Here is a 281,286-nt window from a genome sequence, read left to right as displayed (position 1 = left end):
TACCCCAAAGCTCAGACTTGATGGAGCCCCAGGAAGCTCAGGGAAAGATCCCATCAGGTTCTGGGTATCGCCTTTAGGTCTTTCCGGCGATCCTCTGAAGCCTGGATTCACGGTCCCATCTCACAGATGAGGGTCAGAGAAGTGGTGACGTAGGCCCAAGCTACTCGTGGACTGTGAGCGTGGGGTTCGGGGGAACGTAGGCATCGGAGAGGCTAGGTTTGAATAGCTGGGCTGCAGCCTCCCCGTTGGCACGCTTGGACAAATTACCACTTCTTTAAATCCCGATTTCACACCTGTCCCTACAGTGACGATAGTGCCACTACCTCTGCGGGCTGCCGTGAGGCCTGGCTGAGATGTGTTCCTAAAGCATGTGGTGCGTAGATTGCACAGCAGCTGTGCTGGTTCCCTAACGCTGCGTCTGATGCTCCCACATGTCCCGCAGGCACCCACTAGGATCGGATTGAATTTGAAATCGTTCCGCATTCATCAGAGGAGTACGTAAATCCAATCCCAGGCACCAGACACACTCTTGTGCTAAGTGACTTCCAGGTTTGGTCACTGTCCAAGATGCCAGTCCTTTCCAGCTCAGGCAGCACTCCAGGGAGACCCATGGCCCTCAGAACATCTCAGAAAAGTCCCGGGGTCCCTTTCTGAAGGTGGTACGAACCTAGTGAGGCTCCGGGGGCCCAGAGAAACCACCCACGGGCTTTGCTGCGGCCTCAGCCGGAAAGCAAAAGGGTGAAGGTCCTGCTGTGTGTCTCCAAACGAGACCCTCAACCTTTCGGGGCCCCCACGTCTTCGCAGTTGCAGGAGGCTCGGGAGCCGCGAAGGCCATGGAGGGTTTATATGCTTCCTTCTCAACAAATATTTTGACGCTGTTCTAGATGCCGGCAAGACAGCAGAAAACAAGACACTGCCCTCAGGAGGCTTCCACCCTCTCTTATCCTGCTTCCCTGTGAAACGGAGATGATGACAGTCCCCACTTCACAGAGTTGTTGCAAGGATTAGATAAATTCATATCTGTGGGGCGCCTGGGTGGCTCAGTCGGTTGAGCATCCGACTTCAGGTCATGATCTCACGGTAACGTGGGCTCGAGCCCCACTTGCGCTGACAGCTCAGAGCCTGGAGCCTGCTTTGGATGCTGTGTCTCCCTCTCTCTCTCCCCTTCCCCTACTCACGCTCTGTCTCTGTCTCTGTCTCTGTCTCTGCCTCTCTCTCTCTCTCAAACATAAACATCTTTAAAAAATAAGTTCATATATGTAAAGAGCTTAGTATGGGGCCTGGCGCTTACCAAGTGCCCCACAAACACTCAGGATTATTAGTAGCAGTGGCACCTGTCACCGGGTCACAAGGATTAGATGAGATAGTGTAAGTAAAGCACTTAGGGTGAGGCTGGCCTGGCGGCAAGTGTGAAAATACCAGCTATTTCCTCAAATGGAAGCCAATATCACCAGCCCATTCCACGGAGGAGGGAACGGAAGCAGGAGGAGCTCGGTGGCTTGCCCACAGTTTTATTCTGGTTAGCGGAAAGGGGTCTTAAACACACGCCAATTCGGGATTTCTCGACCCCAGCACACTTGGGGCTGGGGATTCTGTGTCGCGGGGGCCGGCCTGTGCCTTGGAGGATGTTCACCAGCATCCCTGGCCCCCACCCAGCAGCTGCCAGTAGCGCTACCCTCCCTGCTGCGTGTTGACAACCAGAAGCGTCTCCAGACACAGCCAAATGTCGCCTGGAAGGCAGAGTTGCCCCCGTTGAGAAGCTTTTCTAAATCAACCCTTGGGCTCATTCAAGGACTTTCAGGATCTGACCCAAAGCCCCCTCCTCCAACCCTGGCACCACCAGAAATGCCTCGCTCCACCAATACCCAGAGGACCTTTCTCAAGCAGATCCCCAGCTTGCCAGTCCCCGTCCCGCTGAGTCTTCCCTACACCAAGACTGCCTTTTCCGTCCCCAGCCCCATCTCCCAGGCCCTGCCAAAGCCCACCTGCTCCCTGAATGCCCCCTCCCCAGCCCAGAACTCATTATTTCCTGCCCAGCTCTCTGCCTAGAACTATAACTAGTCATGACCGAGTCTGGCCCTGCCTGCTTCCTGGTCCCGCCCCCCACCCTCAACTCCAGACAGAAGCACCTTGAGGGCAGGGGGGTATGTGCCTTACTCATCCATGTGTCCCCAGCACCCGGCCCCGGGCCAGGCCCACCAGGCTGGCTCACTGCTCTGTGTACATGGTGTGTCACAGATGTGACTGGTGCCCAAACAAACTCTTGGGGCTGGTAAAAGGCCTTCAGCCTAGGGAGACAACGTGGCATCCCACTTAGGGGTCAGTAAGCTTCTGAGGACTGACTGAGCACAGGTTACTCCAACCCTCGAGGCGTCGCTTTCTTCATATGTGCAATGGGGATAATTTACAGTGACCCTGATTGATAGGATCGCGGTGAGAACTCAGGGCTCCTGACTCCTCCTCCAGTGCTCTCTTTGGTTCCAGGACAAGGATTCCCAGGGGAAGGTGGGAGAAGGTGGGAAGCCCCTGCCCCGAGCTCCCGTGGGGGCCTGACATTGGAACTTCTTGGATATGGAAGACAGGGCCCCGGCTGCAAACCAGGATGTGAAAAAGCCACGAGGATCAGGAGGGCGGAGGCAGGCGGGAGGCCGCTGGGGAGCCCGCCAGGCACAGTAAATAATTCACACAGATGAACTGGAGATAAGAGCGGCTTCGCGGGGGATTGAGTTCAGGTCAGAGGAGGCGCAGACGGCTTCAGGGGACCTGTGGTCTCCCCGGCTGAGAGGGGAGCAGGAGCACTAATGTGGCTCCGTCTGCCGGGGAAAACGCGGCCCCAGGTGCCAGCTCGGGCCACTCCCTGCCACCGGCTGGGGCTCCCCGGAACTGCCCCGCGGGGCACCCAGCCCCCGCCTGCCGCCTCCGCGGGCCGTCCCCATGGCAACCGCTGGCCTGGTCCAGGGTTCACGGCCAACCGGATCCTCAGCCTCCCCTCCCCCACGGGAGCAAGGGCGGTTGAGGCTGTGCCCTGGGCTGGGCCACAGAGGGCTGCAAGTAGCCTAGTCCGACCCCCTTCTCATTCTGGAGGAGGCGAAACCAGGGACTCTGGGGGTCAGCCTCCACCTGTCGCCTGGAGGTTTCAGTCGCAGTTTCACGACTTTCCAGCTGGGCTACCACAGGCAGAAGATTCCGTGGCTCTGTGCCTCGGTTTCCCTTAGCTGTAAAATGGGGATAATAGTAACTACCTCCTTGGGTTGTGAAAATTAAGCGATATAAATGCAAAGAGTGTAGAACAGTTACCAGTGAGCGCCTCATAAATAGTATTTCCACATTGGGAAATGGAGCCCCAGAGGGGCAAAATACCTGTGAACGGTCAGGGGTCAGGGTCACACATGCCAGCACGGTATTGGCACATTCAGGATTGGAATGAAATTGTCAGTCCTTTCTAAGACACCTACCGCCGATGCTGGCAGCATACTTTTGGGGTTCCCCAAGAGTTTCCTAAGTTTCCTGTGGGACCACCCCCCCTTTCCCAACATCCTGAAGCTACACTATTATCAAAGGTTGTTGGCCAGACAGTGAGGTCCCAGAAGGCGACAGGAAGCCTCATGTTGGCCAGCTCTGTCTCCCCCGTGCCAAGCACAGTACCCATTCCACCCCACCCCCATCCCTAGCAGAGGAGTCCTTAAGCGAATGCAGATTTAGTTCATTTCCACTGCCCAAACACCCTCCCAGACCAAGCCCCTTATGACCTTAGCCATTCAGCTCTCTGCCTTATGGAACACCCCTTTCCCTGACAACTTCCTGCCATCCCTGTCTGTCCCCCATCTGTCCAGCCCCCATTGCCACTCTGTTAGGATTTCCCATGGCACACTTCCCAGATCCTTCTCCTCCCTTCAGCCCGTCCTCCCCGACCTCCCTTTCCCTCTGGTGACCCTTCGTCCTCAAACAGCTGTTTCTGGGTCAAGGACCTTCCTCCAGGCCCCTGGGTGTGCACAGCCCCGGGTTAAGGACAAACCCTCCAATGTGAGAGGTAACAAGAAAAACCAAATCCTCCTCACAGAATGGTGGGGGGGGGGGGGGTACCGAGGTGGGGCTATCTCTCTGGGACTTTGGATTCTGCTGGAGAACAGGCTGGGGCCCATAGACACACAGTCTCTCTGTCCCTAGGGGCCACCCCACAAGCTCCAGCCCAGCTGCCAGGTTTCCCCGGATACAGCCCGGTCCTCGGATTTATTTTTGCATATGGTTTGAGAGAATCTCTGTTGCTGGAATAATGACAACATTTTTTTCCCCTTCTGCTTCCCTCCAATAGGCAGATTCTATAAACCAGAGCAGCTGCCTGAGGCTTCCAAGAGAAAATTCTGCACAGTTTCTAACCAGGGTGACAGTTCCCCTCCACAGGAAGTTGCTTTTATTAAGATTGTTGGGTTTTTTGTTGTTTTTTTTAAAATCTGTTTTTTTGGTAAGGCTCCATCTATCGGTCATCAGGCAGCACCTTGGGCCTTGTGGGCACTTTTGTTTTTCCCCGGTTTGCCTGGAATCCATGATTACATCTAAACCACAGTGGGCTTGCCCAACACAGGGGCAACGTTGAACGGCTGAAAAGTGGGTCATTCACATGACCTGGGCAGAAGGATCCCAAGTAATTTATGGAGATACTCCCATACCAAATTACTCCCCACACCTTGAGTGGGCTACACATGATGATTTCCTTCCAGAGAGGACAGTATGGAAAGGAGGTGGGAGAGTAACTTTGCAGTGGAGAAACCTAACAAATGCCAGCTCAGTCAAGTGATCAAGGCCAATATCCGCGGTGATTAAGTCATGTTGATAGCATGTACTCTTAATATGATGTGATGAGAAGGGCACTTTATCTCCAGGATCTTCCTCCCCAACCCCATAACCCCAGCTGAACCATGAGAAAAACATCCGACAAAACCCCCAGTTGAGGGGCAGTCTACAAAATACCTGACCAGTATTGCATCAAAAACAAGGAGAGTCTGGGGCGCCTGGGTGGCGCAGTCGGTTAAGCGTCCGACTTCAGCCAGGTCACGATCTCGCGGTCCGTGAGTTCGAGCCCCGCGTCAGGCTCTGGGCTGATGGCTCGGAGCCTGGAGCCTGTTTCCGATTCTGTGTCTCCCTCTCTCTCTGCCCCTCCCCTGTTCATGCTCTGTCTCTCTCTGTCCCAAAAAAAACAAAAAACAAACAAACAAACAAAAAAAAAAAAAACAAGGAGAGTCTGAGAAATTATCACGGAGTTTAAGGGGACACGAAGACTAAATGTAATGTCCTGGATGGGGTCCTGCAAACCAAAAGGGATGTTAGGTACACAGTCAATGAAATCTGAATGAATTATGGAGTTTAATTAATAGTAAAATACCAGTGTTGGTTCCTTAGCTTCCAGAAATGTACCACAGTAATGTCAGATATTAACAATAGGAGAAAGTGGGTCAGGGGTATTGACAACTCTGTGCTATGTTCACCACTTTTCTGTGAATCTAAAACTATTCTCAAGTAAAAGTTTATTTTTTAGGGGCGCCTCCGTGGCTCAATCGGTTAAGCAACCGACTTCGGCTCAGGTCATGATCTCACAGTTCGTGAGTTTGAGCCCCGCGTCAGGCTCTATGCTGACAGCTCAGAGCCTGGAGCCTGCTTGGGATTCTGTGTCTCCCTCTCTCTCTCTGCTCCTCCCCTGCTCACATGCTGTCTCTCTTTCAAAAATAAATAAAGATGAAAAAATTTTTTTAAAAAGGTTATTTTTTTAAAAAGTGGGCCCCATGTTTGGGTTTCAGGCAACCCCCAAGACCCAGTTCTCCTTGGCTCCCTCTTTTTGCCTGTACTAAGGGTCTGAGCTGCTGACTTTAATGGTACCCCGGCCCAACCTCATTTCCTTGGAGCTGTCATTTTCAAGCCCAAGGATAACTCCCATTTCCTCACTATTGTATTCTCGGTGTCCGGTCCATAGCGGGTGCCAGTTCATATTTGTCCAATGAATGAAACTTGAGGACTCATCGGAGGAGAAGATCCAAGCAGAGAGCCATGCTCTTCCCTTCCCAGGGCAAGAAGTCAGCACCTGCTGGCTCCCATCCCGAGAATGGCTTCAGGCAATCTGGTTAGAAGTGGGTAAGAGACTTCTCTTAACACGGCCTTTGGAGAACAAGCATTCAGATTTACTTACGATTGCATTTATTGGGGGTTTTGAGGAGCTGATAGATAATAGGCAGGCAGACTCCTCCAAACTGCTCCCCATCCCGCCGCTCCCCAACCTCACAGTGGTGCCTCCACTGCCCCCTCGGTACCCCCAAAGGACACTTCTACAAAGACGCTTCATGCAACAAGATGTTTGCTAGGTTTTGAAAGTCCGTTACCTGGCACACAGTAGGCACTTCATATGCATTCGTATTGACGACTACCGTTTATTATGCACCAGGCTCTATGTGAGGGAGAGGGAGGGGTTCCCATTTAATCCTCTGTTGGTGGGCATTGCCATCACCCCCATTTCACAGAAAAGCTTGACAAACTGGCCCCACATGACAACTAGGAAGTATAGGGGAGAGGCTTCAAATCCAAGCCATGCAAGACCCAAATCCTTGCCTTTTGCTCCAACACCAGCCACCTTAATAATACCTTCCCCTTCCACTGGGCCCAGGATCCGCTCCCTGCTGTCCGAAGAGGCCCCCTGTGCTCACTCCTTCATCTGTGGCCTCCGGACGGCGGCAGTGTTCGAGCCTCTTTTTTTTAAAACTCAATTTGCCAATTTCCCCCTTAGAGGTACTTTTTGGTATTCCTCGGGCCGTCAGCCTGGACTGGCCACGGAAGCAGAATCCAGGGAGATGGACACTTATTACAAGCATTCAATTAGTGAAGTTTGAATAATGCAGTCCTGGCTGCTGGAGCGATGCGTGGAGGCTGAGACACCTTCCCCACCTTGGACTTGCAATGGCCTTTTCCGTATTTATTGCCACCTAACCGGATACTTCAAACATATTCTGTACTTGGTATAATTTGATAGCTGCCCAGTCCCCAAAGTGCCTTCTCAACAAATGTTTACCCCCGTGTTAGAGTATATTTAAAAGATTTATATTCCCTTTTACTGAATGGAGTCCTCGGGAAAGACAGACTCTGTCTTCCCCGGGCAGAGGATCCTGCCTTGGCTGACGGGGTGGCCTCCAGCAAGAACATTTTAATACATCACTTATTACAATGGACCCAGAGCCTTGGCCGAGGACTCCCGGGCTCCCCCCACCCCTTCCCAGAAGAGGGCAGCTCCAGGCCTTTGCTGACACATCCAAGCCCTGCCTCCCTTCTGACCCCTTCCGCAGTCGTCTGTTGTGCAGAATAGCAGAGAACATAACCTCAAAACAGTGAACCGACACAAGGATCCTTAAGGCTGAAGGACCAGGGCTGCATCCCCGTCCCGGAGTGTATGGGCTCTGGGTTCTACTCCTGCCTAGCCTACTTACTAGCTGAGTGACCCTGTGCAAGGTAGTGAACATCTCTGAGCCCCCTTTTCTCCTGTACAGTCAAGGTGAGATTAACACCTGCTTCCTAGGGCTATTGTGAGCCTGGCATGCAGTAAAAGCTCAATGAATGTAGTGGTTCTGTGGTCCTTTTAGCCCCTCTGGGCCATCGATTTCTTCACCTGCCAGAGAGTTCATCGCTGTGGGTTTCCAGGGTTTCTGGGCTGATTCCATGACAGAATAGAAGGGAAGCAATGTAATTGCCCAGTGCTTTGATCAGGGAAGCAGCAGTTACTCCTGGTATGGACAGAGACGTGCCTTCGGGATGAATCTTTTCATAGGGCCCCTGCCCCTCCTGGCAGATGGAGGCCGAAGGGAAAAAGTGGGCCCTGCCCCTAACTCCTGGTGCGGCGCCACTCGACCTTCTGATGGGAAAAGCACAGGGGAAAAGAGAGGCGGGCTCTGTGGTACCCAAAGGCCCATCAGCTCCAAAACGCTGGGACTCTCCGGGGTTGGCAACAGGGAGAGCAGGACCAGGGTTGCGCGCCTGGGAAAATCAAGCTAGCGCCCCTGATCATCCTGCTGGTGCCACCAGCCCCAGCTCACCCACTGTTCCTACCAGTGACTGATGGGCTGTCCAGCTCTGTTGGGCCCTCCTGAGGCTCAAGGCCCACACTGCCTGGGAAGGGGGATGAGACCTCACTCCCTCCCCCACAGGCCCTCCAGAGCCCCCATTTCCCCCCACCGCCACCACCCTGGGGCCTGTCTTACCTGATGTCTGAGTCACAATCAGGCTCCTGTCACTGTGAGCTGTGTTGTGACTCCCTGGCTGACAGTTTTACAACAAACACATTAAAAGCTCCCGGCACTGAGGCTCCTGGATGCGGAACAGCCCAGGAGAAAAACCTCTCCAGGCCTTTCTTCAGCCAAAATCCTTCTCCCAACCCTTCCTCCCACATGGCCCCGCTCTACCATCATTAACTGCTCCAGAGCCCGACAAGGGATTGAGATTTTTTTGTTTTCGTCATGAGCTTTTTCTCAAGTGGTGACTCGGGGAAGCCGGAGACCTACCAGGCTGTGGGCCTCTGAAGTTGGGGCTCATCCCTCATACGGTGACCTGTGAACTCTGCTGTGAAGTCAAAGGTATGTAGTCCCTCCTCAACCCAGCTTCTGAGGACAAGTGGCCCTTTGGTGAAGCGTTATATGGGCATACAGTGGCCCGACCCGGAGTGCTACCAACGTCCCTCCCACAACCTTATGAGGCAGGCCCTGCATTATCCCCACCCACAGATTTGGAAACTGAGGCTTCAGGAAGCGAGGAGACTTGCTCAAGTCCATACAGCTGGGAAGAGAAGGAATTGGGATTTTAATCCAAGCCCGCCAGCCTCTAAACATTGCTTTTAAACAAACGGACGGCCTCCCAACACACAGGACCTCGTTCTCTGCACACCCCACAAGGGATGTCAGAAACCTCAGGAAGCAGGGAGACCAATGCAAATCCAAACGGAATAAGCTCTCCCTTGGGCGACGGCCCTGCCAGTGCACTGTCTTTCCTGCCATCTGCGCCCAACCCACACTGTCCTCCACACCGCCTCGCCGACCAAAGCTATCATTCCCTCCTTGTCTGCAGCCGGCAGACAGAAAGCAAATCTCCCCCACCCCTCCCGACCAAAGCAGAGACAAGAGAGGAGTGAGACACAGGAACAATTCTTTTATTGTACATTGGAGAAATAGCCCTGTGTGCTGGTTAAAGGTGCAACATCCAGAATATCGAGTTAAGAAAAGAGGGAACAGGGCAGGGAAGAAACCTCTTGAGGTCCAAAGTTGCAAACAAAAAGTGGTAAAAGATTTCCTCACGCAAGAGGCGTTTTTTTGCAAATACCATGCAAAACAGGCAGCTGGTGTGCCTTAAGAGAACCCCTATAAATAACAGAAAAGACTCTCCAAGCATTCCTTAACGTGGACTCAGAGCACAGGGAAAAAGAAAGAAACCAAAATGCCTTTTGGCATTTCAAGATATTTGGCACTCTTGTGATTACATTTTTTTTACAGCCCATCGAAGAGAATAAACTGACACAATATTAGAGAGAAAAAACAGGCTGCTCACACAACAGACTGCAGGAAGAGGTTAGAAAAAGCTCAAGCATTTTTTTTCTTTGTTTTTGTGTGTGTTTTTTTTTCCTGACATATAAAATGTGTCCATTTGCATTAACTTGGGCAAATAGCTTGCAGCAACAGAGAAACACAAGCTTTACAAGTCATTTTAAAGTAAGACAAGGATTCAGTCTAGGTATCATTCCTTAGAAAAGTTCTCTTCTTGTTTTAAACACATTTCCTGGTAACTTCAAAAGATGACCAAAAATAAAACAATATCTATAGAGATCATTTGCTGATTTTTTTTCTTGTACATCCAAGAAGAACAACATAAAAAAAGAAAACTGGACAGCATTTCACATCCAAGTGCACAGAACCATTTTTGCAAGATTAAATAATGTAAACATTGGGAACAGCCAAATCAGCGAACAATGCCAACATTCAAAACACCCGGTGTTGCCGCTTCATTATTTAAGTGGCTCAAAATCCAGATCTATAATTGTGCAATATTCACTGTATATAAAAAGAAATAGATATTACTTTTGACAAGTAGCTGCAACTGAGACGTCTTTTTTATTTCTTTATATGTGTGTATAGAGTGATTTTTAAATTTTTAATTTTTTTTTTTTTTTTTAATTTTTGTTTTTGCTGAGGAGCCCAGAGCCTTCTCCTCCTCCTCCTCCTCCTTCTCCCGCCTCATCTGTCTCCCGGCCTGACGCGAGATACAGGTTGTTGATTTCATCGTGGGTAGCAAGCTAGTAATAAATTTCAAAGTGCTTTCTCTTTTCATGCGTTTTGCCAATGACTGTTACCGCCGTTCTTATTCTCTCCCTTTAACTCATTGTCTTTGGGGGGGGGGGGTTAGACACCAGGAGGTGCCTTGTCTGTCATATTTTTCAGCACGTCATCAATCCTATCATCTTCAATAACAACTGCAAAAAAAGGGGAGAAAACGAGACGTGAGCGCGCTTGGGCCTCGCGGGGGGCGGGGGGTGGGGGGCGGGGGTGGTCTCCGACGTTTCCCATGGCTCCTGGGGACGGGGAAATGCGGGAGGGCGAGGGAGGGGACGCTCCTCGAGCGCTAACACAGCCCCATCCTCCTCGGCCTGGGCCCGGGGACCCTGTGCTGCTTCCCTCCGAACCACTCCCCCCAGCCGCTCGCTGCGTCCCGGCAGCGTTCTGAGAAAAGGCAGCAGAGAGGGCGCAAATCCAGCAGGCCGGGCCGCGGCCGAAACGCGCTCTGGCCGCGCGTCCTCACCCCACCTCACCTCTCCCCGGGCGCGTTTATTTAGAAAAAAAAGGCTCCTGGGCTGGAGAGGGTGGGGAGGAGGAGCCCAGGTCTCCGGCTCAAGGACCCTCGGGGGTGCCCCGAGCGCGGCGCGGGCGGCCAAGGTTCTGGGTGCGGAGTGCAAGAGAGGACTCCGGGGACCACAGCGCGCGGCGGGTCAGGGGTCTGGCCTCGCCAGGGCGGGCGGCCCCTCCTGCGCGCCCCCTCCGCGGAGGTCGGAGCCTCCCCGCGAGGCCGGCCTCCCGCCGGCCCCGCCGTCTCGCTCACCATCTCTACCTAGCCTCGCCTTCCTCAGTCCCGCCATCAGTCTCTCGGCGTGGCCGTCACCTGTCGGGGTCTCTGAGTCTCTCTCCATCTGGGGTGTCGGTCGCCCTCATTGTTTCAGCTGCTCTCCTGTCCTCCCCAGACTGGCGTCCCCTGCTCGCGGTCTCTCCCGCTCTGGCTCCCTCTCCGGATCTTTGTCTCGGTCTCTGCCCCTCTCGGTCTCCCCCCCCCCCCCCATCTCTGCGTCTCAGTCTCTCCCGGCAGCTGTCGGTCCCCCTCCTCGTCCCCGCGCCTCCGGAGCTCCTCTCCCAGCCTCTCTGCGTCCCAGTCCCCCCGGGGCTTTTCCAGCTCCCGCGCCGAGCGCCCGGGCTCAGCCACCCCTCCCCCCCTGCTAAGTAACAATGAGAAGCCCGGGCGCTCCGAAAGCCCCTCGCCTTCCCCGGCGGGAGTGGGGTCCCGCCCCGCAGTTCTCCACGCCGTCCCTTGGGGAGCCCTGGGACCCCCCCACCTCGGGTTGCAGAGCGAGTGCAGCTGCGACTACACTGCGCAAAAGGGGAGGGGGTAGAAATCGCAAAGCAAACTTTGGCGCGGGTGGGGACCCGGGAATAACCTTCCAGCCCCCGCGGCCGCTAGAAGCCGCCACGCCCCCTAGGTGACCCCAGCGGGAATCAGGCTGAGGGGGAGGGGTTTCCGCGGCCAGCCGGTGCCCGACCTGCAGTGCGGGATCCCCCCCAGTTCCGCGCGACGGGATTCCATTCGGTCGGAACCGGCTCCTAGGTGCGGAAGAGCCCCCACAAACCTCGGCCAGGCCTCGGCGCCCGAGAAAGGGGGCGTCCGGGGCGGGGGCAGCGAACTCACCCCGCTTGCTCCGGCCGATCTGGCCCAGCTTGGGCGGCCGCTTGTTCTGCCCGGCGCCAAAGAAGTTGTTGGTGTCCTGCAGGCGGCAGGAGAAGATCTGGCCCACGTCGCCGCCGTCGCCGTAGGGGTTCAGCTTCTCGTCGCCGTAGGGCAGCACCTCCGACATGGTCGCGTCCGGGGGCTCCGCGGCGGCGCCTCCTCCGCCCGCGTCCCCGCCCGCGGCGGACAGGGTCAGCGGCGCTGGGGCCGGGGGCGGCCGGCCGGGGACGGCCCGCGGGCTGCGGCGGCGGCGGTGGCGCCGGCGAGCGGCCGGGGGGCACCGCTGGGCGAGAGCGCGCCGCCCGCCCGAGCGACCCGGCGAGCGCCCGGCGCTGCGCTGCGCTCCGGATCGGCGCGCGAGTGGCTGCTGCTCCGGCAAAGGCGAGCAGGACTCACATCCTCGGCGCGCTCGGGCGCTGGGCGGGGGCCGGGCGGGGCCGCGAGCCGGAGGGGAGGGTGTCCCGGCGAGCCCGCGGGGCGCGGGGCCGAGGAGGGCGCACCCCGGGGAGCCGGGCGGGCCGGTCCTGCGGCGAGTGCGGGCGGCGGCGGCGGCGCGGCTTCGGGGAGGCTGACTGGGGAGCGGCAAGCGGCGGGGCGGCGAGGGGCGGAGGGGGAGGGGAGCGAGGGAAGAGGGAGGGCACGGGGGTGGAGGGGAGAGGATGCCCGGAGGGAGGGAGGGGAGAGAAAAACCGGGAGGGAGACGGCGAGAAAAACAGAGAAGAAAGAGAGAGGGAGGCCGGGGGACCGGGAGGGAGAGACGGAGGGGAGCGGACGAGGGGAGGGAGAGAGGGAGAGAAGAAAGGGGAGGCGGCGATGGGTCCGGCTCGCAGAGGCCGAGGGAGGAGCGGAGAGGAGAGGGGACCGGGCCGGCGGGGAGAGAAAGAGGGTCGGAGAGGGAAGGCGGAGAGTGGGAGCGCGCGGAGGAGGCGGCTGGGACGCAGGAGCCAGCCCGCGAGCGAGCTGCGAGCGAGAAATGCCGGCCGCGGCGCGGAGGCGAGGCGCGGGGAGGAGGGCGGGAGGAGGGCGGGGACGAGGGGACCCGGGGCCGCGAGGAGAGATCCCTGGAAGCCGCGCGACGTCACGGGGCCGCGCGGGCCGCCCCGGGCCGCGGCTCGCTTCCTGCCCCCGCCCCCGGCCCCCGCCGGCCCGCCCGCGCCCTGGGGCCCCCCGCGAGCCCCGCCCCGGCCCGGCGGCCTCCGGGCGCCTCCTTCCCCCCCCCCCCGCGCCCCTCCCGCGGGGTGTTTACCCGGCCCCCAGCGGGTGCGCGCCGGACCCGCCGCCCGCTCGGCCTCCCGAGGGGTGGGGGGCGGGGGTTCGGCGACGGGAGGGGGAGCGGACCCGAGACCTCACGCCCGGAAGGACTGACGGACGCCCGTCTCCCCGGAGGCCGGACGCTGGGGCGAAAGGTCGCAGGGCGCCAGGGCGACCCGAGGACGCCGCCCCCCGCCTCCCCGCCGCCGGCCTCAAACCAGGGAGCCCCCTCCCCCCACCACGTTTGCGCCCCGCTTCACACGCTCCGGGCTCGGCGCTTTGGGTCTCTCACCCTCCCTCCCATCCCTCCCACCCCCGAGCGTCCTGGAAGGCCCTGCTCCCGGGCCGCGGCTCTAGACTCGGGCTCCCGCGGGGCCTCGGGGTGGAGGCGGAGGGGGGAGGGGAAGGGAGGGGGCAGCCCCGCCTCCCGGAGGAGAGTGGAGCGCCTCATTATGCCGGGCTCGCCCGGGATGCCGGGCTCTCGGCGTCCGCTGCCTCCTCCGGGGACGCCCAGGGCCTTGCAGCCCTCTGCCCGGGGGGGGGGGGGGGGGGGGGGGGGGACCTCCCTGCCAGCAACAGCCTTGAGCCCCGGGGAGAGACTGGCTTCTGGGCCGAGGCTGGGGCAGCCCCAGAGGACTGGGAGGCGCAGCTGCCAAGCAGATGGTAACTCCGAGGGGGCAAGGTGCATGAGGAGGGCTCGTTATCCTCGCCCAGAGCCAACAGCACCTGCTCTCCCCCTGGAGACCGCCTTCACTCAGCAGAGCCGGCCTGCCCGCCGAGAGGGGCAACCATCTCAAGGTCGTGCAACCTGCTGAAGGCAGGGCTAGGGAACGCATCTAGGTTCTCCTCCCACCCCTGCCGTGAGGTCTCAACTGCCTCAACTTGCTTCCCTGCACCTGGTCCCATCCTTAGTGCAAGAGCACCCTCAGGTACACTCTCCCCTTAATTCTAGAACTCTGGGTGGGGGACAGGTTGGAGGGAAAGGGGTGTGCTTTTTTTTAGCGACACATGTGATAGAAAGACTACCTGAGGGGAGCTAGCCCAGCCCCCCTCCTCCAACGGTGCAGAAGGGCCCCAGAGGCAGGCACCTTGCAGAGAGGGGAGGAAGCAGGCTGAGCGATGGGAAAGAGACAGTGGGGCAGATCGAATGGTGTGGAATGAGATTCAGGCCTGGGTTTGAATCCCAGTCCCGTCATTTGCTAGCTGTGTGACTTTGGACAAGCCACCTCCTCTCTCTGAACTTCCATAATCTCCCCTGTAAAATGGGGCGCGCGGCTGGCCAGCTGCCTTTGTGCCTCAAGGACTGTCAGGAAGACAAAATGAAATCGGGCTCCTGGTGCTTCCTGAGTGAGAAAGAACACCACTACTGCATTCATTCCCGCTTCCGAGCTGTCAGAGCTGGGAGGATCCTTAGGGATGATGTAGTTCAACCCCCTCATTTACAGAGGGGGAAACTGAAACTGGCTCAGGGGCTGGTCCCCAAATCCCACAGCTTGTCAGCTTTCCCTTTGCTTCCCTCCACAGTCCCCAGGCTCCATTCATGAAGGCTTTACACAGTGTCCCCTTTGAGGTTAGCACCAGGCCAATTGCTGGAAGAGAAAACAAAAGCATAACAAGCAGGATGATTAGGTTACGACAAGAAGCTCTTACCGTTTGTACCCTGCTTTCTATTTTTCCCCCAAAGCATTTCACATCCATTACTGACCTTGCTTCTCGAAATAAATACCTTCTGAGGTAGAAAGAAGAGCCCGCTGCATCCCTGTCTAACTGATGTTTCCAGAAAGAGGTAACTGACTTGCCAAGGTCGCAGACTAGTGATGGAGCCAGGAGAAGCCACTCTTGCAGCTGTGGTTCCAGGTCCTCGAAGGGATACTCCGCGGTGCTAGCATGCAGGGCTGGAACTACTCTGCTCTTCTCGCACTCACCTGCTTCCTTTCTTGCTGCTGTGTTCCGAAGCAGTTTACACACTGAGCACCTGCCACAGTGCCCCCCGCCCCCAGTCAGAGGTAAGCAGAACAGCACAGGGAGGGCAGATGAATCCCTGCACACCCGGCAAGTGAGAGTAAGAAGATAAGCCGGCTTTTATACCCCATCTGTTTTTATGTTTTCCTTGCCTTGTTCCAAATAAGGTTATAGGTGGCCGCATTGCACCTTCCCAATTCAGTACCCACCCCCTTCCTGAACTACACACTCCACCCCCCCTCACCGCCCCCCCCCACACACACCCCAGGCATAAAAGCATTTCCACGACTATTAACCTTCTTAGAGCCTCCCCTTGGCCTTTAGAAGCTGCAGGACTGGGACAGACCAGCCCATTTTGCTGATAAGGGACCTGAAGGTTGACCCGCGTCTCCAAATCCACACTGCATGGACATTCTCCACCTCTACCCTTTCCCAACTGTCTCCCTTACAAAATCCGCACTCGATCCTCTCTTTTGTCTGGCCTTCTTCAGAGGGGCATCCCTTTACCCCAAAGCAGTAGACCTGGAAACAGACATGTCCTGGGATTCCATTTCCCCTCCAAAGCTGAGGGGCTGGCTCTGAGCCAGGTGCCCAGGGCTGTGTTGAGTTTGCCAGGTCCAGATGGAGGAATGGACCATGTAAGAGTGGAAGCTGCCCTCCCTGCTACCCAGCAAGGAAGAATGGCAATACACAGTCCAGTGCAGTAGCCCAGGGTGAAGGGGGCAGCCTTCACTGGGGCCGCCATGTTCAAATCTCTGCTCCGGCATTTCCTAACTCCTCGATTATTTCACCTCATTGTGTGTCAGTTTCCTCATCTGTCAAATGGGGATAATAAAAATTCTTCCTATTTGGTCGGGCTTGCTCTAGGGAAGAAAATCATACATGCGTCATATGCCTGGTACACAGTGAGTCCTGGAGAAATGTAGTTACCATTTTTAGCTATTGACTCTTTGTGGCCTTGACTAAGCTCATTCTCTCCTCTACACCTCTGACCCCCACATCACAAAATGAGAAACTTGAAGAAAATCACAGCTGTTTTTTTTTTTTTTTCCGGCTGCAAAATCAGCCGGTTCTCCCAAATCTAAAGCAGACAAAAACTGCTTGAGGCAAAGGTGGGGGGCTCCCCGCTCTAACTTCATCTGAAAGCTCCTTCACTGGACTCTAAGACTCTGAAGAACTGAGGACCACAGGACTGGACCATCTCCATGGCCCCTTCGGCCCAGACATTCTAGGGTTAAAGTAATAGGTCTTCACAAGTCCCTGTTGAGCACGGAGCCCTACCCCAGTGTTGGGGTATAGAGAAAAGGAAAGTCAGCCCCAGCAGTACGTGGTACAAAATAGATGCTTGGCACATGTTGGTTCCCTTTGTTCCCTTCCCCTCTCTCCTACCCAGATGGGGAAACTGAGGCACAAGCGGCCACATCAGAGAGTGATGGCAAAACTTGGAGAAGCGTGGGGCTGTTGGATACCCTGGCCCCAGGTGCCTTGCATCTGCCCACAGCGCAGGCCAGGGTCCCATGGCCTTGCCAGGGCTGGCTCCCACCCTAGCCTTCGGTCAGGAGGGAAGGCCAGGATGCTGTGCTATGCCAGTGGCCAGCTGGTCACCTCCGGAGAGGCTAAGTGGCCTCCCAGCAGGGGACCACCACTCTGAGCCAAGGCTGGATGTGATCACATGTCACCCCCACCCCCTCAGCCCCTCAACTCACCCACCAGAACCTGAGTGCCCCCAGTTCCCCACTGGCCTTGATAGGCATGGCCTCTGCCGGCACCTCCCCACTTTCATGCACACAGCACAGACACACGCAGTGAGGGAGAAGCATGTGAACTGACTGGAGATGGTGTAGGCCTAGAACCAAAGGCAAGGATTCATTCATCTTCCACTGGGTCAGCAAATGTGTGTTGGGGACTTTTGCGACAGTTACCTTCCTTCCCCGGGTACAACTCAAAAGACTCTTAGCATCTTTTCTTTACTTGTTTAATCACCAAGACACTTTCTTAAAAAAAAAAATCTTAGGAGAAAATAGGTAACAGGCAAGTTACTAGGGGCTCAAGACCCACACTGTGGGCGCCCCCCCCCCCCATACTCCCTAAAGGGTCTCCAAAGAATGCCCAGAGCCCTAGACAGCTCAATGCGAAGCCACTCCTGGAGGTCACCTCTTCCAACCTCCTCCCATTATGGACGGGGAGACTGGGGCCCAGATGGGGCTTGCTGGAACCCGGGACTCTGGCTCTTCTCGCTGCATCACCTGGCACACCCAGGATTATATGGGGGAGGGGAGCTGCACCGAGCACAACTAGTCAGAAAATAAAAGGGCTTTCTCAACAAGGAAGTTTGCTGTGTTTCTTTAAGATAAAATAAATAAAAGGATCAGAGGATAACCTATTTAGTTTTTATCGTACCAACAACCCACAAAGTAAGAGTCCCACAGGCCCTTCAGGAGCCGTGAGGACAGCTGGGAGGAGTTTAGGAGACAGATGTCACCAGAACATGAAAGGGGATGACCGGTGTCCTGACTGTGCTCTCCTCTCCCCTCATCACTCCACAGCCTCACATGGGGGATGGAGGGAGGGGTCCTGAACTCTAAGACAACAGGCTCTGCCTACCATCCCCAGCCCAGAAGGAGCGGGTGGGGACGCTGGGGCTCTGTGCCACCCTGGAAAACAATAGTCCCTCTCCAGCTGGGAAAGGAGAAGAGGGCGGCAAACAGGCCTGGTGCCATAGTGCTTTTGCATGTACGCACGACCTTGGGAACAGACAAGGGCAGGTACAACTTTAGCCTTGTGGACAAATGGGGGAGGCTCAGGAGGCTGGGAACTGTGGTCTGGCTGCGTTCTGAATAATTTACTCACCCACTGGGGTTCTCCTGTCCAGAGCTCCCAAGAGCCCCAGAGTCTGCTGACCAAAGAGCCCCTGACTTCACCAGAGTAATGAATGAGCTGAGCTAAAGGGGACTAAGAAGGAGCTGACTCCAGCAAGTTCAGAAAGGGTCACCACCACCTCCCGATCCCAAACTCCTACTACCCGATCGCTACTAAGAGCTTACCCTGCCCTGGGATCATGCCAATGGCTCTAGTCGTCTCTACGCTCCTGATTACGTTGGGGAGTGACTGTCATCTATCTTATACCATCTGTAAGGGCCTGAGGCCAGAAAAGTTGAGCAGCAGGCCCAAAGCTGCACAGCGCAGGAGAGGCAGCAGGTCTGACTCAAGGCTGAGTTCCCAACTGTTGGGCAACACTGCCTCCCTGAGGACATCTAAGAATCAAGAAACCAGGGACAAGCCTCTTCTGGTCTCTGCACCTCAGGCCTCCTACCCACAGATATGGAGGGGGTGTAGATTAAAGAGTCCAAACCTGGGGCACCTGGGTGGCTCAGTCGGTTAGGCATCCGACTTTGGCTCAGGTCATGATCTCAAGGCTGGTGAGTTCGAGCCCCTCATCGGGCTCTGTGCTGACAGCTCAGAGCCTGGAGCCTGCTTCGGATTCTGTGTCTCCTCTCTCTGCCCCTCCCCCACTCGTGCTCTGTCTCTATCAAAAATAAATAAGTGTAAAAATAAAAATAAAAAATTTTAAAGAGTCCAAACCTCTTGCAGGCTGAGGACTCCTTGGAAATCTGATAAAAGAGATAGATTCTCTTTCCCAGTAGCAGAAAATTGTGGACCCGGTTTCCAGGGGATCTCTGAACCCTTACGGCCCCTTAGATGAAGAATGCAGGACTGGTCCTATAAAGGACATTCCCCACCAGTCTCCTGTGACAATAAAAAGGCTTTTAACATCTTAAGCCCAGAGGCCCTCACCCCTGACTCTCCCCCAAACCTGGGGTCAGACCTGTGGCAGCTCAAGCCTGTGCAGAGGAAAGTGGCCATTGACTTCTGAGCCCACTGGGGGGCTGTGCAAGGCTCTGGACCCTTCTGCCTCCATGGACTGACTTCTGAGCTCACTGGGGGGCTGTGCAAGGCTCTGGACCCTTCTGCCTCCATGGACTGTTATTCAAGCGCTTTTCCATCCCATGGATGCAACATCATTTAATGTCCATGAGGACCGGTAAGGTTGGCAGGGCAGAGGAGAGACACTTTCCACCATACGGTAGGGGAAAGTCAGTCCCAAACAAGGAAGGTGAACTGCCTGGCTGGACAGAGAGCCCTGACCAAGACCCCAGGCCTCCCAGCACGGAGATCTATCTACTGGACCCGGTGAAGAGCAAGTGAAAGAGAGTAAATCAGAAGACCCGGGGTCACTCCCAGCTACACCCCTTCCTACCTGTGTGACTTTGAGGCAGTCACTTCCCCCTCTGAGCCAGAATTCCTCTCAGCTATAAAATGGGGGGGGGGGGGGGGGGGTAACCAGACCAGCCTCAAAGGGAGATTGTGTGGATTGGATGAGGGGCTGTTGGGTCACTCAGATAAGAGCAGGGGACAGCTCCATGCTGGGAGTCTTACCACCCAAAGCCTGCCAGGAGTGGACAGAAGGGCCCTTTCTTCTGAGGAAAGGAACTTCCTATGTAATAGGGAGAGTGGAATTGAGAAGCGGTCACCGCACGGTCACAGAGGCCCTCCCCATCCTGCCCTGCCAGACCCGGAGCTGAGCAGGGGCTGCGGAAGAAGGAAATCCCGTCTGCGAGGGCAGGTGCCAGGCACGGGTGAGAAATACACCCACAGAAGCAGAGAGCCTAAAGGAAGCCTCGAGGAGGAAGACAGATCCACACGCAGAGGAAGACACTCTAACACACACTGGAAAGCAAGAGGCAAACAGGGCAGACAAGAGGCAGGACTGCCAAGGAAAGCAGTTGACAGCTGTGTCTCATACAAGCAGCCTAGAAGGGGCCAGAGGAGCTGGGTACATGGACGAGGGGCCAAAGGCAAAGACAGCACAGAAGAGACAAGAGCAAGGACGGCAGGCCAGGCTGAGAGAAGCAGGATTTCTCCGCAGAAAAAAAGGCTTCCGGTGGAGGGGAGAATCAGAATCTATGCCATACAATTTTTTTTCAGCATCCTTTACCAGTATGAAGTCATCTGGGTATTTTAAGAACATGTGATGCATTATGCATATCTCATTTTTGTTGAAAGAAGCCTGGGTTAGTATATTTAAAGATGTGAATGCCTGGAAAATTATCGGGGGAGAAATGTGGGATTGTTCCCCCCCCCCCCCCCCCCAGAATTTTCTGGGCTTCTCAAAACTTTCACATCTGCACCCAGCTTCCTTCGGGCAGAGAAAGGAAGGAACCCAAGAGAAAATTCCTGATTGTCCCCCTTTCCGGGCTGTGGCCCGCTGGCCCTGGGATCAGCAGCCCAGGATCCTCCTCTGACTGGGCTCTCAGGCCTCTGAGGCCTGTTCCCCACCCGGAGCGGAAGAGAAAATTGACCTTTGGAAACGCGGTCTTGGTTTACACCCGAGTCCTCGAGCCGTCCTCAACCGTGGGGACACAGCGCCACCTGGAGGTCATGGTAGACACTGCAGCACTAGGACAGATGGCCGGCAGAGTCCTGAATCAGGAAGGGTAGGAAAAAATAAAGACTATGGACAAACTTATTGCAAGCATTTATGAAGCTCCGCCCTATGAAGCACCTTAAATACTAGGAAAGATGATGAGGGGATGGGAGGCCTGCAATTGTGGCGACTTGGACATGAAGATTAATATGACCTCATTTTTAACTCCCTCCCCGCGGCCTAGAGAGCATTCAGGTTTACGGATACAGGGTGCCTGGCACATGAGGTGCCTAATGAATGCTTGTTGAGTTCGGTTGTGGCCCTCCAGAGTCACGGCCCAACCCTGGAGGGATCTGAATTTGAGGAACATAATGGGAGGCCGCTCCGGAAGGGACAGAGGATAAAGGGTAAGCGATGAAGGCCTTGTAGTTTCACCAGGCGGACCCTCACCCAGGCCCAGTCAGCCCCTCTGCCCAAAGCCAGTGTCACTAGGTCAGCCTCGTGCGCCCTACTCTTGGAGAAGGGAAATGCCAGGTCCCTCGGCTGGCATCTGGAAAACAATAAGGCAGCTGCAGGGGAAGTGACTAATGAGCACTCCAGGGAGCAATTCAGGACATCATACATCGAAACTTCTCCCATTCAAAATTGATAAGTTACCACTATCTAATTAGAGAGAAAATGTGCTGATCTCCCCAGCTTCATGGGAACGTGGTTCTGAGGCTGTTTGCGGGCAGCTAAGCCTGAAGAGGGCCCACATCTCATCTGTCAGAGCAGCAGCCCCAAAGAGAGCCTCAAAACTGCCCTCCTCACTCCCTCATGCATTCCCATCTCTGAGACGCCAACTGTCAGAGCTGGATGGAGACTTGGAAGCTTCTAATCTGACTTGCTCCTTTTCTAGATAGAGCTGAGGCCTGGAGAGGTTAGATCACTCCGTTAAGATCACACAGCAACACAGCCAGGACCTGAGAGCAGGCCAGCCTTCGTGCTGCCAGTCCAGACTATTTCCCACCACACGGGGACGTTGTCCCAACTTTGTGTGGAGTCCTCAAGGTTCTGGTCAGCCTGCTGGACGTGATGTTTCTCTGACACAATTTATCCACGTTGGCTCGAGGCCCTAAGAGGGGTTCTTCCCTCACTCCTTACAACCAAGTCATGGCCCAGATCTCTGATCCAATATCCACCCCCGGCCCCAGGCAGCCTTCCAGAACCGTGTTCCCCACACCTATTTCCCTCACTAGTCAACTCACTCACTCCACATACACTCATTGCTTAAGCTCTTCGGCTTGGAGTGAGACCGCCTGGGCTTAAATCTTGTCTCTCTTGTGAGCTTGGCAAGATCCCTGACCTCTCTGGGCCTTGCTTTCCTTTTCTTTAAAGGAAGAATGATGCAAACACGTAACTCACGATGCGGGTTAAATGGCATCAGTCACGTGCAGCATTTAGTGAGTACCTAGCAAAGAGCAAGCCCGAAGTTAGCTCTAATTAGTGCACAGTGATGACCAAAACATCGTGCCTGGCAAGAGCTAAGATACGGAAACTGCCCAAGACGTGGGCAATTCGGTTAAGGGCAGGAAAGGGAAGACTCTATTAGGGAATCTCAGGGGAAGGGGCTCTAACTCTGCCTAGGCATCCAGGAAGGGAGGAGACGCCACCTAAAGCTGAGTTTTCAAGGGTGAGTAGATGTTAGCAAGGTGAAGAAAGATCTGGGGTTCCAGAGGCAGGACTCAGCATGGCACATTTGAGGAACCTCAGTGCCTTTGCTGCCGGAGCCACAGGTGTGAGAAAGAGAGCTGCAGGGAGGCCTGGAGAGGTGGCCAGGGGCTGGGTCACACAGGCCTGCAGACGCCATGGACGAGTCAGGGCTTGGGCCTGGAGATGACAGGGAGCCTGGGGAAGGGCTTTAAGCAGAGAAGGGACACGATCAACTTGGTGTTTCAAGTAGGTCATTCTGGGCTCTGTGGGGTAGATCTTCTCTGCTTGGCTCCCCTTCAGCAATGATGTGGTGCCCTTGGATGGTTTATTTTAAATGGTCAGGGAATCTGCTCTAACCAGGCCAATTTCAAAGGCCCATCCTAGCTACGCTATTGTGTGGACCACATATATTCCCAACAACTGAGAGTCACCATACCCGTCCAATAGGGTTTACTTGCCTTTCAGACAGTTGGGGTTTATTAAGACAACTCTGAGCCCTTTGAGGGCAGAGGCTGTTTTATTCATTTTTGCATCTCCAGGCACAGAATATACATTTAGCAAGTGTTTGTTAGATGAGTAAGTGCTCGTCAATGATACCAAACTCTTCCTCTGAGCATTCCAGAGGCCCTGTGGGATCAGCACTGGATCCATCACCCAATTGGGGGTTTCATGGCCTAAGACCAGGGTGATAAAGGGTGTCAGATTGGCCAAGTTTGTTGTGCTGTTGTTTGCTTAATTTTTCTGCATGTTATTTGCTTTTTAGTTGTTCCACATATTGTTGCTTCTAGAATATTCTATCATAATTCTGAATGGGTTAGGATTCCAAAGACCTGCCTTCCAGCTCCTGTTTCATCAAGATAAGCTAGGGAACCTCAAAGCCTTACCCTGTGGTATGTAAAACCAGGGTGTGACTCGTGATTGTTAATGTGCTGACTGGCTTGGAAAATACTATGTGTCTGTAATACTCAGTTGTCTGTTGGACAACTTCCCTTCTTAGCCTCTCAGGCTTCATGTGATAAAAGACGAACTGCCTTTGGTCTTTTATCACATTAGGCATTATAGTCAGACCTTGGTAGCCTTCAGCACATCACATAACCTGTAAAAAGGGGTGATTCAGTCTCCCCTGATTGCTTGCCCTAAGTCTAAGAAACAAGGCCTGTAAGGAAGCTAACGCTGCCTGGCTCCTGAGGATGTGTGGCTGTAAGCACAAACATAACCCTCCCTTTTCTCACTTGTAAACTGGGGATGACGATATCCACTTCGTAGACCACACGCATTAACACATATGAAGTGCCTAGCAGACGTTCAAAGCCAGGAGTGGTTATTCAAGATGACTTCTAATCCTAGGCTGTTTGCCTAGGATTAAAGTGGTGAGCATAAGGGCTGAATCAGCAAGGAATTGAAAACTCTCAACTATCCCAAGGCCAGTCCAGAACTAACCGCTATGTCCTCACCCCCCTGTCATGCCCTGCTCCCAGCCTGGGCCCATCTCTGTCCAGCATAGGTCCTGTTCAACCTTCTTGGAGACGAGGCTCCCGGGATGGAAGGTGGGAACTGCCACAGGTGAACGAGACTGTGACAGTCCCAGCCCCAGCTGGGCTAGGACCTAGCAGGGACCTCAAATCCAGAACCTGAGGATATGTGTGCCCATGTTCCCAACCGGCTGTCACTTCCTAGGGCAGGGACAGTGTGCTGCTGTGGGTCTCCCCCAGCTCCACTTGGAAAAACACTTGGGGCAGATGCGATCTGCCCAGATCTGAGCGGGGCTGGGGTAGAGCAGGCTGCCTTCCCTCTTCGATCACCCTGGTCTGATTTTTCGCATGAAATCTGTGCCGAGGGCTGAACTCTTGGTAGACTGCCATGCACACCCACCGCAGGCGGCTCATTCCCCCTCTGCCAAAGGCCTGAAGGACAGGACAAAGGGGGCAGGTGCTTTCAGGACGCTCGGCCACCCCCTCACCCTGGCCGACCCCCAAGGCAGCTCCATGGAAACCCAAACTCTTCCCACCTCACCGGACAGGACTTGGTACAGGCACAAGGGTTCTCGCGTCTGCCTGTTCCTGCACAGCTGGCCCCTCCGCTAACATGGGAGCAATACCTTGTGGGATATTCCCGCACACGGAGGAAATTAGCCAGCCCCACTGCCACAGCAGGAGGGGGCTTTGAAAACATCTTGGGAGTTTAAATGTAGAGCCAGCACCTACCAGCTGCAAGCCCCCAGTGAACTTCCCCTCTTGGGCTAGTTCCTTGACTGTGAGAGATGCCATGAGAGCCTGCAGGTTTTGTGAGGATTAACCTGCCTTGAAATTAAAGCTTGAAAGAACACAGAGTACAACACTCTAAACGTCAGTTTCCTCCCCGCTATCCTCCAGCCCCCCAAGGCTGTCCCAAGGTCTCACTGCCCCTCTGGTCAGGACTTCTTCAAAGACGGCTGTCTCAGTGAGGCCAGCGCCACCTACAGACTGGCCTCCGGAACGCCCTCCCCCAGGCCTCCGCCTCCCCAAGCTGCACACCACCTGTGCGTGGGAGCCCCCAGCCACCTCTCTACAGAGAAAGAAGATACACACAGAGGCCTTGAGGTCCCTAGGTCATCCCACCGCGGCAGGATTCCATTCCATCTCGGGCAAGCCTCAGCCTAACCATCGAACTTTTGTTGACAAAGCAACAGGCTAACACTTGGTTGTAACGTGTTTAATTTGTGCTGTCCACACTGGATGCTGCAGAGAACTGGAGTCAGCCCCCTGAGAGCACCCCCACCGCCCCCACACAGAGGAGGATGGGGATGGATGTTCAGAGCCAGGGAAGGGAGAGAAGAGCTGTGTACACGACTGTGACTCCCCGGAGGGGGTGAGAGGTTCCCCTCCTCGTCTGGCAGGTGAGGGGGTGAACGGCAATCCAGAGGGGGCGATGTGATGACACCCACGGGATGTTAACTTTCCCACGTGAGGAGGCGGGACCCTGGAAAAGGCTCTGTGCTCAGGGTGCTGGCTGGCTGCCTGTCCTCGGTGACAGCCTTGGAGGGAAGCGGAGATGGCCGGGAGGCCGGGGCTGCAGAGGCCTTACCGCTTCCTTCAGGTGGCGATGCCTTTCCAGCTGATCTCAGGCCAGGAGAGCTGGAGCCAGCCCTCGGCCCCCTCAGGTCTCGGGAGGTCCCAACCAGGGCCGGAGGAGCGCTCTGACGGCCCTGCCTTTAGATCACCGGAAGGGCCACGGCCAAGCTGCCGTCTTCACCACCAGGGACCGCAAGACAGCGCAACTGTCCCTTCAAGTGACCGCTCCTCAGCTTGCCGACCAGTTCCCATCTTTTAGGTAGAAGGCAAATGCCAGACTTCACTCTCTTCCGTCCTGACACACATGTGCACACATCTAAGAGGTAAGCCGGTGAGGGAAAGGGACACGAGTGACGCGGCCAGCCTGGCTTCCTCCTGGGGTACAAGCAAGACTGAGAGTCTCTTCAGAGGCAGCTCCTCCAGACATACACTGCACCCAGAGCCCGACTTCTGCCTCCCTGCTGGCTGAGTCACTCAAGGCTGAAGTCCACAGGAACGAGCAATTCCCCAGAAAGGACCAGAAGACACCGGAACAGAAGAGCTAGAGGTCACTGGCTCGGGCCCTTGAGTGATGAGGTGCTGTCAGTCACACGCACACTCCTCAGGTTCCAGGAAGGAATGCAAGGCCACCACACCCAGCCAGGGTGGGGCTGGGATTCTGAGGCAGTGCTGGAAGGGTCCCCCTCAGGGTGGAAAGGCATCATCTAGTGCTAGAGGCGTGAGATCGGACTCCCCCAGTCCCCTCCCTCGGTCGTACCTGGGATAACAGCTGCCCCCATCACTGCTCTGCTAAAGGCCTCAAGACGAAAATTCCTGAGAAGGTTGGGGGGGGGGGGGTCCCTTCACGTCTACCTGTGGGGCTTCCAGACTGTTAGCTGTTGAACAAGGGAATCACCCGGGTGATCTCCTGTCTGCAGATGGGGCACCTCTTGGGCTCCGGCAAGGCGCGGTAGCACTCGGCACAGGAACAAACGTGCCCACACTCCAGAAAGACGCAGGACTTGAAGTTGCTCAGACACACGACGCAGGCGCTCTTCAGACTCTCCCTGTCCTCAGGCTTGGCGCGGCTCAGCAGCTGGGCCTCGTGCTCCTGGAACTCCTTCTCCATCTGCCTGAGGCGCAGCCGCTCCTGCCGCTGCAGATAGTGCTTTCGGAGGACGAAGAAGAGGGCCGCGCACGTGGCAAAGCCGAAGACCAGCGTCAGGACCTTCCAGAGCCTGACGCTCGACTCCTGCCTCTGCAGCAGGCTGTCAAAGTCCTGGCTGCTTAGATAGTACTGCATGCCCTGCTTGGGGGGCTGCAGGCGGACAGAGTTGTTGTCCAGGACCAGCTCGCCGACCCCCGTGAGCGTGGCCCCAACCTTCAGCATCTCCTCGGTCTCCTGGATGCCTTTGGGCCGCTCGCCACTGATATAGTGGCCGATGACATCAGTGAAGGACTGGATGGAGGGGTGGAACTTCTCGTACACAGTCTCCAGGCCCAGATCCTGGGAGTCCAGGGGCTTCAGCACTCGCACGGCCATGTCCACGCTGTCCTCGTGGGGTACCAGGTCAAAGGGCACCGTATTGGTCCTCTGGTGAATGATCTTTGAGCAGTCATTCCTAAGACAGCAAGAGAGCCCAAGATAAAATGAAGGACAGCAAACACTTCATGCCCAGGCAGAGACGGGATGGCCGAAATGCCAGGACAGGATAAAGTTTGAAATACCTAGAAGAATACACACAAATCGCTACTATCCGTGTACCTCATAATAGGGAAGCTCAATTTTTTAGGTTCTCGGGCAATACCAGTGGGCAATAAACACTGTCACAGGTCACCTCTGCCATTTATTTCTCTTTGCCACATTCAAACATCCGATTTCTTTAAAAAAATTAAAAATAGAACTACGACAAAGGTGCCCGGGTGGCTCAGTTGGCTAAGCATCTGACTTCGACTCAGGTCATGACCTCACGGCTCATGAGTTCCAGCCCTGCGTCGGGCTCTCTGCTGTCAGCACAGAGTCCGCTTGGGATCCTCTGTCGCCCCTTCTCTGCCCCTCCCCCGCTTGCATGCACTCTCTCTCTCTCTAACGAGATAAACAAACATTAAAAAACAAACAAACAAACAAAAACTACCATATGATCCGGCAATCCCAATCCTCTGGGGTTACATCCCAAAGAACTGGGATCAGGATCTCAAAGAGGTAGCTGCACTCCCCTGTTGCCTGCAGCATTGGTCATGGGAGCCAAGACACGAAAACAACCTGGGTGCCTGTCAGCGGCTGAGTGGTTAAAGAAAACGTGACACGCACACAGTGGGACATCACTCGGCCACAGAAAAGACGGACACTCTGCCGTCTGTGAGGACAACAGGGATGAGCCTGGAGCACGTCGTGCTGAGCGAACTGGGCCACTCAGCAGAAAGACAAACGCTGCATGATTCCACATACACGACGATCTGAAAAGGTCACGCTCATAGAAACAGAGAGCAGATTGTGGTCACCGGGGGCTGGGGAAGAAGAAAACAGGAGTTGTTGTCCAATGGGTATAAAGTTTCAGTTATACGAGGTGAAGAAAGTCTGGAGATGTGCTGTAACAGCACTGCCTGCCACGCTCCCAAACGTGCCAGAAGGGTAGATCTCACGTTATGCGCTCTTACCACAATAAAAAACAAAATGCAGAACAAAACAACACCACACAAAAAACTAGGTCAGTTGGAAAAACAGTTGTCTGTGTGATGGCACAAAACTGTTGCAATAGATGCTGAATTCATGAACCCATGCTATAAATCGGTGGTTCTCAAACTCAGTGGGCATACCAACAGATTCCACGCCCCCCACGGTGCGAATGCTGGCTCAGTAGGTCTGGAACGCAGCCCAGGAACCTGCATTTGAACAAGATGCCTCGGGGACTCTGATGCAAGAGGTCCTCAGACCACACGCAAGCACGCTGTCAGCATGAAGAAACTGGTCTGTGTGGGACACCAGCGTCTGAGCCGACCAACCGTGAGGGGTGGCGAGGCGAGAGGGGATGCGTACCAGAGGTGGGTGGTTCGATTCCACACCATCTTGTGCTCCTGCAGGGTCAGCCGCTGAATCACTCCCTTGCAGTTCTCCACGAACTGGCTGTTAAGCGTTTCTTTAACCGATCGGACAGCTCCTAAACGGAAACAAATTATTCGCCTTCTGAAGAATTCTTCCGCCCTCTCCTTTTACGGTGATTTACATTTTGTCTGGTTTGAGCTTAATTAATCAAAATGATGAAAATGATTATCATGGCAGGTTATGTTTTGCAGGCGCTCTGCTAAAGCACTTTACAAGGATCCCTCATTTCAGCTTTACAACAGCCCTGTAAGGGAGGAATTCCTTTACAGATGGGGCAAGGGAGGTTCAGAAAGGTTCGGTGGTTGCCCCCAGGATCACACAGCAAAAACCCAGGTCTTTCTGACCCTGAAGCCCAAGTTCTGGACCACTGCCCCAAGGCTACAAAAGGCCCTCAATGTCAGCCAAGATTTTTATCAAACTTTTAGAAGAGGAAGTTTTTAATTTTACCAATAAATAAACATACCTTCAATAACTGCATAAGGCACACATTTTCCTGGAGCTTCTGAAAGAATGCTCTTCAAGTCTTCACCCAAGTGGATTCTTTTCGCTCCCTAAATGCAAACAACATATTACGCTGACTGATGAGTACTGCGTGTTCTATCAAACCTAAAGGCCAAACAAGAAAATGACTGTTTGCTTGTCTCATGTCGGGAGAATGAGGAAATCAGGCAGGAAGGAGCGTGTGGAGAACCACATCCCCAAGCTGTGTCCCAGAAGTTGTACCACATAACCAGGCGTGTGCCATCTAGAGACCGGGGTGCCGTGGACATTCTTTCTCCTGTTATTGGAAATACACCCTCCTTTGCGTTTTAACTTCTTTTGGCGAAAACAGCAAAGGTACTTAATCAGTTTTCATACCATAGACTGACCATGATTTAATCTCTTCCTGACGACACCGAACTGCGCATCCAAAGGGCTTACGTGTAAAGCACCTAAACGGGTGCCAGACGCGTGGCAGTGGCCCAGGCAGCGGGGTCTCTGAGCAGGTCTCCATCCGTGCTCCCCGTTACGCATGGCAGGAAAGGGAAGCCTTCACTTTGCAGGGTGAGGCTCTGTTTGCTGGCACTATTCTCCCGCTTTCCCGTTCGCCGTCCTACCCCTGGACAAGCAGGCGAGCACGGTGACCGCCACTGCCACCTCCCTACTCCTGCCACCCCTCCTTCCGTTCGGCCTCCGACCTACCGTGCGTGGGGACCCACCACGCCTGGCGCCCGCTGCATCACAAACAAGACAAAATTAATAAAATCAATGACCGTGTCCTGAGCATCCATGCGCCAGGCACTGTGCTGGGCGCTGGGCGTTCAGGGATGAAGGAAGGACACTCCCTACTTGCAGCATATCGCCGCCAACAAATCTGAAGAGGCCAGGCAAGTAAAGCCTCTGGGAGTGAGGGGGGACTTGGCACTCTGAGGTCACTGTAAGGTGAGGCTAGTGCTATACAGTAAACGACAGGAGCCACGTCAATACAAACTTATTAACCACCTACCCTGTGAGGATAATACAAATAGCAGCCTAGCAACTCACGCTTACAGTCTATCGACTTGTTTGTTATCTGTCTCCCTCCCCCGGACTATTCAACTCTGGGAGATGGGACCTTGCTTGTCTTGTTCACTGCTGTCCCCCCCTAGTGGCGAGAACAGTGCCTGACCCATAGCAGGCGCCCAATAGGTGTCTGATGAATACATTAGAGAATAACCACTCAGACCCACTACAGTTGACCCTTGAACAATGCAGGGGTTAGGGGTACCGATGCCCCCACACACTTGAAAATCTGTATATAACTTAACTATTCATAGCCTACTTTGACGAGAAGCCTTACTGATAACATAAGTAGTCAACCAATACATATTTTGTATATGTATTTTACACTGTATTCCTGTACTAAAGCAAGCTAGAGAAAAAAAAAGTATTTTTTTTAAATTTTTTTTTTCAACGTTTTTTATTTATTTTTGGGACAGAGAGAGACAGAGCATGAACGGGGGAGGGGCAGAGAGAGAGGGAGACACAGAATCGGAAACAGGCTCCAGGCTCCGAGCCATCAGCCCAGAGCCCGACGCGGGGCTCGAACTCACAGACCGCGAGATCGTGACCTGGCTGAAGTCGGACGCTTAACCAACTGCGCCACCCAGGCGCCCCAAAAAAGTATTTTTTTTAAAAATCGTTAAGAGAAAATACATTTGCCGTCCTGTATTTATCGGAAAAAAATCTGCGGATAAGTGGACCCGGACAGTTCAAACCCATGTTGTTCCAAGGTCAGCTGTATACACCAGGCACTAAGCTAGACACTTTAGGTGCATACGTTCATGTATCCCTATACAGTAGACATTATTATCCCCAACTACAGACAAGGAAACGGAGGCTCAGAGAGGTGAAGTGATTTGCTTGAAGTCACACAACTGGGAAAGTATCCACCACAGAATGGCTAGTTAGATTTTTTAAAATTTCTTTTTTTAACGTTTATTTATTTTTGAGAAGAGACAGACAGAGCATGAACGGGGGAGGAGAGAGACAGGGGGAGACACAGAATCCAAAACAGGCCCCAGGCTCTGAGCTGTCAGCACAGAGCCCGACGCAGGGCTCGAACTCACGGACCATGAGATGATGACCTGAGCCGAAGTCGGACGCTTAACCCGCTGAGCCACCTGGGCGCCCCTAGAATTTTTTTTAAAGATGAGTGGGAATAGGGTCAGAAAGACCTGGGGTTGAATCAAGCTCCAGTGTATCTGCTATGACTTTGAGCAACTTAATTTACCTGAGTCTTCCTTTCCAAAACTTTCAAAAAACTGGGGAGAAAATGGGGTGCCTGGGTGGCTCCGCCGGTTAAGCGCCTGACTTCAGCTCAGGTCATGGTCTCACAGCTCGTGAGTTCGAGCCCCGCATCGGGCTCTGTGCTGACAGCTCAGAGCCTGGGGCCTGCTTCAGACTCTGTTTCTATCTCTCTGCCCCTCCATCTCCCTCTCTCTCTCTCAAAATATAAGTAAACATTAAAAAACTTTTTAAAAACCTGGGGAGAAAAATCTCACCGGAGTTTTAGGTGTACTAAATGAAGCTTAAGGTGTGGGAGAGCCTAGCCCAGGGACGGGCACCTAGCAGGCATGCAGTATGTATTCCCATCGCCATGAGAGATCCACAAGGATAAGACTCAAGCCTCCTCTGGAAGTTTTGCAGTCTGATCAAGACAATTCATCCTCATTTGGGAACTAACTGGCAAGACTTTTCGAAAACGGATCCTGGAGAGTTCACGGTTTCAAAGCTCCCACATTCAGCCAGCCTGATGCCAACCTGATTTCTGACTTTGAGAGGCAGCGAGTGAAGTTATCAGTTACACTCCCAGCCAATCACTTCAGGAGTGACTTATTTATAATCAGAAAAACAACTGGGCAGCTGGAATCTCCCAAGGAGGCCATATGCACCACAAATCCAACTGCGTGGTAACCCAGTTCATTCCAGATGGATTCCAACACGCCCCTCGATAGCAGGGATTCCACTGAAAACGATATGATGATAATGAGCTGAGTCTGGTTTAGGAATCCTTCTTCAAATAAATGTCAAGTTAAGCCCTAACTGCGATATTGGGACATTTCAGCCAAAAGGAATCGACAAACATTTACTGAGCATCTATCACTCGTCAAGCACGGAGTTAGAACCTAGAAGGAAAGAAAGACAAAGCACAAATGAGACCCTGCCTCTGACCTAAAGAGGTCCATCTCTCATGGGCCAGACATTCACAATAAAGCAATGTGGTCAATCGGGGGGGGGGGGAAAAAAAATCCCACACTTGGAATCAAAAGACCTCACGTTAAGTTCCAACCAGACCAGCTGTAAGACCTTTCCTCTGACTCTCAATTTCCTGCTTTGCAATCTGGAGGGAACTGTCATTTTCTCTACCTCAAAAAATTATCGTGATGGAAAAAAAAAAGATGAGAAGGTGCTAAGCTGTAAAGGGCAGCCCAAGGAAGAGTTATTTTTAAAATAACTAAAATATTAAAAAGGAAGAGTCTGTAGAAGCAAGGAACTGAGTAGTTACATAAATGGGCAAAGTCTAGGGTTTCTGCACTTGCTATCGCCTCCATCTGAATTGTTCTTCCCCTAGACACCTGCACGGTCTCCCTCACCTCCTCCTGGGCTCTGTTAAATGTCACCTTATTTAAAATAGCAAACCTCCCTTTCTCCAGCATTGCATTTCCTCTCTTCCCCACATTATTTTGTAGTATTTTTCTCCCCATCTGTCATACCATCTGATGTACTTGTTACTGTCTGTCTGCTTGTAATACACCAGAATGCGATCTCCGTGAGGGGAGGGACTTTGGTCCCCGAGGGCCTGGAGCAGAGTCGGTGGTCAACAAATAGTTGTCGAATAAAGTCATGAAATCGAGATTCCGAGTAACGAGAGGGGCTTCGGAGGAAAGGGGGCAGTGAAACGGTTGTTACGAAACCCGAATTTTGGTCCTAGCTCTTCCAGGGACTGGCGGAGCGACACCTGTCAGGGCCGGTTTCCCCTTTGGCCAAGTTTCCCACGCTGGAGCGGCCCAAGGCGAACCGTGGGCTCACCAGGACCGGGGGCAGGGGTGACCCGGCTGAGGCCAGGCTGGCTCCAGCACTGACCTTGAGCTCTTGGGCGACCTGGGCCTTCTGCCGGTACACGGAGTACAGGACGGCGGTGACGACAGAGCTGGCGCCCAGGAGGATGAACTGGCCCAGCGAGGGCCGCCCTCCGCTCTCCATGGCCGCGTGCCGGCGGCGACGCCGAGGTCAGGCCGCGCGCCCCCGGAGCTCCGCCGCCCTCCACCCGGGACCGCGCCCCCGCACCGCCCTTCGCGAGACCCGCTCTCGGTCCCCAGGCGATGACGCGCGGCGCCGGCACCGGAAGTGGGCGGGGCCGAGCAGACCGGAAGGCGGCGTTGCCGGGGTGATCTTCCGGCTGCGGCGGCCTGCACGGCGGCGGGGTCTCCTTCGCAGAGGGGAGGAGAGGGATGGTTTGGGGGAGCTCGGCGACGGCTTGTCGCTCCTGACCCTTCTTCCCCTTGGACGCGCGGCGCACCGGCCACAGTTGACGTGCTCGCGCTGCCCTGGTCTCGATCCGTCTGGTTTCCTGGGCTTACTGGGTTGTTGGATGGGTTCTTGGATGGCTCCAGTCAGTAGATTGAGAAGAAAGAAGAGGACGAGTGTTAGCAGGCACTTAGGAGTATTGCACATTTAAGCTGATGGCAAACCTTGAGCCTCGGATTTTATTCTTCCACTTTACAGACGCGAAAACTGAGGCCGGGGAAGTTAGGGAATATGCACAAAGTCACACTGCTAATGAGTGCTAGAGAAGAATTTATCGCACTCCAGAGCCCTTAACCTCCAAGAGGGCAGATTATATCACCAAAGTATCCCTTTAATCTGCCATCACCCCTCCAACAACATATTTGTTAACTAATAATTACAGCTATTTTGTTGAGTGCCTGTTATGTGTCGGCTACTGTGACAAAAGTATTACGGACATGCCATTTAATCCTCACAAAACGACTATACAGCAGCTTCCAGACTATCTTCTGACCTCTTTAGTGATCTCTTAACTAAAATAATCAGAAGATACACAAAATCTTACCCAAAACATCCGTGTGTTCATCAAGCTGGCTCCTACAGGTTATGCTTCAAATTCTTGAAAATGTAGGAAGGTACCCACTGGTTAAAATTAATATGTAAGATGCATCTAAAATCTGTAAATTTCGCCACAAAAATAAAACCTCTTTACTAAAGAAATTGGCTATCCATGACATTTTCGACCACATTCCTTAATTATCCTTGGAGTCAACCAAGAATTACTTGGAGTCTAACCAAGAACATGGGGTTAGAATCTCCAGATTGTTAACATCTCCAGATACTTTTGATGATTTTCAATCCAAGAGGTGATCGTGAATTTGTCACACGCATATACACTTAAAATGAAGTCTAACTTTAATTTTTTTAATGGAACTTGCCCAAGAGTTAATAACACATTGTGTTGGCAAAGGTGCAGGGACAGAGGCTGTCATATATTACTGATGGGTGTGAAACTGCACATTCCTTATAATTAACAATTAGGCAATGATGATCAAGAGTAAAAGTGCCCACACCCATTGGCCTAGAAATTCCACCTCCAGAAATTCTCCCTACATAAATTCTTACACATCTGAACATGGCAAATATACACGATTATTCATTGCAGCATTGTTTTTAATAACAAGAATAAAAACAATGTCAACGTTATCAATAGTTAATTGGTTAAGTAAGTTTTAAAAATAGGTGTATATGAGGGGCACCTGGGTGGCTCAGTCAGCGGAGTGTCCGACTTCGACTCAGGTCATGATCTCACAGCTTGTGAGTTCGACCCCCGCGTCAGGCTCTGTGCTGACAGCTCAGAGCCTGGAGCCTGCTTCGGATTCTGTCTCACCCTCTCTCATTCTGCACCTGCTCCGCTCATGCTCTGTCCGTCTCTGTCTCTCTAAAAAATAAACATTAAAAAAAAATTTTAAGTAGGTGTATATGAGCATAGTAATGTGAAAACGCCAAGTGCAAACCTGTTTAAGTATGATCCCATTTATTTTATTTATTTTTTTTTTAATTTTTTTTCAACGTTTTTTATTTATTTTTGGGACAGAGAGAGACAGAGCATGAACGGGGGAGGGGCAGAGAGAGAGGGAGACACAGAATTGGAAACAGGCTCCAGCCTCCGAGCCATCAGCCCAGAGCCTGACGCGGGGCTCGAACTCACGGACCGCGAGATCGTGACCTGGCTGAAGTCGGACGCTTAACCGACTGCGCCACCCAGGCGCCCCTGATCCCATTTATTTTAAAAAGGAGGGAGAGAGTGCCCGGGTGACTCAGTCAGTTAAGCATCCTACTCTTTTTTTTTTTTTTTCAACGTTTATTTATTTATTTTTGGGACAGAGAGAGACAGAGCATGAACGGGGGAGGGACAGAGAGAGAGGGAGACACAGAATCGGAAACAGGCTCCAGGCTCCGAGGCATCAGCCCAGAGCCTGACGCGGGGCTCGAACTCACGGACCGCGAGATCGTGACCTGGCTGAAGTCGGACTAAGCATCCTACTCTTAATCTCAGCTCGGTCATGATCTTACAGTTTGTGTGTTCAAGCCCCATGTTGGTCTCTGCACTGATAGCATGAAGCCTGCTTAGGATTCTCTCTCTCTCTTTGTTCCTCCCCCACTTGCGCATGTGCTCTCTCTCTCTCTCTCTCTCTCTCTCAAAATAAATAAACTTTTTTAAAAAGGAGGGGGAAATATATATGTTTACGTATATCTAGAAAGATTCATAAAAAGCTGATGATATTGGTTGTTTACATAGAAAGGAATCTGGTGGCTAGAGAACAGGGTGACTTTTGACTCTCTTGTACCTTTTGAGCATGAAAACGTATGGCATGTTTTGAACTAATAAAACTTGATTTTAAAAAGAACAAGAAGAACACGCCGCTCCACAACCCATGATTATGAGAGCCTCCTGCATCCAAGGCTCTGGCTGGGCACTAGAAGATACAACCGTATATACCCAGCCTCTGCCCTCTGGCAGTGTAGGGTCTTGGGGAGAAGCAGAAATGGACAGTTATCTGCTATCCGGGCCCAATGGAATTAGGGCAACCAAAACTCCGCCCACATAGGGAGGTGCAGCTTCCTCTCCTCACTAGGGAAGGAATTTGAGTTCTGTAAACATGACGGAGGGTGGAGTGGGGAGGTGGGAGTAGGAAAGACTTCATGCAGAGGAAGGAAGATAAGCAAAAAGTGCAAAGCTACCAAGAGCTGGCTGGGACAGCCCGAGCCCAGGACACGTGATGACAGAGAACGGGGAGCAAGTAATTAAAAAGGAAGGTGGCAGTCACGTCCTGTAGGCTCCTAAATGTCAAAACAAAAATTTCAACTTCTTCATTTGGGAGATGCAATCTAGTAAAGCTGGCTGAGAACCAGCAGCACGTGATCTAATCTGGTTTTGGGTTTTTTTTTTCTTTTTCATCATCAAAATCCCTATATCCTTAGCACACAGCAGGGGGAAGAACAAAAAAGGGAATGTAAAAACGCAAACAGGTGTGGCATCTCCACTAAAGGGTCCTTGTTTATGGGTTCTGATTATTTGCTTTATTCTACAGACCCTTTCATGGGTTCCTTGGGAGCTTGTTAAAAGACCATCAGTCTTAAATGAACCAGTTTGATTTTAACCAACCCTGCCATTTCTTTGCCAAAAGCTAAAATCCTTCATTAGCCATGCTGAGCACAGTCCTATTGGGCCATTTTGAAATGTGCATGATGTGGATCTTGTTAGGAACGATTGAGAGATGGGCAGTTTCGGCTGCAGCCAGATGTCCCGAGGGAGCCATTCCCAGCTCAGAATGGCTGTCCTCACTGAATCACGAGGTAAAGATGAGCCTCTGATTTCAAGAGAGTGAGTTAAGTTCATAACGCACCAGGCGGAGACTCTGGGAGGTGGGAGTTGGGGGGCAAACCTGAGACAGATGGGTTACCAAGGACACTGCCACCACTGGAAACACTGAGTACCAGACTTTTGTCATTGATTTTCTCTCAGAGGAGCAACAGTTCTCTGTGAGCCTCTTAGGCTGTCCGTCCAGTGAGGCATTTAGCAGAGTCCAGGCACCAAATAAAAGGAAAACTGGCATCTTAGCCGCTGCACTGATGTTCCCAGACAGGTGCCACAGGAGACAGAAAATAGAAAAGATTCACATCTGATTGTCATTCAGTGTCCTTACAGAACTTTCCATGGGGAGAGCCACGAACATCATAAGTATTAGGAATTATATAATGTATTTAGCATATTTTTAATGAGCATTTTCCGCATGCTATGTACTCTCCCAGATACGGTGGGACATGAGGATAATGTACAGGGCATGCCCCCTAACCTCTCACAGAGTACAGGAGACTTTTTCTTCTTTTCACGATGATTGAAACTGCAACTGTTTGGGTAAAGAATCTGAGATGACTTCCTAAGATAGAACATACCAAAGAACAGATAAATTAAAAACAAATATAGAAATCAATCAATTAGGGGCACCTGGGTGGCTCAGTCAGTTGAGCGTTGACTCTTGGTTTTAGCTCAGGTCATGATCTCAGAGGTCATGGGTTTGAGCCCGGCATCGGGCTCTGTGCTGACAGCACGCAACCTGCTTGAGATTCTCCCTCTTCCTCTGCCCTCTTCGCTCACTCTCTTTTTCTGTCTCAAAAATAAATAAATAAACAATTTTTAAAAGGCAATCAATAACAAAAATCAGCTAAAGGAAGCAAGAAACGACCTGTTACTAGGCCCCTAGAATGAGTTAATCGTTACAATTGGACACCATCCTTGACTGTGAGCTTCCCAACAGCCATGGCAAAAAGGAAATATGTTGATCTAGTAGAAAACATGGGGCAGCAATCCCTATCAAAATAACACCAGCATTCTTTGCAGAGCTAAGACAAACAATCCTAAAATTTCTATGGAACCAGACAAGACCCCGAGTAGCTAAAGCAATCTTGAAAAAGAAAACCAAATACTGGAGTCATCAAAATCCCGGGTTTCAAGCTATACTACAAAGCTGTAATCATCAAGACAGTATGGTACTGGCACAAGAACAGACACTCAGACCAATGGAACAGAATAGAGAACCCAGAAATGGACCCACAAACGTATAGCCAACTAATCTTTGACAAAGCAGGAAAGAATATCCAATGGAGTAAAGACAGTCTCTTCAGCAAGTGGTGCTGGAAAAACTGGACAGCGACATGCAGAAGAATGAACCTGGACCACTTTGTTGCACCAGACACAAAAATAAACTCAAAATGGATGAAAAGACCTAAATGTAAGACAGGAAGGCATCAAAATCCTCGAGGAGAAAGCAGGCAAAAACGTCTTTGATCTTGGCCACAGCAACTTCTTACTCAACATGACTCTGGAGGCAAGGGAAACAAAAGCAAAAATGAACTACTGGGACCTCATCAAAATAAAAAGCTTCTGCACAGCGAAGGAAACAATCAGCAAAACTAAAAGGCAACCGACAGAATGGGAGAAGATATTTGCAAATGACATATCAGATAAAGGGTTAGTATCCAAAATCTATAAAGAACTTATCAAACTCAACACCCAAAAAACAAATAATCCAGTGAAGAAATGGGCGAAAGACATGAATAGACACTTCTCCAAAGAAGACATCCAGATGGCCAATCGACACATGAAAAAATGTTCAACATCACTCATCATCAGGGAAATACGAATCAAAACCACAATAAGATACCACCTCACACCTGTCAGAAGGGCTAACATGAACAACTTAAGCAACAATAGATGTTGGCGAGGATGTGGAGAAAGAGGATCTCTTTTGCACTGCTGGTAGGAATGCAAATTGGTGCAACCACTCTGGAAAACAATATGGAGGTTCCTCAAAAAATTAAAAATAGAACTACCCTACGACCCAGCAATTGCACTACTAGGTGTTTATCCAAAGGATACAGGTATGCTGTTTCCAAGGGGCACATGCACCCCAATGTTTACAGCAGCACTATCGACAATAGCCAAAGTATGGAAAGAGCCCAAATGTCCATCGACGGATGAATGGATAAAGAAGATGTGGTGTGTGTGTGGGGGTGTGTGTGTGTATTATATATACACAGTGGAGTATTACTCAGCAATCAAAAAGAATGAAATCTTGCCATTTGCAACTACATGGATGGGACTAGAGGGTATTATGCTAAGCGAAATTAGTCAGAGAAAGACAATATCATATGACTTCACTTACATGAGGAATTTAAGATACAAAACAGATGAACACAAGGAAAGGGAAGCAAAAAGAATATAAAAACAGGGAGGGGGGACAAAACGTAAGAGACTCTTGAATATGGAGAACAAACAGGGTTACTGGAGGGGTTGTGAGAGGGGGGATGGGCTAAATGGGGAAGGGGCATTAAGCAATCTACTCCTGAAATCATTGTTGTACTATATGCTAACTAACTTGGATGTAAGTTTAAAAATTAATTAATAAATTTTTAAAAAGAAAAGAATCATAACAAACAAGACTCGCTAAATTTCCCCCAGTTAACTACACTTACCTCATACCCTTTTTTCCTATCACACTTCTCCACAACTGCCCATCCTTCATCAAACCTAGCGCAAAAATGCTCAGGTTTAAACACTTCTTCAGGTTAAAAATAGAACTACCCTACAATCCAGCAATTACAATACTAGGTATTTACCCAAAGACCACAAAAATCCTAACTCAAAGGGATGCAGGCACTCCAGTGTTTATAGCGGCATTATCTACAATAGCCAAACTATGGAACTAGCCTGTGTCCATCAACTGATGAATGGATAAAGACAGAAGATATAGTGTGTGTATACACGTACATATATATATATATATACATATATGTACACACACACACATATACATACATATGTATATACATATATATACACACACACAATGGAATATTAGTCAGTCATAAATAAAGAATGAAATCTTGCCATTTGCAACAAAATGGATGGAGCTAGAGAGTATTTTGCTAAGTAGGTCAGAAGTCAGCAGAGGAAGAGAAATACCGTATGATTTCACTCGTATGTGGAATTTAAAAAACAAAACAAATAAGCATGGGCGGGGGAGAGGGGGGCAAACCAAGAAACAGACCCTTAACTATAGAGAACAAACTGATGGTTACCAGAGGGGTGGGGGGGGGGGGAATGGATAAACTGGTGATGGGGATTAAGGAGGGTATTTGTTGCAATGAGGTCCAGGTATTGTATGGAAGTGTTGAATCACTAAATGGTATAGCTGAAACTAATATTACACTGTATGTTAACTAACGAATTTAAGTAAAAACTCGAAATATAAAAAGGAAAAAGGAAAGGAAACATGGGCAAGCATCTGAAAGATCGATTCAAGGCAGTTCATGAAAAGTCTGATGAAGAGGGAGGGACCAAGTTGTCTGGAGGTCAGCAAGATGGTTCGCAGTCCATCTCTGAGGATGCTGCTATCAGAAGCTCATGGAAGGATGTAGGTTTCGAGGATTTCCCAAAAGAGGTTGCACCCACAGTAGGGGGTGGGAGGGGTAGTGGACGCCCAATGGGTTTCCTTTCTCTCAGTTTCCTTTGGGCCAGGGCACCTACTCACCATTGACTGACCAAAGGTTCCAGCACAAAGATGGGAGATCTTCTGGAAAGCAAAATGGCCTGTGAGGATAGAGTGCTTAGGGCTTGGCCTCACCAGCACCGCAAATCACAGGAGAAGTATCAGTCTCTAGATGGGGACTGATCTGTCACAACTTCACTTTGAAACTCCTCAACATACTATGTTATGAACTGTAATTTTCTTTTTTTAAACAGCTTTATTGACACACAATAAACTTAGTTTTGACATCTGTCCAGGCCCATGAAACCCTTACCACAATTAAGATAGTAAACATATCCATCACCCCACAAAGGTTCCTGATATCTCTTGGCGATCCCTCTCTTCTGCCCCACCACTGCTTCATCCCCAGGAAACCACTGATCTGCTTTCTGTCACTATAAGTTAGTTTGTGTTTTCTGAAATCTTATATAAATGGACTCATGCAACATATACTCTCCCTTCTCTGGCTTCCTACACTCAGAATCATCATTTTGAGGTTCAACGATGTTGTTGTACGTATTAATAATAGTTCATCCTTTTCTTATTGCCGGAGAGTATTCCATTATGTAGATACACCTCAATTGGCTTATCCGTTGACCTGTTGATGAACATTTGGGCTGTCTCTAGTTTTCAACTATTACAAATAAGGCTGCTTCTAACATTCACGCTCAAGCATTTGTATGGACATAAGCTTTCACTGCTCTGGGACTGGGATGTCAGGTCATACGGTAAATAAACATGCAACTGTTTAAGAAACTTCTAAACACTTTCCAAAATGGTTGTACCATTTTATGTTCCCACCAGCGGTGTATGTGAGTTCCAGATCTTCCACACCCTCACCAACATTTGGAACGATCAGCTTTTTGATTGTAAACATTCTAATAGGTGTGTAATACATTTCATCATGGTTATAATTTGTATTTCTCTAATGACTAATGATGTTGAAGATTTTTATGTGTTTATATGCCACGTGTCTATATTCGTGGGTGAAGTGTCTGCTCAAATCTTCCTCCCATTTCTTTTTTTGGTTGGGCTGTATGGCTTTCTTTCTTTTTAATGTTTTTTTTTAAATTTATTTTTGAGAGAGAAAGAGAGGGAGCGTGCACAGGAGCGAGCAGGGTAGGGCTAGAGAGGCAGAGAGAGAGAGACACACACAGGATCTGAAGCGGGCTCTGCACTGACAGCACAAAGCCCGACATGGGGCTCGAACCCATGATCTGTGAGATCGTGACCTGAGCTGAAGTCAGACGCCCAACCAACTGAGCCACCCAGGCACCCCTGTTGGGCTGTATTACTTTCTAATTATTGAGAGTTCTTTATATATTTTGGATGCAAGTCCTTTATCAAATATGTGATTTGTAAATATTTTCTTTAAAAAAGATGATTTTAAGTAATCTCTACACCCCTCGTGGGGCTCAAACTCACAACCCTGAGGTCAAGAGTCACATGGACTGAGCCAACCAGGTGCCCCATAAATATTTTCTTCAATATCATGTCTTGACTTATCCTCTTAAATTGTCTTTTGGGGAGCAGAAGCAGCTGACTTTTATGAAGTCCAATATATCTTTTTTTTTTTTTCCCTCTATGGACCATGTCTTCTGTGTCGCATCTAAGAAATCTTTACCTAACCTAAGATCACAAAGATTTTCTCCTGGCTTCTCCCCAGAGTTTCATAGTTTTCAGATTTACATGTAGGTCTACAATCCATTCTGCATATATGATGCTCCAGGCGCTGGGCTTTCTGTGTGCCGTCTCATGCTAGTAAAGTGGTTATATACCATCTTCCTCCCCATTTTCAGATGAGGACACTGAGGCTCAGGCAGGTGATGTGGCAGGGTTTATCCAACTTCATCGTTCTCCAGATCTACGTGCTTAAGCACTAAACTATACCGGCTTTCACTTCATTCATATCGTTGGCCCTGAAAACAACTTAGTGATTGGTCGGTCATTTCCTACCCTGAATCCCACAAGTCACTCCCACTCAAAGATTTAGTCAATGACAGCCCATTCGAGGAAATCGTCTAGGAACCAGGACTCCTGAGCTCTAATCCTGACTCAGGTTGGTTTTATTACTCCGGAAAAAGATGGAAATTATTTGTAAAACGATATCCAAACGTCCTTCGACCTCCACATTCCGTGATTTTCCAGCATTTTCCCAGGAACAGGTGCAGTCAGTGCTGCAGTGGATACTTTTAGCCACAAGGAGGCGCGAGGAGCACAAGAAGCAGTAGGTGAAAAGCTCGAGGATGAAAGGAACTGGGAAGTAGGGAGGGGAGAAAAGGAAAAGGGAGGATCTGGAGATTTAAGGGGAGCACTCAGGCTAACTGTGGCCCCACGCCGGGCTGTTTCCAGGCGCTCGACTATGCCTCAGTCTTGTTATTTCCCAGCAGGTCCTGTGACCCTCGCCTGTTGTTACTTTCACCCCCCAGCCTCACCTGGGAAGTTCAGGAGCTGCCTTAGCTGTTAATGGCACCCCTTGCCCAGTTGGAAGGACCAGCACCTGGGTATTGGAAAAGGGGGATTAGGCAAGCTTGAGCCCTAGGCTCTGCCATTTACCAGCAGGGCAAGTCCCAGCCCCGAAACCAGAAGTAGATGATCCCCCAGATTATCTTCCAGCTGGGATTCTATTCGAGCTACTTAGAAATTCGAGAAAGAAACATTCTCCTCCCCAGGACAAACCATTTCCCCATTCTGAGCCTGTGTTTTCTTAGCCAGAAAGGCAGGTAATATCCCCTGCCTTCTGCAGGGGACTGCTGTCAGCCCACATAAGCAGACGTGTGGGAAACTGCTACGGACAGGTTAGGAATCATTCTCCTTTTAATTACTGTTTGTGTTCTTGGCTTGCCGAATGCAGCCAAGGAGTTCATAAATTTGAACAATTCTAGTTTTTTTAACTAGTTGAATCTGTTTGTCATCATTTGCTAGGTTACTGTTGTAGTTTCTTTTTTTAATATTGATTTTGAGGGAGAGAGAATGTGCGCGCAAGAGAGGGAGGGGCAGAGAGACAAGGAGAGAGGGACAATCCCAAGCAGGCTCCTCGCTGACAGCGCAAAGCCCCACGTGGGGCTCAATCTCAGGAACCACGGGATCGTGACCCGAGTGGAAATCAAGAGTCGGACGCTCAACCAACTGAGCCACCCAAGTGCCCAAGCAGTTTCTGGGGGGAAGATTTGCTGTGGTCACAAGATAAACAGTTTACATTAAAAGTTTAATAAGAAAATCAAATTTGGCCAAATGGCAAATGAGTAACACACAGATACAGATGATACAGAGGCCCAGAGGAGGAAAACATTGCCGTAGGGTTTCTACGGTTAGGCAATAAGAGTGACATTCACTGAATACCTACTATGCGCCAGGCACTCAGCTAAGCAGTGTGCACACAGAATCATCCACCTTGGATTCAAAGGGGGACTTTGGGGGCCGCCTACCATACCTGCAGTTATGTATGTACATGTATATGGGGCCCCTGGGTGGCCCAGTCGGTGAAGCGTCCGACTTCGGCTCAGCTCATGATCTCACGGTTTGTGGGTTCGAGCCCCGCGTCGGGCTCTGTGCTGACAGCTCAGAGCCCGGAGCCTGCTTGGGATTCTGTGTCTCCCTCTCTCTGCCCCTCCCCTGCTCATGCTCCGTCTCCCTTTTTCTCTCAAAAACTGAATAAACGTTTAAATTTTTTTTATTGTATACATACATGTATAATGACTCATTTAAGGTCCGTCTCTCCTGCTAAATTTTAAGCTGAATGAGCCCAGAAGCTGTAGCTGTCTTGTTACCTGCTGCTTTCTCAGCATCTAGCCCAGGAACTGGTATTTAGTAGGTGCTCAATAAATACTTGTTGAATAAATAAATGAATGAGCAAACCCATTCCAAGCTCACTCCCAGTAGAAAAAGTCCTTCTATACTGACTCAGAGAGGGTCATCCAGCCTTTACTCGAATAATTCCTTTGGTGGAGAATTCACTACCTCACGGGAGTCTATTGGCAGCCATCTGTGTCTCTGGCACTTCCCCTTCTTGGCCCTGGTTCTGCCATCCCGAAGCTCTGACCATCCTGAGGAAAAGGCTGAACATTGAGCTTCTCTGCACACCTCGGAAACTTCCTTGGAGTTCTGCCACCCCTGAGCACACCTAACTCTAATGGAGGGAAGCAGAGAAACATTACGGTGGCTGAAAAGAGTGCAAGATGGGAGGAAGTTGCCTGTGTGTGAAGCAGATGGGACAGACCCTGAAGAGGAAACAGATCATAAACACCGGAGAGGAAGAGAGAAATGTAGGACCCTCTGTGGAACCACGTGTTGCAAGAGGCGGACCTTGGCTTCGGCCCCAGCCAATCACGGTGGCCCTGGTCCCCTCGCCAGGGATTAGCTTAGGAATGAGCACATGACCCAGTTCTAGCCAATGAGCTGGGAGAGAAGGTCTGTTGAGGGGCCTCAGGAAGTTGCTCTTAAGAAGCACAAGCTGAAAGAGCTGGTCCCTTTTCTGCCTCTGACGGGCGGCTGTGGGTGTGATGCACCTGTTGAAGCCCTCTTGCTGCCACAAAGACCAATACGTGGAGCAGGGAAAAATCCAAGAAAATCAGAGAGAAGCAGAGCCGGAACTTTGGTCAAACTGTGCCTGAAGGTGTTCCATCCCTGAATTTCTTGTCAATGGGATAATAAAGCTTATTGTGTAATCCCAGTGAATTGGCCATTGGTAAGTACTACCACGAAGAGCATCCTAACAGACACACAGATTTAAAAAAAAAAAAAAAAAACTATAGGAATGAGGGCTTTTTCAGGGACAAGTGCGGAAGCTCAACTCTAACATGTTTTCACAAAAAATAGAATGCATTGGGTCAAATAACTGAAATGTTCAGGGTTGCTTGGATCCAGGACTCAAGTCATGTCATCAGGACTCACCCTTCTCTCTTTCCCCTGTTCCATTCTTTTTTTTTTTTTTTTTTAGTTTTTTTAAACATTTATTCATTTTTGGAAGACAGAGAGAGACAGAGTGCAAACGGGGAAGGGCTAGAGAGAGAGGGAGACACAGAACCCGAAGCGGGTTCCAGGCTCCGAGCTGTCAGCACAGAGCCCGACGCGGGGCTCGAACTCACGGACCGCGAGATCATGACCTGAGCCGAAGCCGGCCGCTTAACCGACTGAGCCACCCAGGCACCCCTCTTCTGTTCCATTCTTAGACAGTCATTCCCCAGGTCGTAAAATGGTCACTCACTGCCCCAGACCCACATCCTCACAGCTTTGCAGTCCCAGTGGAAGAGGACTTCTCTTTCCTAGTGGTTTCAACAAAGGTCCTGGGATTCAAGTCCCGTGGACTTCCCTGGGTCACACATCCATCCCTGAGCTAATCACTGAGGTCAGGGAAGAAGGAATGCCGTAGCCACTCTTAGATGTGTTGTGGCGTGCGGACTGGCCAGAGATCAGAGTGCTGTTCAGTTCCATCCAAGAAATATCTACTGAGTGCCTTCTATGCAACAAACACTGTACTAGGCACTGTTACCCAAAGAAGGGGAGACGAATTAGTGTCCACTCTCCCAGCCATAAGACAAGTCAGAGCGACAAGAGCTCTGAGAAATTTACAAATGATAGCTGACCAAGTTATAACCAATACAACCGCATTCTTGGCATAATAGCTTGTGTTACAGCCCAGCCAGTCCTTGGCGGTTGTGGAATGGGCTATAGTTTGCTTTCTTAGCCTAGAAGCCAGCTGGCTTTCATCCAGTCGTCTATGTTCTTCAGGATGTGCTCATTAATATGTAGACGTATTTGGCCAATGTGATCAACTAATATAACGTTTTTAACCTGCAATTACAACATACAAGTAGAGTTTATATGGGGCAAAAATTCACTCAGTTACAAGTCAGTGAAACTCAGCTGAGGGCCAAGACAGAGGTGCAGCCAGTGAGCACTCTAGGATACAAATTTAAGGAGGCACTCATTCTCAGCTTCATACAAGCAAGCTCGCCTTGCTCTGGTCCCAGCTCTGGCTCAACTCAAACTAGCTTGAGCCAAAAAGGAAAAATTATTTACAAAACAATGTTCTAACTAGGAAAGGTACAGTGGTGAAGGCCGCCTATAGGGCACATGGATCTAGGACTCAAATGCACCCGTATTTATTCATTCTCTTCTCTTCTCCCCTTCCCCTCTTCCACCTCCTCCTTCCTCCTCTCCTCTGCCTTTCTCTGCCTTTTTGCTTCATCTGTCCTACTACCGTTAGTCCTTCTCCTTATAATTACATCATAGTCGCAAGCAGCACCAAGTTAAGCCCCTTATCTTGCAAGCAAAATGGGAGGGGGCACTGGGAGAGTTTCCCAATAGTTTCACTCAGGAAAAATCTTAGGGAAGACCTCACATTGGTTACCTTGGGTCATATGTCCATGCCTGGACCAAACACTGTGGCCAAGGGGTGGGATAATATGATTGCCTAATCTAGGACATGTATTCATTCCTATGGTCCAGGGGCTGCAGGTTGAGACCAGAAAAGGATCAGATGAGCCCACAAACTCCTAGCATTTAAAGTCTGAAACATTCTAGCTCTTGTTTGTTTGTTTTTTCCATTGAAACAATTGTTTTTAAATAACAGTTTGATAACCCAAGGTTCCTCAAAAAAATGCAACAATTGAGTTACAGAAGAAGAGATTCCAGGTGGGGGCGGGGGGGGGGGGGCAAGGGGGCAGGGAGGAAGAGGTGGTGGGGAAAGAGGCTAGAAAAAATAAATCAGAGCAGATCAGCGAGGTCCTTTAATTAATTACTTTAATACATTTGTATCAAAGCCTACTGCTTGGTGGAGTCTGGACTCTATAATCAGTCAATAGCAAGGACTTTTTGACAGAGCATGTCAGAGTGAGACATGACTTTTTGACAGAGCATGTCAGAGTGAGAGAAACCACTCTGAAAAGCCACCAAACTGTGTGGCCAACACCTTTCAGGCCAGGACAAGAGGTAACAAGGCCCATGTGCTGGAGAGGACCGCAGAAGCCAGTGGCCAGCACTCACTGGCCACATCTTCTGTGCCCACCTACTATGGCATCTTGTGGGACACATGGTCCCCAGGAACTCAGAGGACTTCCTGAGAGTCATGCCTGACACACCTTCACCCCATATGACTCCCTGCTCTTTCCCAGGCAGACCCACTCAATGCCCACCTTTCAGTCCTGTGGCCATGGGTCAGTCACTTGAGACCTGACCCTTTACCTCTACGCATTTCTCCCTCTACTCAATGTTTACCATGTACAAATAGCTCCCAGGTACACATATATTGAGAAAACTTTGTGTTGAAATACAGCTAGTATTTACAGAGTGCTTAATCTATGCCAAATCCTTTGTATTCATTATCTAATCAAATCTGTGTGACAACGTGTGGCAGAGACAGCTAACTGCACCCCAATATTCGTCCCATCCTTTCTTTCCTTGTCATAAAAGCCCTCAGTTTTAGCTGGGCATATAAAAACTACATTTCCCAGCCCTCCTTGCAGCAGTATAACCATCTAAGCAACTAAGTTCTGGACAAAGGAGAGGAAAGGGAAGTGTCACATCAAACTTCTAGAGAATGTTCTCAGCAACACAGCATCAATTTAATCAACAGTAGGGAGGGGTGCCTGGGTGGCTCAGTCGGTTGAGCGTCCGACTTCAGCTCAGGTCAAGATCTCACAGCTTGTGAGTTCAAGGCCCACATCAGGCTCTGTGCTGTGCTGATAGCTCAGAGCCTTGGAGCCTGCTTCTGATTCTGTCCCCCTATCTCTCTGCTCCTCCCCTGTTCACTCTCTGTCTCAAAAAATTAATAAACATTAAAAAGAGTAGGGAAAGAAACACTTCATTAAATATATACTTTGATCACAAGACACAGCCTGATTCTAGAAAGAGGCACATCCTCCTGTACTCCCTCCTTTGTTCCTGCTGGCTGGAATATAGTCAAGATAGCTGGAGCTCCAGCAGCCATACTGGATCATGAGGGAGAAGCTAGGTGTTGAGGACAGCACAGCAATAACCTAAGTGGGACCTAGGTCCCCCAGTGGCTATAAAGCCACCCTGGACTTCTTATACGCATCACAGAGAAGGGAACTTTTCTCTTTTTTAAGACACTTTTGCTTTGGCTTTTTTGTTACTCCCAACTGAACCGAATCTCAACTGCTAATCCTAACTCCCTGGCATTAGCTGTCCCTACCCACTTCCCTGCTTTATTTTTCTTCAGGGAAAATAGAATTGCCACCACCTACTAAATTATATTTTAATAATGCATATGTTTATCATATGCAAATCACCAGCAAAATGTAAGCTCACAAGGGGCAGAGATTTTATGTTTTGTCCACTTCTGCACCCCCAGCTCTTCAGCAGTGCCTGACATATAGTGGATGCTCAATGAAAATGTGTTGCCTGGGCAAACAGAAGGATAAAGTTATGTCATAGAACGATCTTACGGATGAGGGTGCAGAGGCTTCGAGAGGGTCACCCAGATGGGTAGCGATGGAGCCCGGACGTGATGTGAACTTACACAGTCTGACTCCAGAACCCATGCTCTCAAACACTAACTAGGCTGCCACCCAACTCAGGGAAGCCCCTCAAAATCCTTCTAACCAGAACCATACCTTAGTTCTAATGGGAAAGGCTACATTTCTTCAGGGAGGAAATATGAGCAGGAATCTGAGGCCAGAAAGATTCTCTGAGGTCTCAGGCTTGGTTACTAATGAGTATTGGAAACAATAAAAAAGGGGGGGGGGTGAAAATCTTGTGCTTCCTTGATTCTAAGACACTACTGGTTATAAGACATACTATCAATTTTATTGGGACGAGGGAAAGAAACACTTCATTAAATAGATACATCGATCATAAGACATCTTGATGTCAGAAACATTATAATGGAGTGGCCAAAATGCCTTTGAGAAAGCTGTTAGAGGTATTTCCTTAAGTGTTCCTCGAATGAATATGGTTTGGCCAATTTTTTCCATAAAAGAAGCTAACACAAGGCTGGGTTCTTTGCTTTCCACCCCCCACCTACATCTACGCCAGAGTTAAGCCCTCCCTTCCTCCCGGTGCCTTGTGCACGCCTCTTTCTTTCAAGCTGCTGTGTAATTTATGTGTTTACTTATCTCCTCTGTAAGATTCTGGGCTGGAAAATGAAGATCACTGAACCGTGTCCTGTTTGCCCCTGCAGCCCCAGCACAGTCTGGCACATAGTAGGGTCTTAGGGAATGTTTACTGAGGAAATGCATGAATGAATCAAGGAGCAAATGAATAGAACAATGGGTGAATGGTTATGCCTACACCTGTCAGATCCTCAGCCCATAGGGGTGGGAGTGGTTCCCATGTATGTCCCTGGTAGAACCCAAGCAAAGCTCCAGGGATTTGAACAGCATCAAAGAAGGGAGGGACAGAAGCCAGAGCTCCTTCCAAGGATGAGGGGAAGACATTGGTTATATGACCTTGTAGAAAAGAGCTGCTTTTACACTGGGGGAGGGCTCCAGCCTCTAACCCAAAAACCTCAGTGTCTCATCAATTCTGGGAGGAAATCTGGTGCTGCTGAGCTCACCTTCCCCCTCCTCAACTCACAGGCAGGAAGAAGGCAGGACACATTTTCTCCCTGAAATATGCAGAACGGTGGTTGCCATGAGCACTGAGATCCGCATGTTGCTTGACATCCGTTTTTTTAGAAGTTCAGTTGCCATGGTAACAAAATACCATGTGCAAGACTGAAGATGAATCTCTCTAGCTTGAATCTGAGGGAGACAGAGGCTCTTTCTAGACATCTCCTGGTGTGGCAGGGTGGGACCGAGCCTTCCACCTCAGGACTCAAAACACATCAAAGAATTCAATCGAATTGCACTGAAGCAGCCTGCCAAGACACGGCTGATGGAAGGGGAATGCAGCTCCCATCATCAACCTGGCTGGGCTGGGGGGCTACCCAATACCCTCCTTGAAGCCACCCGAGGCACTGTGGACACTGCCTGCCACAGGTGGCATGTGCTTTCAAACAGCAGTCACTGCTGCTGGTGACACATATCCCAAGAACAGGCAAACACGGCCACAGGCAAAACAACAAGTGTTCATGCCACAGAAATATTTATTGAGCATCTACGATTAGCCATGGATAGTCCTAGGCACTGAGGATACAGACAAAAACCCTCCTCGAAGGGTCTAAATCCTGCCCTCAGGAAGACAGATGATAAATACAGAAGTAAAATATGGTTTATCAGAAGGTGGGGTAGGTTGATGAAGGCGCCTCGCCCCAAAGATGTTCTACGTCCTGTGAATTTGTGAATGTTTTGCCCTGTGTGGCAAAAGGGATTTTGCAGATATGATTAATTCAGGAATCTTGAGGTGAAGGTGTTATCCTGGATTATCCACGTGGGCCCAAGGTAAACAAGATGCTGTGCTGCTGGCTTTGAAGATGGAGGAAGGGGTCACAAGCCTAGGATTTAGGCAGCCTCTAGAAGGTGGAAAAGATAAGGAAACAGAGTATCCCTTAGAGCCTCCAAAAGGAATGCAGCCCCATGGCCGTCTGACCTCCACAGTCATAAGATAATAAATTTGTGTTGTTTTAAACCCCTGTTTGTAGCCACTTGCTACAGTGACAATAGGAAATTGATACAGATGGAAACACATGTCAATGGAGAAAAATACAGCAGAGAATAAGGGCAGAGAGTGCCGGTACAAGGGAGGAGGTCGAAGTTCCAAATGAGGTGGTCCGCAAGCCACTCTGAGAAGGTGGCATGTGAGCAAAGGCATGGAGGAAAGCATGAGGGGAGTGGGTGTCTGAAGAACATTCCTGGCCAGGGGAATGGCCAGGGGGAAGACCTCTAGGTGGGAGTGTGCCTGGCCCGCTGGAGGATCAGCAGGGAGGCAAGTGTGGGAATAATCGAGAAGTGAATAATAGGAAGTAAGGTCAGCCAGGCTGAGGGGGCAGCTCATGGGCTTAGTAGAACACGGGAAGTCTATAGACTAGATGTTTGTGTCCCTACCCACCAAAGTCGTGTTCAAACTCAATCCCCAGTGTGATGTTAGGAGGTGGGGGCCTTCGGGAGATGATTAGGTCATAAAACCAGAGCCCTCATGAATGGAATTAGTGCCCTCATGAAAGAGACCCCAGGGAGCTCCCTTTCCTCTTCCACCACTGAAGACACAATGAGAATGTGGTCCTCTGTGAACCAGGAAGCAGGGCCTCACTAGACACTAAATCTTCCCAAGCCTTGATCTTGAACTTCGCAGCCTCTGGAACTGTGAGAAATAAATTTCTGTGGTTTCTAAGCCACCCAGTCCATGGCATTTTGTTATAGCAACCCAAAGAAAGAGAGACAGGAACTCCCAAAGGGCTTTGAGTAGGGGTGGGACATGACTGGATTTACCTTCTAAAGGGGTTCCTGTGTTGAGAATAGCTGATCAGGACCCTGGACAGAGGTAAGAGGGTAGTGAGGAACGGGGTGTTGGGGGGACAACACGGGGCCACATTGGGGGCCATGGGCATGGTGGGAAGGGAGGAGGGGGTCAGACCCCAGATGTTCTTGGAGGGAGAGCTGACGTGAGGCAGATGGGCTGGTTAAAGGTGGGAAGAAAAGAGAGGGGTCGAGATTGATGCTAAATTCTTGGCCAGAGCAACTGGCAGGCTGGCCATCACTGGCTTGGGCCATTTTCATTTTGAGAAATCTATCTGACCTGCAAATGCAAGATAGGAAAAGAGTTTGGAGTTCAGAGAGATGGTCCAGGCTACAGACAGAATTTGGAGGTCACTGGCTTATAAAATGGTATTTCGGGCTAAGAGCCCAGATGAGATCACCCAGGGAATTCAGGCACTCCACCACCACCACCCCCCGCCGGAGATCAAGGAGATGGGGAGGACTCAGCAAAGCAACTCGAGAGAGTGGCCGTCGAGAGACCAGGACACCAAGGAGGGCGTAGAGACATGTGTTCCGGAGGAAGCAGTGGCCAGATGGATCAAATGCAGCCGGGAGTTCAGTAAGGTGAACACTGAAAATGGACACTGATTTAGCAGCTTGGCAGTCGGCGGTGACCTTGAGAAGCGTGGTGGAAGCCAAGGCCGGATAAGAGCGGACCCAGGAGAGTGGGAGGGAAGGAAGTGGACCCAAGAAACAAGTTTTCGAGTTTTGCTGCACAGAACAGCGGGGAAGATGGAGAGACGATGTCTGATCAAGAGAGGGCTTTATTTTAGTTTTGTTTGGCAGCAGATGAAAAATGACAGAATGCTTGCATGCCGATGGAAAAACATCCAAAAGAGAGGAGAGAGGGAAATGGAGCACCGGGAAGAAAGTGCAGGGGCTTTCCGAGAGTAAAGACCCTGAGGAAGTGAGTGGGGTGGGCTCACTCCCTCCAGCAGGGGGGCTGAATTTAGGCAGCGCCACCACAGCAGCGAGAGAGGGAAGCCAGCGTGCGAGCACAGAGCAGGTGGGTGGGTGGCTGTGCTGCTGAGTCTGAGGAAGTTCTCTTCCGACTGCCCCAATTTTCTTTGGGAAGTAGGAAGCAAGCAGCCTCAGCGGAGAGTGAGGACAAGGAAGGAGGCGTGGGGGTCTAGAGAGAGGAGGAGGTGTGAAGTCATCACGGAGAGAGGGAGAGTGAATGGACGAGGGACATATAGTAGATCAGGCTGGCAGTCTGAGGTTTGCTCGAGAGGAGTGGTCATGAATGGGGAGTGAGCTCCGGTTTCTGTCCAGCCACACTGAGCGGCACAGGTGCAGATACGGAGGAGGTGGCCGGTCGGATGAAGTGAGATTTGGGATTCTGCTCAGGTTAGTAACATAACCTGGGGGAAGGGCAAAGCACTTGAGGGGCTGGTGGGAGGCAGAATAAGGCTCCCCCCCAAAGATATCCACATCCTAATCCTTGGAACCTCTGAATATGTTAGATTACCTGGCAAAAAGAAACCCATATTGAGGTGGCAGATAGAATTAAGATTGGCAATCAGCTGACCATGAAGTGGAGACATTATCCTGTACAGTCCACACCGGCCAAATGTGATCCCAGGGGGTCCTTATAAGTGGAAGAGGAAGACAGAAAAGAAAGAACTAAAAAAATGGCCGTATAAAGACTCAGCCCAGCATTGCTGAATTGAAGATGGCAGAAGGGACAATGAGCCCAAGAATATGGGCTAGAAGCCCCTAGAAGCCAGAAAAGGCAAGGAAACAGAGTCCTCCCTAGGGCCTACCAACAGCTTGGTGTTAGCCCCATGAGACCCACTTCAGATTTCATACCTCTAGAACTGTAAGAGAATAAGTTTGTGTTGTACACAAATACCATTATGTCTGTGGTAATTTGTGATAGCAGCAGGAGACTGGTACAGGCGTGTGTGAGGAAGTCACGGCATTTGAGCGGAGTGAGGAGGGAAATGAGCTATGAGCAGGATAAAAAGGTAGTAAGATTGATGAATTAGAGGGCCAGGTGGAGTCAAAGAATTGTTGGAGATGAGGCACTAGAAGATAAATTCGAATACGATGGCATGCTCTGAATTGACACGAGAACGGAGTTGTGGCTTTTGATAACGGCAAGGTCAAGGGTATGACCATGGGAATGAGTGCTGAGACAGGGCGGAGGACAGGATCCTCAGAGGAGGTGGTAGGGAGCCAGAATAGTGAGGAATCACTTTTGTGGACATCGAAATCACCAAAGAGTAGGCAGGAGTGGTAGAGCAGAGAACTAAAGCCAGGAGTTAAAGTCTTTAGGGAAGAAGGCCCCTGGGCTAATGAATGACCACAGCATGTGGGTGGCATGGTCCAGTGACATGGGAGACTTTAGCGGCAGGGGGAAGGGATTTTGACCTGTGAGCAGCAAAGGCGTGTGCCCCACTGAAGGTCCGGTGGCTTGAGAGGTGAGGGACAGGACCCACCCACCCATTGCGAGGGCTACAGGAAAACATTGTATGGGAATGCCACAGCTTAACCTCTGTTGACCTGTCATTTGTAACCAGCCTCTAAAATGCCTCCCAGTGGTCCAATTTCCCAGCACACACAACATGATGTGGGACTGGCCCTGTGTGACCAATAGAATCTGGCACAGAAACACTCTGTGACTTCTGAGACTAATCATAAAAGGCTTTGCACCTGCCATTTTGGCCTCTTGGCTCATTCTCTCTGGGGAAACATCAGCCCCCACGCCAGGAGGATACTCAAGCAGTCCCATGAAGAGAAACCGAGGCCTCGGCCAACTGCTAGTATCATCTTGCCAGGTACAAGGGTGAGCCATGTTGGAGCGGCCCTCCCAGCCCCATTCGACCCTTCAGATGACCGCAGCCCCAGCCACTATCTGACTGAGATCTCACAAGAGACCCTGGGAATGGGCTGGCTGAGCTGCTCTCAAATTTCTGACCCACAGACACCATGAGAGGGGACTAAATAATTGTTGTTGTTGTAAGCCACTGAGTTTTGGGGTGATTCATTACACAGATACTAATACACTAGTGCTCTCTTAATAGTCTCTCCTCTGGCAACGCCTCTAAGTTTCAAATGAAATGACTTCCTCAGGCAGGTTGCCCCAGACCCCCTCTCAGAGCACTCCATTCTTCTCACCACATAATTAAATAATGATTTGTGTAATCATTCATCTCATGTATATTCCTATGGCATATATCCCTGTCCCAAACAAGACCATAAGCTCCAGAGAAGGACCGCACATGCCTTACCGTCCTCTGTACCCAGGACCAGCCACAGAACAAGTAAGTGTTCAGAAACCATCGGTTGAATGGCTGATTGAGTGAATGAAGATGGGCCATATTTGGTTAGATTAGGAGGTCAGGTGGACGGTGTCATGCTGAGATCAGTATCATCACAAAATGGAGCCCAATTCCCCTCCTCTGGCCTTGTCGTTGCTCACCCCGCACTGGCTCAGGGCCCAGTGGGCTGCAGGTGTCTCCTCTTGTCTGCATTCCTGAGATCCAGCTGTATCCAAATACTGGCCTTTGTTTAGACTGTTCTGTTTGTTATGCAAACATGACTTTGCTTTGAACTGGACTGCAATTTGATGGATGCACCAGGAGCTTATCTTGTGAATACAGGTGCACTGAAAATAACATTTCATCCATCACTTTGGTTCATCTGCTGTATTTATACCACTCGGTACTCAGGCACCTGATTGTAGACTAATGCTATGCCGAAGGCTCCTGTACGCTCAAAATCCTCCAGAATGAATAGAAATTTTTGTCACATTCCTCTTTTTCTTTATTTCTTCCTCTATTTCTTATTTGTGGAATCACAAATCCACAGCCACAATTTTCCCAAAGGGTTAAGAGCATGCCAAACAGATTTTGGCCATTGTTCTGCCAGCAGTGTGGCCTTAGGGAAGCTGTGGGTCCTCTCTGAACCTCAGTTCCCTCATCTGTAAAATGGGAATTATAATAGTTCCTGCCTTGCAAAAGTAATTGCAAGGATCAATTACGATAAAGGAAAAGGTTTCACATAAGGCCTGGCACACAGCAAGCGTTCAGTAAATACTGGTTTATTATTATCAGAAATGAACAGAGACATGTGACTTTGAAATGAATACGGCTTCAAATCCAGCTTCAAACAAATTGGCAGGAATACTGTGGATGTTCATGAGCATTCTAGAACAAACACAGATTCTTCTTTTTAAAAAATGCACACACAAGTATATACCAATGTAGCACTAAAAGGCACACACACACACACACACACACACACACACCTATAACTGCAAAGCATCCACATGGTAAATCATAGCTCATTTCTATTCATCCCTTACGTAATCACTTACAACCACCTGGATATTAGGAAAATTGTACTTCAAGAGCTTTGAAAACCTTGCCAAAATCTCTCTAAATGAAACCGTTCCCAGCCTTCAAGAGAAACGTTGCACTACCCACCTTTTTCGGGGAAGGAAGGCAAGTAGTCCAAGGTCACAAAATGAGTCACTGCCGGAAGTGAGATTTTTTTTTTAAATAAAAGTGTATGTGCCATCCTTTAAGGACAACGTACTGACGTACTGTCAGTTAGAGATTTGCTGTAAGCTGCTTCTCTCTCATAGTTAGGAGGATGACAACAGAGTCAGCTGTCAGGAACCCACCTTACTCAGCTGTCCGGCAAATGTCTTTTCAGAACCTACTATGGACCAGATGCTGTCCAGGGCACTGTGGAGTTAGCAGCCTCAAAGACAGATGCATTGCCTGCTCTCAGAGTGCTCAGTGACTTAGGGGTAGAGGGAGACAGGCATCCAATAAATGATGACATAAATAATGACATGACGACAATTCTGATAAATGCTTTAAGGGAGCCAGAAAAGGCAGAACCACAGGAAGTCAGGGGAGCTTAGGGGACTGTTTCCCTAGGAGTGGGGACATTTAAAAAAAATTTTTTTTTGTAATGTTTATTTTTGAGAGAGAGAGACAGAGCAGAAGTGGGGAAGGGACAGAGAGAGAAGGAGACACAGAATCTGAAGCAAGCTCCAGGCTCTGAGTTGTTAGCACAGAGCGCACACAGAGCTCGAACCTATCAACCGCAAGATCCCCACCTAAGCCAAAGGCAGATGCTTAACCAACTGAGCTACCCAGGCACCAACAGTGGGGACATTCAAGCATTGGCTCAGAAGATGAATAGGAAGGATGGGGATGAGCAGAAAACAACGTATAGAAAGCACATAATGGTGCTAGGGAGGTAGAGGGACTGGAAGGAGGCTCACATAGCGTGCCTGAAGCAGAGAGAGGGTCTCCCAGGGAAGCTGGGGGAGGGGATGGAGTGCAATCACGAGCTTTGGGGGCCAGCGTGACAGATTAGGGATTGTATTAGTTATCTTTTGCTAAAAACAAATCCTCCCAAAGCTTAGTTGACTTAAGACACCAGTGAACATTTGTTAAATCCCAGTTTGTGTGGGGTGGGAATTTGGGACTGGGTTAGCTGCATGGTTCTGGCTGGGGGTTCTCACGAGGTCGCAGTCTAGATGTAAGCTAGGGCTAGAGTCATCTGACATCTGACTGGGGCTGCAGGGTCACTTCCAAAATGGCGCCCTCACACACATGGTGAATTGATGCTGGCTGTTGGCACGAGGCCTCAGTTCCTTGCCATGTGCCAAGCACTTCATGCTTGAGTGTCCTCGTGATACAGCAGCTGGTTTCCACCAGAGATAGTGACCCGGTAGAAAGCATGGCAGGAGCCACGACACCCTTCATATCCTGGCCTCAGAAACCACATCATGTCCCTTCCCCAATGCCTGATTCATGACCTAGGTCAGCCCTACTCGTTGTTGGGGCGGGGACTACACACAGGCATGACTACTGGGAGGTGGGGATCAGTGGGAGCCTCGTGGTGGCTGGTGAGAGCAGGGATGTCTCACGCATTTCTTCAGTGTCCCCTGTCGTGTCTAGTTTTGAACTCAGCACGCACTTAATAAAACAATTCCTGTGATGACAGAATATCTAAACCAGAAGGGACTATGGCAATGAGTGCAACTTCCTCATTTTGCAGAAAAACATTGCTGAATGAATACATAAATAAATATGGAATAATTAATCAACTGACCTAGATCGAGGCACTTTTATGTTCCTAGGAACAAATGATCATGAGAATATGACACGTGAATCTGGAACACAATAATGGTCCATCTGAAACTACTGAGGAGAGACTTCTGGTAGACCCGGAAAGTTGAGGGAAACTCCCCACTCCTTCCCCAAGCCTCAATAAAAGACAAAAAGAACAATAAAAGGACAAAAAGTGACATAAAAAGAACAACAAAAGAACAATAAAGACAATAAAAGAACAAAAACTGGCATAAACTGACAAGGAAACACAGAGAAGTGATGACAGCAGCTGACATTCTTAACATTCTGGAAGACGGATGGCACATGAGCAAGGGGTCGCAAGCTCAGTAGGATGGGAAAACGGAAACCTCCCAAGAGTCATGCTGGGGAGCCTGGAACCTAGGTATTCCACGCACCAGACATCTCAGGTGATCAGGTGCGGGGGGTAAGGAAAAACCGAGGGCCAGGTGAAAGCCTGCAGTGAGAGGCCCAGATCCAAGCCTTCTCCTGAGAAGTGCACACATTCCCACCCCACGCCCTTGGCCAGAAGACTAGAGCTTTCCTCTCGAGGGGGACTGCCTCCAGAATATCTGGGCTGAGCACCCCGGGCACAGCTGAGGGTGAGGGGGCACCACGCTGAACACAGAAGCACGGGCAGCCTGCATGCTGATCAGGAGACAGGAGGCCCTGTCTCCACTCCTCCCCCAGAATCCTGGCCACCCTGCTTCTACCTCCCCTCCCCCATGGGCAGGCTGCTCTGGGAGTTCTCTCCGGGGACAGTGTCCAGCCCAAAAGAAGACCTACAGACCTCGATATAGTGAAGGTTGTTAAGAAAAACCAGAGTGGGACTGCTAAAGCGGTAAAAACAGATTTTATTCAGAAACTATTGCAATGGGGGAAGAGAGACCTCAGTACAAAACTGGGCTCCTTTCCCGATACAGCAAGAACAAGTCAGGATTTATGGCCAAGAAGCAGGGGGAAATCAATCAGTGGGTGGAAAATTATTGAGAGGATACATCAGGGGTAAAGGCTTATTCTTGCTAAACCAACTCCACAAGATTCTTGCTGAAGGTGATCAGCTATCACCTGGAGGATGGTCGGGGGTGAGGAATTCGATCAGATATTGAGGGTGGCAGATATGGAGGGTGGGGCCCTACTTTATCAATAAACTGACTTAACAAGATTCTTGCTAAAACTAAGCAATGTAGGACTGGCAAGGATGGGGCCATAGAGAAAAGGTTCAGAAGAGTCTGACTCAATTTTTTTAATGTTTATTTATTTTTGAGAGGGGCGGGGCAGGTGGAGAGGCCAGAGAGAGAGAGAGAGAGAGAGAGAGAGAGAGAGAGACAGAGGACCCGGACGTGCGGCTCGAACTCACCAACCATGAGATCATGACCTGAGCCAAAGTTGGACACTTAACCCACTGAGCCACCCTGGCACCCCCTGACTCAAGTTTTGTCAAGGAAAGTCTTTGTTGGGGTTTCCTTACAAAATGGCTGAGTATGTCATCAGATACTGAGACCCACATATGACAAAGACGTGTTCATCCCCCTCCACCCTCCAGACATGAGTTTTCAATCAGCATTTGTGCCTCTCAGATACAAGAAGCGAGGATTAGAGGAAAGCTGTCTAATGAGCTCAGAGATTCATACTGAGCTCATGAGAGTCAGAGATTCATCAGAGATTCTCTGAGGAGAGTCAGAGATTCATATTTCTTAAAATTAATTATTAAAAAATGGAAAACAGGAAAAAAGGAATTCAGGGAGCCGAGCAATGCATGAAACTGAAGAAGGCTTTTCTTAAAACAACTATAATTACAATTCCAATGTTACTGTTTTCTCTATATATGATCAACACATAAAGCTGCATCACAATGTTGTAGTAATAACGCAAAGTTTATAAAACATAATTCTTACAGCTCTCATTCTAATCAGGATACCAAATGGAATAAAAATCTCAACAGTCTCGAGAAATAATGATAATAATAAATAAAAATTTAAAAATCAAAACAACTGTACTTGGAAAACCCTAAAGACTCCACACACACAAAAAAATTTTAGAATACACAAATTCAGCAAAGTTACAAGATACAAAATCAACACACAAAAATCTGTTGTATTTCTATACACTAACAATGAACGATCTGAAAAGGAAATTTTAAAAAATTTCATTTCAAATAGCATCAAAAAAATAAAATAAAGTACTTAGGAATAAACTTCACCAAGAAGGTAAAAGATTCATACGCTAAAAACAATAAAATGTTGCTGAAAGAAATTAAAGAAGACGCAAATAAATGGCAACGTGCATGGACTGGAAGACTTCATGTTGTTAAAATGCCCATCCTACCCAAAGCAATGTACAGATTCCATACAATCCCTAGTAAAATCCCAATGGCATTTTTTGCAGAAATAAAAATATCCATGGGGCGCCTGGGTGGCGCAGTCGGTTAAGCGTCCGACTTCAGCCAGGTCACGATCTCGCGGTCCGTGAGTTCGAGCCCCGCGTCAGGCTCTGGGCTGATGGCTCGGAGCCTGGAGCCTGTTTCCGATTCTGTGTGTCCCTCTCTCTCTGCCCCTCCCCCGTTCATGCTCTGTCTCTCTCTGTCCCAAAAAAATAAATAAAAAGCGTTGAAAAAAAAAAAAAAAAAAAAAGAAATAAAAATATCCATCCTAAAATTCACATGGAATCTCAAGGGATCCTGATTAACCACAACCATCTTGAAAAGGAAGAACAAAGTTGGAGGTCTTATACTTTCTGATTTCAAAACTTATTGCAAAACTATAGTAATCAAAAGAGTGCAATACTGCCAGAAAGACTGATATATATAAATCAATGCTAAAGAATGGAAAACCCAGAAATAAATGTTTGAATACATGGTCAAATGATTTTTGACAAGAGGGCCAAGACCACACTCACTGAGGAAAGGACAGTCTTTTTAACAAATGGTATTGGAAAAATTGGATATCCATATGCAAAAAAAATGATGTTGGACCCTTACCTTAGACCATACGCCAAAACTAACTCAAAATGGATCAAAGACCTAAAACTAAGACCGAAAACTACAAAACTCTTAGAAGAAAACACCAGGGGAAAGCTTCATGACATTGAATTTGGCAGTGAGTTCTTGGATAGAACACCAACATTATAGGCAACAAGAGTAAAAATAGATAAACTGAACTACAGCAAAATTGAAAACTTCTGCGCATTAAAGGACACAATTAACAGAATAAAAAGGTAACCTAAGGAACAGGAAAAAAAATATTTTTGCAAGTCAAATATCTGATTTGACTCCTACAATTAAACAATTGTAAAATGGGCTAAGGACTTGAACGGACATTCCTCCAAAGAAGATACGCACATGGCCAACAGGCATATGAAAAAAATGACAATGTGATACATCTCACACCCATCAAGATGGCTGCTATATATTTTTTAAATAATAGTAATAACAGAAAATAACAAGTGGTGTTATTATAGTTCTTAATTATGGAGAAACTGAAACCTATCTCTGGCATAAAATGGTACGGCAGCTATGGAAGCCAGTATGGTAGTTCTTCAAAATATTAAGAAATAGAATTACCATATGCTCTAGCAATTCCACTTCTGTTTATAGATCCAAAAGAGTTGAAAGCAGGGCCTCGAAGAGGTATTTGTACACCCCTGTTCACAGCAGTAATTATTCACAGTAGCCAAAAGGTGGAAGGAACCCAAAGGTCCATCAACAACTGAGTGGAAAAACAGAATGTGGTATATCCATACAACGGAATATTATTCGGCCTGTAAAAGGAGGGAAATTCTGACACCCAGTACAACACAGATGAACGTTGAGGACCTTATCCAAAGTAAAATAGCCAGTCGCAAAAAGGCAAATACTGTACAATTCCACTTATAGGAGGCTAGCCAAATTCACAGAGACAGAAAGTAAAATAGCGGTTGCCAGGGGCTGGGACAGGGAGAAATGGGGAGTTGCTTCATGGATATAGTGTTTCTGTTTTACAAGATGAAAAATTACGGGAGGTTGGTGGCACAACAATGTGAATATATTGCAACAACAATGCTGGACCGGACACTGAAGAATGGTTATGATGATACATTTTATGTTATCTGTATTTTACCACAATTAAAAAAATGTTTCAAGCAACTATAATTAACATTATTTGAGACAAGAACAAGAAGGAGATGCTATAAAAAGGAACAAAACCTTGCTCTTTTAGAAGTGAAAAGTTATGAGAAGAGATATATTAAAAAACCTAATGGAAAGGTTGGAAGATAAATTTGAGGTAATGTCCCAGAACATAGAACAAACATTTTTAAAAATGGAAAATTGGAAAGGACATTTTGAAAAATCAGAAGACCAGCCCAAGAGGTCCAACATCTGACTAAAATAGGTCTAGAAAGACAAAATGAAAACAGAAAACACAATGGAGGGTATTAGCACAAAGAAGTGTCCCTCGAATTGATTCCCAGAGTAAAACAGATTGATTTCCAGATTAAAAGATTCACCAAGTGCCCAGAGTAAATGCACATCATTACGAAACTTCAGGCCTCTGGAAGATCCTCAAAGCTCCCGAGAGAAAAATCAGGTCACAAGAACAGGATCAGGTATCAGAATGTCATTTCACATTTCAATAGCAATGTGGATCGTGTCTTCAAAATTTGGAGGGAAATTTATTTCCAGCCTAGAATTCTACACCCAGCCAACCTATCACTCAAAGCCACCGGAAAAGAGCTATGCCAAAACAAGGAAATAAACCAACATGGGGGGCGGGGGGGTGGGGGGGGATGGAAAGCCAAGGGATCCAGAAAACAGGATCCAACACGGCAAAGAGACAAAGGAAACTCCCCAGGATGGTAGTAGAGAAAAGTCCCAAGACAAGAACTCTGCAGGTCCAAAGAGTCACCAGAACAGACTGGAGCCTGGGGAGGATGCTTCCAGGAGGGATGTCTCTAAGAAACACCTAGAACTGAAAGACTACCTGGTGTGTTCAACCAGGCTGGACCTCTGGGAGATGAATTATAAGGAAGTTGTTTTTGTTTTTGTTTTTTTTAATAAGGCACTTACATATTTCTGAAAAAGCCAAACAGTTGTCCAACAAGGTAAATGGAATCCTAACACACTTCAAGGCTCAGCTTTGAATATTTGCAAGATCATAATAATTAAATACTGAATGCTGATGGTACAGTATGACAACAAAATGTTCTGGCTTAACAGAAGGAAGGGGGGAAGAGAAATGTGTGTGATGGGGTGCATCGAAGGGCATGAAATCATCTTCCACAGCAGATAGGCAACAAAGTTTTAAAAACTAGAAAACGTGAAGTAGCTGTGTTATTTAAAAACAGAGGCAGGGGGGCGCCTGGGTGGCGCAGTCGGTTAAGCGTCCGACTTCAGCCAGGTCACGATCTCGCGGTCTGTGAGTTCGAGCCCCGCGTCAGGCTCTGGGCTGATGGCTCGGAGCCTGGAGCCTGTTTCGGATTCTGTGTCTCCCTCTCTCTCTGCCCCTCCCCCGTTCATGCTCTGTCTCTCTCTGTCCCAAAAATAAATAGAAAACATTGAAAAAAAAATTTTTTAATAAATAAATAAATAAATAAATAAATAAATAAATAAATAAATAAATAAATAAAAACAGAGGCAGGGACGCTTGGGTGGCTCAGTCGGTTGAGCACCCGACTCTTGATTTCGGCTCAGGTCATGTTCCCAGGATCACAGGATCGAGCCCTGCATGGAGCTCCATGCTGAGCATGGAGCCTGCTTATGATTCTCCTTCTCCCTCTGGCCCTCCCTGCCTCGCACACGTGCTCTCATTCTGTCAAAAAACAATAAATAAACAAACAAACAAATAAATACACGGAAGCATATGACAGAAATGCCGGCTGGGCATCCCACTTCAGCTCAGTCATGATCTCACAACTCTGTGAGTTCGAGCCCCGCGTCAGGCTCTGTGCTGATGGCTCGGAGCCTGGAGCCTGCTTCAGATTCTGTGTCTCCCTCTCTCTCTGCCCCTCCCCCACTCACGCTCTGCCTCTCTATCAAAAATAAATAAACATTAAAAAAATTGTTTAATAAATTTAAAAAAATTATAATAATAAAATGTGCAAAAGAGGGTCGCCTGAGTGGCTCAATGGGTTGAGCTCTGACTTGGGCTCAGGTCATGATCTCCCAGTTCCTGGGTTCCAGCCCCACATCAGGCCCTGCACTGAGCCTGCTTTGAATTCTCTGTCTCCCTCTCTCTCTGCCCCCCCCCAAATAAATAAACATTAAAAATAAAAACAAATGTGTAAGAGTGGTTGTCTTTAGAAGTAAGAATTGAGACTGGGGAAGGGTGGGGCAGGAGACTGATATCTCTTTCTTTATAAACCTACTATGAGGCAGCTCCTGGACTTTCCAAAATAATACAAGTATCACTATGGTAGAAATAAAAATGATTGAAAAAAGAAAAACAAAATCCAACTGCACACCAGTGCCTAAAGCAGTGATGGCTGATGCAAAGTTGGGAGCTCTTTTTATCTTTTTTAAATTTTTATTTATTTATTTTGGGGAAGGGCAGAGAGAGAGAGAGGGAGACAGAGAATCCCTAGGAGGCTCCAACCGTCAGTGCAGAGCCCGATGTGGGGCTCGAACTCACAAACCTCAATATCCTGACCTGAGCTGAAACCAAGAGTGGGACACTTAACCCGCTGAGCCACCCAGGCGCCCGGGAGCTCCTAACCAAGGACTGGAGGGAGGGGAATCTGAATAGACAGGACAGTGGAGCTCTGAGTGCAGCTGACCCCTCTTAAGGAACAAACTTGGAGGAAGAAGCACAGAAGGTCTGAGACCAAGCCTGGGGAGGGGGGGGGGGGTGCGTTAGGAGGAGTCCTTGAAGTGAGGAGTGGTCTCCGGGGTAGGGAGGTGGGAATCCCTGCCAATGAGGCTAAGCGACTTGGGAACAAGGTAACAAAAGGGCTCACAGTATCAAATGCTGCTCTGAGGTCCAGGGGTCGTAAGGTAAAAACCAACTATGGCACACTGGGATATCACACAGCCCCGAGGGATCCTCCAGAGAGGATTTCCCAAAGGCGGTGAGCAAGGACCAGGTGAGCAAGCCTAGGGAGGCAGTGGAGGCTCTCTGCCTGTAGCTCCTTGACCTCTTGCTCTCTGGGAGGCAGGAGGTTCAGTGAGCAGGTCAAAGGCTTGCAATCCTGGGGACATACTCATACTAAAATATGGCTGTTTATCTGAAATTCAAGTTTAACTCTGTGAGTCTTGCATCTGTATGTGTGAACTCCCAGCAACCTCAAGAGGCTTGGAGGTATCTGTTTTGCACACTGATACCTTGCCACTGGCCACCTCCACCAGCACCCTCCCGACCCCACGTGGACACAGGCCATCCTCGCGCAAGGTGGTGCAGTCCAGAGGGGGGGACCCAGGAGACCCAAGGCAGGAGACAGCAGGATTTTTCTATGAGCTACCCTTCAAGTCAAAACCACCCAAAGCCCTTTCTAAACAGGGAGTTGGTTGAGTTAATGTCCCCGTTGGCCCAAGAGACAAATCTAGCACCATGAAAAGCACTCACATGAAGCTGTCATTGTGATCCACAGTCTGTTCTCTTGTGGGGAAATGAGGCCGCCTCTACAGGGTGGGAACAGTGGGAGGCTTCTGTGTCCTTCTTGTGTGATTGTTTACCACAAGCACGTATTACTTTTATAATCCTCAAAAAGCAGTAAAGACATTTCCATATGGAAAATAAAATGAGGCCGTAGTAAACCAGATCATCTGTGAGGCCCCCTCCAAAGCTAAGATTCTGTAATTCTAAGTAATTTCCTGTTCTTTATTTGCATGTCATTTAGGAACATTCAGTGATGCAGTTTAGTTGTGGTGGGGGTTTTTTTAGGGGAGGAGGTCTTGGGGGGATTTTTTTTTTTTTTTTTTTTTTTTTTTAGCTTTCAGTCGCCCCTCCTCCCCGCACAAAGGACTCTGAATCCAGCCACCCACTATTGGTGCCTGCCAGCCCTGAATGCTGCTGGGCTGTGGGACATACAATCTTCCCACTGCCCCCACTCTCAGAGGTCACCTGGTTTGGCCTGGCAGGGCCCAAGCCTCTGGGCTCAATCCTGACCCGTGAGATTCCCCAGATGACCTATTCTGAGCCAAGGGAAGAGCCCGGCTGTTGGCTGTGTGACAGCCCAAGGCCATGAGTCTCCTAGGCCCCCATCAGAGCAGACCAGGGATTCTACAGAACTTGTGGCTTAACAATAATCCTGACGGGGGGAGATGTGTCCCCATACCCGAGGACAACTGTCTCTTTCCTACTACACTAGAACCCCTGCCTAATAAAAGCCCCCACTGATGGGTCCCGGGGAGGGTGGAAATGTCCCATCTACATGCAGCATATGTGGACTCATAGAAGGTGAGGACTTGCTTATGGATCACCCAAACCTGTCATGGAGCCTTAGTCCTACCCCTTACCAGCCCTGTGACCTTGGGCAAGTCATATAACTGAGCCTGGGTTATTCCAAGGATTAAATGAGATAATGAATGCAAAACCCCAGGGCTTTGGGGAACCTGATAGGAGTTCACAAACCGGAGTTTTATCTATTTAATCCTCACAGGGCCCAGAGGCAGCCCTTTGGCCAGAATGAGCTTTTCATCTGCAATTCCCACAGACCCAGAACTGCTCTGGAACGTTCCCCCACCCTCAAAAAGTACCCTCCCTGCTTCAGGCCAGGCGAGGGGCTCAGTGACTGCTCTCCCAGCTCAGGCGCAGCGGCCTGGCCCACGACCTTGGAAGAACCTAGGAGAAAGCTTCACCAAGCAACAGTACTTTTCCACTGCACTGCTCGGCCACCTCAGCAGGCTTTCTGCTGTGCAGACAGGAGGCAAAGTGCGCCAGGCCAGCCCCATCAGGAACCCACCCAAAATCACTCTCCGAGATGGGGGTAGGGACAAGCAGTGGCTGAGAAGCAGCTGGAATCCTAGAGAGAGGAGGGGGGTCCCGAAAGTGCCAAGGGGAGCGTGGAGACCACGGGTGAGGTCAGAGAAATTTGCATTCGCAAAGCCCTCCGGTACATTTCAAAAGATCCTTACTTCTTAACCGCCCCTCCACCCTCACCCCTCCAATAATAATGATTAAACCCGTTCCACCGCGCCTGTGCCGGGTCCCGGGCGAAGAGCAGCGCTAGCCGGCGCGGGGGAGGAGAGAGAGGAGGGCGAGGGGAGGGGACAAGAGATCTAGCGGTCCCGCCCGGTGATGTAGACAGCCCGGGGAGGTGGAGCCGCGACGCCTGAAGGAGTCCCCACCGCAATCGCGCTTTCGGTCTACCCCTCCGAGCGTCCAGCCGCCAGCCCCAGCTCCGGCGACCTCCCTGCCGCCGCAGTTCGGGCGGCGGGGACTGCGGGATCCTCCCTGCTCGGGCCTGGAGGGGGGGGGCGCCTCCACCACGCCCAGCCCCCTCCCCTCCTGGCTTCCCGGACGGCTGGAGCTACTCCCGGGGGAAGCTGTTCCCGGACGCTCGGCCGCCGCCCGGGCATCTCGGCTGCCAGCCCGGCTGGGCACCGGGCATCTGCGAAGCCAGCCCTGCCTGGCACTGGGCATCTCCGACTGGGCACCGACTGGCTCCGGCGCCGCCCAGCTGCTCGCGACCCCCGGGGCCGCGGGCTTCTCCGCGCTCCCTCCCCTCCCCCCGGCCGCCGGGCAGGACGCCCGTGAGCTCCCGGTGCCCCCAGCCCCTTTGGCCGCCGCCGCCGCGATGCTGCCCTGGAGACGCAACAAATTCGTGCTAGTGGAGGACGAGGCCAAGTGCAAGGCGAAGAGCCTGAGTCCGGGACTCGCCTACACGTCGCTGCTCTCCAGCTTCCTGCGCTCCTGCCCGGACCTGCTACCCGACTGGCCGCTGGAGCGCCTGGGCCGCGTGTTCCGCAGCCGGCGCCAGAAAGTGGAGCTCAACAAGGAGGACCCGACCTACACCGTGTGGTACCTGGGCAACGCCGTCACCCTGCACGCCAAGGGCGACGGCTGCACCGACGACGCCGTGGGCAAAATCTGGGCGCGCTGCGGGCCGGGCGGGGGCACCAAGATGAAGCTGACGCTGGGGCCGCACGGCATCCGCATGCAGCCGTGCGAGCGCAGCGCCGCGGGGGGCTCGGGGGGCTCCGGGGGCCGCCGGCCGGCGCACGCCTACCTGCTGCCGCGCATCACCTACTGCACCGCGGACGGGCGCCACCCGCGCGTCTTCGCCTGGGTCTACCGCCACCAGGCGCGCCACAAGGCCGTGGTGCTGCGCTGCCACGCCGTGCTGCTGGCGCGGGCGCACAAGGCGCGCGCCCTGGCCCGCCTGCTCCGCCAGACCGCGCTGGCGGCCTTCAGCGACTTCAAGCGGCTGCAGCGCCAGAGCGACGCGCGCCACGTGCGCCAGCAGCACCTCCGTGCAGGGGGCGCCGCCGCCTCGGTGCCCCGCGCCCCGCTGCGCCGGCTGCTCAACGCCAAGTGCGCCTACCGGCCGCCGCCCGGCGAGCGCGGCCGTGGGGCCCCGCGCCTCAGCAGCATCCAGGAAGAGGACGAGGAGGAGGAGGACGGAGACGCGGAGGAGCGCGAGCGGCCCGAGGTGCTCAGCCTGGCCCGGGAGCTGAGGACGTGCAGCCTGCGGGGCGCCCCGGCGCCGCCGCCGCCGCCGCCGCCGGCGCAGCCCCGCCGCTGGAAGGCGGGCCCCAGGGAGCGGGCGGGCCAGGCGCGCTGAGAGCGCGGGGGGGGGGGGGGGGGGGGGCAGGACTTGCGGCCCCAGCCCCCGCCGGCCTGACTTCCAGCCTCCAACCCCGGCCCTGCCCGCTTCGGCTCCCCTCCGGTCCCCCGGCCCTTGCCTCCCTCGTGGTCTCTGTTGTCTGCCCAGCGCCTCATCCTGGCTCAGGGTGACGCCTGATACGCCCTTGATTACTGGGGGACTAAAGGGACAGGGAGAGCAGCAGTAATCGATTGTTCACCTCTCCCCACATCCGGAGTTTCCGAGAGCGCCCTCCATCGTGGAATTGCCCATAAGCTTTACAACAGGTCTTTGCCCATAGGCCACCCCCTCCCTCCCAAAACAACGTCTCAAAAGAAGAGGGAAGAAGTTTCCAGAAATCCAGGAGGGTGGCCTTGGATCTTGGCCGGGTGGAAGCCGTGGTCCTGCCCTTGGCCAGTCAAGCCTTCCTCCCTGGGATGGGACCAACTCTGGGGAGGCATTCTTGCAGGGGAAGAATAGTGGCCCCGGAGAACTGAGGCCGGGCCCAAGGCGGGAACTGGGTCGGCGGCTTTCATACACACAAGATTTCTCAGGCCCTATGCTCTGGCCTCTCTACCCCTTGGAGGATTTCTGGACTTCACTGCTCTGCGTCCGGAGAAGACTGGGCTGGTCCTACCAACGCAAACAACAGGCTAGACCAGGTAACGGCCCCCTGCACCAGGCAGCTGCCCGAGACTGTGCCCGGGCACCTGGCACCCCCACAAGACTCCTCACCCACCCCATCTCTCTGCAGACAGATGTGTGTGGTTCCCCACTAGGTTCCCCCAACCGGGACCAAGATGGGGCCTCCAAAGGAGGTAAGGAGAACCTTTGGCAGGTGCTTGAGGACACTGACTACCCAGGAAGTGGACACAGGAGGGATGCCCCTCCAATTCGGGGCTCGTCACAGGGAAGGGTCCTGACAGCCTTGTGTTCTCATAGCAAGCTGAGGAAGGAGAGTGCGTTAACCCCACAGTGGGAGTGCGCCCTGCCCAGGTGTCCCTCAACAAGGCCACAGAAAGCCCAAAGATCTATGTGTCACCAACTGATCATTGTAAATAAAGTGGACCTGCTTTTTCATCCTTGTCACCACTCCTGTGTTGTGTTTGATGCCAGGCCCGCTGGGGACAAAAAGACTATCATCAGAACCCCAAGGGACAGGAGAAGGCCCCAGGGAGTGGCCCTCTTAAGCAGCTAGAGCCAAGCCCGCAGGATTGGGGAGGAGGGGCTACTTCCAGGAAGCTGTTCCCTTAATGTCAGGGAAGGAGACACTAGCAGGTGTGAGGTCGTACCTGCCAAGCCTTGGAGGAGCGTCAGCTGTCTGTCTGGGCCGCCCAGGACGTGTCTGCCTGGGCACTCACATGGGAGTGTTCCTGAGACATTTGGCAGGGAGGGGGCACTGGGCTGGGGACTTGCCATCGGCCACAAGTCTCTGAGAAGATTCCTATGTATGTCAAAGCATGTGGTATATATATATATATATATATATATATATATATATATATATATATATATATATATATACTGCATCTCCCCCGGGGACGAAAGTGGGGCTAGGTCGTAAAGGGGCGGGGAGCCCATTTTTCCTTCAGGGGAGCTCGAGACGTCTGTCCAGACGTCTATGACAGTGCGAGTCTTGAGCTTGGATATCTTCTTTATTCCTGTGCTGAGCCGGGCACTGATCCCAGACTTCTCCAGAGCCCAGACAAGTGGCCTCTGCAGCGGCCAGCAGTCAGGATGGTCCTGTTTCCTGGAGCTACTGGAACAGAGGGTCCCACAGCCACTTCACCCGGCAGAACCCAGGCAGGGTCGGGGGACTTTGAAGGGGAAGCTGGGGTTGACGCCTCATGTTGGGGAAGAGGGTACCCTGCACGTTCATTGCCTCCCTCTCACGCACGGGCAGGGGTTTTGTTGGTGTTTCTCCCCATTTGCAGGAAGAGCAGAGGAAGCGGGAAGAATGTCAGACCTGGGAGACCAGGATGGGCTGCAGGTGAGGCAGCCGCTGGTGTCTGAGGCAACCTCACCCAGAAACAAGGTCACACGCGTGCCCTCTTTGGTCAGACTCAAGCGGCAGATGCTTACTCGGCGCTTGTGCTGGGACAGGCACTGAGCTGGGCACTGGGGATCCAGGAGTCCCTCCCCTGTGGCTCTTTACGGTCTCAGGTGAGATGCACGTGATTAAAGGAACCGTTGCTGTATAATAATTCACGGGTATGTTCTCAGCCTGAGCTCCTACTCCACTTTTCTCTGGCGGCCTCCCCAAACACACACCCACACACCCTTCCTTCCCTCCTCCACAATATACCTGGGTTGAGGAGACCAGGGTGAGGGGACTCTGCCTCCTTACCAGCTGTGTGGCGTTGGGCGACTCACTCAGCCTCTCTGAGCCTCACCTTTATCAACAGTAAAATAGGGACACTATCCACCTCCCAGGCTAATTGTAAGAAGGAAATAGGACCCCATCTGAAAACACGTTGGTAAACAATAAGACACGTGTGGAGAACAACCATTTTACCTGGAGAGCCCTTCTCTTCAGATTAAGACTTCAGTGTGTTTAGCCCCATGCCACCCCTGGCAGCAGGGATCATAAGCCGTCTTCCCGGCCTCGTCTCCACTTTCGATGTGTGTGGTGGAGGAAGGACCCAGGGCAACTTCTGTCCATCAGCGGATTGTGTCTGAGCCACAGCACAGCACCGGCTGCCCCCAGGCCACAGAGAGGGATCTCCCTGGGGCTGCTCCAGCCACCAGACCCCAGGCAGCCTCACCACCAAGAGAGGGAGACCACTCCCACCTCCATCCCGCACTGACCTTGGCTTTCTCCCTGGTCTCAGGCACAAGATGGAGAAGAACCTTGAACCACTAGTCAAGCTGTCTGGTGCCCCTGCATTACCTCTCCTGCTGGTTTCAGATCCCCCACCCGTGAAATGCAAATTGAGCGGGTTGGGCCAGTGGTGTTCAAACCGTGTTCCCCTGATTCCCCGGGGGTGCCCAGGGAGCTGCTGTGGGGAGTGATGGGGAGACAGAATGGGGAGCCCCCCCCCACCCCACAACCTGCTTTAACTGAAGCAGCTTATCTGTTTTCTCTTTGGGGGTTTCTGGGATCCTATTTGAATAAGGGCGTCCTCCCAATTTGTCTTGCTTAAGTTTAAATCGCTGGGTGACACGCTCCATAAGCTCCCCTTCCAGGCCTGACACTGCAAGTGTCTAAGGCCCCTGGGGCTGGTGAGGCCTGAGGAGTAATTCTGGCGCGTGTCAGTGCGACAGTGGGGAGGCTTTCCAAGAACACACAGCCGAGGGCTGTGTGGGAAGTGTATCTCAGCTAGACCCCTCTTCACTTCCCCGCCCCCTTCAGTACCTGGACCGTGGTGGGGCAGAGAGTGGTGCTCAATACTAATTTGTTGAATGAGTGCATGAATGAGTGAGCCAGATGGAAGGCCCATCACGGGATAGGGAACCAAGTGGGTGGAGAAGCATTCCTTCTGCCAAGCTTCTGCCTGGAGATGCTGAAGGAGAACTATATCCTCAGATGCCCTGTTCAGATGGATGGCTATTCTTGGGGGGGAAATCAGCAGTCTGAGATGGGACCAGTGGAGGAAACTGAAGCCTCCATCCATGGGGTGTGCTCCAAGCTCCAAAGCCTCAGGACTAGATCTGCTCTGTGGACTAGACCAGCACCCAGCACAGGACTGGCACTCACCATACCAGCTCCTGGTGGTGACCAGCCACCCTCCAGGCATGCTGGCTGGGCAGCAGGAAGACCATCCCGATAGCTGCACACTCTGATTTAACACACAGGCAGTTAAACCTGGCCTTGGGCGTCAGACACACCCGAATACCAGTCCCAGGGCTGCCTTTTGATGTCCGTAAAACTTTGGGCAGGTTTCTGAAAGCTTCTGGAGCCTTGGTTTCCCATCTGTAAAAACGGGGATAGATGAGTCTAGGTCTTCTACGGTTGTTAGAATGACGTAAGGCACTGCGTTGGGGTAATTTACTTAGCACAGGGTGCCTGATGCACCCAGGAAGTGGTAGCTGATGCTATTCCGGTTATTATTAGCATTTTAGCTGACACTGCTAACCGACAGCGCTGGGCTGAGAGCAGGTGCCTGGTCTCTGAGACACTAAACATGTTTATTCACACCCCAGGTTGGCTCTCCACCTAAAGTCCCGTCATTCAACTACAGCTTGCTCATTTTTATCTCCAGTTATTCAACTAACATAAGCCTGATCACCTTCACACTACATTAATATCTTATGCTTTTTGTATATCCCTTTCTTTTTGCCTTAGCTCCCAGCACAATGCCAGGCACACAGCAAAGCACTATGAGGTGAGAGAAAGAAAGAAAGAAAGAAAGGAAGAAAGAAAGAAAGAAAGAAAGAAAGAAAGAAAGAAAGAAAGAAAGAAAGAAAGAAAGAAAGAAAGAAAGAAAAAGAGAGAAAAGAGAGAGAGAAAAAAAAAGAAAAAAGAGAGAAAGGAAGGAAGAGAAAGGAATAAAGGAAGGAAGAAAAGAAAAAAGAGAGAAAGAAAAAAGAGAGGAAGGAAGGAAGAAAAAAGAGAAAGAAAAGAGAGGGAGGAAAAAAGAAAGAAGGAAAGAGAAAGAAAGAAAGAAAGAAAGAAAGAAAGAAAGAAAGAAAGAAAGAAAGAAAGAAAAGAGAGAGGAAGGGAGGAAAAAAGAAAGAAGGAAAGAGAAAGAAAGAAAGAGGAAGGAAAAGAAAGAAAGGGAAAGGAAGGAGGGGAAAAGGAAGGAAGGAAGGAAGGAAGGAAGGAAGGAAGGAAGGAAGGAAGGAAGGGAGGGAGGAAGGAAGAGAGAAAAAGTGAATGATTGGTTGTTGCGGACAGTGACGTTGACACATAGCCTTTCCAGCCAGTTGGGCAGGCAAGAAATTGAAGGGGAAGCTGGAGGTCAAGCAATTATGAAGGAGCCCTCGGCTGGAAGGAGTGGACCAGTACTGCTGTGTGCTGGAACACCCTGGCAAAGAGGCTCAAGGATTGTCCTGGAAAATTCGGGCAGATCTTGGTTTTACCTGCCCAGCATCCCGCCATTGCCCCGTTTTGGTGGAGTCGCCTTCCTCTTCCTCCTGGGCACACAACTAAACTCTCCCATTCTATCCCCGCCCCCACCCACCCCCTACGACCTACCCCTCCCACTCTCCACCTCCCCATCCCACACCACCCCCAACTCAGAGGTGTGGCCACATGTATACTGGTTCTAGCCAGTATACAGTTGATGAATGTCACCTTGGGGCCTGGACCGCAAAACATCACCTTTGCCTTATTTTCCTGCCTTCTTGATGGATGCCAACACCCAGGGTGTCCTTGGAAGCTGTGGATTCAAGAGGACAGAGCCTCCACCAGCCTGGGTCCCTGAAAGACCACATGAAGTGGAGCCCCACCTCTGCCACCAATGGGAGCAAGAAATACAATTTTCTTGTTAGCCACAAACACATCAGGGTTGTTTTGGGCAGCACATAGTTTATGCTATTCTTGTGACCCACTGCCCTGACGCTCCCGCTGAAACCACGATCCACCGCTCTCAGAGCCTGCATACTGATGGAGCTGACTTCACACACATGGGTTCCAAGGAAGGACATGTGATCCAGGCCTACCCAATCCGGATATCCCGTCTCCTCAGCTCCAGAGATTGCTTCTGGGATGGGCATTGGCTAGATCAGAGCCAGTGAAACTTAGTTCTGGGGCTACAGTTGAAACTTGACAAAAAAAGACACTCACTTTCTGCCGGAGTTGCTGAGAGGTGGGGAATATATCTGGTGTTGCTGGCAGCCATCTTGTCACCATGAGGAAAGAGGGCCTGAGAGCCCAGCAAGGTGAAAAGCAGAGCAGGACACAAAGAGAGCAAGACCAAGTCCCATGACATTGCTCGAGCCCCTGGATCCCAACGGACATGCCCAGCTCTGCTCTTGGTGTTTTCGGTTCCTTGAACCAATAAGTTGTACTTAAAAAAAAATTTTTTTAATGTTTATTTATTTTTGAGAGAGAAAGAGTGTGAGTGCGGGAGGGGCAGAGAGAGAGGGAGGCACAGAATCTGAAGCAGGCTCCAGGCTCTGAGCTGTCAGCACAGAGCCCAACACGAGGCTCAAAATCACGAAACGAGATCATGACCTGAGCCGAAGTCGGATGCTTAACTGACTGAGCCACCCAGGTGCCCCATAAGTTGTACTTTTTGCTTAGGCCAGTGTGAGTTGGGCTTCCTGTCCCTCGAGTCAAAGAGAAACCTGGTCCCGCCATCACTGTTTTCATCGGGTCCCCCGCTCTGGAAAAGGGGGATCATCGAAAGGCTTCAGGGTCTGTCACGGGTCAGGTGTGGTTATGGGACATCAGGATGGCTCACAGGATCCAAAAGCTCCCAGGCCCTTCCCCTCTGTGAGGCCACCCAGTCTTCTGTCCTGGCTGCCCCTCACACACCTTCCCAGTCTCCACTCTGTGGAGTGACTTCCTTCTCTGTTCACAGCACCCGTCCCTCCATGCCTTTGGCCGGCATATGGCTCTGACCCCAACTCCACATGCCTCTTCAGTATCACCAAAGCCTCTGGCCTCGGTTCCAGTGCTAGAGAATGAAGCGGATCCGCGAGACCTCATCCCCCGGTGGTCACCCCGATCACGAATCCACACTGGTCCGCTCAGCTGCAGTGGAGGACTAGGCTTACCGGATGTAAATTTGGCCAAGAAGCCAGTCAGTCTCTTAGGGGACCTTCAACGGGGAGGGTCCCTTCTGACAATGGAGCCCAGGCTGAGCAGGCTGATCTGGAAGGCATAGGCCTGAAACCGCCTTTTATTCAACCCTGGATGCGGGCGAGTCACTTAACCGCTCCAAATCTCCCATTTCCTCTGTAATATGGAGGTAACACTCCCAGCCACTCCTGCCTCCCAGGGGTGTCTTCAGGGGCCATTCAAGTGGGACAGAATGCCAGAGGGCTCTGAAAAGCAGCAGGTACCACACACACAAGAGCCTGGGGCAGGGAGTTTCCTCATTGGCTCCAGGACAAGAAAGCTGGAGTGAGGCAGCTCCACAACATCCAGGCCGAAGGGTTCCCATTTGGAGGAAGGAGCCCACAGCAAAGGAAATGAGCCCAGAGCACATAGCAAGGGAGGTTTAAAATAGACATCTGCAGGGATTTCCTGAAGGGGAGAGCCACATGGCCAGGAAACAGCTTGGGGAGCTGCGGATAAGCCCACACCTTTGCGCGTGCACACATACCTCCCCCCAGGGCGGACTTGGGGGACGCATCGTGCACCCCTGTCTGCAGTCAGAGGGGCCCCCAAAGGCCTTGGAACTAGCTCTGAAGCAGGAACAGGGAAGAACTTAATCACACCTGGGATCTCCCACCCACAGGCCCTGGACAGACAGCCCCGGTGCATCGCCAGCCGCCAAAGCCATCTCAGATCTCATCAGTCAGCAGCCTTTGACATCCGGGTGTGGATGCAGGGAGGGGAGAGGGACATTCCAATAAGATCAAAGTGGACACTTCCCACTCAGTCTCCAAAGGACAGGAGACTTACAGCAGGTCAACCCCTCCACCAAATTCCATTAATGTGCAGGCACAGGTGGCAGGATGGGCCCTGGGAAGTCTCCCGCTATCCTTAGGGGAAGCACACAGGGGGATGACTTCCGAGAGTTAGGCATCGCCCACGGAGCAGTGCGCACAGTCAGTGGCAGGAGATGTCCGCAAGGATGTGTCCCCCAGCGGCCTGACTCCTTAGAGGTGAATTAAATTCTTTGTCTAAGGTTATAAAAGTAACACGTTTTCATTTGCAACTAGTGGAACAGCAAAGATGTAAGAAAAAATTAATACCCTCTCCCAAGCCCTCTCCATTCTCTGATCCCCGGGCCCTCAGCACACACACTGCTAGACAACTTCTGGTACAGCCTGGGGGTTCCTCCCTCCCACCGTTCTCCTTACTTGTGAACACAAATAAACCCACATGCACACATAGAGAGATTTTGCCATTTGCCTTCACAAAAAAAATGGAGTCGTTCTCAAACACATTCTGCAACTAGCTTTAGTCTTCTCACTTCCATCAAGCACTTCCCGCCAGTCCCCTGGATTTGATTCTAGCTCGTTCTCTTTTAATCGCTGCATGCCCCAGTTGACCATCTTCTGTTAATGTATGTTCAGGTTGTCTTGTGTTTATTTTATTTTATTTTATTTTATTTTATTTTATTTTACTATTTTATTTTATTTTATTTTATTTTAATTTTTTGAACATTTATTTATTTTGAGAGAGACAGACAGAGCATGTGAGCAGGGAAGGGACAGAGAGAGAGGAGAGAGAGACAGAAAAAAATCCCAAGTAGGCTCCGCACTGTCAGCACAGAACCTGACTCGGGGCTCGAACTCACAAACTGTGAGGTCATGACCTGAGCTGAAACCAGGAGTCAGTTGCTTAATGGACTGAGTCACCCAGGCGCCCCTTTGTCTGGTGTTTTTAAAAGCACCAAATAAACACCGGCTGTGTGCAGCTCTCCAGACCACGCCTCTGGGAACTGGACCACAAGTTCCTATGGGCCCTTCCATCTGAGACACCCCAGCATTATGGAGCTGGAGGGGCCCCTTCCCAGGGGTGAGGCCTAGGAAGAAGGAGGAGAGGTATGCTGAGCATATCCACATGTGGGCTGAAAATAAATAGAATCAAGAAAAGCTGGCAAGAATTCCTGGTGCCAGTAAGCGACCACTTCTGCTCAGGTCATGATCTCGCGGTTCGTGAGTTCGAGCCCTGCGTCCGGCCCCGTGCTGACAGCTCAGAGCGTGGAGCCTGCTTCCGATTCTATCTCCCTCTCTCTGCCCCTACCCCACCCACACTCTGTCTCTCTCTCCTTCAAAAATAAATAAACATTAAAAACAATGAAAAAAAAAATTCCTGGTGCCGGGATGTCTCAGCCGGAAGGGCCCCTAAAACTTGTGGTCCAATCCCCTGATTTACAGAGGAGAAGAGGGATTTGTCCAAGGTCACTCCCCCTGCCCCCCCCCCCCCCCCCAGTTGGAATCCTGGCCTCCCTGTGGGTTTCCCAGCAGGTAGAGGAGATACTGACCATCTATCTAGGGCTCACTGTGCTCTAGGGATTGGGCTGCAGACCAGGGATCCATAGCCCGCATCCCTTCAACTTGCTTTTGATAAATGCTGCGTGCCTACTGCATGGTAAGCACTGTCCTAGGTGCTGAGGAGACAGTGGTGAACAAAATACACAAAGGTCTTCGTGCCCATATCCTAGTGGGGGAGGGGCCAACAATAAGCAAGAATCAGTGAATGAATAAATTCTGTTAAAAGGTGACACATATATGGGGGAAAAAAGAAAAAGTAGAGTGGTGTAAGGAAAGTGGGTACCTCCTCCCTCCCCTGGTGCCTTGAACGGGAAGATTCCAAGGCTATCAAATTTCTGGGCTAGCAATGGCCATGCTGGCAGAAACTTGTTTAGAAAGTCACCCAACCCCTTCCTCCAGGACCGCAGCTGTGCTTGGCCCAGCCTCTCGTGCTGGCGGGTGTGGCCATGTGACCAAGTGTTAGCCAATAGAATGCGAGCTCTTTCAGGCCAGGCCCAGAAAACCTGCCCCGAACACAGTCTTGTTTTGCTCTCCCGCTTTGCTCTCCTGTTTGGCTCGCCACACACCCGCCAGCTGTGTAGAGAGGGCACCGAGGAACCAGCGGACAGCAGAGCCACAAGATGGAAGGGGTCTGGCTCCCCGAAAACTGGGGGAAGGGGGAGTCCCTGAAGAGAGTCCACCACCAGATTAGACTTTGCATGAGAAATAAGGGGGATCACCACGGGGCTTGAAGACCAGGGAGGTAGTTTGCAAACCATTTCAGGCAGAGAAGAGAAGCCAGGGGCTTTTAGACATTTTTTGAAAGACTTCTCGAAGCCACGCTTCTCTTCTTTTCTCACTGTCTGCAACCTGCCCTACTCCTCAGCCCCCATTCAGCCATCTATGTGCTTATTCACTCAACCAATGTTTATCGAGCACCTACTCTATTCCAGGCACCGTTCAAGGCACTGGAGATACAGCAGTGTACAAAGCAGATGAAAATACCAGCCCCCAAGGGGTTTCCATTCTCTCCAATCTACCAGTCATCAGACAAAAAAAAAAAAAAAAAAAAAAAAAAAAAAAAAAAAAAAACTAAGAAAAGAGAACACTATTACTAGACCCATTTTACAGATGAGCAGCCTGAGGAGCAGAGGGTAAGTGACTTAAGTGGATATAAGTGTGGCTGGCTGTAATCAAAGTGAACCTGGGGAGCCTGGGAAAGACAAATGACATCTCATCATCTCACGAGGTGGGAACCTAATTGCCTTTACAAGGCAGTGGGGCTCCCGAGGCCAGTGAGCCAAGGACGGAGGTACCACTCTGCCTCTCAGCAGCTGAGACGCCTAGAGCTTGTTTCTTAACCTCTCTGATCCTCAGTTTCCCCACCTGTAAAGCATGGGTAATCACATATTAACCTCCGTGGCTGATTGTTCCATAACAGTCTCTAACGAATTCTCTCTCCCTGGACCCTCTCCTTGTGTGGTCCCCTCTCACATGGAGTCGGAGCTCGGCCACGTGACTTCAGCAAACGTGACTCGAGCAAAGGCAGCAAAACCGCACGGCGGGACTTGCTGCCTTGGAACTCTGCCGTCATACGGAAGACGCCCAGGCTGGCCTGCGGGAGACACGTGGCCCAGTCCTCAGTCAGTGCCAACCTCCAGACAGGCGAGTGAGCCCATCTTAGACCACTTAGCCCCAGTTGTACCCCTAGATGATTGCACACGAGGGACCCCAGGCAAGACCATCAGAAGAGCTGACAGCTGAGACCAGTCCACGTTTGCTGGCCTATAAAATTGTGAGCAAATGCCATGGGTATTCTTTTAAACCACTGAGTTTTAAGGTGGACTGTTTTACAGCGGTAGATAGCAGACTCCACAGCCTCAAGGCGCGTTTCTGAGGATTCAGTGAGAAAATGCATGGAAAACATTTAAAATCTTGTTTGGCACGAAATAATGGCTCGGTGGAATGTAGTTATCATTAACACCGTATCATTTGGAGCCAGGTTTCTTAGTTCCGGGAACCCTGCACATTGGCCTCGTTAGTTACCCAAGTGTACCCAGATTCTGGAGAATTCTGTGAGTTCACTGAAATCTGCCTGCGGTGGCTACAGACTGGGGGGTTAAGAGCTACCTTGGGTGGACTTTAGCCTGACTACTCTTGAATGAAGAAAGAAAGGAATTACAGGCAGAAACCGTGTGGGTGGCCCCAACAGGGAGTTATTTAAGGTTAAGTAACCAACTGGTAACTGTCTTATGGACTCTTGGGTGTCTTCTGCGGCCCCGGAGTTTGCCCTGAACTGTACCTTGGGGGCTTCTTCCCTCCCTTTCACGTCTGTTTTATGAACCTCTCCTGTGTGCCAGGCACTGGTCTAGGTGCCCAGGACACAGCAGGATGTAAGGGAGACAAGCATCCGTCCGTCTATAGGCAGAAGGGCAGTAAACCCATCACCGATATGCTATCAGACAGCAATCATGCACTGAAGGAATGTGGGTAGGGTAACCGTAGAGGGTGACAGGGAAATGTGGTCAGGAAAGGTTCATGAGGCAGAAGCCATGTGAAGACCCCTAGGGATGTCCAGGGAGATAGAGGAACCCGTGCCAAGATTCTATGATGAGAAGAACCTTGGTGTGTTTGATGAGGCTGGCAGCCGAGGGGAGGCTGGGCCTGAGGCCAGAGGGATGGGTAGGGCCACTCAGGCCACGGCAAAGACTCTGGGTTCTCTTCTAAGCGGTGGAAACATCTGGAATGCTTGCGTTTTTGAAAGCTCACTCAGGCCACATTTTACAGGATGGGCTTGGGAGAGGGAGAGTGGAAGCAGGAGAACCAGTTAGAGATGCAGCTGGGGACCAGTGAGGTCTTGGAGTAGGGCTGGAGCCGTGACCATGGGGAGAAGCAGCCGGACTCAAGACCGAGTTTGAAGGACGAGCGGGGGCTTCGTGCTGGAGTGAGGCTGGGGATGAGGGGGAGTGAGGCATGGGGAGTCACCGCCAGGTTTGTGGCCTAAGTAACTGGGTGACCGTCCAGGCCTTTAATGGAGGCACAGAGTGGGTGGGGACAGGGCAAGTCGGGAGCTGGGTGAGGGGAAAAGCAGTTCTGGTTCAGACCACCTTGAATTCAGATGCTAACAGACATCTCAGCCGAGAAGCCAGTGGAGGAGCTGGATAGGCAAGATGGCCTCCAGGATCGAGACACGTGAAATCTGGACGCCATTATTCTAAAGCCATACTTCTGGATGGAGTCACCTGGGAGAAGAGAAGATATAGACAGAGGCAGAGAGGCCCCATCGTGGCTGAGCGGAGAAGGAAAGAGCCCAGGCTGCAGACACAGAGCGGCAGGAGGAAACCGGGAGGACAGGGCTTCCCGGAAGCCAAGGGAAGAAAGTGAACAAGAAAAAGGGAATCCACACATCGAACAACACTTCGAGGTTGAGGACGATGACCCCAGAAACCTGACTAATGGCTTTGGCAAGATGGAGGTCACTGGTGACCTCAGCCAGGGTGACTCCGGCATTAAAGACAGGAGAAGAGCTGCCTGCATGGCTCAGTCAGTTAAGCGTCTGACTTCGGCTCAGGTCATGATCTCACGGATCATGAGTTTGAGCCCCACATTGGGCTCTGTGCTGACGGCTCAGAGCCTGGAGCCTGCTTCAGATTCTGTGTCTCCCTCTCTCTCTGCCCCTTCCCTGCTCGCGCTCTGTCTCTGTTTCTGTCTCTCCTCTCTCAAAAATAAGTAAACATTGAAAGAATTAAAAGAGAGAGAGAGAGAGAGAGAGAGAGAGAGAGAGAGAAGTGAGAAACAGAGACCGGGAGGGAGTTTTGTTGAGAGCACCTGAAACCAGCAGTGGCTGGTAGGAACTGAGGCGTCAGCCCCTCACTCCCCCAGCTCATGGCTTATGAAGCACCAGAAAGGGCAGGCACTGAGCTCTGGGGGACGGTGGGGAATGGGACAGTCCCCTCCTTCAGCCTCGGCTGACAAACCACCTCCTCAAGAGGACTTCTCAATCCCCCTACCTAAAGTGGGACCGCTGTGCTAGTCGCTGTGCCAGATCCAACTCATGTTTATGAAATTCGAGAGGCACTTTCAGGGAGACTGACAATGGTGACTTGATCCCCCTTCGTTGCTGACTGCAGTAGTGATTTGGACTTAAAGGAGAAATACTCGGGTGCAGAAATACTCGGGTGCTTGGAGAGCATCTCACAAGGGGCCCCGACCTGGCCTCAGTGAGGGGTCAGAGGCCTATTGAGGAACTGACATTTGAGTCAAGCCCCAAAGGACAGTGCATCTCAGGGAAGAGCATCTCAGACTCAGGGAACAGCAGGTGCAAAGGCCCTGAGGCAGCAAGGAGTTCAGCACCCACAGGCTAGAAAGTAGGCTTTGGAGAAGGATGACCAGGACAGTGATGGCTTGGGAGCTACAGCTTGAGAAGGGACATCTGAAAGAAGCTGGATGTAGAGCCAGGAGGGAAGAAGACTGGGAGGGGGGCAGGGGTCAGGAAGTAAGATCTCTGTCCCTGCCAGTCTGGCCCACCCTCAAAGCTAAACCTGGGAAAAGGAGCAGCTTCCTTCCTCCCTCCTGTGCAGTTCCGGGGTCCAGTAGGCAGCACACCCATCCTCTACAGGCAGAATGTGGTTTAAAAAAGACCAACAGGGAGAGAAGTGACAGGGACAGCTGAGGTGGCTGGCTGTGAGGAGAAAAGAAAAGGGAAGAAGGCTTTCTCTCTAGGGGAGGCCTGGAGGGGGCTGATCACGCCCTACACTGTATGGGTCTCAGTCTTTTAATTAGCAACCACTGAACCCCCTTCTTCTCCCTCTTCAGTCCCCCAGCCCTAATCCAGGGGAGATTTTCCCCTGTGGATGGGCCTCATTCTGGATGAAACTTGAACCATGTAACCCCCCCCCATTTGAATCTTTGCTGGCAGGATGGGGCCATCATAGCCCCCCAGCCCCACCCCACCATGAGCCTCGACTCAGGGATCCTCTCATTGTCCTCTCCCATTTACTGGCTTCCCCTGGGGTCCCCCTGAGCATCAGGGCTGGTGGGGAGGTGAGTGCAATGAGTCCTGGGCCCTACAAAGGTCTGGCCCGCAAACCTCACCCCATAGCCGGTATATTGGAAGGGGCTTCTGCCTCCCCTACCCACCCACCAGAGCCCCACCCCAGGGAAGGCAGAGGGCTCTTGTCTTTAAAGAACCAGGGTTTGTTCCTGCAATGGGACAGTTGAGCTGCCCATGCACAGGAGGGTAATACCGCTGCCTATTTTTGTCACATATTCTCTTCCTTGATGGCATTTAGGGTCATAAAAATCACGGGCCTCATCTTGGTTCTGCCACTCTCTCACTTGCTGCAGGATTCTGCGCAAGAGATGTCGCCTCACAGAGCCTCAGTCGCCTCATCTATACAATGGGCAGCACATCTCCCTTGCAGGGTGGCTGTGAGAATGACAGGTGTATCACAGCATCCAGTTCAAGGCCTGGCACTTGGAGGGCATTCATCAAACTCTGATGTCCCTCCTTTCATGGCTGCCCGATCCAGTCAATCACTTGAGATGTCTTTTCTCTAGGACTAGCCATGGCCTAGAAAATTCTCCCCAGCATTCTCCTTTGCGGGCCCCAGAATAAGCCCACATACCTTTGACACTTTAAAGATTTTACCACTAATCTCTATAGGGAGACAGAAGTGCAGCAGGAGAGTGGACAGCATCTCTGAGCCATTGTGCAAGCTGTTCCCTCTTCTTGGAATGCCCTTCCCTGCTTAACTCACTGGTGAGCTACCCATCCTTCAAGATCCAGTTGTAATCGCACCTCCTCTGGGAGGAGGGGGAGTCGTTTCCTGCTGCCCCCCTTCCCAGGCAGACAGAATCCTACAACCCCTCCTTGCAGCCTTGACCCATGAGGGGAGGAAGTATTGCAGAGATGCATCCTGGCTTGCCTTGGTCAGAGTTGCATGGAGGGTGAGCGCAGAGGGAGCATCTCTGTTAGCCCCCCTGCTGCCCTCCCCCCAAGCCAGCCTCTACCCTACTTAAGGATCCCTGGAAGGGAATGGGATTCAGGGTCTCAGAGATGGGAACTCAGCCCTTTGGACCCCGGACCGTGTTAAAAATTAATCTACAAGTACTTCTCGCTACCCGGAGTAGGCCACTCAGCATAGAGTTCCAGAAGAAGTTGTCCCTCCCCCACCAGCTCTGCCTGATTCCTCTGTCCCCAGAGCTGTGAGAAGGGCAAGGACTGGCCTAGGGGCTCCCCCAGGATGTCTGGAGCATAGAGGCTATTGTCTTCAGGTACTCGGGTAGGAAGGAGTAGCTCAGCCAACAAGGTCCCAAGTCCCAAGGTTTATAATAATTATAGCATTCGCCTCAACAACAATAGCCATAATAATGATAACAGCTAAGAGTTAGTGAACATTCGCCATGTGTCAGGCCCCACGTGCATTATCTCATGTTATCCTCAGAACAGGCGCAGTAGGGAGGCGCTGCTGTTACCCCCACTTTACAGATGAGGGAAATGAGGTTCAGAAAGAAGCTAAGTAACGATCGAGGTCATGCAGCTAGCCTACTGGTCCCCATGTGACTTAGCCGTTGCCTCTTTTTTCGAATAAACTTGTAAGTAACTCATATATGAAACAGAAGAGGTCAGTGCTTTATTAGTGCATGTGTCTTTTTGGTTCAAACGTATACATTCATTTAATCTTAAACCAATCACTGAGAACCAGGAGCCTGTTGTAATTTTTTGAGAATCTCAAGCTGGAGGTCTTGGCTGATCTTACAACCTACGGCAGCCTCAGTATCCACTGGACTCCTATGGTTTGTATGAATGGGCAGTAGTGAGAAAATCCTCATTCTCGCAAAGGTAACCACTTGTGAGCAGTTCACCCACAGTATCCCAATATTCTCTAATTATTCTGACTCAGAAACTTAAAAGGCATAATAGTCACATTTCATTTTAAAAATGAATCGGTTAGAGGCTCTGTTAAGCGTCTGACTTCAGTTCAGGTCGTGATCTCATAGTTGGTGGGTTTGAGCCCCCCATCGGGCTCTGTGCTGACAGCATGGAGCCTGCTTGGGATTCTTTCTCTCTCTCTCTCTCTGCCTTTCTCTCTCTCTCTCTCTCTCTCTCTCTCTCTCTCTCTCTCTCTCTCTCTCAAATAAACTTTAAATAAATATGAATCAATTGTCTAAAAGATGTTCACCTTCCTAGCAGAGAAGAGGGTCAGGAGTCTTCAAAATGTATCACTACCAGTAAAATACACCTTACACAAAGTCATCAGTTGTTGTACAATCGTCTAACTCAGGGGTTAGTAAATAGCGACCTATCTAGGTATTTCAAACAGAAAGGAATTTAATACAGGGAACTGGTGCTTACAAAATCATTGCAGGGGCCCGAGTAGTGGAAGGCAGGGGGTTCAAGGTCATACTACAATAGCTGCCAAGGTCACTGCTGCCTCTGCTGCTGCTGCCCAGCTGTCTCATACCTATGACGCTGGTAATTGGACTCTGCAACTTAAGAGTCTGGTCAAAACTTGCCTACCAGCTGCTGGTATCACAAGGAGATAGCTCAGTCCCATGTGGGGCTTCCATATCTCACATGAGTGAGTCTCATTGGCAGAAACTACACCTCATCCAGACCCTAGATTCAAGGAGGGGGGGGCCTGAAAAAGTAGTTTTTGGTCATTTCACCCCTATAATAGACGACAGAACAGAGGAGGAGTCGGAGTGGATATCAAGTGCCAATGGACAATATCCGGCCCACCATGCAGCTAGGCACACACTTTAACATGCAATAATGACCAAGACTTGCCTAGTATTTAATCAAGCATGGTAAATGATGGTGCTATAATACATATTTGCTTATATAATTGTACATAGCCAGAGATTTGAGAAATCCAAGGGGGTAAAGGGTGCCTATCAATGACACATTTAAGAGAAGTTAAGATACAGCAGACTCACTCCAGGCTCTGGGGCTCTTGCTACAGCTGTGCCCTCTGCTGGGAACTCCCTTCCCTGGATAACATCTGTGAGATATGTGTTCACATCCTCACCTGCTTCAAGTCTTTGCTTCTTAATGAGGCCTGACCACCAGGTTCCATACCACGACCTGCCTTTCCCTCCTTCTCCTGACCCTGTTCTACTTGTCTATAAGACTTATCACCTTCTTGGGGCGCCTGGGTGGCTCAGTCGGTTGAGCGGCCGACTTCGGCTCGGGTCATGATCCTACGGTCTGTGAGTTCGAGCCCCGTGTCGGGCTCTGTGCTGACAGCCCGGAGCCTGGAGCCTGTTTCGGATTCTGTGTCTCCCTCTCTCTGACCCTCCCCCGTTCACGCTCTGTCTCTCTCTGTCTCAAAAATAAATAAACGTTAAAAAAAATTTTTTTTAATAAAAAAAAAAGACTTATCACCTTCTCACATACTAGATAATATACACATTTATTATCATCATTTCTATGACCCTCTCCCCTGCTAGAAGGTAAGCTCCACAAGAGTAAGGATCTTTGTCTGCTTCATTTACTGGTGCATCCCAAGAGTATGGGACAGTGCTTGGCACATAGTATTTACTCAAGAAATATGTGTTGAATTATCAAATGGATACACAGAGGGGGCAGTAGAAATCTGATTCCCAGGCCTATAGAAAAACAAGTTAACTGTGCCCATTAAAAAAGCATTGGCAGTGCACCTGGGTAGCTCAGTTGGTTGAGTGTCAGACTTCGGGTCATGATCTCACAGTTTGTGAATTTGAGACCCGAGACAGGCTTTAAGCTGACAGCTCAGAGCCTGGAGCCTGCTTTCAATTCTCTGTCTGTGTGTGTGTGTGTGTGTGTGTGTGTCTGTCTGTCTCTTTCTGTCCCTCTCTCTCTCTCTCTGTCCCTCCCCTGCTTGCGCTCTCTCTCTCTCAAAAATAAATAAATAAATATTTAAAAAATCATTAGCACTCTTCTATGTATTAACATTCTTATGTGAAAAATTGGGGGATGCGTTGTTCTTCAATACAATTTTTTAAAGAGTTAAAAATACATGTTAGAAATGATAGACTTCTGATTTTTTTTTTTAAAGTTTTTTTTTAACCTTTATTTACTTTCTTTGCACAGGCAATGGATGGGAGAGAGTCAGACACGGAATCCGAAACAGGCCCCGACCAACGGGCACGGAGCCTGACGTGGGGCTCGAACTCGCAGGTCGCGAGACTTCGACCTGAGATGCAGTCAGACGCTTAACCAACTGAGCCACCCAGGCTCCCCATATAGACTTCTGATTTTTGATGATTATCAGAAACTGGCAAAGTCCACTGTCTCCCTCCCTCAAACCTTGCCCTGGGAGTGCCACAGAAAAACAACTTGGCAGTGGAGTAGTGGTGGACAGAAGGAGGTGAGAATATGCTAAGATGTTGTCTTATTGGGAAGGAAAATATAAATATTGATAAGCTTTAGAAATCGACAGAGGAGGGATGCCTGGGTGGCTCAGTCAGCTGAGTGTCCAACTCTTGATTTTGGCTTGCTCTGATCTCACAGTCATGGAATCGAGTTCTGCATTGGGTTCTGCACTGAGTGTGGAGCCTGCTTGGGATTTTTGCTCTCCCTCTCTTTCTCTGCCTCTCTCTCTCTCACCCTCTCTCTCTCTCTTTCTCTCTCAAATATAAATAAATAAACATTAAAAAAAGAAATTGACGGAGGAAATTAGGATAAGCATGATTCATGATAATTACGGATAGCTGCTAAAAAGAAAAAGAAAATGAATAATTTTCAAACCAGTAGGAAAAAAACTTTTGGATTTAATAAAAGTCAGAAGGTGGTGAGGGGAGAAAACAAAAACACTAAATCAAAAAGATATATGAGCCCCATGTTCGTTGCATCGTTATTTATAACAGGCAACAGATGGAGAAACCTAAGTGTCCGTCGATGGATGAATGGATAAAGAAAATGTACTATATACATGCTGTAAAAAGGAATCATCTTGCCATTTGCAACAGTGTAGATGTACGGTAAGGACATTATGCTAAGTGAAAAAGGTCAAACAAGCAAACAAAAAAAAATACTGTCTGATCTCACTTACATGTGGAATCTAAAAATTGGAGGAAAAAAAAGAAAAAAAGAAAAAAGAAAAGAAACAAACTTAAGGATGGAGAACAGACTGGTGGTTACCAGAGGTGAGGGGTGGGGGTGGATAAGATGGGTGAAGGGGATCAAAGGTATAAACTTCTTGGGACACCTGGGTGGCTCAGTTGGTTAAGTGTTGACTTCAGCTCAGGTCACGATCTTGCATTTCCAAGTTTGAGCCCTGGGTCAGGCTCTATGCTGACAGCTTGGAGCCTGGAGCCTGCTTCAAATTTTGTGTCTCCCTCTGTCTCTGCCCCTCCCCACTCACACTCAATCTCTCTCTGTCTCTCTCAAAAATAAACATTAAAAAAAGTTTTTTTAAAGGTACATACTTCCAGTTATAAAATAAGTAAGTCCTGGGGATACAATGCATAGCACAGTAGCTATTGTTAATACTATATTGCACATTTGAAAGTTGTTAAGAGTAGATTTTAAAGTTCTCCTCACAAGAGGGGCGCCTGGGTGGCTCAGCTGGTTAAACATCTGACTTCGGCTCAGGTCATGATCTCACAGTCCATGAGTTAGAGCCCCACATCGGGCTCTGTGCTGACAGCTCAGAGCCTGGAGCCTGCTTCAGTTTCTGTGTCTCCCTCTCTCTACCCCTCCCCTGCTCACACTTTCTCTCTCAAAAATAAATGAACACTTAAAAAAAAGTTCTCACAAGAAAAAAAATTGTAACTATATATGGTGATAGATGTTAAGTAGACTTGTGATCATTTCACAATATATACAAATATCAAGTCATTATGTAGTACAATTGAAACTAAAATCATTTGTATGTCAATTCCATCTCAATTAAAAGAAAGAAGGGGTTGGGGCACCTGGGTGGCTCAGTCAGTTCAGCATTCGACTTTGGCTCAGGTCATGATCTCATGGTTGGTGAGTTTGAGCTCTGCACTGACAGCTCAGAACCTGGAGCCTGGTTCAGATTATGTGTCTCCCTCTCTCTCTCTGACCCTCCCCTGCTCATGCTCGCTCTCTCGCTCTCTCTCTCCTCCTCCTCCTCTCTCTCTCAAAAATAAACATTAAAATTTTTTTAATAATAAAAGATAAAAGGGGGTGACTAAGGTGATTAGGTTGGCTTCAGACTCGTTTGAAAGGCTGAGAAGCAGAGTCTTTCAAGAATAACCACCCCCCCACCCCGAATCTCACTGCAAAACCAGCCTGGTAGGGGAGTTTCTGCCACCACGATCACCATGGCTGATGTTAAGAACCTTAGGGCCCCAGTTACAACCAGGAAAGCTTCCAAGCAGGCAGTGGCTGCTCTGCACCAAGAAGGCAAGCACCGTCCTGGCACTAAGGCTTCCACCCCAGCTGCCTCAAAGGAACTGAGACACCTCCAACAGTGCATCCGGAAAAGCCACATGGCCACCTCCTGCCAGGACTCTACCTTACACTTCCATTTGCCTCTCCCTGGAAGAAGCCAAGTGATGTACAGAAATCCTAGCTGCAAGGGAGTCTGGAAATGTCCTGTCTAGCATTCCAGCCTTCATGGCGGAAGTCATGATGGAAGGAGCTTTGGAGGGGTGCTGAGTAGGGTTGGTCTTCAGTACTTGCCACAGTCCACTCCTTAGTTCCTCAACATCCAACACCACCCTACTTTCCATTCTCTCTCTCTTTTTTTTTTTTTTTAATATTTACTTATTTTTGAGAGATGGGGAAAGAGGGGGAGGAGCAGAGAGAGAAGGAGACAGAGGATCCAAAACGGGATCTACGCTGACAGCAGAGAGCCCGATGCGGTGCTCCAGCTCCAGAAACGTGAGATCATGGCTTGAGGCAAAGCTGGACGCTTAACTGACTGAGCCATCTAGATGCCCCCACCCTACTTCCATTCTTAACCTTCCATAAAATGTTACCACCCAACCTAAAACAAATATATCTCAATCAAACAAGAGCATCTTTATCCTTCCCTCAGAAAAACAAATCCTATATTTGTTACATATTTATTTTTATATTTAGTGTTATATTTATTTTTTCTTGAGAGAGAAACTGCGCAAGTGGGGAAGGGCAGTGGGGGGATGGGCTGGGGGGACAGAGGATCTGAAGCTGGCTCTGTGCTGACAGCACTGAGCCCGATGTGATCATGACCTGAGCCAAAGTCAGATGCTCAACCAACTGAGACACTCAGGCCCCTCTCCCCTCTCTTCTCTAGTCTTAACCCCATCTTGATATCCTGTAATCTATGCACTTAATTGTAAAGTGAGCCCCCAAACAAACCACAGTATCCAAAATGGCAGAGGAAGGAGGGACAAATGGCGCCATCAGTAAACATATACATGACTAAAGAAAGAACGTATAAATAAATGCTATAATTCTCATTTCTGTCACAGGTGATGAGGCATTTATAACATCTTTCCTGTACTATTTATTCCACATTCCCTTTGCCTTCAGCAGCACCTCATGTAGTCAGGATTTTTACCTCATAGGATGATCTGAGCTTCATTCAGGAGGAACCTGAGCCCACAGTTGTCTTGCTCATTCTGGTTTCCTGTCCTCTTCCATTAACTTTTACCACCAGCCTTGGAATTAGAAAGCACCCCAGAGGATTTCAGGGGATCCAGAGACACACGTCTCCCTGTCCCCACTATGCAGCAGCAACTATATTTCCCCCTTGACAACCAGAATCAATCACTCCAGCCAACACAGAACAACCCCCTGACCCCTTGCTTTTTTCCCCCTGTTCATCCAGGGCATGTGGAGTCTGAAATGGCCAGTCTGAAATTGGTCTCAATTTCCAAATAAGTGGGATCTCTGCGATTTGCTCTGGTGGAAACATTCTTCCTGAGCATATGAAGACCTCTAAATTAGCAGAGCCCAAGGTCTTGGAGAACAAAGATTTTCGAAGCTATCCAGCTCGAGATTCCCTGATCCATGAATTCTGGAAGAGAGAGAAATATCATCTTGCGTTGGTTACTGACTCACAACATATGCCAACTTTAGGCCAGCACTTCAAATTCATACAAGGTTGCCTTCTGGCAGATACTAGTCAATTCACCAACCCATAAAGCAAAATGATTCTGGTAATAAGAGCATAAGACCAGTGAATCTCATGCTTACATATCACTTTCTTTACTACTTTTGCTGGAAAATGAGGTCTCCGGTCAGAACCAATGTTGTCTGGACTACCATGATTGTGTAAGACATTTAGTAAATCTACAAATGATGTTGCTGGCAGAGAATGCAAACCCATAGCCAGAATAAACGCCCTTTTTAGGAAGGGCAAATTAATCCCGCCTCCATAATGAAAGGATTCCAATGTAACCAACCTGCCACCAGATGGCAGGCTGGTCTTCTCCAGATCAGGTACCATATTGAAGGCTTAGAGCTGCTGCTGACAGTTGGACCCTCAACTGGTGAGACTTAGGTAGAGATTGCTATTATTCACTGAATATCCACTGCCCTCTTCTTCCTTAGTAAAATAACCCTGGTTTTGTTCATGCCATCCACGTATGCATCTGAAAGAGAGCGTTTCCCAGCTTCCCTTTCTATTAGGTGAGACCACATCACTAAGCTCTGGTTAATGAAATATAAGTAGAGATGCACCCTTTTTACTCTTCTACCGTTCTTCTTGCTGCTCAGAATGAGTTTATAAATGCTAACGCTCCAGGGGCGCCTGGGTGGCGCAGTCGGTTAAGCGTCCGACTTCAGCCAGGTCACGATCTCGCGGTCCGTGAGTTCGAGCCCCGCGTCAGGCTCTGGGCCGATGGCTCGGAGCCTGGAGCCTGTTTCCGATTCTGTGTCTCCCTCTCTCTCTGCCCCTCCCCTGTTCATGCTCTGTCTCTCTCTGTCCCAAAAATAAATAAAAAATGTTGAAAAAAAAATAAAAATAAAAAAATAAAAAAATAAATGCTAACGCTCCAAATAGCCATCTTGGGTCATAAGATGAACTTGAAGATGGAAACTACAAGCTAAGAAGGTGGAAACTGGGTCCCTGATGACTGTGGGGTTCTAGACTAAAAGAATGATAAAATTGTATGTTATTTAAACCATTATTTGGTGTTTTTTTTTAAATATAAGTTAAACCTAATTCTAACTTATATACATATATATATATATATATATAGAGAGAGAGAGAGAGAGAGAGAGAGACATCTTATTCATTATATAATGAATATATATATGAATAAATATAGATAATGAATAAGATGTCAGAGGAAAATCTAAAACATAGCAATAATTACAATAAATATAAATGGACTGAAGTATCTGATCAAAAGACAGAGACTTTCAGAAGAGTTTTTTTTAAGTGACCATTAATATGTCATTTATAATGGATTCACTTACAACAAAGGACCAAAATATTAAGAATAAGGCAGGGGTTCTTGTCTTAGGGCCATTGAACTCTCAGTGAGTCACTGAATAAAATCCAAGGAGACTATGAACTTGGAAGGAAAAAATATGCCTTTATTTTCACTAACCCCTAACTAAAACTTAGCATTCCTGTTATTTATAAATGCAGACAACAAATCACAGAAATATAGTGTATCTGTGACTTTGTCACCAATGTAAATCATAAATATTTCCATATCACTTTATCATAGTTTCCTAAAATATCTGTTACTACTATCACTACTTCAAAATCACAGTATTTGTTAAGCCAACTTAACATATATTCCACATCTATCCATTCATCCATCGATGGACATTTGGGTTCTTTCCATACTTTGGCTATTGTTGATAGCCAACTGTTAGATCTTGCTATTTAATACATTAATAAAAAACTAGATAGGGGCCCTTGGGTAGCTCAGTCAGTTGAGTGTCTGACTCTTGATTTTAGCTCAGGTCTCAGGGTCGTGGGATCCCCGTATCAGTCCTGCATTGAGTGTGGAGCCTGTCTGGGATTCTTTCTCCTTCTGTCCCTCTCCCCCACTCACGTGTGCTCTGTCTCTAAAATAATTTTTAAAAATACATACCTTGTCTGGGAATTCAACCTGGTGCAGCCACTCTGGAAAACAGTATGGAGGTTCCTCAAAAAACTAAAAATAGAACTACCCTACGACCCAGCAATTGCACTACTAGGTATTTATCCAAGGGATACAGGTGTGGTGTTTCGAAGGGACATGTGCACCTCCATGTTTCTAGCAACACTATCAACAATAGCCAAAGTGTGGGAAGAGCCCAAATGTCCATCGATGGATGAATGGATAAAGAAGATGTGGAATATATATACAATGGAGTAGTACTTGGCAATCAAAAAGAATGAAATCTTGCCATTTACAACTGTGTGGATGGAACTACAGGGTATTATGCTAAGTGAAATTAGTCAGAGAAAGACAAATATCATATGACTTCACTCATATGAGGACTTTTAGATACAAAACAGATGAACACAAGGGAAGGGAAGCAAAAATAATATAAAAACAGGGAGGGGGACAAAACATAAGAGACTCTTGAATATGAAGAACAAACAGACGGTTGCTGGAGGGGTTGTGGGAGGGGGGATGGGCTAAATGGGTAAGGGGCATTAAGGAATCTACTCCTGAAATCATTGTTGCAGTATATGCTAACTAATTTGGATGTAAATTTATAAAAAAAATAAATTAAAAAAAATACATACCTTGTCACAAATATTTTAACTATTCTGATAACTATTTCAATACAATTGGTTTGCATTATAATTCCACGCATTAAAAAAAAACATTATTTTGAAAAAGGTTCATAGGTCTCACTAGGCTGCCAAAGAGATCTATGGCAAACAAAGGTTAAGAACTCCTAAAATAAAGGGATTCCCAGGTTATTAGCATTAATTTCAGAAAAAGAAATATTTTTTAATTGTGAGAAACAAAAGGAAAATTCTATATAAATAAACTAATCGATAAATCAAAATGATACAATGATCACAAACATACATGCACCTAACAATATGTATTCAAAAAATAGAAACTGAAAACTAGTCTCTTCAACAAATGGTGTTGGGAAAACTGGACTGCTACATGCAAAAGAATGAAACTGGACCACTTTCTTTCATCATACACAAAAATAAACTCAAAATACTTTAAAGAGAGGTACCTGGCTGGCTCAGTTCTTGGGGTTGTGAGTTCAAGCCCCACAGTGGGTGTAGAGATTACTTAAAAAAATAAAATCTTTTTAGGCTCTTGGGTGGCTCAGTCAGTTAGGCATCTGATTCTTGATTTCAGCTCAGGTCCTGATCTCACAATTCATGATATCGAGCCCCTCATTGGGCTCTGCACTCACAGTACGGAGCCTGCTTGGGATTCTCTCTCTCTCCCTCTCTCTCTTCTGCTCCCTCACTCGTGGTCTCTCTGTCTCTCAAAATAAATAAATAAACTTTAAAAAAAAGAATTAAAAAAAAGAGTACATTTATCATGATGAGCACCGAGAAATGTATAGAATTGTTGAATCACTGTATTGTGCACCTGAAACTAATATAACACTGTATGTTAACTATACTGGAATTAAAAATTTTAAAGTAATAAAAAATATAAAGCAAAAACTAATAGGAATACATGATAAAATATGCATATATAAAATAACATGTATATACATGTATGTATAATGTATATACAATAAATAGAGATTTTAACAAATCAATTAGATACAAACAAAAAGGTAAAGTGTTTTGAATACCCTGATTAATAAGTTCAAAATATCATACAGAACTTTATGTCCAACATATGTCGAAAATGCACAAATTTTTCTGTACCTATGGAACATACACAAAGATCAACCATTTGCTAAGTCACAAAGATTGATAACATGTCAGAAATTTCAAAGAAAATAATAGACTACCATAGGGACGCCTGGGTGGCTCAGTTGATTAAGCATCTGACTCTTGATTTCAGCTCAGGTCATGATCTCACAGTTCATGAGTTGGTGCCCCATGTCAGGCTCTGTGCTGACAGCACAGAGTCTGCTTGGGATTCTCTCTCCCTTTCTCTCTGCCCCTCCCCTGCTCACATTCTCTCTCCCTCTCTCTCTCTCTCTCTCTCTCTCTCTCTCAGAAATAATAAATAGACATTTTTAAAAAATAATAGAATACTATGTATAACTTTAGGCCAACGATTTTGAAAATTTAGATGAAATTCTTTAACAAAACACACATGCGCAGGGCACCTGAGTGGCTCAGTCAGCCAAGGATCTGACTCTTGGTTTCAGCTCAGGTCATGACCTCACAGTTCATGGGTTCAAGCACACTGACAGTGCAGACCCTGCTTGGGATTCTCTCTCCCTCTCTTTCTGCCCCTCCTGCATGCTCTCTCTCTCTCAAAGTAAATAAATAAACTTTAATAATAAATAAATAAAAATTTCTTTTTTTTTAATTTTTTTTAACGTTTTATTTATTTTTGAGACAGAGAGAGACAGAGCATGAACGGGGGAGGGTCAGAGAGAGAGGGAGACACAGAATCGGAAACAGGCTCCAGGCTCTGAGCGGTCAGCCCAGAGCCCGACGCGGGGCTCGAACTCACGGACCACGAGATCGTGACCTGAGCCGAAGTCAGACGCTTAACCGACTGAGCCACCCAGGTGCCCCAATAAATAAAAATTCTAAACACACACACACGACTGGTTTACTAAAACGGACACAATAGAGCAAGAAACAATAGAAAACGCAAATAGCTGTACAACATTTAAAGAAATTTGGGGCGCCTGGGTGGCTCAGTTGGTTAAGTGTCCAACTGCAGCTCAGGTCATGATCTCACAGTTCATGAGTTTGAGCCCCACGTCGGACTCTGTGCTGACAGCTCAGAGCCTGGAGCCTGCTTCCGATTCTGTGTCTCCCGCTCTTTCTCTGCCTCTCCCCCATTCGTGCTCAGTCTCTCTCTCTCTCTCTCAAAAATAAATAAACAGGGGCGCCTGGGTGGCTCAGTCGGTTAAGCGGCCGACTTCGGCTCAGGTCATGATCTCGCAGTCCGTGTGTTCGAGCCCCACGTCGGGCTCTGTGCTGACAGCTCAGAGCCTGGAGCCTGTTTCAGATTCTGTGTCTCCCTCTCTCTGACCCTCCCCCGTTCATGCTCTGTCTCTCTCTGTCTCAAAAATAAATGAACGTTAAAAAAAAATTTAATAAATAAATAAATAAACATTAAAATTGTTTTTAAATAAATTAAATTAATAGTTTAATTTTTTAAAAGAAAACATGAGACTCAGGATGGTTTGGCAGGAAAATTCTTCCAAAACATCAAGGAATAGACTATTCCAACCCTATACAAATTCATGCAGAGGCTAGAGAAGAGAGTTTTCAGACAATAATTGAAAAACTGATTCTAAAAGTTATACAGAAATACAAAGGCATGAAGGAAAAGGAAAAGGTAGGAATATTTGGCCTCTAGAAATCAATACCTATTATAACATTATAATAATAAAGACAGGTATGATATGGGTGTAAGAATGAAATGTTCACCAATAGAAAGTATTAGAGACAAAACGATTTCCACTCATATAAATTTGCAATTTGACATAGCTGGCATTGTGGATCCTTTGGGAGAGGAAGGAACATTCAATTAGTGGTCCTGGGATCATTGGATATCCCTATGCAAAAAATTAAATTGGACCCCTACCTTACACAAGAATTAATAAAAATTAATTCCAGATGAATGAAAGACTTAAAAGTGAAAAGTGAAACTCTGACCCTTTTTAGAAAACATTCTTATACAAATCCTTTTAAGGATCCATGTATCTGATTTTACTAAGTCCTGCTACATTTCTCTCTGAAAGGCTGTACTAATTTGCAATCCCAGCAGTGGCACATAAGAGTTCCAGTCTCCCCTTATCTTTACCAATGCCTATCACCATCCTGCTTTTTTTTTTCTCTCTCTTTGCCATTCTGATAGGTATAAAGTAACATCTCGTTGTCTTAATTTCATTTCTGTGACTCTAAGGAGGTTGAGCAAATACCTCCTTGGTCATTTGTATTTTCCTTTCTGCAAATTGCCTATTGATATCCTTTGCCCATCTCTCTATAGACTTTCCTGTCCTTGTTGATTTGCCATGAGTTCCTTACATAATCACTATACTGTTTGTTTGCTGTCATTCTAGCCTTTGAAAATATTTTCCCTCCCATTTTTTCAACCTTCTGCCAGCTTTGTCTATGAAGTCTTTAACTGAGCAAAACTCTTTAATTTTTTTGTGTGCAGCTAACTTTGAAGACGTGAAGATTTGGACAGAAGTTCTTTCTATCCCTATTTCTTCTGTAAAATACCTGATCAAGTCTTTTGCCTACTATACTATTAGGATATATGTGGATGTGTGCACCCAGTTCCAACATTGAGGATGGGGTGTTCCCCACACATCCAACAATAAGCAATTCTTAGACTCCAGTTGGGCGTCCTGCAATTCAGCTCAATCCTGGCACTCTCTGCCTGGAGATCGCATCAGATTCCAGGTTACAGGTTACATATTACGGGTTAAGGGTCCAGTACTACAGGACAGCACCCTGCCCTCCCAATTTCAGGCACCAGTTGCAAGTCCAGATTGTCACCTGTGCTTCTGACCAACCAGCTACAGATGGAAGGTTCCAATGACCCCTTCTGTAGGTTCCATTGATTTCCTAGAGCAGCTCACAGAACTCAGAGAAATATTTAACTTACTAGATCACCAATTTATTATGAAAGGATACAGCCAGATGGAAGAGATACCCAGGACAAGGTATGAGGAAGGGACGTAGGACTTCCATGTCCTCTCCAGGTGAGTCTCCACGTGTTCACCATCTCAGAAGCTCTCCAAACTCCTTTCGTTTGGGTGTTTATGGACACTTCATTATATAGCTTGATTAAATAATTGGACATTAGTGACTGATTCAGCCTCCAGCCCCTCTCCTTTCCCTAGAAGTCAAGGGGTAGGACTGAAAGTTTCAACTGTCCAGTTGTGAGGTCGGTCCCCTGGCATGCAGCCCTCATCCTTGGGTAGGGTCCAAAAGTCACCTCATTAATGTAACCAAAGACACCTCTCATCACTTAGGAAATTCCAAGGGTTTCTGGAGCTCTGTGCCTTGTGCCCAAAACACCAAATTAATATTTCTTACTTTTTTTAAGAGAGAGAGAGAGACAGAGTACTAGTAGGGGAGAGGCAGAGAGAGACACGCACACAGAATCTGAGGCAGGGTCCAGGCTCCGAGCTTTCAGCACAGAGCCCGATGTGGGGCTCGAACTCGTGAACTGCGAGATCATGACCTGAGCCGAAGTCGGACACTGAAACGACTGAGTCACCCAGGTGCCCCCATATTTCTTATTATAAATGAAAATATTACAGGATGCTTGCCATTTTCTACCGATTTTAGGAAATCGTGATGTATTATGGATACCTAATGCCTCTGGGGGAGGGTGTTAGTTGCCCTACGTTTCTGGTCTACCCTACGCATGGACTGAGCCCACTACTGTGCCCAGGCTATGCTTAAGGCAGGAAGCCATGGGCATGTCCAGGAACCGCCCACTAAAGCTGGAGGCAACAGCTGAGGTGGCAAAGGGGATTTAGCACTGACAGCACCTGCTATGCTCACTATATTAGGTTTCCTAGGGCTGCCCAACAAAGGACCACAAACGGGGCTGCTTGAACAACAAAAGTTTATTCTCTCACAGCTCTAGAGGCTAAGGGTACAAAATCAAGGGGTTGGTTCCTTTGCAGGCCTGTAAGAGAGACTCTGTTCCCCTGCTTTCTGGTGATGACCAGCGGTCCTTGGCAGTCCTTGGCTTGTCACTGCACCATTCCACCTCTGCCTCCATCTGTACAGGGTGTTCTCCCAAGCCTCTATGTGTTCACGTGATCATCTTCTTATAAGGCAACCAGTCATCTGGGATTAGGGGCCCACCCTACTTCCCTGTGGCCTTATCTTAACTAACTACCTCTCCAGTGACGTTATTTCCAAGGACAGTCACATTCTGAGATACTGGAGGTTAGGATTTTAACACCTCCATTTGGGGCAACACAATTCAACCCATCACACCTACTTTGTCCACTGTGAACATCACCCATCACTTAATACTCCTCTTAGTCTCGATTTTTTTTTTTCTCCTAAAGCTGTTGCCAGGGACATGACGGCTCCCGGCCCTGTGACTCCCGAGGTGCCCTTTGAACCATCACAGCCCCCAGTCATTGAGGGCTTAAACCCCACTGTCTACAGCACTCCAGAGAGCTTCGAGGAAAAGTTCCTTCCCAAGACACGAGAACCCAGTGGTACCCATAGGCTGCCTGGGTGCGGTGGCTGCCCTAACCTATGGGGCCAGAGTCCCGGCTCTCAGCTCATGACACACACCCAGATCACGGCCCAGGGCTTCAGGGTCACAACCATTTTGCTGGGTCTGGCTGCATCCGCTATGAGGTCTGGATCCTGAGCCCGAGACCTGGCCTCCTTGAAAGTTCCCCAGAGATCATTCCCAGCCCCAGGAGCAGCCACCAGTCCTGCCACCTGACTTATTCCCTCATCTTCCCTGACAAGTAAGTCCCTGCGTCAGTCTGGGAAGAGGTGGCCAATTGTGTAACTGACACATGTTTTTTCAGGAATCTCGGATTCGGTTCAGTTTGGGTGTTACATACTTCTGTTTGTGCATACTTCTGTTCACTTTCTCCACTTCCTACTTAATAGACTGATCCACTTGTATGTGAAAAAAAAAAAAAAGGATTCCTCTTAGTCTCCTGTCATTTGGGAAGCTTTCTCCAACCCACCTACCCACCACTCCCTCCAGACAACAGGTATTCAGTATGGCCACGGGCCCCGGTATCTACTCGTGTATTAGGGTGCTTTGCACCTATCCACTGACTTGTCTGTCTCCCTCCCTGGACCGCAAAGTCATCCAAGGCAGTTTCCAAGTCTCGCTCACCTCCCATTCCCTAGCGCCCTGCACAGGGGCCAGCACACAGTCCTCGTGATAATATGAACTAACACTAGTTGAGCACTTACTATGTGCCAGTCAATGTACTAGGAGTTTTACATTGATTACCTTGCTTTACATTGATTACCATTGATTTACATTGACTTTTTACAACAACCCTAGGAAGTAGTATGTTAGTCTAGAGGCCATGGGATTGCCAGAAACAAAACTCAACTAAGCTTACGCAAGAAGCGAATTTATTGGTTCAGTTGAAAGGAAGTCTGGAAGTGTGTTCATGGCCAAATCCAGACACCCAGAGAAAAATCAGGGTGTTTTTCCCCCCCTCCATCTCTCAGCTCTGCTTTTCTCCACATGGCTTCACTTTACAAGTAAGCTTTCTCTACCCAGGGGGCAGTCTAGCTGTCAGCAAGAATCAGATCCTCCTAGTTGAGGAACCATGGCGAGAGAAACCATCGGCTCCCACTGCTCAGCTGGAAAGCGAGGTCTGACTGGCTACCCTGTGCCAACTGCCTACACCTACCAGGCAGTGGAACACAGTGACTAACAGCCCACCAGATGGTCTCCCCCAAAGGAGCCACAGTGAAAGAAACGGGAAACCTTCTTGAGCAGAATGGGATTCCAGGCACCATGATCCACCATAGTGGGTACCACTCCTGCCCCTTGTATAAGGAGGATAGAGGGGCCCCGAGTGATGAGCCATCCTGCCTAGATGCACAGCTGGTAATAAGAGGCAGGAGAAGGATTCAAACTGTCTGGTCTGATGCCAAGAACTGCCCCCCACCCCAACACTGGTCCATTATGCCGGTTCTCCGTGAGTTCTGGCACAGACCAGAGCGCACGATTCATTTAGATGGAGGCAAACAGACTCGGGTTTGAGATCCCCTTCTGATCTCCGTGAGCTCAGGTGCCCTCATCAGTAAAATATGGGCAGTAAAATCGCCAGCACCTACCTTGTGGTGAGGATTGCATGAAATAATTCAAACCATGCATTTAGCACAGGGTCTGGCACGTGCAAAGAGCTTAATAAGAGTTAGCTGTTACTACGAGTAACTATTCGTTGAGTGAAGAAGTGAGTTGATGGCATCTGAGCTCTAACGGAGGGACTGGGTGGCTCCCCTCACAGAGGAAAGGCTTGGGGTGGGGGGAGGGCTTTGGCCCTTGACAGTCTCCACCACCACTCAAAACCCCTTTCTCAGAGGGGTGCCTGGGTGGCTCAGTCGGTTAAGCCTCCGACCTCGGCTCAGGTCATGATCTCACTGTTTGTGAGTTCAAGCCCTGCGTTGGGCTCTGTGCTGACAGCTCAGAACCTGGAGCCTGCTTCAGGTTCTGTGTCTCCCTCTCCTTCTGCCCTCTCCTGATTTGTCTGTCTCTCAATAATAAATAAAATGTTAAAAAAAAAAAAAAACACCCTTCTTAGATACTCTTATTCTTTGTGCTGAGCAATTGACTTCTCCTAATTTTATGTGGAGTGGAAATCAAAGCATGGTTAGAAAATGTTAATATTATTGACCTAAAACTTAGCTCTATACCTGTTTCCAGGCCCACTCTCCCTTTTCAGATGGCCACTCCAAGCCCCTCCTGTAAGGAATTCTGGAACTACTACTGGCTCCCAAAACCCATACAGCTGGGTTTGCAATGCGTGCTGTCCCTACTTGTGACCAAGTGCAGGTAAAAAGCTTCGAAGAGGCCAAGGCCATAACTTGCCTGGAGGCCATCCAAGTTCTCTTGATGCTATGGAACCAAGGAGTCCAGCCCCAGTCCTGGGTAGGTCTGGACTTAGCTGGTGTGAGTCAAGACAGGGCAGGGGACAGGAACAGCACCACCCACGGGGGTTTCCGACAGGCCTGGCAGGCCGGCAGGGCCTCTATCCCTTGTCCTGTTGCAATTATACTTGGCCCCCAAAAGCCTTAGAATTATTTCCATGTGGAATGGGTACACATGGTCCCCAGACACCCTTTGCTTTCTTTCCTGGAACCCTAGGAGAGGGCCCCTTGGGGTAGCTGGGTAGTGCAGGGATAGAGAAGCCAGGGGGACACAGTTGGTTTCTCTGCCAGCCCTGCTTCAGATCCAAGAAACTGCACTAGATGCCAAACGTGTAGAACCAGAAGAAAATTCCAACAGCAGGCAGGAAGGAACCAGCTGCTTCTCTAAAGGCTGGATGTGTAGAAAGGGGGTGGGGGAAACCTGGAGGGAAGAGGAGAGACGAGGGGAGAGGAAATGAGGCCAACTTTGCCCAGTCTGCCTGTATCTCTGCATGGTGAGAGCTCCAGGCTATAGGACACGAAGATGCTGGGCTGCACAGCCCAGAGATGTCAGCATGCAGGACAAGGACACCCGGCCTCATTTTCTCCCCACCTTCTACCTTCCCCCCTTCCTCTTCCCCACCCTCTATCCAAGCCCTCAGAGAAGCTGCTGACTCACTCCTGCTTGCTGGGGGTCTGTGGACATTTGGACGCCTCTGGACACTCTATCTGGTGTTCTCTGCCTTTTCTATGTGATCTTGGCCAAGTCACTTAATGTCAATCACCCGATCTGCATGGAGTCACAAAGCGTGCTACTGTCATGATGTCCCAGGACCCTCTAACCACGCTCACCGTACGCACATTATCTCATTTGATCCTCATGACACCTCTGCAAGACACTGTGAGTGCACCCACTGCACAGATGAAGAAACTGAGACCGCAGAGAGAGGTGGTTATTAATTTCCTAAGGTTGTATGGCTAATAAATGGAAGAACTGGACTTCAAATTTAGGTCCACTAAACTCCAAAGCTCAAGCTCTTCTATAATCCGAGGAGGTAGAACAGAGATGATCACTATCCTCGCTGTAGCAATGACGAAACTGGCTCAGAGAGGTCAAAGAACCGGCCGGCGGTTGCACACGTGGAAAGTGGTGGTGTCAGCACGCAAAACCCGTTTCTTTGGCCACCAACCCAATGTTCATCTTGCCAACAAAACAAATGAGAAGGCGTGAGTCGATGACCTCAGAGGTTCCCTCCGGCGGGGATACTTTTAACTTCTGGGTTAAGACCGGACTTGGAAGGAAAATGGGTGAAAATGAAGAAGCAACTTGTCTTACTGCTTTAGCTCACGCTCTGCCTCAGGAAGCCAGAGTGGCTGCTCCAGCTCTGCCCTTTCAACCTCATCACATCCCCCAGTGAAGGAGAGGGTCATTCAACAAACAGGGGCATTTCAACCTTTGGAGCTTGGACTCCCCAGGACTCACCCTGACCTTGACCCCCAGCAGCCTCTTTCCTGAGGCGCGTGTGTCCACAGTCGCCCCCTCCACAGGGGCACCCATGTCCCGTCCCACTGGCCCCTCAGTGTGTCAACAGTGAGAGTGGTCCCCAGGGGGAGAGGGGGAGCCCGCGGGGGCACGGTCGCATTCTTCACGCTGGGCCGCCCACCACACTCTGGGACCCCGACCTGCGGGGCGGGAAGGGGGGGTGGGAGCTGGGGGTGGGGCGGGAGGTCCCTCTCCAGGCCCCGCCCAGCGCCCCGCAGGGACGCGCGCCGCGGGGGGAGGAGCCAGCGTCGCGCGGGCCTGGCCGGCTGGCAGGGGACTGACTTCTGCGCCTCCGCCGCCCTGGGGCACAGACATGGCCCAGGAGCGTCCCGCCTGCGCCCTGGAGCCCGAGCTCGTCCAGCGGCTGCTGCTCTCCTGCCGGGAGGCCAAGAAGTCCGCTTACTGTCCCTACAGTCACTTCCCCGTGGGCGCCGCGCTCCTCACTCGGGACGGGAGGATCTTCTCCGGTAAGGACGGCGCCCCGATCCCCCCTGGCCGCAGCCCGGGCAGGTGGTCGCAAGAGGACGGGCGGGAGCCCGCAGAGCAGAGGGCAGCACTGGCCGCTCCCAGTGACGCTGCCACTCGCCCCTGCCCTGCCTGCTGTCCCGGACCGTGGGGAACGCAGGTGCTGCTCGCATGCAGCGACGTCCAATTCTTAGAGGACTGGGAAGCCAGAGGTGGGACGGGGAGGGAAGTTGGAAGGGGAGGCCATAACTTAGTGCTGGGGGGGGGGGGGGGGAGAGGGTTGATACTTAACACCCCCCCCCCGCCGTCTTTGTGACGCCCTCCTAAGGCTTCCACAGGTTTTTTCAGCAAGGCCTCCCCTCCCACCCACCGACCTCCGTGTTATGCCCACTTTTCAATGAAAACACTGAGGACCAGAGAGGTGACGCGACTTGGTCAAGGTCGCACGGGGCACTGGGGGTGGAACCCAGGGCTGAGATCCCCCTGCTTTCTTCGCGTCACCTGCTGTGCTAGGAAAGAAAAAGAGGAACCGAGGCCAACAGCCGGTGACTTGTTAGTGGACTTCAGGGCTTGCAGAGGGCCTTGGAGGAAGCAAGGAGGCCAGGCGAAGTCTGGGTGACCAGCAATGAGTGCTGGCCTGGGGAGGGTGGGAATTGGAGTCAGCACTAATCTGTTCCTAAGCTCCTTTTCTTTGGTTTGTTGGTTTTATAGAGAAAGCTCACTCAAACAAAAGTTCAGCCTTGTTTTCGCTGAGCTGGGAGGCATTTTCATTCAAAAGAGTGGGGCACCGTGGTGAGGAAGTGGCAGGGAAGCCATGCCCCTCCCCGCCACTCTGGGGGCAGATGAGAATTGGCACAGTGGGTAGATGGGGACACCCAGCCCTGCTGCCCAGAATCTGCCTCTGCAGCAGCTATTTAAAGGAAAAGAAGCTCACATGTGTGCCTCTAATGGGTCACCTCCAGCAGCCTGAGGCCAGTTGTGGGCCACTCACCCCCACTGCCACTCAGCTGTGAGCCTAGCTGCGAGCCCCCGCCTCCCCTTGTACAGTCCCCTCTCTGGGCTCTCCTTGCTGTTCCAGTTATCTCTCACCTTTGAGGTTCTTTCCGGTTTCACGAGTTACCTGAATCTCAAACATCTTTGAGCAGGAGAAGTAACCTTGAGTCCCTATGTGAAAGGGTGGTGAGGAATGCTATCCATTGACACAACCCGGCAAGGCAGTTTTACATCGCAGAGAACGGAACTGAGGCTCACAGAAGCTAAACGCCCGAGATCACAGAGCTGGGGTTCTAATCCGGAGTTCCCCTGACGCCAAGGTGGCTGCTCTGTAGGGAATCCAGACTCTCCATGTGTCTAGTGCGAATGCAGGCCTGGCCCGGTGGCTCAGATGAGTATTAAACATTAACCACCACCACAAACAACACTGCAGCCCACACTGCCCCGTGGCTCCAGGGTCTTAAACATCAAATCAGCTGTTGGTTCTTCCCAGTGCCTCTTTGCATGGATTCATTCATTCAGCAAATATTTGCTGTGTACCGTGACGTGCTAGGTAATGTGTGGGCCAAGCCCCGGGGATAGCGCCATGAGCAGAAATGACATCGTCTCTCCCCCTATGGAGGTCCCTCCTCTTACACAGGTCATGGTTCAAAAGGGAGGCCTCGACCGATGACTGCAGGAGTGGTTGAATGAGGTGAGCAGGAGTGTGGCCTATTCAAGTTGCGGGAAAGAACCTGGCTGTGCAGTGGGGATTTAGGGAGGCCCCCTGGGATGGGGCGAAGGCCCTGGATTAGGGGCTGCTGGGTTTGAATCCTGGTGCTGCTCTTTATCAGCTGAGGGATGCCGGGCAACACCCTTCACCCAAATGTGCCTTACACATTTGTTGAGCCGAAGACGGTGTGCCCACCTTTCTGGATGGCTCTGAACAGAGCTGCTTTGCCTAGCCCAGCACGGCACCAGGGGCCTCCCCGATGGCTGGTGCCTGTTATCATCAGCCCTGGAACCTCAGGTTGTGAGGCTTTAAGCAAGTCAATGCCTGTAAAGTGACTAGCCCAGTTTCTGCCGCAGTGGCTGCTTCTCCTTCTATTAAAGGTATTGTTCTATCATTACTATTTGGAGGCAGCTTCTGGATGACTTGTGAAGGCCAAGCATTGCCACTGAGATTTGATGAGGTAGGAAGGAGGCAACCGGGGATGTTAAGAAGAAGAAGAGTAAGATGAAAGTAGAATTCAAGGACAGTTGGTCTGACAGGCACTCAAGGAGGGTCAAGACAGAGGACAGAGTGTCAGGGGGAGGATGTCTGTCTTATTTGCTGATCGTCCACAGGACCAGCGCATTGCCCAGCCTGTAATATGTCCTCCGTTGAGGTTTGTTGAGTGTGCGAATGAATGACTCAGGCTGGGGCGGTGGCCATTGGAACAAGGAGGAAGGAAAGACCTGAGGAAAACCATCTGGGACAAAAGGACTGGGCTTGGGATGAGCAGTGTAGAATGAAGGAAAGGAGTATGGTTCTAGGTAGACCAGGGGCATGAGGAGGCACTGACCAAGGTGGGAGCTGGAGGCAGAGCTGGGTGGTGCTGAGGACATCACGGGCAGGGACTGACGGCAGGAGTAATAGCCACAAGGCACTGATCATTCACTAAGCACTTGGTATGGAAGATCTCTTGTAATCTCACAGCCACCACATGAACGGAGACGATGAGTGTCACGTGCATTAGAGCATTTTCAGTTGTAAGTGACAGAAACCAAGCAGAACCATTATGGGCAAGAGTAGATGGTATCTCCAGGACAGTTGGATCCAGGAACTGCGATGTCACCATGTCCTTCTTTATCCTCCTGGGTGCTTGCTTCTTTCTCTTATCCTGTAGGTGGGCTTTCTCCAGGCATCAGGGGACATGAGTGCAGGCAGCCTCTGGTCCATATTCTTTTACAGCCTCAAAAGCAGAGAGGAAAGAACTCTCCTCAGGGTGCCTGGGTGGCTCAGTCAGTTAAGCATCCAACTGTGGCTCAGGTCATGATCTCACAGTTCATGAGTTCGACCCTGCATTGGGCTCTGTGCTGACAGCTCGGAGCCTGGAGCCTTCTTTGGATTCTGTGTGTGTGTGTCTCTCTCTCTGCCCCTCCCCCACTTTCTCTCTCTCTCTCTCTCTCTCTCTCTCTCTCAAAAATATTAAATTTTTATTTATTTATTTATTTTTAACGTTTATTTATTTTTGAGACAGAGAGAGACAGAGCATGAACAGGGGAGGGGCAGAGACAGAGGGAGACACAGAATCTGAAACAGACTGCAGGCTCTGAGCTGTCAGCACAGAGCCCGACGCGGGGCTCGAACTCACGGACCGGGAGATCATGACCTGAGCTGAAGTTGGACGCTTAACCGACCAAGCCACCCAGGCGCCCCAAACATTAAATTTTTTTTAAAAAATCAAATTCCCTATTTAAAAAAGAAAAAGAGAGAGAGAGAGAGAGAGAGAGAGAGAGAGAGAAAGAAAAAGAAAAGAGAAAAGAAAAGAAAAGAAAAGAAAAGAAAAGAAAAGAAAAGAAAAGAAAAGAAAAGAAAAGAAAAGAAAAGTCTCCTTCACTAGCTGGAGATGGAAAAACTCCAGGGAAGAGCTCTGATGGGTCCATCTCCAACCACATGCACATCCCTGGGCCAATCACTGTTGTCATGATAGAGTAGTGTGATTGGCCCAGCAGCACATCCCTTCCCAGTGGGGGCTGGGTGGGTCTGTTACCACAAGAAGGAGTGTGGAACTGCCAGAGCAAAAGCCAAAGGCACCCTCTACGAATGAGACAACTGAGGTCGTGCTCTTTCTGCCGCCCCATTGCCACAGGGTGCACGTGCAGACAGGGACAGAGAAAGTGTGCCGAGGGGGGGGGGACAAATGGAGGGCCTTTAGCCAGAATCCCTGGATCTCCTTCTGTAGATGGAAAGGGAGGGCAGATGGTAGTAAGGCAGGGCCTGGAGAGGAGGGGACCTAGAACAGTCCAAGGAAACCTGACAGGGCACATGGGGGGGGGGGGGGCGGGGGGATTAGAGACAATTAGGAGGCTGAGAAGGTACATACAGCTGGATTTGGATGCTGTGAGTTTGTAGTTGATCGTGGGACAGGTCTGCCCAGCTCGTGACTTTCTCCAGCTGCACCAAAGCCCAGCCCGTGTGGAGTTTCCCTCCTCAGAGGCCACTGGTGTCTCGTTCAATTCAAAAACAAATCTGACAGCCTTGTTGTCATGATCTTGTAATAATGGTCCTTTCCCCTCGATGCTGACTGACCAGGGCCTTGTGGCCTCCTGGGGTTGGGCCACCGGGAGGGTGATCGATCCCAACAGTTACCTTCTGTGATTGCTGTGGGAGAGCTTTGGGGAGAGGAAGAGCCCATGGGGGGAGGCAGAGCTACAGAGGGAGAGGGGGGTGGGGACACAGAAGAGATGGGGCAGCAGGGGGTTGGCAGGGACAGCCAGTGTCTGCACAACGCCAGATAGGAGGTGGCAGAGGAGAGTCATGGAGACCACTCTTTCCTGGCACCCTCCAAGGGATGGGCGAGTTTGTCCTTGGGACACTGGTCTGTCTCCCTCACTCCTCCCTGGAGGAGCTTCACACTCTATACGCCCCTTCACCATTTAGGGGAAAAGCCACTTTACTGGATCAGCTGTCATGAATTCTGAGAGGAACAAGCTGCATTTCTAAAAAGATTCTTAAAGATGTCCTGGTCAGTCGCTGAATCCAGCTTGTCTGGGCTTTAACCTTTAAATCTGGTCCTTCATCGCCTTCCCTTAGGCCAGCCCCTGGCCTCCCTTTCTCCTCCAGGACTGCTCTCCAAGCACCCTCCCCACCCCTGACCCCTCATAGCACTTCCTGGTAAGTCAAAGCAGGTGTCTCTAACTGGCTTCCTGTCCTTACAGCCCTCCTCACACCCACCACACCTGTCTTCCCAGCTCATCCATTGGTCCTTTCCACTGTCACTCAAAAACAGCTCGTTAGGAAGAGGAGCTTCACTAAAACCCCTGGGCTCTGTAGTTGAGCTAGAATATAATTCATATATGATACTGTGTGTTGCCTGTGCAGTGGGCTGGGAGGTGGGAATGTGGAAAGAGTGTAGTATTGCTTCAAGCCCGTGGATGTGACATTTTTCTGGTTCGGTGATTCTCAAGTACGGTCCCAGACCTGTAGCCTCAGCACCTCCTGGGACCTTGCTGGAAATGTGAATTCTTGGGATCTGACCCAGACCTACTGAAGCAGAAACTCCAGGAGGAAAGAGGAAGGTTGAAAAAAAATTTTTTCTTTTGAGAGAGAGAGAGAGAATATCCCAAGCAGGATCCACACTGTCAGCTCGGAGCCCGATGCAGGGCTCAATCCCATGAACAGAAACCAAGAGTCAGATGCCTAACCAATTGAGCCACCCACGTGCCTCTGAGAAGCCTCTTTTAAGAAGCTGTCCAGAAGATGCTGACGCCCGCTGTGTGTGACAAGGACCGTTTTAACTGTATTTAGGTCCCCCAAGAGAGACGGTGCTCAGAAGCACTGCTCTTTTTTCTGGGTGGCCAGGCCCAAATCCCCTCTTTGGAACTTCTTTCCTTGCTAATGGCTTGATCACATCTGACCCTCGCCCTGCCTTAAGCGCCAAACCCACTCTAAAACATGTCCTTACTGAACTGCCATAGAGAAAAAGGACAGCCCTTTGTATCTGACAGGTCAGGATGTGAGTCCAGGCTCCCTGCCAGCAGCCTCAGCCTTTACCTTCTCTAAAATGGGGTTATAACAGCCTCTGCCCTACAGGGTTGTTAAAAGGGTCAACGACACAATACAGATTGAAGTGTTCCACGGAGTGCCAGGCAGATAAAAGAAAAACAATGAAAGAAAAGAAAAGAAAGCAGTAATGACAGCCCTATCATCCTGGTGTTATTTGGTCCAATCTTACAATTGTGGATTCCTAACTTGGCATCATACCAGCCCGTCTCGCACGTATGTTTCAGAGTAAGTGAAGGCCACACTGGCAATGGCGTTGCTTTGCCTGGCTAGACGACAGCCTGTTTTTTGCGCGAGGGAAGCAAAACGAACCCGTCTGGCCTTTCTTGATCAGAGTACACGGCCGAGGTCTTTCTTCCCATTTTTTCTTTTTCTCTTTTTGAACAAGAGGAGGAAACTCCACTTGAACTTGCTGGCGGCCCCACATGAAATTATAACTTTGCACCTTAGAGATCTAGCACCCCAGTGGGAAATCACAGTCATTGGAGTGCAGAGAGAGTCTCACGGGCCTCAGTGTTCCAGGCCCTGGGCATTCTGCACCCAGGAGCCCCCGCCCTCAGGAGGTTTACACTGTGACCTCAGAATTAGACAATAAAGACGTTTATTTCAGGAAAGTGTCAAGGGCTGTGATGAAATTAAAGCAGGAGAAATGGACCGAGAGGGTAGGAGGCCATGAAGGGAGGAGGCACTCTGAGACAGGACGACCATGGCAGGCCTCTCTGAAGAGGGGACATTTGAGCAGAGACAGCAGTAGGGTGAACCATAGGCATGTAGGGGAAAAGAGTTCCAGGCAGTGGGAACAGCCGGAGCAAATGCCATGTGCCAGGAGGGCGCTTGGCATCCTTGGAGAACAGCTGGAAGGCCGGCAGGCCTCAAGGGCAAAAGGAGATGAAGTCTAGGACGTAGGCAGGTTGGCACCAGATTAGGTAGGACCTTGTCGTCGTGGAAAGGATTTCAAAGTGCCTGAAGGACAGAGGCGGGGCCACTGTTCATACCTTATCCAGCAGGAGTAGAAGCTCAGCCACACAGGCCTAAAAAGTCCAAAAAGCTGGACTTTTGTGCCATTAATAGCAGCAGCTGGGCCACTGCTGAGCACTTAGTCTGTGCCACGCTTTGTGCTAATTGCTTTACGTGCGTGGTCTCAACTCATTCTGGCGCGAGTTCTCCGAGGAAGGCGCCATCGCTTTCATTTTACAAATGAGGATACTGAGTCTTGAGGAGGTTTTAGTCTCTTGCCCAAATTCTCAGGGCCAGTGGGGCAAAGGGTCCCAGGGGCGGAAGAGAACCCAGGGGCTCTTCCTGCAAAGCTCTGTTTGGGCAGTGGGGTGGCTGAGTGGGCTCTGGCCCTTTGAAATTTTTAGACACAGTTAAGGGAAATTTCTCTCGATGAGGCCATTCTGAATTTCAAATGCAGCCACAGGCAGTTGTCCTGAGGGACTAGCCTTCTGTGAAACCCAAGATTTATGTGAATCCCGCTTAACAGGGAAAGTGTCCCTGAGGGACAAGGCAGGGCTGGGATGGTTGCCAAGACAGGGAATGAAGTTGGGGGACAAAGTTAGCAAGGATCTTACTCTGGGGGAGGCAGAAGTCAAATGCAGCCAGGCCAAAGTCAGCAACGGTGGGCCAGGGCAGGCAAGGGCATGTTTAAAGGAAGTCATTTCAGGCAGGTATCAAGGAACCTGGCCGGGGAGACTAGGTGGGGAGCAGAAGAGGCGTATTCATTTATTCATTTGACTTCCGTTGACCCTGAGACAGGGCCGGTTATCCCGGCTATAGTGACTCACATAGGAATGTGAACAGAGCTTGGTCGAAGTCAAAAACATGTGGCGTTCAATAAATGTCTCAATCATTACTTTCAGGGTTGCAACTCCCTGATCGCTCTTGGTCCCGTCTCCCAACTGTATTAACTGACATCTGTGTGGTTGTCAACAACAGACCCGCCCGCTAACTAGTTTAGACAAAAGGAGGGAGTATTGGCTCCTAAAAGTTGGGGAAGAGCTGGCGCGTAGCCGGGCCTTGGGGGCAACTGCGCCAAGCCAGACCCTTTTCCAGTCTCATCTCATCTTTCATCCATTCTTTAGTGTGTCCATTTCATTGTCTCCTAATGGTCTCCTCCGTAATGAATGGAAACCAGGCCACCAGCAGGGCTCAAGCCCACTCTCTCAGTCTGAGAGAGAAACGGAAGTTCCGTCACAGAGAATTCTGACTGGCCCGGTGTGGGTAAGGTGCCCGGCTCTGATTGGCCCAGTGAGTTTGGTGCTCAACTCTGATTGGCCCAGCGCGGGTCAGTCACCCAACCTTAGACCAATAAAAAAAAGTCACGCGAGAAAAAGATGGCCGCTCCCATCTGTAAGAAGCGTTGAGAACATAGGTGAGGGTCATTCCCCTGGGGCGGGGAAGGAGAAGGGTGCTACTTTGCTGAAACAATAGATGCTCCCTGTCATCTACCCTCTGGTGCCCAGTAGGGACACCCGTCCTTCTTCTCAAAAGTGGAATTCCAAACCTGTTCCCACCTAACACCCCACAGCCAGTCCATGTGCCACTGTTAGTGAACACGTTTATCCTGTCTTAGCAAGACACTTGCAGCAGAGGTACCCAGCCCAGGGGATGGCAGGGTGGGGCAGGCCCTCTAGTGACATCCATTCCTCGCCATCAGTTGGACATGAACACCTGCGATCCTGAGAACCATGATGATGTTTAATGGATCAAATGATTAATCGAACCCCTCCATAGAACATCCATGTAAATAATGCAAGGACAGAAAATTCTGTGGGCAAAATATATGAGGAGATAATGACCAAACAATTTCCAAATGTGGTGAATTCAGGAGAAACGAAATCCTGCATAATCACTTAGAAAAAGGGAGTGCCATAGGTAAGGAACAGTCGCAGGTGATGAAACAAAATATACATAGTGACTGGAACACGATGGCTGCCTACTTCTTTCATCTAACAGACCAGGGGGTGGGCTGCAGTGCTGGGCATACGGACTGTTCTGCTCTGCTGTGTTCCACACAGTTGTTCAGGAGATCAAATTCCTTCTGTCTTGATGTCCTGCCATCGTTAGAGTGGTGTCCACATCCATGTGTTCAAAACTGGCACATCCATGTTCCAGAGCCTGGGAAAGGGAAAGATGAAGCGGGGGAGCAAGCATTGTCCCCCCAAAAATGTCATCTGGAAGTTGTACCCGTTACTGCCATTCATATCTTGTTGGCTAAAACTACAAGGCTACACGAAGTTTCCAGGGAGGCCGGGAAATGTGGTCGCCGGCTGGGTAGTCATGTGCCCCAGTCAACTCCAGTGGCTTCTAGTGGGAGAGCGAACCTTGGGAACAGTTAGTCTTTGCCACAGAACTGGCTGTGGCCTGTAAGTATCTGTGTACATCCTTTCACACGTAGGACCCACTTACCACCTTCCTAAGGGAGGCAGCCCAAAGTCCCACTCAGTCACCGCATTCAGCTCTAAGAGCAGGATCTCGAGGCAGAGCAGTCTCTTTCCTCAGGTGTAGATGTGGCCCCGCTGGCCTACTGGCCCCAAAAGTAAAAAGTAATCACCCACACCTCACTTCACACTCCCACAATATTCAGTGTGGAGTGGGAACAGGAAAGAGTAGGACAGAGTAATAGTCACCAACTTTCCCAACGGGAAAAGGAGAAGAACGGGGCACACACTGTGGCCACCAGTCTGTGCAGTTATCAAACTTGCCAGGCAGTTCTTGTGAGAAGACTCTCTGCCTTCCCTTTCTGCCCTGGCGGCAACCCCTTGTCCCTGTCCACTGGGGACCCAGGCGCTGCCCTCTGGGAGCTTCTTCCCTGATCATCCTGTCATTGGCCACACATCTGAAGTGGGTTTTGGAGAGAGTGACCTCCTTGGGGGCACACAGCTCTGTCAGCTCACTTCTGATGGTAGGGTTTGGGGGACCCAGGAGTTTCTTTAGGGACTGAACGATCACAGGGTTTAACAGGGCAGACTTTTGGCTTTTCTGGCTAGCCAATTCTATCTAAAACTTAGAAACCTTCTGGTCTGTTTGCTTCCAGTCATTTCTGAACTGGAGTACCACACCCAAAGATCCTTTCTCGGCATAGTTCTTAAACCTGCCAACTCCCCTTTTTTTCTACTGACTGGCTTCCCTGCCTGGCCCATCCCTGGGTCCTTTTGATGGTGACTGCCTTAAGCCTTGAAACAATAGCCTGAGAAGGTGACACCCTTCATCAGCTCTTTGCCACAGGGCGGTTCCCATTGTCAGGTAGAAAGATCCCATTGGTAGGCAATGAGTAACATAATCTGCCCTCCAGGTTATTGCAGGGTGGGGCTTTACCAAATCATCTGCCACAGAGTAACAAAGCCAGCAGCTCTCCACCTTGCCACATCTGTATTGCCCAAGTCCATGTGTTTTAGATGTTTTTTATTAAAGCCGCATCTCACTCTGAGTCCAAATTTGTCTATCAGTTAGATCTAGGTAAAGCTGCTATAACAAAAATCCCCAAATACAGTGAGACCACCATGGTGGAATTCTCTTCTCTCACATAACAACTCAGAGTAGGCAGTTGTGCCAGGGCAAATAGGCATCTCAACTCTGCTCTATCCTTGAGTTGGACCAGGGTCCCTAGTGCCTTCTCTCTTGTGGCTTCTCCATCCCTATGATCATAAACCGCATGGTCAGAGCTGTCCCACCTCATCCCAGCCTGTAGAGGGTAAAAGAAAGGAAGTAAAGGGCAATCAATCAACCTCTTTACAAAAAATGTGATCCAGAAGTTTCCCACCTCACTGTGGGCCACATGCCATTGACCAAAACTTAGTCACGTAGCCATACCATGCTGCAGAGGAGTCTAGGAAATACGGTCTGTAGCTGAGTGGCCATGTGAGCAGCCATATTGGAATAGGGGGTCACTCGCATTACTTAAAGGAAGAAGAAAATACATCCTGGGGAACAATATCTCTGCCTCAGAGAGAAAGACAAGCTATAAAGAGCACATCTCAATAGTCAGGGGGAAGCCCAGCTTCTGTGGCCATTTGTTCACGGCCTTACCTCCCTGAAAATGGGGAGTTTGTTAGTCAGCCAATCTGAGTATGCCAATGTGTTATGTCATTGGGAATAGGCTTTGCCCCTTGTCCCCCAGGAACGCTCCTGAGAGGGACACTGGGGAGAAATCCCTTGCTGTGAACTCTGCTACCTTAGCAGCATGCCTCCCATTGGAGGGCTGGGATTGCCCTAAGGCTTGTGCAATCACAGACACCTTTTGCAAAGCTTGGGAGTTCCTTGTTTGTTAGTTTGTTGGTTTTGACAGTTCGTTTTGCAACACAATTCACGGGGAACTCGGTTGAACTCTGATAGCTGGTCAACAGCACCGAAAATTTTGCACAGGCCCAATCGTTGAACCTTCTGTCTCTTAGATCTGGGGCTGGGGGCTCTGCTCATCTTACAGCTCAGTATCTCCCTTGGCCTTGACTTTTGCCGGGGCGATGGGGCTAGGTTCATCAGCTTTGCTCTGCTGCCCCTGCTCCCGGGCTGTGCTTCAAGACGGAGGCATTGGGTGAGTGACAAGGGTGGGTGTTCTGGGAAGGGCCATGGCACCAGTGTCCCCGCACTTCCTGTCAAACTGCCCACTCTGAGTAACAGGTCCCTCCCTGCATTGGAATGGGGTAAGCCTCTTACTCAACACCTGCCATGGGAAGTGGTTCTGCTGGAAGTGTCATTGGTTCCCTCCTCTCTTCTCAGGGTGCAACATTGAAAACGTCTGCTACCCAATGGGCATCTGTGCAGAGCGAACCGCCATCCAGAAGGCTATCTCAGAAGGGCACAGGGAGTTCAGGGCAATTGCTATCTCTAGGTAAGTGGTGGGAAAGGCAGGCTGCTGCTGCATTCATCCATCTATTCGGCCATCACTCACCACGCGTGTGTCACTCATCCGTTCATTCATCTAACGCATTTATTCTGTACTTCCTGCGTGCTGGGCACTGTCAGGCTTGACAGAGTGCCAAGGATAAAGAGTTAAGTCAAAAATGGACTCTGCCCTCAGTGAGCCTACAGAGCAGGTAAACAACCGAGGCACCTCTAACTCAAGGGCAGGTGGGGTTTTTGCTCTAGTGACAGTACAGACAACAGAACGCCTACAAGATACAATAGAAAGGCAGCATAGAAACCTAAAGCGAGAGGGACCTGAAAATCACCTGGTATAGACCCCCTAGCCACTACTCCCCTTTTACAGATGAAGAAACTGAGGCCCAGAGAGGTTGAGCAACTTTCCTGGGAATTCGTGGCAAAGCTGAGACCAAACTACATCTCTGGAGTCTCACTCTGGGCTCATTCCACAGCACCATGCTGTGCCAGGAAATCAAACACTCTTCCCTGCTCTCTTTGAGCTGCCCCGGGATCCTTCACTGTGAGAGCTGACTACTGCCCTTGGCATTGCCCACCTCTAAGTGCCAAGAACCAGGCTACCAACGCAAGCTGGTGGGGCGACAGCCAGGTAAACCCGGGTAACAGTTCACACACTAATCAGAGTCCAGCCCAGGTCCTGGCTGAACAATAATAGCATTAACCTACTCTCTCTACATGCCCCAAACATAAATATCCAAGTTCCCATGTGCAGACCCTCACAGGATGCTCGTTGAGTTCTTGTTGGCCCTGGACCCAGACTCAGTGGCTTCAGGATTTGAGCATGTGAGTGGGCTCTTTTACTAATTTGGACCCTGTTACGCTTCCGATTTAATAGTGAGTTGCTCTTGTGTGTACCTTTGCGCTGTGAGGGAGTTTTCTTAGCAAATTAACGGTGCAGGGAAAATGCCACGGGAAATGTTTCATCCACCCAGAAAGTGGGTGCATGACTGACCAAGTAAGTATTGGTTTTCAGGACATCCAGGTGCATGGGTTACGTACTAGGAGTGAAGCACCTCTTCATTGTGGTGGCGCTAGAGGGCCTTGCTGGCAGAAATGCAAGCCTCCAGAAATGTAGGGACCCAGCGCAAGGCCAGCAGGGGCCATGTGACAGAAACAAGCTCCCGTTTCTTTACAGCTTTGTCTCAGTCTGGTCCCGAGGCGGACCAGGTTATTGAAGGCGATTTTCCTGAGTAACTGAAGGCAAGGTGCACTTAGGGAGAAGGTCGGTCCCGGCTTCCCAGAGCCCTCCCTATCACCAAGGTCTGTCCTGGCTTCCCTTCGGCTTTGGGAGGAATAAATGAGGCCATGCTGGGAACATTTTGTGCAGATGAGCAGAGCTCAGGATGTGGATTGCGCTTTATTTAAAAGGGGGGAGGGGAGAGTAACTCAATTCCAAACCTGATCCAAGAAAATAATGATATTCTGGGTGAAAAAGAGGCCAAAGTCAACAAAAGGATAATGGCACGGTGGCCTTGCTCTGTTTAGAATGTTCTAAATGAAACATTCTCCTTCTCCTGGTCATTATCTACTTTTAAAAAGGACTGGGTTGGGGCGCCTGGGTGGCGCAGTCGGTTAAGCGTCCGACTTCAGCCAGGTCACGATCTCGCGGTCCATGAGTTCGAGCCCCGCGTCAGGCTCTGGGCTGATGGCTCAGAGCCTGGAGCCTGTTTCCGATTCTGTGTCTCCCTCTCTCTCTGCCCCTTCCCCGTTCATGCTCTGTCTCTCTCTGTCCCAAAAATAAATAAAAAACGTTGAAAAAAAAAAATTTAAAAAGGACTGGGTATCGCTAGCGATGATTAGCAAATCTCCTTATTTACACAAAACCTGCATTTTTCTAGCCACCCAACTGCTCTGCTCCAGGGATTCAGCCTGCACCAGCATCCCTGAGCCAGAAATGTAGTCATTATTGCACTAATGACTTGTTAAATTGAGAGCGTGGGGTTTACAAGATGAGTGGAAAGTGCCAGCTCCCTCGTTAACACTGACGGGTGTGAACGGTTTCAGAGAGCCCCTTCGAGATCTCCAGAATGCAGAGTGTGGGGCCCAGGCTGGGCTTTTGCTAATGGGGAGTTAAGCTTGTCCCATGGGGGCCCCAGCATAGCCATCAAAGCCGAGAGGTTTCCAGCCCATCGCGTCTGATAAGGATGGCCTCAGCGCGTGACCAGAATCAGCACAAAGCAGGGTAACTGTCAAGCCCAGCACAGCACAGGGCAGGAGAGGTGGTAGGCGTCCTGCTGCACCCAGTACGTTCTGGGATGTGTCTTTCTTCAGCCTTTTGATTCTTACTCTAGGAGGGAATGTTGAGTAATGATTAAAAACCCTGGCTCCAAGGTTAGTAAGACCTGGTTTCACATCCTGCTCTGCTGTTGCCCAAGGATCTGAGCTCAGCTTTTCATCTGTAGAAAGGAGGAGAGGAATGCTGACCCACTGGGCTATTGTGAGGATGCGGGAAGTGATTTCTGTAAAGGTCTTGGCCCAGAGTAGGCAACAGATTAAAACTATTGTTTTAGGGACGCCTGGGCGGCTCAGGTGGTTAAGCCCCTGACTTCGGCTCAGGTCATGATCTCACCATTTGTGGGTTCGAGCCCCGCATCCGGCTCTGTGCTGACAGCTCAGAGCCTGGAGCCTGCTTCCGATTCTATGCCTCCCTCTCTGCCCCTCCCCCGCTCATGCTCTGGCTCTCTCTCTCTCTCTCTCAAAAAAAATAAATAAAACTATTGTTTTAACCTTATCCTTACTACTTTTGCAAGCTGAAGACTGCCAAAGGCAGGGTCCGCAGATCCTGGGTTCAAATCCTGGTTCTGCCACTTAGTAGCTCTGTGACCTTGGGCAGGTCATGTCGTCTTTCACCATCTATAACGTGAGGACAATAAAAGTATCTACACAGTCCCTACCTTATGGGGTTGTTAGGGGATTAAATGAGTTGATGGACCTAAGGTCCTCAGCACCGTGCTCGGCACAGAGAAGTGCAGTGTGAGGTAAGGGTAAGCCAGTGTCGTGGTCAGGCTCTCTCTCAGCTCTCAGAGCTACGCTGCCTGGAAGCCATATCTTGTGACTTTTGGTGGTTGAAGCCTAAGCCAAATCCAACTTCCCACTGGAATGCATGTTCACCCCACTCCCTTGAAGACCCTAATACAGGTCACTTTTTCCAGGGAAATGTTCTTTGGGAAGCCGGCCACGCATGTCACAAGATTGAGAAAGGAAGTGGTGAGCTTGGCAGGGGCCAGATTATATAGGGCCTTAGCGGTCACGGAAGGGAGGTTGAATTTCACTCAGAGCACCTCTCGCATGGTCGTAACCACAGCCTGCCTGTGTCATAGTATTAACATGCAGACTTTATCTCCCCTCCCAGACAGTACTAGACCCCTGAAGGCAGAGATTCTCCGATTGGTCTTTGTTTCCTTTCCCGTGCCTGCCTGGCATGGTCAGTCTGTGTGGAAAGAAGTAAAAAAAATAACAGAGTCTAGCCTCCAAAGATCCTATGGAAACCCGAGCCGGAGCCTGGTAATCACAAGGGTTACTTTGGCTGCGTGCGCATCCTGGGCAGGGGTCCCCACCCTCTCACGTCCCCATGGGCTTTTGTTCTGAAGCTGGGAGCATGCTCAGAGAAGACCCACCTTTCCATGGAGCAGAACCTTTCTTTGACTGGAATCCCACATACGACAGCGAGTTATCATGAGGGTAAAATAACAACCCATCGCTCTCTCCTCCCTCTGCTGCTTTATGCAGTTCATGCCAGCTATGGCCATATCCACTTGACACATGGTTGGTTGGCTGGTGGTCTGGCTCCTCTCACTAGTGAAAATCTCCTGAGTGCAACGAGTTTCGTCTATTTTGTTCATTGCTGTACCCCCAGCCCTGATAGTGCCTGGTACGAAGCGCCAATAAACATTTGTCGATTAAAACGAAGTAATAGGGGCGTCTGGGCGGGTCACGGGGTTAAGCGCCCGACTCTTGGTTTGGGCTCAGGTCACAATCTCGTGGTTTCATGAGTTCAAGCCCCACATCGGGTGCTGCCCTGGTGATGCGGAGCCTGCTTGGGATTCTCTGTCTTCTCTCTCTTCTCCCTCTCTGACCCTCCCCCACTCATGCTGTCTTGGTTTCTCCCAAAGTAAGTTACAAAGTAATAATAATAACTTAAAAAAAATAAAATGAGATCCTGCATTTCAGTGTTTCGCTGGATGCCTGGGACATTCTAGGCACATATCCAGTAAAAGGATAATCATTGTTAATATATGTAATTTTAAGTTATGGTATATAAGTTATATATAATAAGTCTGTATATCATAAGGCACTGAAATTCAGACAGAGCTTATATGTGTAAAGGAATAAGCGCCTAGTAGTACAAGCAATAACAATATGTGTAGAACACTCTAAAGTTTACAGAGTGCTTTCTGCCCTTTATTTTATTTTATCTTCTAGCATTCCTGGGAAGTAGGTGACATGATTCCCCTTGTTTTACAAGCCAAGAGATGCACGTTGGATGGGTAAAAACGACTTGGTTCAAGTCACACACGGTTAGCGAAAGGAGGAGCTGACCAAAAACTAAAATTTAAGCCCAGTGTTCTTGCAGAGATCTCACAGAGCTGTGCGTCTAGAAGAGCAGGGACGATGGTGGCTGCTGGCGTAACCTCTGGTCCTCCGGCAGGCTTGGCGGTTCCTACTGTTCAGTTCACCCTTCGTCCTGCTCAGAGCTGGAGGACTGCCTGTAGGTGCCTCGATTCTGAGAGGCGAAGGAACCCGTTCTTCTCTTTTGACTCACACCGTTTTTTTCATGCCACAGGGCCTTTGCATATACTATGTCCATTGCCTGCAGCACAGAAAAACACGGGCCTTCAGAGTACCACCTCTGTTAGTTACTTAGTTTCACTGAACCTTTTTTCTTGCAGGTAAAATGGTCCTTCTGACACTCAGGTTGTCCTGGGAATTCAAAGAAATGGATATCGAGTGCCTGGCACAGATCTTGGCACACAGTAGGTGCTCACTAACGGTGATTTATGAACTCTGCATTTCCTCCAAGGACCGCACCGAACACCATCTCCTCCACAATATTCTCTGTTGTTCCTCAGGCAGGGATTGTCTCCTCTCACTGTGCATTCTTATTGCATTTTGTTTAAAACGGTAACTCATTTAGTACTGGGCTGAGCGATCTCCTGAAGGCCAGAGACCAATTCTTCTTCACCCTTGTGTTTCTGGAGTGTGGGCGACAGCAAGTGCTCACTAAACATTTTCCAGATGCGCTAATGAAAACAACGGGCCTGCCCGTGGCCTTGCCCCTTGGAAGTGTGGAAAGCCACCTGGTGTTTCTTCTGAGCCTCTGCGACACCATGCGTCTGTGAATCAGAAACTGCTTGGCGGGGTTTGACTTCATCAGGCCAGAACTCAGGGCCTGCATTTCAGTAATTGTCCTCATGCCTCAGGAGAGATTGACCCATGTTTGATTCTCTTTTTCCGCAGTGACCTCCAGGATGATTTTATCTCACCATGTGGAGCCTGTAGGCAAGTCATGAGAGAGGTAAACACCTTTCTTTTCTGGGAAATGTAAACTAGGTGCCTCCCTGCCTTTCTAGGCCGTGGGAGCAAAGCCAGGCTGCCAGCCAGGTCACACAGCTGCTGTCCTGTTTGCCCTGCTGGCTGACATCTAAGCTGTCCCAAGCCTGCGTGAATCACTGGAAATTATTCTTTCATCCAGTAGCTACTTGAGTCAGTATCTACTGTGCGCTAGGCCTGACCGAGCTCTGGGGAGACAGCAGTGAAAAGACAAGCCAGGCCTTGCCGTCATAGTTCACAGTCTAGTGCAGGAGGCAGACAGACAACAAATAAGGAGCAAAATAAACAGAGTTTCTGAGAATGATGAGGGCTGTGGAGAAGAGAACGCAGAAAAAGGAGTCAGAGATAAACAAACATTGGCCCAGGACAAATCCAGCCCCCCACCCCTTACTTTTGTAAATAAAGTTTTATTGGCACACAGCCACGCCCATTTCTTCATATTTTGTCTATAGCTGCTTTGGCCCTGCAACAGCAGAGCTCAACAGTTCTGACAAAACCCTGTGGGCTGCCGAACCTAAAATGTTTCCTGTCTGACCCTTTACGGAAAAATAGTTTGCCAACAACTACTTTATTTTTTTTTAATGTTTTTAATTAATTTTTGAGAGAGAGAGAGAGAGAGAGAGTGTGTGTGTGTGTGTGTGTGTGTGTGTGTGTGTGTGTGTGTGTGTGTGAGAGAGCAGGGGAGGGGCAGAGAGAGAGGGAGGCAGAGGATCCAAAGTAGGCTCTGCAATGACAGAAGAGAGCCCAGTGCAGGGCTTGAACTCACAAACCATGAGATCATGACATTTGAGCAGAGATATAAATAATAAAGAACGAGGCAAACAAAGGTCCACAGAAGGAGATTTCCAGGCAAAGGAACCAGCAAGTTTAATGCTCATACATTTGGTGAGTTTGATTAAGTTGGAAGAGGGCTAAAGAGGCTAGAACGTGGCAAGTAAAGGGTAGGGGTGACAGGGCAGGGCCTTATAGGCCATGGGACAGAGGGGATATTGTATTCCAAGGACAAATGGAACTGAATTATACCCTTAAAAATGGTTAAAATAGATTCAATGATGGGGAGCCTGGATGGCTCAGTTGGTTAAGCGTCTGACTCTTGATTTGGGCTCAGGTCATGATCTCACAGTTCATGAGATCAAGCCCCACGTCTGGCCCCCAGCTGGGCATGGAGGCTGCTTTAAAGATCCTCTGTCTCTCTCTCCCTCTGACCCTCCCCTGCATGCCCTCCTTCCCTCTCAAAACAAAACAAAACAAAACGGATTCAATGAGTTCTTATTCTTGACTCAGTGGAAGTTTTTTATGTGTGTACATTTTGGGGAGGGGTGGGTTGTCAGCTTTCACACACTCTCAAAGAGGTCTGTGTCCCCCAGAGTCTCAAAAGGTTAAAGCCACCGTCTTGGAGAATCCCACAGGCTTGTGAGCTTCCATGTGACATCATCGGTCCTTCTAAATACACCATCTCACTTAATCTCCACCCCAGCCTATGGGAAAAGTGTGGGTGGTTACCCCCACTTCTGAGAGGAGTAAAATGACCTGCTGAAGGACACACAGCCAGATGGTGGTAAGCTGGCATTCACGGCCAGTTCTGGCTGACCGAAAGGTCCATGCTCCTCACAGCCGCCTCCCTGCCTTTATGGTTCTATGACGAGACACATTCTTTTCAGCCACAGAGATGTAATGGTGCTTGTTTCACGGGGGCTTCTGCTTTGGAGTTGTTTAATTCCGGGGCAGTGGGGGTGGGGAGAGAGGGGGTAACAACCCCTCTCATTTGCCTTTGTGCCTTGGGCTTTCAGAGCATGTGTCGAACAATGCAAACATCTCCATTTTCTTTCTGCTTCTTGCCAGGCCTGCCAACCAGCCACGGTTAGCAGAACTCCCTTCCCAAATTCAGCTGAAAATGCCACCATAAAGGCACTGAGTTCACAATATGGACGTCATCGCCATATTGGGGGCGGGGGGGCGGATAGAGGGGCAGAAATGGCTGCCCAGCACCTTGTCATGTCCAAGGCCATGGAAGGAAACCACATCAGGATGCCAGCCCCCTGGCTCCCGAGGCCCCAGCTGGGTCCAATTGCTCATTGCTGTTTTCTCCAAACAGAGTAGATGTTGGCAAACGAGAGAAGGCGGATGAAAAAGCCGAAAGGAGGGAGAGGCAAAACTGAAACCAAATTGCAAGTAACAAGAGAGGAAGCTCGGGGGCCGGGGACCTGGTGCTTAGAGTGGCACTGCTCGGCTTTTCAGGCAGAACCTGCCAAGCAGATAAATCGCCTTCTTTAAAGCATTAATTAAAAAAAAAAAAAAAAAAAAAAAATCCAGGGGTACCTGGGTGGCTCAGTCGGTTAAGTGTCCGACTCTGGGTTTCGACTCAGCTCGTGATCCCGCGATTTTGTGGGTTTGTGCCCTGCGTCAGGCTGTGTGCTGACAGGGCAGAGCCTGCTTGGGATTCTCTGTCTCCCTCTCTCTCCACCCCTCCCCTGCTTGCTCTGTCAAAATGAATAAATGAACATATAAAAAACAAAAACAAAACGCCGAAGACTGATGTGCCTGGAAATGATGTAGTGGTTCGGACAGAAGCACAGTAGAGCTGCAGAGCTGAGCGGTCACGAACAGCCAAGTAACCAGTAAGAACGGCTTCCATTAACTGAGCACCTACTGTGTGCCGGGCACCGTGTACAGGTGCCTTCCACCCATGGTAACACGACAGCCAGGCTGAGCCCCAGTTTGTTGAGGCCAACTTCGGGGCTCTGCATCACACACCGCCGTCTTCCTGCCTGATACGTTCCTCGGTTCTCAAAGTCATTTCACAGATCAAGACACGGAGCCCCGGGGAGTTTAATCATTTGCCCAAGATCAAACGGCAAGCAGGTGGTAGCTCCTGGGAGTGGGAGAGACCAGGGCTGGGGGGGCAGATTTGGGTTAAAATTTTTAGTTTACTGGTTTTGCCCTGCTAAGCCTAAAATGGGAATCGTAATAGCACCTACCCAGGGGCGCCTGGGTAACCCGGTCATTTAAGCTTCTGACTTCTGCTCAGGTCATGATCTCACAGTTCGTGGGTTCGAGCCCCGCGTCTTTCCCTCTCTCTCTCTCTCTCTCTCTGCCCCTCCCCCACTTGCACTTTCTCTCCCTCTCAAAAATAAATAAATAAACTTTAAGGAAAAAAAATAACACCTGCCTCCAAGGGCAGAGAGCGAAATCACACGTGGGCAATATCTGGTGTGTGGTGAGGCAGGCAGGCATCTGCTCGTGCTTGTGAAGAGAAGGTGCTTTAAGGAAGCAGATCTTAGCTGTTGTTTGTCACAGCAGGTGCAGGTCTGGCCCTGGAGGTTAGATGTTGTTCCTCTGAAGCCCTGGGTGGGTCTCATCATAGAACAGATCACTGGTTGCCCTTCAACAAGGTGCTGAGCACTTCTAACTGCTCGACAGATATTCTCTTGGTGGCTCCTTCCTCAAGCTCGCTGGGCCAGGTATGAGTATTGCCATCCCCATTTTACAGATGAGAAAACTGAGGCACAGAGAGGAACGTTAGACAGAGGTGGAGCCAGACTCAAATCCAGGTCAGTCCCAGCCCCTCGGTCATGCTGCCTCCCTCACGCTGGCTTTGCCTCTTTTCCAGTTTGGCACCAACTGGGCTGTTTACATGACCAAGCCGGATGGCACATATGTTGTCAGGACAGTCCTGGAGCTACTACCTGCCCCCTTCGGGTCCTTGGGCCCGCAGAAGATCCAGTGAAGGTCAGAAAACACCCACCACCTGGAAGAGCCTGGGTTTTCGCGTGTGCTTGAGGAGACAGCCGCCCGGAGAACTTGATGAAGATGTTCACACAGACCTGGGGACATCGGCCAAATGGGCCCCAGCCCTTCCGGGGGCTGGGCAGACGTGGCTTTTTCCAAATTATACTCAAGCATGACGGTCTTCACCTGAACCGATAAAGCGTTTCATTCCATCCTGGACCAACGTCCCTCCTTGCAACCCACCTTGTCCTCTCCGGGACAGGACCACCCATCCCTTCCTTCCTTTCCTGCGGTCCCTCTTTAAAATTCCAGCCAAGTCTGGACCTCTTCCCTGTCAGCCTTCCCAAGGTCCCATCCTGTTCTGAGTGACTTTTCTAATTATAGACATCACGGAACATCCCGATTCGGGAGTGCACGTTTTGCTCTGTCTCTATCATTGTTCACAACTCTTAGGACGACAGTGTGATTGGTCTTTATAGAAATGCCTGGATGTTTTCTGCTGGGAGAGGAAATGGGCACCGTGGAACTGTGTACCCTTTGGTGTGGAGAGCTGAGTTTGTAGGCTCTTGCTCCCCCAGATGGGAGGCCCCGCTGGGCTGGGCCAAACTGCCAGTGGCCATTTCTAGAGTTTGTTTTGGGCTCTCCGGGCATCGGATGCCATCCACCTGCATGGTTGTAGCTGAGAGATTCCAAAGTGTAAAGAGAAAGGCATGAGTTTGTCTAGACAGGGTAAAAATGTATCTCTGAAGACCTACTGTGTGTCTGGTACTATCACATGGATTCTTTTTTTTATTTAAAGTGCTCAGCAGCTCAGTGAGGTGGGTACCCCCCACCCCCACTTCTTATAGACAAGGGCACTGGACTTGAGAGAGGTTGACTGACTTACCCTAGGGCTGTAGCAAAGCTCAGGCCCGAATCCAGGTCCTGTAACATCTATGAACCCATTTAGTCCTCACTCGTCAAACTTAAAGTCTATGTCCTCACTTTATCCATGAGCAGATCGGAGCTCAGAGAGGTAAAGCCACTCGCCCAAAGTCACACAGCTAATCTGTGGCAAAGCTGGAATTTGAAATCAGGTCTGTCTGAGTCCAAGTGTTTTTTCCATTCTCCCACGGCTGGTAATTTGGCTGCCTCTATTTATACCCTTTATATGGCAAATACTGCAGAGAGAAAGATATATAAGAAGCAGTCTCTGCCCTTGAGGAGCTAACTCCCAGTCTGACAGGAAGAGAGGTGTAAACAGGTCAAAGGCACGGAAATATAAACTGATCCAGGTGGATACCGAGTGCAAGGTGGGCACGGTGGAGGTGCCATGCTGCCTTCTGGGGTGTGAGGAGGGTCAGGAGGGGACTCTTATTGATTTATTGGTTATCATCTTTGTCTCTTTCTCTCGTGAACACACACAATTAGGAAGGTGAGGACTGAATAAGGGAAGGAGCCAGGCTGGCCCTCTAACGGGGGCTGATGGCTCTGGGTATCCTTCCTGGAAGTTGGCCTTGGGACCAGCCTCACTGGCTGGTAAGAATAGAGCATTGATTTCCTCTTTCCTAGGCAAGCAAATTGCCAGGGTCACAGGAAGTGGACAGGTAAGTCACCCCTTCCCCATGAGTTATTTCTACTCATTTCTGGAGCACCTGCAGGTGTCGCTGTCTGGCTTTTTCACAACACACCCAGACCTACCTGCCGCCATCTTGGGAGGCAGGAAGGTAATTCCAGCATTGCTGCATGGCACAAAACTCTACCCTGCATTTCTTTAGGAATGGTTGTTGGGGTCTTAAGCACGGTCTTCTGAATGTTCTCAACAAAGGAGGATGGAGAAAGAAAAAAAGAAAATTAGAAGAAAATATACCAAGATGTTGACATCAGTTCAAATTCTGGTCAATGGGAATCCAGATTTGTGATTTTTTTCCTTTGTACATATCTGAATTTTTTAAATTTCCAAAACATAAAAAAAAAAATGTAACAAGAAAAAAATGAGAGAACACAATGGGTTTCAACTTTGGAGTTAGCCTCCAAACTGTGTGGCCTTGGGCAAGTTATTTCATTACTCTGAGACTCGATTTCCTCATCTATAAAATGGGGATAATGGAGTCACTGTGCAGATGGAATGAAATCATGAGCCCAGTGGTGGACCCTCAAGAAGTTCTTTGAATAAATCGGCCATTACTTTTATTAAGGGTGACAAATGTTGGTCCTTTGAAGATGGATTTGATTGGTACCAACAAGCCAATCCGTTCCTTTAACAGTTATTGATCAGATGCCTACTGTGTTCTAGGGCTGGGGTGAGACCCTGGGGACGCAGCAGTGAATAAGAAAAAAAAAAAAAAATCCCTGCCCGCACGGAGCTCTCGGTTATAGTACTTTATGATGAATATCACCGAGGGAAACACTCTGAGTGGAGTGGTGGAAAGACTCGGAGTGGTGCTATGAGTGGAGCTTGCCTGAGAATGGGAAGGCGGCCCCGAGAAAGGATGTTGCAGCCAGATCACAAGAAGGGTCATCCGGTTAGGGAGCGGAGCTTGAGGAGGGGCAAAGACTGAGGACCACCTGAGGCACTAAAGCCCAGTACCCTTACACTTTGTGCAAGCAGACTGGGGAAGGCAACCCTCAAAGAAAGATTCCAGAATTATTTGAACGATGTCCGCTTGGAAAAACAGCACTTATTTGGCTAGAGAGAAGCTGGGATGTTTGTTTAAAATCAAAGGGCTTTAATTTTGTGTCCCCTGTTCTGAGCGCCTGCAATTTCAGAGCAGCACGTGCTCTCTTATTCGGAGCTGTTTGTGTTTTTTAGGACTCTGAAGCGGAGTCCCAGATTCCCAGGGAAAAAAATAGAAACAGAAGCATGTATATTTCTGCTTCTCTTGCCAGCTGTTGCTAATTGCTTATGTAAAATACAAGGTTCTTTAGGATTTCCTTTTAGTAGGGAGGAGAGCATGACTATAATTGATGGGCGCCAGGGGTACTTTGGATGCCTATGTTAGAAGTGAGGCTACGGGGGTGCCTGGGTGGCCCAGTCGGTTAAGCGTCCGACTTCGGCTCAGGTCATGATCTCGCAGTCTGTGAGTTCAAGCCCCACGTCGGGCTCTGTGCTGACAGCTCAGAGCCTGGAGCCTGTTTCAGATTCTGGGTCTCCCTCTCTCTCTGCCCCTCTCTGTTCGTGCTCTGTCTCTCTCAAAAATAAATAAATGTTAAAAAAAATTTTTTTTAAAGAAGTGAGGCTACAAAGTGCTATTCAAGAATAAATAATGGAATAGCCTAGTAAGTCTCTCACACACGCTTAATATTTTGTGCATGATTACAGGAGCACAGAAACAAGCATGGAAGGAACATCCAGTCTGTTAACATTGTTTTTGAGGGGTAGGATAAGGGAAAATTAAGAGGAGGGGGTTAAAAGCTTAATAACTGAATAGAAAATAATATGGCATAACGATTACATCACTTACCTATTGTTGTGTAACAAATGATGCCAAACAAATTCGCAGCTTAGGACAACAAAAATGTATTATTTCACAGTTTCTTCAGGCCAGGAATCTGGGCAGAGCTGGGTCATCTGGCTCACAAGGTCTCATACCAGACTGTGGTTAAGATGTCATCCGGGGCTGCGATCTCACTTGAAGGCTCAACTGGGAAATGGTGTACTTCAAAGCTCGCTTGCAAGATTGTTGACAGGATCCAGTTCCTGTGGGCCATTGCTGTTACTATTTGGTTCCTTGCTACGTGGGCCTCCCCACAGGGCAGATTAGGACACAGCAGCTGGCTTCCCACAGAAGCGAGCAGGAGAGCAGCAGAGAGCAAGCAAGACAGAAGCCAGTCTTTTTGTAACCCAACCATGAAGATGGACATCTCATCACTTTTGCCAAATTCTATTCCCTCAGAGCTAGCCCACAGTCAAGAGGAGGGGACAACACAAAGGCATGGTCACTCTAAAGATGTAAACACTGAAGCTGCCCAAGGAGAAGGAAAAGAAAAGAAAGACACAGGTAAGAATGGCTGAGGGTCGGAGAGAGCAGGCCTGGCCCTGGTAAGGGGTTGACCTTATTGTGAAAAGTAACTGTCAGTTTCAGGCAGTGACATGGTCAGCTTTGTGCTTTAAATAGCTCAGTCTTCCGAAGCAGGTGACATTAGAGACCTGAAGAAAACTATAAGAGAAATACTAAAAGGGTAAAGTGTCATTGCCTCTGGGCTTACAGGGAGTTGGAACAGAAGATTGTTGTTTTTCATGATGAGCCTATCCATATATACCATTAGTATTTTCTAACCCATATACTCATATTACTTTTATTTAAAAGAATCTTTACTTAAAAAAAAAAATAGAAAGATGGGGCACCTGGGTGGCTCAGTCAGTTTCGCATCTGACTCTTGATCTCGGCTCAGGTCATGATCTCACAGTTCGTGGGATCGAGCCCCACATCGGGCTCTGTGCTGACAGTGCAGAGCCTGCTTGGGATTCTTTATCTCCCTCTCTCTCTGACCCTCCCCCACTTATGATCTCACTCTCCTTCTCTCTTTCTCTCTCTCTCTCTCAAAAATAAATATTAAAAAAAAAACAGAAAGAATGTAAACAAGCCACAGAAAAGAAATTCAGTCAGCAATCATGTAGTGTAAACACTAGAGCAGATGCAGCAGTCGATCCTGTTGGGGGAAGGGGGAGCTATTTGTCACTCCTTTGGCTTCCTTCTGGCTCCTCTCCACCCCCTCCCTCCTTCCCAGGAGTGAGGCCAGTGGTTGGGAATTTAAAAGGATAGCCCAACCCTTTCCCCTCTCCTCCCCCTTGGGTAGAGGCTGCCCACAGAGGGCTGGTGTTCCCCGATGGCTCTCAGGCAAGGGCTAGAGATCCGGCAGGCCCCATGCTGGGTGCTAGGGAACTGTTTCAAAATCACAATCTCTGTCCTAACAGAACTAACCATTTAGAAGAGGAGACAGAGAGAAGGCATCTAGCCCAGTCTAGGAAAGGTCAAAGAAGTCTTCCTGGACAAGGTGACCTCAACTATAAATAGGCATTCTTTCAAAGAGGTAAATGAAGACAGAGGAACCGGCATGATGCTTGGGGCAACGGCAAGTAACCATAAAGGGCAGGGCAGGGCAGGGGACAGCAAGAAAAATGCCAGGGCCAAGTAGTGAATAACCTCTTGTGCCAGACTAAGGAGCTTGGGCTCTGGGGCAGGGGGGTGGGTTGCGGATGGGCAGAGGGCAAGGGCAAAGAGCCCGTGAAGGACGGTAACAGAAGATGACACGGCCGTGTTTTTACTTTGAGTAATCACTGCAGGGCAGCAAATTCATGGCACGGACTGAGCCGCAGATGATCTGAATTTCTCAGCAACACAACATCTCCCCAATCGGCCACCACTTTATGCTTTCCTCCATCTCGGCCGGGTGAAACGGATACCCTTCTTCCCAGTGAAAACTCTCTCTCTCTCTCTCTCTCTCTCTCTCTCTCTCTCTCTGCCCACTGCTGCCTGGCTCGAACCTCCCCAGACTGCAGCCCAGGAATTTCACATGGCCGGATTTTGATCTAATAGCAGCTTTGCTCTGTCAACAGTTTCGGCAAAAACTCCTCCACCTCTGCTGGCAATTTAGAGATAGCATTTGTGACATGGTCTGTGGATAAAGGATGTTGCTGCTCTGGGAAAATTTGTCTCCTGCCAAGAGGAGACAAAGAGCACTGAAATACTGCCAAAAGACGCCATCCACCAGGGAAGGTCAAACATCCCTCAACAGTTCTCTTTTTTTTTTTTTTTTTTTTTAAAGTCTTGTCTTTTTCCGTCTTTTTCCATCAGCATCAGCTTTTTCCCCCGAGTCCTTTGGGGGAAGGTTAAATGATGCTTCTTGGAAATATTACGTACTTTCCCAAAACTACACAGTCTTGTCACCTGGAGGAAAAGGGTACCATGAAGACAGAGGGATGCCCTCAGAGCAGAGCATGTAACAGAGAAGAGTCCTGGGACCTCTCCAAGGACTCCCTTCATTTTCCTTGAATTCCCATGGCTGAGCATAGCCAAACCTGCCTGGTACATAGTTGATATTTAATAGCTGTTCTAGCAGGGTGCCTGGTTGGCTCAGTCCGTTAAGCGTCCGACTTCGGCGCAGATCATGATCTCGCCGGTCAGTGAGTTCAAGCCCCACGTCCGGCTCTATGCTGATAGCTCAGAGCCTGGAGCCTGCTTCGGATTCTGTGTCTCCCTCTCTCTCTGACCTTCCCCCACTCACGCTCTGTCTCTATCTCTCAAAAATGAATAAACGTTAAAAAATTTAGAAAATAAATAAAAGAAGAAATATTCTAGGGATGAATGACACTCTCGTGTAGAACATTAAGTCTGCAGTATAAACAGATATCCTGGCAGAAAACCACATTCCATACCCCCGACTTCACTTTCTTGGGATAGCACTAAAGAGACAGAAGATGTTGGGGTGCCTGGGTGGCTCAGTCAGTTGAGCATCCGACTTCAGCTCAGGCCATGATCTCATGGTTCGTGGGATCGAGCCCCATGTCAGGCTCTGTGCTGACAGCACAGAGCCTGCTTTGGATCCTCTGTCCCGCTCTCTGCCCCTCCCCTGCTCGCACTCTCTCAAAAATACACATTTAAAAAAGAGAGGGAGAGAGACAGAAGATGTTAAGGGAGAACATCCAGAGGATGCCCTGAGACCTGAGACTCCGTACCACTGTAGGAAGACTTTTCGTTCTCAGGAAGACAGACAGGACGAGTGGAATCAGGGCCAGGATCGCTAAGAAAGGCAGCTGCTGTCCCTGCCACCTGAGGCTGTATCTCTGCCCTGAGAATGGAAAACACAGAACCCCTACGATTTCTGCTAGAAGCGTCTCAAAAAAATCTACTTCCTTGCCCTTGCCATACAGAGGTCTGCTGAAGAATCAAGCTTTGTGCTGTGCTTGGTTCAGACCTGTCAGAAGAAACTTAGTGTTTTGCTTTGTCTTTTACAGGAGACGTGAACCATTTTCTGTTGAACATGAAACTGCACAGCCTACAGTGGAGGGTTTATTAACATCATCCTGGAGATTTTGTGTCTGCAGGTGGGTGGGTTAAGCATGAGGGTTGGTGAGGTTATTTGCAGCTTAGGGGAACAAAACCAAAGGCTGGTAACAAATGCCCTTTAACTCAAAAACATCAATACAATGGCTCATAGTGAATACATCTTACAAGCTGTGTAATCATCACAAGCCTTATGGTAAAAGGTTAAATTCTTAGGAGAGTAAAGAAAACCCTTGTGGTTAAAACGTTAAATTTCTCAGAGAACATCTTATCCCTTCTCCGCAAACATTACAGAGAAGTGCTGTCATGATAATGACACACAGCGGATGGCTAGATTTGACATTTATTTTGTTAATGTTTATTTATTTTTGAGATGAGTTGGGGAGGAAGAGGTAGAGAGAGGGAGAAAGAGAGAATCCCAAGCAGAGCCCGATGTGGGGGCTTGATCTCATGAACGGACAGATCATGACCCGAGCCAAAATCAATAGTCAGAGGCTTAACTGACTGAGCCACCCAGGCACTCCTAGATTTAATCTTTATTTTTGTAAGTTTATTTATTCATTTTGAAAGAGAGAGAGAGTACAAGCTGGGAGTGGCAGAGAGAGACAGGAGAGAGAGAATCCCAAGCAGGCTTGGTGCAGGGCTTAAACTATTGAACCATGAGATCATGACCTGAGCCGAAATCAAGAGTTGGATGCTTAACCAACTGAGAATTGAACTTTTTTTTTTAATGTTTATTTATTTTTGAGAGAGAGCAATCAAGCAGGGGAGGGGCAGAGAGAGAGGATCCTAAGAATGCTCTGCACTGTCAGTGGAGAGTCTGATACAGGGCTTGAACTCTCAGACTGTGAGATCATGACCTGAGCTGAAGTCCGATGCTTAACTGACTGACCACCCAGGTGCTCCTAGATTTGAACTTTATTTTTATTTATTTATTATTTTTTTAAATGTGTATTTATTTTTGAGAGAGAGAGTGAGACAGAGTGTGAGCGGAGGAGGGCCAGAGAGAGGGAGACACAGCATCGGAAGCAGGCTCCAGGCTCTGAGCTGTCAGCACAGAGCCCGACGCGGGGCTCGAACTCAGGAACTGTGAGGTCATGACCTGAGCCGAAGTCGGATGCCCAACCGACTGAGCCACCCAGGCGCCCCCTAGATTTGAACTTTAAATGAGACCTTTGCCCCACCTAAGTTTCCATGGATGAGCCTGAGATTACTGGAGTGTGAAATTTCTCCAACCTTCTCTTCCTTAGCTTTCTCCAAAGGACAACTTCAATGGAGCATTTAAAATTATAATTTATGGGCGCCTGGGTAGCTTAGTCAATTAAACATCTGACTTTGGCTCAAGTCATGATCTCATGGTTAGTGGGTTCAAGCCCCACAACAGGCTCTGCGCTGACAGCTCGGAGCCTGGAGCCTGCTTCAGATTCTGTGTCTCCTTCTCTCTCTCTGCCCCTCCCCCGTTCATGCTCTGTCTCTCTCTGTCCCAAAAATAAATAAAAAACGTTGAAAAAAAATTAAAAAAAAAAATTAAAGACACTATCTGATTTCTATGTGCACCTATAAATAAATTGGCAAGAAACTCATCTATTTATCAATGTATGTGTCTCCCGAATAAATATGATGGGATATCGCCAGCATCCTACAATTTCTCCCAATAAAAGAGATCAGAACGCACACACGTGCACACACACACACACACACACACACACACACACTGCTGAAACAGGTGACTACCTGTTCCTAGCCAAGGGCCCACCCCATGGCCAAGCAAGCCTGGTGGCCAGAACTCTTCAGATGATTGAAGACTCCCGCTAGCATCTACACATCCCTTGACTTCATATTTAAGGTGGAATAAAGGGATGTGAAATCTTTTGCTTGCTTTCTCTTGGTATCCTGCCTTTCCCACCATACCATCATCAGAAGAATCAAAGTGAAGATGCTCCTGGGGCGCCTGGCTAGCTCAGGTGGTAGAGCATGAGACTCTCAATCTCAGGGTTGTGAGTTCAAGCCCCATGTTGGGTATAGAGAGTACCTAAAAATAAAATTTTGGGGCACCTGAGTGGCTCAGTCGATTAAGTGTCAGACTTCAGTTCAGGTCATGATCTCATGGTTTGTGAGTTTGAGCCCCGCATCGGGCTCTCTGCTGTCAGCGCAGAGCCCGCTTTAGATCCTCTGTTCCCCTCTCTGAGTCTCTCTCTCTCTCTCTCAAAAAGGAGTAAGCATTTTATTTAAAAAATTTTTTTTTCATGTTTGTTTATATTTGCAAGAGAGAGACAGAATGCGAGTGGGGGAGGGGCAGAAAGCTGGAGAAAGAATCTGAAGCAGGCTCCAGGCTCTGAGCTGTGAGCGGTCAGCACAGAACTATGAGCAGTGAGACCATGACCTGAGCTGAAGTCAGACGCTCAACCGACTGAGCCACCCAGGCGCCCCCGAATAAAATTTTCTAAACAGATTATAAATAAATAGATAGATAGGTAGGTAAGTAAATAAATAAATTAAATTAAATCTCATAAAAAAAAAAAAACAGCAGCTCTTTAATGTTGGCTGGCCCTAAACAATGGTAAGTCCTATCCTCTATTTCAGAAATAGGCTGACTCAGATGAGCTACTATGGCAGAGCAAAGTTCAAGTCTAGGTTTATGATACAACAAAGTTCATTATTAAAATAGAATTGTTTGAAACCACTAAGTTCAAAGACAGTTGAGTAAACTTTGTGACCTTTAATGCACTATTCAAAACAAGTTCATTTTCTTAAAACTTTGAGACCATGAATGAGTTAGACCAAACTTTTCAAAAAAAGTTTTCATTATGTCAAGAAGATTATCTAAAACATTTACTGAAATATTACACCCGGAAAATTGCACAAACCAAAGTGTACATCTTGATGAATTTTCTTTTTTTTTAATTTTTTAATGTTTTATTTATTTTTGAGAGAGAGAGAGAGACAGAGTATGAGTGGAAGAGGGGCAGAGAGAGAAACACAGAATCTGAAGCAGGCTCCAGGCTCTGAGCTATCAGCACAGAGCCTGACGCGGGGCTCGAACTCACAAACTGCAAGATCATGACCTGAGCCGAAGTCGGACGCGTAACCTACTGACCCATCCAGCTGCCCCTTGATGAATTTTCATCAAATGAACATACCCAGAGCAAGAAGAAGAATGTCACGGGGCGCCTGGGTGGCGCAGTCGGTTAAGCGTCCGACTTCAGCCAGGTCACGATCTCGCGGTCCGTGAGTTCGAGCCCCGCGTCAGGCTCTGGGCCGATGGCTCGGAGCCTGGAGCCTGTTTCCGATTCTGTGTCTCCCTCTCTCTCTGACCCTCCCCCGTTCATGCTCTGTCTCTCTCTGTCCCAAAAATAAATAAAAAACGTTGAAAAAAAAAATTAAAAAAAAAAAAAAAAAAAGAAGAAGAATGTCACTAGCCCCCAAAATCCTTCTTGAATCTGCTTCTGGTAACAACCTCCCAAGGACAACTGCTATCCTGACCTCTAACACTGTAGATTAGTTTCATCTGCCCTTGAACTTTGTGCAAAGGGAATTACAAAATATTTATTCCTTTTTATGTTTGCTTTCCTTACTGATCAGTATATTTATAAAATACATCCCTGCGGTTTGCATTTAGCTGTACATACTTTTATGGCTGTTTAGTAGTCCATTGGGTGAATATACAACTTATCCAGCCCACTTACTATAGATGGCCATTTGAGTTGTTTCCATCGTCATGGAATAGCGCCACTACAAACATTCTTGGGGAAATACATATGCATTCCTGTGGGTCTATACCCAGGAGTGAAAGTACTGGGTCTCCATTCAATGTATGTATTAGTTTCAACATGTTTAAATTCACCAATTCAAAATGCTTCAAAATGAAGCATTTTGCAGTTGCCTTATTTTTACACGCTAGCCTGCTATTCCTACTTACTCCACAGCGTGGAACCAGGGCTGTCCCGAAGGACCCAAGGGAGCCCTGAAATAAACAGATTAGGCTGTGCCTATTTAGTCAGGCAATGTTAAGGTGAATCTCAAGCTAGACAAATGTCTCTGCCTGGAAGCTCACCCCCTCACACAGAGATACATGGTCACACACCCCCAAACATTTTACATACCTTCCAGGACCTCTCTTTTTTGTTAATGTTTATTTATTTTTGAGAGAGACAGAGCATGAGGAGGGGAGGGGCAGAGAGAGACAGAGACACAGAATCCAAAGCGGGCTCCAGGCTCTGAGCTGTCAGCACAGAGCCCGACGCGGGGCTCAAAATCACAAGCTGTGAGATCACGACCTGAGCCGAAGTCAGATGCTCAACCGACTGAGCCACCTAGGCGCCCCTAAAAAGAATTCTTATCTCTTAGAGACAGATACTAAAGTATTTATAAATGAAATAATGTAACATTTGGGATTTGCTTTCAAGTAATGGGCAGGAGGGTTAGTAGGAAGGTGTAAATGGATTTTAAAAACAGCTATTTGTTGGTAATTGGTGATATGGGGTTCACCATATTATTCTATTTTTTGTGTATGCTTGAAATTTCCCATTAAAAAAAGCCAAGAAAAGGAAAGAAAAAAAGAAGTCACTCAGAACAAATCCCTTCATCAGCCATTCCTAACAGTGGGTTTGGGGAACAGGACTCTGCCACTGTGACTTTGGGCAAGTTGTTCCATGTCTTGGGGCCTCAGTTTACTCATCTGAAAAATGTAGCCTTTGGGTGGGAATTCTCTTGGAGAGTCCTAGGAAGGTACCAGGACTGTGGGCTTGTAGAGAGGAGCCTAAGGGCATGAGTGGTGGGGTGGGCAAGGACCCAAGAATCAGGGCAACATGAACTTTAATCTCAGCTCTGTCAACGAATGGGACCTCAGTCACTGCCCTTTCTTTCTTATTTTTTTTTAAATGTTTTATTTAGTTTTGAGAGAGAGAGAGAGACAGAACACGAGTGGAGGAGGAACAGAGAGAGAGAGAGGGAGGCACAGTATCCGAAGCAGGCTCCAGGCGCCCAGCACAGAGCCTGACGCCAGCTCCAACTCACAAACTGTGAGATCATGACCTAAGCTGACGTCGGACACTCAACGACTGAGCCACCCAGGTGTCCCAGTCACTGCCCTTTCAATGCCTGTTTCCTTATCTGTAAAACTGACATTCCTATCTTTGTGCGAAAATTAAATAAATTAACAGGTGTAAAGAGTCTGGCGCAGCGGGTGATAGTCAATAAATATTAGTTTCCTTTATCAGTTTCTCGATTTGGCCCAGGACCAGCGATGTTCACACTCAGGATTTCCTTAACGCTTAATCCCTCCAAGCCGGGTTCAAAGAGCGCAAGAGCGAGAAACTACCCGTCGCGCAGGTGCGCACAGGGCGCCCTCTCGCGCCCAGCCGGGGAACCGCTAGAGCGGCGGCCCCGCCCCGCCCCGCCCCTCGGCGCCTGCGCCTGCGTAGAGGCGCAGTCCCTGAAGTTTGTTGTGGTGCGCGGCGTCCCGGAGGCCTGCGGCTGGGGGACCGGGTCGCGGTGCCGCCATGGCGGTGCGACAGGCGTTGGGCCGGGGCCTACAGCTGGGTCGAGCGCTACTGCTGCGTTTCACGGCCAAGCCTGGCCCGGCCTATGGCTGGGGACGGCCCGAGCGGCCGGGCCCCGCGGCGGGATGGGGCCGCGGAGAACGCCGGGGTCAGACCGCGGGACCCGGCGCGGAGCCGCGCAGGCTCGGGCTCGGGCTGCCCGACCGCTACCGCTTCTTCCGCCAGTCGGTGGTCGGGCTGGCGGCGCGGCTCCAGCGGCAGTTCGCGGTGCGGGCCCGGGGTGGCGCGGGCCCTTGCGGCCGGGCCGTGTTTCTGGCCTTCGGTCTGGGCCTGGGCCTCATCGAGGAGAAGCAGGCGGAGGGCCGGCGGGCGGCGTCGGCCTGTCAGGAGATCCAGGTGGGCGCCGGCCGGGGGCGGGGCTAATGTGGGGGCGGGGCGAGGGGCGGGGCTGGGATCACCTGCTGCCTGGGGCCTCGGCGGGTCAAGCTCTACCTCTGTCAGAGCTGGAAATTCGTTGGAAATGACCAGTGAAGGTTCATTTGCGGTGATACTGATCTCCTGATATGGAGCCAGCACCTCACATTTTTCCCTTCCTCAAACAGCACCTTTTCGTCGTTATGCTGCTAATTATAGCTCCCGCTGCACCAGGGCTAATGGCTCTGTGTTTAATTTTCTAAAATGTAATGACAGTTAAATCATAGCACTTCTGTTCCTGAGGTAGCTGTCATCCTCAGTTTATGGATGGGGAAAAGTACTCAGAGAGGTGGAGTCATTTGCTCAAAGGCACACAGCTAATAAAGGCCAGTACCCAAAGTCTGACTCTTCAAGGCCTGTGCCTTTAACCTAAGCCTCCACAGTTTAGCCAAGTTAGTGACATAGCTGAAGCCAAAGTAAAAACTATGAACAGCGGTAGAACACAGGACCTAACAGTTTTTAGTTAACCTGTGTAAATTTATCAGGAGCCACTGAATATGGGGTGGGGGTGGGAGATGAGCTTTTCAAATGCTTAAAATAGCTCAGAGATCTGTGTTTCTGTTCAACCAAAATCTGTATTAGGCATCTGCAGAGAGACAGAACCAATAGCATGTGTTTATAAACAGATTTGTTTTAAGGAGTTGTCTCTGCAATTACGGAGGCTGGCAAATCCACAATCTGTGGGGTAGTTAGGTAGGCGGGAGACCCAGGAAGAGCCATTGTTGTGGTTCAAGTCTGAAGGCCATCCACTGGCTGAATTCCCATTTCTCCCAGGGGTTCAGTCTTCTTCCTGGGATTTGAAACCACTCACTGCGTTACTACAGTGCCTGCATTGTACAGCTTAGGGTGGAGGTCAGGGAAGGTAGTGTGACTTGCCCAGGGACACAGCTGGTCAAGGACTGGGCAATGTCTGCCATGTTTTCTGGTTTCCAGCCCTTGTTCCAGTTCTCCTGACTCGTCCATCACCAGAGTGTCTCATGTTTGAGCTCTGGCCAGTTTGGGTGACAGGTGATGTCTGGCCTAGTCCCCAGCTGCTGTCCTTGTCAGCAGGAGATGTAGATGTGGAAAACAGTATGGCAGTTCCCAAACAATTACAAATAGATTTCTCATTTGATCCAGCAATTCCGCTTCTGGGTATGTGCCCGAAAGAACTGAAAGCAGAGATTTGAGCAGATATTTGTACACCCATGTTCACAGCAGCGTTGTTCACAATAGTCGGAAGACGGAAGCAGCCCACATATCCATGGATGGATGAATGGATAAACAGTGTGGTATCTAAATACAATGGAGTATTATTCAGCCTTGAAAAGAAATTCTGACCCGTGGTAGAACATGCATGAAACTTGAGAACATTATGCTAAGTGAAATAAGCCAATTACAAAAGGATAGGCGTTGGGATGCCTAGGAGTCTCTGTCGCTTAGGTGTTGGACTCTTCATTTTCAGATTTTTTTTTAAGTAATCTCTACACCTACCGACGGAGCCAGCCAGATACCCCGAGAGTCCGACCTTTGTTTTTCTCTTAGAGAGAGAGAGTGCTGGTGGGGGAGAGGAGCAGAGGGAGAGGGGGGAAGGAAGGAAAGAAAAATAAGGAAAGAGAGAAAAAAAACAAAGGAAAGAGGAAGAAAGGAAAGAAAGAAAAAAGAAAAAGAATCTTAAGCAGTCTCCACACTCAGCACGGAGCCCGACGTGGGGCTCCATCCCACGACCCTCGGATCATGACGTAAGCCGAAATCAAGAGTCACGTGCTCAACCAACTTCCACCCAGGCGCCCCTCCCCCCCCCCCAACAAGATCCAACTCTTGATGTCAGGTCTTGATCTCAGGGTCGTGAGTTCAAGCCCCTGGTTGGGTATGAAGCCTACTTTAAAAAACACACACAACAACAGGACAGATATTGTATGATTCCATTCATATGAAATACTTAGTCAATTCACAGAGACAGAAAGCGGAATGGTGGCTACCAGGGACTGGAGGGAGGAGGGAATGGGAAGTTAATGTTGAGTGTATATAGAGCTTCAGTTTTGCCAGATGAAGAGAGTCATGGTGATGGATGGTGGTGATGGTGGCACAACCGGGTGAATGTGCTTAGTGCCATGGAACTGTACATTTAAAAATGATTTAAATAGTAAATAGTCATAGCATTATTCACAGTAGCAAAATATTAAAAACAACCCGCACATCCTTCGGCAGGTGAATTGTTAAACTCTGGTACAGCCGTATGGTGAATATTAAGCAATAACCAGGCATCAACTATTGATACAGGTAACAACCTCAAGGATATTATGCCTAGTGAAAAAGGTCCCAAAGGGGTATATACTGTGTGACTCCATTTATATAACATGCCTTTTTTTTTTTTTTTTTTTTTTTAGTGTTTTTATTTATTTTTGAGACAGAGACAGAGCATGAGCAGGGGAGGGGCAGAGAGAGAGGGAGACACAGAATCCGAAGCAGGCTCCAGGCTCCAAGCTCCAAGCTGTCAGCACAGAGTCCATCGCGGAGCTTGAACTCACGGACCGTGAGATCATGACCTGAGCTGAAGTCGGACGCTCAACCGACTGAGCCACCCAGGCGCCCCCATTTATATAATGTTCTTAAAGTGACAAAACTATAGAGATGGGGAACAGATCAGTGGTTGCCAGAGGGTGGGGTGGCGAGGGGAGGTGCAGATACAAAAAGGTAGCACAAAGAGGTTCTTCAGTGATGGCACAGTTCTCAATCTTGATCATGGCGGTGACTACACGAATCTGTACGTGGAATAAAACTGCGTAGAGCTGACCTCATCCCGGCGCGGTGGCGGCGCCCAGGGCAGAATCGGAGCAGGCTAAGAGAAGACTGGAGGGAGACTGAAGGAAGAGTTTGGGGGCTTTAAGAGTCCCTGCACCTGGCGGCCCCGGTCTGTCATGGAGTCCTGGGGGCATCTGTGCCCTGAGCAGGGCGGTGGCCCTGGAGGGCAATCAGAAGAAGGGAAGGTCGCTGCTCCAGTTCCTGGCTGACCGCTTGTATGACGTGGAGGCTCTGCGAGAACACCTGTCCCGACAGCAGGTGTTGAAGGTGCCTCAGAAAACTGGACCCTTCACCGGCACCAAGGAGCATACTTGGAAGGTGCCCATTTCGTCCTGACGCAGGGGGCGCTGCCACGTTTCAGGACAAGGAGTGGATATGGTCAAACGAACGTGGCCATTTCTCTCTTGAGGTCTTGGAGTTTCAGGTGTTGCCTGTAAAGGCTGCCATGCCAGTGGCTGTGCCATCGGCTACCAGGGCCTGGACGTCTCAGACCTCCCTGCTGTGTCCAACCCGTCCCTCGTCGGATCTTGTTGGAGGAGGTGCTGTCCAAATATGAGGTTCTGGGGGCTGACTGGGCACAGGGCTCAAGTTGGGGCTGGAGGAGCAGCATCGGGACATAGCCAGCCCCATCCCCGCCCAGCCCTCGACCCCCTCCCCATCAAGCCGGACCTCAGCGGGGTCCGGTGGAGAGTCCGACGGCTCTCCAAACTCCTGGCTTCCATCTGGGCTCACTCGACATGGGGGCTGGAGTGGGATGTGGGTTGTGGCACCAGCAGGCCAGAGGGGAGAGCGTGGGTTTGGGGTATTAATTCCCCATCTCGGGGCCTCTGGCGGGCTGCACCCTGTGCTGAAAGGTCACAGCCCCGGTCATCCTGTCAGGCAGCTCTTTCCACCATGCTTCTCTCCTGGGTCTCACGAGCCTCCTGCCTCTCCAGACCTGGGGGAGGTAAGCAGCCCCAGGGATCTGTGCTCTCCCCCCGGTTTCCCCACACCTGTCCACAACATGTCAAGAGACTCTTCTCAGAGTATCCATCCTTGTTTGAGTGTGCTACTGTCTCCTGCCGGGACCCTGGCTGATACAGGGGTGCTGCTGGCACCATTACGGGGATGGTTCTTTCCTGTGTGAGACTGCTCAGCTCACCGCACGCTGTAGCAGCCCGATTCACTGAACGCCGGTAACACCCCAAGTTCCATGGTGGTCCCACTTATCGATTTATTGACTCAGCTCCAATTCGGCTTGTTGCTCTGTGAGAATTGACCTGGGCCTTTGAACTTGTTTTCCTTTGCTAGGTGTGTGACATGACTTGTCAGTAGAGGGCACCAGAGGGATTACGGGAGGAAAGGCTTCGGCTTGCTGGTTCCCTGACGGTGTGCTTGCTTTGCCGGCTCCTCCTTACCTGCATTGCACGCGGGGCCACCCCAGCAGGTGACTCCCGAGGTGTCAGGCGCTCAGCTGCTTCGCCTGGTGCCCCCAGCCCCCAGGCAGTTTTGGAGAGCAGTGCCTCCACTGAGGCACCTCCCTACGAATGAGTCTCCACCACAGACGGGGGATTTCCAGTAAATACCAAGGCACCTTATCAGTGAATCCCTTGTTATTTCAATTTGCTGTTAAAGTCAATAATTCTTTTTTTTATATAATTTTTTTAATGTTTATTTATTTTGAGAGAGAGAGTGTGTGAGTGGGGAAGGGGCCGAGAGACACAGGGAGACACAGAATCGGAAGCAGGCTCCAGGCTCCGAGCTGTCAGCACAGAGCCCGATGCGGGGCTCGAATCCACAGCTACACGATCATGACCTGAGCCGAAGTTGGACGCTTAACTGAGCCACCCAGGTGCTCCAAGTCAATAATTCTTTATATTAAACTTCACCTGTTCAAAAACTTGCATAGAGCTGCACACTCACGAATGAATGCAGGTTTTAAAAGATGGTAAAAACTGAGTAAGGTCTGTGGTCTAGTTGATAGCACTGCACCAATTCACGTTCCCAGTTTTGATATTGTATCGCTGCTTTATAAGATGTCACCATGGGAGGCAACTGAAGGGACAGAGAGGACACTTTGTAGTTTTTGGGGGTTTTTTTTGTAACTTCTTGTGAGTCTCCTTCTTAAAGCCATGGTTGATAAAAGATTACAGAACATCGGTTCTGCTCTATGGAGTTTAGAAACCAGTTGGCACAGTGAGATCGTCTTTCTTTTCTGTTTCTTCTTTCCTTCCTTCCTTCCTTCCTTCCTTCCTTCCTTCCTTCCTTCCTTCCTTCCTTCCTTCCTTCCGTAAGTTAAAAGTTATCATGAATTACCTTATAGATACGAAGCATTGTAGGAATCCTCCAGAAGGACAGGTTGCTGCAGGCTAGATGTCCAGGCTGGTTATCGAAGAGGGAGGAGCTCCAGTTGGGACTTGATGGATGAGTCGGGCTAAATAAACAAGGTGGGACAACACAATGGAATCAGGTCCAGAGAGAGGCATATGAAAGGCGCTTGTGGGCAGATGAGTCCTGTGAAAGTTTTCACAAATAGGAAGCACCCAGCCAAGGTGCTGAGTAAGCTGTTAGGTGTTTGAACAGAAGAGCGATGTGTGAATGTGAAACTGGTAACCAGAGGGTTAATGGGACTAATAAACACAACAGCAACCTTTTACCCAGAACTTTTCCACTTGCCTTTATTATTTTTAAATGTTTATTTGCTTTGAGTGAGAGCACACTTCCAGGGGAGGGACAGAGGGAGAGAGAGAATCCCAAGCAGGCTCTGTGCTGTCACCACAGAGCCTGACATGGGGCTCGATCCCACGAACTGTGAGATCATGACCTGAGCCAAAATCAAGAGTTGGATGCTCACCCGACTGAGCCACCCAGGCGCCCCTCCTCTGGTCTTTAAATATCCCTGACTCTCTTCCTCTGGATAGCTGGATTTGAGGCTTGGGTTCTCGTCTCAGACTTAGGTGGCCTCTTGAAAAAACCCTTTCCTTGCTGCACACTCACTGTCTCAGTGACTGATTTTGCTGTGAGCCAACGGGAGCTCTCTGCCTGTGGTTCCTCAGCCCCCAGTCGGTTCTGGGAGTGTGGTGACCAGTCCAAGCGACTGCCTAGGCTGTTTGTCCTAGGGACTGTCCCCAGAGCCCAACCCCAACTGGGCACTGCCAGCCTTGGGGACCCAATTTAACTTTTGCAGCGAGGAAATGGTTTTCGGCTTCGGGTGGACACGCCGCTTGATGAGTACTTGACATGCAAGGGCACATGAGCGCATTTCCTCTTCCCATTGGGTGCCTCCAAACAGGGGGCTTTGGTGTGGATCTCTGCGCCCCCTTGTCTGAAAGTTGACTAGGAAGCTGTTTGGGTCAGACAACGAAGCCTTGGCTTTGGGGCAGGAACCAGTGCTCCCAGAGGCACTCGGTGCTTCATTTGGTTTGTTTGTTGCTGCAGCTTTTGGTATCTTTGGACAAAACCAGCCGTATTCTGATCGGAAAATGGAAAGTGAATTTGATCCCCGAATGCAGCCCTTTGGTCTGTATTCTCCAAAATTGGGCAGTTCTTGCTTTGCAACACTGCTTTCCCACAGTATTCATTAGACTGGAGAAAAATGACCAATCAGTGGATCCATAAATTATGATATATTTGGAAACTGGGCCTTTAAGATTTTGTTTGCATCTTTTTTTTTTAATGTTTACTTATTTATTTTAAGGGGGTGGGGGGGGAGAGAGAGAGACAGACAGACAGACAGACAGACAGAGAGAATATCCCAAGCAGGCTCCATGCTCAGCTCAGAGCTCGACCGTGAGATCATGACCTGAGCCAAAATCAAGAGTCGGACACTCAACTGACTGAGCCACCCAGGCAGCCCCGATTTTATTTGCATCCTGCTTGTGTATCTGTATGTGTGTCCATGTGTGTGGTAAATGTGAGGCTGTTTTCTCTACCTGTGGGTGGTGCTACTAAAATTAATTTGACAAAGAGGTCGATGTAGTTGGCTTAAAGGCAAGTGCTTGTAAGAATTAGGCATTCCAAAACTGAGAAAAACACTTCTAAGTTCATGTGGTTTGGGAAAATATTCAATATTAAAGCTAATTCAGCGTTGTTGGTTTCATTAAAATGGACGTGTTTTTAAAGTTTCCAGTAGGAGACGTAGGAGGTACAACTGTTGTTTGTTCTGCTTGTGTTTACTGCAAGTCAATAGGTTCATGTTACAAAGTGTTTTGGTAATCTAAATATAATCACTGAGAACTAACACGGGTTTCTTTTTGGCTTCCATTAAGGGAAACAAGTCTGTATGCAAGGGAATTGAGACTGGTTATTTAAAGAAGGAAAACTTAGGACAAAACCTGATTTTAAGAAGTTGTAGAAGATTTGTGAGAAGGAAATCTTTGGAAAGGAATTTTGTGCACGGTCGGGACTAAGATTATGAAGATGAGTGCATAAAGAAGTTTTTTAGGGAGTGGTCGACACCTGGGGAAGAGAAGGCTGGTTGAGAGAACAGGATCAGGCAGAGGTTGAGCAGTGACACAACCTCAACAGAAGCCTCAGCTGACTCTCTGAGGAGTTTCCAAAAGTTGGGTTCCTCTTTAGAACCAGCCTAAACTGGGGCAGAGGGCTGGACTTTCATACACTTGTACTGAATGGCCATTAGGTGAGACTGCCTGGGAAGAGGGCGTGGCCTGGACAAGGCAGGTGTCTTCAGTCAACGCCCTCCCTCGTGAGCCCTGGGAGCTAAGAACCATTAGCAGCATGCCCACCAGCTGAGGGTCCTTCATTCCTGATGGGGGTTCTGGTCAGCACATCCCAGCACAAGGACTCAGCTCCATGCAGCACCCTGGATGGCCCTGTCTCAGTAAGTGTATGTCAACATGGGCAGTGACAGGGAGGGACTACATACCATTTTTCAAAAATTCGCCTTGTTGGAATGAATGAGTTTTGCTATCAGAAGTACGTCAATATAAGATTAGAATTTGGTTTTCCTGTTACAAACGACAGTTTTCTGGGGCGTCTGGGTGGCTCAGTTGGTTGAGCATCCAACGTGGGCTCAGGTCATGATCTCATGGTTTGAGCCCCACGTCGGGCTTTGCACTGACAGATCAGCACCTGCTTCAGAGTCTCAGGTCTCCCTCTCTCTCTGCCCCTCCCCCACTCGAGAGTTCATGCACTCTCTCCCTCTCTCTCAAACATAAATACTGGGGTGCCTGGGTGGCTCAGGTGGTTACAGTTACACGTCTGACTCTGGATTTTAGCTCAGGTCATGATCTCACAGTTGGAGAGTTCGAGCCCCACATTGGGAGCCTGCTTGGGATTCTCTGTCCCCCCCACCCCCACCCCCGTCCTTCCCCCGCTCGTGCTCACGCTCTATCAAATAAATAAACTTAAAAAAATAAGAAGTAAAGCCTTCTGATATTTCTGACCAACTTCCCAAGATTCAACTTCTAAATGAAATCTTTTTTTTTTTTACTAATTAGGCTTGTTTATTTGGTATGTCAAATTACATGGGAAGCACTGTCAAATAAGTGAGGATAAACCTTAGATTGTATGAGTGGATGCTATAACTTTTCCAGAAATTGTATAAAATTCCTAAGGTTTTGATATGTCCTGGGGTAATGTCATCATTTGTAATTCCAATTATTAAAGTGTTGTGTGTCACAGAAAAACCATGGCCATTTTTTTAGTTTTCTGTCATTTATAGTTATTGTTTTACTCTGATGCTATTACAGATGGGTTTCAGCTTAAGGAGATTCATGGGAAGGCCTTTTGACAAATACGGGTCTCTCATACCAGTAAGATGATAAAGCCAAACTGAGTAAGAACTTCTGGAACTAACAGGAAAACCACTCAAACAGAGCAAGAATTAGTAACATGGGACTGAATGAATTGAGGAAGATAATGACTCTTGATTGAAACGCTGCTGGTTCTCTAATGTTTGCTTCTCCAGATTGAAGGAAAGTGTTTTTCTCTTAAGCTATTATGACTTGCAGAAATTTGGTAGAATAATCCCTTTGTAAACAAACATGATACATTTATCTTTTCTCCCCACCTGATCCCTCCAGATTTGGAAACTCTCAGTGAGTATTCTTATATTTTCATGTGTATTTGTATACGTTCAGTAAGAATCTGTTCTTAGGACAGGACACATTTGGAAACATTGGTTATATTATCAGGGCTTTGACTGGAATATCATATTTGAGGGAGACGTGCATTGACTCAGATATGAGCAGACAGCTTTAAGGAACTAAGGCTGACGTTTTGGAGCCAATGAAGTGCCTTGGAAAAATCAGCTTTGTACTTGCTTACAGGGTTCCCAGCAGGTCATTTTCTGGCAGGTGCAGGAACCTCAGGATATTTTAGGGACCTCAAGAAGAGAGGAACTTACCCGAATCTATAGGTATTGCAGACAGAGTCTGATGGCAAGTACTTGGCTTGGCTTCTTAGCCCTGAGAGGCTATTAAAAGTTCAGTCTGAAATTCTTTGAGAAGTTCCAGCAAAGCAGATTTAAAAAAAAAAAAAAAAAAAAAAAAAAAGGCAAACTCTATATGGCTAGTCACTCTTGCAGTGCTCATGGAAATAATTAGGCCAACGTTGTTAAAGCTGGAGTCTTAATTTGGTTATCTTTGGTGGAAGTGGGGGTGATTTTAGGAAAAAAAATCAGACCTTTGTGGACGTTAGATGAACTGTGTTTGGATGTTTGTTGTTTGCCTCTTAAACTGGGCTGGATCGTGAATTCTGATTTCCTCCAGTGTCTGGTTATGATTCTCCAAACTAAGGTTTCCAATTTTCTCCTATTCCCATTCCCTAACACTGCCCTTTCTCCTGAAGCCCTGCAAACTGCACACTTGAGGTAGACTTCAGGCAGTTTAGGATTATTAGAGCCGTGCTGGAACCCAAGGAGGTAGCCGGTGCCCACGGCCCAGGACACCAGAAATCAGACTGTTTGATTGCCCAGGGGGAACAATCGGGCAGATCCGGCCGCCGGGCTGGCAGCCCATACAAAGCCTCCAAAACCCTTTGCGACGGCATTAGTAACAGACACAGACTTGCCCAAACACCACCCTCGGATTCCTCTGAAGACCGGAGGAGAGCTGCCCGTCCACGGCTCCCGAGAACCACCCAGTGGCAGCTGCCTGCCAGGGTCCTTGCACGACAGACAGTGGTCTCTGAGATCAGAAGCCTCTGAGATTGTGCCGGGAGCTCAACAGGCAAGGTGTGCCAGCTGCAGAATTTAGAAGTTTTGGCCTCTTAACTAACAAGTGTTCTGTGTTGGGCCGTCTCTGTTTGCAGCGAAGGTACAGAGTTTGAGAAAACGTTCTTCCGAATAACGGGAGAGAAAGGTAGGTGGCCTGAGCCCAGGATGAGCAGTAAAACCCAGTTTGGTTGTGCTTTTATTAGCTCTTGATCCTGTCGGCGAAGACCTCGCCTGGCTCTGCCTCTCCCCTACTCCCCCGACTTCCCTTTACTTGAGCTTTATTAGGCACCTTGGCTCATCGCGCCTGTTTTGTTCCTCACAGGCAATTTTCACCCAGAAAAACAAGCTGCTCCCGGACCCACTGGACACCCGATGCTGGCAGGGCTTCCGGCTGGAGGAGTATGTGATAGGACAGCCCATTGGCAAGGGTTGCAGCGCAGCTGTGTACGAAGCCACCGTGCCTGTGCTGCCTCAGAGCCTGGAGGTGGCAAGGAGCATCGGGCTTCTTCCTGGCAGAGGCCCAGATACCGCTCCCCAGGAAGAGGAGCCGGCTGCCCGGGCCCCTGGCTTTCCCTTAGCCATCAAGATGATGTGGAACATCTCGGTGAGGAGGGGGCCTTTCGCCTTTGGGTTGGCCGTTTCTCAAAACGCCAGTCTTGGTGGACCCGATCGTGCCCTTTACCGGGAAGTAGACGGGCGGAGTCTCCACAGTACAGGCGCCTCAAATTGTGACAGTCGGCGAGTCGCCTGGGGATCGGGTTAAAAGGCAGACTCTGGTCAGCTGGTCTGGGGTCGGGGCTGAGATGCTGCCTTTCTCACAAGGTCCCGGGTGATGCCCGTGCTTCTGGTCTGTGCACCACACACGGGCGGCAAGGGCCTGAGCACCTGGGTTCTCATTTGTCAGTGCTGGTCCATTAGCTGGATTCAGGTGCGCAGTTTACCGCCACCCTCCCTCTTTCCCCTGACCTGCCTCACTCAAGAGGAGAGGCCACACGCCTGTCCTCCAGACTCCCCCTTTAGCCTCACCTCCAGATCACAGGCTTGCTTGTCACCTCCCTGCCCTCAACTCTGGAAGGACGCAAAGCTTTGGGAAATTGAGTTTTTTCCCTCCACAAAAGCAGATTTCTGTCTAATTTCTTTCCCTTATCACTATATAGATGGGTTTAGAAAATTAATTAAGACCTAATGTTCTTTCTCCTTCCCAGAGCATCCGTCCAAGCCTAAGAATGGGACACAGCTCATGCTGGACATTAAAGAATGCAGTTTCTTTCTTTCTTTTTTAAAGATTTTATTTTCAAGTAATCTTCACATCCAACGTGGGGCTTGAACCCAACAACCCCGAGATCCAGAGTTGCACGCTCCACTGACTGAGCCAGCCGGGCGCCCCACGAACGCAGTTTCTTGTTTTGATCTGGGGGATGAAGGTTATTAGACTGTTGCCCTTCCCAGCTGGCTAATAGCTAACAAGTAGCCAAGTGCTCGGCCTGGGAAACATCCGGTGTTGGCATCAAACCTCCACTGATGGGCATGGCACCTACTGTGCTCACAAAAGCTAAAAGACTTAATTCCTGTAGGGTTCCTAACAGGTTCCACAGGGCCGGAGTGCCATTCATAATGAAACAAGGAAATAGGGTGTTTTTCCTCGTGTTTGGCTCTTTCTACTGGAGGGGTGGGGAGGGCTGTCCCGTGATTCAGCACCACTTTATCCAGGGCGAGTTTGTCCAGCTCTGCCTGTCTGCTGAAGGCAGCCTGCCAGGGAGAGTCTTCGTGCTCCAGTGGCCAGTTTTGAGCCTGGTGGGGACTGGAGGCATTGATGGCAGTGAGAAAGAGCCCTGACCGTGACCATCTTGCCATCCCTTCCTGCCCTGGGCACCTGAGCTGCCCAGAGATTGAGGTGGGGTGTGGCAGCCCCCTGGGAGGTGGTGGGGGACAGTATCTCTTCCCTCTCAGGAGAGACTAGGCTTGGCTTGCCCCTTCAGAGAGTTTGGATTATCTTGAATGTCAAAACCAATTCTAGAGGCATCTGGCTGGCTCGGTTGTGGAGCATGTGACTCTTGATCTTGGGAGCTGCGTGTTCAAGCCCCACGTTGGGTATAGAGATTACTTTAAGATTTTTAAAAAAAATTCTAGGCAGTAGCTGTCTGGTCGAGATTACAAGGAAGACTCGGACTTGCTCTAGTCCACGTAACCCTGAATTCATGATTGTGTTCCAGGCAGGCTCTTCCAGTGAAGCCATCTTGAGCACAATGAGCCAGGAGCTAGTCCCAGCTGGCCGAGTGGCCTTGGCCGGGGAGTACGGAGCAGTCACTTACAGGTACGCACCCCTCTGCCCGCCGGACTGGCTGTGAGTTACGCGAGAGCAGAATCCTCCCGTGTCCTCGGTGTGGCGTCATGTCGATCATAAATGCTCGCTGAATGATGCGGCGAATGATGGATTTGTAGTTGCTGGATAATTTCACTTGGAGAGGATTGCAGATCTCCCAGAGAAGGCCATCCAAAAATGCCCGATTCAGAATGTTGGAAAGTTGATCTGATTACTCTTAAGCAATGCCCAGGTGGAATGCCGCCTCTCCGTCGCTGAACTCCATCCCCAGCAGAGGTAGCACTCATTCCACTAACAGCGGCAATGCCAGGAGATTAAAAGGTGGGGGGCTTGGTCCCCAAGAGTTGTGTGTGACAGAGGAGCTGGACAAGGCGGGAGCAGAGGCCGGGGAGGTAAGCGCTACCTACGGCCGTGTGTGCTTAGGCGCTGGGGGAGCGCGAACGGATGGGCCTCTTGAAGCAACCATCAGTGCTGCCTTTGGAGGGATGAGGAGGCACCACCTGGGCAGGAGGGAAGGCAGAGAGGCCTTCTCCACAGAGAGAAGAAGGGGTGGACGGCAGCCCATGCTCCTCGTGCTTTGTAGGCGCCAGGTATGCGGTGGTGAGGATCGACGCTGAGCGGGTGAGAGACACGTGTGGTCACTTCACGATTGTGGACCGCCAGCAGGGGCTGCATTTGGCAGCTTACTGGAGGGTTAGTTTCTAGACCCAGTGCTGTCAGAAACGGGAAGGCAGACACAGGGACTTGAGAAGACACATGGAAAGCCCCTTCTATGGTTTGGAAGGCTCCCCGTGACTGGGGGTTCTTAGTATCGTCCTCCTCTCCTTAGTCCTTTGTAGGGAAAAGTGGGTGTCTGCATGTCTGCTGCTTTCTGAGGGGTACAGCTGTCTTCGGGCGGCTTTCTGGGTTCGCCTCGGCCTGCTGACATGCTGTCGGGTAGCTCACGTGAGCACCAATGCCTCTGTGGTGGAGGGGCCGCCCAGACCTCCCATCTGAAGTGGTCCTCGTCTCTCACCAGTCCCTTACCCTGCTTTAATTTGTCTTCATGGCATTTATCCCCATTTGACCTTAAATCACAGATATCTGTCTATTCTCTCTCCCGCTGTCCTAGAAGCTCTTGAGGGCAGGGCTTTTCTGTTTTGTTTGCTGTGTGCCCTTGCAGCTCAGTAAATGTCCATTGGATGATTCCATGAATATGGCATCAGTGACTCAGGAGACATTAGTGACTCAGGAGAAACGGTCTCCGTCCCTGAGAGCACTTCTGTTTCTACCTAGCCTCTGCTCATCTAGGGACCTCAGGCTCAGACCTTTGTGATCTGCTCCTCCCACTTCTCCCCCCGACGCGTACACTCTGTGCTCCACCATATTGAATCCATAAGGCCCTCCTCCAGATGCACCGCACTCCTCCTTGCCTGTCTTCCTACGTTGCAGTTAGCTGTACTTGGGCTGCCCTCCCCACAGCCTCCTGTCCCACTCCAGGTCTCCACACACACATACCTTACACGGACACGCTCATTCCCAGGCTCCCATGGCAACCGAGCCGAGCTTTCCCACTGTGGCACAGACGACCCTGAACTGTGATCCTCCTGATTCTGTTACTAGCTCCAGTGCCCCAAGGCTAGGAACACTTTAACTCCCTTGATTGCACGCAGGGGTGCACTCAGATGGACTGGAGAGTGAGAGCAGTAGGAGGCCGCCCGTGGACTGGCTCTACAAAGCTCGGGAACGGAGGCAGATCTTCGGATGGGGGTGGCCGTCTTGCTCCCTCAGTGTTGTCTTCGTGTTTTTGGGTTTCTCCTCCACTCTGAACTCTCTCACCCGGTGTCCTTCTTTCTTCCCCCATAGCTCCTCTGTTCCTGTGTGCCTTTGATCACATGGGTGACTTTTGGCCGGCACCTTCCACCGTCAGTTCCATTGCTGACTGCTAGATTACCGCCATGTTTTTTCATTAATGTTCCTCCAAGAGAGAATCTAACCAGCCCCCTTCCCTTTTCCCACCAACCATTTGGGTCTCCGATGTGACTGCAGGCTCCTTGCCCTTAGGTCAGGTGCCCAGTCAGTAGTGCCTGAGGGGTGGGGCTGATACATAGCAGGCCGACTCACACCATCCAGAACATGGCCACTGTGCGCCAGCAGGCCTGTGGGTGTGGGGATCCCTGAGGAGGAGGTCTGGGCAGGCAAGTGATGGCTGTACTACAACCTGCATCTGTGCCGATTCATTTATTCAACCAAGGTTTATTGAGCTCATACTCCATGTTAAGGGTTAGAACTTGGCAATCATAGGGGCGTCTGGGTGGCTCAGTCAGTTGAGCATCTGACTTTGGCTCAGGTCATGATCTCGCAGTTCACGAGTTGGAGGCCTGCATCGGGCTGTGTGCTGACAGCTCAGAGTCTTGAGCCTGCTTTGGATTCTGTGTCTCCTTCTCTCTCTGAAATAAACATTAAAAAACAAAACAAAAAAAACCCACCTTGCGATCATAGAGATTCTGGGTCCTTTGTAAGTATTAACAACCTTACAAGGTGTCTTACTACCCTATTCCCTTTGGCAGTTGAGACTGAGCGCAGAGAAGTAACCTGACCGAGGGCTTACAGTGGCCGACCTGGAACTCAAACCAGAGTCACATTCCAGAGTTTCTTGACCACTGTATTCTGCAGCATGGGATGGATGGATGGACAGATGGATGGGCCAGCGGAGTCCTCAAATGTGATTAGTCATGTTTATGGGTTTGTTTTTTCACTCTTAACACCAGGCTCTGCACCTGACACAAAGCTGATCTGTACTAAGTGTTTGATAAAAATGGGTGATTAAATGTCAGTATTTATCGTGGTGTAATTATCTTTCCGTTGGTCTCATTTGGCTGAACCAGAAAGTCCAAGGGAAGTCCCAAGCAACTGGCCCCTCACCCCAACATCATCCGGGTCTTCCGTGCCTTCACCTCTTCTGTACCACTGCTGCCAGGGGCCCTGGTCGACTACCCTGATGTGCTGCCGCCACGTCTTCACCCCCAAGGCCTGGGCCACGGGCGGACGCTCTTCCTCGTTATGAAGAAGTAAGTAGGGGGCGGCCCCCGGCCCTGTGCACCTGCAGCCCCCGGGCTGGCAGGGAGGAGGCGCCTCGTCCTTCCGTAGGGCAAGGCCACGGTGAGGGCAGACTGCCCTAGAGAGCAGCGTCCCTTTAGGATGATTCTTCATGAAAATAGAACTTCGTCTTCACTTAGAACATCGTTTTCACCTAGTGTTTTTAGTACATTTGATTCTTGCTCCTTCTCTACGGCCTGCCTTGCCAGTTGCGTGTGTCTCGTTTAACACCGAAAGTTCTCTTTCCTTGCTCTCTGTACCTACTGGCATTGCTGTGATGGGCATTTTGAGGAAAGAGTGTCTGCTCCATTACTTTCATCACGTGGGGCCCGAGCTCTCGCTTCCTATTTCAGGGTAATGGGTGGGAACAGAAAGGATACTTGAGGGAGAAAAGATTAAGAAACTCCACCATGAGGAAGGATCATCCTCCTAATCGTAAGTAAGATGCTGGGGACCAATGATGTGTGATAGCCAGAGGCCCTGTCACCCTCTCCCCCAGCTACCCCTGCACCCTGCGCCAGTACCTTCGTATGAACACCCCGAGCCCCCGCCTCGCCACCGTGATGATCCTGCAGCTCCTGGAGGGGGTGGATCACCTGGTTCAACAGGGCGTCGCGCACAGAGACTTGAAATCTGACAACGTTCTCGTGGAGCTGGACGCAGGTGGGTCCCTGCCCTACCTCACAGCCATCCGGGGCGCACCAGAGTCACGTCTGCAAACATTTAAGGACCCTTCAGGTCCTTTTTGACTTTGTATGTTCTGTTACACGTGGTCTTAATTTCACTCCGTGCACAAGAGGGGAGCAATCTCTCCTTCAAGATGGAGGCCTTTGTTCTCTTTGTAGGGCTTGTGGAATGATTCCTTTCTGTGGCCCACTTACAGAACACAGGACTCGGTGGCAGAAGTTCTCTTAAAGTAAAAGACAGGTAGTAGACTGTAGCTCAGTAGAAAAAAGCATTTTCAGACAGTGAGAGCTGTGCAAAGGTAGGCCCAGCTGCCCCTGGGCATCCCGAGTTCCCCACGCTGGAGGCACTGAAGTAGAGGCTAGATGGCCCCTTACCTGGGCTGTTTTAAAGGAGATTTGTACGTCTGCTAAGTTTTGAGCTAGATTGAAAATAAGAGGCAATTAAATTGCTAGAGGAACTAGGTTTTTAAAGAAAGTCCGTGTGAATACTTTTACAGACAACTAAATCCTAATGGACCGGTTTCTTGGGTTTGGATTTGGGGTTTCAAGTTCAGATCAAAAATTCTTGGGGTGGTAAGAGCTCTTAGAGATCATCTGAGCCCAGCACCATCTGCTGCGTAAACCATGAGCAGCTCGTTCAGTCCTGGGCTAGCTCCGATTACTTGCTTAGATTGAGCCAAGCTTTTATCCAGTTCTTTGTTTGGGGCTTTGATTTCCTGGAGGCATTTCCGTGCTCACTTAGCTGGCCCTCCCGTTGAGCTCTCTGGGGACAGGGTAGCCATCCAGGCCTGGCCAGCCTGAGCTCCTGGACCAACATGGAGTCCTTGTAAACCCCTCTCACCCATGTCTTGACGGTGGCCATGGTGGGGATCATAGGAAGGCCTCTCGGAGGGGCCAGTCACTTACCTCTGCCTGTCCCTTCCCCAGATGGCTGCCCCTGGTTGGTGATCACAGATTTTGGTTGCTGCCTGGCTGATGAGCGCATTGGCCTGCAGCTGCCTTTCACCAGCTGGTATGTGGACCGGGGCGGAAACGGCTGCCTGATGGCTCCTGAGGTGAGTCCCGCTGAGCAGGTCTTGTGCCATCAGCAAACCTACTTCTCCACCGTGCTTCCACTGAGAGGACAAGACTGACTTCCTCATTATTTACTCAACACCTCCATCTTTTCTGACCCTTAATTTGGCACAAGTCCCCTGCAACCTGAGTAGATTCTCGTGGGTCCTAGCCACAGCTCAAATTCTGGGTTCTTGGGACAGAGTTCCGGTCAGCCCAGGAGTCCGATGCTGTGCCGGAACGTGAATGCGTTCTAGGTGCCAGCAGCGTGAAGCTCACTTATTGCTTTCCTAACAGGTGTCCACAGCCTGCCCGGGCCCCAGAGCAGTGATTGACTACGGCAAAGCCGATGCCTGGGCAGTGGGTGCACTCGCCTATGAAATCTTCGGGCTCTCTAATCCCTTTTACGGCCAGGGCAGGGCCCACCTTGAAAGCCGCAGTTACCAGGAGGCTCAGCTGCCCGCACTGCCCAAGTCAGTGCCTCTAGAAGCAAGACAGTTGGTGAGGTCACTGCTCCAGCGAGAGGCCAGCAAGGTGAGGCTGTCCCCAGGTCTTGCAGGAGTCGTGTGAAAGTTCATGTTCCAGAGTAAAGACCAGGTTTGGGCAAGACTAGAGTCACCGATAGCTCCTCTGTCCTAACCAAGTTTGTACAGGAGAACAAACTTTAGTATAAATAGGAGTAGGGGAGGTGGCCACCAGATTACAGTTCCAGCAACGCAACTTGTCTTGGCTTCAGTGGCTTCAGTTACTTAGAGGGAAGAAGATACATTTTTAAGAAATGTTTAACAGAGTTGTAGCTTCTAGGAACAGCCGACATCTAATGAAACAGAGGTGAGGCCTCGCCCAAGAGCAGATCTGGACCGGCCCAGGCCCAGGCCAGGCGGCATGCCTAGGGAAGAGCACAAAGGCAGACACGGTTCAAACCCCTGTCCTCCCGCCTCCCTGCCACCACACAGCATGTGCTCAGTGCCACCGGTTACTAAGTGAGGAGAGGTCATCCACAGGCGGCTCGTGGCCCTTCCTTGACGGGGAGGCTATTTCCACGACACACGTGGCCTGCGGCACCTTTGTGCACCTGGAGAAGCCTGCAGCACGGAGGGCGAGCAGCCAGCGTGTGTCAGGAGAGCGAAGGGTGTTGTAGGAAGGAGAGACGTGGGGTGGACAAGAATTTGGGGCCAGAGAAGGGAGGACCCTGAAATGAGGATTCATTAACGGATCGGGTTTGGGGCCACGTGCTTTGCCAGCCACATGTTCTAAGCTTCCGCTTCCCTGCCTGTTGCAGAGACCGTCTGCCCGAGTGGCCGCTAATGTGCTTCATTTAAGCCTCTGGGGGGAACACACCCTGGCCCTGAAGAATCTGAAACTAGACAAGATGGTCGGCTGGCTCCTCCAACAGTCCGCTGCCACTTTACTGGCCAACAGCCTCACGGGGAAGAGCTGCGTGGAGACAAAGATGAAGATGTTATTTCTGGCCAACCTGGAGTATGAAACGCTGTGCCAGGCAGCCCTGCTCCTCTGCTCCTGGAGGGCAGCCCCATAAGGGCCCTGCTGTAGCTGAATTACTAAAAGAACTCAGCAGCATCGTGTGGTGATGGTCTGTGAATGGGCAGAGCTCCCAGGAGTGAGGGCGGGAGCAGGAGAGCAGATGGCGTAGGGAGGGCTGGTCAGCCCCGGAGAAGGCCTCCGGTTTGGCAAATGGAAGGAACAGCTAGCTCACGTCCAAGTTCAGTCTGTAGCTACTAACTCACCCTAGCCGTGCCATCTTAGGTGCTCACGTAACCTGTGTGGTCTGACGTTCTCACGGGCAGTCGAGGAGCTGGCAAACGGACTGTCGGGGCTACGCCACTGTTGTCGTAGTGCAGAAGCAGTCTTAAATATGTAAATACACCGAAATTTGAATTTCACGGGTAACTAATACTTTAATTTTTTCCAACTATTTGAAAACCCGAAAAACAGGCAGCAGGCCAGACTGGCCCACACGTCAGAGTTTGCCAACCCCTGGTCTACATGAATTCAAAAGGCCTAATTCTAAAAAGACACCCTGATTAATCACAAGGCCCCTTGTGTGTAAATGCTAATAGAAGGTGAGAAGACCGGAGCACACAGCCAGAGGCATGCATTCTCTGCGGTAAATGAGGAGGAGTGAGGTGTTACCTGACAAAAAGCCCTCACGGGCGTCTGCGAAACCAGTGGCTGAGCTGGTCTGGAGGTGAGGCTGAGTGAGGCCCAGACGTGTGCCTCCCCCCAACCTTCCAGAGGGCCCAGTAAGGCCGTGCCTGTTGGTGGCAGAGCACGACTCCAGGAAGGGACTGCGGCTTGTCTGAGAGTGGCAGCCATGAATCAGCCTGCGTGCTTCCTGAGCTAAGGCAGACATCTGCCCAGGTCGGTATATTCGGGTGTCAGAATGAAAACATCCAGTGAGGCCTGAGAAGTAGGAAGCCTCTGCACTTCAGTCATGCATTCTGGAAAGCTCCGGGGTGTCTCTGCGGAAGCATTTCCACTGAGCTCCTCCAGCTACTAAATGGAGTCTAGTGGAGCTAGAAGTAATGAAGAAATGGAAGTTAACCGTGTAGTGTTTTATTGCTAATCCGCCTTTGACCAGCATTTCTTATAGAAATCGTGAAGAATTAAATGCACATTTTCATCTGCAGAAGACGTTATTTGCTTTGAATTGAGTACGTGGCTTTAAGAGTGATCTTTATACACCATAATAAAGAGAACAATGAGTAAGGGATTTCACGTGATTTTACACCTGCTTTTTAGGACTACAGCTACTGACTAAAGCAAGGTGAACGTATATTTTAGGTTCCTTTCAAAGAAGCAATTCTGTAATTCTATTAAGTCAAGCGCTGTTACCCCAATTTCCCCACCGGCCTCAGTGCGTTATTAACCTTCTCTTCTCCCCCGAGAAGTGAGGAAGTGTCGTGATTTCACACTTAAGGAAAATACGGTTGGCGACACTTAGAGGCCACTTACTATTTTGTGTCCTGTTGCTGAACAGCATCCCCACCACAGCAAAGCACACGGGAGCCACATCAAATTGGAGGGCAAGGCTTCTTTTTATCTTAGAAATGAGAGTGACCACACATGGAAAATACCACTTAGCATTAGGTGGAAAAACTCAACATAAAAATCATCCCCCAACCCCCACCCCCACGGTACTCAGTGCCGTGTCTCCCACTGAGGTGAGACTCTGCCACTGTCCCACAGCTTAAAAAAACAAACAAGTGAAACACACACAACACCATAAAAAGACAACCCAACCCTATGTAACCCCCATCTGCATGTTTTGAGGAGTCCCAGGGCTCGGCCGCCTCAGTCGGACTTCTCCTTCTCCTTCATGTGCAAGAAGACCGTGCTGAAGATAAAGAGCCCCAGCATCATGGAGAAGGCGCTGGCGTAGTACGGGTAGGCCGAGGGGATGAAGCGCTCGTACTGCGTGTGTTGGAGCGGCCGCACCGACACCTGCAACACGACAGAGGGGACAGGCCCGGCCACTCAGCAGCCCAGGCGAGGCCCACTCCGGCCGAAAAGGGGACCGTGACTTTGGCTCACCTGAGTGGAAGAGTGCAAGTGCGTGTAGCCTAGCCGGTTGTAATCCACTTTAAACTGGAACACTCCATACACATCGGGCAACTTGAACTGGACGCTGTATTTGCCACCTGTGGGGGGAGCCGAGACCACCAGGAGGGGGTCTCTCCGTCAGCCTCACGAGAGCGAGCACCGCGGGACCGTCGTCCTGCCGCTGTCCCCCGTGAGAGCACTACTTGCCTTTCTTCTTCAAGAAGGTCCTCACGAAAGGATCGATGCGGACAAACTCTAGCTGGATGTCATCACCATCAAAGGGGACCCATCTGCCATTTGAGAGCTGCTCAATCACGATGCTGTACTCCTGAGACGACAGGCCGGTCGGACGGGGGAGTCACCACCCTCGGAGCAGCACCGAGTCCCTCGTGGACCCGGCAGGAACCCCCGGGCGAGCCCCCGCTCCCCAGCCCGCTAACGCCCCTCTCCACCTCAGCCCTGGACCACCACCGTCTGCACCCAGACTGCCCCACTCGCGGACGGGCCGGGCACCGTCAGGGAGCCCTGCCGCCACCTTCGCTGCAGTCTCCACCCCTCTCCCCCCAACCAGCAGAACGCACCAGCAAAGCCCTCCCGCTTCTACACCTCCACGACAAACCCACACCTCTTCACGCCTCTTTAGACACCGGCTTGTGCACCGGGCCCTCTGCACCTACGCTTTCTTAGGAGTAGAGATTAATTTATTCATCCTTATTTAGGCCACTAAATATTCAATAAACGCTTCTGAGCTAAAGCAACCTGGCCCAAACCACAGGGGTCCCTCCTGCTCCAAGACGCTCTTACCACTAGGTCGGTGACGGTGTAGGCGTTGGGTGGGGCGGTCTCACCCACCCGATGGTGGGACACGGGCCCCACACGGAGGACACCCTCCTCCTTGAACACCCAGCGGGAGAGGGCCACAGCTAGCTCGTAGTTGCCTGTCTGGGAATACCTGCAGAAGGGGCAAACGGGAGGCTAGGGGCCCAGAACCGACTTCTTTGCAGCGATGCCTGACAGTCACGATCCATGGAAACAAACTGCCTGAAACTAGCTTCTGCCTGGAGACCATACGTATCTAGGTATCCTGCTTCAAGGGAACGGGGAAAAGAGGTCAGGTGGTGTTGCTGTGGGGTCACCTTCACAACAAACACACTCGCTGAAACATCTCCGGGTAAGCCGCTGCCACCTTGAAAAGTCTAGGGTACCAACACAGCAACGAAGTCTTCAACCCCAAGACACCTGGCCTCCGACGCTTCCAGCTGGAAGGCTCCTCCTTCCCCAGCACCAGACCACACGCCCCCGAGCCCGCCAGCACCCACCTCTGGGAGCCGGGCGCAGCCTTCTGCACCGCCGAGTTGAAGAAGGCATCGCTGAAGAAGTCCAGGGAGCCGCTGAAGACGACCCGGGCATTGTTCCTGGCCTGGAGCCCAGCAATGAGCAGGGTGTTCTTCCCCACCGCGTGGGGGTACTGGGAACAACAGAGGGCTGTCATCCAGGAGAGCCCGGGGAAAGGACAGGCAGCTGGGCCTCTGGGGCAAGAGGACAGCAGGCCGGACGTCAACCTGAGGGCGGCACCGGAGGCCCCGACGCCTCTGCCCCTTCCTGCTCCCAGCAACCTCTCCTTCACCAGCCTCCGCCCCGTGTGCTCTCCTGCTTACTCCTGCCCGTCTTCACATAAAGGGCCTTGCCGCTGGGCCCGGGACCCGGAGGCCTCAAGGCTGCAACGGCCCCTCACCTGGGTGATAGGTTTATCCGGGAAGAAGGAGTAAGACGTGGAGGAGCCCGTCAGGATGTCCAATACCAAAGGATTGTCAGGATCGGCCACCATCCTACAGAAGGAAAGGAGAACACCCCACAGGGACCCTGAGAACTGAGCTCAAGGACCTGGGTCCCGAAGGGTCACTTCTTCACAGGGACGAGTCCTGCTTTTTCAGCAGTCGCACGCCTGCTACACCACTAGCTCTCCTCTCGCTGCAACAACAAAGTCTGACTCTGAGTGTCCTAAATTAATCTCTCCCCTCTCCTCCAGGGATAGGAATGCCCCTAAACCATCAAGGGTGGGTTAGTTTCCCATCCTCCCCAGGTTTCTCGCGCCCTGGGCCTGCTCACTCACCCAACACCTCGAAAGAGGATGGGGTTCAGAGATGATCTCCCAACAATGGTTGGGGCCTTCAGCAGGTTCTCAGGGTCGGCCACAATGAGCGTGTGCTGCGGCAACAGAGGGAGATGGGGGTCAGGAAAAGGCGCCTCCACGCCAGGGACTCCCTTCCTACTCCCTCTCGGTTTCCAGGCTGAGCCCTGGTGGAAGGGCCCCAAACCTGGAAGGTAACGGGCCTGATTACCTGACCAAGGTCTGAGATGTCGTAGTTGTGATGGTCAATGACGGCTGTTTTCTCCTCGTCGAACTCGATCCCACACTCACTGCCCAGCTCTCGAAGAGGGTCACCTGCAAAGACCCAAGAAATGCCTGGTTTAACCCTTACAGGTGGGCCCTGGGCCAAGCAGTGTCGCTTCCCTGGCCTCCTGGTGACTCACCCTCTCCCAGTCACCCTTAGGCCCTGCCACTTCCCCAGGCCGTGCTCAGCCCCAACTGGACAGCTGGACAACAGCACGGTTTTCTGCCTGCAGGGGTCAGAACCTGAATCAGTAACATGGAGAACCACCTGGTCCTCTGCCCACAAATACACAAAACCCCCCATTGAGGCAAAGTCATAACCTCAGGCAGACTTGACCTGAATGAGCCTGGCTTCACGGGACTTCTCTCCTCCTCCTCATCACCCCAGTCTGTCAACACTGGGAAAAACAAAATGAGACCGGCCGGGTGCTGACACCAACCAAAGCTGCGGGATACGCGTGCAGGGTCCAGAATACTGCTCTCTCCCTACTTCCAAGTATGTTTGAAAACTTCCAAAATAGGGAACAACAACAAAAAAACAATCTGTCAAATTACTCTGGGTTCTGCCCAAGTAGCCAGCCCCATCTTTTCTTTCTGTAAGGGAAGGCCCACCAACACAAAAACAAAGGGAAAAAACCAAACTGGGAAAAAACAGGGTTCCCAGCCCATAAAAGGCCCCACATCTCCCTGGTCCTGGTGACAGGAAAGCACAGGAGGAGGTGAATGGCTCTGTAGTTCCCTCGCTCCCTGACCAGGCCCACCCAGTGAACACCAATCTGGCAACTTCCATTTGTAAAGCTTGCCAAGCTTCCTGGAGAAACGCTGGAAAGCACCAGACCTTCGCAGGTCAGACTTACCAATGTCTGAGCTGGCAGCTACCAGGACACTGCCTCCACCGTCAATAAAGGTACTGATGGTCTCCACGTTGATGTTGCCTCCGAAATCTGAAAGAAGCACCAGACTCGGTGACCCAGACGGCTCCTCTGACATTTGAGCGGGGGAGAGTGGCCCACAGACTAGCCACAGTCCATCCCAGAACAGCCCTCTCGAGGCCCAGAACGAGAAGGACGTTTACCACAGATGCCCGTCTTCCCAAAGTGAAGATCCAACAGTAACAACTTGAATTCATAAACTTTTAACTTACAGAAGTATGGACGATATAGTCAAACACTACCAATTATATATGTCAAGTTACTTACATACATTTCGAGTCACGTTCAAAATATATGTTTAGAAGTGCTGCGTTTTCTCAGCTACATTTCATGATACAACTTCATTCAAACTCCTCACCTGCACCTTTCACGTGAGTATCTCTGTCTTCGCCAGAGTCACTTTGGGCTAACACAGTTTTCCAGAGCCCATCAATTTCACTTCCGTCTCAACTGAGACAGAGCGCCCCTGGGTCTGAGGATGATGCGGTCACAAGTACTCATTTGCCAACACGCACGGTTTTTTCCCGTTAACCCTACAGATTTAGATCCATGAGAGACAGAACCACTTTGTAGACTGCTTTTATTAAAGCGATCACCAAAAAGGCTCAACTTCCAACGTTTGTACTTATGAGATGATCTTTGTTTTGTCAATCAGTCCGGTCAGGTGACTATCGCAAGCATCCAGAACTGGACCAAGAGTCTTCCCCAAAGTACACCCTGAGGTTCAACGTAAAGTAATGGAGGGAATGCTCAGGAATTCGTGTAGTGCATGCAGAGAAGGCAAAAAAGGGACAAAGGCGGGAGGGGGAAGCTATTATATAAAGGTCAGTCAGGGAAGACCTGGGCAAGTAACATTTGGGGTGTGAGAGTGACCCAGGCAGCGGGGGGGGCGTTAAGGATGACAGGTACGAGGTCCCCAAGGCAGGTGAGCCTGTCCCAGCAAGGAGCTCAGTGTGGCCGAGCCGGAGTAGGGAGGAGGGAGCAAAAGCACACGTGGCCGTGCTGAAGCAGGAGGGGCAGCTCACAGGGCTTTACAGGCCCCGTGAGGTTGGCCATAAAGAGGAGCCGCTGGAGGTTTTGAGCATGACCCCAACATGCCCCGATTTACAGTTTTAAAGAACAATTCTGGCAGCTGGGTGGAGAATCGGGTACAGGGGACCAGGGTGGAAGCACAGCAGTGGATTAGAAGGCCACCGTGATAATTGGGGCAGTGAGGAACAGAGGGAAGGGGGGGGGGGGAAGGGGAGGGAGGGGCGAGGGAGGTGGGAGACGGGGTGGGCTTACACTCCCGAAGGCATAGTCAGCAGGGCCTGTGACAGGCCGGATATGGGGAGAGAGAGAGAGAGGGGTGCTAAGGACAACCCCAAGATCTCTGGCCCAAGCAACTGGAAGGACGAAAGTGCCATGTGCGGAGACTGGATACGGAAGTCTGTCCATTACACATCCATTACCAGTCGGAAATGAGTCCGTAATAGGACTTGGTGAAGATGCGACTGTGAGAATGGCCCTCTTTTGTGAGAGGTAATTTTGAGAGAAAGACAAAAAAGCAACTTCCCTTACCTTCAGGCACAGACAGAACGTCTTGTATCCGGGGACTTTACCTACATCCAGAAGGCCATCTATCCACCCACCCACAGAGAGGCCTACAGAGAGGCCAGGCAGAGTCTTAGACAATTTCAAAAGCAGCTCCTGGTAGAATACAGTAGACAGTGGTTCCCAACCAGGGGCAATTTTGCCCTGAAGGGCCATGTCTGGAGATGCTGCTAAGCATCTTACAGTGCACAAGACAGCCCCCTACAAAGAATTACCCAGTCCGAAATGTCAAGAAGTGCCACTGTTGAGAAATCCTTCTAAAGAGGAAAAGAACCCAGACTGGAAGAGATACCTGGGCTTGAATCTAGGCAATTCTGCCTTCCTGAGCTCATGTGCCCATCTATAAAATAGAACCCTGTTTTTTCAGGATCATTCTTCCGTGATCATCACTGCATGTGACTTGAGAGCCTCCTAATCCCCGAGCTGGCGAGGAACCCAGGGATACACGGAGAAGGACGCCAGAGTTCTCACACCCAAGAGGGCTAACAGAGATTACAGTACCACAGAAGGGCCCTCAGAGCCAGGGCCAAACTCTTACACCAAACCCCCCTGCCTCCACCAGCACACGTAAGCCTGTGGGGCTTACCCTGATAGGGGCAGAAAGGGTAGGACAGTGATGTGGGGCAGGGCTTTAAACAACACTAAATCTCAGAGAGACTTCTTGCCTTTCCAACGATTTTCTAAGCTTGCTCCATCAAAGAGAATATCTTAGTTTGATACTGATCTTAACACTTCTTTAACATTTGCTAATTGCCTTTATAGTTCCTTCCACTGAAAGGTAAGGATCCTGGTTTTCCATTTTTAGTAGTGATATTGAGTTCACTACTAGCTTCCTTTTTAAATGATGTTACAGTTTGTTGTTTTTTTCTTTTTTTAAGGGGTCAATCTAAAGAAAGCATTAGGTAATTATTAACAGGTGATATGGAATACAGCAAAAATCAGGAAGGAGGTACGGAAATGACTAAGATTTGAGAAACACTGTTTAGGCTCTCTGACCTTCCCAAAGCGAGAGCCTAGCTCAGCCTCCCCCCCGACCTGTCTGACCCACAGCTTCCTTCCTTCTCCTGACATCCCCATCCATCTGAGCACAACTTGTAGGCTGTCACAGGAATACCAAAGTATCACTTGGATAATCCGGTGAAGATATGCATTCTGTTCCACAACCAGCCCTCCACTAGGCCCTGCACATACCCAGCCAGCCTCAAATAGGGGGTTGGGCTAGATTATGGCTCATGTTCTTTTTCAACTCTGAAACTGAATCCTTCTGAATTCATAGAATCAACCATCAGGAGGCTTCTGTAGGCAAACTATATTAATAGCATGCCACTTCCCCTATCCACACAGGCCAACCCAGGCTGGGGGGGCTCTCCATCTTTCTATCAGGCCCTTTATAGGGAAACCCCTTCCCAGAGTAGCAGGGCCTGCTGTTCCATGGTCTGTGCAACACTTGACCCCACAACCCTCAGCTGTGTCGTTAAGAAAGGATGTTCCCTCCCGGGCCCAGGTTAGAAGTGAACATTTTCCTCCTCCCTGGCAGCAGCCGTGCTGCACCAGCAGGGCTGGTGACCCATGCCATGACCCAGAAAATGCACAAGACCCAGAAGAAAGCGATCGATCGTGGGCCTTGAAGCCCAGTTCCGGGAGCGACGCGCAGCACTTACCTTCCACCGAAGGGGAGAAGATGATGAGATTGTCATAGAGGAACTCCCCGTACTTAATGAGGGACAGGCTGGGGTCATCTGCGGTCTTGAATGTGAGTTCAAAAGCCCTGTCTGGACGAGAAGAAAACAGGGCGCTGAGGCAGACGGCACGCCAGGGGAAACCACCACTGCAAGGGTCACGACCGCCCCCGCAAGCGAGAGGCCAGAGCTCGCAGCTCCCTCGTGGAAAACCAGGAGGAGGGAGGGTGGTCGCTGCCCTCGGCTACCAACCCGACTGTCCCCCGCCGCCCCCTCGGGTCCCGGTCTCACCCTTCAGGCTTCGAAAGAAAAGCGAGTGCGTCTCCCGCAGGTTGAGGTTGTCCAGCAGCACTAAGGTGCGGGGACCGCTAGCGCAGACCGGGCCAAGCAAGGGCAGCAGCAGCCACAGGAGAGACCAAGCGCGGGCCGCGGCTCCGGGCTCCATTTTGCGCTTCCTGCCGAGAACCCAGGCACCCGGGCACCGGAAGTGCCCCGTCTACGCTGCCCAATCGCAGTTCGTGGACTTAGAGTAACACCTGGAAACGATCCGGGTAGGCTGTGGCCGGGGGTTCCGAGCCGCTGCTGCGCGGGAGAAGAGCGGGTTAGCACCACCGGAAGTGCCTCGGTTGGAGGCGGACTCTCTGAATCCTATTGGCGGAAGGGGAGTGAGGTTCCGCCCCCCCCAAAGGAAAAGGCTCAATCCTAGAAAGACAGCTCTGCGACCGCAGCCAATCAACAAGGCCGAGCGCCCTTAGGCTCCGCCCAGGCCGGACTCCCGCCGGGAGCCCAGATCCCGCCTCCTCATCAGGCGGGCTTGTTCCTTACGGGACCTGGAGAGGTGGTGGCCACTTGAAACCACCTCCTCGACGCTCCCTGGCTGTGTCATCACTGGCCCAGGGCAGACTCAGGACTAGAAACCAGGCCCCATCTCCATCTCCAGGGAGGAAATGGTTGGAAAACTAAGATCAGGGCTAGGATACTTTGAATCTCCTGTCACTAATGGACCCAGCGGCCTGGGGACGGGCCTGACCTACCAGGCCTGGTGGCCCATGCTGGAGGCAGCTGGAGAGGCGGCGAACTGGCTTCCCGATGAGAACTGGCTTCCCAATGAAAACGCTGTAGCTGGGTTCATTTCTCAGCTCCGCCTCTCACTACCCCTGCTGCTGGGGCATTTCACTTCTCTCCGGGCCACTTTCCTAGGCTGGAAATAGAAATAATAGCGAGGCTCAGCCCTCCCACTTACCTGCGTGCCTTTGGAAAAGCTGAGCTCGCGGGAGCTCAGGGGCAGGTTCTGAAGCACTTCGTGCCGAGTGTGGCTCAGCCTCCCCTCAGTAATGCTAGCTTCTAAATTGATGGGGGGGGGCACCTGGCTCACCTCAGCCCCACCACGGGTCTAAGTAAAAGCAGCTCCAAGGCTGGGTCCCAACCACAATCCTGGGGCAAATAGCGATGGTGGAGACAGAAGGCAGCTGTTCTTTTCTGACCTTTCACACTTGCCCACCCAAAAGAATGTGGGGGGCAAAAGCCAGAACCTCCCTCCCTCCATCTCCTTAACTGAATCTACCTCCTCTCCATCTCCGACTGGTTCCACTGAGAGTTAAGCCTCACCCCCACCCTGGGCGTCCCAGCCCAGCCCTCCTACCCTTCTGCATACAATGCCACATCAGTTCACCTTGAACTCAGATCTGATGATGCCTGTAGGTGGCTTAGGAGTCCCACTGCTCAGGGTCACCCAGGGCTCCTCACGGCTCAGGTCTCCACTGAAACTGAACTCAGCAACCTCCTTCTCCGGCTCTGCTCAGAACTATCCATGCGGTAAGTCTCCAACCTTTAACACACTCAGCTTCCCCACTCGCCTTTGCGCACACGGCAACCACTCCCACCCCGGCCATTCCCTTCTTAAGCCTCCCAGGATCTTCCGCGTCTTTTACAGTAGCTCCACCCTTCACGAGGACGCTTTTCCCCCCATAAAGCCCCGACCTTTCTTCCTCTCAATGGTGTACCGCAGCCTGCCTCTGGTTAAACTCATCTCCGGTTACCAGAGCACCTTCCACCCCAGCTTCTCCAGGGCATGAGCTCCTTCGCCCAGGCACGTGGCTTGTGGGACCCACCACGCTAATTAGTGCAAAATATGGAGGAGAACGAACGAGGGGGACTAACGCAGAGCACCTGCTATGTACCGGGAACCTCACACGTGATCTCGTTTCACCTTCACGATACCCCTGGGAGGCAGGTGTTCCCCCTCTCACAGATGGGGCCCAGAGTGCAGTGAGGCCCATCTTCAACCCAAAGCCAAGACTCTTCCCTGAGATTGTGGGGCCCTCCCGCAGGGCAGGCCTGGGATACAATGAGCAAAGGGAGGGGTGTATCCTCAGCCACTGGGGCGGCCTGGGTTCATTTCTGGCCACGTCAGGGCATCCGGTTCCAGCACAGCCCCTGAGGACTGTCAAAACATGGCCTTCTTCTGACTTTCGGCAAGACACCAACCACCTCTGGTTTCCAAAACAAGGTCTCTGCTCTCCCGAGTCACGGATCCTCTGAGACTCTAATGACAGTTCGGATGCTCTCCCCAGAAAAACGTGCTCGTAGTCATGAGTGCGGGGAGTTGCAGAAGCCCTGGAGCCCGTTTGTTTTAAAGGCATCAGGTAGAGGGGCGCCTGGGTGGCGCAGTCGGTTAAGCGTCCGACTTCAGCCAGGTCACGATCTCGCGGTCCGTGAGTTCGAGCCCTGCGTCAGGCTCTGGGCCGACGGCTCGGAGCCTGGAGCCTGTTTCCGATTCTGTGTCTCCCTCTCTCTCTGCCCCTCCCCCGTTCATGCTCTGTCTCTCTCTGTCCCAAAAATAAATAAAAAATGTTGAAAAAAAAAAAAAAAAAAAAAAAGGCATCAGGTAGTTAAGAAACCCTGCTCCAGGGGCACCTGGGTGGCTCAGTTGGTTAAGTGTCTGACCCTTGATTTTGGCTCAGGTCGTGATCTCGCAGCTCCCAGTGAGTTTGAGCCCCACGTCAGGCTCTGCACTGACAGTGTGGAGGCTGCTTGGGATTCTCTCTGCCTCTCCCCTGCTCACTCTCTCTCTCAAAAATAAATAAACTTAAAAAAAATTTTTTTTAAAAAGAAAGAAAGAAACCCTGCTCCAGAAAGAGCTTCCCTGTGAAGGCCAGGCCGCAGTGGCAGGAGGGGCCCCGGTGACACTGTCAGAGGGTCGGGGAAGGGGAGCTCATCGGTAAAAGGCAGTTTATTGGGGCAGCTTCATGCGGGGCAGCGTCCTCTAGGCCACAGACCGGCCGGGAGAGGGCAGCGTGGCACAGCTGCCCCAGGACTCCCGTGCCCATGCTGCCCAGCTTCCCCCCAGGAAGGCATAGGGGAGGAGGCACCATCGTCCATCTCCAACACACTGTGCTTGATCCATGCGGAAGTGGCTCCCCACTCTGTCGGGGCTGCTGGTGAAAGCCTTGAGGTTTCTGAGCCCATCGAGGCATGGAGGAACACTGGCAGGCTGTGGCAGGTGGCAGGCGGAACACTGGCGAGGCGTGGACAGCCCGAGCGCACCTCTGCGGGGGTGGCCCAGCCTCCCAAGTGCTCATGGTCTGGGCAGAGGAGGCTCTCTGGGTAACAGGGAAGGGAAAGCTCTTCCCAGGGCAAGGGGCCCCCTGGGCTCCCGGACACCGTGGGGGCAGGTGGGAGGAGGCCTGGCTGGAGCTGCCCTGGGAGGGCCTGGCAGTCTACGGGAAGCTCAAAGGCAGGGCAGCAGCAGGAGGCCAAGTTCACAGAGGCTCACTGCCGAAGCTGCTTTTGCTTTTCTTACGCTTGACCTTGGTGAAGGGGATGTCGAGGGACTCGAGGCGGAAGGGCCGGGGCTGGGGCATTTCGGGGGCCTGGGTGGGCACGATGGCCGCGGTGTTGTTGAGTGGGGAGCTGAGGCCGGGGGGAGAGCTGTGATGCGCTGTGGAGAAGGGGGCAGAGGAGCAGGTAAGTCAGGGGTACGGAGAGGGGGAGCCCTGCCCGCTCCACCCAGCCAGAGGCCTGGTCCCACAGCTGGGCCCCCAAAAGGCTTTGGACCAGGAGTGTGGAGTTTTAAAGGCTCAGACCGAGGCAGCCTGGGACTCGAGCCAGACAAGCCTGCGTTCAGAGCCCAACTTTGGGGAGCGACTTCTCCCAGAGCCTCAGTTTCCTCATCTGCAACATGGACACAATGCCGGGTCCTCTACTGATGTTCATTTGTCTCCTGTGCCATTTTCCCCTCCTGTTCCTCAACTCTGCTGGATTCCACCTCTTCAGTAGTCTCAGTGTAGGACTGAGATTTGCTTTTCATTGATATTTTATTAGAAACTCTGGGGTCTTTGATTTTGGTTTTAGAAATGAAAGAACGAAGTGATTTGCAATTCTTGCTTTTAAAAGTGTTTCACCTCGGTGGCCCTGCCTGCCCCCTTTGGCTCAATGGGAGAAAGCCACCACACCGGCATCTGCAGAAGCCAGTGAGCAGCTGAGCCAGACCCGTGCAACACGTGCCAGGGCACCGAGCCACGTTGTCACAGGCCTGCTGGGCATCGGGGGAGGCACCAAACACGGCAGCGGTCCGCCGAGAGATGAAGGGGGACAGGAAGAGGGGGGCTGTGCGTTGAGCACGTACTACATGCCAGGCCCGGGGCTGGGCTGCTTGCCCACCTCATTTCACCTAAGCCCCGAGAAGTAGGTATACCCAACTCAGTGCACAGCTGAGGAAACTGAGGCTCAGAGATGGGAAGGGGTTTTTAACCCGGGCCTGACGCCACTCCACCCATCACGCGACTCCCAGTCGGCAGAGGACCAGGAAGGGCTCTCTCGGGGAGCGGCTGGAGGACAGGAGGTGGGCAGGGCACTCACCGAGGCTCTTCATGAGATCCATGCTGAGGATCTGGCTGGCTCGCTTGGACCGGAAGTAGTTACTGGCAATGTTTTCACTGTCGCTGCGACTGAGCATCAGCTTGTAGCGGTCTTCCTCCTGCCGAGATTCCAGATCCTTGTGGGTCAAGACCCCTTGTTTGTATAGTTCTTACCTCTGCAGGCCCGGGGGGCTGGGGGCTGCCCTGAGCCTCACTGCCCACACTCCTGGGGTGGGGTCCAGGCAGCTCAGGCCAGGAGAGCCACAGCTCCAGCCAGAGCTACCCAACCCCCCTTCCTTGGTATGGGAATGCCCTTGCCTTGGTATGCCCTTGCTCTTGGTATGCGTATGCCCTTGCCTTGTTCTCCGTCAGGGGCAAGGGCAATGCCATAGCCCCAACCCATCTTGGCACATTCACAGAACAGGTAATACAGTACTCAGCCCATGGTCCCAACCTCTTATCATCAAGGACTGTGATTTGTCACCACTATAGTGGACTTGTTTTCCGCAGCCTGAATCTCTTCCTTCAAGGACTACCCTTCTCCCCTTTGGCATGGTCCTGCTGAGGCGATCATTCATAGCACTGTAATACCACCACTCCCTCTTGTCCACCCCCTTGCTGCACAACGGGGCATGTAACCCAGACTGAACCAGTCACAGAAATACATCTTCCAGGGGCGCTGGGTGGCTCAGTCGGTTGAGCATCCAATGTCAGCTCAGGTCATGATCTCACGGTTCGTGGGTTCGAGCTCCACATCGGGCTCTGTGCTGACAGCTCAGAGCCTGAAGCCTGCTTCAGATTCTGTGTCTCCCTCTCTTTCTGCCCCTCCACCTGCTCACACTCTGTCTCTGTCTCTCTCTCAAAAATGAAATAAACATTGGGGTGCCTGAGTGTCTCAGTCAGTTAAGCATCTGACTTCAGCTCAGGTCATGATCTCCCGATTCGTGGGTTCAAGCCCCACGTCGGGCTCTGTGCTGACAGCTCAGACCCTGGAGCCTGCTTGGGATTCCGTGTCTCCCTCTCTCTCTGCCTCTCCCCCATTCATGCTCTGTCTCTCTCTCTCTCTCTCTCTCTCAGAAATAAATAAACATTTAAATTTTTTTTAAAAAAATAAATAAAATAAATGTTAAATTTTTTTTTTTTTTTTAAAGAAAAGGAAATACATTTTCCAGGGGCACCTGGGTGTCTCAGTCAGTTAAGCATCCAACTCTTGATTTCGGCTCAGGTCATGATCTCCAGTTCGTGGGTTCAAGCCCCATGTCAGGCTCTGTGCTGACAGCAGGGAGCCTGCTTGGGATTCTCTGCCTCCCTCTCTTTCTGCCCCTCCCCCACTAGTGTGCATGTGCTCTCTCTCTCTCTCTCTCAAAAGTAAGTAAACGTTAAAAATTTTTTCGGGGCGCCTGGGTGGCTCAGTTGGTTGAGTGTCCGACTTCGGCTCAGGTCATGATCTCACAGTCTGTGGGTTCGAGCCCCACGTCAGGCTCTGTGCTGACCGCTCAGAGCCTGGAGCCTGCTTCGGATTCTGTGTCTCCCTCTCTTTCTGCCCCTCCCCCGCTCACACTCTGTCTCTCTCTCTCTCTCAAAAATAAAGATTTAAAAAAATTTTTTTAATAAAAAATTTTTTTTTCTGGACACAGTCATTGGTCTAAGAGCAGGCCCCTCACCAGGCCGACTGATCAGAATCTTCCCACAAGTGTTGGTTAAGATGTGGTAAGAGACTGGGTCTCTTCGTCTTGGATCACCAATCGCCAGTGGCCACCTTTCCTGCCACGTAGCCAAAGCCTGCCTGAGTCTGAAGCTAACGTAACGAGGGAAGCAGAACCAAGAGGTGGGGAAACACACAGAAAAGTGTGGTGCTTCACAGGGAAGTTTTCTGACCTCTGCTTTGAGGAGGTACATTTCTGTTGTCATGCAAAACGTGGGAGATATGAGAATAAAGTGACTTTAGAATCCCAATTACTGTTTCATAAATCCCTGAGGGCCCTTTGGTCCAAAGACACCAGCAAGGGTCCAGGGAACCAGAATGTACTGCCTGGCCTCTGGGATTGAAGACAAAGCTTCTGTCCTTCACCAGCAGGAGGGGCTGCCTCCTACTTTCCCTTTGGCCATAAGGGCCTTTGAATGAGGGCCAGAGGCGGTGCAGGGTCTGGGCACCAGAATTACATAGAAAGGATCCAGGCTCAGACTCCTGCGTAGGTCCTTTTTTTTTTTTTTTTTTTTTAACACTGCAGCACTTTTTCCCCACACAGTGACATGTTGCTGGGGCCTAATGTTCTCCACGTGACAGTAGAAAACTAAAATTTGTCATCTCTTAAAGAATTGAGAATTGTGTACAAAAGCATAAATTAAAAGCATGAATAAATCTACAGTTGTGAATGCAAACTACTTTCCAACTCAAGGCAATTAACAACCCTTGGTGTTCTGCCAGGAAAACATCAGGTAAGAAAGGAAAGTGGGTCCTAAGGCTCAGACCTTCCCAAACCCTGTCAGACCAGCAAGACAGAAATGACCACTGGTCCAGGACTCCTGCCAGCCTCCAGCGAAATCCTGGGACAGGCAGCTCTCAACACATTAATACCCTGCACTGATCAAGAACTTCATGGTAGGGGTGCCCGGGTGGCTAAGTTGGTTGAGTGTCCGACTTCGGCTCAGGTCATGATCTCACCGTTCGAGTCCCTTGTCAGGATCTGTGCTGACAGTTTGGAGCCTGGAGCTGCTTTGGATTCTGCGTCTCCCTCTCTCTCAAAATTAAATAAACTTTGAAAAAAAATTAAAAGAGAAAAAAGAACCTCATGGTCTAGGGGCACCTGGGTGGTTCAGTCGGTTGAGCGTCCGACTTCGGCTCAGGTCATGATCTCACAGCTCGTGAGTTCGAGCCCCGCGTCAGGCTCTGTGCTGACCACTTAGAGCCCGGAGCCTGCTTCAGAGGCTGTGTCTCCGTCTCTCTCTGCCCCTCCCCCACTCATGATCTTTGTCTCTCTCTCTCTCTCTCTCAAAAATAAATAAACATTAAAAAAAAAAAAAAGGAAAAAGAAATTCATGGACTCGCCGATTCTCAAACCAATGGATTTCTCTTTCATAAGCAGTTTCTCCACCTCGGCCACAAAGTGACTGAGATGCATGTACCAAGGGTTTAAATCAAAGATATGTACGTGGCACTGAACATATACCAATGGAACAGTTAACCTGGACACAAGGTCAAGATCAGCAACAAGCTCTACAATCCAGTGATGATACCAGATCCAAGGACCAAAGAAGCAGCCCAGTGCCCTATAGTAACGCTCACCCACTGCACGGTGGGGACGAAGCCCCGCCAGCTCCCCACGCCTCGCCCCCTCTCACAGAGGCCTTACCATGCCTGCTTCACCGTTGTCTGCGGCAGAGGTTTTGCGGACGACCTTGTTCTGTGGCCCTGTTGGAACTGCTATGAGAAACAAAAGCCCAAGTCACTGCTGCCTGGTCTGAGTGCCAGAGGGACAGGGTGGGTGGCAACAGGTCCCCGAGCTGGCAGGTCAGGACTGGCTCAGGCCTGGGACCAGTGGAGTACACTTCCCAGCCCGAACCAAGGGATGACTTTGGGAAACAGACAATGGGACGGCTCAGATGTCAAAGCAGCCATTCCCCTGCTTCTAACAGCACAGCAGGCTGGTGGGGGCAGGGGGAACCGCGGGAAGTGGAGCTGGCTGGCCTTCGGGCAGGGGTAGCATCAGTGCCATCCATAAACATCAGGGATGGGGGACCTAAACGAACATTCTCTTGACGGCGGGGGAGGCCCACTGGGGGCCCCAGGGGACATAAGACTCTGCTGCTCCCTAAGTGCTCCCAGACTCATCGGAGGTGGAGGGGCCTTCCAGACCCCCAGCCCCTCCTTTGTGAAGATCAGGGACCAAGGCCCAGAGACAAACAGTGACCTTCATAAAGTCACACAGGAAGTCAGTGGCAAAAGCAGAAGGTGAGCCAGGCCGGGAACTCTGAACGGCACGGCCCTATCCCCGGTCCTACAACTCCCTGCTCTGCCTGGGACTCTGGCTAAGTCACTCACTCTGAGATTCCATCTCCCGAAATGTAAAATCTTTGTCCTCCATGCGGTTGCTAGGGGATAATGCTGGGGGACGATCATGACAGTGGTAGAATGTACCACGGGGGCGCCCGGGTGGCTCAGTCGGTTAAGCCTCCGACTCCAGCTCAGGTCACGATCTCACGGTCCGTGAGTTCCAGCCCCGTGTCGGGCTCTGTGCTGCCAGTGTGGAGCCTGGAGCCCACTTCCAGTTCTGTGTCTCTCCCTCTCTCTGCCCCTCCCCTGCTCACATTCTTTCTCTCTCTTTCTCAAAAATAAATAAACATTTAAAAAAAATGTACGGTGCACTTGGCACGTGCCGGGCATGGCGCTAAGGCTTTTATGGGCATTAACGCGTGTTAAGCCACCCAGCAATGTCTACGGAAGGTGCGGTCACTAATCCCCATTTCACAGACGAGGACACTGAGTCCCAAAGGGGTCACACGGGGCGTGGTGGAACCCGAATTCCAACCCACACGACTTCTCCCTCAGGCCCCCCCTCGCTTTGGAGCCCGGAGCCCCGGGCCTGCTGCGCCCACAGCCAGCAGGGCGGGAGCCCGGGCTCCGGGTCAGCCTGCAGGAGGGCAAACCGTGGGGAAGAGCGAGGGGACGGCCAAGCGCCTGACCTACTGGGAGGCTGGTTTTTACGATGATGGGCTCAGGGATCTTCCAGAAGCCGTTGTCCTCATCCCAGCAGGACTCGCGCCGGATCTTCTCCAGGTTGCTGTAGTTGCAGTCGCGGCGGATGAGAGGCTGCACCTGCTCCAGGAGCTGCTGGAGGAGCATGGAGTCCCGCTCCTGCCGGCGGATGGTGGCCAGGTAATCGATCTTTTCCAGCTCGAACTCCGACTGCAGGTCCTTGATTTCCACCTCCGCCGCCCGAAGCTGAAAGCAGGGGGTGACGATCTCGAGCAGGGAAGACAGCAAGCCCTTTTATCCACCCTCGGCACCCACTGCCCGAGCCTTCAGCCGGGCACCCGTCATCTGTTCGCCGATCCGCTCGTCCACCCGCGCCCGCCTCCCGTCTGTCCACCAGCACTAAACGAGCACCTACTGTGTCCACAGCTCTAAAGAAAACAGGAAAAGGACTTGCTCCTTAGCCCCCCCACCCCATGCCAGCCCTCAGAGACGACCCCACACAAACACATTTTATCTAGGAGCCTCTTAGAAGGCTCCACACATAACACTGCGGAGTCACCACTTCTTAAAAAGTCTCAGAGACTTGTATAAATCCTTTTCCTAAGGGGAGCAGAGCCATAAACTCTCAGACTCAGTGCTCACAGTCAAGTTACGACGTGACAGACATTGGTTTAAGAGTCAGACCCATCCTGATTTGACCATGGATTCTAGACTTTTGTGATCTGCCCTGGTCACAGGTGACTCCCAGCTGCAACTGTAACCATGCTCTCCCTGAGCCCCAAGATTCCTGGGTGCATAGTCTGTTTCCTTAAAGAGCAGGTACAGTTCGATTAGTGAAGGAGGATGTTTCAAATTCATGGGAATGGTCATCACATGTAACCAGTTGAAAGCAGAGGGTATCTGGTAGGACACAGGTGGGCAATTAATGCTCTATTTCTTGAGGCACCTGGGTGGCTCAGTTGGTTAAGCATCTGATTCTTGATTTCTGCTCTGGCCATGCTCTCAAAGTTCATGGGTTCGAACCCTGCGTCAGGCTCTGCACTGGCAGTGCAGAACCTGCTTGGGATTCTCTCTCTCCCCTTCTCTCTCTCTGCCCCTCCTCTGCTCCCCACTCACACGTGCTCTCTCTCTCTCCCTCTCAACATAAATAAATAAACTTCAAAAATATATTAAATCCATGTTCCAATCCATGAACATGGGATGTCTTTCCATTTATTTAGGTATTCTTAATTTCTTTCAACAGTGTTTTCTAATTTTTGGCATATAGTTTTACCCTTCTTTTGTTACATTTATTCCTAAGTAGTTTATTCTTTTTGATGTGTTATAAATGGAATTGTTTTCTTAATTTTATTTGCAGGTTGTTCATTGAGAGTATGTAGAAATACAATTGCTTTTTGCTTATTAATCTTGTATCCTGCAACCTTGCTGAAGTATTTTTTTTTTTTTAGTGGATTCCTTAGGATTTTCTACATAAGATGATGTCATCTGCACATAGAAATCCTTGTACCTATTCCCTTCCAAACTCAATGCCTTTTAAATCACTTTCTTGCCTAAGTGACCTAGCTAGAACCTTCAACCTACTGTGAAACAGAAGTGCTGACAACAGACACCCTTGTCTTCTTTGTCATCTTAGGGGGAAAGCATTAAGTCTTTCACCATTGAGTATGATGTTTTCTGTGGATTTTTCATAGGTGCCCTTTATCAGAATAAAGAAGTTTCCTTCTAGTTCTAGCTTCCTGGGTGTTTTTATCATAACAGATGTTGGTTTTTTCAAATGCTTTTTCTGCATCTACTACGATGATCATATGGGTTTTGTCTTTTATTCTATTGATATGGTATATTGCATTAATTGATTTTTGGATACCAAACTAACCTTGCATTCCTAGGATAAATCCTACTTTGGCATGATGTACAATCTTTTTACATGTTGTTGGATTTGGTTTGCTAGAATTTTGTGGAGCATTTTGTCTCTATATTTATAAGAAATATTAGTCTGTAGTTTTCTTGTTATGTCTTTGTATGGTTTTGTTATCAGGTGATATTGGGCCTATAGAATGAACTAAGAGGTGTTTCCTTCTAGTTCACATGATTTTTTAAAGATACTTTTTAAAGCCCTAGTCTTCACTTTACAAATAAAATCCAGTGAGAAGTTGTAATGGGAGAGGATACCCCACAGAGGAAAGCAAATACAAGAAAATATCTAGGTGTGAAATTAACAAGATTATGTTCAAAACCTATGTGAGGAAATTTATAAAACACTCCTGAGTGACATAAAAATTGATCTGAACTAACAGGAGATATACCGTGTTCCCGGATGTGAAAATCCAACCTCATAAACATATCAATACTCTCAAGCTAATTTATAAATATAACATGATTCTGCCAAAAGTTCCACCAATTTTTTTCTTTGTTTCTCTTCATTTTTTTTTAATGTTTTCATTTATTTTTGAGACAGAGAGAGACATAGCATGAGCAGAGAAGGGGCAGAGAGAGAGGGAGACACAGAATCTGAAGCAGGCTCCAGGCTCTGAGCTGTCCGCACAGAGCCTGACGCGGGGCTTAAACTCCCAAAGCGTGAGATCATGACCTGAGTCAAAGTTGGACGCTTCACCGACTAAGCCACCCAGGCGCCCCATAAAAAGTCAATTAATTTGACAAAGTAAAACTTAAAAAAAAAAACACTTTTGCGTGGCAAAAATACCATAAAGCATAGTAAAAAGACAGATGAAATTGGAACAGAAATCTTTCTACCTTACATCACAGAGGAAGAAATTGGCGACCGACCAAGGAATATGAATATCCATAATATAAATTACAATACTCCTGCTGTAAAGAGCTTCTACAACCGGAGAAGGAAAGGAAGCAGCATCCTTATGGAAAAGGGGTCAAAAGACTTGGGATGAGCACTGGGTGTTGTATGGAAGCCAATTTGACAATAAATTATATCAAATAAATACATACATACATACATACATACATACATACATACATACATAAAGCGAGCCCAGTTCAGAGGGGGAGAACTGCAGCCGTCCCTAAAACATAGGAAGGAATGGCTCAGCCTTGCTCAACAGTAAGCAAAAGGCACATTGCTGAGGCTGTGAGAAAGCGCACTAGTACGGACTAGTGGAAATGCAAAGGGATTCACCCTCAGGGAGGAGAAGTTGGCAAAAGCTACCAAAGTCACATATGCTTTGCTCTCCGTCCAGCTGGAGGAATCGATTCCAATGTATACCTACCCTAAATACAAAAGCAGTGTGCACAAGTTATTCACTACACAGCACTTTTCCCTGGCAAAAGATAGAAAACAATCCAAATGTCCATCAAGAGAGGGCTGCTGGAGGGGCGCCTGGGTGGCTCAGTCGGTTAAGTATCTCGCTTCAGCTCGGGTCATGATCTCACAGTTCGTGGGTTCGAGCCCCACACTGGGCTCTGTGCTGACAGCTCAGAGTCTGGAGCCTGTTTCAGATTCTGTGTGTGTGTATGTGTGTGTCTCAAAAATACATAAACATCGTAAAAAAGAGAGAGAGAGAGAGAGAGAGCTGCTAGAATAAACAATGACACACCCTCACAGTGGAGCAGCACCCAACAGTAAAAAGGAATGGCATATTTCTAGATACCGCTGCCGAGGGACCTCCAGGATGGATCATCATGTGAAAAAGACAAGGCAGAGGAAAGTGTGTTTGTAGCTACTTTTTCTAAGAAGAGGGAGGGCATGTACATGTATGCACAGCAGATTTGTACACACACGCACGTATTTGCTTATATTAAAAAACAAAAGTGGGGCGCCTGGATGACTCATTCCATTAAGCATCCGACTCTTGATTTCGGCTCAGGTCATGATCTTGCAGTTTGTGGGTTCGAGCCCCTCATCAGGCTCTGCACTGACAGCACGGAGCCTGCTTGGGATTTTCTCTCTCTCCACCTGCCCCCTCTCTCTCTGCCCCTCTCCCGCTTGTGTGCTCTCTCTCTCTCTCTCTCTCTCTCTCTCTCTCTGAAGAATAAATAAATTTTTTAGAAAGTTAAAAAAAAGTTCTGGATACCTGGGGATAATGACAGGGGATAAATCTGATTCTCTCCAGACAGGCCCTCCAAAACAACACACTGAGCAAGGAGAGAAAATAAAACCACCCTGAGCCCAGCCTCATGACCCAAAGACAGAACACCAGCAGCTTCGAAATAACCAGAAGTCCAGCAGACAGCTCGTGGGCCCAGCCCACAGCAAGGAGGAGCAGAGAGCACCCAGGAAAGTGTGCAAGGGGGAAGGCAGGGTGATGGAAGGCAGATAAAATCACCCCCCAAAAGAGAAAGCCTCACTCTGAGTGGGAAAATACCAATAATGGATGGAAGAGACTGGAATGTGGGCTGGTCTCTGCAAGACTGAGTCTCTGCAAGTCTCTGCAGAGACTGAGGGGTTAGTCTCTGCAAGGCATTGCTTCTGGAGGGTGCTTAGAGATGGGAGGCCCCTGGAGGTGGAAATCAGAAGTCCTGCAGAAACAAGAGAAAATCCCAAAAGACACAGTGACCCCTCCCACAGAGAGGGAGGGAGAGAGTGAGAATGAGTGGGGGAAGGGCAGAGAGCGAGGGAGAGAGAGGGTCTGAAGCGGGCTCTGCCCTGACAGTACCGAGCCCAATGCAGAGCTTGAACTCATGAACCGTGAGATCATGACCTGAGCTGAGGTCGGGACACTCAACTGACTGAGCCACCCAGGCACCCCTGTGAATATGTTATCTTATGCGGTAGAAAGCACTTTGCAAATGGAAGTAAGGTTATTCATCTGTTGACTTTATTTTTTTTTAATTAAAAAAAATTTTTTTTTGGTAACATTTATTTATTATTGAGAGACAGAGAGAGACACAGCACGAGCATGGGAGGGGCACAGAGAGGAGGAGTCACAGAATCGGAAGCAGGCTCCAGGCTCTGAGCTGTCAGCACAGAGCCCGACGCAGGGCTCCAACTCACAAACCGTGAGATCATGACCTGAGTCAAAGTTGGACGCTTAACCGACTGAGCCACCCAGGCGCCCCCTAAGCTGCTGACTTTAAACCAGGGAGATTACCCCGGGTCATCTGGTGAGCCCAGTGTAACCACACGGGCCTTGCAGGAGGGGAGCAGAGAGCCAGGCAGAGGACTGGCCTTAGAAGAGATGCTTTAGACAGAGGAGACAGGGGTAGAGTGAGAGAGCTGAAGTCTGGGAGGAGCTGGCCGTGGCTGTCTTTCAGGGGGGCCACGAGCTGGGAAAGGCAGGCAGCTTCTAGAAACAGAATGACCCCCAGCGGCCAGCCAGTGAGGAAATGGGAACTCAGTCCTACAACCACATAGGCTAGAATCCTGTCAACAGGTGTCCTAGAAACAGATTCTTTCCTAGCACCTCCAGAAGGAAACTGACCCTGCCAACACCTTGGCTTCAGCCTTGTGGAATTCTAAGCAGAAGAACCAGCCATGCGGGAGCTGGATCCTGACCCACAGAACTGCGAGATAATAAATTTGTGTTCTTTTAAACAACTCTCTTTGTGGGGATATGCCAGCCACCGCAGCAATAGGGGGCGGCGTGTATTTAACACTGCACTTCACCATACGAACAGAAGAGTGTGCTATCGACTGAGCAAACCTAGCCAGCAGCCCAAACCTTCACCTCTGCTTCCAGCTGGTACCGAAAGTGCAGAAAACACAAGACATTGCGAAATAAACAGAAAAGAGCAGAAGCAGCTAATCAAAGTTACTATGAGAAACAGAAAATGAAAATCAAAGCATTTCAGAAGAAGAAAATTCCTCCCCAGAGCACAAGCATGCAGAGCCAAAATGTAACCCAGCATCCCAACGTGCACAAAATCTCCTTAAATTCACATAGGGAAATTTCAAGTCAGCAATCCAAACACTTAAAGTGGAAATGGATGAAAAAGTGAAGAAGGTGTAAAATGAGACATTAACCAAACTCCAGAAAGAATTTTAAAATTTTAAAAATTAAAGAAAAATTACAAGATATCCTGGGAAGAACAGATTTGGCTGAAAACATAAAAAGGGTATTGAGAAAAACCATAAGGGGTGCCTGGGTGGCTCAGTCAGTTAAGGGTCCGACTTCAGCTCAGCTGACGATCTCACAGATCATGAGTTCAAGCCCCTCATGGGGTTCTGCGCTGACAGTGTGGAGCCTGCTTGGGATTCTCTCTCTCTCTTTCTCTCTCTCTCTCTCTCTCTCCCTCCCTCCCTCCCTCCCTCCCTCTCTCTCTCAAAATAAATAAACTTAAAAAAAAAGAAAAAGAAAAAGCATGAAAATAGCCAAGAAAATTTAAAAACTACAGAGGTTCAAAGAGAAAAGCATCAGCTTCCACTTTGGCGAGATCCTTCGGTTGGTGGTGTGGGTGGGGACGAGGGTTAGCCGAGGGGGACGTGATGGGGCCCAGGGCGCCTGAGGGCGCTCCGAGGGAAGCAGGTGCCAACTTGTCCTCCTCTGCCTTGTCCTCACTCCCTGCGCTCAGTCCATTCACGTCCTTTCTGCTCCTGGAGCCACTGACATTCTCCGCACTGGCCCCTCTCTCGGCCTGGAAGCCTCTTCCTTCAGGTCACGACATACGGCAGGGCCCGGCCTTTCTTAATGCTCAGGTCCCACCTCAGAAGTCACTGCCTTTGTGAGAACCTCCCTGCCCCCCACCCAAGGTGGCCCCAGGAACTTCTGGGGTTCTCTTAATGCTCAGTTCCTTGATGAGGGTGCTGGGTTCATGGGCGCATTCACTTTGCAGAAATGGATTATGTTGCATATTTGTGATTTGTATGTTTATACTTCAATCAAAACGAAAAGAAAAAGGAGCGTGTGGGTGGCTTGGTTAGTTAAGCGTCCGACTCTTGGTTTCGGCTCAGGTCATGGTCTCACGGTTTGTGAGTTTGAGCCCTGCATTGGGCTCTGTGCTGAAAATCCAGAGCCTGCTTGGGATTCTCTCTCTGCCTCTCTCTCTGCCCCTCCCTCCCTTGCTCTCTCTCTGTGTCTTAAAATAAATAAAAAACCTTTTTGCAGCAGACCTCCACAGAAACTTGGCCAGCCAGAAAGGAGGGGCAGGATATATTCAATGCGCTGAATCAGAAAACCATGCAGCCAAGAATTCTTTATCCAGCAAGGCTGTCACTCAACATAGAAGGAGAGATAAAAAGTTTCCCAGGCAAACAAAAATTAAAGGAGTTTGTGACCACTAAACCAGCCCTGCAAGAAATTTTAAGGGGGACTCTCTGAGGGGAGAAAACATGAAAATATAAATAAATAAGTAAATAAATAAATAAATAAATACCAAAAGCAACAAAGATTAGAAAGGACCAGAGAACACCACCAGAAACTCTAACTCTACAAGCATCACAATGGCAATAAATTCATATCTTTTAGTACTCACTCTAAACGTCAATGGACTCAATGCTCCCATCAAAAGATACAGGGTAACAGAATGGATAAGAAAACAAGATCCATCTATATGCTGTTTACAAGAGACCCACTTTAGACCTAAAGACACCTTCAGATTGAAAGTCAGGGGATGGAGAACCATCTATCATGCTAATGGTCAACAAAAGAAAGCCGGAGTAGCCATACTTCTATCAGACAATCTAGACTTTAAAATAAAGACTGTGTCAAGAGATGCAGAAGGGCATTATATCATAATCAAGGGGTCTATAGACCAAGAAGACCTACCAACTGTAAACATTTATGCGCCAAATGTGAAAGCACCCAAATATATAAATCAATTAATCACAAACATAAAGAAACTCATCGATAGTAATACCATAATAGTAGGGCACTTCAACACCCCACTCACAGCAATGGACAGATCATCTAAACAGAAAATCAACAAGGAAACAATGACTTTGTTCAACTTTTTTTTTTTTTTTTTTTTTTGGAACAGAGAGAGACAGAGCATGAACGCGGGAGGGGCAGAGAGAGAGGGAGACACAGAATCGGAAACAGGCTCCAGGCTCCGAGCCATCAGCCCAGAGCCTGACGCGGGGCTCGAACTCACGGACCGCGAGATCGTGACCTGGCTGAAGTCGGACGGTTAACCGACTGTGCCACCCCGGCGCCCCGGAAACAATGACTTTGAATGACACACTGGACTAGATGGACTTAACAGATATATTCAGAACATTTCATCCTAAAGCAGCAGAATATACATTCTTCTCCAGTGCACATGGAACGTTCTCCAAAATAGACCACATACTGGGATACAAATCAGCCCTCAGCAAGCACAAAAAGGTCGAGATCATACCGTGCATATTTTCAGACCACAATGCTATGAAATTTGAAATCAACCACAACAAAAAAATTGAAAAGGTAACAAATACTTGGAGACTGAAGAACATCCTACTAATGAATGAAGTTAAAGAGGAAATTAAAAAGTATATGGAAGCCAATGAAAATGATAACACCACAACCCAAAACTTCTGGGACGGAGCAAAGGCGGTCATAAGAGGAAAGTATATAGCAATCCAGGCCTTCCTAAAGAAGGAAGAAAGATCTCAGATACACAACCTAACCTTACGCCTTAACGAGCTGGAAAAAGAACAGCAAATAAAACCCAAAACCAGCAGAAGACAGGAAATAATAAAGATTACAGCAGAGGGGCACCTGGGTGGCGCAGTCGGTTAAGCGTCCGACTTCAGCCAGGTCACGATCTCGCGGTCCGTGAGTTCGAGCCCCGCGTCAGGCTCTGGGCTGATGGCTCGGAGCCTGGAGCCTGTTTCCGATTCTGTGTCTCCCTCTCTCTCTGCCCCTCCCCCGTTCATGCTCTGTCTCTCTCTGTCCCAAAAATAAATAAAAAACGTTGAAAAAAAAATTAAAAAAAAAAAAAGATTACAGCAGAAATTAATGCTATCGAAACAAAAAAAAACAATAGAACAGATCAATGAAACGAGAAGTTGGCTCTTTGAAAGAATTAACAAAATTGATAAACCACTAGCCAGTCTGATCAAAAAGAAAAAGGAAAGGACCCAAATAAATAAAATCAAGAATGAAACAGGAGAGATCACAACCAACACAGCACAAATAAAAACAATAATAAGAGAATATTATGAGCAATTATATGCCAATAAAATGGGCAATCTGGAAGAAATGGACAAATTCCTAGAAACATATACACTACCAAAACTGAAACAGGAAGAAATAGAAAATTTGAACAGACCCATAACCAGTAAGGAAATCAAATTCACAATCAAAAATCTTCCAAAAAACAAGAGTCCAGGGCCAGATGGCTTTCCAGGGGAATTCTACCAAACATTCAAGGAAGAGTTAACACCTATTCTCTTGAAGCTGTTCCAAAAAATAGAAAAGGAAGGGAAACTTCCAAACTCATTCTATGAAGCCAGCATTACCTTGATTCCAAAGGCAGACAGAGACTCCACGAAAAAGAACTATAGACCAATTTCCCTGATGAACATGGATGCAAAAATCCTCAACAAGATATTAGCCAACCGATCCAACAATACATTAAAAAAAATTATTCACCACGACCAAGTGGGGTTTATGCCTGGGACACAGGGCTGGTTCAATATCCGCAAAACAATTAATGTGATTCATCACATCAATAAAAGAAAGGACAAGAACCATATGATCCTCTCAATAGATGCAGAAAAAGCATTTGACAAGATATAGCATCCTTTCTTGATAAAAATCCTCAAGAAAGTAGGTATAGAAGGATCATACCTTGAGATCATAAAAGCCATAGATGAACGACCCAACGCTAATATCATCGTCAATGGGGAAAAACTGAGAGCTTTCCCCCCAAGGTCAGGAAGAAGACAGAGATGTCCACTCTCGCCACTGTTATCCAACATAGTATTGGAAGTCTTAGCCTCTGCAATCAGACAACACAAAGAAATAAAAGGCATCCAAATTGTCCAGGAAGAAGTCAAACTTTCACTCTTCGCAGATGACATGATACTCTATATGGAAAACCCTAAAGATTCCACCAAAAAACTGCTTGAATTGATTCATGAATTCGGCAAAGTTGCAGGATGTAAAATCAATGCACAGAAATCGGCTGCATTCCTATACACCAACAATGAAGTGACAAAAAGAGAAATCAAGTAATCGATCCCGTTTACAATTGCACCAAAAACCATAAAATACCTAGGAATAAATCTAACCAAAGAGGTGAAAAATCTATACACTGAAAACTATAGAAAGCTTATGAAAGAAATTGAAGAAGACACAAAAAATGGAAAAAGATTCCATGCTCCTGAATAGGAAGAACAAATATTGTTAAAATGTCTATACTACCCTTAAAAAAAAGAAGGTGGGGAGGCGCCTGGGTGGCTCAGTCGGTTAAGCATCCGGCTTCCGACTTCCGCTCAGGTCATGATCTCACAGCCAGTGAGTTCAGGTCCCGCACTGAACTCTGTGCTGACAGCTCAGAGCCTGGAGCCTGCTTCAGATTCTGTGTCTCCCTCTATCTCTGCTCCTCCCCCACTCACGCTCTTTCTCTCTCTGTCTCAAAGATGAATAAATGTTAAAAAAACTTTTTTTAATGTTGATACTACCCAAAGCAATCTACATATTCGATGCAATCCCTATCAAAATAACACCAGCATTCTTCACAGAGCTAGAACAAATAATCCAAAAATTTGTATGGAACCAGAAAAAGCCCCAAATAGCCAAAGCAATGTTGAAAAAGAAAACCAAAGCAGGAGGCATCACAATCCCGGACTTCAAGCTATACTACAAAACTGTAATCATCAAGACAGTATGGTACTGGCACAAGAACAGACACTCAGATCAATGGAACAGAATAGAGAACCCAGAAATGGACCCACAAGTGTATAGCCAACTAGTCTTTGACAAAACAGGAAAAAAGAGCCAATGGAGTAAAGACAGTCCCTTCAGCAAGTGGTGCTGGGAAAACTGGACAGCGACATGCAGAAGAATGAACCTGGACCACTTTCTTACACCAGACACAAAAATAAACTCAAAATGGATGAAAGACCTAAACGTAAGACAGGAAGCCATCAAAATCCTCGAAGAGAAAGCAGGCAAAAACCTCTTTGATCTTGGCCGCAGCAACTTCTTACTCAACACGTCTCCGGAGGCAAGGAAAACAAAAGCAAAAATGAACTACTGGGACCTCATCAAAATAAAAAGCTTCTGCACAGCGAAGGAAACAATCAGCAAAGCTAAAAGGCAAAAGACGGAATGGGAGAAGATATTTGCAAATGACATATCAGATAAAGGGTTAGTATCCAAAATCTATAAAGAACTTATCAAACTCAACACCCCAAAAACAAATAATCCAGTGAAGAAATGGGCAAAAGACATGAATAGACACTTCTCAAAAGAAGACATCCAGATGGCCAACCGACACATGAAAAAATGGTCAACATCACTCATCATCAGGGAAATACAAATCAAAACCACAATGAGATAACCACCTTACACCTGTCAGAATGGCTAACATGAACAACCCAGGCAACAACAGATGTTGGCGAGGATGTGGAGAGAGAGGATCTCTTTTGCATTGTTGGTGGCAATGCAAGCTGGTGCAGCCACTCTGGAAAACAGTCTGGAGGTTTCTCGAAAAATTAAAAATAGAACTACCCTACGACTGAGCAATGGCACTACTAGGCATTTATCCACGGGATACAGGTGTGCTGTTTCGAAGGGACACATGTACCCCCGTGTTTATAGCAACGCTATCAACAATAGCCAAAGTATGGAAAGAGCCCAAATGTCCATCGATGGATGAATGGATAAAGAAAATGTGGTATATACATACAATGGAGTATTACTCGGCAATCAAAAAGAATGAAAAGTTGCCATTTGCAACCACGTGGATGGAACTGGAGGGTATTATGCTAAGTGAAATTAGAGAAAGACAAAAATCATATGACTTCACTCGTATGAGGACTTTAAGAGACAAAACAGATGAGCATAAGGGAAGGGAAGCAAAAATAATACAAAAACAGGGAGGGGGACAAAACAGAAGAGACTCATAAATATGGAGAACAAACTGAGGGTTACTGGAGGGGTTGTGGGAGGAGGGATGGGCTAAATGGGGAAGGGGCATTAAGGAATCTACTCCTGAAATCATTGTTGCAGTATATGCTAACTAATTTGGGTATAAATTTTTAAAAAATTAAATTAAAAAATAAAAATAAATAAGCAAATAAATAAATAAATAAATAAAAACTTTAAAAAATGAAGAAATAAAAATAAAGCCACTCTCCCCCTAGTATTCTCTTCACGGCACTCCACCGGCTGGCACTGTCCTCTGGTTTCTCTGCTGTGCTCTGTGTCATACACGCCCTCCCAGCACAGACACATCTGTAGCTGTGACTGCTTCCACGGCAGGCCCGGAACTATGAACGCCCGCGGGCGGGGTGGGGCGGGCAGGGCTGGGGCCTCACCTTCCTCTGTATCTTCTCCAGCAGCTTGCTCTTGGCGCGCACCTCCTCCTGGATGGAGTCGTAGACGTTGAGCAGCACCCAGTCCCCTCCGTCCTCATCCGAGTTCTGCAAGGCTGCCACCAGCTGCCTTTTGCGCTCGTCCGCATACCGCTTCCTCCGCTTGTGCCTCTCCTTCAGGTCCTTGTTCTTGGCCTGCTCCCCGCCGACCACCTGCTGCTCCAACAGCTGCAAACTGCCGGGCACAGAGAAGAAAGCACACGTGACGGTATCTGGCCATCGCCGCGCCCTTGCTGTCCAGCGGGACATCTCAGAGTCCATGCAACAACCCGTCGCACAGATGGACGCAGGTTCAGAGAGGCCAAGCCTCTGGCCAGGGTCAGAACCAGGGGTCCAAGCAGATCTGCCCAAGTCCAAGCCCGTGCGCTCAACTGCACGACAGGACGGACGAGAATCTCCCTGCGGATCCAGAGCCAACCCACCCGCCACCCGCCAGGGGCCTCCCAGGGCCCATGGTTTTCCCCCAGTACAGCAGGCTCGCAGCCGTGCGCCCCGGCGACCTGCACGATTAGAGTAGCCCTGAGATGGGAACAACGTTCGGCGCATCTGGGCAGGCGCTTCATCATCTCCCTCTGCGGCCCCCCAACCAACTCATTCCAGCGTCACTCGCTGCTTGTCCTCCAAACAGCCAGGCTGTCCCCTGCGCTGCACTTTCGTGCTGCCTGGGGCTGTGCCCTGTATCCCAAAGGCCACCCTGAGGCTTCTGTCCTGCAAACCTCACTCAGGTGTAGCTGAGCAAAACTACTCGAAGAAACAGAAGAAGCCTTCCCTGACCATCCTCCAGACCACACCCTGAACACCGTCACATGTGCTGAGTGTTCCCTTGGTGCCCAAAGCTGGGTCTCTGCAGGCAGTGTCTCCTTGGACCCTCGTGACGAGCTTCTCAAGAAGCCGAGCCACAGGGAGGCTTAAAGTTGGCCCCAGGAGGTAGTGGGAGGTAGTGGTGGAGGCGGACGGGAACCAAGGCAGGCGACTGCACAACCACTTGCTTTTCTTTGCTACAGAAGCTGGCCCTCCCTGGGCCTGGGTATCTGCCTCCCCCTGGACCGTGAGCCCCTTGAAAGCCAAGTCAGCAGCTCGTTCTTCCTTGCGCCTGGTGCCCAGCACGTAGTTGCTGTTCAGTTCACGTCTGAACTGTGGCCTGTGGGATGGAGTTTGCCACCACTAGGAGGAGGCTGAGCCCCTGACCATGGTGCTGACTTTGTCACAGAGGTGGGCCTGACATTATTCACATTCACGGAAGTGAGAACCAAGGCTCGGAAATGTTAAGTGATTTGCACGGAGGGAAGAAAGCCCAGCTCCCCAGGCGGCAGTGGCTGAGGGCGTCTGGGGTGGCCAGTCCTAGGTGTGACATCGGGAGGGCACTGGAGGCTCGCTGGGAGCTGAGGAAAGCCTGCATCATCCTGCCCTGGGATTCCTGAAACCTGATAGCCAGGCCCTGCGGATGCCAGGCAGACAACAGTCCCCTCCCTTTCTCCTGGAGCAGGTGCCTGATGGAGTCTGGTGGCGCCCGTGCAGCTCCCTGAGCAGAGCCCTGCCCGCCCCGCTGATCAGCACCATCCCTGCCCCTCTGCTCCTGGACAGAGGATCGGGGCGTGTCCGGCCTTGGTCAGGAGGGGATCTGGATGGGGGCTCAGTGAAGACTCTCTGGGCACCCCCGCCCCCATGCCCAGGACATAGCTCCGTCCTGCTCCGCCACGGGGTCCCGCCAGCCCCAAGCACCAGCACTTACCGGGCAAGCACCTGCTGCTGGTCCACGGCGGGCAGCAGGTCGTCGGTCAGCACCGCCAACTCCATGCTCACACTGTCCCTTCTCACGCTCGTCATGACCAGCGAGGGCTGAGGCTGAGCCTCCAAGGCCCCCCAGGCCTCAGCCTCGGCCCCTACGCCAGGCTCTGCTGCCGACACCACCTCCTCGGCCATTTCTGGACCCTGGTCAACCTCCTGAGCGCAAAAAGTGGAGGCAGAGAAGCCAGCCCCTGGACACCGGCTCACAGCGGCCTCAATCCCAGATGGTGGTGTCTGGGTCCCTCGCAATCTGGGATGGATCGCTTCTGGTTTGGAGGCACCCAGTTGTACAAAAATGCGCCCAGTTGGGTTCCTACTGCCACCATTTCTTCCAACACCCCGAAACAGTCTTGCTCTTCTGCCCCTGAAGACCCAGGCTCTCCACGGCAGCCAGGCAGTTTTCTCCAAATATGTACCAATCCCAGCCCTTTCCCGAAGAGAACCTTTTACAGATTCGCAGTGCGTTTGCAGTTAAATCCTGCTTACATAGCCTTCAGGCCTCCAGTGCCTCTCCCTGCCTCACCCCCCAACCCCCGCCCGCCTCTCTCCACCCCTCACCCTGCTGCTTCTCTGGCCTCATTTTCCCATTGCTGAGAAAGTCGAGATGTTCCCAGCCACAGGACTTTGGCACAGGCCATCCCCCCTGGCTTGATGCTCTGCTCTGGCCCCTTCCTCCTGCTCGGGTCCCATCTCAATGTCACCTTACAGCCAGGGCTCCCCTAGCCACCCCGTGTCCCATCTACTGAGAACCTGAAGTGTGTCAGCTCCTACCCAGTGATCCTGTCCAGAGGCTGGCAGATAGTTTTCTCTCTCCACACAAGTGGGCAGACTTAAAGCCTTCCCCTCACTCCCTGTGGCCTTTTGTGCTTCCTTAAGCAGAAGAGAAAAGGGTGGGGTCTGAGAGCAGCAGTGTTCAAAACGGGACCCGGGCAGTCCCTGCCAGTGCCTGGGGGACCCACGCCCCTGCCCTCAGCACACACTGGGCCTCTGTGCTCTAGATGGGCTTCTGAGGCCAAGGAGAGTCAGAAAGCTGCTAAGCAGTGGCCTCTTAACCACATCAATAATAAGAGATAGGATGGTTCCTCCATTTGTACACCGCTTTGCAACAGGCCATCCCTGATAAGCTGGGGGAGGGCTGGGGTCATTGTCTCTGTTTTGTGGTTGAGGACACTGAGGCCCAGAGTGTCACAGGAAGACCCAGGCTCCTGGGATTCCTCCCCCCACCTGAGGGTCGGCCCAGTGAGGAACTCACAGTCTTGAGCAGGAGGTAGTCAGCTGTCTCAACTTCAGACCTAATGTCACCATGCCTGGGCCCCAGCAGATCCGTCAGGGAGGGGTGCTTGCAGAAGGATGGGGAGTGGCGGGGGGGGGGGGGGCGGAGGGACAGTGGGCCAGAATCAACCTCAGCTCCCTGACCTCCCCTTTAGTGCCCCACACCCCCAGCCCCAGGCCTCATCAAGCCACCAGCTCCTCCTGCCTGTCACCGCTGAGGGGATGGGTGGGGAGCAGGGGCGAGGAGATGAGAGAACAGGGAAGAGAAACGGGGAGGGAGTATGCTCCCCTGTGCTCCCTGCTTGCAATACTTCGGGTGAAACACGCGTCAGCATCCCCATTTTACAGAAGGGGAAACCAAGGCCCAGAAAGGTGACTGCCCAAGGCCACACAACTAAGTGAGCGGTAGGGCCGGGATTTAACCCGGGTCTGTCTGACTCAAAGGCCTGCGCTCTTTACACACACACACGCACACGTGCACACGCATGTACATGCACATGCAGGCAAGGAAAGGAAAGGAAAGGAAAAGGAAAAGAACAAAGGAAAGGAAAAAGACCAAAAGGGGGAGAAGAGGAAAGGAATCTAAAACATCACAGCGGGTGGAAAGGGGACAGAATGGAAGAGTGGCCCCACCAGATCCCCGGGGGGTCCCTGACCGGTAGCTGCCTTCCCACAGACCCCAGCCTGCCAGAGCACGAGGGCGGCCAAGGCCTCCTCCAGCTCCTTTGGGCCTGGAAACAGCGTAACCATGGCAACTCAGCAAATCCCCCAAATAGGTGTCCCTCCCTCAGCAGAACGGGCGCCCACCTGGCAAAGCCTCCTGCCTCCCTCCCCACCTCCCCTACCGGCTTACAGAGCATGAGACAGAGCTTCTCCCTTCCTGGACCCCTGAACACTGGTGCCCGCGAGCCACCACCAAGCCAGAGCCACTGCAGCGGTGGCAACGGGGGCCAGGGCCCCGGAGGTTAGACATCTGCCTGTGCCCAGCGACCTGTGTGCCCCCAGCTGAGCTCTGCCCGCTGAGTTTCTGCCCGGCAGCCTGGGTGACATCAGCTACCTGTGCGGGGACCTTGGATACGTCTGCCAGGGGCACCTCGGCTGCCACCACGGCGGAGGACAGCCTGGCCAGCTTGGCTTCCACCTCGGCAAACGGGTCGTGCAGGCCTGGTAACAGCTCCAGGGTGATCCGCTGTGGTTCCTCTTCCTCAGGGACGCACCCCTCCTGCAGCAGGGGCCCCGCGGCCTCCTGGCTGAGATACTCGTCTGGGGAATATCTGCCCTTGGCCTCCACCTCGGGCATGAAGAACTCCAGGTTGGAGGGCTCCCGAGGCCCCAGGAAGGCCTCGGACACGGAGGTTTCCTCGAGTGCAAAAGACTTGTCAGACCCCAGAGACACGTCAGACTTGGAGGTCTCCGCCTCGGGCAGCTCCTCGAAGCTGGGAGAAACCTCAGTCCTGGAGACGTGCTCGCCGGGCAGAGTGCGCGGCAGGGAGTAGACCTCGGGTTTCACGGCCGTCTCGTAGTGGAAAGTGGGTGAGTCCTCAGACATGTTGGCAAACTCAGCCCTGGACATGCCCTGGGCCTTGAGGACCTCCGCCTTCAGGACAGCCTCTGCAAATGGAGACTCCCTTTAGTTTCTTCCAGAGTAGGATGAGGGGCCCCTGGGAGCCGCCCCACGCACACCATCTCTAAGGGACGGGCTTAACAGAGCCTCCCGGGCCCCCAAATCCTGGCCTCCCATCTCTATCAGAACTCACACCCCATTTCCTTCACCTCTTCCAGGAAGTCTTCCCTGACTGGCACCATGAGCTGTCCATTCTCTGACCTCCCCAGCCACTAGGTGCTGGGCTCTTACCACCCTGCCTTGGAACCGCTCTTATCACATAAGGTGACTGCCCTGTGGGTCTATTGCTGAGAGCTCCTGATCGGCGAGCAGCCTTCACACACGAGACCCCGAGGGGCCCCTGCAGGGGCACCCGGCTCAGGGCTCTCGTCCACAGGATACACTAGACCCGTGGGAGTTCAGTGAACACTGTGGATGAAGGGCAGAGCGAATAAAATCACTCAGAAGCCTAATGTTCAAAGCAGACTGGAGGAGCGCTCTGAAGGACAGAAAATGCTAGAACCTGCCCTTCCCCTCTCCTCTGGGTCTGCCAGCCTGCACGAGACTGCAGTCACACAGGCCTCCTCAGTGCTCCCAGCACACGGGCACTACACCCACCCACTCCTCTGTCGCTGTGTCCTGATGCTCCCCAAGCCTCAGTTTGCACCCTGGCAACGTGAAGATTCAGTGCATCCTAACTCACTGAGGGGGCACCTGGCACCCAGTAATGCCCCATAAATGGTCCCCACGATTGGCCAATATCGTCATCAATACAAGAAGGATTTTACAGTATTTGGGGGCGTCCTAGGAGGTCTGAGTTGCCTGGTGGCACAGGTATTTGAATGATAGTGGTAGGGTGGAACATTCTAGAATGTCAAAAAGACAACGAAAATCTTTAGCAAGGCGCAAGTTCTCACTAGTCACGGAGCCCTTATTTTGGGGTGTGTTTGCTTGGATAACAGACAGGCTCAAAAGGGAGAGGAGACTAGAAAAATACAGACACCGGGGGAAGGAACTCACCCGTGAAACACGGGTGATAAGTCAACCCAGCCTGAGGCCAAGGGGTCACAGATGCAACGCTGCGTGGGTGAGAACACTGCCTGGGTTCCAATCCTGATGCCACTTTACCAGCTGTGTAACCATGGACAATTTACTTACCCTCTCTGTGCCTCAGTTTCCTCGCCTATAAAGCGAGGATAATTGTGGTTCCTACCTGGCTGGGCTGTGGTGAGGAGTACCCAGCACTGAGCCCAGTGTGTAGAAAGTGCTCTACAAATGGCAGTTAGTAAAATGGGGAGAGGAGCCAGCTGGCCACCCACCTGTCTCCTTTCGCAGGTTTTCCTCCAGCTCGGACAGCTTCACGTCATACGAGTTGCGCATGGCAGTGATGTCCTCCTCCAGCCGCGCCCTGGACTCCTGCTCCGCCTCGTAGTCGGCCCTCAGCCGGGCCAGGCGCTCCTCGTACTCCTGGGAGTGGGGGGCAAGATGGGGGGGGGGGTGCCGCGTCACATCAGGGGGTCAAAACGCAGCCTTCCGTGTTTCTGTCATTCAAACAGCCCAGGAAATACCGATAAGCCACAAGAACGGAGTTAAAATGGCCTACACGACCCTGGGGTGATTACTGGCTGGTGAAAACCCTTCTGAACTTCACTCTCCATTTTTAATAGGCCAATTATCTAAGATTTGGCTGTAATCTATCTTTCCACAAAGCAATATATCATGAAGGCCTGTGCAGGTCAATAAATACATTTTAGCCAAATAGCTCTCAAGCTATCGAGCAGGAAACACATTTTTATTTCTCTGCTTCTCCCTCCATCTTTGCTGTCACCGTCAGCTCTGGTCCAAAGAGCCTCCCAGCCCATCCCCCTCCTCCACTCTTGCCCCTGCCCCAAAACTTTCTCCACATGGCACCCTCGTTCCTGTCTGTTAGGCCAGGTTTCAACGGCTTCCTATGTTAGAGGACAAAAGCTTCTCCATTTGACCCCAGTCCCCAGTGATCTGGGCCATCTGCCCCTTGACTAGACCTCATTTTTGCCACATTGGGCACACGGGCCACTGTCCATTCCTAGACAGCCCCAGCCCCACATCCTTCCTGCCTCAGGGCCTTTGCCCTTGCTCCCCCACCCCCAGCAAGCTGTTCCTTCAGACCTCAACTCAGTAACACCTCCTCCCAGAGGCCCTCCCTGACCACCCTGTCACTTCACTGATTTCTTCTTGGCATGGGTCATGAGCCTCCCGTGGTTCTCTCCATTTAGTCGAGTACAGGTTTATCATCCAGCTCCCCTGCCACACAGCAAGCACTCTCCCCTCAGCGCCTAGCACAGAGGAGGGGCTCGGTGGCTAACCCTTGAACCAGCAAGTGCATGGAGCAGACTGCTGGCCGGTAACCAGACTACTCAGTCGCTGATGCACATCTCCCACAGGCAGGGCTGGGGGTTATGAGCTAATGACAGTCCATGACCTTGGGGGTCACGGAGCCACTAGGGGAGAGAGAGCTCCTGTGCCGTGCCCACCTGGCCAGGACCCTTCCAGAATCACAGAACAAGCACAGAATTCTACAACAGTACAGACACTATGACGTGGGCTCTCGGGGAGGAGGGACAGAAGGGGACAGGGGATCGTTAAACCGTGACTGCGCGTTCTATGCCACATCTGAGATGCGTTTGAGCCTCAGGGCAGCACACAGGGTTCTGGAGGCCCAGGGAGGTTCCATGGCCTGCCCAGAACCACGCAGCTCTCTGGCCGGGTGGCCACGAGGAGACCTCCTACACCCCATCCGCTTTCTCAGTTTCCCCTGCCCTTGCCCCCAGCTTCCCCCTGGGCCCCACGCGAGACTCGGCCCTCGGCAAGCACTCCTGGCTCCCTCGCCCAGCCCCCTCCACGGCTCCCTCCTAGCACGGCCCTGGCCCCAGTGAAACCCAGGCCCCAGCCTGGTCACACCTACACACCAGTAACCCCTGGCTGGAGATGCAGGTGTATGTGTGCACACGCGTGCACACGCCCATACACCCATGCCTACACGCACACACACATGCACGCACACACATCTACATGCACGAGCACACATGTGCACGTGCGGGCACACACAGGCACACATACGGCAGTACCAACTTCTAGTCCCAGTTGTAAATGTGTGACCCCGAACCACAGAGGACCGCTGAGGTGGCCTGGTGCCCCTCCTGAGTCCTTCCGCTCTCTGACCGCGGCAGCCCTCCACCCCTTCCTCTCTTGAGAACAGGGAAGCATGCCCTCGCTTCCCAGCCCACAGCTTCCTGTCATCTCCAGATGGCGCGTCCATCCGAAGCCAAGCCGCCCACTCGGTGACTTTGCTCTTTCAATCCCCACCTCCCTCCTGCACCGCAGACTTCTCTCTCGGTGTGAGGCCTCTGCAGTCACAGAACATATGCCCTGTTCCCTCCAGCACTCAGAACTCCAGGACTCGATACGTTTTTCCGTGGCCCCACGCACACCTCCAGCTACAGGGCCCGGCACCAGCAGGGGCTCAATGCCTGCTGATGATTGGGTAGGGGGCTGGAGGGCAAACCCAGCCCCCCAAATCCTGCCTCGTGCCTGTTCCACAGCCCAATGGCGAGAAGACGCCCCTCGGCTCCCCCTCTCACAGCAGCAGGAAAGCTGCTGTTGCACCGTTTCTAGAGGCGAGGACACAGGCTCAGAGAGCTGGAACAACCTGCCCGAGGTCACAGAGCCCACCGAGAACTGCACTTGCAGAAGGTAAAAGCTGGCCGGATGCTGGGACTCTTCTGGTCCAAACCCCGCCCCGCCCCCACCCGTTTTCCTGGTGCAGCCGGGAGACTGAGCCCACAGAGTCACATCACCAGCTGGTGGCTGGGCTCATCCCCGGCCCGGTACCCTCGCCGCCCCACACAGGGGCCACCCCCCTTATCTTGAACATCCTGACTAGTTCTGGAATGGAAAGAAAAGCACAGTTGCAGGCACACAGTAGGTGCTCAATAAATACGAGTCATAAGTGAAATGGGCAGGAAGGAGAGAGGGAAGACAGACACCCTCAGCCCTTCCTCCAAGCGGGGCTCACAGAAGACACAACAGAGCCTGAAAAAAACCTTGGTGGTGGCCTCAGGCGACAGTGTTCTGATGTAGCGTCTGCTGGGTTATACCACGAGGAGGAGGCCAGCGACCCGCAGGAGCTGGGCCCAGAACTCCAGAGATGACCTGACATCCCCACCAGGAGCCTCCAGGCCAGCAGAGGAAGGGCAATGAGCCCTGAGCAACCAGAACCTTCACAGGGGCCAGGACAAAGTCCGTCGGGGGTCACAACTGGGCCTCTCCCCGAGGACTAAAAGCCTCTGCCTGCCATGGGCAGCCCTTGGGGACTCGGGTGGATTTCTCCAGTCCTCTAGCCCACAGGACTCAGACTCCCAGGCCTTACCCGATCTGCCCCCCCAGAGGCTGGGTCCCAGGCCCCCACAGCCCCGCTGGGGCTCCCGGGGGCCCAGGGCTGATCCCACCTGAGGTTACAGCCGAGAGGCAGAGGCGTCCACACCCCCGTCCCTGAAGAGCTGTCCCTGCCCGGCCTCCACCGGGAAAGAGCCAATGTCCCATCCCCACGCTGAGGTCTCTGAATGGGGCCCTCAACTGGCAGGAATCTCCGGAAACCAGCAGGGCCTACAGTCAGGACAGAGCCTAAACAGGAAGTTAGGAAGCTTTGCCGAGTCTGGCTGTGTAAGTCCCCCTCTAGGGATCAGCTCGACACCTGTAAGTCAGTAGATTATTATTACCTGCCCTGCTGGTTCCCAGAGACGCTGGAAGGCGCACATGTGGGAGCACGACCCACGTGCCCCTAGGTGACAGCTTTTTTGGAGAGGCCAGCTCCCTACATATCCACTGGTCAAATGAATGCCTGGGGGCTCCCCACTGCCCACCCGGACTGCCCAGCTCTCAGCCCCTGGCTCATTGGCACCTGCAGAGGGGCCCAACTCCCTTCCACTCTGGCCTCCCCCCACCGCGCACCTGGGGACAGCCCATTGCCACCACCTGGAAGGCCTTCTCCACTCCCAGCAACCCAGAGTCACCTCCTCCTGGGGTACTGAGGAGAGACTCCTGCAGACACCCCCACCCCCCTCCCTGCTCTCCCCATACAGGCCCTGACCTGGAATGGACTGCACTCTGGAGTCAGGCCCCGAGTTGACATCGCAGCCCTGACTCTCCTTAGCGTCATGACCTTGGACAAGTCATGGCACCTCTCTGAGCCTCAGCCTTCTGAGCTCCAAGATGGCCCCACCTGCCAGCCATTCTCCCACCTGCCCAGTGGCTCACCTCCCGAATCAGCTGCTTCTCGGCCTCTGTGTCAGGCTGGATCACAGATGGGGGCACCAGCTTCTCCCCGATCTGGACAGGGTTTAGGGGTACCTGACTGGACAGCAGGGCTGGGAGACAGATGGAAAACGAGGGCTGGGACCAAGGTGCACACAGTTTGCAGGAACTAAGCAGAAATCCATAAATAGACAACTAAATGCTTATTCAAAACAGACTTCACAGTATTGAATTTATTTGAAGCACGTCTCTACACAAAATGCTAATTTACTCAGTCATTCAACAAATATTTCTTAAGCACCTGCATGTTCTAGGCACTGGGGAAACGGCATTGAACAAAACAGACAGAACTCCACACCCACATTAGGTTTTCTATTGGAGACAGAAGGCACATAAAATAAATAAGCAAAATGCTAGCGCGGTACAAGGGGATACGTTCTAGAAAGAGAAAGAAAGCAGGGAGGGTGCTCAGGAGTAAGATCCAAGGAGAAGGGTTACAATTTAAACAGCGTGCTCGGGAGGACCTCTCAGACAAGGTAAGGCAAAGGCAGTGACCTGAAGGAAGTGGTAGAGAGAAGCAGGCAGAGATCTTGGGGAAGAGCTTTCCAGACAGAAGGGAGCAGTGAGTGCAAAGGTCCCGTGGTGGATGAGAGCCTGGACTGTTCCAGAAACGGCCAGGAAGCCAGTGTGGCTGGAGTGGAGCAAGGAAGGGAGAGAATGGGTGATGAGGAGGTCAAGAGGGAACGGGGTGGATCGTGGGGTCGTTGGAAGCTGCGCTGAGGGCTTTGGCTTTGACACGGGTAAACGGGCCGCCGAGGGTTTGCGCAGGGCAATAAAAGGACTTGCGTTTGAACGGGACCTCCCAGGCTGCTGTGTGGGGATGCACAGAGGGGCAAAAGGGCAGACTGTGGGATACCTGCCGGGGTGTGGTGTGCTTTGCAGTAATTCGGGTAGGAGACGTTAGCGACTCAGGGGACAGCAGTGGACAGATTCTGGACATATCTTTTTTTTTTTTTTTTAATTTTTTTTTTTTAACGTTTATTTATTTTTGGGACAGAGAGAGACAGAGCATGAACGGGGGAGGGGCAGAGAGAGAGGGAGACACAGAATCGGAAACAGGCTCCAGGCTCCGAGCCGTCAGCCCAGAACCCGATGCGGGGCTCGAACCCACGGACCGTGAGATCGTGACCTGAGCTGAAGTCGGACGCTTAACCGACTGCGCCACCCAGGCGCCCCTGGACATATCTTAAAGGTAGAAACCGGCTCTACTGCTGGATCGGATGCGGGTTGGAGCGAAAACGAGAAACCAAGGGCGACCCCAGGGTTTCTGGCTTGAACACTCGGAAGGGGAGTGGTGATGACACTAAACAGCTAGCTATTCAAGTCCGGAATTCAGAGGCCACCGTGTAGCAATTGGTTGTGTTTGGTTTTTTTACATATTCTGTACTTTGTGACATTTGACATTGTGGGGGACTTGCCAGCCAGGGAGAGACAGCCCCTCGCAGGGCCAGCTAATTCCTAGAGTCAACAACCTGCCAGTCGTTATTAGCCCACCTTTCACGTGCCAACCAAGCACCGCCAAGTCCACACCACACCCCCCTTCTATCTCGCAGTCCCAGCTGGGCTCTCCCTGCCCTAAACCCCTGAGGGCCAGGACTAGATGAGCAGGGACTGCCCCTGAGCCCCAACCCACAGGAATTATTCAATTTTTTATAATTTTTTAATGTTTATTTTTGAGAGACAGAGTGAGAGCGGAGGAGGGGCAGAGAGAGAGGGAGGCACAGAATCCGAAGCAGGCTCCGGGCTCTGAGCTGTGAGCACAGAGCCCGACGCGGGGCTCAAACTCATGCATGCAAGACCTGAGCTGAAGTCGGACACTTAGCTGAGCCACTGGGCGCCCCGGAATTATTCAAACCAGCCAGGCCTACGCGGTTGCTCCCGCCCCGCCTAGTGACGGCTCAAAACCCAGCTCTGCACTGGATCCCCTGGCTCCTCCCTGGCTCCTGACCAATACCGGTGCTTCCCCCTGTGGCCCCATGTGGTGTTCCCCGTCTCTCCATCACGAGTAACACCGACCTCTCCAAGCTCCCACTCAGTCCCCTTTATGAATTAAGACCTCAACACAAGTCCCATGGCCAAGTTGAAGGGCCACATGTGAGCCAGGGGCACAGAGGTGGCAGTTAAAGCCACCTTGGGAATGAGCATGGAGAGAGGTGACAATGGAGGACCAACCCTAGTGAGCCTGCAAGGGGGTAGGGAGAGGGGAGCACTGACGAGCAGCAGTAGAGGGAGGAGGGGCACCGGTCACAGGGCAACCAGGAACCAGGGGTTTCAGGAGGAGGGAGGGGATGGGGCATCTGGGTGGCTCAGTTGGTTGAGCATCTGACTTCGGCTCAGGTCATATCTTGTGGTTCGTGAGTTAGAGCCCCACATTGGGCTCACTGCTCTCTGCGTACAACCCACTTAGGATTTTCTCTCCCCCCCCCACCCCTCCTCCTCTCTCAAAAATAAAACAAACATTAAAAATAAAAAGGAGGAGGGAGGGGGTTGGCTAAGTGAGCTGACACCGGAGGCCTGCCTGAGGCAGGATCCCCCGACTGAACAACTAGGAGGACAGGAGGACGACGAGGGCAGGCTCATTGTGTCAGGGCTCAGGGCCTGCCCACACTAGGTGCAAGGAAGAGCAACCAGGGCTGGGGAAAGACACAAGTGTTTCAAGTTTGGCTGGAGACAGAAACAGGCCAGGAACCACAGGGCTGAGAGCCGCGGCTGATGGGAACTGCCGAAGCGCAGGTCCACACACAGGAGGGTGCTCAGTGAGCTTTGAATGGATGGGTGGGGGGATGAGTGGAAGCACAGATAAAAAGAATGGATGACAGCATGGAATGAACCAGCGGGTGGGTGTATGGATGGTAGGATGGATGGGACAGGTAGACAGAATGCATTGATGGATGGGCAGATTAAACGGATGGTTGTTGAGTAGATGGTGAAGTGGGTAGATGGATAAATAATGGAGTGGGGTGGGAGGGTGGGTAAGTAGATGGAAGGGTAGGTAGATGAATGAGTAAATGGGTGGATGGATGGATGGATGGATGGATGGATGGATGGATGGACAAATGGGTAGATAGGTAAGTGGATGGGTAGATGGCTGGGTGGGTGGGTGGATGGATGGATGGATGGATGGATGGATGGATGAATAGATGGGTAGATGGGTGGATGGGTGAGTGGCTGGCTGGGTAGGTATATGGACGGATGGATGGTTAGATGGATGAGTGGATGAACGGGTATGTAGAATGGATGGACAGAAGGAAGGTGGGTGGGGAGATGATGAATGAACAGATGGACTCAGGCTCTTTTGTGCTCCCTTCCCCAAGGGATCCTCAGGTAAACAAAACCCTGGAGTGTGCAAGGACCCCGCAAGGCCTGTGCTGCAGGTACAGATTTCTACTTGCCAGATGACAGCCAAACACCTGGGTGTGAGAGCTGCAATCACAAGGCGCCTAAGTGGGAGAGACGGTGGGACATGGGGGAGTGAGTCACCCGGCTGCTAAGCAGCACAGCATCACGATGCTGCCACAGAGACAGGCGGGAGACAGGTGGGATGGTGGATGTGCAGCCTGGAGGCGGGAGCAGGCAACAGAGCCTTCAGCTGACAGAACAGGCCAGACGGACCTCTTCCCGAGTCCGTCAGTGAGCAGACACCGTCCGGCCATCACACCAGGGCTCTCTCTAACTGTTCAAAAGCTATGTGGGGCGCCTGGGTGGCTCAGTCGCTTAAACTTCCAACTTTGGCTCAGGTCATGATCTCGCGGTTCGTGGGTTCGAGCCCTGCGTCGAGCTCTGTGCTAACAGCTTGGAGCCTGGAACCTGCTTTGGATTCTGTGTCTCCCTCTCTCTCTGCCCCTCCCCTGCTCACACTCTGTCTCTCTCCCTCAAAAATAAAAAAACATTAAAATTTTTTTTTTTCAAAAAGCTATGCTGGCAGGAAGTGGAGAGGAGATGGGGCCCTGCTTCTGCGTCTCTCAGATGGGAAGCCGGAGGCAGAAACAAAGGGAGGGAGCCTTTCTCCTCAGTCCGGGCCCTTCCTGCCCCTCCTCCCCCAGCTGCGCACCTGACAGGTTGTCGGGGCTCATCTGCTGGGCCAGAATCGCCTTGAGCTTCTTGATCTCCTGCTGGTACTCGCGCAGGAGGGCATCCTTGGGGTCCTCGTTGATGCGTGGCTTGTTCCTGATGTTCTTGGCCCGGTTGGCGTAGCGCAGCGTGCTGAGCGTCTCGTCGTAGTTGTTGTCTGCAGGTGACAGGCAGGCCACCATCAGCGTCTTCGTGTTGCCCCCCAGCGAGTCCTGCAGCAGCCGAGTCAGCTTCGAGTCCCGGTAGGGGATGTGTTTACAGCGCCCATCCACCAAGGCCGAGATGACGTTGCCCAGCGCCGACAGCGACAGGTTGATCTTGGTGGCCTCCTTGAGCCGCTCCCCTGTGGCACCCGTCTTGGACTGCCGCTCACTGCCCGCCAGGTCCACCAGGTTCAGCTTGCCTGCCCGGAGGTGGTCCTTGCCCCACTCGTCTGCAGACGGACCGGGCAGAGGGGGAGGGCACTTAGCCACCAGGCACTGAGCGCTCTCACCTGCCGAGGGTCTCACGTTAGCACATAGGAGTCCCATGAAAGAGGCACAATTACTGTCCCCATCTTCCAGATGAGGAAACTGAGGCTCAGAAAGGGCATTTAACTTGCCCTAGGTCACACAGCTGCTAAGCAGTGGATCCAAGATCAGAATACAGGGCTGCCTGACTTGGGGAGCAGGGGCTGGGAGGTCCAGACTATTCTCTGAGTGCAGCAAGGCTTCTTTCAGTGCTAATAGCTCCTGCAGATTTCCTGTGAAGCCAAAGGTGGGGGCAGGGGGCAGGGGGCATGACTGGGCGAAAGGTGGGGGAATGTGATTGTATCTTTCAATGCAAAAGACATTGGCTTTGGAGGCTCTCGGACCTGGTTCCCAACCTACCCCTGCGTCCTCCTTGCTGTGTGACCTTGGCAGAGTCATGCACCTCTCTGATCCTTAATTTTCACATCAACAAAATGAGACTGACAACAACTCCTCACTGGGGCTGGTTGTTGGGAGGGGTTCATTCCTTCTGAGAACAAGCCCAATTCTGCAGTGACTGAGGCCGTGAGGGCAAGGCAGACCCAGGTGCTGAGGGTGACTGGAGTTGGGCCCTGGCTGGTAGCAGGGGCTTAGAGCACAGGTATTGAACGCACAGATCCTGGGGGTCCAATCTTGATTCTATCTCTTAGTAGCTATGAAACTTGGGGGAAATCGCTTGACTCGGTTTCAAATGAGATGGGAGGGGGAAGGCAGGCGGAGGGGCAGGGGCTTCCTCCTTAGTCTCCTGCTGGTTGAAACCAGAACTGGCCTAGATCTGCCCATGTGCACAGCAACCTGAAGTAAAGAAACAGAAAATCTGGCTGGTACCCAGTAGAGGCTTGGATATGTGAGGGGCTTGAAGTTTGAGGCTTTTTTTTTTTTTTTTTTTTTTTTTTTTAAAAGCAGCAGCAGGAAGGAGGGACTTGGAACCGTGCTTTTGGAAAGCTCTTGGCTGGGGGCGCCTGGGCGGCTCAGTCGGTTAAGCATCTGACTCTTGATCTGGGCTCAGGTCATGATCTCTCGGTTCCTGAGATCGAGCCCCACATCAGGCTCTACACTATCAGCCTCTCTGCCCCTCTCCTGCTTGTGCTCTTAAAAGAAAGAAAGAATGAGGGGCGCCTGGGTGGCGCAGTCGGTTGAGCGTCCGACTTCAGCCAGGTCGCGATCTCACGATCCGTGAGTTCGAGCCCTGCGTCAGGCTCTGGGCTGATGGCTCAGAGCCTGGAGCCTGTTTCCGATTCTGTGTCTCCCTCTCTCTCTGTCCCTCCCCCGTTCATGCTCTGTCTGTCTCTCTCTGTCCCAAAAATAAATAAACGTTGAAAAAAAAAAATTTTAAATAAAAAAAAAAAAAAAAAAAGAAAGAATGAAAGAAAGAGAGAAAGAGAAAGCTCTTGGCATAATGAACCAGAAGCCCTAAACAGGTTTATACCCTTTGCCCCAGGAGGTCTATGCCAGGATATACAATCCAAGGAAATGACTCTTAATGCGGAAAAGGCTCTGTGCACAAAGATGTTCATTGTGGCATTATTTACAGCACCACAAAACTAGAAACAACTTTACCACCCTGTAAGGATTTGGTTAGACAGGACCATTACTGATGCACTGTCCCTCAGGAGGGACCCATGGTCACAAAGACATGGCGGTAATGATGCTCAGTGAGGCACGGGGAATGAAACGCAGAGGAGAAACTATTTACAGTATAAGATTTCGATTGTGTTTATAACTTTCATAGGGGGAAAAAAAGAACCAAAAAAACCCAATATGCTCAAATCTAATAGGCAGTTGGGTTTCTGGGTAATTTTCCCCACCTTTCTCTAATTTCTAAGTTATCTTGATTGAACTTATTTTATAATGGAAATGATAAACACCTTTTAAATTTGTTCAAAAGCCTGTTTCCAGAGAAAGCCTGCCTCATCCAGGCAGCCTGCCTCATTCTTCAAAACCTCCTGCAAAGCCCAAGAGGCACTCACTCTGTCCTCCCCTGTCCTAGTCCCTGTCCCCCACTTGTCCCCCTCATCACATGAGGCTGTGACCTCACTGACCCCACCCTCCCCATATCAGCACCCCGGGGAGACTCAGACCCAGCAAACACAAGCAAGTTGCCCCGGAGCCAGGTCACCACACAGTCTGGGTGATGTGGTAGGAGGTACCCTGGCTTTGACCTTGGGTCAGGGATCTGTCCAGAATTGTGTTCCCAGTTGGGCCTAGGCTGCAACCTGCTGCAGTGCTCTCCAGAGTTCTATTCATGATGAACCTCAGACATGGAGGCAGCTGCCGTGTCAATGGGAAAAACCCAGATGTCACAGAGAACGAGGTTCCAATCCCAGCTCTACTGCTTATTGGTTGCAGAACTCTGCACAAGCAACCCACTGCACCTCTCAGAGCCTCAGTTTTCTCATCTGTACCATGGGAATTAAATTGCCCGTGTCTAGGACTGTTGTGGGGTTTACACAGAAGGAAGTGTGTGAAGTGCTTAGCACAGCAGCTACGGGAGGCCAGAAACAAAGATGAGTTTCTTCCCTTCCCCTTCCCTTCCCCAGGGACCCTTCCAGAAAGAAGGAAGAGGGAGATGACTGAAGAGTGGAGAGCACTGTCTAGAAAGAGGACAACCCAAAAGGTCCAGGTGGTACATTCTGGAGACAGAGCCCTGGGATCGATGCCCAGCTCTGACACTTTCTAGTTGTGGGGTCTCGGCTTCCTCATCTGTAAGATGGGGATGATGTTGGTATCCACCTCCTGGGGTTGTAAGGAGTAAACGAGCCAATGCACAGAAACCCCGCGGCCCATAGTAAGTGCTCACTGTGAATGAGCTCCTAGTATTGCTGTTATTGTTGTCCATGCTGTTTTTTCCTGGAAATATGGGCCCGAACGTGGGAGGGGCCACTTAGGTTCGCCTCGAGGCAGTCCGAGAGTCTTCTCCCAGTTTCAGATGGGCCCCACCCCCTGGGTGCCCACCTGGCCCCGCATACCCACAGCGTAGATCTCGATGCTGATGGTGAAAATGGAGTGGGAGCGCGAGGAGTCCTTGTTCATCAGCGTGTAGCCCACCGAGCGGTTCTTCCAGCCCGCCTCCATGATGCGCTCACACTGGGCCATGTTGTGCACCGTGTGCATGGAGAGCCCCTTCACGTACACCCCCTTCTCCGGGTGCTCCTTCAGCTGTGGGGCAAAGGGACGGGTCAGAGCCGGGAGAGACCAGGGATCCCCAAGGAATCCAGGGAAGGGCCCAGTTCGGGCCACCTCTGCCCTCCTGCGGTGCCGGTTGGCGCCTCAAATTCCCTGCAACGGGCAGGGGCTTTGTTCCCGGTGGAACCAGCCTCAGACTCACCCCACTTCTTACCTGTTGTGGGGCCTTGGGCCAGTGACTTAACCTCTCTAGGCCTCAGTTTCCACATCTGCAAAATGGGTGTGAGAGGCCCATCTTTCAGGGTTGTGGTGAGGTTTCAGTCAAATAAGGCCCAAACAACGTTTGGCGCAGTGCCTGGCACATGGCAAGTGCTCCGTAAATACCAGCAGCCAGCCTCACTGCTGCTTTTAGTGCTATTATTATGAAGGAGGCTTCCAGACTGGGAGCTTCAGCTCCCAGGGGCTGACCCTGTCATCACCCAAGGGCTCTGAAATCTTCTCTTTTGCCCTGTCAACACGTCTTCTGATCGCCTCTCTGCTGTGGCTCCAGGGACACGGGAACGTTTCCAGACCTTGGATCATGGCCGGGGAGGGGCCATTTGCTGCCAAGAACTCCCACTGGCCCATGGCTCAAGCGGGCCCCCAGCCCTCAGCGTGATGGCAGCGAGTAAATTAATTTATCTGATTGCTCCCTGCTTCCTCTCCAGGCAGCCAAGTTATTCTGTTGCTGACACAGAGCTATGAGATGAAACATTTGTCAAGTGTGAGGAAATAAAACTAGTCTGGCAAAGAGCAGAGTCATCTGTCTGCTGGTCTGAGCCACGGAGGCTCAGGTGCTGGGCTCCAGCTTCACGGTCCCCGCGGTGGGGGGTCAGGCCCCTGCTGCGTGGGGGCTTGGGGGGCGCACAGGCCTGCCTTATCTGCTTACGTGTGGAGAAACAGCCAGACCCAGACTGAAGGACCGGACTTCACGGATCGGAAACACAACTGAGGCACAGAATTGTTAAGTGATTTGATGAAGATCACACAGCTGTTAGCACCAGGGCAGCAGTGGGGTCACAGGCAAAAGAAGATTCTAGAGACAGTCTATGGAGAGAGGCTGCAGCGTCCTGCAGTAACTGAAGTTTGAAATGATGACCTTGACCTAGAGGCTGGGGGTGAGGACGGAGCACCAAGGATAGAAGCAGGAGACCCTGCAGAGGGTGGCTTGAAGCCGGCCAGAACTGCCGCCCCAGCGTCTCACAGTTCCGTCTCAATGACACACGGGCGTGGACGGCCACCTGCTTCCAGGGCCCCGAAGCTGCCTGCACACGGCAGGCCCGCTGGCCGAGCGGCCGCTCCTGGCCCCCGGGAGAAGCAGTCTGCTCCTTGGTCGGGCAGACCTGGGGTAGAGACCTGACCCTGCTACTGGCTGGCTGGAGAAGTCAATTTGCCTCTCTCTGCCCCCGTTTCCTCATCTGCCAAATGATACCGAATCCTACTTCTGCAAGACCTTTATGAGGACTCAGAAAAGGATGGAGGTGGGTCCGTGGAGGGGAGCCCGCCAGCACAGCACCAGGAGGGTGGGGGCGGGTGGGGGCGGTCTCTCAGGAGCAGGTAAGAGGAGTGGGGGGATGGGGGATGGGTGCGGGGGGTGGGGGGTGGGGCAAGCCCTCGTGTCAAGGTGCCGGGGTCCTATTTTCAGGCCCTGGAATGCTTGCTCCCCCACCTCGAGATCCCCCACAGTCTTGCCTCCCCTCGGCCTCAGCCCTGCTCTTCCAGGGAGGCTCTGAGTGCCCGGGGAACTACTCCTCCCTGCAACGCCGCCCTGAGCCTGGTCACCATGGCGACGGCTGGGATGCCACCAGCATGGAGGAGGGGCTCCTGACACTGCTCCCCAGTGCACTGAGAGGTGCTGAGGCCTCACTCCCCTCCCCAGTATGGGCAGTGGGGGTCGGGGCGGAGGGAGCGAAACTGCTCCCCCCCAATCCCTCCTCGCCCTGGCTGATCTAACCTCTAATTACCAAAACTCTCAGGCCCTGGGGCTCAGAGCTTGTGCTGTGGGACCTGGCCTCCTGGAATCAAAAGCAGTCTCACCCTTTCCTGACTTGTGTACCCAGGGGTTGGTCTTACTAGGTACGCGGAGCCTCAGTTTCCTCCTCTGCAACAAAGGATCAGAACAGCACAGCTCTCCTCCTAAGGCTGTTCTGAGGTTGACAGGAGCACCTTCAGCACCTTCTCCAGGAGGCGGCGACTCCACAGCCCCCAGTGCCCCCGTGGGGAGCGTCTCAGAGTGCAGCTGTCACTGGCGGCCCCTGCCCCCCACCCCGGGCAGCCTGACTCACCAAGCCTGAGGCGTGGGGCCCAGATGGGGCAAGAGCATGGCTGCCAGCCCTCAGGGACTGGGTAACCGAGGCCATTGTAGGGTCTCCAGTGTTGCAGGAGGGGAGGAGGGCCCCCTGGTGTCCCAGCGCAGGTTGGCAGGGGACCCTGATACCCCAGGTTGGCCTTTTGATTCTGACACATGGGAGCGATGCCCTGTGCCTCCCTCCTCTCCCCATTCCCCTGTCGGGGGCTGAGCTGTGACTCAGGTGCTCCAGCTCCAGCATAGAGAAGACAGTAGAAAGACTCCAGGTGGGCGGCTGGAGGTTCCGGCATAGAAAGGCCAAGCACCGCTGTGTTGGTCAGGAGCTGAGAAGGAGGGGCCAGGCCAGGTCCCAGTCAGGATGGGGACTGGAAGGAAGGGAGGTCACACCCCTGTGGACCCGCTGTAGCATGTGGCCTGGCAGCTGGCACCAGGAGGTTTTCCCGTCTTCGCTGAATGAATGAATCACTCGGTGGATGTGCCTCCCTTGACCTGAACTCCACTACTGGCTTCTTACTGCCCTAGAGGTTTTCCAGATTGCTCACCCCCAAAATACTCGGGGAAAGCCCCTCACAAGTTCTGGTACCAACGCCGTTACTAGTGATTAGCTGTGTGGCCTTGGTCAAGTCCCTTCCCCTCCCTGGGACACACTGTCCTCATCTGTACCAGGAAAGGCCTGACTAGAAGCTCTCTATGGGTCTTCCCAGATCAAATTTTTAAGGATTTTTCCACCATACGGCCAGGACAAACAAATTTTTCAAGACTGCTACTCTCTGATGTCTGACTTGTTCACTTGGATCACAGAGTGGTCGCTGGTCAGAGGGGAACTCACAACCTCCCCCCACCCCAGATGAGCCCAGGGCAAATGGGGGGCGGTCAGGGGGCAAGCAGGAGGCTGAAGTTGAATGGGGAAACAGCCCGGCCCCCACATGGGGAAGGGGTGGGGGGAACCAGGTGATTCTGACGTCCTGTCCGATCTAGAGGTCACGTGGGGCAGGAGGGCTGTGGGAGACATCGCAGCACCTGGTTCTGCCTCTCCCACCCCACCCCCGTCTGGTAGCTGTCCAGGCGCATGCCCTGGGAAGACTTCAGCACTTTGTCACCCAAAAGGTCCAACCCTGACTCTGGCTTCCTAGTCTCAGGCAAATCACCTTGTCTCCCTCAGACTGGTTTTACCCATAAATGGAATCTCCCCGGCAACCTAGGCTCTCTCAGCCAGGGCATTCTGACCCTGAAGGAGGTGAGCTCACTCCCAATGCAGGTCGTGGGCCCCCTGGGATGTCCACTGGTTGCCTGGTCAGATAAGGGGCAGCCAGGAGCATTCTGGCCACAGAACTGGCTCAGCTTCCCCCAGTGGGCCTCTCCTCCTTGGACCTGACCTGCCTACCCAGCATTTACAGAGCCCCAGATAGGACACACGACCAAGGCCTCAGACCAAGGCCTAGACCTGGGCCTAGACCTGGGTCCAGCCTTGTCACCAACTGGCTGTTCAGTTCTGGTAGGTCACCTGACCTCGCTGAGCTCCCCAAAGGGTCAGCCAAGTTCTGCCATTCTTTACAGACCTCCTCTCAAAGCATCTAATGCTGCTGCACCTTGCTGGGAAATGATGCTCTTTCCTTCTGACTCCAGCCTTCTAGAAGAAGGGGAAAGTCACAAAACGTGTGTGATTCTCAGTGACCAACTGAGCCAGCCCCGGGTTCTTCTGTTGCGGGTGGTCCCTGACTCCTTAGAGGGCTCCCCTTTGCAGAGCCCCACGTCGCATTTCCTGGAATCCCGATGGCATGAAAGCGCTCACCCGTTGACGGCCTTCCGTGCTCCTGCGCCCTGTGAGCAGCTGGTCCTCACCACCCTCTTCAATCCCCACAACTACTTTATAAGGTCATGTCTTGGGTCCTAGGGTGCCCCCACACCAGAACCCTCTCGAAAAGGAACAGAGTCCCAGAATCTCAGGCCACCAACAGCCATGAAATGGGATGTTTGAGATTCAGGTCCTTGAAGTCAGACAGACCTGGGTTCAGATCCAGCTTGGGCCACAAACTTGGGCAAGCTAACTAAGCTAAGCGTCCCTTCCCACACTGGCAGATTGGGGATAATAACAGCTACCTGACAAGATGACTGTGACTATTACAGAAGATCACGTGCCCAAAGCAGTCAGTGAACAGTGCTCAATAAATGATGATCATTACATTGTTTTTTTTTTAGCTTGAAGGGCACTTACAGATTTTCACAGTAATTTTTTCAGAAGTGGAACCCAGTTCTCCAAATGAAATCTATCACAAAGACTTCATCTATTTCACCAGACACAGGTGGGATTCTCCCAGGTGAGGTGCAGCCCCCCCCCCCCCGCCATGTGTGGTCGGGGGTAGGCCCATTAGCCACTCCCCTACAACATAGATTCAGAGATTCCTCCAAAATTCAAGTTCAAAAGTCCCTGCTCTAGTCCAAACCGGCGCCTGTGCCCTCAGAACACCTTCCCTGTATTTCTGAGGGAGCACGGCCTGATGCCAGCCTCCCCCCTCCACCAGCCCCTCCCCGCCCAAGCCGCATCTGCACCCACCTCCAGTTTCTGCTTGCTGTCGGCCCCCAGCAGGTCACGGACATCTTCATTGTAGATCTCCAGGTAGGAGGCCCGGACCAGGAACTTGGTATTCTCTGCACACTGCGGGGAGTGGACAGGGACAGCAAAGATGCCTGAGCACTTGCTGCCAGCCCTGCCCCTGCAACCTAAGCCCTCTGCAGCCAGGACATCTCGAAAGCACCTCATGGCAGGAGAGGCGATGTCAAGGGGAGGTGAGCCCCCTACCCTGCCTGGCAGGGCCACAGGTCAGGACCAAGCACTGGCCATGGTCTGATCCCTCTACAGCCGACTAGGGGCGCAGTCCCTGCTCTGCCATTTCCCAGATGCAGGAATCTCTGCTCACAGCCATGAGAGGCCACCAGGGCAATTCTCCCCTGCAGCCTGGACACCGGGATAAGTGGTCTTGGCCCAGCACATAGGGGCTACACGTCTGGGCTTCCCTATCTCGACGATGGGATGATGGTGATCTCCTGGGCCAGGGTGGGGGTTCCCTGAGGTAATTATGCAAAGGGCTTTGCACAAGGCTTGGTCTGTAGCAACTGCCCAATAAAAAGGGAGGCTCTGATGGTTACAACGGCTTCTCGGAGGAGTGCTCTGGACCAAATGATACATTACGATCCAGAAATGGCAGGAGGAAACCACGGCCCTGTCACGTAGAATTTTCTCAGCGTGAAGTTCTTCTCCCATCCCCTTTCCAGAAACCACAGCCTGCCTCCGCTTACCTGTGTCGAGTCCCGGCAGGCTCTGAAGTCCTCCCGGTCCATTCACGGTAATGTCTCAAGGGCCCCCAGACCTGCCCCTTCCCTCCAGGAGGCCCATACCTGGATGCTCTCAAAAACGTGCTCAAAGGCCCTGGGGATGATGCCTCTCTGTGAGGACGGGTCCGGCAGGCCCTGCATGGTGAAGGACTTCCCGCTGCCCGTCTGGCCATAGGCGAAAATGGTGCCATTGTAGCCCTCAGTGACACCCTGCGTGGGAGAACCAAAGCCCGGTGCTCAGCCGGCCGAGCCCAGCTGGACTCGGCCGTCTCTAACTCACAGACTCAGGGCCCCTCCCAGGATGGCACTGGGCTGGCTGTGCGGTACAGAGATAAGTAAGTCACAGTTCTGTCCTCTAGGTGTCCACCTCCTGGTGGGGGACACTGTCCGTGTGTGGAGTTAAGGGCTTGTGCGGTGGAGCCTGGCCTCTCTTTCAGGGGTTCAAATCACCCTTTTCCTGAGTGTGTGCCGGGGGAGCTGGTCTTACCCAGGCACACTGAGCCTCAGTTCCCCCTCAGGATCAGAACAGCACCTCCTTCTAAGCCTGTAGTGAGGTTTACACGCAAACTATTTCCTGCACTGGCACACAGAGGGCTCACGTACAGGGGCGCTCACTGAACGTCTGCCTGAAACGTGGCGGAGACGGACCTGTACAAGCGACCCTCACGCCAGGCAAGCGGAGGAAGAGGAAGGCATTCCAGGTGGAGGGGGTGCGGAGAGGTAAGAGTCTGAGAGCAGGTGGAGCTGGGGCGAGGGGGACGGAAGAAAGGAAGCAAAGCGGCGGCAACCCTGAAATCGGTCTTCACTCACTGACACGTCTGTTCATTCCACGGCGCTCCGGCTGGGGACACGGCGGTGATCGAGGCGGAACCCCAGTCCCTGCCCTCACAGAGCTCATGAGGTCACCGATTCTAGAACTCAGCACGGGGCAGTGGAATCCTGTGTCAGAACGTGGGCCCAGAGAGCTGCTCCCAGGCCCCGAGGGCCCACCTGGCATCCACACCCAGTGACCCACAAAGACCCATCCTGTGGGCCAACGTGGGGCTTGGGATCCCCAGGGACTGCTGGTGAAGGAACCAGAAATCATGATTCACGGCTTCTCTGACGGCCAGGCCTCATTCTTCTGGGCGGAACCGGATGAGCCCCTTTCGTCTGTCCAAGGAAACCCTAACCACTGTGTGGGTTCCTGCACCTCCACAGAGCTCCAGGGGACTGCACACAGGGACCAGCCCCCTGTGGTGGGGCAGAGGCAATGGCAGACCCACCGCCCGGCCAGGAGCCACCGCCGGGCTCCTCAGAGCTGGGGACACATGCAGGGTCCACATGGTGCGGGGCCCAGAGTATCAGCGTCACCCAAGCCCGGGGAAGATATTCTACACAAAAACATGTATCGCTTCGCTGTCTGGTAGGGTGGCCACCAGCCACACTAGCAATGGGCCCAGTGCGACTGAGGAACTGAATTTATTTTATTTTAGTTAATTTACATTTCACAGAAGCAATATAAAATATTTTTCCATTAAACAGAACCTTATTTTTTGTTCCATTTCGTTTGAACTGTCGACACTTTAGCATCCGCAACATGATACGATGTAAGACACACATCTGATTGCAAAGACTTCGCATGACGGAAGAATGTCAACTATCTCTCACTGATATCAAAGAATGACTACACGTTACCAGTATGTTTTCTTGAAATAATGTTCCGGATATACTGGGTTCAATAAAAATCTCTTATTAAAACTAGCTTCATTTGTTTCCTTTCACTTTTTACCTTTATTTATTTTTTTTATTTTGAGAGAGAGAGAGAGAGAGTGAGCGAGTGCACAAACCTGAGCAGAGGAGGGGCAGAGAGACAGGGAGAGAGAGTCCCAAGCAGGCTCCACGCTCAGCGCAGAGCCTGCCACAGGGCTCGTTCCCGCGACCCTGGGATCATGACTTGAGCCGAAATCAAGAGTCGGACCCTCAACCGACTGAGCCACCGGGCACATCTTCTTTTACTTTTTAAAATGTGATGGGGCGCCTGGGTGGCTCAGTCGGTTGGGCGGCCGACTTCAGCTCAGGTCATGATCTTGCTGTCCGTGAATTCGAGCCCCACGTCGGGCTCTGTGCTGACCGTGCAGAGCCTGGAGCCTGTTTCGGATTCTGTGTCTCCCTCTCTCTCTGACCCTCCCCCGTTCATGCTCTGTCTCTCTCTCTATCAAAAATAAATAAACGTTAACAAAAAAAAAAATAATTTAAAAAATAATAATAATAAATAAATAAATAAAATGTGGCTACTGGAAAACTCAAATGATGTATGTGGCCCACATTATGTGTGTTTTAGAAATCATTGCTCAAGAGTGCTGTCCAATGTGGGGGCCACTAGCCACTGAGTTAGTTAAATTTAACTGGACTTTAAACAAAAGTAAAATTCAGTTTCCTCAGTAGCAGTAGCCTCATTTCAAGTGCTTACTTGCCACATACGGCCAGCGGTACCTACTTGGACAGCCTGGAAACAGAATATTTCCACCACTGTAGGAGGTCTACAGAACAGCACTGTTCTGGAGCGAAGTAGAAAACAATTTCAGGGGCGCCTGGGTGGCTCAGTCAGTTAAGTGTCCGACTTCAGCTCAGGTCACGATCTCACGGTTCGCGGTTCGTGGGTTCGAGCCCCGTGTCGGCCCTGTGCTGGCAGCTCAAAGCCTGGAGGCTGCTTCGGATTCCGTGTCTCCCTCTCTCTCTGCCCCTCCCCGGCTTGCGCTCTGTCTCTCTCAAAAATAAACAATAAAAGAATTAAAAGAAAACAATTTTACATACATTTTTAAGGCAAAACATAAGATTTCAAAAAGGTTTCACCCATCTAGGGATACCTCCAGATCCACAAGGGATGGGCTTGCACTGAGAACGGGTCCTGCATGTCGGCCGCTCTGCCCTTCCACCCAGGCTTCTGCACGTCACCCTGTTCTGCTACTTACAAGTTGACTCTCAGGAAACCAACTGCACAGAACTGTTGCAATTGAAATAAGAAAAACGTCTGTCCTAAGTTGCCTCATGTTCCCCTTCCGCCCCTTCCCCAAAACACTGCTGAATGTCCCATCGAGGTACCGAATGCTATGGCTTTTACTGTATTGACGTCTGGGCGTGGTAGAAGCCGTGGTACCTGGCCTGTGGGTGGGCTGGGGGCGGCTCATTAGAGGTGACTCAAAGGCCATGGGTGTTCAGTGGGAAGAAGGGGCAGATGGCAAAGCCACCGGCTGGGAAAGAGCCCACAGACCAGGCAGCAGGCCAGACACACGTGGAGGGGAGTAGCTCCGGTGAGAATGCGAATGGGCAGAAGGGGTGGGTCTGGGGTGGACAGCACCCAGGAGAGCCAAAGAGGTCACCCAGTGACAGAGAAGATCAGGAATAGGGACTAGATTTAAGTGCAGGAGAAGCAGGAAAGAAGAGAACAGGAAGGCTGTGCAATAGGACCCAAAGGCCAGGGCCTGGGCAGGAGGCCCCGTGGAAGTAACAGAAGCCCTGGGAGAGCTCGGGACCTGGGTCAGAGCCCCGCGGGGCACACAGCACACAGCCCCTAATGGTGCAGTGCTCCCGGCTCAGAGCCCCCTGAGCTGGGCTTTGCCTCTGCTGTGCACACTGCTCATTTAATGGAAGGCAGCAAAATGCAGCACGGGGACCAGGTACTGTGTGGGTATCAAAACGGCCCCTTGGGGAGCCTGGGTGGCCCAGTAGGTTAAGCATCTGACTCTTGATCTTGGCTCAGGTCACGATCTCACAGTTCATGAGATCAAGCCCTGAGTTAGGCTCTGAGTTGACAGAGTGGAGCCTGCTTGGGATTCTCTCCCTCTCTCCCTCTCTCTCTCTCTCTCTCTCTCTCTGCCTCTCCCCCCATACTCGTTCTCTCTCTCAAAATAAATTTTAAAAACTTAAAAAAAAAACAAACTCATTCTGTGATACTCCCAGCCTCAGTTTCCCCACCAGGAATGAGGACACCAGCTCTACATGCATCCAGAGTCTTGTGAGAATCAAATGCTGGGCTCCACCTGGAAGGCCCTTTCCACCACCTTCTTGCCTGACCTACTCTTCTCATCCTTCAGGTCTCAATTTAGATCTCACCACTTCCAGGAAGCCCTCCCAGCCTTCCCCCTCCTTTCCCATGCCCTCCAAGGCCAGGTTCTCTATGTTGCCAAAGTCCCCCAGGCTTCTCCTCCCACTCATCACCTTGGACCGTAGCTATTAGCTTAGCTGTCCCTTTCCCTGACCGTGGCCTCACTGAGGGCAGAGCCCAGGTCTTCTTTAGGGCTGTGCTCCCCAAACCAAGGACGAGCCTGGCATGGAGATGCTATTTGCCAGCTGAATGGATGGATGAATGAAAATGAATGTATGTCGTGTTGAGCCTGAAGCTCTGCGTGATGTCCAGAGGCAGGTCCTGGCAGAGAATCCCAAGTAGTGGGGGAACTCAGGACAGTAGGGAGAGCTACAGAAGGAATCTGATAGAGCCACTGTGTCCTCAGCATCCCCCACTCCAGGCTGGGGCTTCCTGGGGACCCTGACAAGGGGGGCTTCCTCAGGGGATTACTTCCAAGATGAGGCAGGGACCCACGAGCAAGGCCAAGAAGGACTCAATCTTGGACTCCTCAGATCTCTAAGGGGCCAATCTTGGACAAGGGAGCAGAGGTGGTCGTGGGCCTCAGGAACGGAGCCAGGGCAGGTGGCTGAAAGCTTCAGGGAAGATGACTCTGGCTCACCGTGCAGAATGGTCTTCTAGGAGCCAAGTGGCAAAGGGGAAAGGGGCTGTTTGGGGAAGAGTGAGCCCTTGCCACTGGCTGGTCATTCAGGGACTCAGTGGGGAGGTGGGGTGGACCAGACAACCCCTCAGGTCCCTTCTAGCCTGGGAGTACAGGACAGCAGGACAGCCTGGCCATCCCAGAGTTTGGGAACGCAACCTGGGGAGAGCTGCCCTCGTCCCCCGGGGCATCACCTCCATCAGGCCCTGACCACCGGGGAGTTCTTCAGCCCTGCCAAGGGCTTTGACTGAGCCTTCACAGAAGAGATGGGGCCACCAAAGGAGGTGCTCTGGAGGATGGTGACTGGCCTGCCAGTGAAAGCAAAAAGGGTCCTAAAATGCATTTGGGAAACGCTGGGTTCAGTAAGTCAAACCAGTTCCTTTGCTGCAAGACTCCCCAGAGCTCAGGTGTCATGATGTGCCTTGTGAAGCTTCACACCAGGGAGGCCGAAAGCAGCATTTCCCAAACTTCCATTTTTCGTGGGACAATCTGTGACATCTCACTTAAACTAGTGATCCGCTGAGCAGTGAACAGGTAGGTGGAGAGGCGTTGGTAGAAAGGAAGAGCCCTTGGCCAGAAGGCATGAGGCAGAGTTTCAGCCACTCCTCTGCTAGAAACCCACCATCGGAGCCTGGGCAAGTTTCCCTCCTCTGGGCCTCAGTCTCCCCATGTCCCAAATGTGCCAGCTACCTGGTGTGAGTGCTCTGGAAAGCAAAAGCCCTATTAAGGGTGACAAACTGTTGCTGGAGAAAATGGTAGGTTAGACCAAAGGTAATGGGGTTCCATTCCTCCAAGACTAAGGCAGGAGGGAAGCGGCGGTCTCCCCCGCAGGCTTGACTCAGGGAGGATGACAGGGGATTCTGAATGCTGAGGGGAGGAAGCAGAGGCCATGGCCTGGGAGCAGGAGGAGGTGGCGGCGGCTGGGGGCAGCGGCTAGAGCATTGAGAGAAGGCCTCAAGTTCTCAGATGACGGTGGAGGGCTGGGGGGTGGAAGGTCTTGGGGACTGGAGCAGTTGTGGGCGGGGGACTGGAAGGGGTGGAGGTGAGGACGTGCTTTGGCGTTGCAGACGGTGGAGACCCGGGCGTGGGGGCTGGAGGTGGGTCCCAGCCGTGTCCTGCCTAGACAAAAGACTTCAGCCCAACCTGCTGGTGCCCACCCACGCTCCTCCGGAAGCTAGTTCCCGCCCAGCTCTGGGTACAGTGCCATCCGCTCAGGACCCCTGGCGTGGCCCCCAGCCCTGCCTGGCCGGTCCTCGGAGGCGGCCTCCCGGGCGCCCTCACCTCCACCAGCGGGTAGGCGATCTCGTTGTAGATCTGCTCGGTGAAGTGGTCCATGTGGTAGGCGCCGTCGAAGGTGAACTGCTTGGGGGGCTCGTCGGCAGCGCCCGGGTTCTGGATGAAGCACTGGCCGCGCGCGGAGTCCACCGTCACCACGGGCTGGCAGTTCAGCTCCCGCTCCCGCTGATTCATGGGGCGGCAGCGCACCACCACCTTCACCGACTCCGAGGCCATGGCGCCGCGGCTGGAGGCCCCCCGCGACGTGAGCCGCACGGCTGGGACGCTCGACGGCCCGGGCCGGGGGGCGGGGCCAGCGCCGGTCGCGGGGGGCGGGGCCTCGCGGCAAGGGCGGGGCCGCGGCGGGGGGCCGGGACTCCTCGGGGGGCACCCTGGGAGAAGGAGAGGGGCGGTGCGGGGGTCGCAGGACCGGAGCCGGGCCGCCGCCTCCTCCCGCGCCAGGGTTCGTCTGTCCCTGAGGCCCGGCCCGGGGAGAGGGAAGTGGGGGATCCGCGCTGCAGGCGCCGCCACAGGACCTGAGCCCCGGAACCGCCCCGGCCGCCTGCTGGCACGCGCTCCGCCGCGGCTTTCGCGGTTGCCGGGCAACATCCGTGGCGTCACAGCCGCGGGCTCCCGGGGCGTCCCCGCGTTCGCGGCGCCTCGTTGCAGGAGCATCTCCTAGCTGCAGGCGGGTCCAGGCGGCCCGCTTTGCTGGAGCGTCTGCCCGCTTCTTACCAGGGCTTCAAGTCCGCTCTCTCCTCTGATCCCCACCGCCCAGTTCAGAGAGGTTAAGCAACTTGTCCGAGGTTGCCCAGCTAGGGCAAGGAGGCCAGGCTTGACTCCGCCTCGAGAGAGATACAGGAGGCGGGGCCTTATGCGGGGGCTAGAGACCTACCGAGAAAGGGGACAAGGACCTTGCGGTCTTCTATCCACATCCCTCTACTGACTCAGGAGAGGGCCGCCCAAAGCCTGTTACGGCCTCCGACAGAGCAAAGCTTCCTTCTAATGCTGCCCTAGTTTTTTCTAAGACCCAGCTTAAAAACACAAAAAAAGGGGCGCCTGGGTGTCTCAGGCTCTGGTCATGCTCTGGTCATGATCTCAGGGTTGGTGAATTCGAGCCCCGCGTCAGGCTCTGTGCCGACAGCTCAGAGCCTGGAGACTGCTTCGCATTCTGTGTCTCCCTCTCTCTCTGCCCCTAACCCACTCGCACTCTCTCAAAAATAAGCATAAAAAAATATTTTTAAAAACACACAAAACATGGGGCGCCTGGGTGGCGCAGTCGGTTGAGCGTCCGACTTCAGCCAGGTCACGATCTCACGATCCGTGAGTTCGAGCCCCGCGTCAGGCTCTGGGCTGATGGCTCGGAGCCTGGAGCCTGCTTCCGGTTCTGTGTCTCCCTCTCTCTCTGCCCCTCCCCCGTTCATGCTCTGTCTCTCTCTGTCCCAAAAATAAATAAAAAACGTTGAAAAAAAAATTATAAAAAAAAAAAACACACACACAAAACAAAACCATTTTTGAGAGACAAAATCTTTTGGCTGGAGAGGGTGCCAGGACCATATCCGCTGGCTCTGCACAAGTCCCTCCAGCCAGAATAACGGGCTGTCATTTTTCTGTGGGATGTACCCACTGAAGGTTTTAACTGGAGACACGATTTGAATAAAGCTACCTACCCTATCCCTTCAGGACACCCTGAGCCCCTCCCCCCGCCCCACCCCCACCCCCGCCGGGGAGCACAAGATCTCCGTCTGGTTCACCATTCAGCACCAGCTGAAGGTAGGGTTGGCAAACCAAGACAGGCAAACTGGACAGAGACCTTGCCTTTCAAAGGAAAAGTCTGTACTAGACAATCCGAAGAAATGCATTTTATTTGTTTCAAGTCCACGCAGTAAGGAGAGCTGGCTACCCAGGTGGTGCTGGTTGGAACAAAGAGAAAGCTGACTTATGATTTAAGACACTGAAGCGTCTGCGCACATGGGTCAAGAAACTTGCTGTTTATACCACGTGATGAATGCTGTGCAAGGGAATGTTAAAGTGCTTTGAGAACATTCCTGATACCTTGTCCACATGGATGATTTGTGCAACAAAACCCATCTCTTGTAGAGCTAAGCTTGGTCCTAAGCCTGGGCCAGTCACCAGGTCTTCTTAAACATGTGCCTCTGGTGCTGCAAGCCTGAACACCCTATCAGCAAACCCCTTTTCTTGCCAGTGAAATGTGAGACCACGCCTCCCACTAGAGACCAGGGGACTGTGGGTTCCGGTGGCAGTCCCTGGTGGAAATGGCTGTATGATGAGCCCCACTCACATTCAGTATAAAACCAGTGCTGTGGTGCCAGTGAAAAGAACCCCCAAAGGACAGCTTCCTCCCATCCCTTTTATCCCTTTTGACAAGACCACTTCCTGGGCAGGAGATTGTAAGCTGGGAACGCCAGGCCTGACTTTCCGAGGGTCCTCCCTTTTTTCTCTTCCGTCAGGGCCGCCCTCTCCCTTCCAGGAGTCAGAAATCTGTCATTTTCAAGGCACTGAACAGTCACATCCCACTCCCAGATGGGGGAGGGCAGCCCCCACATTCGTGACTAAGCCTCTGCCTCAGGAATAGAGAAGTTCATACGAAGTAAACTTGCTCCCTAAATAATTTGGTATTCATGTCTGTCCGTCAAGCTTGCCTCTAAAGGGGGGCGGGGGGGCACCTGGATCTGTCAGTCACTTCAGGGCTATTGCCTTAGAGCAGAATCATTTCTCTGTACTCCCACTCCCTGCTGAGGCCAACGCCCACCACCACCACTCCCCCCCCCCCCCCGCCCCCGGCAGGGTCCACATCAGTTCTACCTTTGGATGGCTGTACTGTGACCCAGCCCCAGGGGGCTTGGGCTGGTGAGGTAGCCCCTGACAACCAGAGCCAGCCAGCGCCACGTTATGGGAAGTGGACCAAAACCAGGCAGCCGCTAGACCCAGAATGGCCTGCAGAATAAGTTGAATAGAGCCCCGGTCACCCCAGTACTCCTGCGGCTCACTGCTGGCCCCTGCCAGTCAAATGGACAAAGGAAACGAGCCAGCGTGTGCGGTGTGTGTGCGGTGTGTGTGTGTGCACGCGCGCGTCTTGGTGGTTCTTGGGGTTGTTGGGGAGGGGTGAGACGGGGCATCCCTCCACAGAAGGCAGGAATCACAACCCTGTGGTTTTGAGTGGAGACCAACCAGCCTTTCTAAGCAACACAGAGGTTCTTTGCCCTGTCTGCTGGTTCACATCCCTTCTGCACACAGGTGTCCGCCTGGGCTTGGGGGGCAAGGCTCTTTGTCCATTCTGCCATCCTATGCCCCCTTAACCCTCATTTCTCAACACTCAAGGGAGACTGCCTTAATCTCAAATGATGTCAGAAACAGGCATGCTCTCTCTGTCAGCCTGGGTGTAGCTCAGCCCAGATGCCATGCCCACTAGCTCCTCCAAGTCCTGTTTCCCTCATGGACAGAGTGGCTTGCCCCCAGGTCTTTGCCCACAGTGAGGACTCACTCCTGCCTCCCCAGACACCTCTCCCTTACATGGCTGGCAACCTCAGTCAGGTGCCCCTGGGAGACTCCCAGTCAGGGCCACAAGGCCTGGCCGCCTTAGGAGGCCATGTCCCTGGTGAGCACACCTTCCTGCCCACCTCAGAAGGCTCCCCTCCGAGGAGTAAGGTGAAGCCTAGAGACAAGCATCCAAAGTCACCTAGCAAGTTAACAGAAGCCTGGAGCTCCACCTGCCCCTCCTGCAGTCTCAGCGGTCACGTCCTACGAGAAGCCATGGGCAATCCCCAGTGCCAGGGCTCCCCACCCCCACCACAGGCAGTGAAGTGACGGAAGACTGGTCCAAGGGGCAGAGTGACTGGATGGAACTGGTGACCAGCGGGGTGGCAGAGGGCAGGGCGGCCCGCTGAGGCCCAGGAGCCAGGGTGAGGCAGGGCCAGTGGGCATAGGGCCCAGCCTCCTAGCCCAGGCCCTGCAGCTCTGCCTCGGACTTGGCATGGCCAAGGGGCCGCAGTGTCCGGGGGGGTCTGCCCTCGGACCCCCAGTCCTGCTCCTCATAGCCAGGATTCAGGCGACCCATGTTGAGGGAGCAGAAGAAGCTTCGCCCCGTCCCAGCATGGTGTTCCACCAGGGCCTCCAGGTTGGCGAACTCGGCAGGCAGGTGCTAAGGAGGAAAAGGCCGAAGCTCCAGCTCCCTGTCTCCCCATGGCTCCGCTCTGGACACCAACCACCCCTTCACAGGGGATCCTGCCCCACTCCAGAAGGGAGGAAATTCAAGCCCAGAGACGTCACTGTCCCGCTCACGGCAGAGCCAGACACCGTCTCCTCTCTTTCTCTCTTGCCAGCCTGGACAGGACTGAGCCATCCAGCTGGTGATAAGGGCATACACCCAGTCCCTGGAAACCTGTGGTCAGGTCAAGACTCCAGACCTAGAAGCCCAGGGGCTGGGTGAGCTTAGACTAGCCCCTGCCCTCTCTGAATCAGTTTCCAGCTCTGCTAAAAAAAAAAAAAAATGGGCTAGGTTGTGTGGGAAAGCCACTTTTAAAAGCCAGCATCCCTATAGGAATGGGAGACATGACCGGGCCCAAGCCTCTACACTGGAGGTCTCTTCCAAAAGGCCACTCCGGAGAGAGGGGCCTGAGGGCGGGGCGGTAGAGAGAGGTGGGGCCAAGCGGGGCCTGAGGGCGGGGCCAGCAGGGCAAGATGGAGAGTTAAATAAGGGGTGTGGCCAAAGAGAGCCAATGGGGCACCGTGATGAGGCGAGGGGGCCTCGCGGCTAGAAAGGGTGGGGCCTGAGGGCCGGGACGGGGCCGAGCAGGCTGCCCCACACTCACCTCCACGCAGTAGCGGCCCAGGTGGTTCCGGAAGACCTGGTGGGGCACCACGCCGCATTGTGTCCGCACTGACAGGCACCACTGGCCACTGGCGCCCGGCTCAGGCCACAGCAGGAAGGCCCCCAGCACGTCTCTCCGCAACAGCGCCAGGGCACTGGGCCTGGGAGGGCAGGAGGGAGAGGCTGAAGACGGGAGCCCCGGCCTCAGGTCGCTCCCCGGGGCAATGGCGTAACTGGAAACCATGCTTGACCCAGAGTAGTGGGCCCTCCACAAAAGGAAGCTTTTAGACTCCCATCCTAAGAGGCTTCTGAGGGGTCCCTAGCTGCTGACCGCTTCAAGGCCCAACCCGGAGAGTTTTGAAGAGCTGATGGTTAGGAAGCTGCTGCCCTGTGACAGGCCAGGTGCTGACAGCTTGACCTGAGTTATCCCATCTGATCCTCTCCACAGACCTGTGATGAAGGTCCTCTTATTATTCCCACTTTACATTTGAGACACTTGAGGCCCAGTAGGGTGAAGTCCTTGGCCTGAGGCCACCAAGGTCAGGATGGCTCTGCCCTTGTACAGAAATGTGCACATGTCAGGGCCCTGAGGGAGCCCACAATCCATTCCTCTGCCCACCCCAGGGGCTGGGCATCCGGCCAGGCCAGGCCCCTCCTACCTGGAGATGCCAGCAAAGGCCCAGATGTTCTCCGTCAGACTGCCCTCACTCTCCACCAGGCACGAGGGACCACCAGGCCCCCGGGGCCATGCTTCCCACGCAGCAGGGACTATGGAGACCAGCCGGGGTCAGAGGAAGAGGCCCAGCCCACAACAGACCCCACACCCCCACGCTCGTCTCCTCACCAAGACTCCCCCAGCAAAGACACATCCGCACAAGGCACACCCCACTCACACCCACTCGCCAGCTGAAGCACACCCACAGCTGTACCATGACCTATGCAAGCCCCCCAAGCATGCAGACCGACATGCAAACTCACGTGGACACGCACATAACCACACACAGGCCCAGCCTCTCTGATTCACAAGGGCGCACTCAGGCCTGCGCCCCTGCTACCTTGGGGCAGGCGAGCTCTTTGCAACTCACAGGCCTCCCGAGCTGACAGCTGCAGCTGAGTCTCGTAGGTGCAGCCTCGGTAAGCCCCGGAGCGGATCACCTTGCTGCGAATGGCCTTCTTGCGCACCAGTGTGGGTGAGCAGTAGGGATTCCCCAGGCGGGCATGGCGGGTGCCCCCACGGCCTTCTGACTCTGGCAGCTCCTTCTAGGGCACCAAGAGGGGCCGACAACGGGCAGGCAGACTCAGGCCCAGCCACGTCAGGTCAGGCAAAGCCCCCTCCCACTCAAGTCCAGCACTCCCCTCCTATGACCCCCTAACCCTCGCCCAGGTCCCCTGTCCACTGCCCGCTCCCTGGCTGGGGTGCCGCATACCCCACTGCCCACAGGCCCCTCTGCAGGAAGCCGCCGGAAGGAGACCAATGCATGAACGTTCTGTGAAAGCTGATCGCGGCTGAAGGGTTCCCGTACAAGGCCAGGGGGGCCCCCCGGGCTGGACAGTGGCTTCAGGGGCATGTCTCCTGCAGACGCCAGGCAGGGCTCAGGCTGTGCCCGCTCCTCAGGGTGCTGCAAGAGGTAAGCAAGCTGGAAGGAACGGCAGAGCAGCAGGTGCAGGATCTGGACCTAGGGAGGGGGAAGGGGTTGACTCAGTTGGGGCAGGTTTCCCGAGGAACCCCTTAGGCATCAGTGCAGGTAGCCCCTTGACTCGGGATCCTCTTCCGCATTCTTCCTGGGAAAACTCCTACTTATCCCCCAAAACTTCACCATGCAGTCCCCCCTACCACCCTCCTTTATTAACAAATACTGGGCATCTGTTTTGTTCCAGACATCATGCCTGGAGCTGGGAATACACAGGCTAAACGCACTCCTATCCCCTAGGTACACCCTGTGTCAGTACCCTCTTAGAGCAGTGGCTAAGAGCCCGGGCCCTCCAGTCACACAACCTGGGATCCAATCCTGGCTCTGTCATGTAGGGGCTGCTCTGTGACTCTAGGCAGAGCATGGCACTTCCGTGCCTCAGTCTCCTTATCTCCACTTCCCTGTGCTCCTTTAGTGAAATGGAGCACAGAAAGCCCCCAGCATGGGCCCACTGCTCTGGGGCCAGTACATTCTACCCACCACACACATTATCTAGCTCCAACATATTGGAACCGTGAGCTCCGGAAGATCAAGGGCAGTGTCTCAGCCACCTGTCATTCCAGCAGCCAGCACAGAGCTGGAGACACAGGGGTGATGGCAAATCATTGCTGGATGGAGCCAAGCCAGCCTCCGCTTGCAAAACACTTGGCTGTCAAGGCTCTGTGGTTCACGGCCATCACACTAGCTTTGACTTCCAGGATCTGTCCGCTCACCCTCTAGCTCCGAGGGGCCAAGCACTAGAGCGGTTCATGACCTGGACCCAGTTTCTGCTCTCACAGAATTCCCTTGTCTGTCATCAGGGACAGACCAATGCTACAGCGTGGCTCGTGTCACAAGACCTCAGAAGGGAAGAGTGGTCTAGAGGACTCCAGGTGGGCTTCACAGATACAGGGACTAGCCTTGAAGGGCAAGTTGGAATTTGCCAGAAGGGGAAGGGAATTCCAGGCAGAGAGAACAGCATGAGCAAAGGCCTGGCAGTGTGACCATCCAATTTCTAAGCACATGTCCTGACACCCACTTCCAGGCCCGGGAATGCTGAGGCCGCTAACTTGCTTTTGTGGCGTCCCCGGTGGGGCAGAGCCACAGAAGGAGCAGGTGTGACAAGGAGTGCCTGCCTGGAGGGGGCTCGGGCCAGCTTGACTAAGCCCTCCGAGGCCTCGGTCCCCTGGAGGCCCTGCTGACGCACAGCACACCCCCCAACCCCACCCTCAGTGATGGTTCCCCTGCCCCAGGCCCCAGATACCTCTCCAGGCTGGTTGCCTACAAAGAGGTGGCAGAAGAGCTTGCTGGGTGGGCTCTGGGGGTTTCGGGCCATGAAGGCAAACTGGCAGTCAGCTGGGCACCAGGTAGAGTAGAGCACGCGCCTCAGAGCATGAGCCATCAGGAGCACCTGCAAAGGAGGGGGCGGGACAGCCTCCATCAGTCCCACCACCCGTGGGCCCCACACACCTGCCGGCTGGCCTCCCGGGCCTGCTCTCCAGCTTAGGGTCCACCAGCTCCCGGGGGAGGAGCTCTTCTCTCCTCCCAGGCCTGCCCAAACCCTGCTTCAAAGGGGAACCCTCGTCCTTCACATGGCCACTGGGCTTGGCCCCTTACTCCCCACTGCCAACCTGCTGGTTGGGATCGTCACTCCCATGCTGTGGAACTGAGGGCCGAAGTATTCACGGTCTGCAGGGTCACGGAGGAAGGCAGTGGCAGCAGGCCCTGGGGTCGCACCCCTGGTCTCTGGAGTCAGGTGACCAAGGTTTGAATCCTGGCTCTGCCCCACTCTGTGTGCCGTGGGCAGGTAAGCACAGCCCTCTGAGCCCTTGTGACAATTGTTAAGGGGAGACAGTACCTCCCTCTGATGGGGTTGTGGGTGGGGGTCAGTGAGACCTCACGCACATGGCACAGGACCTGACCCCAGGGCCCCTGTGATGCACACGTCTGGGACATGATCTGCACCACAGTCTTAGGAGAGTGGCCCGGGGGGTTGTGGGCTACACAGTCTGGCACGAGGTGAGCGTTCAACACACGCTGGCCTTGCACCGGGAGGAGGGTCAGCGACCAAGCAGGGGCTCCCAACTGGCCTCCAGTCTGAGTCTGGCCACAGCCCACTGGCCAACTCTGCACAGACTTACACAGAGGCCCGGGGACCTGCAAAAAGCTGGGGCTGACTGTCCTGACGCTCAGGCCAGGAGTTAATCCCCGGACATTCTGGAGAGCTTGCCAGAGGGCAGGGCCCTCAGAGACAGAATGTTCAAAGGCCCAGAGCAGGCTGGGGTGGTGGGGAGGCTCCAGGGGTGGCGCAGGGCCAGGTGCATTCTGAGGGAGTAGGACACTTGTCCCGTCCAGTCCTCACCTACACCCACACGGGCTCCTACCTCACCCTCCCCGCTGTAGATCTTGAGGCCCTGAAGGCTGAATTTCAGGATGACAGCCCGGCGTCTGGGACAATCCTAGGCAGGAGAGAGTTGGATGGGCGCAGGCATTACCTCCCAGGCCCTGCCTTGTCCCGCCCAGCCTCAGCATCAGTCACCACAGGCTGGTCAGCCAACCCCTCCCCAGCTGCCAAGGGACTGAGCGGTGGATGCCTCAAGAGCTGGGGAAGCGTGGATGGCTCCTGGCAGACCACCCCCAGGAGGGCCATAGCTGGCCGTGTTATGACCATCCCCCACATGTCCCATCTATGGCTTCCACCCATGGGACACAGGTCACGACTGCCCAAGGGAAGGGGTCCCCGGGCATAAGGGACACGGCTATAGGAGCCTGGGTATGGCCCTCGCTGGGCCCGCTTCTCAGAATGGCTTTGGTGTCACCCCTCCCAGGGCCTCATTTGCTCCATCTGTGACTGGGGGGTTGGATCAGATGGTCTCGGGGCCATTCCAGCCTGACATTCCAAGGCTGTGATTCCCTGCCCGGGATGTGCCCTCCCCAGCTCCTTACCTTCAGTGCCCACAGCTGTTGTTGAACCAGCCACACGCTCTCCTGGGGGTCCAGGTCGTCCACAGGGAAGGAACCCACATACTGCTTGGGGGTGTGGTGAGGGCGGGAGGGAGGCAAGGCAGTTCCATGGCTCCTGATCCCCTCCTCCAAATCCCTCCCTCCTACCAACACACTCTCTGCTCTGTGGGGTAAGCTGTGGATAGTGACAGAGCACTGTGCTCGGGCCTAGTAGGCTCTCCCGCTTCCCAGCAGGTGGCTTTGCCCGAGCCGCTTTGCCCCTCTGAGGCCCCATCTCCTCACCTGTGCACACACACACATTCTGGAGCCTGGGTCAGGGAGGGAAGACACAGAAATGGCTCCTCCCCACTCCCCATGACCCACCACTCAGTCACCACGCACCAGAACGCACCCCGTGGGGGCGGCCCCACCCACCTGGGCGAACTTGGTGATGCACCTGGGCCGGTGAGGGGCTGGGCCGCAATCAGAGGCTCTCCGGCCCCCTGCCCCGGCCTTCTGCATGGCCCCCAGGGTGCCCAGCTTCGAGCTCCACAGGGGAGGAGGCAGCAGAGGGCAGGGGAGAAGGGACGGTTCCCACGTTCCGGAGCCACGCTGCTCCCCTCAGAGGCCAGGGATCTCCTGCACCTCACAAATCCTTCCGGTGCACTTGCCGTGTGCCAGGCAGCATCCAGGGCACTGGGGACACAGGGAACACACAGCCCAGAACAAAATGACCGACTCCCTCCTGCCTCGGGGAGCCCACATTCTCGTGTGAAAGAAAGCAAACTAATCAATCAATAGGAGAAGGAATTTGCTAGGGGTGCCTGGGTGGCTCGGTGGCTCGCCCATCTGACTCTTGGTTTCGGCCCAGGTCATAATGTCACAGTTTGTGGGTTCAAGCCCCAAGTCGAGCTCTGCACTGACCTCATGGAGCCTGCATGGGATTCTCTCTCTCTGTCCCTCTCTCTCTGCCCCTCACCCACTCATGCATGTGCCCACGCTCTGATAAACTTTAGAAGAGTTAAGAAAAAAAAAGATATGCCATACACTAGACCATGATAAAGCAGAGAGGAGGCTATGATATGCAAGTTAGGGGTTGGCTGCAGCCAGGAAGGCCTCACTGAGGAGTGAGCTTTGGGAAAAGAGCCAAAGGTAGCGGTGTGGCAGGCCACACCCTGGGTCAAACACAGACATCTCTGTGCTCTGGGCCGGGCCTGCCCTGTCCAGGGTCCTGTAACCAGCCTGTACAAAGTGCCAGGAGCAGGTGGGGCACACTGGGAAGACACCACCTGAGAGGAGGGGTATGACAGCTGCCAGAACAGTCTGCAGAGTCACAGGATGGGCAGACCTTACCAGAAGAGTGGGCCAGAGCCAGGTCAGCATCGGCCTTGAATGTCACACCACAGGAATGTAGGCTGTGCCCCGCGGGCAGTGGGGAGCTATAGCAAGTTGCAAGGCAGGAGCTCTGTGATCTATGGGAGTGACCCATGAGCTGGATGGCCGGAGCTGCAAAGGCGGGGATGTGCTCCACAGGCCCTGGCCCATTCGGCCAGCCAGACTCCAGCCGCTGCCTGAAGCCCCCAGGGGGCCCTGTCCCCCAATCCAGCCCAGGTTTTGGTCTTTCCTGGGGCCCCTCTCCCAGAGCCACCAGTGGAGAGAAGGAAACCTCCCTTACTTAGACTGTCCTCAAGGACCAGGAGAGTGCTCACTCCCCCGAGAGCTCATGACCATTGCTGGTACACAGTGAATGAGGAGTCAAGGGTTCTCGAGAAAGAATGGCTGACTGCCTCTGCCTGGGTCCCCAATGACTCTCTCCCTTAGTTTTTGCTGGGGCCAACTCAGACCCTCCCATCTCCCTCCCCCATCCTGCCTGGCTCTGTCTCCCGAGACTACTTCTAATCACTGCACTTAGGATCAGAGAGACCTGTGTCCAGATGCTGTGTGAGTCTGGGCAAGCTGCCCCACCTCTCCGAGGTTCCATTTCCTCATCCCCAAACCTGGGATAATGTGAGGAGGCAAGACCTGAATGGAGGAGCAGGCACCCAGCATGATGCCATCGGGCGGGGAGCGACACTGAACAGGTACAGAGAGGATGGGGGACCCCAAAGTCTGCTGTTCGGGAGGGAGCTTGGGAGGACAGAGAGGTCTGACCACTTCCAGTGCCCTCCTTACACTGAAGGACTAGAAGACCTCCCAGTCTAGGAGAGCAAGTCAGAAGGAGAGCAAAGATTCCTGCCGGAGAAAGCAGGTGGCATCAGGGCCCCGCCCCGACAGGAAATGGGCGTGTCCCACTTAGGCTCCACCCACCTTCAGGCAGGTGCTTAGAAACTGACACTCCCAAGGCCAAGAGCCCAGGAACCGCCCCTACCTCTGCCTGCCCAGACCTTCAGGCCCAGGCTCAGCGAGGGTGGGGGCAGCAGCAGCCTTCCAGTACATTCTGCGGGCAACCTACTACTTTACTTTCAGTGAGTCGCCAGCACCAGAAGAGCCAGAAATAAAGGCTGCGTGCTCCCCTTGATGCCTTCCTGGTTCCTCCCTCCTGTACTCTCTCCCCTCCTGCTTTTCTGGTCTCACACCCACTTTGTGATCCTGACCGTTCTTCACATCATGTCCATCACCTATCCTCCATTTGATGTTTAAATACAACAAAATTAGATGTGTAACTGGCACAAAAGCTATGTGGCCGCCATGCCAGGTATAAAGCTGGGGCTTCCAGTGACCTCGCCTTTTGCCCTCATTATCACATCATGGGCTGGGATGCCCTGGACCCGCAGGCAGTGGGAAACAGAGGAGGCAAAGGCCAAAAACCAAATGGGGCAAAAGGGAGACAAGAGGAGATAAAGGGCAGCCAGTGGAAGTGCGAATGGAGATGAGAGGACAAAATGAGAGACAAAGGAGGGATGGGAGCAGGGAGAGATAAGGAGCACATTTCCCACCCTTCCTGTGCTGACACAGCCCCTCAGACACTAAGGGTGTAAGACAGCCAAGAGCCACATGGGTCCGCAGGCACACTCACATTCGCTCTCACACATGCCGAGACAACTGTGTCTAGGGCTGCAAGCGGCCTCCTCCCTCCAGATGCAGAGCAGCAGCTTGCTTGGGGACACTCCACTGTCCGGATGGTGGAGGTGGGAGCGCCCCACCACCTACCATCTCTGGATCCTCCCCCACCCACCCCACCCCCCCATTCCCCAGGAAACTGGAAGTTTGTCTCTTCCTCTCCCTCCCTCCCAAACCTCCCTCTCAGTGCATTTCAGCCCCAAGCCTGGAGTTGGGGGCTGCCCAAGGGACCAGTGAGGGTACCGGGCTCACCCCAACCCCGGGAAACAGACCTGCTTACTCATTCTGGGCACAAACACCCACTCATCGCTTTGGAACACAACTGTTTTTCCAAGGTTTTACACAGGAGACTGGTTGGGTCAGCACCTTTCTAGGGGGACACCTTTGGAATGAGGCTGGGGCTCTTCTCTTGCTCCTCTGAGGTTTTCCAGGTGGCCCTGCTTAGAGACAGGACACTGGATGGGTTGATCTGTGTCGAAGGGCAAGGACAGGGGCGCCTGGGTGGCTCAGTCGGTTAAGCAGCCGACTTTGGCTCAGGTCATGATCTCGCGGTCTGTGAGTTTGAGCCCCCGCGTCGGGCTCTGTGCTGACTGCTCAGAGCCTGGAGCCTGTTTCAGATTCTGTGTCTCCCTCTCTCTCTGACCCTCCCCCGTTCATGCTCTGTCTCTCTCTGTCTCAAAAATAAATAAACGTTAAAAAAAAAAATTAAAAAAAAAAAAGAAGGGCAAGGACAGAAGCCCTCTACTGCACCGCATCACAGCTGAGTTGAGTCATGGCAGGGCCCACCTTTACAGCATCTTGGGAGACCGCTCAGCCTGGAGTCTGGGCTTAGCAAAGGGTAGTTCAGAGGGGTGAAGCCACTTGCCAAAGGTCACACAGCATAAGGGGGGGGGGGTTGGGAAGCAAGTCTGGGTCTCTGAGGGCTCTTCCCCTAGGCCACGGCACTGTCCTCAGACTCCCCTCCTCAGTAAGCAAGGTGTCCACATTCGAGTTTGGTGAGTCCCAGTCTATCCAGCTGCCCGGAGCACCTCAGGTGCTAGGGGCTGATCTTAATCAGCAAAGCAGCTGCGTTCTCTGTCTGACTGCCTCTCTGCCCAGATGGTCTGGGGCTGCCAGAGCCCCTCCGGTCACCTGCCTCACCTCCACTATCTTTGGCTCAGCTGCACAAAAGAGCCTCCCTGCCCCAGCACACTCCTCGTGCCACCCTCACCTACCCTTGGCCTCCGGGTGGGAGGGGACTGGACCAAGCAGCCAGAGGTCAAGATCAGCATCACAGATTGTGAGGTCCAGGAGGCTGGTATGACCTTGGGCAAGCCACTTAACCTCCCAGCCTCCATTTCCTCAACTGTAAAGTGGGGATAATAAGGGGAGCTGTGTCCTGGGTTGTTTGTTCCTTCTGAAAATATTTCAAGCGCCAACTACCTGCCAGGAACAAAACAGTCCCAGTCCTCGGGTGGTGGGGGGACACCCAAGCTGGGTGGAGGGGGAGGGTACTAGATAGCAACATTTCAGGGGACTTACGTGATCTGGAGAAAAACAGTAGGGTGGGGAGGATATGTGGTGTGGGTGTTGGGGGGGGGGGTGCTATTTCATACAGGGTGGTTGGGGACGGCCGCTCCAAGCAGACGACATTGAGCGGAAAGTGCTGTTTTCAGGATTAAGTGGGGCCGAAGGCACGCAGGGGGCCAGCGCCCGGGAGGCACAGAGCGCTGCCCAGCGCGGGTCATTCTTCCCGCTCTTACTGTCATTCCTGGGGACTGCGGCCAGGGCTTTGGGCTGACGGTACCCGGCCCGGGGCAGAGAAACTCCCCGGACCGACCGAGGGGCGAGCGAGGCAGGACGCCGGCGGAGGAACGGCGGGGGTGACGGCAGAGGTGACGGACGGTGACGGCGGAGGTGGCGGTGATGCGGGGCAGCGGCCGGGATGCTCCTCCCCAGCCGAGACCTCCTCCCCACCTCTGCGGCCGGGGACCGAACCCCGCTCCCGCCGACCCCTCCAGCCCCAGCCCCTGCCCGGCCCCCCTGCGCTCACTCACCGCGGCCTCCGCGTCTCGAGCCCCGTCGCCGCTGCTCCACGCCGCACCCCCCGCGCGTCCTGCGCGTCTCCGCCTCCCGCCCCGCGGCGCCCCCCGCCCGCGCGCCCCCCACGTGGCCGCGGGAACTAGCACCCGAATCACCTGGCGGCGGCGCCCGGCGCTAACTCACCAATCGGCGCCCGCCGAGCGGCTCCGGTCGAGCGCGCCGCCCAATCAGCGGCCGCGAGGGGCCCTGGCACCGCCCCGGCCAGCTCTCGCCCCGGCGCCTCGGCGCTCCGCCTTAAAGGGCCTGAGGGGTCATCTCTGCCCACCGAGGGCGTCGCTACTCCGGCTGGGGTCCCTCAGTGCCCAGGGCCTCGCCGGCGGTTCCCCTCTTTGAAGAGACCTCCCCTTTCTGCCCCCTAGCTAGCTCCTCCTTCTTCAAGCGGCGGCTCCAGCAGCTCCTCCTCCGGGAAGCCTTCCCAGACCACCAGGGACTCCCCTAACCCCTGGAGAGCCGTCGCAACTCTTGCTGGTCACCCCACTCCTCTTACTAGAGTGCAAGCGGCACTGATGAGAAGGGGCTTCCATCCCCAGTGCGCAGGACAGAGCCTGTTCCGTTCAGTGATTGCTGTCTCGGTGAGTGAGTGAACGCGCCGAGGACCGGGTCTCCGCCGAGGCAACCCAGCTAGCCGCACCCTTCCTCCCTCGCCCTCAGATGGTAGACGGTATCGCGGATCCTCTTCCTCATCCTTTTCCCGCCGGGCCGGTTTCCTAGAAGGATCAGTTGAGTCTGCCCAGTTCAGCGTGAACCTTGGTCACTGTACGTGGGCCGTGACCCTGTCCTTCGGGTGAGCAAATCCAGCCAGAGTGTCAGCTAGAGCTTTGAACTGGAAAGCACTTTCGTTCCCATCAGGCCAGGCACCTTGTAGGTGCCAAAAAATAAATTGCAAACCCAATTCAACCCGGCCTTCGGTGTAAGTGAGACGTGAGTTTCACCGCAGAGAGGAGACGCCAGACATTGCCTATGTGCTTACTCTTCAGAAAAAAGGGCACCGGGGCTCACGTCCAGTGGGAGAGCAAAGGCTGCACCCCAGGAAGGGACAGAGGCGGAGGAGGCAGAGAAACAAGGTCTGGGGCTGAGAGCCTCAGGTGAGTTCCAGGAGGAGGCTGGTTTGAGCCCCACCTCTGTTCTGGGCATTCCCTTGGTCTCCCCAGAACATCCGCGTGCCCTTCCAGAGGCAGCTTTGGGGCGTATTGGTTAGAGGCTTGGCCCCAACTTTGGGCACGTTGTCTTACCAGATGTGGGACCTTGGGCAAACACCTTAATCCCTGTAATCCTGGGTGCCTCATCTGCAAGTGTTACTAACGCCTGACGCATAGTGACGTGAGGATTCCAGTGAGTTTCCTGGGCAAAGTGCTTGGCACGGTACCTGACCCACAGTAAGTGAAATGCTCAATAATTAATACCAGCTGGTGTTAGACAGAAGCTAAAGGGTTAATTCGTACTAGCTTTCTTAAATAAAAAAAAAAAGGCATGTAAATTTTAAATAGAGGACTTACCAATCAATTACCGGATTCGAAGTCCTACTTGGACTCTTCAGAGAAAACAACACAAGCCACAGTTGTCTTTAACTACTGGCTCTCACAAGTTTCTGATGCATACAATTACTTCTGAGGCATACGCTTTTTTAAAACAGTGACAGGAATTTGTTTCAGGGCAAAATGAAAAAAGACCAAGGAATTAAATTCAGATGGTGAAAAAAGTAAATCAGAAAGAGAATTCTGCTTTCTAAACCTTTATCGGGATAAGGGGACAGAGGGTCAAGGTCTCAGTGGCCGGCACTGTGCTAGGTCCCAGAGATACTGAGATTTACAACAAAACACCACAATCGGGAAAGATGATGTGTGAAATATGTATGTGACATTGGCTCCTGGCCACCAAAGATCCCTTTTTGATTGGTCTTCACCCTCAAGAATACAACGTTTCTTTCTTTCTTTTTTAATATATATATTTTTAATGTTTTATTTTTGAGAGAGAGAGTGTGTGTGTGTGAACCGGAGAGGGGCAGAGAGAGAGAGAGAGAGGGAGACACAGAATTCCAAGCAGGCTCCAGGCTCTGAGCTGTCAGCACAGAGCCCGAGGTGGGGCTCAAACTCACCAACCGTGAACCACAAGATCATGACCTGAGCAGAAGTCGGATGCTTAACTCACTGAGCTACCCAAGCGCCCCAGGAATACAATGTTTCAAAACCAAATGCCTTTGTCCATTTGAAGTTCATTCCTTCATCTCTATTTATGTATCAAAGTAATGTAACTGCTCACCTGAGCTATTCCCCCACGTTACCAAGTTCAGTTGATCTAATTCCACTAAAAGCACAGAAACTCTGAGCTTCTGCTATGCACGCCGCCTTACTAAAGGTCCGTGAGATGTAAAAGCTGCGGTTTGCATCAAAGGAAACAAATTTCGCTGGGTGTCGGCCATCTCCTGGGTAGGCTAACCTAGTTCCGTGCAGGACGACAGCATACAACGGTCATCACCGCGTCATCATCCGCCCCAGGTATCTCGTCCTGCACCGATGACAACACAGCTCCCGGGAGCCAACAGGGTAGAACTTCAGCCATTGGGTTAGTGACTCACTTCTGCAGGAAGCCGAAAGGAGCTATTTCTATGAAGCAGAGGAAGAAATGACAAAAAAAAAAAAAAGAGGCAAGCTAGGGTGCTGAGTTTATGATCCCTGAACATGTTAGGGCACACATGGTTATTTCCTGATGAGTCAATGATAATTACTAAACTACAGCTGTGAGCTTGCTATCACAATCTCCCCTTTTTTCTCTAAACTTTCAGAATCTGGTACTGGGGTTGCCGGCTGATGAAGGTGAGCGGGAAGTAACATCACATCATTTCAAGTCTGATCGCCACGCCGGTGGGCTTGCAGCAGCCCTCAGAACACCTCCCCCTCCACATCTGGTTTTCACGGCGCAAGCTCCCATCCGTTTCCTCAGTTAGCACCTTCCCGCATTGACGGTTACTTTCAACCTTGAGCACCATTATTGCATTCCCTAAGGTATGTCCTAACGGCTGTCCCTGCAACCTACCCCCAAGATTGCACCCTCCCAAAGTGACTGGCCTAGAACACAAACAAAAACCAAACACAACGATGTGTTATGGGGCTGAACTGTTTCTCCTCCCTCAACCTCCCTTTATTGAAGCCCTAACCCCTAGTGCCTCAGAATGTGACTGTGACTGAGAGGGTCTGTAAAGAGGTAAATTCAAATGAGGTCATTAGGGTGAGCACTCATCCCGTATCAGCAGGGTCCTTTTAAGAAGAGGAAATTTAGGGGTGTCTGGTGGCTCAGTCAGTTAAACGTCCAACTCTTGATGTCAGCTCAGGTCATGAGCTCATTGTTCATGAGTTTGAGCCTCTGCACTGTCAATGCGGAGCCTGCTTGGGATTCTCTCTCTCCCTCTCTCTCTGCCTCTCCCCCCCACCTCACCTTTTAAATGTATTTTCGAGAGGGGGGAGGGGCAGAGAGAGAGGGGGAGACACAGTCCAAAGCAGGCTCCAGGGTGTGACCTGTCAGCACAGAGCCTGGTGCGGGGCTTGAACCCATGAACTGCGAGATCTTGACCTGAGCTGAAGTTGGATGCTCAACCAACTGAGCCACCCGGGTGCCCCTTCCCCCTCCCTTTTTAAGCGTTCTTTCTGTCTCAAAATAAAGAAACTTTACATAAAAAAAGAAGAAGAGGAAATTTAGACAGACACAGAGCAAGGACAAGGTGAAGACATCAGACAGCCATCCATAAGCCAAGGAGAGAGAGGACAGGAACAGATCTTCCCTCGGCTCTCAGAAAGAACTAGCCCTGTTGACACCTCGATCTTGGACTTCTTTCTAGACTACAGAACTGGGAGACAAACTGCTGTCTAAGCAACCTGGTCTGGTCCGTGCTACTTTGTTAGAGCAGCCCAAGCGCACTTCGTACGGTGATTAAATTCAGAAAGTGGACCACGACCCTCCATGGCCAGACTCCTCTTCCCACGTCTTCTGGTTTGGCGAAGCATGGAGGTTGTAGGATCAGGGACGTGTCACCTGGTTTTCTAGGTGGGAACCAGGTTAAGCGACTTGTCTGAGGTTGCATCGTCGTCTCCAGCCCGTGGGCGCCTGTCAGAGGGTCCCAGTTAGGGCAGCGCTTCTGCTTTTGGAGGATGAGTGGGCGCTGCCCCCCCCCCCCCCCCCCGCCAAGCATCACCCCGAGCAGCCCGCATAGTGCTGCTGCTGCTTTATTTCTAGGAATCTAGTCCTGTCTTACTGTTCTAGGCTTTGCACTCCCTTCTGTTTCAATATTACCATTAACGTAATGATCCCCAGCACCATCAATACAGTGGAATAAAACGGGTGCCCTCAAAACAGGCATTTTCTCTTGTTGCTAACTGTTACCCCATTTGAGAAGCAGGGGGACGAGGAATGGTTCCTAGTACTTTTCCAACTGAAAGGTATAGGTCGGAAGAGGTCCCCTCTCCACGAACACTTGTTAGAGACTTTGTTGCCGGAGACAAAATAGAGGATACTTCATAGAAAATTGGGGGCACCTGGCTGGCTCAGTAGCAGGCGTGTGCCACGCTTGATCGCGGGGTCATGAGTTCAAGCCCCACGCTGGGTGTAGAGATTACTTAAGTAAACTTAGAACAAAAAAACAAACAGCACATGCAGCAGGCACCACTTTCTTTGTAGCCCGTCTTCACCCACAGCCAGCTATGGCCCGAGGGCTGGCCCAGGTGGCAGCTAATGGCTGCGTAGGCCTCTGGCGACCTCAGCTGAGAGCAGACTCATCTCTTGACCACCTGGCTGCTCTTCTCTCCTCCCCGGCATTTGAAACTCAAACTTCTGTCTGTCTCCTCTTTCCTTTTCCTGCTCCTCTTTAACATGGAAGCTCCTGGCTGTTTAAAACCTAGTTGCAAAATCTCCTAACAAACAAATCTGGTAACCATTGCCCGCTAATCTTAAGGCAAGATCCTCTTGTAGGTTGTGGGCACCGGTTTTGCTCCCTGAGCCATCAGTTGTCTAAAAGCGCTAAGGAGGGTGTGGAGGAAAGGTGATTGGTCATCCGTCTACCAAGCCTGGATTTACGTCCAACTCCATCACTTACTACATGTTTAAACTGGAGAAAATTAGCTAAATTTATTTGCTTCTGCAAATCGGGGTTCATTTCACACATCTTTGAGAACATATTTGTGACAATCTGAGAGAGTGTGATTTACAGCACCTAGCAATAGGAAACTACAGTGAAGGGTCGTTTAAACAACCAAACTGGGGGCGCCTGGGTGGCGCAGTCGGTTAAGCGTCCGACTTCAGCCAGGTCACGATCTCACGGTCTGTGAGTTCGAGCCCCGCGTCAGGCTCTGGGCTGATGGCTCGGAGCCTGGAGCCTGTTTCCGATTCTGTATCTCCCTCTCTCTCTGCCCCTCCCCCGTTCATGCTCTGTCTCTCTCTGTCCCAAAAATTAAAAAAAAAAAAAAAAAAAAAAATGTTGAAACAACCAAACTGAACTCTTGTGAAATTAGATAATTCTTGCTCATTTGTTTTAAAAAAAAAAAAAAAAAGGTCTTTCCTAAAATTCTAAAATGCCTTAGTAACTTCAGTGTAGTGAACATGGTTCAGTACTTTGACAATGATCTCACATTACCTTTGGGTGGTTATTCTAAAAATAAACAAGAACTGTGGATTTGAACACCTTGATTTTACAGATGAGCAAACCAAAGCTCAGGGAGATGAAGAGTCTTGGCCAAGGTCCCACAGCTAGCAAGTAATGCAGCCTCCAAGGACCACAGGTACAGATGTTAGGACACTGGCCTGAGTGATGCACTCTAACCAGGAGGCTGTCTTAGGTTGGAATTGATGAAAATTTCCAGCAATTTCCGTATCATCCCCGCAAACTTAAGTTGCAAACAAGCAGCATAAGGGATTTAGGTCTGATGTAAGAAGAATTTCATCAGAGCAAAAGTTCTTCCACAGTAAAATGGATGAGCAACTCTCTGGGTTTTAGGAAAGAGCATCTGTTGGTACTAGGGGCAGAGCAGACAAGGATAGCATGGGAGACCAGATGACTAAGGTTCCTCTCAGAATCGTGAGCGCAGTGAGCGAGGATTACTAATATCCCAGCTCATAATTACTAAGCAGATATCCTGTCCAGAAGGTTCAGTTGTGAGGCCATGTCCCCCTCTGACATGGCTCTAGGCAGACTTCATGTAGTACAAGTTTACAGGTTATCAAGAGCAGGAGGGCTGTTCACTCAGCAGTGTCCAAGTTCTGATGGAAGCTGTCGCTCCTGGAGGAAAAGCTCTCACAAGTACCAGTATCCTGTGAACTGAAAGAACTTGCCTGTAGTAAGGAAACCGTGAGGAAACAGAAAGCACCCCAAGGTTAGGATCTGAGAATGACCGAGAACTTGTACAGTAACCAAAACAACTCGGGACAGCCTAGATGACATTCCCATCTGTTGGATTACAGCAGATCCAAGATCGAATTCTAATAGTTCTTGCCAAACTTGTTAAAACAAAAGCCACCGTGACTCCTAGATGCAAACTTAATAGTTTCATCTCATTTCCAAATCCTCTCCACTCTTAAGTCCTGGGTTTAGTTCTGGTTGTGACCTGGGGCAAGTTTCTGAACCACACTGTGTCTTCGTTTTCCCTCTGTAAAGTGGGCCTAATAAGCAATGGGCCTAATAAGCAATGATCATCTCATAGGGTTGCTAGGATTCAATGATACAACGTATGTACAGAGCCTTGGAGAAAGAACTCAATTAGTGTTGGCTATTATCGTCACTATTATTTATATTAACAAGTCAAATTTGCAACTGCACTTTATTGAACACTCAAGGCACCATAGAGAAAGAGAAAGGCACCAAAGAGAAAGGTCTCTTTGTTAAAGATTTCATAGCGAATAGTGTTTATTTATTTGTTTTTTAACGTTTATTTATTATTGAGAGACAGAGAGAGACAGGGCATGAGCAGGGGAGGGGCCGAGAGATGGAGAGACACAGAATTCGAAGCAGGCTCCAGGCTCTGAGCCGTCAGCACAGAGCCTGACGCGGGGCTCGAATTCACAAACTGCGAGATCATGGCCTGAGCCGAAGTCGGACGCTCAACCGACTGAACCACCCAGGCGCCCCGCAAATAGTGTTAATTACACATTTATATACAATGTGAAGAGAAAGAGAATTTCAATTTTTGAGGAAAATGACTTGGGAAGGTACCTTCGGAAGCCTCCTTTCACATACTGGTTGTTGACAAAAAATTAGGAACGGTTCAGACTAAGCTAATACATTTAAATAATCAAAGGTAGAAAATTTCTGCAACAGAAAAACCAGTGAAGAATCTATGGAAAATGATAGAACTTAATAGAGAAAAAAAAAGTTAAGAGATTAGTTTCTTAAAAAAGGCAAACTCCATGCAGCTGAGGGATACCGTTTAGCGATCCCTCCTGGCTTCTGAGCACACTTCCGTCAAGCAGTTCCTAAGCCAAGAGCTTCAACATGTTCGGGTTCTGTAGCTGTAGCTCAGCTCTGCAGAACTGAGTGACCACCTGTTCTCCCGTGAAAATGCAAAACAAACTGCATGCTGGGAAGTAACGTCAATCAGCACCTCTGGGGGAAGAGCTTAGTAATGATCTTTTTCCAATTAAGAAGAGAATTTCCCATCATGAACAAAATTAGAATTTTTGCTTAACTCAAAGAGAAATAAAGTAATTAATACAGTTTTGCAGGTTCCAAAGATGAGAAATCTCAACTATAATCCTAAACTTTTAAAGTTTTTTAGTTGGCTAAATACAGCAATTCATGAATATGGCTGGCTTAACCTCTTTCTCCTAATCTATCACATGATGGCAAGAGTATCACAGCCAGAGCAAGACTAGATTCTTTAAAGTAGGTACAAAAAATAGGTTAGCAAACCTAAACTGGGGCTGACAAACTTTTGTAAGAAGAATGATGGAAAAAATGTTAAAGGTGTCGGCATATTACCTAGCTCTTGTTTTCATGTAATTTTCTGGTTAATTATACCCAATAGACATGATTAAAACATACATCTGTTTTCTAAGATTTATATTGGACCAGACTTCCTTTTCATTAAGACCATGTGGATGGTTATAATCTGTATTGAATGCTTTTACCATAATACTAAGAAAAGGTCTTCACATTTTTTGCAATGGTAGCTCTTCTTTCACAGGTAGGTTAAGAAGCTGACAATCTCTCTCCCAGTACTTTCTGAGATTCATTTATCAAAGGTAGTTTGTAGGTGGCTTAAGAGTATGTGAAACACCGTAACTGAGCTCAGTGAGTCACTAGCAGACGGGACTGAAGCCACTGACCCTGCTGGAAATGGCTGGGATTACATCTGGAGTCTGCAGTTTTTCCTTCTGTAACATGGAAGTAAAATTTATGTATCCCACTCCTTTAAATGCCTGGACGGGAGAAAAAACCAAACATTCCTTTATCTCAACATAAGTAAGGTGCCTGTACATCTCTGAAGACAGGGTTTTCACTGAAGAGTAGAGTGGCCCTCTTGTCGTCTCCCTTTACAAGATGCTGAAGCAAGGACAGTTTTGTCCTTATCTGAACTTCATCGTAACTTGACAAAGTTATGACATTCTGTTGGCTACAGAATGTCAGAGTGGGAAAGGACCTTCAATGATCTAATAAACTTCTTACCCTGTGCTGGAGCACCTACTGGACAACGTAACCACTAGGTGGCTGTTCAGAGTATCTTTTTACAAGTGGGATCATAAAATGAAGAAACCAACCAAAATCCTCCAACTTTGATCCCAGAAGAGTATTCTTAGCACAGGTACCCGACACTCATACTACTAAGAAATTGAGAATTATTACCTGCCAAATAGCAAAAGAGAAATTAGAATTACTTTCTAAGATCAGGTCTGTACGGTTTATCAACCCTTTTGCAGTGCTGTATTTTTTTTTTTTCTAGTCTAGAGACTATCTATCTGAACATCAAACATAAAAAACTGGAATCTATGATCTTGAAAACAAGGACCTCAATAAAATGCAAAATGACTTTAAACTTCTTATTCATTAAGTAATTGGGTTCAATAGATCTAGAAACATCATTTACCATCCATATGAAGAATTCAAAAGCAAATTAACTGAAGTTTGTATTTAAAAAGGAAAATGGAAGGGGAACCTGGCTGGCTCAGTCGGTTAAGTGTCTGACTTCGGCTCAAGTCATGATCTTAAGGTTCGTGGGTTCAACTCCCACATTGGGCTCTGTGCTGACAGCTTGGAGCCTGGAGCCTGCTTCAGATTCTGTGTCTCCCTCTCTCTCTGCCCCTCCCTGGCTCCAACTCTCTCTCTCTCTCTCAAAAATAAACATTAAAAAACACGAAAAAAATGAAAGAAAGAAAGAAAGAAATACAAAGGAAAACGGATGGCAGCTATTCCAAGGAGGAAAGACTCCAGTGAATGCAACACTTAGCTACTTTTAAGGGTCTACTAGATAGAATCTTTTAAATATAAGCTACAGTTCAGCAGCTTTAAAATTTCATGTTTATTCATATTTTTCAAAATATATGTACATAAAAAAAGGAAGATTTACAACAGGAAAGATTGCCTTACATGCAACACAAATTCCAATGAGCTCATGATGGGATCACACATGATTATGGATCTACTTCAAGCCAATCTTCTCAAGTCCATTTCCCAGCCACACTCTAGGCTGCAGATGAGATCCCAGGAGACAATGCAAGTGGAATGAAGGAAACAAACGTCTTTTGCCTCTGGCAGTACTCAAGGGGCCAGAAGATGTACACCAAAAAGTTTAAGACAATTAAAATGTCAAGTGCCACAGGGAGGATAAATGATAACCGGAAATCAGTATTTCTCAAGTAGAAAGCTAGTACTATTTAACACAACTTCACAATACTAAACCAAATACAAATGAGAAAGGGTTAGGTAGTTGGGCTTCATTTACTTTTTTTTTTTCTTTTTTGTAAGTATCTCAAAAAAAGAAGCCACTTGCTTGATATCAAAAGTGCTGTGGAAAGAAAGGAGGGGAAAAAAACCCACAGATGAATCTGGAATTTAGTTTATTTTAGCAAATTGTATGTTTTTCCACTTAACATTTCTATATTAGCAATGATGTAACTCTCCAACATTTCCTTATAAAAAAGGCAAACAGGAAACAACTCATGCTCCAAATATTAAAAAATATATTTAAACATCTGATCAGGATTTTATATGGTTTGGTTTTTGGTAACACAGGTGACACCAGAAATCATCAACTCAACATATTCCTGTATTTCCCTTCAGTCAGAAACCAAATGGTGGAGGGAATTTGTGCTTGTGGTTGAGGGAGCGCAACGCTCTGGGCCAGTGAAAAACACCTGGAAATCGGCCGACGTGAAAAGTGGCCCAAAGGAGTCCTAGGTCTGCAGAATCTAATGAAGTCATAATGTTTTTTGGCTTATTCCCAAAGCTAAGATGTCTCTGTGTTTATATAGTTGGAGAGAAAGGGTTAGTGGAGTGGTTTTATAAATAAGATTAATTATTATAGCTATAACTGAAGTCTCCAGGCAGAAGGCTTTTCCATTCAGTCAGTGCTATATACTGCCTCTTTTTTTTACTTCCAGCACCTGACCAGTATCCTATTCTTGATGTTTTCTACAAATATAAAAATCTTTGCAAGTGTTTAGATAAAGCTGGAAGAAACAAAGAAAAAAAAAAAAAGCCAAAGCTGACAATAGAAAAAGAAAGAGGATTGGGGTAGAGGGAGAAAAAATGACAAGTGTAGATTATACAGTTCAGGAAAATCCGGAGTTATCGCAGAAATTAAAATGACTGAGGGAAGGGGTAGGCACCAAGAACAGCACCTAAAGCGAACAAATGCCTAAATTGGTTTATTTATATTCCCTCCCCACAATGTTCATAGGGAAGGGAAAAAATGTAATTTTAAAAGCATCAAAACTAAAACAAATGCACACTGACCTTAGAAAATAAGATTCTGAATTTTATCATGATACCCTTTTTTTCCTATAAAATTTACTTTTTTGCTTTGAAAGACTTCTTCATGTTGGCTTTGCCCTTGCTGGGCAATTTCACTTCCTTTCTCACACTGGCTGCAGGCTTTTTTGAAGAGCCACCACTAGGTTTCTTGATGACTGAGGATGAGGGTCTGGCTTTCTTGGCAGGAGTTTTGGCCTTAGGAGGGGCTTTCTTAGACAGGGGCCTAGCTTTCCCCCGCTGGGCAGCTGGGACTTTGGGCGCAGGCTTGGACCCTCTCTGCTTCACCGATGCGGCCTTCACCGAAGACTTGGCTGGGGTTTTCTTCTGCAACCTGTGAGAACAAAGAGCAAAGGCGATCACTTAGTACTCAAGAGACTCACTCTGCCAGGACGACCGGATACTTTGCCAAAAAAGACACAGGGTAGACAGAAGTCACCGATGTAAAGGATAGGAACGTGGTGATTGGACTACAGCCCTTACTAAAACTGTGTGAAAATTCAACCACTTCATGGGAGTCTGTACATAATTTGTGATGTTCTTCCTAGGAAAATATGGGATTGTTTTTCTTTGAATAACCAACCAACTACGGATATACACACAGATTTGACCAAACAGTAAATTACACATGTTCACAGTGCTTCCTAAGTTCAAGGCCCCTGAATTTCCAGTAAGACAAATTCAAATGTTACACCAAGAGCCTTCTGAGAAGGATCCTGAGTTGTTACAATGCTATTAATTACTATTACTGCCACTATTAGCTCAAAGGTAGGACATCCACACATCCACACCTTCTTTTAGGTGGTGGCTCTTCGTCATCAGAGTCTTCTTCTGAAGAGTCCTCCTCATCTTCATCCTCGTCTCTTGAATCATCTAGCTCTTTCTTTGGAAATAGAACTCCTGGGCTATGAGAAGAAAAAAAGAAAAGAAAAATAAGGTAAAATTACATAAAAGAGAAGTCCCACATAGGAAAGGGAAAAATGTGAACCTAGATGCTCTTTCTTCGACATTCCACATCTTCCTGCCCTCCCCAAATGCCATGTTGCAAGTGTCGGGTTACAGTTTAACCTGTTTTCAACACACACGCAGTTATAACAAATCTATTAAGAGTCCAGAACCATACCTCATTCCCTTCCTCCTACCATTAGAAAAAATGGACTCTTTAATTTATTTTAATTTTTTTATGTTTTTTTAAAAAAAATTATTAATATTTATTCATTTTTGAGAGACAGAGAGAGAGTGCGAGCAGGGAGGGGCAGAGTACAGAGACGGAGGCACAGAATCCGAAGCAGGCTCCAGGCTCCAAGCTGTCAGCACAGAGCCTGAGGTGGGACTCGAACTCACAAACTGTGAGATCATGACCTGAGCCGAAGTCAGACACTTAACCGACTGAGCCACCCAGGCGCCCCTAAAATGGATTCTTAATCATTTACTTAGTAAGCAATTTAAGCTCCTGATATGTGTCCAGCACTGTATTAGCCACTGAATATACAGCAGTGACTGGTCTGTCTACAAGACAGCAAACAGTTTGCACAGCAGTATACATTTTTTTGGCCTCATGATACTGGCAGAAGACCTCAAAATATCATAAAGGCTGAATCTCTTCAAAGTTTTAGAGAAAGTCAGCAAGGATTTTCTAATTTTCTTTGCCCTTATTGGATACAAATATTGATTCCATTGTGTGATAAGTCCTTGAATTATAACATTTTATGTACATGACTTTAAGAATTAGATTTAATATTTGAAAAATTCAAATAATATGCAATCGGCCAAGTAACAGAGGCTTGTACACAAGGTACAATATAAGAAATACACTATACTCTTGCTAAAATAGGGCTTTAGTGGTACATGTCATGGCACTTTACTAGAAATCAGAGTATAAGAAGGCCATTGCACAGGTGCACAGAACAATGCTTGGCCCCAAGGAGGTGCTCAATACATTTTTTGGTTTGGTGCATAAATAAAGTATAGATCAAAAAGATTTTCAAGGAAATGGCCCTATCTCTATAGTATGGAGAAGGCAGACTAGGGTTATTGGAAGCAGCCAATGCTCTCCCCTCCTTGAGTGATGATGAAAACATACATAATCCTCTAATAATCTTGTCATTATCATTTATTTAATAAAGAAAGAATGAACACAAAAATAAGTGGCCGATGATCTCAAAGAATTCCATGCTTGATTTTAAGGAATGGGTGGCTAATAAGATCTAGCAGGGTAGCCAACATTCTCCAGTTCTAACATGAAAAGTGTTTGCTCTAAAACAATACTGCCTTAAGTAGTCTTTATTTTCAAGTAAAACAGTAATAAATTAATCAGTTAAGCCCAAGATTTTAAATTTACAATCACCAACACTTCACATTATGGCCTGGCTGCTTACCTGGGGTAATAGGGAAAACAGAGCTGGAAGGTGCCACTGAATCCTTTGCCAGAGATCTGTTCCATCCATCCATTTTTTTCGCATTTCTGAAGAGTCTTCTTCAACAAATGCACTGAATAAAAAATCCAGAAATGAAGAAAGTTATCTATTCAATTTTTTTTTTTTTTTAATTCTTAACATTTATTTATTTTCGAGAGGCAGAGACAGACAGAGCATGAGTGGGGGAGGGCCAGAGAGAGAGGGAGACACAGAATCCGAAGCAGGTTCCAGGCTCTGAGCCGTCAGCGCAGAGCCCCGAAGCGGGGCTCGAACCCACAAACCGTGAGATCATGACCTAAGCCGAAGTCAGATGCCTAACCGAGCCACCCAGGTGCCCCTAGTTATTCTATTTTATAAGTCCCTCAACCACAAACATTTATATACAAATTTACTGTCCTGTCAAACAGTAGGTGACATGTGCTAACTGAAATTTTTGTGGTCAGAATTGTTAACTAATTCACTTAACAATTAAGTGCCCATAAATTTGAAAAGAGTTAAATTGTCATGGCAAGAGACTGACCATTAAGTCCATTAAGACCATTAAGACAAGTTCCTCGTTTCAGAGAGAGCACAACAGGAGCCCAGAGTGGTGAGTGACGTGCCCCACAGTGACGCAAAAATGATTAGTAGCCAATCTAAAACTAATCTCTCGTTTCCATTCATTCAAACATCTATTGGAAAACTGTATGTACTCAGAAATAATTTAGGAGAGTATCTATAAAGATGACAAAACCGGGGGCACCTGGTGGCTCAGCTGAGTGTTCATTTTCTGATTGTGGCTCAGGTCATGATCTCATGGCCTGTGAGTTCGAGCCCCGTGTCGGGCTCTGCGGACTGTGGGGCTCTGTGCTGTTTGCAGAGCCTGCTTGAGATACTCTCTCTCCACCCCCTGGCCCCTCCCCTGCACACAGGTGTGCACACATGCTCTCTCAAAAATAAACATTAAAAAAAGGAAAGCATTCCTTCATAACATTATAAAATTCATACTGCATAGGTTAAAAGTCAGTATTAAGACTTCAAAATTACTTTTAATCAAAAGAATACAGCCTGGTGTGCATTTTGTTACTTATTTTCCATATTCCTTACCCTACACCACTATACCTATTCTAGTAGTTCACTGAGAAAATATACAGCCTCATTAACCTGGATATGACAGTGCTAAGGCGAGGCTTTTAATCTCAAATCACCACCTGACAGGGTAAAGACGCTTCACTGAAAAAAGTATTCTTTGTTACAGGGCTTAAGGCAACAAGAAACAAGGTAAGTAGCATTTTAAAACACCTGCTTGGCTTCAAGGGAAAATTACATGGTTTGGTAGACATTCAGAAAGGCAAAAAGATACTATACTTGAGAGGTATTCTGAACCAAGAGATTTATCTAAAATCTTTATAGTAAAGTAAAATCAAATCCTGATCTTCAGCAGACATTGTAAATTAAGGATAAGGCTTGCTTATTTGTTTTTCCTTTTGTAAATAATAAATTTGTAAAGTTGTTCCCTCTTGGTGTTCAGTCAGCGGTTAATGCTTTGCAATAGCATGATCTCCAGAACTGTTTACAAGACAATCCCCCCGATCCCAGTTAAATGCACACAACTCTGAGCCTTACTTTGATAGTTAGAATTGGTCCCTGGGTGGTTCTCCAGGACATACTTCTTCAGAGCAGTGGTAGAGCAGGTCTTCGGCTCATTCATGGCAGCAATAGCAGACAAGATTGCATATTCCATCAGGCTTCCACCAAGCAGGGGTTTCTCCCCTGATTTCTTCAGCTGTTTTCCAAGGAGGAAGAGAAAAGCATCAAGACAACACTCTCCCAAAGCAGGTCAAGACAAGACTCCTCTGCACCAGGTGGGTCGGAGTTCCTGCATTAGCACAGATATGTTTTACAATAAATTGTCAGGTTAGGGACTTTCTCTTCCCGCTCATCAGGTATTTAATCTAACTGAGGAGTCCCAACCCTCCTATGGATATTTTCTCTTTCCATTAACCCCTCCATCCAACCTAACAGAGCAACAGCTACCCTTAACTCAAACAGAGTGACAGCTGTATCCCAATAAGCAGGTTAACTTGTTATGTCCCAAATAAATAAGACAGTTTTGAGAATACTTCCTTGTCTCAATCTGAAAAGTGGAGTAGTTAGAAAAATAATAAATAACGTTTTTAATCCTGTAAAGAAAATAGCAAAGGAAAAGTTTGATAATTGTTTAGGGTATCATACAACAGAAAATTACATAGCATATTCCAAGGACAAAAGGATGGGGAACAAAGATCAGCACTATTAAGCACAAAGAGTAAAAGGACAAACTCAGGTATGATCTACAACAGAGATTCTCAAAGAGTGGTCCACAAACCCACTGGGGATCCTGAGACTCTTTCAGTGGACCTGCAAGATCAAAACTATTTTCCTAATAATGCTAAGACGTGATTTGCCTTCTTCACTGTGGTGGCATCTGCACTGATGGTGGAAAAGCAATGGTGGGTAAAACTGCTGATACGTTACCATAAATCAAGGCGGAGACACAAACATGTACCAGTAGTTGCTGTATTCGTTACTGCTATGTGCTTGTTTAAAAAAAAAAAAAAAAAGCCAATTTCACTTAAGAATGTCCTCGATGAAGTAGCAAAAGTTATCTTATTAAATCTCAACCCCAGGTACATGTCTTTTTGTTATTTTATGGGATGAAATGGGAAGAACACATTAAGCATGTCAACTACATGTGGAGATAGGATGGTGGTCTCAAGGAAAAGCACCCCAGGGTCTGAGTTGTGAGCTGAACTAGCTTCATTTTTCATGGGATACTCCTTACTTGAAGGAACGACTAATAGATACACTATGGTTAATTATTATTTAGACTTGGCCATCTGGTAGACATTTTCTTGAAAATGTATTAAGTGAGCCTCTCCCTTCGAGGAAAACAACTAACAGTATTTGTTGCCAAGCATAAAATGCAACTTTTTAAGAAAAAATTTAAATCATGGAACATTTGTATATACTACGGTGAGCTTAGTAATTTCTGAGTACTTAAATATTGTTCTGATAAGATCGGTGGGTACTATTACTTTTGTTACTGTTTGATGAAATGTGGTAACACTTTAATTATCTGCATGATTCAGTGAACCACTATCTTCCAAATGACCATGTTATAAAATTATGCAGTTAAAACATCTGCTCCAAGTTCAAGACAGACCCAAAGATTTAAGGCAAGAGTACAAGAGGTTCATAGATATGGTTTTAGGTTCCACATGGCAACTAACCTTTAAGGAATTACCACAAAATCAATTAATGTAATACACCGTGTTAACAGAATAAAGGACAAAGATCACATGCTCATCTCGAGACACAGAAAAATCATTTTACAAACCCAAAAGCTGCTCATAATAAAATCTCCTAACAAACTAGTAATAGGGGAGAAATCTTCTCAACCTGATAACAGGCATTTATAAATAACCCACAGCTAACTTAATGATCGAAGACTTGATGTTTCCCCTTTAATAAGGGGAATGAGACAAGGATGTCTGCTCTCAGCATTGTACTGGAGGTTCTATTCAGTATAATTAAGCAAGAAAAAAGCAAAGCAAAGCAAAACAAAACAGCCAGATGAGAAAGGTAAACAAAATGGTCTTTATCTGCAAATGACACGACTCTCTATGTAGAAAATCCTAGGGAATCCACAAAAATCCTAAGGAATCTACAAAAAAACTACTAGAACTAGTGAATGAGTTCAGCAATGTTGCCGGATATAAGATCAACAGACAAATCAACTGTATTTCTAAATGTCAGCAATGAACAATCTTGAAAATACTTCCGTTCAACATAACGTGGAAAAGAATAAAATACTTAGGAATAAACTTAAATGTAAGACCTATATACTGAAAACTACAAAATGCTGCTGAGAGAAGTTAAAGATCTAAATAAAGAGATAGTCAGTGTTCACGAACTAGCAAACTCAGTATTATAAAGACAGTGATTCTTCCCATATTGATGTATAGGTTCAGTGCAACCTCTACCAAAATCCTAGCTGGGTTTTGTGTGTGTGTGTGTGTGTGTGTGTGTGTGTGTGTGTGTGTGTGTGTGAAAAATAACAAATGGATCCTAAAATTCATATGGAAATGCACAAGACTAAGAATAATTAAAATATTCTTTAAAAATTACATTTTTTGACATTTTCCAATTTGAAAACTTGCACAAAATTTTCAAAGCTACAGTCATCAAGACTATGATCCTGGCATAAGAATTCATACATAGATCAATGGAGAAAAATCAGGAGTCCAGAAATAAATCCTTAATATGTATGGTCATTTTTTTTTTTTTTAAATAAAGATGCCAAGGCAATTCAGTGGGGAATAGATAATCTTTTAAATAAAAAGTGTTGGGGGGGCGCCTGGGTGGCTCAGTCGGTTGAGCGTCCAACTTCGGCTCAGGTCATGATCTCACAGCTCGTGGGTTCAAGCTCCACGTTGGGCTCTGTACTGACAGCTCAGAGACTGGAGCCTGCTTCCGATTCTGGGTCTCCCTTTCTCTCTCTGCCCTCTCCTGCTCATGCTGTCTCTGTTTCTCAAAAATAAATAAACATTACAAAAAAATTTTTTTAAATAAATAAATAAATAAATAAATAAATAAATAAATAAAGTAAGTAAGTAAGTAAGTAAGTAAGTAAGTAAGTAAGTAAGTGTTGGGGCACATGGGTGGCTCAGTTGAACGTCTTCACTTTGGCTCAGGTCACGATCTCACAGCTTTTGAGTTTGAGCCCCACATCGGGCTCTGTGCTGACAGCTCAGAGCCTGGAGCCTGCTTCTGATTCTGTGTCTCCCTCTTTCTCTCTGCCCCTCCCCCACTCACACTCTGTCTCTCTCAAAAAATAAACGTTAAAAAAAAAATTAAAAATTAAAAATAAATAAATAAAAGTGTTATGAGGTGCCTGGATGGCTCAGTCAGTTAAGCATCCAACTCTGGCCTAGGTGTTGATCTCACTGTCCCCAAATTCAAGCTCCACACTGGGCTCTGTGGTGACAGCTCAGGTGTGGAGGCTGTTTCGGATTCTGTGTCTCCCTTTCTCTCTCTGCCTTTCCCCCACTCGTTCGTTCTGTCTCCCTCTCAAAAATAAACAAACATTTAAAAAATTTTAAATAAATAAATAAAAAGTGTTAGGACAACTGGGTATCTACGTGCAAGAACATGAATTTATAGCCCTACCTCATACCATAAACAAAACTCAAAATGGACAGAGCCTAAAAGTATTTAAAAACTCTTAAAAAGAATGTAGGAGTGAATCTTGTGATCCTAAGTTAGGCAATGATTTCTTGGATATACTACCAACAGCAGAAGCAATTTTAAAAAATGACATACTGGACTTCATCAAAATTAAATACCTTTGCACTTCAAAACATACCATTAAGAAAGTGAAAGCACAGGCCACAGATGAGGAGAAAATATATGCAAATCATGTATCTAATGAGGAACTTGAGTCTAGTTAATAACTTTTACATCTCAATAATAAGACAAATAGCCCAAATTTAAAAACAGGCAAAGAATTTAAATAGACATTTTACCAGAAAAGATAAACAAATGTCCATTAACCACAAGGAAAGATGGTCAGTATCAGGAATCATTAGGGAAATGCCAACCAAAACCATAACAAAACAGCACTCTACATCCACCAGTATGGCTAGAATTCTAAAAAAGACGGTAACAAGTGTTTGCAATGATGTGGAGACACCGGAACCCTTATACTTTGCTGGCGGGAATGTAAAATGATGCACACACTGTGGCAGTTTCTTACGACATAAATTGACCATAGTGTCCAGTAAGTCCACACTCCTAGTTACATATCCGTGTGAAATAAAAAACATGTATTTGCACAAAGATTCGGATGTAAAGGTTCATTGTAAGAGTAAAAAGTGGAAATAACCCAAATGTTTATCAATTTGTGAGTAAACAGAATGTGTTAAATACATACAATGGAATGCTATGTGGCAATAAAAAGGAATGAAAGCACTGATTCATGCTGCAACATGGATAAAACTCAAAGAAGATTATGCTAAGTGAAAGAAGCCAAACCAAAAAAGCGATAGATTGTATGACTCCATCTACAAGAAATGTGTAGAAAAGGGAAATCTATGTAAAGAGAAAGTCGATTAGTAGGCTGCAGAGGAGAATGGGGAGAGACTGCAAACGGGCACAAGAGATCTTTCTGGGTGATGAAATGTTCTAAAACTGGATTGTAGTGATGGTTGTACAACTCTGTAAATTTACTAAAAATCACTGAATTATACATTGTAACTTAAAATGAGTGTATTTTATGGTATACAAATCATACTTCAATAAAGCTACTTTAAAAATCACCATTTGTTGAGTTTTGGTACAGTATCAAAGAATAATACCCACAACTATTTGAAAATTATCCTAAAATACTCCATACTTTTCTGTGTGTGAGGTGAATTTTCTTCAAAGATGTAACCCAAAATATGTTGAAATATCTGTTAAGACAGATACCAGCTGTCTTCTCTTAAGCAAGACGTTACAGATTTGCAAATTTTTAATGAATAGTACCTCTCTTCTCATGAAGTTTTCCAAAAATATATTGTTCCACAAAAAAAATGTTATTTATGCTGACGTAAAATGTTTTCTTAAAAAAATGAATGAATATTTAAAATTTTTCTCAGTTTTAATCTCTAATATGGTACAACCCACATAAAAACAACCTCCTGGGGTCCTCAAAGAATTTTTAGAGTATAAGTTGGTCCTGAAACCAAAACTTTTGAGAGTCATTTCTCTACAACCAAGCCTTCTTGGCCTCTAACCTGGAATGTCCCAGAAGCACCTTTGCCAGTTATTTGTTCTAACTGGCCTCTCTCTACTGCTCTCTGCAGAGCATTCTTCAACAGCTGAGGCCTGCAGAGAAAACAAACAAACAAAAAAAATAGCGATAAACATCAATGAGGAAAGATATGAAGAAACAGATCCAGGGTTTTCCCCTGAACTTAAGTTCTGATTCCTATTAGATGTAGTAGTAGTTTGTTAAAATGGACAATAATAAATAAAATACTGGCACCCTTAACAAGTGGCGTTCTTTTTACTTTAAGCAAAGCAGTTAAGTCATTACCCGGAGACACAAACCATGTCCCATACAGAACCAATTACCAAACTTCTAGGGCACTCCAAACACCTTCCATTTATTCTACCACAACAGCAACCAAACTGTGTAATCAAACAAAGCATGAGTATGTTTAAAGTCCCACCTAACTCAAGAATTCTCACAGGCAAAATTTCTAGATACTGTATTTTAAAAAGTATGTAACACATTAACAGAAAACAACATTTTTTTTACAAACTCTGAAGTTAGCCTAATAGAATTCCCTGGGAAAGAAAAAAGGTTGTTCTTAACATAATGTCTCTGTCTTAAGAGGGTTACAGTTTAAGACAAAACACAAACCAACAATACTAGGTCATCAAAACCAAATGGCAAGAAAGAAGAAACTGAGAGGGGTGCCTGGCAGCTCAGATGGTGCAGTGTGTAACTCCTGATCTTGGGGCTGTGAGTTCGAGCCCCATGGCGAGGTGGAGATTACTTAAAAATAAAATCTTAGGGGCGCCTGGGTGGCTCAGTCGGTTGAGCATCTGACTCTTGTTTCAGCTCAGGTCATGATCTCACAGTTCATGGGTTTGAACCCCACATCAGGCTCTGCGCTGACAGTTCTGGGCCTGCTTGAGATTCTCTCTCTCCCTCGCTCTTTGCCTCTACCCCACTTGTTCTCTCTCTCTCAAAATAAATCAACTTTAAAAAAAAATTCTAAAAAAACCAAAAAACATAAGAACAAGTGCAAGACTGTCATGTCAAGGTGTAGTCTCAGAGGTGGGAGCGGGGGGAACCTTAGGTGCAGGCACAAACCAATCAAATTGACTTTGGGCTTAAAAGGGGCTGTGGTAGGGAAGAAGACAATCAAATGGAAAGCTATGCATTCAGGCCAACAACAGGACATCTGAAGGAAGGGTGGATCATAATCTACAAGCCTGGTGTGTTCTGTCATAATTCTCAAGAATTACTAGAAGAGCACCCAGTAAGAATCTGAGGTGAGTGGCTTGAAACTGGTTAGTTACTGCGTTGACGAATAAAGATCGGCAGGGCAGCCGGTCGAGAGGCAGAATTACGAGGGCCAAACTATCATTTGAGGTGCTTCACTCTGACATTTTTCTTCAGAGAAGAAATTTAAAATTTTTACCTAACCACTAAGCATTACAGGTTGAGCCGACACTAGTTTTTCATGACATCGTCTGTATGCTTAGGGAGGAATAACAGAGGGGATGCCATGACCTAACAGGATGCTAAAGAGTGGGAACTAGCCTATCAAATCTTGCACATCCCTGATACTCCAAATGAAGAAACTCCCAACTAAAGAAAACTCACAATGAAAATATTTCTAAGCCAGTATATTCCATTTAGGAGGAATATGATTTATGCCACAACCCCAAACACACACATACCACACTTCAAGTCCCTCATCCCACAAACATTTACTGAGTATTTATTATAGTTATACAGGGATAAACACATAGATCTCGTCACTAAACTCAAGGAATTTAAGAGATGATGAATGTATAATAATCACTGTAAAGAATGAGAAGGATCAGGGTCGAAGTACACAATATAGAGCTTTGGGAACATAACTGAGGGAATGACTTAATTGTCAAACACGTTTTCCATTAGTTGCTCTATAAGGCAGACTGCTTAAAGACTGATTTCCAATGGGGGATCACAAAGTAAAACACTGACACCCCAGTGAGAAGAACTGCCTTAACCGAGGTTCAGATGCTCCAAGAATGCAGCGATCAGTTAAACTGGTTCCCTTCCTAACATTTCTGTTTTCTCGGCAATCTTTATGCCAACATATACTTTGTCTGGGCTTTTAGAAGTCACAGAATTCTGTCACTCATTCCTCTGTCTTCTAGTAAAACCTTACTTACCAGCTGCTTCAAAACTTCTGAGACTGGCCCATTCTTTTACCACTGCCATAACCTTAGTACAAGCCACCATGCTCTCCCTTCTGGGCACTGTGCTTTCTGTCTTCATAATGCATACCACAACTAGGTCAATACACCTACAGAAGCCACCTGTACGGTGTTAATCAACTGATCAGGTGTCAGGTCCTAAAGCCTCAACCCAGCTTCAAAGCCTTCCATGACGTGATCCTACTCCTTGTTAGTCTAGATGCAGTCAGACCCGGTCTCCTTTTAGTTCCCAAAAAAGAATGCTAACTCCTGTCTCCGAAATTTTCTCATGAAGCTCTTAAAGAATGCCACTCTACTGGGGCGCCTGGGTGGCTCAGTCAGTTAAGCATCCGACTTCGGCTCAGGTCACGATCTCGCGGTTTGTGAGTTCGAGTCCCGCGTCGGGCTCTGTGCTGACAGCTCAGAGCCTGGAGCCTGCTTCAGATTCTGCATCTCCCTCTCTCTCTGCCCCTCTCCCACTTGTGCTCTGTCTCTCTCAAAAAATAAACACTGAAAAATAAATTGTAAGAATGTCACTCTACCATCCATCTAAATTCTACACTCTTCTATACCTAATCATGCCCCATCTCTTTAACTTACTGTTAACTCCCAGGCACAGCTCCCTGTTCTGAAAAATTTAGTCTATGTCACACCATTTTGCACTCACTATAGTGCTAAGTGCTATTCAAAATATTTCATATGTGTGGATTAAACCAGATAATACAACAATCCCAAGAAATAGGTACTATTATTCCCCATACTTTACAAATGGAGAAAAGCTGAGTGACACAGAAAAGTCAAGTCATTTTTCCAAAGTCACACAGTTAGGTAGGGGAAGAACCAGTACAAATTTGGGCAGTCTGATTACAGATTCTACATTCTTATTCACTATGCTATGCCTGCACTTTCCAATATAAGACAGCCCAGAACGGTGGAAAAGCAAGTATCATATTGAAAAACAAAACGGGGGAATCTGGGTGGCTCAGACGGTTGGCCACCTGACTTCAACTCAGGTCATGATCTTGCAGTTCATTAGTTCAAGGCCCACCATCGGGCTCTCCACTCTCAGCGCAGAGCCCGCTTCGGATGCTCCGTCTCCTTCTCTCTCTGCCTCTCCCAAGCACGCATGCACTCTCTCTCTCTCTCTCTCAAAGAAAAAAAAAATTTTTATTAAAAAAAATGAAGTTCTGATTTTACCAGTGAACAGCCAGGTAACCCTAAGATTTTTATCAGCAAAACTGAGGTAGGAATATATATTTTTAAGTCTATTTTGAGAAATATGGAAAACAATGTACAAAAGGGTTTTATAAAGCCCTATACAAATTCAAGGAGCTTTTTATTATTATAACATGTTCTCTTTTTTAAGTTTATCTATTTTAAGCGAGAGAGGGAGAACACGAGCAGGAGAGGAGCAGAGAGAAAGGGAGGGAGAGAGAATCTCAAGCAGGCTCTGCACTGTCAGTGTGGAGCCCAACGTGGGGCTCAAACTCAAGAAATGCGAGTTCATGACCTAAGCCAAAACTGAGTCGGATGCTTAGCCAACCAAGCCATCCAGGTGCCCCAACAGGTTTTGTTTTTAATTAGATAATCAGACCAGTTTAGTTTGAAGCAGAAAATCATGGGTAATTGTTGATGGCCATGTTACTCAACCATGGAGAAAGTTGGTCTGCATTGAGACATATATAAATGAAAGCCATGTGCAGAGAGAATCAGAAGTAAGGGATGGAGAACAAAAAAGCAACGGATAGCAACAAGGATTCTGAGTTGCAAGCATCTAAATGAGAGCGTTCCGTCAGTCTGTTAGAAATGCATAAATGGAGGGGCGCCTGGGTGGCGCAGTCGGTTAAGCGTCCGACTTCAGCCAGGTCACGATCTCACGGTCTGTGAGTTCGAGCCCCGCGTCAGGCTCTGGGCTGATGGCTCAGAGCCTGGAGCCTGTTTCCGATTCTGTGTCTCCCTCTCTCCCTGTCCCTCCCCCGTTCATGCTCTGTCTCTCTCTGTCCCAAAAAATAAAATAAACGTTGAAAAAAAAAAATTTAAAAAAAAAAAAAAGAAATGCATAAATGGAATTAAGAAGATCACAAGATGCCTGAAATTGCTCAGAGTTGAAAATGTTAAGAATCTAAGGGGTCACCAAAGAAATTAAAGAGTTCAGAGATAAGTATAGGGCATACAATTGAATTTGGGCTATGTTCTTATATTGGTGTGGGAAGAGGAAAAAAAAAGAGTATAAAGAAGTTACATCACACACAATGATTTCTAATGCCATGTGACAGGACTACCCTTTAAAGTTTCTGAAGGTATCTTAGAGTGAACTCAAAGTCTCTATGTAAATCCAACATATCCAGTTTTTAATTCAGATTTGCAAAAAATCATTGTTATCAAATACAGAAGAAACTTGCACGTTATATAAAAAACACTGGGATGCCTGAGTAGCTCAGTCAGTTAAGCATCTGACTCTTGATCTCTGCTCGGGTCATGACTTCAATGTTCATAAAATCGAACCCTGCTCTCTCCCCTCTCTCTCTGCCCCTCCCCCACTCGTGCTCGCTCTCCCTCTCTCTCAAAATAAATAAATAAAAATTTTAAGAAATACCGTTGGAGCACCTGGGTGGCTCAGTCAGTTGAGTATCCAACTCTTGGATCATAATCTCACAGTCTGTGGGATGGAGACCTGCGTCAGGCTCCACACTGGGCATGAAGCCTGCTTAAGATTCTCTCTTCCTCTCCCTCTGTCCCTCCACTGCTTGCACATGTGTGCACACAGTCTCTCAAAAAAGTCTTTGAAATTAGAATCCTATTTAGCATGGTGTAATGCTCATACCATGAGAATTATATTGGAACAGAGACTAATATTAGCATTAGTTGAGCACTTACTATGTGCCAGGCACTGTTCTAAGTGCTTAACATGTACTAGGAGACGTACGCCTGGTAACAACCTTACTGATACACTGTTTATCAGTTAGGAAACTGGGACACAGAGAGGGAAATTACTCAAGGATACAGAGCTAGAAAATGACAGAATCAGGATTTAAACCCAAGGGGTCTGGTTTCAAAGTCTGTGCTTTTTTTTACCACAAGCTCTACAGCCGCTAGTATACAGGAGCAGAAACATGTGCCTCATCTCACACACTCTGGGACGAACACTCTTTGTGGAGTGGCCAGGTGAAATGCCCACAGGCATTCAATCACTCATTCAACTAATATTTACGGAGCATCTACTGTGTGCTAGGGCGTGGAGGAAACGGAAGTGAACAATATAGATAAAACTCCTGGCCAGGGTGTCCGGGTGGCTCAGTTGGTTAAGTGTCCGACTTCGGTTCAGTTCATGATCTCGTGGTTCATGAGTTTGAGCCCCACGTTGGGGTCTGTGCTAACAGGTAGGAGCCTGGAGCCTGGCTCGGATTCTGTGTCTCCCCCTCTCTCTGCTCATCCCTTGCTCATGCTGTCTCTCTCTCAAAAAGAAATAAACATTAAAAAAAAAAAAAATCTTTTTTTAAATCCTGGTCTTCAAGATTCTGACATTTTAATGGGGTAGACAGGTAGTTTTAAACAACCAGGCAGGGGCACCTGGATGGCTCAGCTGGTTAAGCATGCGACTCTGGATTTCAGCTCAGGTCATGATTTCATGGTTCATGAATTTGAGCTCCACATCAGGCTTTGCACTGACAGTGTGGAGCCTGCTTGGGATTCTCTCTCTCAAAAATAAACAAATTTGGGGCACTTGGGTGGCTCAGTTGGTTGGGCGTCTGTCTTTGGCCCAGGTCGTGATCTCACACAGTTCGTGAGTTGGAGCCCCGCATCGGGCTCCGTGCCGACAGCTTGGAGCCTGGAGCCTGCTTCGGATTCTGTGTCTCCCTCTCTCTCTCTGCCCCTCCCCAACTCATGCCTGCACTCTCTGTCAAAAATAAATAAACTTAAAATAAATAAATAAATAAATAAATAAATAAATAAACTTAAAAAAAAAAAAAAAAAAGAAAAGAAAGAAAAAAGGCCAGGCAGATGCAGTATGTGTTAGAATGTGATGAGTGCTATGGAGAAAAGTAAGACAGAGAAGTAGAATTCTGAATGCTGGGAGAGGAGGGAAAGGTTGCAAATGGAATTTAGGTGGTTCCATCAACCAAATGCAGTGTGCAAGCCAGGTACGGACACTAACTGGAACAAACCAACTATAAGAAGTCATTTTGGTGGTGCCTGGGTGGCTCCGCTGGTTGAACATCCAACTCTTGGTTTTGGCTCAGGTCATGATCTCACAGTTTGTGGGACGGAGCCCCTTGTTGGGCTCTGCGATGACAGCATGGGGCCTGCTCAGGATTCTCTCTCTCCCTCTCTCTCTCTGCCCCTCCCCCACTCTCTCTCTCTCATAAATAAACTAACTTTAACAAGTCACTTTGGAGACAACTGGGGACATGTGACCATGGCCTATGTATTGGATAACGCTTAGGATTTTGTCGGAAATGTTAGTACGATGGTTTGTTCTCTTTACATTTATGTGTATGTTTGAAAGTTTCCAAAATAAAACAATTACAAAAAAGGAAGGCAGTCAAGGCAGGGTCAAGGCACTCTAACGAGGACATCAGAGTAAAAACCTGAGAGAAGTGAAGGCGTGAGCAAAGTAGATTATGGGGAAAACCATCCAGGCAAAGGGAACAGCAAGCATACAGACTCTGAGGCCAGCTAAGTGAGGGAAAAGTAGTAGGAGATTAGGTCAAAGACACAATGGAAGCGTAATGTCATATACCATTTTAGAGACACTGGCTCTATCTGTAAGGGGGCTAGGAAGCCACAGGAAGGTTTGAGTAGCAAGGTGATACGATCTAACTTACATTTTTACAAGTTTCACCCTCACTGCTAGGTTAAGAACAGACTGAAGGAGAGGGAGCATGAGAGGAGTTAGGAAGTCATTGCTCTAAAACAACTGAGAGATGATGGTGGCTTGGAAGAGTAGTAACAGTGGAGGTAATGAGAAGAGGTTTGTTTATGGATATATCCTAATACCAAATCCAAAGTAACTGCTTACAGATTAGATGGAGGTGTGGGATAAATAGAACAGACCGGCACATCAGGTGAGCTTGAGGCCTACTTCGGGTGAGCCTGAGCCCTGCTTTAGGTGAGCCTGAGCCCTGCTTTAGGTGAGCCCCGCTTCTCTCTCTCTCCCTCTCTGCCCCTTGGTCAACTGTGTACCCCACCCACCCCCCTCTCAAAAACTAAAATTAAAATTAAGTATGGCCAAATTATCATGTTAATTGTATGTATGACAGGACTCCCTGACAGTCAGTGGTAGAGAAAATCAATAGTTTTAGAGAAGTAAACGGAAAAAGAAAAAAAAAAAAAAGTTACTGTTAACGAGGTCACAGGAAAAGGTCTCTAGGTTCGTTATCACCTATGAGTTGATAACCCACCTATTATCAGGAAAATATTGTTTCAACACAAGGTCAGAAATGTTCACAAAGATTAGACATGTAACAAAGTTACACTGCTATCAACAACTTGTCTGGTGGGAGTACAGTAGAAAGGTAAGGAAAGAAAAAGCTGGGAGAAGATAATGGTCTCTAGTCACCAGAGAGAGAAGAGAGAGAAAAGTGAAATGTGTATTTAAATGCATTTCTAGCTCATGGTTGTATATGTGGGTCACACTCAGGGCAGAAAAAGCATACAAAAACCAGGACACTAATTTCAAACTTTGTGCTTCTGTGATTCCCTTGTCTTTCGCACTATTTCACGGACTCTCCTTGGGCACTCTGAAGACTACTGAGTGCTTTTCTGAAAATGGGGCTTCTGGGCTAAAGCCTCAGCAATTCTAACTGCATGCCTCAGTAATGCAAGGAAATACTGTTACTGAACAATATCAAGACAACATGCATTCGATATAAAAATCGTCTGTAGAAATGACTGGATTAAAGACAATTTTCGAAAAGTCATCCATCATAACAAAGATCTCACACAAACACACTCAAACACAAACTCTGTGAATTACAAATTTAAACAAATTAATGTATCTGCACAAATGTCTCAATGATCAGTGTAGATATTTTTATGTGGCAACTTTTTAGAACTGAATTACTACCAAAATTCTGCCAGAATTTTACATTACATGTTTAAATTAGGATATTATATTATTTTTCTCTAGAGGTTTACAGAAACCTGAATTCTCTTATGATTCAAACTCTAAATTAAAAAAATAGAGTTTAATGTGGGGTCACCTGAGTGGCTCACTCAGTTAAGCATCCGACTTCCAGCTCAAGTCATGGTCCCACAATTCATGGGTTCAAGTCCTGCACGGGCTCCGCGCTGACAGTGCAGAGCCTGCTTGGGATCCTCTCTCCCTCTCTGCCCTGCCTACCCCCAAATTGCACTTTCTAGCTCAAAAAACAAAAACTTAAAAGAAATGCGTACCAATCACCTCACACCCATTAAGGATGGCTAAAAACAAAACAAACAAACAACGGGCACCTAGGTAGCTCAATTAAGTGTCAGACTCTTGGTTTCAGCTCAGGTCATGATCTCCCAGTTTTGTGAGTTTGAGCCCCGCATTGGGCTTTGCGCAGGGATTCTCTCTCTCTCCCTATCTACCCCTCCGCCACTAGCTCTGTCTCTCAAAATAAATAAGTAAAAAAACTTAAACGAACAAACACACACAGGTTGGTGACGATATGGAGAAATTAGAAATTCTGTATACTGTCGGTAGGAAAGTAAAATGATATGGTCACTGTGGAAAACAGCATGGCAGTTCCTCAAAAAAACTAAAAACTAGAATCATCATTTCATCTAGCAGTTTTACTTCTGGGTATATACCCCCAAAGAACTGAAGGCAGGGTTTCAAAGAAGTATTAGTACATCAGTGTTCATAGCAGCATTATTCACGAGAGCCAAAACGTGAAACCTCAAGTGTTCATTAACAGAAGGATGAATAAACAAAATGGAGTACATACAGCAAAAGAGTACTATTCAGCCTAAAAGAGGAAGGAAATTCTAACATGCAACAATAAGGATAAACTTTGAGGACACTGTGCTAAATGAAAGAAGCCAGTCGCAAAAAGATAAAGACTGGATGACTCCACTTACATGAGGTACTTATAGCCAAAATCATACAGACAGAAAGCAGAAAGGTGGTGGCCGGGGGGAAAGGGATTTCCTATTTAATGGGTACAGAGCTGCAATTTTACAAGATGAAGAGTTCTGGCAATACACGGCACTCCTGGTAGCACATCATGAATGTATTTTATACCACTGAACCGTACACTTAAAAATGGTTAAGATGGTAAACTTTGCTTATCTGTATTTTAACACGATTTAAAAAAAACATTAAAATTAAAAAAATAATGAGAGCTAGGGCGCCTGGGTGACCCAGTTCATTAAGCATCTGACTTCAGTTCAGGTCATGATCTCATGGTTCATGGGATTGGGCTCTGTGCTGATAGCTTGGAGCCTGATTTGGATTCTGTGTCTTCCTCTCTCTCTGCCCCTCCCCTACTCATGCTTTGTCCCTCTCAAAAATAAACATTAAAAAAAATTTTTTTTTTTTTTTAACAATGAAAGCTGAGAGGACATTGAGTTTAATGCTGAATGTTCTAACAGCTGACACGGTGAAAGAATTATTCTACCAAGGTCTTGTAAGACTTAACGTGTAGGTGTTTTTTTTGTTTTTGTTTTTGTTTTCAGAAAGAACTACAATGGAGATATGAAAAAGAAAATATAACAAGACAAAAAAATAAAGCCCAAGGGCATCTGGGTGGCTCAGCTAGTTAAGCATCCATCCGACTCTTGATTTTGGCTCAGGGCATCATCTCACAGTTCATGGAGTATGAACCCCTTGTCAGGCTCTGTGCTGACAGTGTGGAGTCTGCTTGGGATTCTCTCTCTCTGCCTGTCCCCAGGCCATGCTCTCTCTCTCTCTCTCAAACTAAATAAACTTTAAAAAATAAAATAAAATACAAATAAATAAAACCCACAAAAAAGGTTTTATCCTTAGCTCAGCTAAATGTAATCCTTCTTGAACATTTACTTTCACCTTTCTCATGAAAAAGGGGCTAAGGGAATAACACAGACATTTGTGCTTTGAAGTACAGGCCAACGGCTCATACCTGATGTCCACTCTAAGTTTAGGGTAATACTGAGACACATATTTCCTGATGAGACTGTAGGAAGCTTCTTTAGGTTCACAAAGGCGAGTAAAGGCCAACGGGAGGATATCCTCCAATTTTACTTGTGGTTCTGGATCCACTGCGGAGCTTCTATTCTGAAATATATTACCAAAAATTATCATCATTAAAGAATATAGAGTTCTCTGTTCAAATGCTTCTGTATTCAACTCAAGGGCTTTCCTAAATTGATTGATAATTTAACTTGTGCTAAACTATCGCTTTTTTCCACATTCAAACAAATATACTACGGGGCACGATGGCACTTGTGTGGCAACTTTTTTGAGTTATGAAATTCAGATTGAGAGTTAAAAATATGTATAAAAATGAGGGGCACCTAGGTAGTTCAGTCAGTTGAGTGTCCAACTTTGGCTCAGGTCATGATCTCACAGTTGGTGGGTTCAAGCCCCGTGTAGGGCTTTGCACTGACAGCTCAGAGCCTGGAGCCTGCTTCAGATTCTGTGTCTCCCTCTCTCTCTGTCCCTCCCCCATTCACACTCTCTCTCTGGCTCTTGAAAATAAATAAATGTTAAAAAAAAAAAAAAAGTATAAAAATGAAAAGGAATGGTAGACTTTATTTAAAAGTCTTAGTTTATTCTTACCCTTCAATAACAAAGAATAAAGACCATGCAGCACCAAAAAGCACTGCACAAAAGTTCATTTCAAAAGTGTTTCAAAGTTGTAGAAAAAATGTACAAAAACTTTCAGAGTTGCAAAAACACAGCTGCAGAGGAACAGTCATGATTTCAGTTACTGACATGGGGAAAATACTGAATGTTTCACTTTATTATTAATATTTTATAATTATTTGTTATTTATTTATATATTTTTATATTAGTTATATTTAGTATTTCACTTTATTATAGAAAGTATTATACTTTCCACAAATGAAATTATGTGTCTTAAGGAGAAGTGTTAACATTTACCAAAAAAAAAAAAAAGAAAAAGAAAAAGGAAAAGGAAAAGGAAAAGAAAAAGAGGAGAAAGAGAAAGAAAAAGAAAAAAAAGAAAAAAAAGAAAAACAAAAAACGAAAAACTGGCTCTGGATATAGTTTTGGGGTCTAATATTGGGTAAAAGATGCACTCATATATGTCCCTTTTCATTTAACAGATTGGTTTCACTAACAGAAGTATAATTCATAGAGTTGCCAATAATTCAACATATGGCAGTTAAGTGCATGGGCTCGGCGGTGGGGGGGGTGGGGAGGGGTGGGGGGACGACTGCTTGGATTTACACTGTTTTCTACTCACCAGCTGGGCGATAATGAGCAAATTACTTACAACCTCTTCAGGCCTTAATAGTAAGGCTACACTTTGCATAGTGCCTGGCACACAGTGACCACTCAATAAATGTCATTTTAGGAGATGTAGTTTCAGAGTGTTCAAACTGTGGTTTAGACTTCTTACCTTTCTGTTTCTGGATTTCTGAGGTGTTTTTCTTGATTTTTGGACCACAATAAAACTCCCAGAAGCACCTTTTCCTTTTACCTATGGTAAATTAATTTTAGTTGCAATAACCAATATTTTTATTTTAAATTATCCTGGTATTAATATTTATAACTTTCTATGAGACTAAGCAAAGTACAGGGCATGATGATACAAGAACTAATGTAAAATGTTGTTCAACTCTTCAGAGAAAAAAGAACAATGGATGAATCAAAAGACTTAGGACTGAATCCCATTTATGGTACCATCTAGCCATTCAATATTAGACAACCCCATAAAGCCTCTGAGCTTTTGTTCCCTCGTCTACGAACCTGGGGAAGAATGCTATTGTGATACCAGGTTAACAGTATATTAGCTATCCACCCCGCATGAAAGAAGGTATAATCTCTTGGGGAAAATGAGAAAATCTCTATCTTGAAAGGAAGACTGCTCCCTGGCAAAAGTTTATGGACCGCTGATCTCAAACTATAGTGCTTCCCAGACCACCCATGAGCCATTATTACTGCACCTGTGACGGTTATCTAACTCACAGCCACTGCATATGATGGTATGTGTAAGTCTTACCACGTGTTTCCACAGTTTACAAAGCACTTTCACAAAACTTTAAAGCTGATTCACACTAACCAGAGTCCTCCACACCTTAGCTTTATTTATGCTACCCTGAACATAGCAATCAAGCTGAAATACTTTCAGCCTGTAAAGTGTTGTTTAAGCATCAAAATGAGGTTCAGCCTACGAGGCAAGAATAGGTCATAAACTATATTTCGTAAAGAAAAACACGAAGCCAGCTCATCAATTATGCTGACATACACTATGATTGAGGACAGATCTTTGGCTCTAATTACACTGGTTAGATAATACCTTTCAGTCAGAGACCATTATAAAGGCCATATAAACATCAGTTATACAACATTTTGAGAAAACTATAACGTAAGCTCCACGGCAGAAATCTGCTTTACTCACTGATGGGCCCCCAAGCACCTGGCACACAGGAACAATTTGTATTTGTGGAGTGAAGTACTTGTTCAAAGTTCCTAAGCAGAATTTAAATGCCTGAATGGCACAGAATTCTGTGTTCATCAGATTGTGCAGAAAGGTATGGAAGAAAGGCAACGGGACTCTCAGAATGCAGTGAACTAGGTCCTTTGAACTATTTTTGCCACTACCATGGCATTGTGGTAATTACTTCATCCCTCTGAACCTTTGAAGAAAATTTAGGTAAGATACACTCCATTCCAACTTAAAATTTTTAGGTTTCTAAGCAATGTTTAATGTACTAGGCAAAATAACATAGATTTATGCCTGAAATCAATACTGGTTTTAGTACTAGTCTCAATTTACTCAGGCTTCTCTAATGCTCCTAACAAGCTTCAATAATTTTAGACACTGTTAAGATGAACCTATTTACAAATTTATAATGGTAACAAGTCTTTAGTCATAAGGTAGGCTTTAAAACTAACAAATGCAAGACGAGAGCAATTCTTTTTTGCTGCTGCAATAAAAGAATTCCTTAACCCCACCTCTCATCTTCAGTACATGATCTCAAGCACAAGGGGCCCCCAAAGAAAATCCAATTAGAGGTACAAGCAGCACTAGAAAACAATTATGCTATCATATTGCTTCTGCTCTCCAGAACAGTTAACTTATCAAAGGTAACTGGCACCAGTGATTTGAAACCTAGTCTCATATAATAAAACTAGGCCATGCTTAAACATTTCATCACAATGTTAATTTATATTTTTACAAAAAAAAAAAAAAAAAAAAAAAAAGACAAAAAGCCTAAATGTTATTATGGACTTACAGCTATTACATGTTGAAATGATCTTATCCTCAACAATTGTTTAATACCTGTTTGATGACACCTCTATTTAATTCTCTTTTTAGTGCTTGTTTAAGGAGGTAGCCCCTTCTCTCCAGCTCCAGAGAAGGGTACTTATGGATAATGTATTTCCGAATAGCAACCACTGATGCACCACTCTTCTGGAAGCATGCCTAGAAAACAGATTTACCGAAACACGCATATTACTTCACACTAGCTGTTTTCATTAGACAGAGAATCTGACACATGTTTTCAAAATAAACTATTTTGGAGATGAACTTGATAATGAATGATAAAAATGGCACGGAAGAATGAGTAGTATTTCAGGTAACTTCAGTTCATCATGGCTGTGGAGAAATACAGAATTACAATATTTCTGCAACAATTTCACTTTAGTTCAAACCAGGCAAAGAGAAGACACAACATGTGAAGAATAACATTCTGTGTGTCAAGGAAGAAGCTCTTTCCATTTTAATTCTATTTTGTATTTAGAAGACAGATCTTTAGCATTAAAATGAAAAAAAAAAAAAAAAGAACATTTCTATTACTTGCAGGATTACAGATCTGGCTCATTTTATGGAATGAGCTTTAGCACACCAGGACCAATGTTTCTCTCTAGGCTTTATGCAAATGTCAGCAGAGAAGATAAACAAAGATAATCTGAATAAATGGCATAAAACTGGTTTTATAAATGGCAAAATCTTAAGGAGAGTTTTGGGTAACAATGAGGGCATTCAATTGCAATTTAAAATGTTCTCTTCCATTTCCATCCAATTTAACTATATTCTATTTGATTAATGCCCAAGGAAGACTCAAGTAGGTCATTAAGTCATGAAGGTGGCAAATTTTTTTCAAGTGCTTTACATTTTGAAGCATACATAAGCAGCATCTGTTATTTACCTAATGGGCTAGTTCGCCAATTCTGTGTTGTCTTTCTCTATAAACTGAATGGAGAACTTACTCATTCTCATTGGATAAAACACTTGGTTGAATTTTATTTTATATACTTTGACAATAAAGAAAAAAATTCACAGGCAGATGGAGCAGAAAAGACTACAGAACATAAAACAAGTTGGGTTAATATGGTTCACCTATTTCAAGTAAATGTTTCTGACCTATTAAAACCACTGATGTTTACTCCTGATCTTAAAATACAAAGAAAATCAAACGGAAAAGAACCCCCTAATGCTAAAACAATTCCATGCTCCACCAAATTGACAATGAGATGGAAGCAGACATCAGGACTCCTGTTTGATCCACAAAATGGTTCTGGTAGTCTGAAATCATGATTTGTTACCCTGCATGGAACACACACCCACCCACCCCTCATTTGTACAAATATGCACAATCAGATTCAAACTATTCTTTGGACCTAATTTATACTGTTCTAACTTTTTTGTTTCACTATTTAAAATTTTAGTCCTTCTCCAACCTCACTGTGACCCTGCTTCTCTAAACTTAGGCTGAGTGGTTATGAAGTGAAAACCTTGATGAAAAGCTATACAAAGAAATGAGATCTCACCATAGTCAAGCTATCTAGACCAAGAAAGTTTCAAGGAGTTGAGAGCACTCTTAAAAGAATACAGGGAGGAAAAAAAAAAAAAAAAAAGAATGCAGGGAGAGGTCTAAAGACAAACTCTTTTCCAGTTTATATGTCAGTGCTGTCTTCTCAAATTCTGAGAATGACCACTAGGCTGCCCCTTCCTATGTATACCATCCTTGATTAAATTGGTTTTTATCCCCCTTTCCCCAACTCTGACTCAGATCCTAGCAACAAGGTCCCTAAAATGAGGGTGTCTTTGGCTCCTATCTTAGCTTCTCTTATCATCTCATCATGTGAATTAACATGGCAAAAGTAACCAGAAAAACTTACACAAAAAAGGCAAGGTCAGATTAGAAGATAACCTTAAAAATCAAGGGGCCTGCGTGGCTCAGTAGGTTGAACGTTGATTTTGGCTCAGGTCATGGTCTCATGGTTTGTGGGATCAAGCCACAGGATGGGCCCTGCGCTGAGAATATGGAGACTGCTTGGGATTTTCTCTCTCCCACCCTCTCTGCTCTTCCCCCACTTGTGTGCGCACGTGGCAGAGAGGAAAGACAGAATCCCAAGCAGGGATGCGGGGCTCCAGCTCATAAACCGTGAGATCATGACTTGAGCCGAAGTCAAGAGTCAAGATGTTTAACTGCACCACCTAGGTGTCCTAAAATAAACAGACCCCCCCCCCCCAAAAAAAAGATGCCCTTAAAAATTAAAATTAAGAAACCTACATGAGGACCCTTAAGCTAACAGAAGTCAATGGATTATAGAAAAGTCATAAAGGAGGAGAATTTTTGGTGATGAAACAAAGTAGTAAGGTTTCTAAGAAGGTTTCTTATAGCTCAGGTAGGAAAGCTAACCACTACCAGTATTAGACACTCAAATTTGAAAAATGAACCTAAAGATAGTAAATCTTTTTTGGGGCGCCTGGGTGGCTCAGTCAGTTAAACATCCAACTTCGGCTCAGGTCATGATCTCATGGTTTGTGAGTCTGAGCCCCATGTCAGGTTCTGTGCTGATAGCTAGGAGCCTGGAGCTTGCTTAGGATTTGGTGTCTCCCTCTCTCTCTGGCCCTCCCCTGCTTGCACTCTCTCTGGCAAAAATAAATAAACGTTTAAAAAAAATTTTTTTTAAGATAGCGTATCTTTTTAAGATAAAATCCTCTATGCTATTCCGTTACTCTCAGTCACAATCCGACTTCATAAAGGCAAAGATGACCCTGTTTTATTCTCTGTTATATCCCTAGCAGGATTATCTGACACAGAGAAGTTTTAGTTAGTCCTTAAATGTTTGTTGAATAAATTAACAGGTTCAGCCTTCAAAGAAATACTATACTTAACCAATAAAATGAGTGTAAAAAAAAAAAAAAATCTAAAATTAAAAATACTTGCTATAGTAAATTTGAATTTAAAAAATTAACAGTGCTCACCAAATGTGATTTTCTTAAAAAATAAAAAAACAAAAACAAAAACAAAAAAACACATGAACTTCACAATGGCTTTCTTCTACTTCAGTATCTTTTAGGAAACAGCAAGATTTCTGATGTCTGGACAGGAATATGCCATTTTCAAATAACCAAAAGACAAACAGAATAAATCTAAGATGAACTGCTTGTAATAAAAACTTGCCTTAATGGCCTCAGTTAGGATTGCATCCATCTTGGGACGTGGGGAGGAAGCCATCGGTGTTTGTTTCTGGGCCCTGGCTAGCTGGCTGGCAGAAAGGGTAGCCCAGGAAGGTATTGTTTTTTTCACTTTCTTCTCCTTTTCTTTAGACTGATCTTTCTCACTTTAAAACAAAGAATTGTTATTATGCAAGGTAAACTCTCCAGAAAGAGGTATAAAGTCAGAAAGAAGAATAGACAAGAGAGGGATAAAAATTAATGTTTTAATTTACTTCCACACTAAAGTGATATATAAAATAAGCAAAGTTTTACAAAATAAAACCTTTTTTAAAAATTGGATACTGTAAATGAACCAAAAAGGTGTTTTCTCTTAGGTACAGGGGAGAGAAGTCATATAAATTAGCACTGGTATGAAGGACCAGCACATGAAAGAAATGAGAATTTTAAAATGTATTCTAATAACTACAACAGGTGTAATTTAGCACAGTGAAAAGAACTCAAGCTCTGAAGTCAGAAGACCTGGGTTTGAGTTTTTGCTCTAACATTTCCTAGCTATAAGACTTTGGCCAACTGACCTGAATCTCAGCTTCCTCAGCTATAAAATAGTAATATAAAACCTTTTATAAGGTTGTTGCAAGAATTATGAGATTATGTTCATAAAAACAATTTTGTGAGCCATAAAGCATTATACAAATGTATTCTGAATAATCATAACAGTACCCCATGCAACTAAAATATAGGGTAGCTGCTAAAAATTCCACAGAACTTAAACCTATAAAGCTGGGATAAAGGATTCCTTGAGGATTACACCTAGAAGGTATAGTTATTACTGAGTTACTCTTTTATTTTAAATGTAATTCCTAACTGTTCTGACCAATTACGAGAAGAATGCAACCAATTATCCTGCAAAACAAACAAACAAACAAAGAAACAAACAAAAAAACCCTCTTCAAATTAACAAAGAATTTCGACCACACTGTACAGATTATCAGTAGCAAATTTTGCTTTCAGATTCTCAAAGTCACCATCCAAATGTACACATTTTTAGGTGACTCTGGCAATGGCTGATACAGATTAATGTTTTCTAACATAAACATATAAAAACAACTCGCAAAGGTATAGGTAGGAATAAAATGGTCAAGTGTTTCCCAGGTCAGATTTTTGGAGTCATGTTTCATTTCTTATTGAAATTATGTCAATGATTAAAATATGAGACACTCCCACAATGAATCCTAAGTACACACAAAAAAAGTTTCAAAGGCAAAAGCAATGAATTTTGGGTTATTCAAACCATTGTTATAAGAGCTACAAGCTCTAATAGGCCATAGAACTATATAATAAACCTATTTCAAACAGTAATTCTAAAAAGTAAATCCAAGTAAGTAGCAAACATCTAGCATAAACCAATGATACAATCCTTTAAAACAATCTGATCTACAGTCCTTTTACACAGTCTTCAATTTTAAATAGCAAGAAGGCATAACTCCTTACTCCTTTTTGGTTTCCTCAGAAGACTTGTTCTCTTCCTTCTCTTCGTTCTCAGGTTCTCCCTTTGGCTGCTCTGTCTCACTAGATGTAGCAGGTGGAGTTTCATTCTCTTGTTCTTCTACAGTGGAGACAGATTCCTCTGAACTTATATCTGGTTCTAAAAAATCAGGTGTGCAGAATGGCATCAAATAGATAGATTAGAGCCTGAGTCAATAAAAGGGTAAAAGGCTATATTATTAAACAGAGAAGCCAAATGTTCCAATTGACAGACTTTAAAACGAATAAATGTCTATCAGTTGCAGTGTTCTTTCCTTCCTTATGTAGCTCTAACTGCCTGTTCCAAGGTTGTTTATCCAGACCACTATGTGAAAAAAGGAGATGGACCAGGGAATTACACAGAAAGAGAAACTCATTTTACCCTGAATCAAACCTCTTGCCTGTTCTCCTCTGCAATATTAATGAGATTCATAATTAAGACATTAGCTATTTCATAATTTAACAGATGAATCTTAGTAAGGGAATAAGTAATAGAAAGTTAACACCTATTTTCCAAGTGAAAAGACTGGGGCAAGAGCAGAAACGTGAGGGGGGAATACTGAGGTCTGCAGCGGCTTGTTTGTGTCTTTTCTCAGCAAGCCTCTTTGAGCAGTACTACAAAATACAGAGCCCCAGATATGATTAAATAGGGACTTCAAAGAAAGGACTCTCCAATGGCAACACATAGGCAAAAAAATAAAAGTATATGCTTGAAGAGTTTGGTCATTTAAATTATGTGAACAAATTATTATCATAATGATGAAAAATCCTAAAGAATAAAAAAATGCCGGGGCGCCTGGGTGGCTCAGTGGGTTAAGCATCTGACTTTGGCTCAGGTCATGATCTTGTAGTTCATGGGTTTGAGCCCTGTGCTGTCAGCACAGAGCCCCCTCAGGATCCTCTGTCTCCCTCTCTGTCCCTTTCCTGCTTGCATGTGCAAGCAATCTCTCTCTCTCTCTCTCTCTCTCAAAAATAAACATTTTTTTTAAAAAAGAACAAAACCATGCCACTTACTTCTTATAACCAAACTACATATATACAATTCTAAAGGAATTTCTAATTTTCAACAAATTAAAATTCTAAACCCTGAATTTCAGGACAGTCAACTGTCATTTGTTGATCTCATCCTGGATTATGCTCTTCAATGAGACATGCATAGAAGATTGAAAATCCTCCCATATGTTTAGCCAAAATTGAGGTTTTAGAGTCAAACATACCTGGATTCAAAAGTTCAGTCCTTATAATTTTCTAGCTTCATATCTTATGGCAAGTTCTTTGACATCTCCAAGCCTTAGTAATCTTACCTCACAGAGTTATCATGAGGATTCTATAAAATGCTTTAGGGAATACCTGTACTTGTACCATGTGGGTGATTCCCATCCTCCTTCAGCCTCTCCTGCTGCTGCTTCTAGAACTATTTTACAAAATATTAAAGCTAGAACTTCATTCTAACAATGGCATCAGGTAATTCAGATAATTTTTTAAATCACATTATGTGTCTCTTACTGCCCCTTGGCCCACTAATTTGATTTAATTGGCTTCATGGGTAAGGACTTTCTATTAGTCATTATGTTTATTTATACATGGTCTTATTCTAAAAAGGATGAAAAGAACCACTTACTGGGTTTTCCTCTAAGAGTAGAATTATAAATTCAATTTCATATTATTTTCTCCTCTCAAGAATAATTGCTTAATAGTTGATGGATTAATAAATGTATAGTCACTCAACAGGCACTGAGTATGTAGTATGTATAAGACACTGCTTCCAACTCATTAAACTATTGTGTCTGTCTCCAAAATGCAAGTATGTATTTTTATATACATTAATACCATAGTGGGAAAAGATAAAACACAGAACTCGTCAAGCGACTTACTGATCCCTTCTGAATTCTTGGCTGACTTTTCCAATACCTGAACTCTCTGGCTTGTATTCTGAAAACTGAGGTCATTAATGATTTAGTGGCTTTACCTGTTAATCAAATGTGGTTTAAGGCAGGCCATCAAGTGGCTTAACTCAGTGCTGCACAAAATAACCAAACTTCAACTCACCAGCACCTCTCATTTTTTAATTTTATTTGGGAGAAAAGAGAGAGAATGTGTGAGCAGGGGAAGAGCGGCAGAGGGAGAGAGAGAATCTTAAGCAGGCTCCATGCTCCGCACAGAGGCCAATTCAGGGCTTGATCCCATGATCCTGGAATCATGACCTGGGCCTAAAACAAGAGTTGGAGCTCAACCAAGTGAACCACCCAGGCGCCTCCCTCTCATTTTTTTCAATATGCTGATTCCCATGTCTCCTAAATAAGCAATTATACCCAAATTGCTTACAGTATTCATCTGAGTATTTTGAGACAAAATCCAGGTTCCACTGGAAAAAAGTATATTCCTGCCGCACCAAGGGATAAAGGCAACAAGAGTGCCTTATTCCTAACCTGTGCTGGTAAACGGATATTTAGTTCTAATAGCCACGACAGGATGGGGCTCATCCCTGGCAAACCTGAGATAAAAAGCAAGGGAGAAAAAGAGAAAAGGAAAAGAAAGAAAAAAGTCACAAGAAGAAAATGAAAAACAAGGAAAAGGAAAGAGGTGATTAAAGATGCCATAAAGGAGCACGATTACCCAGGCTGATGGTTTTACATTTCTCTTGACTCATTATGTTTCTACCTATGTCTAGCCAATCTTCTCTCCACCAATACCAAATATAAAGCAATGCTCTGATTGCCCCTTTGCTCCCTTAAGGCCTTGTGATAATTTCTGAGGGATCTTGTACTGCCCGTCTGGAAGTCCCAAGTCCCCCATTCGTCCACAGCCTTCATCCCCAAGACACCGTATGCCCAGAAGCTACTCTTCAACTGTTCCTGTTCTCGCCAACCATTTTCTGTTTTTCATTCCAAGAACATGAAGTTTACACCTTCTAAAAATCTTTAGAGACAAGATGAAATTTTTCCCTTGCTCACTTTGGTCTGGAAATGACGTATCAATAGGTACAACTTCTCTCTTTCAGTGTTTCCCCAAAACAGCCATGAAAAAACAATTAAGTTCAAAGGAATTCACAGGATACTCTGAATTGGAGTAGAAACTTCTGCCATTTCAAGTTGTCTCCTGCTTTACTTTACCTGGCTTTTCTTCCTCCCCTTCAGCAAGCTTGCTTTTGGGAGGAGTTTCTCGTGTAGAATTCACAGTTCGACGAATCGGCATGGTGCTATCTTCCACCTTCTGAGAAAAGAGACAGCCATAATCACACATGCATGAGAAAGATTTTCTTTTTCTCTTTTTCTCAAGAACCTAACTGGGTGTCAGAAGATGTAGGAGAATTCTTCAAGTCGACTCCAGGATCTGATGCAAATTACTTTTAACAAGTTTTTTTGAAGTGAACCATGGTGTTTAAGAAGTACTTTTCAAAGTATTTTATTTTAGCTAGAATTTCAAATGAAAACTGGTAATATACTTGATTTGGAATAAATTTAAAAGGTTGGAGGTTTTCTGAGGAATTTGAGGGGAAAGGGAAGATGAAAAGAATTTTTTATCTCTTTGATTTTTTCAGATTCACAACCCAGACTCCCCAAAGGAAAGGAAAGGAAAGGAACATGTACCAAGAAAGACCCAGCAGGCTCTGAAGTCAGGGACTGATCCAAGAGTGAGCTTCAAGAATGTGTCAGCCCCTACCTCACCTAACTTGTCCGCGTGGATCAGCTGAGCTCCTACTATAAGTGGGAGTGCCTTAGGATGGACGAGTTCACCTTGAGACGTATCAGTCGCCATTTAAAATAATTTCTAGGCCCGAGTACAGGTTACACTCTGAAGCCTCTGCTGTTAACCACAAGGATTTTTCCTAATGGTTTCAGTGTGGTGAAGAGTCAACCTAAAGCACAGAAAAGACCTGGTGTGAAGATTAACAGAAACAAAACTAAACTAAATGTCTAAATTTAATACACATCCAAAGGGGAAAAATTAACTATAAAACTTATAGTTAACTGACAGATGACTCGGTCAGTTGTCATTAAGAAAGATAAAATCACTATCAAAATATACACCAGATTAAAGCAGCCACTAAGACAAACGCACAAGCCACAGCAGCTGTTGCACCTTCCACATGAACAAAGGCAACAAGGACAAGAAAGCTCATAAGGAACCTAATCCCATTCCCCTCCTGCTACCATTAGGAACTTAGAAAGGACAGAACAAGGAGACTAAGAAATAGTTTAGTCAAATGTTTCCTCAAAGATAAATGACTAAAGAGAGAAGGGTTTTGTTGTTATTGTTCTCAAAAGGATCAGGAAAATTAACTGTAACTTTAACTTCATCTCCTTTAGATAAAAGTAATACAAGGGCAAAAATACTCCTGAAGAACGTGATACGCTAAGAGCCTCCAGATCCAGACAGGCAAATTCAGACCATCACCTAGGAGAACAGAAGTATGCTTCCAAGACCTTATTTGTTATTTTTAAAGTAATCAAAACTAGCACAGAAGAAAGAACATAATTAAATATTCAAAGATAAAACCCATGTAGTCACTCAAATTTGCCTGGTCATTAATACTCTGTCAACAAAACAAAACAAAACAAAACAAAACAAAACTCTCATCTGGGACTCAGTGACATTCTATAACAAAAATCTCTCCAAAATATAAGAAAATGATCATTTAGGTGCTTAGACCTTTAGGCTAACGAACATTAACAAAGAATTAGAGAACAGTAGATCAGTCATTCAACCCCTACTGGAAGCTCTAACCCTGTCTAGGAATTTAAGTTTTCAATTTGTCAGGTAATAGTCCCAAGCTACAATAACTGGGATAAATTAAAACAAACAAACAAACAAACAAAAAACCCCAAACATAAAGAATGCTTTCACATCTACAGGGAAAATCTTTTTATGGGAACACCAAGAGCAATGCCAGACTTGTGAACGGTCAATCAGCTGCAAACAAATGCAGTTGAAAGAATTCAAGACACACTGAAACTTACTATCAAGAGTCAATTAGCAATATCCATGAATATTTTTAAAATTATCAACTGTTATAAAAACTGCTTAAAATGCTCATATGGCAATTCACTTTGAAGAACTATAAAATACAGAAATAAAAAACTGTTTTCTCATCTGGGAAAAGAGGGCCACACTGGCCTTCAGGACACTCATTAGAAACCCCAAAGTCTTGTGAAGCCTAAATGTCTATCTTGGAATAATCTGAATACATACACCTGCTCATTCATGCAACTAGCACTTACATGGTAATATATTTTCCTTGACAATAAAAAAACCTAAGCAAATCTGCTGCTGTCTTTACATGTGAACCCTACACAGAAGGAAACTATCATGATCAAGTTATCCTTGGTAAAGTGATATTGCTAATGAATTCATCTTTCTTAACCCACGATAATACTAGGTAGGGTGAAAATGCTACTGTCAAGTCAATAAAACCTTCAGGAATCTCTGCTCATAGGGTATCTTGAAAACAATTTTTTCCCTGTAAACACAATTACTGAAAAAAGTGTCAAAGCCTTTCCAGTCAACTATATTCACGAATTACTCAAAATTAAAACAAATGGGTGAAAAGGGGAGGAGGCGCACAAAGGAAGCTGTCACTAATGCCAAGGTGATGAAACTAAAATTGGGGCAACAAGCGCATGGTCCATAAAGACACTGGACACCACTAACCTGAGGACAAGATGAGTTTAAATTAGGCCAGATAAGACGTATGCCCAGGTTGGAATTTAAGAAAATAAATAAATAAGTTGGTTTGCCAATGTTCCTGGCTGCATCCACCAAAAATATAAACCCTGACACCCTCCTGCTTAAAACCTCCCTATCACCACCCCCATTATTTTACTAGTCCCCCCTCCCACTCTATCACTCTACTCTCGACTCCAAATACAAAGACTTCTTTTGGCCCTGGCACTGTGCTCTGCTCATCCCTCCCTGCCTCAGTGTTTGCACCTGCTGTTCTCTTAAACTAGAACACTTTTTTCTTAGACACCCCAATCACCTTACTGCTCACTGTCACCCCCTCAGAAAGACCTCCCTCCCAACCGTCTCATGCTTCAGGTTTCTTCAGCACTTAACACCAACTGAAAGTCAAAATACGTATTTACTTGTTTATCATGCATCTCTTCCAAATGCAATGTAAGCACTATAAGGGCTAGGACTTTAATTCACCAATGTAGTCCCAGCACCCAGAACAGTGTCCAAAACATGTGTTGGGTAAGTATTGGGGAAGAAAGTTAAATGAACAATACTGTGTGATTAAGTACCTATTACTGTATTCAGTGCATGTGAAGAACACTTCAAAAATAAACCCAGTTACTTGGGATACATATTAAGAAGTCTGTCTTGGGGCACCTGGGTGGTTCAGTTGGTTAGGCATCCGCTTTTGGCTCCAGTCACGATCTCACAATTCGTGGGTTCGAGCTCTGCATCAGGCTCTGTGCTGACAGCTCAGAGCCCAGAGCCTGCTTCAGATTGTGTGTGTCTCTCTCTCAAAAATAAACAAACATTAAACAAACAAACAAGTCTGTCTGAGGGGCACCTGATCGGCTCAGTCTGGAGAACATGCAACTCTTGATCTTGGGGTCCTCAGTTCGAGCTCCACGTTGGGTGTAGTTTACTTTAAAAAAAAAAAAGTCTGCCTTAGCTCTGAATTTCCTCGGTAAAAGATCATGGAACTTAAAGCTTCAGCCTCTAATACTTTAATAGGCTGGCTAATGAATTACTTAATATGTTCAATGTTCATTACACAGCTAACAAAACTACATGGATGGTTCATTCACACTACCTCACCATCACCATGTACCTAATAACTTTCTGAACCAGACTTTTAGGCTGCCATGCTTATTCTCCAACAGAGATATTAGCTAGGTGGTTCACCGCTGGATGCTTGGTGCCTAAGAACACACCAGGCATAGAATAGGTGCTCGATAAATATCTGTTAAATCAAAGGATGAACAGACGAAAAAGTTTCCCACCTAGGTTATGGGTGTCAAAAACAAATAATCTGATTTTACTTGTGATTTATGTGGTCTGTCTGTGGTCTTCAATTTAGGTTTTATTTTTTTAAATGTTGGATTGACTATAAAAAGAACTACTTTTGTAAAAGGAAATTCTAAACTTTTTTTTAATTTAACGCAAGCAATAAAGGTGATAAAATCCAGAATTTCAGAGTTTTTATTTATTTTCTTTACATTAAGACAAGCCAAGGGGTGCCTGGGTGGTTCAGTCGGTGGAGCTCAGGTCAAGACCTCAGGGTTTATTCACGGGTTGGAATCCTGCATGGGGCTCCCAGCTTTGGGAGCATAGCTTTGGGTCTTCTGTGCCCCTCCCCCACTTGTGCAAGCACTTCCCTCTCAAAAAAAAATTGAAAAAAAAGAGAAAGCAATAGAAAAATAAGTAGGAACTTATTGTATCTCAGTTTATCGACATCCTTGAAAATATGCTTTTTGGGGCGCCTGGGTGGCGCAGTCGGTTAAGCGTCCGACTTCAGCCAGGTCACGATCTCGCGGTCCGTGAGTTCGAGCCCCGCGTCAGGCTCTGGGCTGATGGCTCGGAGCCTGGAGCCTGTTTCCGATTCTGTGTCTCCCTCTCTCTCTGCCCCTCCCCCGTTCATGCTCTGTCTCTCTCTGTCCCAAAAATAAAGTAAAAAAAAAAAAAAAAAAGAAAATATGCTTTTTGGAGTACCTGGGTGGCTCAGTTAGTTACGCGTCCTACTCTGGATTTCAGCTGAAATGGGGAGCCTGCTTGGGAATTTTCTCTCTCTGCCTCTATCCGCCCCCAGCCCTCCGCTGAAGATTGTGTGTGCGCTCTCTCAAAATAATAATCTTAAAATGAAAATATGCATTTTAGGGAAAGTAGTATTATTTCATGTTTTACCAAAAAATGTGTGCAATATATTATGTTATAAAATCACTAGCTTTGCACAGAATATATTAAACTGTTCCCAGTCTAAAGTCTTTAACTGTCCTCAGACTACAGTAATGTCACAAGAAGCATGCTGGTAATTAACTGACAACTTTTTTTGTCCCCACTTTCACATTTCAATAAATCTGTTATGTACCTAACAAATCTGTCTTGGGAACAGAAGCTATGGCCACTACAGGACCCACCTTGAAAGATAATCACAACCTAAACGGCTTAACACTTAAGATTTTCATCTATGAACAGTTTAGGATACTTCCTCCAACTTTCTGCCCTCAATCGTCCAAGTAAGCTTAAAAACGAAGCCAAATCAAAAATAATAAAAAACCTTTAAAATGTTACTCCTACGTTGAAACACGTTAAACTTTTTAGAGGAGCAATAAAAACTTGAAAGAGCTCACAGTGGCTTTATGCCCATGCCAAATTAAACAAAATTAAAAGCATCTTCCAAAGTAAAACCAGTCACGTCTAATTTCACTCTTAAGACACGACAGCTTGTCCATCAAGTCCCAAGCGAATTCCTAGAGATACTTCTAATTGTATTCTCACTTTTCAATGTAATGTAAAGTCAGGAACAATAATAAACAACGTAAATTGTACGCTGAAGGGGCAGTTAAGTTCACCTTGTCCAGTCCTCTGTGCAGGAGAGAATACTCCCCCCAAAGGGTTAAGTGACTCGTCCTCGGTCACAGACAGTGGCAAGTCGGTATCAAAATTCCGATCTGAGGCTCTCACTTCAGCACTCCTGCCTCCACCTCTGGACAAACGCTCATATTCACGAGTTTGACTTTATTAACGAAAACCACACCGTCTAAGGTGCGGCGAGTAACAAGCTCTGGGAATGCCAGACGGGAAAACGAAAGCTCAGGCCCGCGTCGCAGCAGCAGCAGCAGCAGCAGCGGCAGCGGCAGCGGCAGCGGCAGCAGCAGCAGGGAAACGCCCGCCCAGACCGCCGAGAGGAACACGGAGAACAGCGCAGCCGAGACAAAGAGGCAGGGAGCGGCCGGTGCGGGGCCCGAGCAGAGGCGGGGGGAGCGAGGGACCAAGATGAAGGCAGCGCGGCAGAGGACGAGAGGGCTCGGCGGCGGCGGACACCGAGGAGCTGCGGCGCGGGCTACGCGCGGCCGGCGGCTAGAAACGCGGGGCTCGCGCTCGAAGATGCACGCGGCCGAGGCCAACGCCACGCCAGGGGCAGGGGCCACCCCCGCGACGCTAAAATCCGCGGACCGCGAGCACCAGCGCTCCGCGCACTCACCACTGGGAGCTCCGTAATGGCGGCGGCGGGGGCGGAGAAGCCGGGGGGCGGGCCCGCCGCAGCCAGTCACCGCCGCCGGCATCTTTCGAACCCGCTCCGAAAACCGCTGAGGGAATGGGGGGGGAGGGGGAGACGGGAAGGCGGGGACGACGGCGAGGTCCGCCACGGGCCTCGGGAGCATGCGCAAGGCCTCAGCCAATCGGAGCGCAGCGGGAGGACGCTGGCGCAGGCGCGCTGGGACGCAGGGCCCTGGACCTGGGAAGAGCTACCCCTCCTCCCCCCTAGTCCAAACAAAACAAGGGCGGGAGCGCGCGCGCCAGTGGGCCCCGGAGGAGGCGTCAACGAGAGGGGCAGGGGGCTAGGTCGCAGGAGAGAGGGGAGAGGGCAGGGAGGGCGGAGCGGCCGGGAGAGGCAGACAAAAAGCGCCACCTCCGGGGACCCGAGCGCCCCGCCCCCTCCACTCTGGGAGCGGCGTCGGCGCCCCGGGCGAGCGGCCTCGACCACTCGCCTTCGGGGTCCATCGAGCCCGCGTCCACTCCCCGCCCGCCTGTTCCGACCTGCGTTACCTCTGCGCTCCCCCCTTCCTGGCGCCTGCGTTCAGCACGGCCTCTCGGCGCCGCTCCCGCTGCCGCTCCTCGTCTCCGCCGCCGCTGTCCTCCAGGCCCAGCCGCCGAGCTCTGCCGCCCCGCCCCCCTGCCCGCGGCCCCGCGCGCGCGCGCGCACGCGCACTCCCGCGCCGGCCCCGCCCCCGCGCGCGCCCGCGCCCCCAGCCCACGGGAGCCGAGGGAGTGCGCGCGGCGTGCCTCCCTGGCCGGGCGCGCGAGAACGCGAGAGGGCGCTCCGGGACGGGAGGACGCCGGGGAGGGTGCTGTGTGTCCGCCCACGCTTCCGCCGGGCACTGCCTGGTGGCCCCCGTTAGCTTGGGTTCGCTTTCGTTTTCCTCGGAAGAGCACTCTTTTCACTGCCTGCCCTTTCGCTACTCTCTGGTTCGGTCCCTGGTCTTTAGCGGGTCTCCTCCTTGGAGATCCGTCTACCTTTAGTCGGGTTGGCTTCTCCCGCTGTCACTTTAGCCACAGCGCGAGAACTACCCTTCTCTGAAGACCGTGGACAGAAGTGGACAACCGGATAGCGGAAAATCCGGTACCTCACATTCGTTCCTATTAAGTATGCAGACATTACAGGGCTGAGTAGTGACTCAGGAAAAGAACTGGAAAAGTTGCTTTTCTAATCTGCGAATCGGTCTTCCTTGGCCTCTACATACATAGGAAAGAAGAGTTCTCCAAAAGTAAACCCTGGGATCGGAAAAGAGGGAATTCCCTTGAATTGTCATATTGCTTGGGTATCAGCGTACTTAGGCAATGTACATACTGTTGAAAATGTAACTTTTCAAAGTCGATGTATTTAAAGGCGGTGTTTTGTGGTGGGGTAGAGGTGGGGCGGGTAACGAATGTAGGGAAATAATAAACACTAAAATTACCCCGAGGCTCACAGCAATGTGGCCAATACTCAAATGCTAATCATTCTAAAAATTTATTATGAAACCATTTAAGTACGCTAGCCCAGTGCTCAGGCTGTGTAATCAGCATTTTAACTATCTACCAGCTTTCCCAGTGGTAGCCATCCACTCACTCCATCCGTTGCAAAATGAGCTGGATCAAATTGAACAGCCACCATCATAGACTCCTTACTAATGGTATTACCAGTGTTCTGTTGTTGCATTCAACCTGTTCACAAGGGGTTTCAGTTGTGCCATCCCTTTGTCCTGCTCAATTCCTCTGTTCTTATCAACATTCCTATCCTTTGTCTCCCCCTTTAAAGACGCTATTCTATTTCTATGTGTTCATAAAACATCTTACCTTTGTTCTTTTCCCTTAAACTGTCTTTAGCCCTATCTCATGCGAGAAGCTGACCCAATTAAGAGCAAACTAGGTACTAGGTTTCTCCTCCTCCACAGATTTTTGCTTAAAACACCCCCCCCACCCCCCCAACACACTCCTTATTCTGTTGTTTACAACATGTATGTCCAAGGAGGGAAAACCTCAAAAGTCTTCCTCAAGGGTGACACACAAACCATGCACTAGGGCTACCTCTTGCTGAAGTCTGAAGTTTTAAGTTTTCGACTTACAAAGGGACTTTAAATTGTTTACTGTACATGTATATCAGTTTAGGCATTTTACATCTGCTAAAGGTAACATCTGGCTAGTTTGGGTTTTTATACTTAGCTGCATCTGAGTTAAGACTCGATGGGGGTATGGTTTTATAGCTTATCTCACTTGCCTTCCTTTTAACGTTTATTTATTTTTGAGACAGAGAGAGACAGAGCATGAACAGGGGAGGGGCAGAGAGAGAGGGAGACACAGAATCTGAAACAGGCTCCAGGCTCTGAGCTGTCAGCACAGAGCCCGACGCGGGGCTTGAACTCATGGACCGGGAGATCATGACCTGAGCCGAAGCCGGATGCCTAACTGACTGAGCCACCCAGGCGCCCCTCACTTGGCTTTCTTTGAGCTATACTAGTAAAAACAGTATTCAGGGTGGTGTTTTTTGTTTTTTGTGTTTTTTTTAAGATTTATTTTTGAGAGAGCATGAGCAAGTGTGAGCAGGGGAGGGGCAGAGAGAGAGGGAGACGGAGGATCTGAACCTGGCCCCGCACTGACAGCAGCGAGCCTGATACGGGGCTTAAACTCATGAACCATGAGCTCATGACCTGAACCTAAGTCAGAAGCTCAACCAACTGAGCCACCCAAGTGCCCCGCAGTTGTGTTTGTTAAGCAGAGTTATGTGATGAATTTTTTACTATTTACTTAAGCTGTTAAGGCTGTTTGGCTTGCACTAGAAGAAACACACACCTTAGGGAGTTTAGGGGCAGGTCAGCTCCTACAGGGTGTATGGAGGTTACTGTCAGAACATTGGAACCCTCCCCTCCCCCCGCCCCCCCCCCCCCCCCACCGGACTCACAGTCATCTCTTGCACCGAAGTTCCACCATTCAGAGATTCATTCCTTTGGCTAAAGCTTCACTCTCTTCTCTAGCACTTGTAAAGGGCTAATACCAAGGAGAGCTAACATACAAGCCTCAAACTGATAGAGAACTCACTGTTTTTCATCTCTAAACTTGAAAATCTAAAGCTTTCCCTTCCACAGTCAGGGATCA

General features: G+C 49.6%; 9 protein-coding genes, 4 long non-coding RNA genes, 1 other non-coding gene and 1 pseudogene across 40 annotated transcripts; 8 read left to right on the top strand and 7 right to left on the bottom strand.

Moving 5' to 3' along the window:
- Nucleotides 1-9,151: 9,151 nt before the first annotated feature.
- CAMK2N1 (calcium/calmodulin dependent protein kinase II inhibitor 1) lies at nucleotides 9,152-12,130 on the bottom strand. Its single transcript, XM_058718834.1, has 2 exons — nucleotides 11,965-12,130; nucleotides 9,152-10,486 (listed from the first exon to the last, which is right to left on the bottom strand). The coding sequence occupies exons 1-2, from the start codon at nucleotides 12,128-12,130 to the stop codon at nucleotides 10,416-10,418; spliced, it is 237 nt and encodes a 78-aa protein (XP_058574817.1). The 3' UTR covers nucleotides 9,152-10,415.
- A 12,879-nt stretch (nucleotides 12,131-25,009) lies between these two features.
- Nucleotides 25,010-33,323, bottom strand: MUL1 (mitochondrial E3 ubiquitin protein ligase 1). Its single transcript, XM_058718832.1, has 4 exons — nucleotides 33,071-33,323; nucleotides 28,929-29,016; nucleotides 28,400-28,520; nucleotides 25,010-26,984 (listed from the first exon to the last, which is right to left on the bottom strand). Exons 1-4 carry the CDS (start codon nucleotides 33,188-33,190, stop codon nucleotides 26,255-26,257), a joined length of 1,059 nt encoding a protein of 352 aa, XP_058574815.1. The 5' UTR covers nucleotides 33,191-33,323; the 3' UTR covers nucleotides 25,010-26,254.
- A 33,899-nt stretch (nucleotides 33,324-67,222) lies between these two features.
- Nucleotides 67,223-69,856, top strand: FAM43B (family with sequence similarity 43 member B). The gene has a single exon (XM_058718833.1). The coding sequence runs from the start codon at nucleotides 67,769-67,771 to the stop codon at nucleotides 68,753-68,755; it is 987 nt and encodes a 328-aa protein (XP_058574816.1). The 5' UTR covers nucleotides 67,223-67,768; the 3' UTR covers nucleotides 68,756-69,856.
- A 14,569-nt stretch (nucleotides 69,857-84,425) lies between these two features.
- Nucleotides 84,426-104,633, bottom strand: LOC131505350 (uncharacterized). Of its 2 annotated transcripts, XR_009258369.1 has the most exons (3): nucleotides 104,516-104,633; nucleotides 90,313-90,771; nucleotides 84,426-84,605 (listed from the first exon to the last, which is right to left on the bottom strand). It is a non-coding gene; the product is annotated as an uncharacterized LOC131505350 (long non-coding RNA). The 2 variants fall into 2 exon arrangements; XR_009258368.1 differs by lacking the exon at nucleotides 84,426-84,605 and having other exon boundaries at nucleotides 90,183-90,771.
- On the top strand, nucleotides 98,783-99,340 carry LOC131505349 (HIG1 domain family member 2A-like; annotated as a pseudogene).
- Nucleotides 103,199-124,740, top strand: CDA (cytidine deaminase). 2 transcript variants are annotated; one of them, XM_058718829.1, is made up of 4 exons: nucleotides 103,199-103,428; nucleotides 114,885-114,996; nucleotides 120,504-120,561; nucleotides 122,439-124,200. In XM_058718829.1, exons 1-4 carry the CDS (start codon nucleotides 103,275-103,277, stop codon nucleotides 122,694-122,696), a joined length of 582 nt encoding a protein of 193 aa, XP_058574812.1. In that variant the 5' UTR covers nucleotides 103,199-103,274; the 3' UTR covers nucleotides 122,697-124,200. The 2 variants fall into 2 exon arrangements, with proteins under 2 accessions (XP_058574812.1, XP_058574814.1); XM_058718831.1 differs by lacking the exon at nucleotides 122,439-124,200 and adding an exon at nucleotides 124,207-124,740 and having other exon boundaries at nucleotides 103,202-103,428.
- An 8,520-nt stretch (nucleotides 124,741-133,260) lies between these two features.
- On the top strand, nucleotides 133,261-133,333 carry TRNAE-CUC (transfer RNA glutamic acid (anticodon CUC)). The gene has a single exon. It is a non-coding gene; the product is annotated as a tRNA-Glu (tRNA).
- A 3,399-nt stretch (nucleotides 133,334-136,732) lies between these two features.
- On the top strand, nucleotides 136,733-163,704 carry PINK1 (PTEN induced kinase 1). 2 transcript variants are annotated; one of them, XM_058718827.1, is made up of 8 exons: nucleotides 136,733-137,208; nucleotides 147,549-147,830; nucleotides 149,440-149,540; nucleotides 152,417-152,599; nucleotides 153,127-153,290; nucleotides 154,241-154,368; nucleotides 154,664-154,900; nucleotides 163,218-163,704. In XM_058718827.1, exons 1-8 carry the CDS (start codon nucleotides 136,813-136,815, stop codon nucleotides 163,263-163,265), a joined length of 1,539 nt encoding a protein of 512 aa, XP_058574810.1. In that variant the 5' UTR covers nucleotides 136,733-136,812; the 3' UTR covers nucleotides 163,266-163,704. The 2 variants fall into 2 exon arrangements, with proteins under 2 accessions (XP_058574810.1, XP_058574809.1); XM_058718826.1 differs by lacking the exon at nucleotides 163,218-163,704 and adding an exon at nucleotides 155,649-155,947 and having other exon boundaries at nucleotides 136,734-137,208.
- Nucleotides 157,407-165,064, bottom strand: DDOST (dolichyl-diphosphooligosaccharide--protein glycosyltransferase non-catalytic subunit). The gene is made up of 11 exons (XM_058718828.1): nucleotides 164,821-165,064; nucleotides 164,512-164,622; nucleotides 161,183-161,269; nucleotides 160,273-160,376; nucleotides 160,044-160,138; nucleotides 159,666-159,759; nucleotides 159,250-159,398; nucleotides 158,735-158,882; nucleotides 158,138-158,258; nucleotides 157,922-158,028; nucleotides 157,407-157,831 (listed from the first exon to the last, which is right to left on the bottom strand). Exons 1-11 carry the CDS (start codon nucleotides 164,972-164,974, stop codon nucleotides 157,682-157,684), a joined length of 1,320 nt encoding a protein of 439 aa, XP_058574811.1. The 5' UTR covers nucleotides 164,975-165,064; the 3' UTR covers nucleotides 157,407-157,681.
- Nucleotides 165,065-167,743: 2,679 nt separating this feature from the next.
- KIF17 (kinesin family member 17) lies at nucleotides 167,744-216,272 on the bottom strand. 7 transcript variants are annotated; one of them, XM_058718819.1, is made up of 16 exons: nucleotides 215,963-216,267; nucleotides 209,979-210,125; nucleotides 209,137-209,238; nucleotides 204,079-204,268; nucleotides 200,581-201,093; nucleotides 196,473-196,582; nucleotides 192,497-192,644; nucleotides 190,632-191,185; nucleotides 189,555-189,641; nucleotides 189,074-189,172; nucleotides 188,247-188,458; nucleotides 186,458-186,689; nucleotides 174,072-174,330; nucleotides 172,742-172,812; nucleotides 169,390-169,507; nucleotides 167,744-168,469 (listed from the first exon to the last, which is right to left on the bottom strand). In XM_058718819.1, exons 1-16 carry the CDS (start codon nucleotides 216,191-216,193, stop codon nucleotides 168,291-168,293), a joined length of 3,252 nt encoding a protein of 1,083 aa, XP_058574802.1. In that variant the 5' UTR covers nucleotides 216,194-216,267; the 3' UTR covers nucleotides 167,744-168,290. The 7 variants fall into 7 exon arrangements, 6 of the variants coding, with proteins under 6 accessions (XP_058574802.1, XP_058574803.1, XP_058574804.1 ...); XM_058718820.1 differs by having other exon boundaries at nucleotides 172,742-172,809; XM_058718821.1 differs by having other exon boundaries at nucleotides 200,581-201,033; nucleotides 215,963-216,265.
- Nucleotides 205,023-211,658, top strand: LOC131505347 (uncharacterized). Its single transcript, XR_009258367.1, has 2 exons — nucleotides 205,023-205,755; nucleotides 209,856-211,658. It is a non-coding gene; the product is annotated as an uncharacterized LOC131505347 (long non-coding RNA).
- Nucleotides 216,273-217,803: 1,531 nt separating the features above from the next.
- Nucleotides 217,804-231,140, bottom strand: SH2D5 (SH2 domain containing 5). 5 transcript variants are annotated; one of them, XM_058718814.1, is made up of 10 exons: nucleotides 231,030-231,140; nucleotides 225,836-226,096; nucleotides 225,404-225,487; nucleotides 224,842-224,916; nucleotides 223,722-223,868; nucleotides 222,215-222,463; nucleotides 221,873-222,047; nucleotides 221,447-221,555; nucleotides 220,789-220,948; nucleotides 217,804-220,118 (listed from the first exon to the last, which is right to left on the bottom strand). In XM_058718814.1, the coding sequence occupies exons 2-10, from the start codon at nucleotides 225,920-225,922 to the stop codon at nucleotides 219,915-219,917; spliced, it is 1,290 nt and encodes a 429-aa protein (XP_058574797.1). In that variant the 5' UTR covers nucleotides 225,923-226,096; nucleotides 231,030-231,140; the 3' UTR covers nucleotides 217,804-219,914. The 5 variants fall into 5 exon arrangements, with proteins under 5 accessions (XP_058574797.1, XP_058574799.1, XP_058574798.1 ...); XM_058718816.1 differs by having other exon boundaries at nucleotides 225,404-225,484; XM_058718815.1 differs by lacking the exon at nucleotides 231,030-231,140 and adding an exon at nucleotides 230,497-230,594.
- Nucleotides 221,863-228,036, top strand: LOC131505342 (uncharacterized). 4 transcript variants are annotated; one of them, XR_009258363.1, is made up of 5 exons: nucleotides 221,863-221,977; nucleotides 222,241-222,415; nucleotides 223,279-223,350; nucleotides 227,289-227,481; nucleotides 227,867-228,036. It is a non-coding gene; the product is annotated as an uncharacterized LOC131505342 (long non-coding RNA). The 4 variants fall into 4 exon arrangements; XR_009258362.1 differs by lacking the exon at nucleotides 223,279-223,350; XR_009258364.1 differs by lacking the exon at nucleotides 223,279-223,350 and having other exon boundaries at nucleotides 221,888-221,977; nucleotides 222,052-222,415.
- Nucleotides 231,141-231,295: 155 nt separating the features above from the next.
- On the top strand, nucleotides 231,296-234,892 carry LOC131505341 (uncharacterized). The gene is made up of 2 exons (XR_009258361.1): nucleotides 231,296-231,627; nucleotides 233,325-234,892. It is a non-coding gene; the product is annotated as an uncharacterized LOC131505341 (long non-coding RNA).
- Nucleotides 234,893-240,016: 5,124 nt separating this feature from the next.
- Nucleotides 240,017-278,821, bottom strand: HP1BP3 (heterochromatin protein 1 binding protein 3). 11 transcript variants are annotated; one of them, XM_058718802.1, is made up of 15 exons: nucleotides 278,701-278,815; nucleotides 277,503-277,636; nucleotides 275,498-275,575; nucleotides 272,641-272,836; nucleotides 272,091-272,190; nucleotides 268,945-269,098; nucleotides 267,458-267,617; nucleotides 264,322-264,465; nucleotides 262,435-262,515; nucleotides 260,971-261,125; nucleotides 250,702-250,792; nucleotides 245,510-245,669; nucleotides 243,866-243,977; nucleotides 242,279-242,392; nucleotides 240,017-241,821 (listed from the first exon to the last, which is right to left on the bottom strand). In XM_058718802.1, exons 4-15 carry the CDS (start codon nucleotides 272,734-272,736, stop codon nucleotides 241,527-241,529), a joined length of 1,662 nt encoding a protein of 553 aa, XP_058574785.1. In that variant the 5' UTR covers nucleotides 272,737-272,836; nucleotides 275,498-275,575; nucleotides 277,503-277,636; nucleotides 278,701-278,815; the 3' UTR covers nucleotides 240,017-241,526. The 11 variants fall into 11 exon arrangements, with proteins under 11 accessions (XP_058574785.1, XP_058574786.1, XP_058574784.1 ...); XM_058718803.1 differs by lacking the exon at nucleotides 275,498-275,575 and having other exon boundaries at nucleotides 278,701-278,814; XM_058718801.1 differs by lacking the exons at nucleotides 275,498-275,575; nucleotides 277,503-277,636 and having other exon boundaries at nucleotides 278,701-278,821.
- Nucleotides 278,822-281,286: the final 2,465 nt, after the last annotated feature.

Source organism: Neofelis nebulosa, chromosome 2 (assembly GCF_028018385.1).
Source record: "Neofelis nebulosa isolate mNeoNeb1 chromosome 2, mNeoNeb1.pri, whole genome shotgun sequence".
NCBI lineage: Eukaryota > Metazoa > Chordata > Mammalia > Carnivora > Felidae > Neofelis > Neofelis nebulosa.
Note: the sequence above shows the minus strand (reverse complement) of the source record. Positions and strands in the feature narration are given on the sequence as shown.

Bases quoted from the DNA above. Each gene is read 5' to 3' on its own strand.
- MUL1 (XM_058718832.1), bottom strand. From the start codon at position 33,190: ATGGAGAGCGGAGGGCGGCCCTCGCTGGGCCAGTTCATCCTCCTGGGC. The intron at 28,521-28,928 runs GTATGTTTATTT...GTTTCCGTTTAG, and splicing joins GCCTTATGCAGTTATTGAAG to GAGCTGTCCGATCGGTTAAA. The intron at 26,985-28,399 runs GTACGCATCCCC...TTGCTGTCTTAG, and splicing joins AATCGAACCACCCACCTCTG to GAATGACTGCTCAAAGATCA.
- PINK1 (XM_058718826.1), top strand. From the start codon at position 136,813: ATGGCGGTGCGACAGGCGTTGGGCCGGGGCCTACAGCTGGGTCGAGCG. The intron at 137,209-147,548 runs GTGGGCGCCGGC...TGTTCCTCACAG, and splicing joins CGGCCTGTCAGGAGATCCAG to GCAATTTTCACCCAGAAAAA. The intron at 152,600-153,126 runs GTAAGTAGGGGG...CCTCTCCCCCAG, and splicing joins CTCTTCCTCGTTATGAAGAA to CTACCCCTGCACCCTGCGCC.
- SH2D5 (XM_058718814.1), bottom strand. From the start codon at position 225,922: ATGCAGAAGGCCGGGGCAGGGGGCCGGAGAGCCTCTGATTGCGGCCCA. The intron at 222,048-222,214 runs GTATGCGGCACC...TTGGTGCCCTAG, and splicing joins AGGGGCCTGTGGGCAGTGGG to AAGGAGCTGCCAGAGTCAGA. The intron at 220,119-220,788 runs GTGAGTGTGGGG...TTTCCTCCTTAG, and splicing joins TGGGCCGCTACTGCGTGGAG to CACCTGCCTGCCGAGTTCGC.
- FAM43B (XM_058718833.1), top strand. From the start codon at position 67,769: ATGCTGCCCTGGAGACGCAACAAATTCGTGCTAGTGGAGGACGAGGCC.
- CDA (XM_058718829.1), top strand. From the start codon at position 103,275: ATGGCCCAGGAGCGTCCCGCCTGCGCCCTGGAGCCCGAGCTCGTCCAG. The intron at 103,429-114,884 runs GTAAGGACGGCG...CTCTCTTCTCAG, and splicing joins GGACGGGAGGATCTTCTCCG to GGTGCAACATTGAAAACGTC. The intron at 114,997-120,503 runs GTAAGTGGTGGG...CTTTTTCCGCAG, and splicing joins AGGGCAATTGCTATCTCTAG to TGACCTCCAGGATGATTTTA.
- CAMK2N1 (XM_058718834.1), bottom strand. From the start codon at position 12,130: ATGTCGGAGGTGCTGCCCTACGGCGACGAGAAGCTGAACCCCTACGGC. The intron at 10,487-11,964 runs GTGAGTTCGCTG...CTTTTTTTGCAG, and splicing joins GATCGGCCGGAGCAAGCGGG to TTGTTATTGAAGATGATAGG.
- DDOST (XM_058718828.1), bottom strand. From the start codon at position 164,974: ATGGAGCCCGGAGCCGCGGCCCGCGCTTGGTCTCTCCTGTGGCTGCTG. The intron at 164,623-164,820 runs GTGAGACCGGGA...CTTCTCGTCCAG, and splicing joins TTTCTTTCGAAGCCTGAAGG to ACAGGGCTTTTGAACTCACA. The intron at 158,883-159,249 runs GTGGGTGCTGGC...CCCCTTCTGCAG, and splicing joins GCTGCGCCCGGCTCCCAGAG to GTATTCCCAGACAGGCAACT.
- KIF17 (XM_058718819.1), bottom strand. From the start codon at position 216,193: ATGGCCTCGGAGTCGGTGAAGGTGGTGGTGCGCTGCCGCCCCATGAAT. The intron at 196,583-200,580 runs GTGCGCAGCTGG...TCTGTCTCCCAG, and splicing joins GAGCCCCGACAACCTGTCAG to CCCTGCTGTCCAGTCAGGTA. The intron at 191,186-192,496 runs GTGGGTGGCCAG...CTCCATTTGCAG, and splicing joins AAACCTGCGAAAGGAGACAG to AGGCTGTCCTGAAGGCGGAG.
- HP1BP3 (XM_058718801.1), bottom strand. From the start codon at position 272,736: ATGGCGACTGATACGTCTCAAGGTGAACTCGTCCATCCTAAGGCACTC. The intron at 261,126-262,434 runs GTAAGAAGTCTA...AATATATTTCAG, and splicing joins AGAAATCCAGAAACAGAAAG to AATAGAAGCTCCGCAGTGGA. The intron at 243,978-245,509 runs GTAAGGCTCAGA...TTTTTTATTCAG, and splicing joins GACCAATTCTAACTATCAAA to TGCATTTGTTGAAGAAGACT.